At 43.6% G+C, this 286602-nt stretch overlaps 7 protein-coding genes and 1 long non-coding RNA gene across 23 annotated transcripts in view; 5 read left to right on the forward strand and 3 right to left on the reverse strand.

Moving 5' to 3' along the window:
- Positions 1-1627: 1627 nt before the first annotated feature.
- LOC110492187 (protein ILRUN) lies at positions 1628-18681 on the reverse strand. Of its 2 annotated transcripts, XR_002468971.2 has the most exons (6): positions 18028-18681; positions 6284-6438; positions 5946-6143; positions 4727-5046; positions 4498-4583; positions 1628-4444 (listed from the first exon to the last, which is right to left on the reverse strand). XR_002468971.2 is itself a non-coding variant. In XM_021566279.2 (5 exons), the coding sequence occupies exons 1-5, from the start codon at positions 18183-18185 to the stop codon at positions 4548-4550; spliced, it is 867 nt and encodes a 288-aa protein (XP_021421954.1). In that variant the 5' UTR covers positions 18186-18681; the 3' UTR covers positions 1628-4547. The 2 variants fall into 2 exon arrangements, 1 of the variants encoding a protein (XP_021421954.1); XM_021566279.2 differs by having other exon boundaries at positions 1628-4583.
- Positions 18682-19318: 637 nt separating this feature from the next.
- Positions 19319-23943, forward strand: ru1c (U1 small nuclear ribonucleoprotein C). The gene is given in 6 exon segments (NM_001165069.1): positions 19319-19384; positions 19680-19722; positions 19891-19999; positions 20137-20226; positions 20417-20527; positions 23152-23943. Coding segments are annotated over 6 exon segments (474 nt in total). The 5' UTR covers positions 19319-19376; the 3' UTR covers positions 23265-23943.
- Positions 23944-24081: 138 nt separating this feature from the next.
- LOC110492182 (UHRF1-binding protein 1) lies at positions 24082-80009 on the forward strand. 2 transcript variants are annotated; one of them, XR_005036539.1, is made up of 22 exons: positions 24082-24271; positions 56286-56448; positions 58849-58887; positions 59081-59172; positions 59344-59533; positions 61447-61587; positions 61789-61959; positions 62155-62338; positions 66428-66514; positions 67485-67655; positions 68784-68932; positions 70772-70913; positions 71116-71309; positions 71672-72945; positions 73106-73275; positions 73471-73613; positions 73772-73922; positions 74624-74886; positions 75060-75168; positions 75294-75391; positions 75813-76985; positions 77028-80009. XR_005036539.1 is itself a non-coding variant. In XM_021566270.2 (21 exons), exons 1-21 carry the CDS (start codon positions 24228-24230, stop codon positions 75927-75929), a joined length of 4092 nt encoding a protein of 1363 aa, XP_021421945.2. In that variant the 5' UTR covers positions 24082-24227; the 3' UTR covers positions 75930-80009. The 2 variants fall into 2 exon arrangements, 1 of the variants encoding a protein (XP_021421945.2); XM_021566270.2 differs by having other exon boundaries at positions 75813-80009.
- A 2-nt stretch (positions 80010-80011) lies between these two features.
- On the reverse strand, positions 80012-81611 carry LOC110492191. Its single transcript, XR_002468972.2, has 4 exons — positions 81231-81611; positions 81045-81120; positions 80839-80922; positions 80012-80718 (listed from the first exon to the last, which is right to left on the reverse strand). It is a non-coding gene; the product is annotated as an uncharacterized LOC110492191 (long non-coding RNA).
- A 714-nt stretch (positions 81612-82325) lies between these two features.
- On the forward strand, positions 82326-196370 carry LOC110492183 (ankyrin repeat and SAM domain-containing protein 1A). Of its 9 annotated transcripts, none has more exons than XM_036947136.1 (26): positions 82326-82733; positions 112503-112583; positions 114287-114443; positions 115427-115492; positions 131435-131731; positions 136988-137063; positions 137221-137322; positions 137458-137544; positions 137709-137878; positions 138202-138264; positions 139064-139193; positions 140713-140759; positions 144296-144413; positions 153134-153648; positions 168289-168358; positions 177352-177467; positions 185711-185809; positions 185910-186056; positions 186178-186591; positions 187087-187158; positions 187368-187454; positions 187831-187968; positions 189366-189548; positions 190879-190986; positions 191742-191845; positions 194145-196370. In XM_036947136.1, the coding sequence occupies exons 1-26, from the start codon at positions 82558-82560 to the stop codon at positions 194146-194148; spliced, it is 3627 nt and encodes a 1208-aa protein (XP_036803031.1). In that variant the 5' UTR covers positions 82326-82557; the 3' UTR covers positions 194149-196370. The 9 variants fall into 9 exon arrangements, with proteins under 9 accessions (XP_036803031.1, XP_036803032.1, XP_036803033.1 ...); XM_036947137.1 differs by having other exon boundaries at positions 144299-144413; XM_036947138.1 differs by having other exon boundaries at positions 139064-139187.
- A 4319-nt stretch (positions 196371-200689) lies between these two features.
- Positions 200690-212250, forward strand: LOC110492192 (zinc-alpha-2-glycoprotein). The gene is made up of 8 exons (XM_036947145.1): positions 200690-200904; positions 200986-201243; positions 203231-203506; positions 203659-203949; positions 204151-204267; positions 206643-206690; positions 206792-207086; positions 211917-212250. Exons 1-7 carry the CDS (start codon positions 200856-200858, stop codon positions 206839-206841), a joined length of 1089 nt encoding a protein of 362 aa, XP_036803040.1. The 5' UTR covers positions 200690-200855; the 3' UTR covers positions 206842-207086; positions 211917-212250.
- A 3799-nt stretch (positions 212251-216049) lies between these two features.
- LOC110492193 (specifically androgen-regulated gene protein) lies at positions 216050-229437 on the forward strand. 3 transcript variants are annotated; one of them, XM_021566284.2, is made up of 4 exons: positions 216050-216205; positions 222106-222297; positions 226264-226441; positions 226596-229437. In XM_021566284.2, exons 2-4 carry the CDS (start codon positions 222193-222195, stop codon positions 228194-228196), a joined length of 1884 nt encoding a protein of 627 aa, XP_021421959.1. In that variant the 5' UTR covers positions 216050-216205; positions 222106-222192; the 3' UTR covers positions 228197-229437. The 3 variants fall into 3 exon arrangements, with proteins under 3 accessions (XP_021421959.1, XP_021421960.1, XP_036803042.1); XM_021566285.2 differs by having other exon boundaries at positions 222106-222276; XM_036947147.1 differs by lacking the exon at positions 222106-222297.
- Positions 229438-231102: 1665 nt separating this feature from the next.
- Positions 231103-286602, reverse strand: part of LOC110492195 (signal peptide, CUB and EGF-like domain-containing protein 3) — a 108141-nt gene continuing 52641 nt past the window's right edge. The window contains exons 5-23 of one of the 4 annotated variants that reach the window (XM_036947149.1): positions 274497-274643; positions 273546-273662; positions 269382-269429; positions 265443-265559; positions 263509-263631; positions 249373-249489; positions 246217-246339; positions 242778-242891; positions 242551-242646; positions 241022-241138; positions 240548-240709; positions 240137-240340; positions 239675-239836; positions 239352-239519; positions 238919-239080; positions 238419-238616; positions 234605-234757; positions 234415-234494; positions 231103-234270 (exon numbers count right to left, since the gene is read on the reverse strand). In XM_036947149.1, the coding sequence (XP_036803044.1) occupies positions 234118-234270; positions 234415-234494; positions 234605-234757; positions 238419-238616; positions 238919-239080; positions 239352-239519; positions 239675-239836; positions 240137-240340; positions 240548-240709; positions 241022-241138; positions 242551-242646; positions 242778-242891; positions 246217-246339; positions 249373-249489; positions 263509-263631; positions 265443-265559; positions 269382-269429; positions 273546-273662; positions 274497-274643 (2561 nt within the window). In that variant the 3' untranslated portion in view covers positions 231103-234117. Of the gene's footprint in view, positions 234271-234414; positions 234495-234604; positions 234758-238418; positions 238617-238918; positions 239081-239351; positions 239520-239674; positions 239837-240136; positions 240341-240547; positions 240710-240985; positions 241139-242550; positions 242647-242777; positions 242892-246216; positions 246340-249372; positions 249490-263508; positions 263632-265442; positions 265560-269381; positions 269430-273545; positions 273663-274496; positions 274644-286602 lie in introns of all 4 variants that reach the window. The other 3 variants (XM_036947148.1, XM_036947151.1, XM_036947150.1) reach the window with 3 other exon arrangements.

The raw sequence follows: 286602 nt of genomic DNA on the forward strand, positions 1-286602 counted from the left end.
AGCCTGTACTAGCAAAACAGTCTTGTAGCTTCGCGTCTGCTTTGTCCGACCACTTCCGTATTGGTACTTCCTGTTTGAGTGTTTGTTTGTAAACAGGAAGCAGGAGAATGGAGTAATGGTAAGATTTGCCAAAGAGAGGACTTTGTATGTGTTTCGGTGGGTAGAATAAAAATGGTCTAGAGTTTTAGTGCCCCTAGTGGCGCAGGAGACGTGTCAGGTAGATGTGAGGTAGGACGGTTTTAAGTCTCCCTGTGTTAAAGTCTCCGCCCACCAGAAACACCACCTCTGGGTAAGTGGTTTCTTATTTGTTTATGGGCCCATACAGTTTGCTGAGTGCCAGAGTAGTGTTGGCCTTTGGAGGAATGTAGACAGCTGTGATAATTACAGATGAGAACTCTCTTGGTAGATAAAAAGGTCTGCATCTTACCGGGTGTTAATCCACTTCACTTACTGTAGTTCAATAACCAAATATATATTTTTTCAACCTCAAGGTGTCATCATAGCTGACATCCCATTCTTACTGCAGAAATCTTTGAAATAGATAAGACTTTTTTGAAAATGTGGTTACATAAAAAACAGATTTTACCGTCATCCTGTTACCAAACTTTACATCTGCATTGTTCTTCGAGTAAACGTGTTTTTGTTACATTTTCAGTGGAAATTGTTAAAAGTAGTCCTTGTGCATAGAGTTGGATGGTTTGTTTAACTTTGCAAGGTTTTTGTTTGGCATACTTTTAAAGTAAACAAATTCTGTTACTGTAGAATTGCCCACTGGCCAAGTACTTACTTTCGGCCCTAGGAGTTTAATACTTATTCAGACTGAAGAGTGATGTAGCAAAAAAACATTTTTACTGTAGGAGTGTTGGGCTCAAAGAGACAATTATGTTTAAATTGTCCTGCATGGAGGGGGGCAACTCTCGGGCGAGGGTCGTGTGCTACCTCCGGAGGTAGCGTTCGAGACGTGAGAAAATTTGCAGCTTTACATTACAGTAATAAAACTAATCTCAGAATTTGTTTAACACCTCTCGAGAATCTCCTTAAATGTTTTAGTCTACTGTATGTGGAGGCTATCCCCCTCTTTTTCAGTCAGAGCTTTTCACTATCCCATACCTTAGACATAGGCCCATGTAGCTTTACCTTCTAATAATTACTTTTATACCCTTGTCTAACTGGATATTTATTGGCTATTCATAAGATTTTTAGTATTTTAATTTAATCATGCCAAAAATGTTGATCAATGCCACATGAGATACAATCACCCAGACTGATGGCTGGAATTCATTTATGAATGAACCCCTGTTAAATTTGGTGCAAAGTAATCAGTTATATAATGTTGTGGGAACCTGAACAATGATTTGGATTTGGAGAGCTTATTGACATTAGTAGAGGAGAAGTTAGTTAATGAAACAAGTTATTCATTCTTAAGTTGCTTGCTTAGTAAATGTTACAGGCATCCATTTCCACTACCTGTACATAATAAATACATGTTTTTTTGTGTCGAGTGCATGATTCAATCTCATCCGTTTAAAAAATGACATCTGGAGAGAAATGTATTACTGCAGTGACTGCAAAACTAGTGAACGCAAGATAATGTAAAAAATAAAGACCATGGAGAAAACGGCCAGCATTTGGTTTTCAGTGATAATTTAATTATACAAAGGTTCATTCAAACATACAGAAAAAGGGCTTTCATTTCTTTGCTCTGACTTTGTCTCATAAATGTGCTGCTGTAGAACTCTAGCACCAAGTCATCCATTCACCACTCTGACCCCTGAAAATCTACCATACCAAAAAAAAAGCAAACGTATCACTCATTACATACATGACATCCAATTGTAAATGAAAAAGATAAAAATGGGGATGTGTCCCAAATGGTATTGTACCCTATTCCCTATATAGTAAGGGAACTATAAAAAGGGAATTGGGGGCGATATGAGACACAACCAGGGAGATTAGAGGGCAGTGTATTCATCTGTTTTTAAGACGAGGAGAAACGTTTGTCATTACCATGCTTCATAAGTTTCAAGAGCACATGCAATTGATCCAAGATATTTCCAAATGCTGTTACCTAGGCAGATCAACCATGACAAGAGGTGTGGTTCTGGACAATGATACTGCTGTGACATTTTCATAGTACACAGTCATCCCTGGGGGGTAAATGAGTGTGCTGCTGTTTGTTGTCCTACTCCCCCCTATGTAAAGTGAATATTTGAAAAAGGTCATCTCGGTAGCCAGGTTGTCAAAGTCTTCACTAGTTGCAGATGGAAATATAACAAATACAAGATAAAAAGTCATGTAGCCTTCCAGGCATGAAACTGAAGCATAAAGACAACTGGCCATAGTAAAAGAAGCGATAGGTAACTACTCAGTGCATAGAGATTAGCCAGTTAGTGCAAGTAACTTAAAAGGTCTTGAACAGTCAAAATCATGTTTTTCATGAAATTGAATGATATTTGGATGAAACCAGATCAAAGTATGATGACCAAAGTATGAAAAATGACTGTTGCTTTTACAATGATAAAGTTTGATCATAAAGTTACTGGTCCGCTCCCCCATGTCAAACACTTGGATTCATTATTAAGAGGACATCACTTTAACTCTAATTTTAATACACTAATGGTAACATGATACTGTCTTACCTAATTTAAATAAGTACCACCTTCAAACCAACATCGGCAAAAGTGTGTTTGGAGGGGCTTAGTTTATATAGCTAGATAGCTACTCTACTGGTGCCAACATTTTACTGTAGGGTGTCAGCAAATATAATTAAAAGTCTACCCTATTCATCTGTGGAAAAGACACGTTTCCCCATTCATCTGTGTCTGGTGTTACTGGCTAGCTAGGTCTTCACCCAGCATGGAACAAAAGAGTGGGAAGGGTCGTTTAAAACGCCAACGCAGTTGTCAGGCCAACACATCCGTCAGTGCTGCTGTGAACCGCATCACAAGAGACATGCCAAAACAAATATCATCGATGCAATTTCAATGTGGTTCGATTTGCTTTATGTATTACCAAATTAGCTTGAGATAATTGTATTGCAACGCCGCTCACTGCATCCAAGTCGCTTGACATAGGCATTTCAAAGAGCTGTCAGTCAAGGCTAGTTGTCGGTCATGAATAAAAGCAACCCTGCCCACTCAGCCTGTCTTTTCAAACTTCCTGGTAGTTAGCCATGAGAGAAAAAGTACTTTTCAGGATAACTGTTCAGAACCTTTCACACATTCTTTACATAGACTCTTGAGGGACTAATGAATTGACTGCTGGTACAAACAAATATTTTAACAAACGAGTTGTTTAACATTTTAATGTCTGAGCAAGAGGAGACTAATTGTGAATTCAGAATTTTCTCTCAACAGTTTATTCCAAAGCCCAGGATCATTAGCAAAACATTAATCAAGCTGTGCCTTTTTCAAAGCAAATGTATAAAATCTTTGGGCAAAATAAGCAAAGATGCTTCAAAACAACATAGCTCTACATTCTGCAAATACATTCAACTCAAGACAATAAAAGCCAGAAACGTCATGGGTTTGCAACATGTGGACTTTTGCAATCTAACAGAACAAATGAAAACAAATTGAACCTACAGGGTGCTGATACAAATCTACTTTCAATGTATTGACCCTGATATAGAGGATCCTTTGAGTAAATGTTAGTTAATGTTTTTTTTTGTGTTTTTTTTACAGGACTGGGCAACTCCAATTTTGATAAAGACCTCCCTCTAGTGGATGGATATACTGTAGCTCAACTTTCAGAGTAACATAATCAAAGTGAAGCTACAGCAAATAGTGAACAGGAAATGCATGTGAATGAGCTGTTCTTCATTTGATGTTACCAGAAAACATCAACAACAATACATGCATATCAGGCTGCTGAATTTGTGGAATTACTCTCCTGTCCCTGAAAAGTATACACTGTGAAATTAGGCTAAAAAAGTAAGAAGAGAACAGATTATATATTTTTAAGTCAGTTTAGGAACTAGAGGATCAGTACGCAAAATAAATGGCTTTTCCTCCCTAGTCTGTCTCTTTCAGGTTGCACAACACACGCAAACACACACACCCACGCAAACAGACACACACTACTCCTTTCAACACTGTAGTCTCAACTGCATTCAGACACGACAACTAAAATCAAAAAATAAAGATCAGAAAAAAAACTTCTCATTGCTTTTAAAAAGATTTTTAAGCACTCTCATTTTTAACTTAGCATTCACACATGCATACACTGGATGTGGGATGTTGGTTGAGTCGTATGCTGGGACAGAAAAGAGCTGCTATGTCTTCTGGTTTCTGTTTGTTTTGTGGTAAAGTGGAGGTGGGACTTTGCATAAATGTTTATATGAATCTCAGGATACTCCACCAGCCACAGGTAATCCTCCCTCATTAGTTGATGTGAATCTCAGGATACTCCACCAGCCACAGGTAATCCTCCCTCATTAGTTGATGTGAATCTCAGGATACTCCACCAGCCACAGGTAATCCTCCCTCATTAGTTGATGTGAATCCAGGAACACAGTGCTGCCTGGCTGTGACGATGTTTCCCATGTCTTAGGACTGCCCAAAAGGATAGGGTCCGTGAATACCCTGTGGGGGAAAATAAAGAAACATCTTGTGGATATAGAAAAATATTAATAAATACAAAGTTTTGGTTATACTGATGAGCTAAAGTATATTAAACATTGAAGTGTATCCCTAAGAAGTTTATTGTTGCTCCATATAGGCCTTACCTGGCTGTAAGTCACTACTGATAAGTTGCTTTGGAGACCGTTTGTTGCTATATTCACAGAGTTTTGTGACAGTCCATTTTGCTCTTGCTGCATTTGGTCCGGGCCACCCTCCCAGGTGTCCGCGGGGTCCTTGAGACCGCTGTCGTCACGGTGACTGTTTTCGTTGCTACCGACGTGTTTCTGTGGAGAGGCAAAGGGGTTGTAGTCTCCCTCCACGTTGCGGGCAGGCTGGGTGTTAAACTCGGCCTGGAAGGAAGACAGCTGCTGCGTCACACCCAGGAGGCCTCCCACCTCCACGCTGAGGATCACCCAGATCATATCTACAGTGGGGAGAGAAGAATGTTAACACTACACCGAGGGAAAGGTTTTAGAAAACTACACCTAGTAGAAGCATTAGACCTTGTTAGGGAAGATTCAGAATTTGTTGGTAACATATGTAAGATGTTTTATATTTATCAAATGTGTGTAAGTTAATTCTCATCAGAATGGTATTTTTGTATAATACTGTGGGCAGGGTTGAAGTATCTGTTCTATGTCAAGACTAAGTTGCATGGCCGCTGAGAGGGGAGAGGTCAAAGTGTCATCATGTGTAAACATATCTTTTACTCCCTACCTTTTCTAGTGGGGAAAGAAGGGTTGCAGTGTTGTTTCTATCTTAAACTATAGCCTCACCCTCCTCTCCGTGAGTTTGTCCAGGAGTTTGTATTTAGAGTGGGTTGTATCTAAATGACAATTTGATATATGCCTGTTGTAATAGAGGATTGGTTTATGGTTCTGGGTTTGGGAAAGGAGACAAAGCTGAACGATGAGTTATGTCTATGCTGTCTGACTGTGTGTCTTTGCTATTAAAGGAACTCAGTTGTATTGTAAGGGGGCTCTCAGAGAATTCATGGTTAGACACTGAATCGATCTGAGAGTCACAGGGTTGTGATAGAGCTCATATAATTAAAGATGGACTTTTATAACTAACTCTGACTTGTGTGTGTGGTTTGCTCCCATGATTTGGTAAATAGAGGAAATTTCCACGACAACCTTCAATGTATTCAAGTGATGAAAGCATTGCCTTTGGTGGATTCAACATTAGACACGTTACATCAAAGTATACTTTCTAGAGGATGTGAAAAAGGTTTGAGTGGTTTAAACAAATACATTTATAGGTGGTTTATTAAAATCGGTGCTAAACAGTTATAACAGCTGACTGCTAAATAAAGTTTCTCACCCCCATAGAAGAGTCCTGTGGCTGTGCTCATCCTCCACTGGCCCTGGTACATGCCAGGAGCCGCTGGGCTACGCATCTGCACACTGACATCAGCCATCTCCTGGGGGTCTAATGAGCGCACCATCACCATGTTCACATGACCAAATTGGTCCCCTCCAACATACTTCAGACATACCCCGGGGGGCCATGACTCTGCTCCTGTGAGAGACAAACAAACAAATTACACATGATGAAATTGATAAACCATTACCTCAATTGCCAGCCGCAGTAACGATCAGTAGCTTGTTAGGTTGTGATTTTAGTCACAGCTCCTAAAGGGTCTTTTCACTTCAACCAACCTGTGTTCTGTATCCTCCACGTCTTAGTGAATGGCGTGTCAGGGGGAACAGACTCCCCCTCACCGATCGTCACATCCCCAACAAAAGACATGCATGGTGCATTGATGTTGGGGCTTTCAAAGTCATAGTAGGCTCCGATGGCTGCTTGTAAGTTCCTATGAGAGACGTAAAAATGGGGGAAAGAAATGGATATCAGTTAGTAGAACACAACTATCCCCGTTTTGGTGCAAAGGGTGGAGGTTGAAAAGAGGGGGAAATCAAGCAAAAATATCATATTTAAAATAAAGGAAGGCTTGCTTGAAGAAAACTTAACCCGTTACACACATACCCCTATATGGGTTGAAACTGGCAGATTTGGGCACATAAGTGCCTGAATTCAGCCTGGTCTCAGAGACTAGACGTAACATAGTAAACCCGGTACACTAAAAGTATACTGAACAAAAATATAAAACTCAACAATTTCAACGATTTTACTGAGTTACAGTTCATATAAGGAAATCAGTAAATTGAAACAAATTCATTAGGCCTTGATCTATGGATTTCACATGACTGGGAATACAGATATACATCTGTTGGTCACAGATTAAATTTTTTTTTTAAAAACACACCAAAAAAAGAGGGGCGTGGATCTGAAAAACAGTTTGTATTTGGTGTGACCACCATTTGCCTCATGCAGCAAGACACATTTCCTTCACATAGAGTTGATCAGGCTGTTGATTGTGGCCTGTGGAATGTTGTCCCACTCCTCTACAATGGCTAGAAGGCCAACATCCCGGAGTCGCCTCTTCACTGTTGACGTCGAGACTGGTGTTTTGCGGGTACTATATAATGAAGCTACCAGTTGAGGACTTTTGAGGCGTCTGTTTCTCAAACTAGACTCCCTGATGTACTTGTCCTCTTGATCAGTTGTGCACCGGGGCCTCCCACTCCCTTTTCTATTCTGGTTTGAGACAGTTTGCGCTGTTCTGTGAAGGGAGTAGTACACAGCGTTGTATGAGATCTTCAGTTTCTTGGCAATTTCTCACATGGAATAGCCTTCATTTCTCAGAACAAGAATAGACTGACGAGTTTCAGAAGAAAGTTCTTTGTTTCTGTCCATTTTGAGCCTGTAATCGAACCCACAAATGTCGATGCTCCAGATACTCAACTAGTCAAAAGAAGGCCAGTTTTATCGCTTCTTTACATCAGAACAACAGTTTTCAGCTGTGCTAATTGCAAAAGGGTTTTCTAATGACCAATTAGCCTTTAAAAATGATAAACTTGGATTAGCTAACAACGTGCCATTGAAACACAGGAGTGATGGTTGCTGATAGGCGTACAGAGGCCCACTATGTAGATATTTCCTAAAAAAAAATATTTTAAAATAATTCAGCCGTTTCCAGCTACAATAGTAATTTACACAACATTAACAATGTCTACACTATATTTCTAATCAATTTGATGTTTTTTTGTCCATTAGAATAAGTTATTTTCTTTCAAAAACAAGGACATTTCTAACTGACCCCAAACTTTTGAGCGGTAGTGTACGTTGTGCAAATTCGTAACATATCTACAACAAATTAATACAAACCATAGATTTTTTAAAATATACTTTCTTCGCTTCAGGCCCCCTCATACTCGGCTCAAGGCAAAAAAAACATCTGTCTGTTTAAGCAAGGAATATTGGCCTTTTTCATCAATTTACACACAATACCCCATAATGACAAAGCAAAAACATGTTAAAAAAAAAAAATAATAATAAATATATATATATAAACAAATAAATAAATAAATAAAATAGTCTCCAACCTAAGTGTTTCAACCACTCCACAAATTTCTTGTTAACAAACTAGTTTTGGGAAGTCGGTTAGGACATCTACTTTGTGTATGACACAAGTCATTTTTCCAACAATTGTTGACAGACATATTATTTCACTGAATCACAATACCAGTGGGTCAGAAGTTTAGATACACTAAGTTGACTGTGCCTTTAAACAGCTTGGAAAATTCCAGAAAATGATATCAGAAGCTTCTAAAGCCGTGACAAATGATGTCAATTAGCCTGAGTCAATTGGAGGTGTACCTGTGGATGAATTTCAAGGCCTACCTTCAAACGCAGTGCCTCTTTGCTTGACATCATGTGAAAATCAAAAGAAATCAGCCAAGACCTCAGAATTTTTTTTGTAGACCTCCACAAGTCTGGTTCATCCTTGGGAGCAATTTACAAATGCCTGAAGGTATCACGTTTATCTGTACAAACAATAGTACGCAAGTATAAACACCATGGGACCACACAGCCATCATACCGCTCAGGATGGAGACGTGTTCTGTCTCAAAGAGATGAACGTACTTTGGTGCGAAAAGTGGAAATCAATCCCAGAACAACAGCAAAGAACCATGTGAAGACGCTGGAGGAAACAGGTACAAAGTATCTATATCCACAGTAAAACGAGTCCTATATCGACATAACCTGAAAGGCCGCTCAGCAAGGAAGAAGCCACTGCTCCAAAACCGCCATAAAAAAGCCAGACTACGGTTTGCAACTGCACATGGGGACAAAGATCCTACTTCTTGGAGAAATGTCCTTTGGTCTGATGAAACAAAAATACAATTGTTTGGCCATAATGACCATCGTTATGTTTGGAGGAAAAAGGGGGAGGCTTGCAAGCCGAAAAACACCATCCCAACCATGAAGCATGGGGGTGGCAGCATCATGTTGTGGGGTGCTTTGCTGCAGGAGGGACTTGGTGGACTTCACAAAATGAATGGCATCATGAGGAAGGAAAATGTTGAGGATATTTTGAAGCAACATCTCAAGACATCAGTCAGGAAGTTAAAGCTTGGTCTCAAATGGGTCTTCCAAATGGACAATGACCCCAAGCATACTTCCAAAGTTGTGGAAAATGGCTTAAGGACAACAAAGTCAATGTATTGGAGGGGCCATCACAAAGCCCTGATCTTAATCCCATAGAACATGTTTGGCTAGAACTGAAAAAGTGTGCATGAGCAAGGAGGCCTACAAACCTGACTCAGTTACACCAGCTCTGTCAGGGGGAATGAGCCAAAATTCCCCCAACTTATTGCGGGAAGCTTGTGGAAGGCTACCCGAAAGATTTTGACCCAAGTTAAACAATTTAAAAGGAAATTAATATGTAAACATCTGACCCACTGGGAATGTGATGAAAGAACTAAAAGCTGAAATAAAGAATTCTCTCTACTAATATTGACATTTCACCTTCTTAATAAAGTGGTGATCCTAACTGACCTAATACAGGGAATTTTTACTAGGATTAAATGTCAGGAATTGTGAAAAACTGAGATTAAATGTATTTGGTCAAGGTGTATGTAAACCTCTGAATTCAACTGTGTGTGTGTGTGTATATATATATATATAAATAAAAACAACATCATATTTACATAAGTGTTCAGAACCGTTACTCAGTACTTTGTTGAAGCACCTTTGGTAGCGATTACAGCCAAGTCTTTTTGGGTTTGACGCTACAAGCTTGGCGCACCTGTATTTGGAGAGGTTCTCCCATTCTTCTCTGCAGATCCTCTCAAGCTCTGTCAGGTTGGATGGTGAGCGTCACTGCACAGCTATTTTCAGGTCTGTCCAGAGATGTTCGATCGGGTTCAAGTCCGGGCTCTAGCTGGGCCACTCAAGGACATTCAGAGACTTGTCCTGAAGTCACTCTTGCATTGTCTTGGCTGTGTGCTTAGGTTCAATTTCCTGTTGAAAGGTGAACCTTCGCCCCAGTCTGAGGTCCTGAGCGCTCTGGAGCAGGTTTTCACCAAGGATCTCTCTGATCTCTTTGCTTTCCCTCGATCCTGACTACTTTCCCAATCCCTACCGCTGAAAAACATCCCCACAACATGATGCAGCCACCACCATGCTTCACCGTAGGGATGGTGCCAGGTTTCATCCAGACGTGACACTTGGCTTTCAGGCCAAATAGTTCAATCTTGTTTCCCATGGTCAGTCCTTTAGGTACCTTTTGGCAAACTCCAAGCGGGCTGTCATGTGCGTTTTACTGAGGAGTGGCTTCAGTCTGGACACATACCATAAAGGCCTGACTGGTGGAGTGCCTTCGGAAAGTATTCCTACCCATTGACTTTTTCCAAATTTTGTTACAGCCTTATTCTAAAATGGACTAAATATAATTTTTTGAAATCTACACACAATACCCCATTATTACACAGTGAAAACAGGTTTTGAAATGTTTGCTTTTGTATTAAATTAAAACCAGAAATACCTTATTTACATAAGTATTCAAACCCTTTGTTATGAGACTCAAAATTGAGCTCAGGTGCATCCTTATTCCATTGGTCATCCTTGATGTTTCTACAACGTGATTGGAGACCACCTGTGGTAAATTCAACTGATTGGACATGATTTGGAAAAGCACACACCTGTCTAGATAAGGTCCCGTAGTTGACAGTCCAACAACGCTTTTTGGTCTTAATTTAAGGTTAGGGTTAAAAATAAGGTTAGAAGTGTGGTTAAGTAAAAAATCTGATGTTAAGAAGATACATTTTATAAATAGGCGGGGTTCATGACTTTGCGGTAGCTAGAGTGATGACCGGTTAGTGGCAGCAAGAAATTGTGATATAAAAGGCGAATGCCAATAAGAATGTGGTAAAAATGTGGCTGTTTGAAAGGGGACCATATTTACATTGCCCAATTATTTTTCAGGCAACATACCACAAATCCTATGTGAATTAATTATTAGTTAGTCATGTTGGCAATAGAACAAGCTTTCAAATGATGCCCACCTAACCCAGATTGCAATTTATAAATGGGTTGTTTTTAGATTGGATAAACAGCAACATAAATGTTATGGCGGGGATGCAGGATTGTGTTCCAAATAAAAACAACTATAAGTGTACTTGTTTTAGTTCCTAAAACGGCACAGCTAAGAGAGCTAAAAAAGAAAAGAACCTCATAGTTGAATACTCTTTGATTCAAAAGTGCATTGAAATTACTCAGGAACTGTGCACACTTTGGGAGAGGTGTGTGGCCATTTGGACACCAGTTAGTCCTCTCACTCAAACCTTTGTAATTTTTTTGTCTTGCGTTGCACAGTTTTGTTTTTGCGTCTTTTACAGTCGGTTTTGTACACCAGCTTCAAACAGCTGAAAATACAACATGTTTGGTTATTGAAAATATATTTCTCACAGCGGTTAAGATGGCACAATGATTCTCTACACATTGCTTGTTTTGTCATGTAAACTGAAATTAGTCAAACTATCCATATTTCTGCAACCATGAAATGGCAGAACGATTTCTGCATATTGCAACTTTAATCTACAGACTAAACCCTGTCTTGAATTTTAATAAGACCCCTTGAAGTACATAAAAAAAAATATTTGATTAAAAACTTAAAATTTGGCCTACTGCTATTAGCCCATACAAACACATTGCATAGTAAATTCACAACATTTAACAGATAGTCCCCCCCAAAAAAAAAATCTAAAAAGGAAGTTTATCTGAGAGATATAAGAAAGATCAGCTTTGAATTTATTTAAAAAATGTTTTTACATGTATTTAATGTTGGCACTAAAAACACTCTTCATATATACACTTTCATTCCATTTTTCAACTGGTACCGGGCGGCCTTCAGACGACTTTTGTGATGCCTGTGGGCGTCCTAGAGCAAAACACGTACAGTACTAGTCAAAAATTTGGACACACCTACTCATTCCAGGGTTTCTCTTTATTTGGACTATTTTCTACATTGTAGAAGACATCAAAACTATTAAATAACACATGGAATCATGTAGTGACCAAATATTAAGTGTTAAACATCAAAATATATTTAATATTTGAGATTCTTCAAAGTAGCTCTTTGCCTTGATGACAGCTTTGCACACTCTTGGCATTCTCACAATCAGCTTCACCTGGAATGCTTTTCCAACAGTCTTGAAGGAGTTCCCACATATGTTGAGCACTTGTTGGCTGCTTTTCTTTTTCCATGCTTCACGATGGGAACCACACATGCGGTGATCATCCGTTCACTTACTTTGCGTCTCACAAAGACACGGCAGTTGGAACCAAAAATCTCACATTTGGAATCATCAAAACAAAAAGGGCAGATTTCCACCGGTCCAATGTCCATTGCTTGTGTTTCTTGGCACAAGGAAGTCTCTTCTTCTTATTGGTGTCCTTTAGTAGTGGTTTCTTAAACGGCAATTTGACCATGAAGGAAGGCCTGATTCACGAAGTCTTCTCTGAACAGTTGATTTTGAGATGTGTCTGTTACTTGAACTCTATGAAGCATTTATTTGGGCTGCAATCTGAGGTGCAATTAACTCTAATGAACTTATCCTCTGCAGCAGAGGTAACTGGTTACTACATGATTCCATATGTGTTATTTAATAGTTTTGAATGTAGAATAAAAGTGAAGACATCAATGTAGAAAATATAAAAATAAAGAAAAACCCTTGAATGAGTAGGTGTCCAAACTTTTGACTGGTACTGTACGTGTTTGTGAGAGTCTCGCCTTTGCACAGAGGTGTATTAGTGTGTAGCCCAAACTGTTCGGACACTACAGACAGATGCTTGGGACTCTACAGTGGAGCCAAGCCCACTGTAGAGCAAAACTGAGAACACCATCGTGTTGGTGAGAGTCAAATCAAATTGATTTATATAGCTCTGCTTACATCAGCTGATATATCAAAGTGCTGTACAGAAACCCAGCCTAAAGCAATGCAGGTGCAGAAGGACGGTGGCTAGGAAAAACTCCCTAGAAAGGCCCAAAACTAGGAAGAAACCTAGAGAGGAACCAGGCTATGGCCAGTCCTCTTCTGGCTGTGCCGGGTGGAGATTATAACAGAACATGGCCAATATGTTCAAATGTTCATAAATGACCAGCATGGTCAAATAATAATAATCACAGTAGTTGTCGAGGGTGCAACAAGTCAGCACCTCAGGAGTAAATGTCAGTTGGCTTTTCATAGCCGATCATTGAGAGTATCTCTACTGCTCCTGCTGTCTCTAGAGAGTTGAAAACAGCAGGTCTGGGACAGGTAGCACGTCCGGTGAACAGGTCAGGGTTCCATAGTCGCAGGCAGAACAGTTGCAACAGTCATCTTTCCATAGAGAGGTTTTTCTAGGCCAAACCATTCGGACGTTACAGACGATTTTGTGAGAAGACTGATTTCCGGGATGTCTCATGGTCTGACAAACACCACTCTAGCTGTCACCTTTCACCGCAGATGCGGAAGTGCGACATTGGCAGATGCGGTGGATTGAGACACATCCAATGCAAAAACCGATATATCTAGCTTAAACTGATGGATTTTTAAATGGGGATTGTTTTATTATGCGGGGGCATGGACATCGACTATAGGGGGGTTTTAAAGGACCAATCTTGAGGAACTGGCCAAAAACAGAGTGCGTGGAGATGATTTATGGATAACCTATGCTCCTCATGGAATAAAATGGTTTAAGTCAAGTCAGTAAGTCAAAGGTGAAATCTTGTGCCTTTAATTTAAAATTTCCACTGCCGTGGTAACTTGTATTGCTTCTTGGATCCCTCCCCCTGACACACTCTGATAAGGACAGGGAGCCAAGCCCACTGAAGCCAAGCCCACTGATCCACCACCCCTAAAGGCTTTTACTAACTAACAAGCTGGTCAACAGGAATTACATTCTCTGAGAATGTTTTTTTAGTCCCTTTCAAAATGTTCCTTGCTCATACAATTTGGCCAGATGTATTTTAGTGGACATTGACCATTAGAATTATGCATGTTCCTCAGAGCAACACTACAGAAATGCTGCAAGCTGAATGTACAGCAATATACCTACTGTCATATGTGAGTGCAGCAGTTCCACATTTTAGACAGTGCAAATACATAGTCTCACGTGATTACAAATCAAGGCCTTCGAATGCCCATTTGCCACGATGCAGTAGTATGTTGTTAGTTAACTAGCCATAGTCAATAGCGACGCAAAACTGTACAAATGTAATAGTCAATGAATGGAGTTATAACGTTCACAACCATGGAAGATAAACTGTCCAGTAACATTACTAAGGACGAACGACTAAGAGATATGTGTATTGTGTACATAGTTGCATTAATAAACAATTTGTGAAACGTTTCCACAGCAGAACACTGCTGTGTGAGGGCAAACCTTCCACCTGCAACATTGCTGCATGTGAAACTTGAACTGCACAACATGCTGACTGCACCACATGCTGACTGCAGCACGTGCCCATGATCTAAAGGAGGATCTTGGAACCATAGAGATCCTATTCAAGTACTATGTCATAACCCCTCAAAAGTTCCAGAATGGTATGAAAATGGAAGCCATTGTGGTGGTCAGGGAGAAATCCAAACCAGTCTAATTGGAATGAATGGCAGTAGAGGCATTGGAGATGCATTTCCTGCTTTACTTACGCAGGAAAATAAAGGCATGTGATAGAGTGTGCAATATAATTATTGTCACCCTAAAATGATTGTATAAACTATTTATAGGTCTAACTTTGACATCTAAAATATATGTAGATAGACCATAAATGGAGTAATCCAAAGGTAGACTGGCTCTGGCAGAAAACACTCAAATCTAAATGTGAAACGATTCTCAATTGTGATATAGTTCAAGAAACAAAGCCCTTTACTTTCATATCACATAAACATAATTTCACAAATGCTAAATATACACTTACTGTTCATCTTCAGGCGAGTCTTGTGGGTGTCTTTGAGCAACCGACATGAACGTCTTCATGAAAAACTCACCTTTCCATAGATGGGTCATAATAGTTTGTAGGCCAAACTATTATGTTGTGTTATCATATTTTGCCTACTCCAATGTTTGTAGAATGCATACTGGCATTTGAAAAAGGGAATCCGGACACACTGTGGGCACGGGGGACATTTAAATGTAGTTGTAGATGCATGATACATTTGGAATTCCATGATCAGAACTCTGATCAGAATACTAAAGCTGCATGAACTTTCAAGTCTAGACACAGCCTTAAATCCACAATATGTAACTTTTTGGGCAACTACCAAATTCACATAAAAAAAGTGGGTTATAGATCTGTCACTCATTGAAAGCAAGTCCAAGAAGCGGAAGATATGTTCTATGTATGCTATTTCTATGCCACCCATTCTTAAGTTTAGTTTTTGGGGGTATTTTACTTTTGGCTTTGAACACCAGTTTCAAACAGCTGAATAATAATTTAAAAAATGTTGGTTATGGAAAAAATATTTCACAGCGGTTTAAATGGTAGAATGATTCTCTACATAGTGACTGCTTCTTTTGTTACATACAGTGCCTTGCGAAAGTATTCGGCCCCCTTGAACTTTGCGACCTTTTGCCACATTTCAGGCTTCAAACATAAAGATATAAAACTGTATTTTTTGTGAAGAATCAACAACAAGTGGGACACAATCATGAAGTGGAACGACATTTATTGGATATTTAAAACTTTTTTAACAAATCAAAAACTGAAAAATTGGACGTGCAAAATTATTCAGCCCCCTTAAGTTAATACTTTGTAGCGCCACCTTTTGCTGCGATTACAGCTGTAAGTCGCTTGGGGTATGTCTCTATCAGTTTTGCACATCGAGAGACTGAATTTTTTTCCCATTCCTCCTTGCAAAACAGCTCGAGCTCAGTGAGGTTGGATGGAGAGCATTTGTGAACAGCAGTTTTCAGTTCTTTCCACAGACTCCCGATTGGATTCAGGTCTGGACTTTGACTTGGCCATTCTAACACCTGGATATGTTTATTTTTGAACCATTCCATTGTAGATTTTGCTTTATGTTTTGGATCATTGTCTTGTTGGAAGACAAATCTCCGTCCCAGTCTCAGGTCTTTTGCAGACTCCATCAGGTTTTCTTCCAGAATGGTCCTGTATTTGGCTCCATCCATCTTCCCATCAATTTTAACCATCTTCCCTGTCCCTGCTGAAGAAAAACAGGCCCAAACCATGATGCTACCACCACCATATTTGACAGTGGGGATGGTGTGTTCAGTGTGATGAGCTGCGTTGCTTTTACGCCAAACATAACGTTTTGCATTGTTGCCAAAAAGTTCAATTTTGGTTTCATCTGACCAGAGCACCTTCTTCCACATGTTTGGTGTGTCTCCCAGGTGGCTTGTGGCAAACTTTAAACGACACTTTTTATGGATATCTTTAAGAAATGGCTTTCTTCTTGCCACTCTTCCATAAAGGCCAGATTTGTGCAATATACGACTGATTGTTGTCCTATGGACAGAGTCTCCCACCTCAGCTGTAGATCTCTGCAGTTCATCCAGAGTGATCATGGGCCTCTTGGCTGCATCTCTGATCAGTCTTCTCCTTGTATGAGCTGAAAGTTTAGAGGGACGGCCAGGTCTTGGTAGATTTGCAGTGGTCTGATACTCCTTCCATTTCAATATTATCGCTTGCACAGTGCTCCTTGGGATGTTTAAAGCTTGGGAAATCTTTTTGTATCCAAATCCGGCTTTAAACTTCTTCACAACAGTATCTCGGACCTGCCTGGTGTGTTCCTTGTTCTTCATGATGCTCTCTGCGCTTTTAACGGACCTCTGAGACTATCACAGTGCAGGTGCATTTATACAGAGACTTGATTACACACAGGTGGATTGCATTTATCATCATTAGTCATTTAGGTCAACATTGGATCATTCAGAGATCCTCACTGAACTTCTGGAGAGAGTTTGCTGCACTGAAAGTAAAGGGGCTGAATAATTTTGCACGCCCAATTTTTCAGTTTTTGATTTGTTAAAAGAGTTTGAAATATCCAATAAATGTCGTTCCACTTCATGATTGTGTCACACTTGTTGTTGATTCTTCACAAAAAAATACAGTTTTATATCTTTATGTTTGAAGCCTGAAATGTGGCAAAAGGTCACAAAGTTCAAGGGGGCCGAATACTTTCGCAAGGCACTGTATATTGAAATTTGGCTACTACTAATTTAACTATTAGCATTTTAGCAACCAGGAAATGGCGGAGCAATTTCTGCATGTTACACCTTTAAACTGGCTGGCTAACAAACATGCTGTGCATATAACAATAAGATATTGTAAAACAATTAATTTTATCACAGCACTGGCAGACCATGGCTGATCTATACTCTCCCTAACCACTTGATCTTTTATGATGTCATAATAACAAATCATGCATTGAACCTTATTGTGACCTAGGTCATAATAACAATTATGTTCCTTCTAGTATTATAATTCTATGCTTGGAACCTTGTTGTGACCCAGACCGTGGTCTTGTGATGCCTGGACACTTTCATGTGGAAAGAAATGTATTGCTGAAAAAGAAAATCAGAGTGGACAAACGAGCCTCATTGGTTGTATTTGCCTAGCTAGATATGACTACTCTTGCTAAAGATTACTTAATTCAACGTTAACTCAAGACCCTCTCCAGACATTATAATTAGTATGACGGTAACATAGCTGTACAAAATAAAGATATGAAATTTACACGTTCCACAATAACGTTATAGAATGATCGTAAATAGACCCACACCTGTCAATGATTTTTCATTGAAGGAAGGACTATCCTGGCTGTAGCTAATTAGCCAGTTAGCTAGCAATCCAAATGACAATCCAATTAATTACATTTTACATCTAAGACACAAAATAATATTTTTTGCTCGTTGAATTGTAAATAAAAAGAAAATCACAAACAAATTGTTGGCTGACTATCTGTCATACAGCTAACTAACTAGCTCAATCCTCTCCCTAGCTATCTAAGTTAGCATTAGCAAACACAGAGAGGCCACAAGTCCCCGAGCTCACCAATTGGTCATGTCCAGGAAGAAGGCGCATCCAGCGGGGTTCAGTTGAAACCCAAGCAGTCTCTGAAACTCGGCTATGAGGATGTCTTTATCGGTGGTGCCCATGCAGCTGAATTTCTGCATAAGCTCCGGGTCCAGATCCAATTCCATGCCCTCCATCGCGGATTTCCCTGACAAGGGACAGGGTACCTTTCCTAATTTAGTCCGAGGCCTCAACCTGTCATAAAAAAAACTAAACAACAACCCAAATGCGCATGACAGTGACAAATCTACGACTGATGCCGCGTTCAAACCAACAGGGAACTCGGAAATCTCCGAGGTCAGTGCGTTCAAAACAACCGGGAACTCGGGGAAAAAACGAGCTCCGACTGGGATTTTTGTTTATTTAAAACGGTCATCAAACTCGCAATTCCACATCGGGAACTTGGGCCTCTTTCTATCGCTCAGACTTTCCGACCTGAAGATCACTGATGTCATGTTTTAACCTCGTATTTGCCGAAATCCTAATTGTTTTGAACGCGGCATAATGGTGCGTTCAAGACAACTGAGAATTCCGAACAAACAAGACTTCAAATCATGACGTCAGTAATTTTCAGGTCGGAAAGTCGAAACTCTACGAAGGTTCCCGAGTTGGAATTCCGAGTTGGATGACCGTTCAAAATATGTTTCCCAGTTGGAGCTCGTTTTTTCCCCCAGAGATCCCAGTTACCGTGAACGAATTGAATTTGGAAGTCGGATATTTCCGAGTTTCCAGTTGTTTTGATCGCAGCATACGTCAACCCATGGCCAATTCACGAGGGTCGGCGAAATAATCTGCCAACTCGGAGGTCACACCTAAAACGGTCAACTATTTGTTTTAGTTTTCGTAATAGATCAATTAATCTGTAATTAAGCTGCAACTATCAAACAACAGGTGGTGAACACAACAGATACACGCTATATTTTGTCATCGAGTCCGCGCTGCGCCAGCTCAGGCCGACCCTCTTGAACTAAACCACGGTTGGCGTTTCAGGTCGCCTACATTGCAGACGTGCTGCGCATTATCATCTCAGAATAACTTTTTGCACTACAAAATGATTTCTTATGGATGCATACAGTACTCACAACATGTAATGCCAAATGGTCAATACAGAAATGTGTCATACAATTTATAAGACATTGATTCTCAGATTCTGTACCCGAATTTGCATTATTTGCAATACCGATAGTGGAGGGAGGTGGCGCTGCAGTTATTATGCGGACCCTAACGAGGACGCGTCTCCTTCTCATCTTAAAGCAGTCGTTGTTTACTTAGACTTCCGGTAAAGTGAAAGGGGTTTTCGACGTTTGGTGTAAGCTAGGCTGATCGAAATGCCGAAGTAAGTGTTTTATCTTGTGTCTCTCAGTTGCATATTTAATCTATTTTGAAGCTATTTTACCTTAATGAACACTGGACATGTATATCTAATGGAAGTCAGTTAGCTAATTCAATCGGCTTCAGCCAGAGCTTCAACTCTATTGGCTGTGAAGGAAGTGTAGCATCATTCATAGCGTTCCTGTTTTGCTCCCTGATCTTACATTGATTTGGTTTTATTATGACAGCTGAAGTATATACTCTGGTTTTGCCCACACTGATCAAGTTGATCTAGTGCTCAATGTCTGTTTATCCATCAGGTTTTATTGTGACTACTGTGACACTTACCTAACTCATGACTCGGTAAGTCTGCACAATATTGGTAGTAGAAGTGTTTACTGATTGCATGTGGTTGATTCTGTCTTGAAGCGGTATATGATGAGTTTCTTCTCTAGCCTTACTGTATATTCAGATTGTTGCAAGGTCAACATTGTGTCCAATGTACATTGATGACTGTAATGTGTTTGGTAGCCCTCTGTGAGGAAAACACACTGCAGTGGCCGCAAACACAAAGAAAATGTAAAAGACTATTACCAGAAATGGATGGAAGAACAAGCACAGAGCCTCATTGACAAAACAAGTGAGTAACACAAGAAAAATACATACTTTGACCTGTCTTTGTTACCTTGACGTGTTTCGGCCACGATAACCATCCTAGGTGAAAAGGGGCCGGAGGGCTAATATGTCAGGAGTTCTAACAAATTTGGTTTCTCTTAGCTGCTGCCTTCCAACAAGGGAAGATGCCCCCAACACCATTCCCAGGAGCCCCACCTCCAGGGGGTGCCATGATCCCTCCACCAAACCTCCGTAAGTGCACAAGTGCCATGTACATTTCTGTTTGTATGCGAAAAGCACATCCAAGCTCGACCAAATTCCTCAGTTGGAGAGTAAATCTTACCACTCATTTACAAAAATGACATTATATACAAATATTTTGCTACTCATAAAGGTCTGAGTTACCTAGTAGTTGTTGTCGTTAATGATGTTTTACGAATAGATGGCCCACCACGTCCAGGGATGCTACCAACACCCCAGATGGGTGGTCCTCCAATGATGCCCATGATGGGTGGAATGGGACCACCCCCACCTGGAATGATGGGTGGTCCAGGTAGGATAACCTCAAACTGTTATTTCTGTAACGTACAGTGCATTCAGAAAGTAGTCAGACCCCTTGACTTTTTTCAACATTTTGTTATGTTACAGCCTTATTCTAAAATGTATTAAATAAAACATTTTTCTCAGCAATCTACACACAATAGCTCATAATGGCAAAGCTAAAATGGAAATATCACATTTGCATAAGTATTCCGACCCTTTACTCAGTACTTTGTTGAAGCAACTTCGGCAGCGATTACAGCCTCGAGTCTTATTGGGTATGACGCTACAAGCTTGGCACACCTGTATTTGGGGAGGTTCTCCCATTCTTCTCTTCAGATCCTCTCAAGCTCTGCCAGGTTGGATGGCGAGCATCACGGCACAGCTATTTTCAGGTCTCTCCAGAGATGTTACATCGGGTTTTAGTCCTGGCTCTGGCTGGGCCACTCGAGGACATTGAGACTTGTCCCGAAGCCACTCCTGCGTTTTCTTGGCTGTCTGCTTAGGGTCGTTGTCTTGTTGGAAGGTGAACATTTGCCCCAGTTTGAGATCCTGAGCACTCTGGAGCAGAGTGCATGGCTTGGGTTTTTTTCTCTGACGTGCTGTCAACTGTGGGACCTTCTATACAGTACCAGTCAAAAGTTAGGAGACACCTACTCATTCAAGGGTTTTTCTTTATTTTTACTATTTTCTACATTGTAGAATAATAGTGAAGACATAAAAACCATGAAATAACCCATGGAATCATGTAGTAACCAAAAACGTGTTAATCATATCAAAATATATTTTACATTTGAGATTCTTCAAAGTAGCCACCCTTTGCCTTGATGACAGCTTTGCACATTCTTGGCATTCTCTCAACCAGCTTCATGAGGTAGTCACCAGGAATGCATTTCAATTAACAGGTGTGCCTTGTTAATTTGTGGAATTTCTTTCCTTAATACATTTGAGCCAATCAGTTGTTGTGACAAGGTAGGGGTGGTATACAGAAGATAGCCCTATTTGGTAAAAGACCAAGTCCATATTATGGAAAGAACAGCTGAAATAAGCAAAGAGAAATGACAGTCCATCATTACTTTAAGACATGAAGGTCAGTCAATGCAGAAAATGTCAAGAACTTTGAAAGTTTCTAAAAGTGCAGTCGCAAAAACCATCAAGCGCTATGAAGAAACTGCCTCTCATGACGACCGCCACAGGAAAGGAAGACCCAGAGTTAGCTCTGCTGTAGAGGATACTTCATTAGAGTTACCAACCTCAAATTGCAGCCCAAATAAATGCTTCCGAGTTCAAGTAACAGACTGCGTGAATCAGGCCTTCCTTCATGGTCAAATTGCTGCAAATAAACCACTACTAAAGGACACCAATAAGAAGAGACTTGCTTGGGCGAAGAAACACAAGCAATGGACATTAGACCGGTGGAAATTTGTCCTTTTGGTCTGAGTCCAAATGTGAGATTTTTCGTCCCAACCGCCGTGTCTTTGTGAGATGCAGATTAGGTGAACGGATGATCTCCGCATGTGTGGTTCCCACTGTGAAGCATGGAGAAGGTGGTGTGATGGTGTTGGGGTGCTTTGCTGGTGACAATGTGGGTGATTTATTTAGAAATCAAGGCACACTTAACCAACATGGCTACCACAGCATTCTGCAGCGAAATACCATCCCATCTGGTTTGCGCTTAGTGGGACGATCCGTTTGTTTTTCAACAGCCTGGGGCTAGGCTGTGTAAGGGCTATTTGACCAAGAAGAATAGTGATTGAGTGCTGCATTGGATGACCTGGCCTCCACAATCACCAGACCTCAACCCAATTGAGATAGTTTGGGATGAGTTGGACTGCAGAGTGAAGGAAAAGCAGCCAAGAAGTGCTCAGCATGTGTGCGAACTCCTTCAAGACTGTTAGAATAGAATTCCTGATGAAGCTGGTTGAGAGAATGCCAAGCGTGTGCAAAGCTGTCATCAAGGCAAAGGATAGCTTCTTTGAAAAATCTAAAATAAATCAAAATATAACTTTTAAGGGTGGTTCATGATTCCAAATGTGTTATTTCATAGTTTTGATGTCTTTACTATTAATTTGACAGTGTAGAAAATAGTAAGAATAAAGGAAAACCCTTGAATGAGTAGGTGTCCAAACTTTTGACTGGTAGTGTAGACAGGTGTGTGCCTTTTCCAAATCATGTCCAATCAATTGAATTTACCACAGGTGAACTCCAAGTTGTAGAAAAATCTCAAGGATGATTAATGAAACAGGATGCACCTGAGCCCAATTTCAAGTCTCATAGCAAAGGGTCTGAATACTTATGTAAATAGGGTATTTGTTTTTTTATTTTTAATACATTTGCAAACATTTCTAAAATCCTGTTTTCGCATTGTCATTATGGGGTATTTTGTGTAGAATGAGGGAAAACAATTATTTAATACATTTTAGAATAAGGCTGTAACGTTACAACATTTGGGAAAAAGTTGAGGGGTCTGCATCATTTCTGAATGCACTGTACATACATAGACTCAAACAAGTGACGAATGTGCTTCGGAGTTTGCCAGTATTGAGAAAACATACCATCTAAAACAAAATACTATCATCTGAAAACAGGAATGACTCAAACCATAACCTGTAAATGCTTTCTTTCCTTCATTCTCAGGTATGCGACCTCCAATGGGTGGCCGAATGCAGATGATGCCTGGACATCACATGATGCGACCTCCCGGTCATCCAATGATGATGCGGCCAATGATGGCACGGCCAGACCGATAAACTCTCCCCTCCTACCTCAAACACACACTGTGGGTTTGTTCCACATGATCACTAAATCTTAGGTTCTCACTTCTCCCCTAAAGTCATTTGATTAGGGAAATCTATGGTTGATTAAGTTGGTCTAAAGCATTTAATGAAGTCGCTGACAAGTGCCACAGTCCCTTATATTTAGCCACTTGATCGTAGAAACATTGTTAATTTTATGTCAAACTACCAAGTAGATTTGAAGGTGAGTAAGAGATTCTGTGGAACTAACCTTTTGGCAAATCCCTCCCCACTCTACATCTGTCTCTAGGACTTAACTTTACATAATACTGTTTTGGTCATCTTGCCTTTGCTGTCCTCCCACCCATTTTCCCTGGATGGATTTCATTTTTATTATGCTACAGATTTTATAATGATGCCCTCTGCTTATTCCAATTTTCCCTGCCCATCCTTGTTAGTTTGGTGTTTTTGCACATGCTAAAGACAAAACAGGAACATATGAGGAGGTTGTTGAATGTGTTTTTGTCATTCACATAGAGGCGTATTAAGGTCTGTTTTTAGTTGGCAGTACCATTTGGATGAAGCATTGTATCAACAGTTTTTTTTGTAAACATTTTTAAAACAATTTTTATGAGCTGATGCTATTGACTGTGCATTTATTTTATGACGGTCTATTAAACGAAAATGATAACTTATTTGTCTGGTCGATAAGGTTTTCCGTCTCTTTGAACAGTTATATTTTATATCTCTTGCTGTTCGTTATAAATTCAGCAGATGGCGCTAACGCAATATGTGTCAAAGCATGTCTTTGCTATGTCTTATGGGAAAAATACAATTACACAAATTACCCGTGGTGAATAAGGGTAGTTTTTCATTTCGCTGAAGATGAGAGGTGGAGTGGAATGTGAAGAGAATATGCCTATACGCTAGCTAGCTACAAATAAATAGTTTAGCTAGGTTATTCTCACCAACACCGCAATGGCAGGAATAATCAAAAAGCAAATATTGAAACATTTGTCCAGGTAAGAAAGATTGCTAGCTAGCTTGGCTAACGTTAGCTAGCCATCTGCTTTAAGCTTGGATGGGCCAGCTAGGTGTAATACTAGGTTGGCATGTCAACCAAAAGATGTCCAGATAGAAGGATATTCATGATTTGTTACACAGCCCATTGGTTGTCTTTTGTGTTGGATAAATCCGCTGGCAATTTCTCAAGCTAGTAGTGCAACACCAAGCAAAGCTGATGCATTGTCTCGCGTGCGAACAGACGTTTTCGTGGAAGATTTTATTCATGTCAGTCACCTTACATAATGAATCAATACTGCCGACTGTAAATAAACGAATCCAGCATGATGTTACCATTTCTCAGGAGTGTGACTGTGTAATAGAGCATGAATGGACTGGAACCTATTATATTTAAGTTACCTTCAAGTGTTCTGCTTGGACCTCATCACCGTCAGTCATGTAACAGACATGCAGACTTTTCAGGACCGGCCAGCAGTGAGTGTCTATGGACGGGACAGCAGTAATTTATAGGCACAGCATAAGCTCCTGAATGGGGCTTAAACAATTGTGTACAAAATATATATATATTTTTAGAAAAGATTACCGAGTTCCGAACCTGTAGTTACAGCCATGAGTGGAGCCACTCCGTATTGAGAACAATGAAGCTCAGTTGGCTTCAGGACTATTCATAAATTCCTGTCCCTAGTTAGAGTCAGGTTATGAGAGCAATTGCTGACTGTGGGTGTCATTTCAAGTCAGCGATGAACGGCCATCAGGCCTTCCTTCAGTGTAATTTGTCCTCACTTACAGTGGTTTGAATAACTTGGCATTACACCTCACAAGGATCTCATCATGAGATAGAATAAAAATTAGTTGGTGTGCCTGCCTGCTGGAGTGTAGTGCTGCTGCTGTGCTATTTTGAGAAGATGGTCCAATTTTGGGCTTTTGTTGACAGATGAGGATGTGAATTTTACATGTTTGTGTACTTCCATTATTTCTCTCTCTCTCCTACTCAAATAATAAGAAAATAGGTGTGTCTTGACCACCATTTGCCTCATGCAGCGCGACACATCTCCTTCGCATAGAGTTAATTAGGCTGTTGATTTTGGGCTGTGGAATGTTATCCCACTCTTCAATGGCTGTGTGAAGTTGCTGGATATTGGATGGAACTGGAATACACTGTCGTACACGTTGATCCTGAGCATCTCAAACATGCTCAATGAGGGACAAGTCTAGTGAGTATGCAGGCCATGGAAGAACTGGGACATTTTCAGCTTCCAGGAATTATGTAGGGATCCTTGACATGGGGTCGTGCATTATGCTGAAACATGAAGTGATAGTGGCGGATGAATGACACGACAATGGACCTCGGGATCCCATCACGGCATCTCTGCATTCAAATTGCCATCGATAAAATGCAATTGTGTTCGTTGTCCATAGCTTATGCCTGCCCATACCCCACTGCGCTGCTCTACCTTCTTAAAAGCATTATCAACAAGGCAGGTCCTACAGGCTCTAGTTTTGTCACACCATCCAGGGAAAATGCAGCAGCTACTCTTTCTGGGGTCTGTCAAAATTAAGCCAGTTATGAATGTATTGTAGTGTTTTTTAAATTGTATAACAGATTTCACAACACACTAAGTGAAGTGTTTATCCTCAGGCCCCTATTCCACCACACATCAACAGCACAAAATCCATGTGTATGTGTGTGTATAGTGCGTATGTTATCGTGTGGGTATGCATGTGTCTGTGCCTATGTTTGTTGCTTCACAGTCCCCGCTGTTCTATAAGGTGTATTATCTGTTTTGTAATATCTGATTCTACTGCTTGCATCCGTTACCTGATGTGGAATAGAGTTCCATGTACAGTCGTGGCCAAAAGTTTTGAGAATGACACAAATATTAATTTTCACAGTCTGCTGCCTCAGTTTGTATGATGGCAATTTGCATATACTCCAGAATGTTATGTAGAGTGATCAGATGAATTGCAATTAATTGCAAAGTCCCTCTTTGCCATGCAAATGAACTGAATCCCCCAAAAACATTTCCACTGCATTTTAGCCCTGCCACAAAAGGACCAGCTAACATCATGTCAGTGATTCTCTCATTAACACAGGTGTGAGTGTTGACGAGGACAAGGCTGGAGATCACTGTCATGCTGATTGAGTTTGAATAACAAATCAAATTTAATTATATAGCCTTTTCTTACGTCAACTGATGCCACAAATTGCTGTACAGAAACCCAGCCTAAGACCCCAAACAGCAAGCAATGCAGGTGTAGAAGTACAGACTGAAGGCTTCAAAAGGAGGGTGGTGCTTGGAATCATTGTTCTTCCTCTGTCAACCATGGTTACCTGCAAGGAAACATGTGCCGTCATCATTGCTTTGCACAAAAGGGCATCGCAGGCAAGGCTATTGCTGGCAGTAAGATTGCACCTAAATCAACCATTTATCGGATCATCAAGAACTTCAAGGAGAGCGGTTAAATTGTTGTGAAGAAGGCTTCAGGGCGCCCAAGAAAGTCCAGCAATCGCCAGGACCGTCTCCTAAATTTGATTCAACTGCGGGATCGGGGCACCACCAGTACAAAGCTTGCTCAGCAATGGCAGCAGGCAGGTGTGAGTGCTAGAGGTTGACAGATTTATGATTTTTCAATGCCGATACCGATTATTGGAGGACCAAAAAAAAAAGCAGATTCCGATTAATTAAAATATATATTTTATTTGTATTTGTAATAATGACAATTACAACAATACTGAAGGAATACTTATTTCAACTTAATACATCAATAAAATCAATTTAGCCTCAAATAAATAATGAAACATGTTCAATTTGGTTTAAATAATGCAAAAAGAAAGTGTTGGAGAAGAAATTAAAAGTGCAATAGAACATGAGAACATATGGAAGCTGGTGGTTCCTTTTTAACATGAGTCTTCAATATTCCCAGGTAAGAAGTTTTAGGTTGTAGTTATTATAAGAATTATAGGACTATTTCTCTCTATACCATTTTGTATTTCATATACCTTTGACTATTGGATGTTCTTATAGGCACTTTAGTATTGCCAGTGTAACAGTATAGCTTCCGTTCCTCTCCTTGCCCCTACCTGGGCTCGAACCAGGAACACATCGACAACAGCCACCCTCGAAGCAGTGTTACCCATCGCTCTACAAAAGTCGCGGCCCTTGCAGGGCAAGGAGAACAACTACTTCAAGGTTTCAGAGCGAGTGACGTCACCGATTGAAACGCTATCAGCGCACACCCCGCTAATTAGCTAGCCATTTCACATCAGTTACACCAGCCTAATCTCGGGAGTTGATAGCCTTGAAGTCATAAACATCTCAATGCTTGAAGCACAGCGAAGAGCTGCTGGCAAATGCATGAAAGTGCTGTTTGAATAAATGCTTGCGAGCCTGCTGCTACCTACCAGTCAGACTGCTCTATCAAATATCAAATAATAGACTTAATTACAACATATACTAACACACAGAAATACGAGCCTTAGTTTCTGGATTTGACCATATTAATGACTTAATGAACAAAACGTTTATTCTTTCAATGAAATTGAAAGAAAAATGAAATCGTTCCGTTACATTGCAATGTTACATTGCACAACCTTCAATGTTATGTCATAATTGCGTAACATTCTGGCAAATTAGTTTGCAACGAGCCAGGCGGCCCAAACTGTTGCATATACCCTGACTTTGCGTGCAAAAATATGTACTTCTGTGTATTGATTTCAAGAAAGGTATTGATGTTTATAGTTAGGTACATTTGTGCAACGATTGTGCTTTTTTCGCAAATACGCTTTTGATAAGTCATCCCCCGTTTGGCAAAGTTGGTCTTCACACAGTTCGCAACGAGCCAGGCGGCCCAAACTGCTGCATATAGCCTGACTGTTGCACAGAACGCAAGAGAAATGACACAATTTCCCTAGTTAAAATAAATGCATGTTAGCAGGCAATATTAACTAAATATGCAGGTTTAAAAAATATATATACTTGTGTATTGATTTTAAGAAAGGCGTTGATGTTTATGGTTAGGTACACATTGGTGCAACGACAGTGCTTTTTCGCGAATGCGCTTGTTAAATAACCATTTGGCTAAGTAGGCTATGATTCAATGATAAATTAACAGGCACCGCATCGATTATATGCAACGCAGGACAAGCTAGATAAACTAGTAATATCATCAACCATGTGTAGTTAACTAGTGATTATGTTAAGATTGATTGTTTTTTTATAAGATACGTTAAATAGCACCTTACCTTGGCTCCTTGCTGCACTCGCATAACAGGTAGTCAGCCTGCCATGCATTCTCCTCGTGGAGTGCAATGTAATCGGCCATAATCGGTGTCCAACAATGGAGATTACCGATTGTTATGATAACTTGAAATCGGCCCTAATTAATCGGCCATTCCGATTAAATCGGTCGACCTCTATGAGTGTGAGTGCATCTGCACGCACAGTGAGGCAAAGACTTTGAGGATGGCCTGGTGTCAAGAAGGGCAGCAAAGAAGCCACTTCTCTCCAGGAAAACATCAAGGACAGACTAATATTCTGCAAAAGGTACAGTGATTGGACTGCTGAGAACTGGGCTAAAGTCCTTTTCTCTGATGAATCCCCTTTCCGATTGTTTGGGACATCTGTAAAAAGCTTGTCTGGAGAAGACTTGGGGACTGTGAAGAGACCTCTGGTGGCATGTCTTGTGGGATATATATATATATATATATATATGAGTGTCTGAGATTTGTGGTAGTTGTTTAAACAGACAGCTCGGTGCTTTCAACATGTCAATACCGCTCACAAATACAAGTAGTGGTGAAGTCGATCTCTCCTCCACTTTGAGCCAGGATAGATTTACATTCAAGTTTGCTCTCTATGTACATCCAAGGGCCAGCCATGCAGCCCTGTTCTGAGCCAATTGCAGTTTTACTAAGTCCCTCCTTGTAGCACCTGACCACATGTCTGAACAGTTGTCCAGGTACGACAAAACTAGAGCCTGTAGGACCTGCCTTGTTGATTGTGCAGTTAAGAAGGTAGAGCAGCGCTTTATTATGGACAGACTTCTCCCCATCTTAGCATTGTATTGTCCCTAATACAATGATTTTGAAATATTTAGGACCAACTTATTCCTTGCCACCCATTCTGAAACTGAGGCTCTTTGTTAAGTGGCATTACTCAATGCCAGTGGCATGTCGTTAATAAAGTTTGAAAAAAGTAAGGGGCCTAGACAGCTGCCCTGGGGAATTCCTGATTATACCTGGATTATGTTGCAGAGGCTTCCATTAAAGAACACCCTCTGTGTTCTGTTAAACAGGTAACTCTTTATCCACAATAAAGCAGGGGATGTAGAGCCATAACACATTAGTTTTTCCAGCAGTAGACTCAGATCGATAATGTCAAAAGCAGCACTAAAGTCTAACAAAACAGCCCTCACATTCTTTTTATCATCAATTTCTCTCAGCCAATCATCAGTCATTTGTGTAAGTGCTGTGCTTGTTGAATGTCCTTCCCTATAATCGTCTTGAAAGTCTTTTGTTAATTTGTTTACTGTAAAATAGTATTGTATCTGGTCAAAGACAAATTTTCCCAGAATTTTACTAAGGGTTGGTAACAGACTGATTGGTCTGAATTTTGAGCCAGTAAATGGGGCTTTACTATTTTAGGTAGTGTAATTACTTTTGCTTCCCTCAAGGCATGAGGGCACACACTTTCTAGTAGGCTTAAATTGAAGACATGGCAAATAGGAGTGGCAATATCGTCTGCTATTATCCTCAGTAATTTTCCATCAAAGTTGTCAAGTCTTCGGTAGTTTGTCATTGTTGATAGACAACCATTTTTCCACCTCTTCCACACTCACTTTACGTAATTCAAATTCAAATTTTTGTCTTTCATAATTTGGTCAGATATACTTGGATGTGTAGTGTCAGCATTTGTTGCTGGTATGTCATGCTTAAGTTTGCTAGTCTTGCCAATGAAAAAATCATTAAAGTACTTGGCAATATCAGTCGGTTGGAGGCGGCTTATGGTAGAGAAATTAACATTCAGTTCTCTGGTGACAGCTACGGTGGAGATTGCTGCAGTTAGCATGCCAATTGCACGCTCCCTCAAAGCTTGCATGCACACTAACAGGGATGTAAACAGATGTGTGCACAAAATGTGAGAGAAATAAGCTTTTTGTGCATATGGAAAATGTCTTGGATATTTTATTTCAGCTCATGAAACATGGGACCAACACTTTACATGTTGAGTTTATATTTTTGTTCAGTACATGTTTAGGAGGGGGTTATAGCGTAGCCTAACCAATTCTAAATGGCACTAGCAGTTCACAAAGTAGCTTAAGCTGATTTGTTTCAAAACTGCAGCTCGTTGTTGAAACACATTTTCTTACTTCAGTCAACCAGTCCGTTTTGAATGTGTAAAAAAAAATAATAACAAAAAAAATCGCAAGGAATGTAGCTCGTGTATCCCATCAGTTAGATACGTTTTTTTATATGCATTTATTTCTGTAGGCCTAACGGGAGCTTGTGTGCACTCAGCACGCGTGTGGAGAGAGCGTTCAGAACGCAATTGAGTGAATGAGACACTGAGGGGAAAGGGAATTTAGGGAGAAGAACAGTGTGATGCTTGGAATAGATTAGAGAAGGTTACTCATACTGTCGTGGTTGTGTGTATCAGACAATAGCCATAGGGAAGGTTAGGCTGCATCCCACTTATTGAAGCCACTACGTAGGCTTACAAAGTCATCTGTCTTTAAATGTAGCCTACAGTTGCACACCTTTGCATTTAGAGTTACGTAGAAGCATCAAGCTTTTGTTTGCAGCAATACCGGTTTAGGTCTAACTCTTGACAGTTCTCTCTCTTCTTGCATGCCTGGCAATTACTCTCACTCTGTCAGTAAGGGCAGGGTTTTTGTGGTGAAATTTGTTGAGATCTCACTCTGCTCCGCTGTATGGGGCAAAGGCTAAGAGGCATTGGCCTAACTCCAGTATGTCAGTTTGACACATGTTTTGCTTTGCTCTGTTGCTCCAATTGTGGTGACTGTTAAATAAATCATATTGTTCACTAGATAGGAGGTAACAGAGCAAATTCACAATGGCATTGAGAGCATACTGTAGCCTCTCAATTGCATTCTGACAAATGGTAAATATCCTAACCTTTTTTCCCTGTTATGGGACAAAATTAGAATTATGGTTTATTCGTTGAGTTTGTCTTTGGTAATTAGCCTGAAGAGCTCCGGGTCTCCATCCAACTGACGCTTCTCCCTCCCTGTACTATGACATTCGGCTATCATTATCAACACTGACTATCAGCTGTGGAAAACCATTGCCTAAGTCAAGACCTGCAACCCTACATTTTGTTTTGTTTTTCAAGCTTCTTTGAGATGTTCTTTGTAACAAAAAGTGGGAAATAAAATACATCTGTTATTATTGGTAATTGTATTCAGCCTTTGGTTTGGCTTAGGGCTTTATTTCGCCATAGACACAATGTTGCTTTGGATTGTAGCTTCTTCAAGACTGTGAGTGCATTAGTATGACACATGGCCTGCATTAGGTATGACTGTTTCATTCCCCCTCCTTGCATAAACTATAATAAGAAAACATAAATAAGAAAAGAAAACATAACTCTCTTGGAGTGTTAGCACACGAGAATCTGTGCTAGAATAGAATAGCTAGCCTTGCCGTTTCAGTGCTGCAAGTGTTTGGAAGATGCAGACATCATGTTTGAGTTTGTTCTCTAGGTCAGTTCCATGTTACCCACTCAGCAACTCCCCGGCCCTGCGGAACTGCCCAACCCAGTCAGCTGTCTTGTGGCACTGTTTTGTTGGCCAAACCGAGTGGTCAACATCAGTGCTCAATTCTGCACCCAATCCATTCCTTAACTCTCACTCAATCATGGTCTTTCTCTGGGAAGAATGACAACAGAATCAAAATCACCAGGCTTTACCAAGCGCTGGACACATCACCGTTAGTGACAGGCTCTGTTACTGATATGACCGGGAGCCCTGTTTTGGCTGTGCATATCATATAAAATAGGAAGATAACATCTTGGCCTAAAATTGACCAAATCTAGGCCCTATGTGGCAAAAGATCGGTAGAAAGGGATATGACAAGTGTTAAACCTTGGCTATATCAAAATGTTGCTTTTTTTGACCACTCCACGTTCCTCAGCAATATTCCTTGTCTTCAACCCCATTGGACATGAGACTATTGAAAACACTGACTAGCACTGTACTGAAAACAGCTAAACAGCATCCTTTCCAGCTCCTCATGAGTTGTTCTGGAGTATTTCGATTTTGAGAAGAGGGAGGATTGACATACTTCCCTGGATTTTACATGGGGCCTGTGAGCAACAAGCATCAAGTGAAACACTTGAGTTGTGTTCAAAGCTTAACTAAACAGGAGCTGCAATCCCACAGCAAGCGTTAATGGGGTGCTCAGCAGTGTGTGGCTGGTTGGCTTCCCTCTGTTTGAGAGAATGCCCTGAAGTCGACGTCTGTTATGAAGGGATTTGAGAGACTAGTTTAGGAAAATATCTCCTCCATCTTACCTGACACCCTAGATCCACAACAATTTGCATACCACCCCAACAGATTAATGGATGACACAATAGCCATTGCACTGCACACTGCCCTAACCCAACTGGACATACCTATCTAAGAATGCTGTTCATCGACTACAGCTCAGCCTTCAACACCATAGTGCCCCGCCAAGCTCATCACTAAGCTCAGGGTCCTGGGTCTGAACCCCTCCATGTGAAACTGGGTCCTGGACTTCCTGACGGGCTGACCTCAGGTGGTGAAGGTAGGCAACAACACCTCTGCCACACTGATCCTCAACACGGTAGCCCCACAGGGGTGCATGCTCAGCCCCCTCCTGTACTTCCTGTTCACCCATGACGGCGTAGCCATGCACATCTCCAACTCAATCATCAACTTTGCTGACGACATTGTTGGCCTGATTACCAACAACGATGAGACGGCTTACAGGGAGGAGGTGAGAGCCCTGGCAGAGTGGTGCCAGGAAAATTACCTCTCCTTCAATGTCAACAAAAGGAAGGAGCTGATTGTGGACTACAGGAGACAGCAGAGAGAGCACGCCCCAATCCACATCGACGGGCCGCAGTGGAGAGGGTTAAAAGTTTCAAGTTCCTTTGCGTGGACTTCACTGAGGACCTGAAATTATCCCATCACACCTACAGTGTGGTGAAGAAGGCACAACAGCGCCTCTTCAACCTCAGGAGGCTGAAGAAATTTAACTTGGCCCCTAAGACCCTCACAAACTTCTACAAATCCACCATTGAGAGCATTCTGTCCGGATGTATCATCGCCTGGTATGGCATTTGCATTGTCCTCAACCGCAGGGCTCCCCAGAGAGTGGTGCGGTCAGCTGCTAAACTGTGTACGCAGCCATTAAAATTTGAGTTAGCATAGGATCTCTGCAGGCTATGAACACATCTGTGAGTGATCACTGTCCATGATGTGCCTTGATCCTGGTTGATGGACAAGGGAAGCTCACTTTGCTATGATGACAGCTCACTTTGGAACTAAAACCTGGTTTTACGCAGCATATTTCATACTGACTGGTAGATGGCTTGAAACCTTTATTAAAATATTTTTTCCAATCAAAGACAAATATCACTTTTCCAGGATACATTTTGTTCTCCCTTTCATTCATAGCCAGGCCATTATGTGTTGAATAAGCCCTCGAATTGTTGTACCTCAAAACAATGCTAATCCCCAAAACATTGCTGTGGCCTAGTTTTAATGAATACCCTGATGGTTTGTATGGTGTTTGACTACAGCCTATTTATTATTTTCACCGGAATATATTAAAATGCACTGCATTGTTAAAAGGGTTGGATCCCCAGCTAGGATGTGTTGGAGGCTGTGTTTTGAATACCTTTTTTCCCCTCTTCTCATTATTGATCTGGGTTAGTGTACATCAAAGCTACTGAGTGTGCAGGCTTTTGTCCAGCCCTGCTATAAAGGATGGAACAAAATCATACATACCCAGTAGCTCTAATATAATAATATAATTTATTGCTATTCATTAGATAAAGAAATCTCAAAGCGCTGTAAAGCAACAACAAAAAGCAAGATATTTAAAAACAAGATAATTAATCATCATGTGTAGCACAAGAGACTGAAGTTTGAGAAAGTTCATGGCTTGATTGAGGTCAGCGGAGGGAGGAGGTGGTCAAAGGGGAGACGTGTAGGGTAACAGTCTATTTTCAGACATGGACATTTCATTATGGGTTGCTAAAGTGTTGTGTGGAATGAAAGTAGTCCTTTTAACCTAATAAAAACAGTTATGTAAGAATGGGGTTTGTGTAGTAGGCCTAATGCATTATCACAGTTTATTGACTATATGCCTGGCGTGCCATTATTGTTCTTCTCGGACCATATTTATTATATTTCAAAACTCAAGCTTTGATGACAAAATATATCAGTTGGTGTAGCACTTGCGAGGCACAGATGAGCATAAATTGCAATAATTTGCTTTTTTATTTTACTGGACTGCTGGTACCTGCATCTGATGGTCATGGTGCTTTCAAGACGACTGGGAACACAGAAAAAAACAAGTTCCCAGTGGTTTGGAACACAACATTAGTCTCAGCGGAGGGAGGGAGAGAGCAGCAGAGGATCCGCCTCTCATGGTCCCTGTTCTGTCCTTCCTTTCCTCCAGGTGAGACTGACCAGAGAGAGGGGACACCGTCTTCCACCTGATGGCAAAACTCAAGTCGCACCGCATCTGCCTCATGCATAAATTCCTGTTGTTTTCCTTTGACCAGAGAAAGTGAAATATTCCTCGAAGTTAAAATAAACACAACGGGCTGCTAATAATAATAATTAAAAAAACACATGGCTATCGATACACTTAGCTACTCATTCATTGTAGCTCCAGCGCGAGTGGAAATAGGGATTTTATAATAGTGTTGAATTTAAACACTAGTGCTGAATAAAACAATTCAACATGAGTGCACTCATAAAAACAGCATATCTTTGCTGTATTCTTTGGCACTCTCTCTGTGGTCATGGTTTTAAAAGTTATTAAATCTTACGTAGGCTAGTATTAAACTGCTGTGGCAGGGGTCGTGGAAGTTCCGTAGGTGATTTGGGCTATCTGATTGGCCAGCGCAGTAGGCGCACTCGATTTAGCCAATTATCGCCCGGTCCGCAGAGTTTTTTTTTTTTTTAACAAATGAAATGGTTTAAAATGGGAACACTTTGCTTACCCACTGCGCAGGGCTTCTGAATCAAGTGCACCTACCACCAACAGCGCAACCCCTGCCACAAAAAAGGAGCACAAGCCTTTATCACAGCTGTTTCTGTTTTCTACAGAAATGTTTGGTGATGGACTAGGAATGCCTTGAAGATTGACCAGTCGATTGTGATCGAACGGTTGGTGACCACTTCTTCTAGAGTCAATGACACACCAGTATTGTGACTGGGATATAGATTAGGAGGAATGGTTGAGGTGGTGGAGTGGTTCACCTGTTCACCTTAGCTTAGCAATCGTTAACGTAGGCTGACAGAGGATATATCACTGTTATTTATAGGGCATTTCCATCTAAAAAGGACCCATGAGCATCAATAGGTAAAGTTCATAGGAGCATGTTAATATGGGTGTCAAATTTAAGCTAAGAGCCTATACTTTTGAGACATTTAAGGAATATACACATTTGTCTACCATTTCCCATCTTAAAAATGTGGAATAAGCAAAGGCTTTGATTTCTGGTCAAACAGATGGAAGTCTTAGACAACATCTGCCGAAAAAGCTCAAACATTGCCTTGTGATGGAGAAAAACATCGATAGTGACATATTGCAATATTATTTTGGGATGATATATCAATATTTGATTGGTTTGTAGCTAGCGCTAGTTGGCTGTACCTGCGCCAAAACTCATCCTATACCTTGTTCTCCATCTAATTTTTAAACTGACCCAACATTTTCAGTACTTTTATTTATCTGAACGATCAAAACTTGTTTTCTAATGTTCTCTTGTCTCTCTGCAGCAGACAGCAATATGTTTGGAACATCAAATCGCAATAAAAATGCAGTATCGAATCGCAATATATACAGAATTGTGAGAATCGCATTGCATATTGTATCAGCACCTTAGTATCATGATAATATTGTATTGTGAGGTCCCTGGGGGCGTTCTTCTCGTATCACAAAATTGAGATCCGTATCGAATAGGATTCATTAAATTCTTACCAGTAACCTGTCTCCAACAAAATCCGGGCATTACATTTAAAAAAAATGTAATCCCGCAACCAAACAATCATGTCCCGCATTCTATCAACAAATTCAGACACCACTCTATGAGAATAAATGGTTAATTTGTCCCGAATTTCAGTCATACATTCCGACCTGCCCCTTGCAGTCACGTTGCGTTTATGAAAATACATATATCATAAGGATGTGGTAGACTAAGCCTGCTGGTGAAGCCCAGTTCTCCAGTTGTTGTTGAGATCTGATATTCTGCGCAGCGCAAGACAAAAAGTAATGTCATTGGCCTATCGCCAACCAATCATATTTCTCAAACCGTTTCGGGCTTAATTTCAGCCAAACTTGGAGAGGACAGTTAGGCCTAATTACTTACAAAAATGAGATTTCCTTTATATAAAACTTTAACTCAGTAAATCTTAGAAATGGTTGCATTTTATATTTTGGTTCAGTATCGATAACAGTAGACTGAAAGATATGTAATTTCATCAAACTTTTGAGGCTCACGATGCTCATTAAGATGCTCATTCAACAAATGTTCTGCTACTTCACTAAATTAAATCCCGCTTTAAGAGTCTCCCTTCCGAACTGTTTTACATTGACTGAGACCAATCAGAAATTTCCCTGGCCAAATATTTGCAGATTTTGTGGTCTCCCATTTCTGCATCACCAAATGTTGCGCAGGCAAAAGAGTAAGCTAGGTGTGCTTCAATTGCTAATTCTTTGCGCGGACTGCAGGAGCCTTGCTCCGCCACTTCTCACAATGGTGCTTGTTTAGTAAAGTTTAGATCAAAGCTGAATCAATGTCTTGTAAGATCACATAATGATTCATTAGTATTTGACATAACATATCCAAATGTATGATAGGGCTGATGACCCAATTTAGTCGACTGATCAATTGTTTGGTTGATAGGCTGTTGGTTGACCAAGATTTTTTTTTAGTCGAGCAATATAAAAAATATATATCATGGTGTACAAGTAAGCTGTCTGATTAGCTCCTGTCTGAGTGGACTAATCAATTGTGAGGCCCTGCCGGATGGCACAGTCCATCACTCTAAGACATGTGCTACTAAAATTCTATATGGTTATATTACGTAAGAACAATGGTGCAACACTAATAAAAATAATATTTTATAACATGCGCTTTCTCCCGTGTTGGATAGTGGTCACTGTCCGCGGTTCTGAAACACCTCAGTGCGCTATTGAATTGGCGCCTTTTCCTAGACAACGTTGCTTTGTCTATAGAAGTTAACCAGCATATTGGTGTTGAGAACAATGAGGCAGCTGCAGAATGAAGAGATGAGAAAAACCGCCCTTTTGTTATTGTCTAAGAAAAGTGAGCAGAGAGGAAACCTCAACTTAATTAGGTCTATAATCAAAAGCCTAACTGTTAAATGTGCCTGGCTTTATGACCGTTTGAGTGTTTTAAGCCTCACCCAACTACAGTGACTTCCAAAAGTATTCACCCCCTTGGCATTTGTCCTATTTCGTTGCATTACAACCTGTAATTTAAATGGATTTTCATTTGGATTTCATTTCAATTTTTTGGGATAGGGGGCAGTATTCGGAAGTTAGGATGACTGAGGTGCCCAAAGTAAACTGCCTGTTACTCAGGCCCAGAAGCTAGGATATGCATATAATTGGTAGATTTGGATAGAAAACACTAAAGTTTCAAAAACTGTTAAAATAATGTCTGAGTATAACAGAACTGATATGGTACGTGAAAACCTGAGGAAAATCCATCCAGGAAGTGGGATATTTTTGATGTGGGTACTTTTATATTGAATGCCTATACAGTATGTAATGGGTTAGGACCCAGATTGCAGTTCCTATGGTTTCCACTAGATGTCAACAGTCTTTAGATATTGTTTCAGGCTTGTTTTCTGAAAAATGAAGAAGAATGGAGACCATTTTGTAAGTGGACTGTAGAATGAAGCAGAGCTGGTTTGCGCTCTTCGTTGTTTTTCTTTTCTATTGAATACGTTATTGTCCGGTTGAAATATTATAGATTATTTAGACAATAGACAACCTGAAGATTAATTATAAACATCGTTTGACATGTTTCGACAAACTTTACTGGTACTATTAGGATGTATTCGTCTGCACGTTGTGACCGCCTTTGAGCCATGGATTACTGAACAAAACGCGCCAACAAAATAAAGAGGGACTTTATCGAACTAAACAAACATTTGTGTAACAGGGACTCTTGTGACTGCAACCAGATGAAGCTCAAAGGTAAGTGATTAATTTTATAGCTATTTCTGACTTTCGTGACTCCTCTACTTGGCTTCTGTAAGCAGGGTGCTGTCCTCAGATAATCGCATGGTATGCTTTCGCCGTAAAGCCTTTTTGAAATCTGACACAGCGGCTGGATTAACAAGAAGTTCATCTTTAAGCCGATGTATAACACTTTTATGAATGTTTATAATGAGTATTTCTGTATTTTGAATTTGGCGCGCTGCAATTTCACCGGATGTTGTCGTGGTGGGTCACTAGCGGAACGCCTATCCCTATAACAAAATAGTCCAAACTGGTGAAGTGAAATGAGAAAAAAAACGTAAAAAAAAATATTCTAAAAAATAAAACACGGAAAAGTGGTGTGTGCATATGTATTCACCCCCTTTGCTATGAAGCCCCTAAATAAGATCTGGTGCAACCAATTACCTTCAAAGTCACATAATTAATTAAATAGATTGCACACAAGTGGACTTTAAGTGTCACATCATCTGCCACATGATCTCAGTATATATACACACCTGTTCTGAAAGGCCCCAGAGTCTGCAACACCACTAAGCAAGGGGCACCACCAAGCAAGCGGCACCATGAAGACCAAGGAACTCTCCAAACAGGTCAGGGACAAAGTTGTGGAGAGGTACAGATCAGGGTTGGGTTATAAAAAAATATCAGAAACTTTGAACATCCCACAGAGCACCATTACATCCATTATGGAAAAATGGAAAGAATATGGCATCACAACAAACCTGCCAAGAGAGGGCCACCGCCCACCAAAACGTACGGACCAGGCAAGGAGGGCATTAATCAGAGAGGCAACAAAGAGCCCAAAGAACCCTGAAGGAGCTGCAAAGCTCCACAGCAGATATTGGAGTATCTGTCCATAGCTCACAAGCTACAGACAACAGACAACATGGAAAGCGGCAATACACAGCTAGGGATTATGATCACAAATCTGATTGACCTTTAGCCATGTATTCATACATCTTGTGAAAGTGTGATAGGTGGTGCAGTTATGTGTGTCTGATGGCAGTGTATTCCAGACATGGGAAGCTCTCACAGAGAAAGCGGATTTACTGAAGGTGCTTATCCTTAAGGGAACTTAAGTCACCTCATGGCAGACCTTGTGGATCTGCTGCCATATGTTTGGGTTTTCTGTTTAACAAAAATACTGAGTGGGGGGGGGGGGGGGGGGGGGGGAGCCAGGCCATTCAGGATCTTGAATACAAGACATGCGTCGGTGTATTGCACAAGATTTTTCCAACTCAGGAGCTCATGCTTTCTGAGGATGTAACAGTGATGATGGCTATTGGGCTTCCTATCAAGCACTTTGAGAGCCTGTTTGTAGACAGACTGAATAGGTTTTAATTTTGTACAGAAAGCTTGGGCCCAACTAGTCAAGCAGTATGTTAAGTGGGGGAGTATCATAGATTTGAAGTACAGTTTTGCTACCTCTGTAGTCAAACAATTTCGTATAAATCGGAAATTAGCTAGGTTGAATTTGATTATCTGAATGACCTTTTTCACATGCTTTTTAAAAGAGAGGTTGGAATCAAGCATGATGCCAAGGTACTTAAAATCAGATACCACCTGGAGCTTCTCCCCTGACACAGACGTCTGGCTCAGTAGCATCTGTTGCCCTCTTTGTGAAGAACATGCAAACAGTTTTTTTCACATTGAGAAGCAAACACGAGTCACTGAGCCACTTTGTAACCTGGACCATTACAGTAGTGAGTTCTTGTGAAGCTTGTGGTTTGCTCTTTGCATGCACATATCACTGTATCATCTGCATACATTTGAACTTCAGACCTAGTACAGACAGAAGGCAGATCATTAATGTACAGGCTGAACAGGAGGGGCCCCAGTATTGACCCTTGGGGCACACCCACATCATAGCTAAGAGTGGGCGACAGCTCATAGCTTACTCTGACACACTGAGTTCTGCCTTCAAGGTATGATTTCATCCATCAAGGCATCGGGGGAAAAGTTGAACTTGGGCAATTTTGTGATGAGAATCTCATGGTTAAGAGTATCAAAAGCCTTCCTTAGGTCCAGAAACACAGCCTCAACAATGTCCCCTTTGTCCATCTTGAACTTCACATTTTCCAGAAGAAAGCAATTGGCTGTTTCTGTGGAGTGTTTCGCTCTGAAGCCAAACTGCATGGAGTGTAAGTGGTAGGCATGTTGTGTAAATTAAATTATACAAACCCCCCAAAAACAACAAAATAGGAAAAATGCCAAGGGGGTGAATACTTTCGCAAGGCACTGTACAGTCGTGGCCAAAAGTGGAGAATGACACATATACAAAGTTTGCTGCTTCAGTGTCTTCAGATATTTTTGTCAGATGTTACTATGGAAGTCTGAAGTATAATTACAAGCATTTAATGAGTGTCAAAGGCTTTTATTGACAATTACATTAAGTTGATGCAAAGAGTCAATATTTGCAGTGTTGACCCTTCTTTTTCAAGACCTCTGCAATCCGCCCTGGCATGCTGTCAATTAACTTCTGGGCCACACTGATGGCAGCTCATTTGTTACGGTGCGTGAATGAGGACCCAAAAGCGAATTAACGTAAACAGAACTTCTTTAATAACAAAACATAGGTAGGCTCAGATGGACCGGCAGATTCCGACAGGACAGGACAAGGTTGCAGCAAACATGACGATAGTCTGGTTCAGGCATGAAAAACACAAACAAGAATCCGACAAAGACAGGAACAAAAACAGAGAGAGATATAGAGGACTAATCAGAGGGAAAAAGGGAACAGGTGGGAAAAGGGGTGACGAGGTAGTTAGGAGGAGACAAGGAACAGCTGGGGGAAAGAGGGGGAGAAAAGGTAACCTAATAACGACCAGCAGAGGGAGACAGGGTGAAGGGAGAGGACAGAAACAAGACACAACATGACAATACATGACAGTACCCCCCCACTCACCGAGCGCCTCCTGGCGCACTCGAGGAGGAAACCTGGCGGCAACGGAGGAAATCATCGATCAGCGCACGGTCCAGCACGTCCCGAGAGGGAACCCAACTCCTCTCCTCAGGACCGTACCCCTCCCAATCTACTAGGTACTGATGACCACGGCCCCGAGGACGCATGTCCAAAATCCTACGGACCCTGTAGATGGGTGCGCCCTCGACAAGGATGGGGGGGGGGGGGAAGACGAGCGGGGGCGCGAAGAACGGGCTTGACACAGGAGACATGGAAGACCGGGTGGACGCGACGAAGATATCGCGGAAGAAGAAGTCGCACTGCGACAGGATTAATGATCCGAGAAATACGGAACGGACCAATGAACCGCGGGGTCAACTTGCGAGAAGCGGTCTTAAGGGGAAGGTTCTGAGTGGAGAGCCAAACTCTCTGACCGCGACAATATCTAGGACTCTTAGTTCTACGCTTATTAGCAGCTCTCACAGTCTGCGCCCTATAACGGCAAAGTGCAGACCTGACCCTCTTCCAGGTGCGCTCGCAACGTTGGACAAAAGCCTGAGCGGAGGGGACGCTGGACTCGGCGAACTGAGATGAGAACAGCGGAGGCTGGTACCCGAGGCTACTCTGAAAAGGAGATAGCCCGGTCGCAGACGAAGGAAGCGAGTTGTGGGCGTATTCTGCCCAGGGGAGCTGTTCTGACCAAGACGCAGGGTTGCGAAAAGAAAGACTGCGTAAGATGCGACCAATAGTCTGATTGGCCCGTTCTGCTTGACCGTTAGACTGGGGGTGAAAGCCGGAAGAGAGACTGACGGAAGCCCCAATCAAACGGCAAAACTCCCTCCAAAATTGAGACGTGAATTGCGGACCTCTGTCCGAAACGACGTCTGACGGAAGGCCATGAATTCTGAAAACATTCTCGATGATGATTTGTGCCGTCTCTTTAGCAGAAGGAAGCTTAGCAAGGGGAATAAAATGAGCCGCCTTAGAGAACCTGTCGACAACCGTAAGAATAACAGTCTTCCCCGCTGACGAAGGCAGTCCGGTGACAAAATCTAAGGCGATGTGAGACCACGGTCGAGAGGGAATGGGAAGCGGCCTGAGACGGCCGGCAGGAGGGGAGTTACCGGACTTAGTCTGCGCGCAGACCGAACAAGCAGCCACGAAGCGACGCGTGTCATGCTCCCGGGTGGGCCACCAAAAACGCTGGCGAATGGAAGCAAGCGTACCCCGAACGCCAGGATGGCCGGCTAACTTGGCAGAGTGAGCCCACTGAAGAACGGCCAGACGAGTAGGAACGGGAACGAAAAGAAGGTTCCTAGGACAAGCGCGCGGCGACGGAGTTTGAGTGAGTGCTTGCTTTACCTGCCTCTCAATTCCCCAGACAGTCAACCCGACAACACGCCCCTCAGGGAGAATCCCCTCGGGGTCAGTGGAGGCTACTGAAGAACTGAAGAGACGAGATAAAGCATCAGGCTTGGTGTTCTTAGAGCCCGGACGATAAGAAATCACGAACTCGAAACGAGCGAAAAACAGCGCCCAGCGCGCCTGACGCGCATTAAGTCGTTTGGCAGAACGGATGTATTCAAGGTTCCTATGGTCAGTCCAAACGACAAAAGGAACGGTCGCCCCCTCCAACCACTGTCGCCATTCGCCTAGGGCTAAGCGGATGGCGAGCAGTTCGCGGTTTCCCACATCATAGTTACGTTCCGACGGCGACAGGCGATGAGAAAAATACGCGCAAGGTTGGACCTTGTCGTCAGAGAGGGAGCGCTGAGAAAGAATGGCTCCCACGCCCACCTCTGACGCGTCAACCTCGACAACGAACTGTCTAGTGACGTCAGGTGTAACAAGGATAGGTGCGGATGTAAAACGATTCTTGAGGAGATCAAAAGCTCCCTGGGCGGAAACGGACCACTTAAAGCACGTCTTGACAGAAGTAAGGGCTGTGAGAGGAGCTGCCACCTGACCGAAATTACGGATGAAACGACGATAGAAGTTCGCGAAGCCGAGAAAGCGCTGCAGCTCGACGCGTGACTTAGGGACGGGCCAATCAATGACAGCTTGGACCTTAGCGGGATCCATCTTAATGCCTTCAGCGGAAATAACAGAACCGAGAAATGTGACGGAGGAGGCATGAAAAGAGCACTTCTCAGCCTTCACAAAAAGACAATTCTCTAAAAGGCGCTGGAGGACACGTCGAACGTGCTGAACATGAATCTGGAGTGACGGTGAAAAAATCAGGATATCGTCAAGGTAAACGAAAACAAAGATGTTCAGCATGTCTCTCAGGACATCATTGACTAATGCCTGAAAGACAGCTGGAGCGTTAGCGAGGCCGAAAGGAAGAACCCGGTATTCAAAGTGCCCTAACGGAGTGTTAAACGCCGTCTTCCACTCGTCCCCCTCCTTGATGCGCACGAGATGGTAAGCGTTACGAAGGTCCAACTTAGTGAAAAACCTGGCTCCCTGCAGGATCTCGAAGGCTGAAGACATAAGAGGAAGCGGATAACGATTCTTCACTGTTATGTCATTCAGCCCTCGATAATCTATGCAGGGGCGCAGGGACCCGTCCTTCTTCTTAACAAAAAAAAACCCCGCTCCGGCGGGAGAGGAGGAGGGGACTATGGTACCGGCGGCAAGAGCTACAGACAAATAATCTTCGAGAGCCTTACGTTCGGGAGCCGACAGAGAGTATAGTCTACCCCGGGGGGGAGTGGTTCCCGGAAGGAGATCAATACTACAATCATACGACCGGTGTGGGGGAAGAGAGGTGGCCCTGGACCGACTGAACACCGTGCGCAGATCGTGATATTCCTCCGGCACCCCTGTCAAATCACCAGGCTCCTCCTGTGAAGAAGAGACAGAGGAAACAGGAGGGATAGCGGACATTAAACATTTCACATGACAAGAGACCTTCCAGGAGAGGATAGAATTACTAGACCAATTAATGGAAGGATTATGACAAACTAGCCAGGGATGGCCCAAAACAACAGGTGTAAAAGGTGAACGAAAAATTAAAAAAGAAATGGTTTCGCTATGATTACCAGAAACAGTGAGGGTTAAAGGTAGCGTCTCACGCTGAATCCTGGGGAGAGGACTACCATCCAGGGCGAACAAGGCCGTGGACTCCCTTAACTGTCTGAGAGGAATGTCATGTTCCCGAGCACAGGTCTCGTCCATAAAACAGCCCTCCGCCCCAGAGTCTATTAAGGCACTGCAGGAAGCTGACGAACCGGTCCAGCGTAGATGGACCGACAAGGTAGTGCAGGATCTTGAAGGAGAGACAGGAGTAGTAGCGCTCACCAGTAGCCCTCCGCTTACTGATGAGCTCTGGCTTTTACTGGACATGAAGTGACAAAATGACCAGCAGAACCGCAATAGAGACAGAGGCGGTTGGTGATTCTCCGTTCCCTCTCCTTAGTCGAGATGCGGATACCTCCCAGCTGCATAGGCTCAGCACCCGAGCCGGCAGAGGAAGATGGTAGTGATGCGGAGAGGGGGGCAACGGAGAACGTGAGCTCCTTTCCACGAGCTCGGTGATGAAGATCAACCCGTCGCTCAATGCGAATAGCGAGTTCAATCAAGGAATCCACGCTGGAAGGAACCTCCCGGGAGAGAATCTCATCCTTTACCTCTGCGCGGAGACCCTCCAGAAAACGAGCGAGCAAAGCCGGCTCGTTCCAGCCACTGGAGGCAGCAAGAGTGCGAAACTCAATAGAGTAGTCTGTTATGGATCGATTACCTTGACATAGGGAAGACAGGGCCCTGGAAGCCTCCTCCCCAAAAACAGATCGATCAAAAACCCGTATCATCTCCTCCTTAAAGTCCTGATACTGGTTAGTACACTCAGCCCTTGCCTCCCAGATTGCCGTGCCCCACTCACGAGCCCGTCCAGTAAGGAGAGATATGACGTAGGCGACACGAGCAGTGCTCCTGGAGTAAGTGTTGGGCTGGAGAGAAAACACAATATCACACTGGGTGAGGAACGAGCGGCATTCAGTGGGCTCCCCAGAGTAACACGGCGGGTTATTGATTCTGGGCTCCGGAGATTCGAAAGCCCTGGAAGTGGCCGGTGGATCGAGGCGGAGATGGTGAACCTGTTCTGTGAGGTTGGAGACTTGGGTGGCCAGGGTCTCAACGGCATGTCGAGCAGCAGACAATTCCTGCTTGTGTCTGCCTAGCATCGCTCCCTGGATCTCGACGGCTGAGTGGAGAGGATCCGAAGTCGCTGGGTCCATTCTTGGTCGGATTCTTCTGTTACGGTGCGTGAATGAGGACCCAAAAGCGAATTAACGTAAACAGAACTTCTTTAATAACAAAACATAGGTAGGCTCAGATGGACCGGCAGATTCCGACAGGACAGGACAAGGTTGCAGCAAACATGACGATAGTCTGGTTCAGGCATGAAAAACACAAACAAGAATCCGACAAAGACAGGAACAAAAACAGAGAGAGATATAGAGGACTAATCAGAGGGAAAAAGGGAACAGGTGGGAAAAGGGGTGACGAGGTAGTTAGGAGGAGACAAGGAACAGCTGGGGGAAAGAGGGGGAGAAAAGGTAACCTAATAACGACCAGCAGAGGGAGACAGGGTGAAGGGAGAGGACAGAAACAAGACACAACATGACAATACATGACATCATTCTTGCATAATCCATGCTTGGAGTTTGTCAGAATTTGTGAGTTGTTTGTTTGTCCACCCGCCTCTTGAGGATTGACCACAAGTTCTCAATGGGATTAAGGTCTGGGGAGTTTCCTGGCCATGGACCCAAAATATTTATATTTTGTTCCCCGAGCCACTTAGTTATCACTTTTGCCTTATGGCAAGGTGCTCCATCATCCTGGAAAAGGCATTGTTCATCACCAAACTCTTCCTTGATGGTTGGGAGAAGTTGCTCTCGGAGGATGTGTTGGTACCATTCTTTATTCATGGCTGTGTTCTTAGGCAAAATTGTGAGTGAGCCCACTCCCTTGGCTGAGAAGCAACCCCACACATGAATGGTCTCAGGATGCTTTACTGTTGGCATGACACAGGACTGATGGTAGCGTCACCTTGTCTTCTACGGACAAGCTTTTTTCCGGATGCCCCAAACAATCGGAAAGGAGATTCATCAGAGAAAATGACTTCACCCCAGTCCTTAGCAGTCCAATCCCTGTACCTTTTGCAGAATATCAGTCTGTCCCTGATGTTTTTCTTGGAGAGAAGTGGCTTCTTTGCTGCCCTTCTTGACACCAGGCCATCCTCCAAAAGTCTTTGCCTCACTGTGTGTGCAGATGCACTCACACCTGCCTGCTGCCATTCCTGAGCGAGCTCTGTACTGGTGGTGCCGCGATCCTGCAGCTGAATCAGCTTTAGGAGACGGTCCTGGTGCTTGCTGGACTTTCTTGGGTGCCTTGAAGCCTTCTTCACAATAATTGAAACGCTCTCCTTGAAGTTCTTGATGATCCGATAAATGGTTGATTTAGGTGCAATCCAATTGGCAGCAATATTCTTGCCTGTGAAGCCCTTTTTGTGCAAAGCAATGATGATGGCACGTGTTTCCTTGCAGGTAACCATAGTTGACAGAGGAAGAACAATGATTCCAAGCACAACCTTCCTTTTGAAGCTTTCAGTCTGTACTTCTACACCTGCATTGCTTGCTGTTTGGGGTTTTAGGCTGGGTTTCTGTACGGCAATTTGTGGCATCAGCTGATGTAAGAAGGGTTATATAAATACATTTGATTTGATTTGTTATTCGAACTCAATCAGCATGACAGAGTGATCTCCAGCCTTATCCTCGTCAACATTCACACCTGTGTTAATGAGAGAATCACGGACATGATGTCAGCTGGTCCTTTTGTGGCAGGGATGAAATGCAGTGGAAATGTTTTTGGGGGGATTCAGTTCATTTGCATGGCAAAGAGGGACTTTGCAATTAATTGCAATTCATCTGATCACTCTTCATAACATTCTGGAGTATATGCAAATTGCCATCATACAAATTGAGGCAGCAGACTTTGAAAATGTATATTTGTGTCATTCTCAACTTTTGGCCATGACTGTACATGTCAAGTAAACAATTTCACAAATTTGTCTGTTCCTAATCTTTGCCTTGCTTTAATAAAGACTTTACACTTTCATTAGAACAGCCTCTCTGGTATTAATTATAATTTAGTGTTTACACTGTTCCAAGTTGTCCGAAATTATATTTATTATAATAATAATAATTACGCTCCATTTTCTTGATCTCCTTATTGTTATTATTACTATTATTATGGTCATCCTCATGATAATAAGTAATGTCATTATCAGTAGTAGGCTTAGTAGGCAGACTTGTATAACCACCAGCTAGCTGTAAGCCTAAGAGCGTATCCTGTTCAGTCTTAATACCATAACAAACTTGGGACTGACAATATTTCAATACTTATATAGGCTACTGTGTCAGTCAGTCAATCATTCATTTGTTTGTCATCACACAGCATGCGAGTCATTCATGATTTAAAATGCAATCAAGCGTTTTAGTTTGAAATTTAAAATAAAGCAAGCCTCGAATAATTAGCTTAAACAATAAATAAACTGTTCCATTTCGGCAATTGCATTACTTTATTTATTAAACAGTGTACGTAAAGCATCAGACAAGCTCAGTGAATATTGTTGATTTGTTTAAAACATCGGCTGTGTCTATATATGTAAAAATAAGTTGATTGATCGAAAGAACAGACTGATTTTTTTGTCGGGACAGCCCTAATGTGGAGCATAAATTACAATTACACCAGAAACACCATCTAATTTCTTATGAGATTTCAGGATGGTTAGCTGAATAGTAAAAACATGTTTTATCATGGGGGGGTGGAAGGGAGTGTGGTGTGGCCAAATGTTTTTATTCATGTAGGTTACGCTGTTCTGCAAAATCATCCTGTTGTCCCCCATTTGGGTATTTTAAATGTGGACACCCTTGAGCCGACCCCAAAACATGTCCGAGGAGAGATCGAATCGTCTCCAAATTGGGTTGGGTCTGTATCTGACCCAAATGGATTCGAAATGTAAAAAAATTCAGCTTTATTGCCGCACAATCCAGGTAAATTGTTTTGACTTGCCTGGCAGTGAACTTTACATTAATTTTCTGTTGTATCTAAAATAAGCTAATTGATTTGTGATCTATAGTTAGATATTGAATATTTGAGTAGGATGATTTGTTTAGGATCAACGCCAGACTGAGAGCAGCGAATAGTTGTATCCTAATATTTTGTAGGTCTATTATTTTACTGAGCAACATTACAATATAGCATATTTAACTGTTTTGATCAGCACTGGTTTAGACTTTGTCATGTATTGTCATGTTGTGTCTTTCTGTCCTGTCCTTTCACCCTGTCTCCCTCTGCTGGTCGTATTAGGTTACCTTTTCTCCCCCGCTTTCCCCCAGCTGTTCCTTGTCTCCTCTTGACTACCTCGTCACCCCTTCTCCCACCTGTTCCCCTTTTCCCTCTGATTAGTCCCCTATATCTCTCTCTGTTTTTGTTCCTGTCCTTGTCGGATTCTTGTTTGTTGTGTTTCATGCCTGAACCAGACTATCGTCCTGTTTGCTGTAACCTTGTCCTGTCCTGTCGGAATCTGCCGGTCTATCTGAGCCTACCTACGTTTGGTTATTAAAGAAGCTCTGTTTAAGTTAGTTCGCTTTTGGGTCCTCATTCACGCACCGTAACAGAAGAATCCGACCAAGAATGGACCCAGCGACTTCGGATCCTCTCCACTCAGCCGTCGAGATCCAGGGAGCGATGCTAGGCAGACACGAGCAGGAATTGTCTGCTGCTCGACATGCCGTTGAGACCCTGGCCACCCAAGTCTCCAACCTCACAGAACAGGTTCACCATCTCCGCCTCGATCCACCGGCCACTTCCAGGGCTTTCGAATCTCCGGAGCCCAGAATCAATAACTCGCCGTGTTACTCTGGGGAGCCCACTGAATGCCGCTCGTTCCTCACCCAGTGTGATATTGTGTTTTCTCTCCAGCCCAACACTTACGCCAGGAGCACTGCTCGTGTCGCCTACGTCATATCTCTCCTTACTGGACGGGCTCGTGAGTGGGGCACGGCAATCTGGGAGGCAAGGGCTGAGTGTACTAACCAGTATCAGGACTTTAAGGAGGAGATGATACGGGTTTTTGATCGATCTGTTTTTGGGGAGGAGGCTTCCAGGGCCCTGTCTTCCCTATGTCAAGGCAATCGATCCATAACAGACTACTCTATTGAGTTTCGCACTCTTGCTGCCTCCAGTGGCTGGAACGAGCCGGCTTTGCTCGCTCGTCTTCTGGAGGGTCTCCGCGCAGAGGTAAAGGATGAGATTCTCTCCCGGGAGGTTCCTTCCAGCGTGGATTCCTTGATTGAACTCGCTATTCGCATTGAGCGACGGGTTGATCTTCGTCACCGAGCTCGTGGAAAGGAGCTCGCGTTCTCCGTTGCCCCCCTCTCCGCATCACTACCATCTTCCTCTGCCGGCTCGGGAGCTGAGCCTATGCAGCTGGGAGGTATCCGCGTCTCGACTAAGGAGAGGGAACGGAGAATCACCAACCGCCTCTGTCTCTATTGCGGTTCTGCTGGTCATTTTGTCACTTCATGTCCAGTAAAAGCCAGAGCTCATCAGTAAGCGGAGGGCTACTGGTGAGCGCTACTACTCCTGTCTCTCCTTCAAGATCCTGCACTACCTTGTCGGTCCATCTACGCTGGACCGGTTCGTCAGCTTCCTGCAGTGCCTTAATAGACTCTGGGGCGGAGGGCTGTTTTATGGACGAGACCTGGGCTCGGGAACATGACATTCCTCTCAGACAGTTAAGGGAGTCCACGGCCTTGTTCGCCCTGGATGGTAGTCCTCTCCCCAGGATTCAGCGTGAGACGCTACCTTTAACCCTCACTGTTTCTGGTAATCATAGCGAAACCATTTCTTTTTTGATTTTTCGTTCACCTTTTACACCTGTTGTTTTGGGCCATCCCTGGCTAGTTTGTCATAATCCTTCCATTAATTGGTCTAGTAATTCTATCCTCTCCTGGAACGTCTCTTGTCATGTGAAATGTTTAATGTCTGCTATCCCTCCTGTTTCCTCTGTCTCTTCTTCACAGGAGGAGCCTGGTGATTTGACAGGGGTGCCGGAGGAATATCACGATCTGCGCACGGTGTTCAGTCGGTCCAGGGCCACCTCTCTTCCTCCACACCGGTCGTATGATTGTAGTATTGATCTCCTTCCGGGAACCACTCCCCCCCGGGGTAGACTATACTCTCTGTCGGCTCCCGAACGTAAGGCTCTCGAGGATTATTTGTCTGTAGCTCTTGACGCCGGTACCATAGTCCCCTCCTCCTCTCCCGCCGGAGCGGGGTTTTTTTTTTGTCAAGAAGAAGGACGGGTCTCTGCGCCCCTGCATAGATTATCGAGGGCTGAATGACATAACAGTTAAGAATCGTTATCCGCTTCCTCTTATGTCTTCAGCCTTCGAGATCCTGCAGGGAGCCAGGTTTTTCACTAAGTTGGACCTTCGTAACGCTTACCATCTCGTGCGCATCAGGGAGGGGGACGAGTGGAAGACGGCGTTTAACACTCCGTTAGGGCACTTTGAATACCGGGTTCTTCCTTTCGGCCTCGCTAACGCTCCAGCTGTCTTTCAGGCATTAGTCAATGATGTCCTGAGAGACATGCTGAACATCTTTGTTTTCGTTTACCTTGACGATATCCTGATTTTTTCACCGTCACTCCAGATTCATCTTCAGCACGTTCGACGTGTCCTCCAGCGCCTTTTAGAGAATTGTCTTTTTGTGAAGGCTGAGAAGTGCACTTTTCATGCCTCCTCCGTCACATTTCTCGGTTCTGTTATTTCCGCTGAAGGCATTAAGATGGATCCCGCTAAGGTCCAAGCTGTCATTGATTGGCCCGCCCCTAAGTCACGCGTCGAGCTGCAGCGCTTTCTCGGCTTCGCGAACTTCTATCGTCGTTTCATCCGTAATTTCGGTCAGGTGGCAGCTCCTCTCACAGCCCTTACTTCTGTCAAGACGTGCTTTAAGTGGTCCGTTTCCGGCCAGGGAGCTTTTGATCTCCTCAAGAATCGTTTTACATCCGCTCCTATCCTTGTTACACCTGACGTCTCTAGACAGTTCGTTGTCGAGGTTGACGCGTCAGAGGTGGGCGTGGGAGCCATTCTTTCTCAGCGCTCCCTCTCTGACGACAAGGTCCACCCATGCGCGTATTTTTCTCATCGCCTGTCGCCGTCGGAACGTAACTATGATGTGGGAAACCGCGAACTGCTCGCCATCCGGTTAGCCCTAGGCGAATGGCGACAGTGGTTGGAGGGGGCGACCGTTCCTTTTGTCGTTTGGACTGACCATAGGAACCTTGAGTACATCCGTTCTGCCAAACGACTTAATGCGCGTCAGGCGCGTTGGGCGCTGTTTTTCGCTCGTTTCGAGTTCGTGATTTCTTATCGTCCGGGCTCTAAGAACACCAAGCCTGATGCTTTATCTCGTCTCTTCAGTTCTTCAGTAGCCTCCACTGACCCCGAGGGGATTCTCCCTGAGGGGCGTGTTGTCGGGTTGACTGTCTGGGGAATTGAGAGGCAGGTAAAGCAAGCGCTCACTCACACTCCGTCGCCGCGCGCTTGTCCTAGGAACCTTCTTTTCGTTCCCGTTCCTACTCGTCTGGCCGTTCTTCAGTGGGCTCACTCTGCCAAGTTAGCCGGCCACCCTGGCGTTCGGGGTACGCTTGCTTCCATTCGCCAGCGTTTTTGGTGGCCCACCCGGGAGCATGACACGCGTCGTTTCGTGGCTGCTTGTTCGGTCTGTGCGCAGACTAAGTCCGGTAACTCCCCTCCTGCCGGCCGTCTCAGGCCGCTTCCCATTCCCTCTCGACCGTGGTCTCACATCGCCTTAGATTTTGTCACCGGACTGCCTTCGTCAGCGGGGAAGACTGTTATTCTTACGGTTGTCGATAGGTTCTCTAAGGCGGCCCATTTCATTCCCCTTGCTAAGCTTCCTTCTGCTAAAGAGACGGCACAAATCATCATCGAGAATGTTTTCAGAATTCATGGCCTTCCGTCAGACGTCGTTTCGGACAGAGGTCCGCAATTCACGTCTCAATTTTGGAGGGAGTTTTGCCGTTTGATTGGGGCTTCCGTCAGTCTCTCTTCCGGCTTTCACCCCCAGTCTAACGGTCAAGCAGAACGGGCCAATCAGACTATTGGTCGCATCTTACGCAGTCTTTCTTTTCGCAACCCTGCGTCTTGGTCAGAACAGCTCCCCTGGGCAGAATACGCCCACAACTCGCTTCCTTCGTCTGCGACCGGGCTATCTCCTTTTCAGAGTAGCCTCGGGTACCAGCCTCCGCTGTTCTCATCTCAGTTCGCCGAGTCCAGCGTCCCCTCCGCTCAGGCTTTTGTCCAACGTTGCGAGCGCACCTGGAAGAGGGTCAGGTCTGCACTTTGCCGTTATAGGACGCAGACTGTGAGGGCTGCTAATAAGCGTAGAACCAAGAGTCCTAGATATTGTCGCGGTCAGAGAGTTTGGCTCTCCACTCAGAACCTTCCCCTTAAGACGGCTTCTCGCAAGTTGACCCCGCGGTTCATTGGTCCGTTCCGTATTTCTCGGGTCATTAATCCTGTCGCAGTTCGACTTCTCCTTCCGCGATACCTTCGTCGCGTCCACCCGGTCTTCCATGTCTCCTGTATTAAGCCCGTTCTTCGCGCCCCCGCTCGTCTCCCCCCCCCCCCCCCCCCATCCTTGTCGAGGGCGCACCCATCTACAGGGTCCGCAGGATTTTGGACATGCGTCCTCGGGGCCGTGGTCACCAGTACCTCGTTGATTGGGAGGGGTACGGTCCTGAGGAGAGGAGTTGGGTTCCCTCTCGGGACGTGCTGGACCGTGCGCTGATCGAGGATTTCCTCCGTTGCCGCCAGGTTTCCTCCTCGAGTGCGCCAGGAGGCGCTCGGTGAGTGGGGGGGTACTGTCATGTATTGTCATGTTGTGTCTTTCTGTCCTGTCCTTTCACCCTGTCTCCCTCTGCTGGTCGTATTAGGTTACCTTTTCTCCCCCGCTTTCCCCCAGCTGTTCCTTGTCTCCTCTTGACTACCTCGTCACCCCTTCTCCCACCTGTTCCCCTTTTCCCTCTGATTAGGTCCCTATATCTCTCTCTGTTTTTGTTCCTGTCCTTGTCGGATTCTTGTTTGTTGTGTTTCATGCCTGAACCAGACTATCGTCCTGTTTGCTGTAACCTTGTCCTGTCCTGTCGGAATCTGCCGGTCTATCTGAGCCTACCTACGTTTGGTTATTAAAGAAGCTCTGTTTAAGTTAGTTCGCTTTTGGGTCCTCATTCACGCACCGTAACAGACTTAAGGTAGGATATAGTCTGTTTGACCAGAAAGCTTCAAAATCAATTCAGAAAGTATTCACACCCGTTGACTTTTACCACTTTTGTTTTTACAGCCTGAATTTTAAAATGAATTATATAGAGATTCTGTGCCACTGATTTACTAAACACTATACCCCATAATGCCAAAGTGGAATTATGTTTTTAGAAATGTTCACAAATTCATTCAAATGAAAAGCTGAAGTGTCTTGAGTCAAGAAGAGGGAAGATAATGAAAGTTGACAGAAGTAAGAAAAGGTAGACCTACTAATTAGTGTTTTTACTGATATTAAGTTTGTTTATAAATTATTAAGTGATTCAAACACGGAATTCTGTTGATTTAATCAGTAACGAAATTACAGAAAAATCAGTAATGGAATTATTGCAATTGGCTACAATGGGAAATCCATAGTAGTCACAAACCACAGTTGGGTGACCTGCTACTGTCATATCTTCCACTGGCATACTGTTATGTTCAGCTCATAACAGTTTTCTTTCTGTCTTGTGGTAAAAGAAAGGCTGTAAAAACAGTCTAGACAACCCTTCACTCTCCCTTGCTCTCTGTCGTTCTCTCTCTTCTCTCGCTCTTCTCTCTGTCCAGTTAATGTCACCTCTCCCGGCTCTTACTGACACCTACCATGACACCTACCCTCTTAACATTTACTTCAACAAGCATCCTTTCCCACTGAACCAATCAGAGGTTTGTTTCACAAGTTTGGACAGCACAATTCAGTACAGGAGAGTACAGAACAGTAAAGGAAACAAAAGTCGAATACAGTAGCGCACACGAGTAAAGTACAGTATAATGTACTGTACTGAACATATTTACTGTACTGTGCTCTACTGGGATGTCCAAACCTTTGACACATAGATGGCTATGATTGGTTTAGATTTGGTCTGGTCCGGGCCAATCAAATGTGGTCTTTAGGGGCGGAGCTCATTAGAATAATATCCAGTGTTTAGAATAATACACAAATATGCAAAATAAGGATATTGTATATTTTTACCTATTCAGGATACATCACCATGAAGAGAATTCCATTCATAATTACGTATTTCTGTATAGTACAGATCAGGGACCCATAATGACCCATAATGTAATTCCGTTCATGGCTGTAAATCCACTTGACCTACTACTGTGACACTCAAGGTGCCATGTCATGGCTGACACCCCATTCTTTCTGCAGACATCTTTGAATCAGAATTCAGAGCAGATGTGTAACCGTTTCTGGAAAACGCGGTCGCATAAAAAACCTGAGGGAGTTTTACTTCAATTCTGTTACCAAACTTTGCATCTGCACAGTTCTTTCAGTAAATGTGTTAATTGAAATCAATGGTTTTTGTTTGGCATACATTTTAAAGTGAGAAATCTGTCAAAGCATAATACAATTTCCGTGGAATTGCCCTACAGCTGACGACTGATAACAGGCATGTTCCTGTACTGGCAGGCTAATTCAAATCTTGTTGGACTTCGGTTGATGCTCTCTTATACTGGTATCTCAGCTTTCCAAATGTAGCCTTCTCATTAATAAAGTCAGGCTGTTGGAACTTGCTATATACCAAAGGCTGCACTTGGCTTATTAGGCTACTGGACGAGCCCCTGACATCATCTTGAACCAGTGTTTCACTTGTCTCAGTAGCATTACAAAATGTTAACCAGACAGTGGACTGGTGAGTCAGACCTCGTGTATTGGCATTTATCTATGTTACCACCAGCCAAAACCCAAGCAACACCAGCCTTTGTGTTTGGGTCTGAAATGTCAGGTTTTAGTTTTAATGAGTGCAATAAAAGGTCATAATTGTTGGTGAGTGTGGTAGATTGGAACACTTAACTGGTCTGTTTGTTGCCACATGCTGGTAATCATCGTTTCAGAAAACGTTACAGCTAGCCTACTCCTCACCGCCGCCGTTTCACTGTGTGGTTTTGCTCTGGCAAATGGCTCAGCAGTTAATTTTAATCTGTAGTGGAGCGTAAGGTCAATGAAGCCAGATGGAGAGCTATGGTGGGACTCTGGCCGAGACACTGACTGTTACTACAGCCTGGGATTCAATTAGACCTACAGCATGAACCTCACAATTACATCTCACTGCCAAAAGCCGACCTTGGTCAGACTAGCATCTAATTTAAATCACAGTGTCTCACATAGCTTCCTAAACCTTGTAAACCACACAAACATATGTAGAAATTGGTGAACGCAGCAATATGTCTGGTTTACGTCACACACGCAACACACATCTCAGTGGTTTCCTTAACTAACCTCTCTCCCATTCCTTTGTATGAAGGTTCACCAAGAACCTGTCCCCAGACAAGATCAACCTCAGCACGCTGAAGGGCGAGGGTCAGCTGTCCAATCTGGAGCTGGATGAGGAGGTGCTGCAGAACATGCTGGACCTTCCCACCTGGTTGGCTGTCACCCGGGTCTACTGCAACAAGGCTGCAATCAGGGTGAGATAACTGTGTTCTTCTGATAAACCATGTCAAATCCATATCAGTCTTTCCCTAGGGCTGTGGCGGTCATGACATTTTGTCAGCCGGTTATTGTCATGCAAAATACTGCCGGTCTCACTGTAATTGACCATTAATTAACATAAACACGTTTAGAATCTCCAGGCCTCCACACTAGAGGTCAACCGATTATGATTTTTCTATGCCGATACCGATTATTGGAGGATAAAAAAAAAGCCGATACCGATTAAATCGACCGATATATATATATATATATATATATATATGTGTATATATATATATATATATGTGTATATATATATATATATATATATGTATATATATATATATATATATATATGTGTATATATATATATGTATATATATATATATATGTATATATATATATATATATATATATATGTGTATATATATATATATATATATATATATATATATATATATATATATATGTATATATATATATATATATATATATATGTGTATATATATATATATATATATGTATATATATATGTATATATATATATATATATATATATATATATATATATGTGTATATATATATATATATGTATATATATGTATATATATATATATATATATATATATATGTATATATGTGTGTGTGTAATAAATGACAACAACAATACTGAATGAACAATGAACACTTTTATTTTAACTTAATATAATACATAAATAAAATCTATTTAGTCTCAAATAAATAGTGCAAAAACAGTGTTGGAGAAGAAAGTAAAATTGCAATATGTGCCATGCAAAAAAAAGCTAGAGTTTAAGTTCCTTGCTCAGAACATAAAAGCTGGTGGTTCCTTTTAACATGAGTCTTCAATATTCCCAGGTAAGAAGTTTTAGGTTGTAGTTATTATATGACTATTTCTCTCTATACCATTTGTTTTTCATATACCTTTGACTATTGGATGTTCTAATAGGCACTTTAGTATTGCCAGCCTAATCTTGGGAGTTGATAGGCTTGAAGTCATTAACAGCGCTGTGCATCCCAGCATTGCCAAGAGCTGCTGTTTGAATGAATGCTTATGACCCTGCTGCTGCCTTCCACCGCTCAATCAGACTGCTATCAAATCATATACTTAATTATAACATAGTAAACACACAGAAAGGAGAAAAGGCAAAGCAGGAAAAAACGCTGGTAGGCTTGGACATACAAGACAAACTGGCACAGAGAGACAGGAAACACAGGGATAAATACACTGGGGAAAACAAGCGACAACTGGAGGGGGTGGAGACAATAACGAGGACAGGTGAAACAGGTGACAGGTGAAACAGGTGAAAACTACGGGAGTTTTGACTTAAGTCAAACAGTTTGCTGGCCGCCTTTCTCCCGGATACTCAAGAGACTCAAACTTCTCACCTCTGCCATGAATTCCTCCAAATGACCGCAAATGGCAGATTGTTGTTCCCAAACTGCCGTAGCCCAGGAGAGCGCCCTTCCCGACATTAGCGTAATTATATACGCTATCTTCAATCGGTCTGAAGAAAACAAAGATGGCTCTAGCTCAAAAATAATCGAGTACTGAGAAAGAAAACCCCAGCAGGTACCAGGAGTCACAGAATATCGTTCTGGAGGAGGTAAGCGGGGTTCTCGGGGAGTCGGGATAGGCTGTACAAACTCACCACAGATAGGGGGGAAAAAATGACTGGGTGAATGGGGTTTTTCAGAGGTAGCAGACAGTCTGAGCTAACTCCCTGATTTGCTCCATAATAGCCTTTAACCCATGGTCGTGGCATTCCATCAAGGAACTGAACCCTTCCAAAAGGCCCTGTAGAGACTCCTGATGTCTCCCAATGGTGGCTCCCTGTAGGAGCTGGTCCAAGTCTGCTGGGTATGTCATGGCCAGTTTGAACTATCATGAAACTCGGCGAGACCCAAATGCAGACACAGGAGGCATATGGTTGGAGTTTAAGATGTTTAAAAAATCCAAAAGGGAATAGGCAAGAGATAACACTGAGATCAGTGCACGTGTCTCTAGACCCACTGCTAATTCAAGATAACAGAGTGAGAAACAGCGTGGAAGAACACAAAAGGTCAGAGGCTAGCAACAGCACCGGCCACAGCCCTGAATAGATCAGCCTGTTTAGGGAGATGTGGACTAGATCCGAGGAGATGAGCTCTGTGTGGGTTGCCTCTGTAGGGCCCTGGTGTCCCTTTTATCTTCAGTATTACTAGTTTGAAGCCAGTCTAGGTCAGATATTAGTCTGTAAGGAGAGGTCTAAAAGCACAAGCCTCAGTGTTTCTTGGTGTAAGCTCTCTTTTGCACAGTGAATGATAAACATTCCAGTAGAACAGTGCTGAGGAAAGTGTTTGTGCATGACTGGTCCCTGCTGTTTTGTCTCCCTTAGATACAGTGGACAAAGTTGAAGACCAGCCCTATTTGCCTGGTATGAATTCTGCCCTTTGTTCTAGTCCTCCATGAGTTTGTTGACTTTTCTCTTTTTCTTTCTCTCGCTCTCCATCTGTCCCTCTCCCTTTCTTTCTCTTGTAACAGATTTTATTGGTTTCATGTTGTTATACTGCTATCAGGGTGTGGCCTCAGGCTATAGCCTACAATGTTGACCCATGGTATCCTTGCAGTTCCTGGACAAAGTAGAAGTGGAGATGAGAACGTGTGAGGAGCCCCGGGCCCCAAATGGCCCCTCCCCTATTGCCATCACTGCTGGCCAGAGGTACGCCTTATCTGTTCTCTGTTTGGAACCTTTTGAGGGATTTTACTGTTCATGCTCTTTACCAGTGAAAGGATAGGTACATAGTTATTTGCAATTGTTCATATGTTGTTAGTAATAATGTGATAAAGTCTACATTCTCATCAAATGTTCTATTCCTATGTCTTTCTGCAGTGAGTATGGCTTTGCTGAGAAGGTGGTGGAGGGTATGTCAGTCATCATCAACTCTATCACCATCAAGGTGCAATCCCGTGCCTTCCACGCCTCCTTCGAGCTCTGGCAGCTCCAGGGTAACAGTCTCAACCCCAAATGGCAGAAGACTGACCTCCGCTACACCCGCATCACAGACCCAAAAAGAGGAGAGGTACGCTCATATGATTTAATTAACACGGTTATATTGCATTTATGCATATGCCTCCCCCTGTGTTCACCTTCCTTCCTGTCAAGCCACAGTATATATTGTACAGCATGTCCAGATTACATGGTACAGTTAGTACAGCATGTCCAGGTTACATGATACAGTTAGTACAGCATGTCCAGGTTATACGGTACAGCATGTCCAGGTTACATGGTACAGTTAGTACAGAATGTCCAGGTTACGTGGTACAGCATGTCCCGGTTACATGATACAGTTAGTACAGCATGTCCAGGTTACACAGTACAGTTAGTACAGCACGTCCAGGTTACATGGTACAGTTAGTACAGCATGTCCAGGTTACATGATACAGTTAGTACAGCATGTCCAGGTTACATGGTACAGTTAGTACAGCATGTCCAGGATACACGGTACAGTTAGTACAGCATGTCCAGGTTACACGGTACAGTTAGTACAGCATGTCCAGGTTACATGGTACAGCATGTCCAGGTTACATGGTACAGTTAGTACAGCATGTCCAGGTTACATGATACAGTTAGTACAGCATGTCCAGGTTACATGGTACAGTTAGTACAGCATGTCCAGGTTACATGGTACAGTTAGTACAGCATGTCCAGGATACATGGTACAGCATGCCCAGGTTACATGGTACAGTTAGTACAGCATGTCCAGGTTACATGATACAGTTAGTACAGCATGTCCAGGTTACATGATACAGCTAGTACAGCATGTCCAGGTTACATGATACAGTTAGTACAGCATGTCCAAGTTACATGATACAGTTAGTACAGCATGTCCAGGTTACATGATACAGTTAGTACAGCATGTCCAGCTTACATGGTACAGTTAGGACATTATGTCCAGGTTACATGGTACAGTTAGTACAGCATGTCCAGGATACATGGTACAGCATGTCCAGGTTACATGGTACAGTTAGTACAGCATGTCCAGGTTACATGGTACAGTTAGTACAGCATGTCCAGGTTACATGGTACAGTTAGTACAGCATGTCCAGGTTACATGGTACAGTTAGTACAGCATGTCCAGGTTACATGGTACAGTTAGTACAGCATGTCCAGGATACACGGTACAGTTAGGACATTATGTCCAGGTTACATGGTACAGTTAGTACAGCATGTCCAGGTTACATGGTACAGTTAGTACAGCATGTCCAGGTTACATGGTACAGTTAGTACAGCATGTCCAGGTTACATGGTACAGTTAGTACAGCATGTCCAGGTTACATGGTACAGTTAGTACAGCATGCCCAGGTTACATGGTACAGTTAGTACAGCATGTCCAGGTTACGTGGTACAGTTAGTACAGCATGTCCAGGTTACATGGTACAGCATGTCCAGGTTACACGGTACAGTTAGTACAGTATGTCCAGGTTACATGGTACAGCATGTCCAGGTTACATGATACAGTTAGTACAGCATGTCCAGGTTACATGATACAGTTAGTAGAGCATGTCCAGGTTACATGATACAGTTAGTACAGCATGTCCAGGTTACATGGTACAGCATGTCCAGGTTACATGATACAGTTAGTACAGCATGTCCAGGTTACATGATACAGTTAGTAGAGCATGTCCAGGTTACATGATACAGTTAGTACAGCATGTCCAGGTTACAGAGTCACTGTATCTATTTTTCAGGCCAGCTTAATTAGGCCAATTGTTTAGTGGGGTTTTTTTTGTTAAGATTTTTTTGCCCCTCTAAATGAGTTCCAGTAATCAAGGGAAAGGAAATGCATATGCGTAAGCCTCAGAGATGACCTCTTTTACATGGTCTCCCTGTTTGTCTCGTAAAGACAAAGATTGTTTGGCCAGTTTACTTCTGGCTCCTCCTACAGACTGGTTCCCTAATATGTATATTGTGTCTGTCTGTCCAACCTCCCAGGTGTTGACGTTTAAGGAGATCAACTGGCAGAGTCTGCGTATCGAGGCCGATGCCATAGAGAGTGAGGACCAGGACCTGAACAGTACCCCACTACGCCTCATTACCAACCAGGGACGCATCCGCATTGCCTTGAAGCGCAGGGTAAGACTGGGCCATGGGGGTGTAGTTTTCTTGATGTGACTTTTCCCCAACAATTTCCCCATGTTACAGTTTCTCAAATGCAACTGTTCTCATGGTGTATCATAGGTAAATAAACAAACAACATTGTGTCATTGACTAAGCAGTAAAATTATTGTCTTATGACGACTAACCAGGTTTCTCCTCTCTTTAATCATACCCCAGCTGAAGGACTGTAACGTGCTGGCCTCTAAGCTACTCTTCATCCTGGATGACCTGCTGTGGGTGCTGACGGACTCTCAGCTCAAAGCTGTCATCCATTACGCCAAGTCCCTGAGCGAGGCTATGGAGAAGTCTGCCCAGCAGAGGAAGAGCATGGCTGCAAAGTCCCTACAGGTACCATCCTTCTGCCTTCCTCTTATGTGTTAGAAACAGTACAGAGTCTGCAGCCCACACTTATATTGTACTGCAGTTCAAGTCTAACTATATTACTGAACTGTCTATCTACTCACTCAAACATTTTGTATAGATATTATAATAGCCTGTGTACTAATTGCAGTCATATTGTTGATATTATTCTCTCTGTGTTAGACTGCACCACCTTCCCCTGGTATACACTCTCTATGGACAAACCCTCCACCCTCTCCCAGTGGTGGAGTCCCCAGTACCCTGGACCAGTACTTTGATCAACACGATGTCAAAGAGTCCTCCTACCACACCTTCATCTCTCGTCTAGACCTGCACATATGCAACGACAGTTCCTCAGCAGACCCCGGTTAGTCCCACAGACACCCCAAAGATATGTCATGCACAGAATTAGACTATAACCTATGACCCTCAAACTCATCTCTGGACCTTGAAGCCAGTTCCACTGCGTTTTTTCATTGTTGCCCTCTAATCAGGGACTGATTTAGAACTGGGACACCAGGTGGGTGCAATTCATTATCAGGTAGAACAGAAAACCAGCAGGCTCCAGACCTCGTAGGTTAAGAGAGTGACCTATGACCTTTAGCTTTTCTGTCTGAAGTGATCTTATCTCTCATTTCTGGTTGTCTTTAATTTAGACAATTAGTGGGTGAAAACACGCTTTGGTAATGAAATTGCATTTCCTATTGTTATAAAATAAAAATGCGATGCTGCTTCTCGCAGCGACTTTTGAGGATTTGACATGAAGCGAGGGCCCACTTCAGACCCACTTCAGTTTGCTTACTGCCCCAATAGATCCACAAACGATGCCATCGCACTGCACAATGCCCTATCCTATCTGGACTAGAGGAATACCTATGTAAGAATGCTGTTGATTGACTATAGCTCGGCATTTAACACCATAGTACCATCCAAGCACATCATCGATACTCCCTGTTCACCCATGATTGCGTGGCCACGCACGCCTCCAACTCAATCAAGTTTGCAGACGACACAACAGTAGTAGGCTTGATTACTCACAATGACGAGACAGCCTACAGGGAGGAGGCTCTGGGAGTGTGGTGCCAGGAAAATTACCTCTCACTCAACGTCAACAAAACAAAGGGGATGATCGTAGACTTCAGGAAACAGCAGAGGGAGCAACCCCCTATCCACATCGACGGAACCACAGTAGAGGTGGAAAGCTTCAAGTTTCTACACATCACTGACAAACTGAAATGGTCCAACCACAAATACAGTGTGGCGAAGAAGGCGCAACAGCGCCTCTTCAACCTCAGGAGGCTGAAGAAATTTGTCGAGGCACCTAATTTTGGAGAAATGTCCTCTGGTCTGATGAAATAAAAATATAACTGTTTGGCCATAATGACCATCGTTATGTTTGGAGGAAAAAGTGGGAGGCTTGCAAGCCGAAGAACACAATCCCAACCGCGAAGCACGGGGGTGGCAGCATCATGTTGTGGGGGTGTTTTGCTGCAGGAAGGACTGGTGTACTTCACAAAATTGATGGCATCATGAGGGAGGAAATGATGTGGATATATTGAAGCAACAGCTCAAGACATTGGTCAGGAAGTTAAAGCTTGGTCGCAAATGGGTCTTCCAAATGGACAATGACCCCAAGAATACTTCCGAAGTAGTGGCAAAATTGCTTAAGGACAACAAAGTCAAGGTATTGGAGTGGCCATCACAAAGCCCTGACTTCAACCCCATAGAAAATGTGTGGGCAGAACTGAAAAAGCGTGTGCGAGCAAGGAGGCCTACTCAGTTACACCAGCTCTGTCAGGAGGAATTGGCCAAAATTCAACCAACTTATTGTGGGAAGCTTATGGAAGGCTACCTGAAACATTTGACCCAAGATAAACAATTTTAAGGCAATGCTACCAAATACTAATTGAGTATATGTAAACTTCTGACCCACTGGAAATGTGATGAAAGAAATAAAAGCTGAAATAAATCACTCTACTATTATTCTGACATTTCACATTCTTAAAATAAAGTGATTATCCTAACTGACGTAAAACAGGGAATTTTTACTGGGATTAAATGTCAGGACTAAAATGTATTTAAATGTATTTGGCTAAGGTGTATGTAAACTTCCAACTTCAACTGTACATAGACTTTAAATCACTGGCCACTTTAATAAATGGAACACTAGTCACTTTAATAATGTTTACATATTTTGCATTTCTCATCTCATATGTACAGTGCCTTCCCGAAAGTATTCGGCCCCCTTGAACTTTGCGACCTTTTGCCACATTTCAGGCTTCAAACATAAAGATATAAAACTGTATTTTTTTTGTGAAGAATCAACAACAAGTGGGACACAATCATGAAGTGGAACGACATTTATTGGATATTTCAAACTTTTTTAACAAATCAAAAACTGAAAAATTGGGTGTGCAAAATGATTCAGCCCCCTTAAGTTAATACTTTGTAGCGCCACCTTTTGCTGCGATTACAGCTGTAAGTCACTTGGGGTATGTCTCTATCAGTTTTGCACATCGAGAGACTGACATTTTTTCCCATTCCTCCTTGCAAAACAGCTCGATCTCAGTGAGGTTGGATGGAGAGCATTTGTGAACAGCAGTTTTCAGTTCTTTCCACAGATTCTCGATTGGATTCAGGTCTGGACTTTGACTTGGCCATTCTAACACCTGGATATGTTTATTTTTGAACCATTCCATTGTAGATTTTGCTTTATGTTTTGGATCATTGTCTTGTTGGAAGACAAATCTCGATCCCAGTCTCAGGTCTTTTGCAGACTCCATCAGGTTTTCTGCCAGAATGGTCCTGTATTTGGCTCCATCCAACTTCCCATCAATTTTAACCATCTTCCCTGACCCTGCTGAAGAAAAGCAGGCCCAAACCATGATGCTGCCACCACCATGTTTGACAGTGGGGATGGTGTGTTCAGGGTGATGAGCTGTGTTGCTTTTACGCCAAACATAACGTTTTGCATTGTTGCCAAAAAGTTCAAGTTTGATTTCATCTGACCAGAGCACCTTCTTCCACATGTTTGGCGTGTCTCCCAGGTGGCTTGTGGCAAACTTTAAACAACACTTTTTATGGATATCTTTAAGAAATGGCTTTCTTCTTGCCACTCTTCCATAAAGGCCAGATTTGTGCAATATACGACTGATTGTTGTCCTATGGACAGAGTCTCCCACCTCAGCTGTAGATCTCTGCAGTTCATCCAGAGTGATCATGGGCCTCTTGGCTGCATCTCTGATCAGTCTTCTCCTTGTATGAGCTGCAAGTTTAGAGGGACGGCCAGGTCTTGGTAGATTTGCAGTGGTCTGATACTCCTTCCATTTCAATATTATTGCTTGCACAGTGCTCCTTGGGATGTTTAAAGCTTGGGAAATCTTTTCGTATCCAAATCCGGCTTTAAACTTCTTCACAACAGTATCTCCGACCTGCCTGGTGTGTTCCTTGTTCTTCATGATGCTCTCTGCGCTTTTAACGGACCTCTGAGACTATCACAGTGCAGGTGCATTTATACGGAGACTTGATTACACACAGGTGGATTGTATTTATCATCATTAGTCATTTAGGTCAACATTGGATCATTCAGAGATCCTCACTGAACTTCTGGAGAGAGTTTGCTGCACTGAAAGTAAAGGGGCTGAATAATTTTGCACGCCCAATTTTTCAGTTTTTGATTTGTTAAAAAAGTTTGAAATATCCAATAAATGTCGTTCCACTTCATGATTGTGTCCCACTTGTTGTTGATTCTTCACAACAAAAATACAGTTTTATATCTTTATGTTTGAAGCCTGAAATGTGGCAAAAGGTCACAAAGTTCAAGGGGGCCGAATACTTTCGCAAGGCACTGTGTAAATACTATATTCTATTCTACGGTGTCTTAGTTTATTCCGCTCTGACATTGCTCGTCCATATATTTATATATTCTTAATTCCATTCCTTTACTTAGATGTGTGTGTTGTTGTGAAATGGTTAGATATGACTTGTTAAATATTACTGCACTGTACTGTTGGAGCTTCAAACACAAGCATTTCTCCACTCCCGCAATAACATCTGCTAAACATGTGTATGTGACTGATACATTTTGATTTGATTTGATCAACGTCTCTGTAATAATGTATAGCGGGCATAGCCATTCACTGTGGGAATGATTCAAGTGCAACGGTTAGGTGCGGCCTTTTCCCATGATCTAAGTGGCGCTCTCGATTTTAAGTATTTTCATTTCGATTTTTAAGGTTAACCACATTACAATGATTTTGAGATACAAAGACGATGTTGATATATTTTTATTCTTCGGGATTTTGAAAATTCTCCCGCGATCCCATTTTTTGGTTTTCTTAGAGGAGTATTTACACAAAAATCCACCCTCCAATTATGTTCTTGATGATGAAAGTTTGTTGTCAGAGTTGTCAGAGGTGAACAAAGCTTTTGACCTCTGACTTCTCATGTCACACAGATGAGCCTCCTCCTCCATGCCCCCATGGTGCAATGCAGCTGACCTTCCGCAAGCTTGGTTTTGACTACTACCCCATCCACAGGCCTGGTGAGTGTACTTCCCCCGATCGGTCAAGAGACTTGTGCTACTATTTGTTATAATTAGAGCTCACGTTTATTCACTGCTGTCCACCACATTCTTTGTTAGTGCTCCCACTGAAATATCAACCTACATTCAGACTTCTAGTAAACCTCCTCTCCATTAATTCATGCGAACTAATAGCCTTTTTGTACATAGTCTCCCCATTTTAAGGGACCAAAAGTATTGGGACAAATTCACTTATGTGTATTAAAGTAGTCAAAAGTTAAGTATTAATACTCATATTCATAGCACACATGACTGCATCAATCTTGTGACTCATACATTTGTTGGAAACATTTGCTATTTGTTTTGGTTATAATCCTGAATGAATCGTGAATAATGATGAGTGAGAAAGTTAGACGCACACATATACACCCCTCCAACAAAAAAATGCTAACCTACCCTGTTATTGTAATGTTGAGAGGTTAGCATGTCTTGGGTGTATGATATTTGTGCGTCTAATTCAGGCTTATCCGTAATCATTGTAACATGATTCCTAGTATATGAAACCTCAACCTCCATTCAGACGTCTATTAAGCCTCCTCTCCATTCATTCATGCAAACTAATAGCCTGGATGGCGAAGGATGCCCATTGCTATTATTCTCAGTGGAATTATTTGACTGTAGAATGTGGAGCACCTCAATTCCTACTAGAACTCTCCACTTCACTTCATCAGAACTACTGGTCTGTTACACAATTATGGAAAACACATTTTAAGGGAGATTGGATTGGTTTGCTTGAGCAATCATGCTAAATCCCAGATCAAATAGTAAAAAACAAAGCTTTGGAAAAAAATACTTTAAGTTGATGTATATAACTGGGATGTTATATACAGGTGTATATATTTTTATTAGGGTGAGAGATGGAATCTTTTCAACATGCAGTGAACCCTATTGTATGACCTTAATGTATGACTTTGTATGATATGACCTGCAGGTGATGGCTGTCGGCATTGGGAGCGTCACTGTGGGGCGATGGATGCCCGGGCCCAGTGGGCTGGCATACTACTGCAGGAGTTTCAGAGGAGGGTGGAAGCATCAGGGATCCCTGGGCCAGACTCTAAGGTCCCCAACCAGGCCAAGGACTTCCCTGCCAAGAGGACCCAGGGTGAGACTTACTACAACACACTGCCAGGTCCTCTTACTGTAGTAGGAATCTGATCCACCAACAGACACATACTACATAAACAAAAGTATGTGGACACCCCTTCAAATTAGTGGATTCGGCTATTTCGGCCACACCTGTTGCTGACCGGTGTATAAAATCGACCACACAGCCATGCAATCTCCATAGATAAACATTGGCAGTAGAATGGCTTTACTGAAGAGCTCAGTGACTTTCAACGTGGCACCGTCATAGGATGCCACCTTTCCAACAAGTCAATTGGTCACATTTCTGCCCTGATAGAGCTGCCCCGGTCAACTGTAAGTGTTGTTATTGTGAAATAGAAACGTCTAGGAGCAACAATGGCTCAGCCGTGACATGGTAGGCCACATAAGCTCACAGAACGAGACCCCAAATGCTGAAACATGTAGGGCATAAAATTGTCTGTCCTCGGTAGCAACACTCTCTACCGAGTTCCAAACTCCCTCTGGAAGCAAATTTGGGTTTGGCGGATGCCAGGAGAACGCTACCTGTCCGAATGCATAGTGCCAACCGTAAAGTTAGGTGGAGGAGGTATAATGGTCTGGGGCTGTTTGTTATGGTTCGTGCTAGGCCCCTTAGTTACAGCGAAGGGAAATCTTAACGCTACAGCATACAATGACATTCTAGACAATTCTGCTCTTCCAACTTTGTGGCAACAGTTTGGGGAAGGCCCTTTTCTATTTCAGCATGAAAAGTCCATACAGAAATGGTTTCTCAAGATCGGTGTGGAAGAACTTGACTGGCCTACAAAGAGCCCTGACCTCAACTCCATCGAACACCTTTGGGATGAATTGGAACGCCGACTGCGAGCCAGGCCTAATCGCCAAACATCTGTGCCCGACCTCACTAATGTTCTTGTGGCTGAATGAAATCAAGTCCCTGCAGCAATGTTCCAACATCTAGTGGAAAGCCTTCCCGGAAGAGTGGAGGAGACCAACTCCATATTAATGCCCATGATTTTGGAATGAGATGCTCAACGAGCAAGTGCCCACATGCTTTTGGTAATGTAGTGTACCTAGTGATGAGAATAAATGGTTATTTTCAAGTCACAGATACTGACGCTAAAAGTTTGACTTATGATATACACAGATGGACAACCCACCCCCAAGGCCAGCCCTCCTGAAAGGGAGCAGATCTCCAAGAGGACCTCAATAGCACAACCTCTCCCGTTGAACCCTCTTAAGAGGCTCCGCTCCAGCTGTGTGGTGGTACGAATGGATGACCTGGATATACATCAGGTAAGACAGGACTACCTATGTACATCTCTCCGTTAGGCTTCCTCTGACATTGTTTTATGTAATGGAGGCAGTCAAAGTATGCTATTCATTCTAAAAGGCTATCAATGGCAAGGATAGAAGACATGGAATGCAGCTGGTTGCACAGAATCGAGACATGTTGAAGACAGGAAAGCCATGTGAAGAAAATGAAACACTCTCTATGCACTATTACATTAATTCCTAACCTGACAATGTAGTCTTAGTTATATCATAGTAAGGGGGGAAACCCTTTTCTCCTCGCCACGCTCGAGTGCCCTAAAGCTTGTCAGCTGTGATGTAGAAAAACCCCTACCAACACAAATAGAGCTAAGCAGTTCCTACTTTTACAGCCATAGAGGAAATCAGATATAATATGCAGCAAGCCATGATAAGGGGTATTTTGGGCTTGAGTTGGTGGTAATTCCCCTTTTCTCTGTAAATAATCAAAAATGTAAGACCTTTTGTAGTTTCATTTCATGAGATGCAGTGAGCACCAGAGGTATTGGGACAGTGACAGTGTTTTGGCTCTGTACTCCAGCACTTTGGATTTGAAAGGATACACTGACTGAGGTTAAAGTGCAGACGGTCAGCTTTAATTTGAGGGTTTACTATTTTCATCCATATCGGGTGAACCGTTTAATAATTACAGCACTTTTTGTACATAGTCCTCCCATTTTAGGGGACCAAAAGTATTCAAACCAAAAGACAAATTCACATATGTGTATTGAAGTAGTTTCTATACACTTCTACATTAATGTGGATGCCACCATGGTTACGGATAATCCTGAATGAATCATGAATAATGATGAGGGTGAAAGTTACAGATCCATAAATGTCATACCCCAAAAAATGCTAACCTCCCCTGTTATTGTAATGGTGAGAGGTTAGCATGTCTTAGAGGTATGCTAACCTCCCCTGTTATTGTAATGGTGAGAGGTTAGCATGTCTTAGTGGTATGCTAACCTCCCCTGTTATTGTAATGGTGAGAGGTTAGCATGTCTTAGTGGTATGCTAACCTCCCCTGTTATTGAAATGGTGAGAGGTTAGCATGTCTTAGAGGTATGCTAACTTCCCCTGTTATTGTAATGGTGAGAGGTTAGCATGTCTTAGAGGTATTCTAACCTCCCCTGTTATTGTAATGGTGAAAGGTTAGCATGTCTTGGGAGTATGATATTTCTACGTCTAACTTTCTCACTCATCATTATTCACGGTTCATTCAGGATTATCCGTAATCATGGTGGCATCTACAATAATGTAGAAGTGTTAAGAAACATATTCTATTCTTATTTACAATAAAAGTGAATGAAATGACAAAATACATTATTTATCATTAATTTCTATTGGGCACAATAAATAAAACACACAACCAAAACATACAGCAAATGCATCCAACAAATTTGTAGTCACAAGCTTGATGTAATCATTGCATGCTATGAATACGGGACCAAATACTTAACTTTTGACTACTTTAATACACACAAGTGAATTTGTCCCAATACTTTTGGTCCCCTAAAATGGGGGGATTGTGTACAAAAAGTGCTGTCATTTCTAAACGGGGAAAATACCCTCAAATTAAAGCTGACAGTCTGCACTTTAACCTCATAGTCATTGTATAATTTCATCCACAGAGCCAAAACAACAACAAAATTGTCACTATCCCAATATATTTGGAGCTTACTGTAGTTAATACTGCATTAAGTTCCTTTTACACTACTTTCCCTCTGACCGTCAGAAAACTCATCATTACTTTTACGTTTTTGTGTGAGAAAAGCACTTCAGAATTCAAATTCACATGAATCATTATTACCATCCCTCACACAGGTGTCTACAGGGGGATGCCACAGCAAGAAGACCCCGTCCTTAATATCCTGTAACCGCAAGGCCCTGAACCTAGCAGACAATATACCAGCCATCCACCTGCAATTCACAGAGTATTACTTCCCTGACAACCCCGGTTTGCCTGGTATGAGCTAACCATACACTGTTGTGTGTGTTTCTTGCAAACTGCTATTTAGTCATTATCCTAGTAAATTATTCAAACTGTAGTTTCTTGCTGATCCTCCAATTCAATATTCAGTTCTCTTCTGGTGAAAGAAACAAACCATTCAAATATTATCTTACAACTGAAAATATGTCCCTCTCTCCATCCCCCTCTCCTTCCCCAGTACCCAATACTAACCTATATGCCCAACTGAACGGCCTACAGCTGTGCCTGGACCCAGCAAGTCTGCTGTGGGTCAACCTGTTCTCTAGGGGCCTACTGCGTACCCTGGAGCAGGTCAAAGCCTTCTACCACCTCCAGGACAGCAGCAAGGCAGAGGAGCACATAGACATCCACATGGACGCAGCTCAGATCAAGGTGAGACTGGTTGAATAAACCCAGACCAAGCTGTCAGAATAGAGTTGCATCATTGCAGTCAGTGTCCCTTTTGGCAGCAGAGTATTACAGCTCATTACACAACTTTAAGTCATTTCAAGTGTTTCTAGTGTTGTTCAACCTTCCAGATGTTTGCCCTTAGGGACTTTTGTGTAGAAACACTGCTCTATTTGGTAATGGGTATGCGGTTCACAGTTTTGTAATGCTTCTGGCTTTCGTCTCCAGTTCTCTCCAATGAAAGGGAAAGGGCCCATTTTAAACTTTGGTGTTGATGTTATTACTGGGTTAGTGGTCAGGAGATGACTGTGTTCCTGTTTCTGTGCCTCCACCCTGTCTGTCTGCAGCTGATCATTCCCCTGGAGTCGTCCATCATGGACCACCAGGACCGGCCCCAGTCCCTAAGCATCACCGTTCCCCAGATCGTCCTCAGCAACACACGCCACTCCCCCCACGGCACCCGGGCCGACCTCCACACCACCTACAGCAGCTTCTCCACCTGCCACTTCTTCCAGTCAACTCCCCCTTGCTCCTTCCCCCGAGACCAGAGCTCCTTCCTCCCCCTACCCTCTGCCTTCCTCCAGCACTCCCAGGAGATGGAGCCCCTGTCCCTGTCTGAGAGGAGGCCCCTAAGGCCCAAGGATGTCTGGTTCTTCAGCCTGTCCCGTCTGTCCATGAGCTTCGAGGGGGCGCGGAAAAGCAACAGGGGCAGAGCTCACCCCTTCGTGGAGCCTTTCACCATTTCTGTGTGGATGTGTCGTCCATCTGCGTTTAAGGTCAGTTCCCTAGTCTCCTCCCCCAATGAACCAGCTCCTGTTGATCCCAACCATAAAACCCCAGAACAGCAGGAAAACCACCTCCCGCCCAACCTGGAACACAACCAGGACAGTCGACAGGAGGTTGCAGTGGCTTCTATCCACTTCCTGGTCCAGGCCATCACACCGGTCAAGGTGTGGCTCAACCACTACCAGTATGTTGCCCTGTTGCGGATGAAGGACACCCTGGCCAGGCTGGGGCACGAGCTGGGCCGGGACACCAGGGACGCTAAGCAGGCCAGGGGCCAGGAGGCTGACCCCCCTACGGTGTGCCTAGCCCTCCTAATGGACTCAGTGGAGCTGGGGCTCCTGCTACCACCTGCAGCCACGGAGCCAGAGGAGGCCCACACCCAAGGGTCTGAAAGCCCCAGCCTGACAGACTCCGATCTCTCCCCCACTCACCAGGCTACTTCGCCAGGCCTTCTGGAAGACAGTGGGATAGGAAACACCACTGCCACCGTCAACAGCTCTCCTCCCCTTGAGCAGGAGGTGGATGGTGTAGTAGAGGAGGCCAGCGAGGCAGTGGAGGTCATGGAGGGGGAGATGGCCCAGGGGGATGGCAGTGGTCCTGTTCTCTCTCCTCCCTTCTCCCCTGAACACCATCACTCCCTCCTGTCCAGGGACCCCTCTACCTTCAGCCTGGAGGGAGAACTGTCCACTGCCCTCACCTCCACCAAGGACGTCACCAAAGATGCCTTTAGTGCCTCCCTGGACCTGACTAAAGGGGCGTTCTCCATCACAAAAGATGCCTTCAGCTTCATGAGTCGCGGGTCGGGGATGAGCAAGCTGTTCAATCCACAGGCGAAGTAGGTTTCCCAGCATGCTCTCCTGCTGTGCTGTTGTCATTACACTATATGGTTCAGCTCTCCCAGGTCCATATTGTAAACTGTATGGATGTGGTTTTACTGGTGTGAATGAACATACAGGCTGTTGACCCTAACTCACCCTCCGTTTCTGTTTGTGTAGGGAGCAGCGCCCTGAGGAGGGGTCCCCCATAGCCAGCCTGCGGCTCCAGTCCATGAACCAGTCTCTCTCGCAGCACTCATTTGACAGTGCTATCCTGGATGGCAGCCTGCCCAACGACCACCTCTCAGTGGAAAACGACGCCAGTGAGAACTTTGCCATCCTCATGGATGGTAACTCCCCACAATATCATCAGTCACTTCAAAACCATCCAAACTCTACAACACACATGCGTATTTTATCAAGAGAATACAGAACATTTAAAAATAAAGATATACTATCTATCTAGTAAGATGATTTAAAAACAATAATCTTGAATCCCACTGGACAATAGAGTTTTGTCCCTGTGTGTTCTGTTGTGGTTTCAGACTCAGGGGTAGTGTCCATGATGCGAACCAACGGCACCCCGGGGCCCAGTGGAGGCAGTCCTGCCCTGGGGACAGAGGGGGGGTCCTCAGCTGACCTGAGCAGCTCCCTGTCCCAGAGCATTGAGGACATCACACAGGACACAGTGGGTCCCATTTACATACATACACTGTCCAGTGTGACATTACAGAGGCATTGTCAGCACTTCCACTGTATATGCTCAGCAATCATACTGTATTTGTAAGCTGAGCAAAGCAGAATTGTTATTGTGATTAACTGATTGTGCTGTGGTGTGCTGTGCAGACCTCTGTGTTATTGCTGGTGCTCAGTGGGATGGCCTGTGTGGCAGACCTGAAGGGAGAGGACCTGGTGGTGGCAGTGGAGGCCCAGGATCTCATCCTAAGACAGATGGGCAACGTCAGGTTCTCTGACCTGCTGGCTGAACTGATGCCAGGTAACTGCAAGCTACAGATGGAACTATGCTTTTATCCATTCTGGATGACTTCCAGTGGCAGATTTGGATAATAATCCAGCGTAAAAACACTGCCTCTGTCAGTCATCGAAAATGAAGTAGAACTTAACTACCTAAAGACCCTGCACCTTACTGAGCATCAGTCACACTCAACATCTGTGTCAACACACTGGCTCTCAATTTCGAATAAAAATGGTTCCCTTTGTCAGAGAACACTCTGTCCTCCCAACTCACTCATTCTCTCCGATTCCCTGTCAAACACCTGTTATATCCACTCACAAAAAGAAAAACTACACCTTATGGGACAACGCAGACACTTGCAAATTCACACAGTGGCTAGCACACGCACTCTACACGCACATACATTATATATTGTAGTGTTATACATTTTGTATTGTAGAAATGTAGTGGTGTAATGATGTTAGATGATGTACTGTTTTATATTATTTGTTTTTTTGTGTGATGTGTGTCTTAATGTGCTTAGACCCCAGGAAGAGAGCAGCTAATGGGCATCCATAATAAATACAAATACATACTCATATTGTGATATAATCACTTCTGTAATCACCTCGTTCTCCCAGTGTAACTACTAAAGACTCTCAATGCTACTTTTAGACCACTCTGCATCCATAATACCCATTCTCTGACTACACAACACACCATTTTTTACATGATGTCCGTAGTGCCTGGTGGGTCTACCGTTGGCCACAGGCAAGGCTGCAGGGCAGTTCCCGTGGTGGGCATACGGATGGAGATGGGTCCTTCTGCAGCGCGGCATGGTTCTCTGTCTGCGTTGGTGGGTCACCTGGAGCTGGGTGTGCGAGACTGTCGGGTGGATCTGTTGGTTTCTACCCTGGCCACCTTGGGGCCCTTCCTGGAGGATGAGCTCAGTGCTGACATCCAACCCATTAAGATCCGGCTGGAAAACGTCACTATCACTCTGAAGGTCAGCTGGTAACGGAGACTATGGAACTCTGTTGGGGTCAGATAATGTTATTTGATGTTATATTTATACGTGGTAAGTTCCCAACAGCGTTCCATAGGATACAGATTGAATAAATGACAGTTAGCCTGCCATCCATGCAATGGAGTTAACCAGTGTTTTCCCCTCCTGTTTAGGATGATGGTCCCAAGGTCTACCCCACGGCCCCCCAGCCCCAACCTATCACCTTTACCGTAGACCAGGTGGTTGTGGAGCGATCTGATGACGGCATTTTGAGAATCAAAGGTGATTGGGGGAGAGGAGACGGACCTGTCTTTGAATATTACAATGATTTTGTCTCTCACTGCTTGAATGACATCGAATAACAGGAGTAATCTTTATTTCTAAATATGTATTGTCTTGTCTTGCAGGTGGTGAAGGCACAGTCCCAAGAGACTCAGCAGGTGGTGCTGTGGTATGTTTGGAGAAGCCAGACTGTTGGACAGAAGGAAAACTGTCGCAGATCACGGTAGATCTCTACACCCACTCACACTGGCTCACCAGTATCAGTGAGGATTAGGCTAGTTTGAACCACCATGTAAAATGAAAGCATAGCATACATAAAGTGATTATTCACCATAGCACAGTCCCGACAATAGTTGCATTGTACTTATGGTTTTTAACCTTAAATGTGTGTGAAACGGTTGATATAAAATCACATGTACTCACAGGGCTTAAATGGAATACTTTTAAGTTACATTTTGGATGATTAGATAAAGACAAGGCCAGACAGTTGTAGTACTCTTGTTCTTGTCTGGTTCTCTTGTTAAGGCTAAGAGGGGCCAAATCAGGGTAGCAATTACAGCTGAAGAGATTTAGCATACTTGCCCTGGCAAAGAAACATTATTTAGAAGTGAAAAGCAATAAAGACAACAACCTTTTCCCTTCAGAATACTTCCCTGGAGTCGCAGCTATCGGAAGCTCAGTCGGCTCTCTCTCAAGCCCTCACTGACCGAGAGCGTCTCCTCTTGGAAGTCAGGAAGTATGACCCCATGTTTGACCTGTGACCGCTTTACTTCCCCGGCCAGCAGAGGGCAATATACTGGCACTACATCAATAAGGGAGTAAAGGAACTGATAGAAATGTCTGGACAAAATTAGCTGTCTGAACCCAGGCATATGACCATTTCTAAAGAACAGTGATGAGTACCTAACAGTGGAATCCACCCTGGTGGTTCTAAAGTTCAAGCTCTTGTAATGAATTGCACAAACAAACAGTGTGTCACTTCCAGAGAACACATAGGGGGCCCCTGTAGAAAACAGGTGCCCTACTGTAGTCACTCTTTACACACTGACGGGTATTGCTGTACATTTAAAGCTATTTACACCTAGTTTGAATTTAAACCACCATAGAGAATAGTTGACTCATTGTTGTGCTGCACCTCACTGGCCATCTATCTTTAGCAAATCTTTTATTTGAAGAACACATGCCAAAATTTGTCTACTATGCAGTCTTCTATGCAGAGAACTGTCAGTTTAGTAGTGTTAAGAGTCCATTGATGTTGTTTCCTGTACACATCTTTCAATGTCAGGCATGCCCTGTGAAGACCACTAGAGCTCTAGGAATGTTGGTGCGCGGGTTTACAAACACCCACCAAGCTGCAACTATAAAACTGTTTGCTATTGTAAAGTAGATCCTGTTCATAGTTGTACATAACTGTACGTCTGTATAGTTAGTAGCTGGTATTTTAGATGCATTCATGTAACGTTGTTTAGGATGATTGTGTATTAAATAGAAGTGGGGAAGGGAAAGAAAAACACTGACTTAAAGCAGTACTGCACTGTAAACATGGAGCTCCTGTCTGTGGGATCACCAGACACACCTCCGCATAGCTATCCCTTTGAATGGTTGTGTATCCGAGAAGGGGAAAGCTCTCTCCACACTGTTCTCAGATACCAGGTCAAAATGTTCCCGTCTTATTTTTCTTGCATTTAAAAAATAAAAAAAACGTACATGATTTTGTTTTTTACGGTTAAACTAAATTTGGTGGTTGAATGTTCAGATGACACATGCTTTCTGATCTTTTGAGGACAGTTAAGACAATGGTTATGGTACATTAACTGGTTTAGTTTGTTACTTGAGAGGTGTACCCTGCACTCAGACAGGTATTAGTTGATCTCCTTTACTCACCCATCTGCATGGAGAAACACCATCTAGGTATATACTAATACCTCACTGACCATCAACAGAATTAGACTTCAATAAGTCCTTCTGCTATCCCTAACTTTTAGATACAGGGGAGTGGATTGGGGTATATTCATCTATGGTTAGAAGCCCCTGTTTTGGATCCCAGTGTGGATGAAATGTAGTGTTATTATTTTGATATGAACTGTTACAGGCAGTCATGAATATTTACTTTTTGCAGCTATTTTAAATAATTTTGGATAAGACAGTCTTGCTACTAGCCATCTCAACAAACACATTGCACAGCCATCAGATCAAAGAATACATAGAGATACTGCATCTTAAATGCGTATATACACACAAAATATGTATAATGCTAATGCTTTTATCTACACTAAAACTGACAGGTGCACTAATGCCAATGTGTTGTATTCTACCCATTGGGTACCTTTCTATTACTATGGAACACCTGTGAAGCCTTTGTACTAATTGGAGTTATATTATTTAATGTGGTTATATAATTCGAGTTTTGTTAGTAATTATAGGATATCTAATGTGGAGTTGACAAAGTTTATTATTTCTAAAATGTTTGTCTCAGAAGATTGGTACTTAAGAGGAGAGACATTGGGTTAACGTTACTTAGATCAAAGTCACACTCAGCAAAACAAGTGTGAATAGGGAGAAAGTCCAATGTGTCAAGAAGAGACTTGTGTATGTGGTATGGTGCTAACAAGTTAACTAACCCTTGGTTGAGCTTTTAGCATCATTCTCCACTCTCTTCTGAGTGGAACTGCGAGACCTCTGGTGGCCATAATAATATACCACTGTACCAAGCCTCTGGGCTTGTTTCTCTGGTTGCCTTCTGATATTAATGTATGAATGATAGTGTTACATTCTGATTGAGAGATGTAGCATGACGCAAAGGATGAATTATGTTGTACCCATAGCCTGAGAATGGTTTTAAGCAATTATTATTATTTTTTTATGTAAAAGTGAAAATGCCTAAGGTTAACAAATTAACTTGTCTAATGTGTCAGTTTTTTCCCTCGTCATGCATGTTTGTATTTGAACATTCCCTAAAGGTCACATTCAGTGTAACAAAGTAGTGATTCCGTTACGAATAATATCAACAACTCTTAGAAAATACATACTGCTACCAATTGTTTTTTTGATTGTAGATTTTTTTTTGTTGCATGGCCTTGGCTGTAGCTAGGTTTCCAACCAATTGGCGACAGATTTTCATGTGAATATTCTATAATCCGCATTAAAACAATATGCCCATGTTCCCATCAGAGTCGTTTCCCTCATATTGATTTGTTGCGGTTAAAGGTTGTGCACATAAAAATAACTTTTGCGGTTAAATTCCCATTCAGGGCTTGACCCACCCAGTGTATAATTAAGAACAACAAGCGATGCAGGCGAAACAGACAGGGTAGGCTTAGACACTTGAGAACATTTTGTCTCAAAATGTATTTATTTTTAAACATAAATACATTTGCACAATTAGCATAGACATGAGATTGGTCAAAACAAGACATGGTATCAATAACATTATAAACTGGATGGTTCGAGCCCTGAATGACGATTGGCTAAAAGTACCGTTTACCACGGGTTTGACAAAACATTTATTTTTACTGCGCTAATTGCGTTGGTAACCAGTTTATAATAGCAATAAGCCACCTCAGGGGGTTGTGGTATATGGCCAATATACCACGGCTAAGAGCTATTTGATCAAATAGAAGTTTCGCAATGATTACGTTGTTAGTAGTGTACTGATAGAAGTAGGATTCGTGACAACCCTGTAACTTTGAGAAAAAAACACTTTTTTAATAGTTTGTGTTTGGTCTTCACAAACTACCACAGCTTCAAAGCAAACACCGCCCATTTCTAAAATATATCTTCTTAAAATTTGATTTTAAATGTAGCCACACTGCTAACCGTATGCCTAACCTTAAATTAAGACTAAAAAGCACGTTTTTGTTTATTTATTTTCACGTAGCCAATTTTGACTTTGTGCCTGTGATGATAACTAGTGGAAACCGATGTGCATGTATCTGCACGCTCATTGGCTAGAATGGTCCCACCGCCTCCCGACTGCCTTCCATTTTTGAAGACGTTTAATTGTTTGAGCAGCCACTAGAGTATCTGGTCAATATAATGGATAATCTGTGATATGAGCTGAAACAAGACACATTTGATATCCCACATAGCTAGCAACAATGACAAGAGGCTGCCTGCCATCTGACCTTTCAGAATCATAATGCACGCCTTCCTGCCATATCGATGCGCGCACATTTTCTTGACGTTGTCAGCCAATCCGTCTAAACCTGGTTATTGTAAGTGATGTGGAATGAAAGCTGCAGTTGTATGACTGACTAAAATCCATGCTCACCCCCTCCTTAGAACAACTCTGTAAGCCCTCTCCATCCGCAGCAGGGTGACCACTCAGCCCCCAGCCAGCTTCCTCTTCACAGGGGGCAGCCTGTCAAGTTACACTTCTGCTGCCCCTTCAACTGATCTGGGTTACCATGACAACAGCCCTGAGCCAGCCAAATAGTGCCATGCATGAGGGGGTGGGCCTGGCATACTCTGTCCCTTTAGTTATTAGAATGACTTTGCAAAAATATAGTATTCTCATTGTTGTGGACAGAGTGAGTGTGTGCATGTAATAATCAAATGGATTATTATTTTGCTCTGTGGATTATTTGCACTTTTAAATGGGGTACATTAACTGGAAATTGCACTTTCTTAGTGTGAGAGTGAGAATCATCCCAGAGAAGATAATGAATGTCCTGATACATTTGTTGAGACCCTCTGACTGTGTTTTATGTCAAATTTGTGTAACATTTGCTTAGAATTCCTCACCCAAGATGTTTTAATGTCATTCAATAAGACTTATGTAAACTTGGTTCTGTGAACCAAATTAGTACGTGAGAATTTTTCTAAGTGATAAAATATTGACGCAACCTTTATTTGTGTGCTGTCTATTCTCCTAGTGTAGGGTGGTGACTGATCTTTACACAGTATGGTTTTTACACATTTATTGGTCAGAGAGCAGGCTTGAGGTTAGTGTCCTATAACATGCACACACACAAACTCAATTTACGAGACTACCTGTCATTAATGAGAAGATAATACATTTGATTTATTGAAATATGTCAGTTACTGACCCAAATTCTGTATTAAAACACTTTTTTCCATGAGACACTAGAAGGGACCAATTTTGGATACATTCTTTCAGCTTTATGCTTCAGCTCAAATAATAAAGCATCACATATACAAACACTAAGTAGATCTAATATTTTCATCAAACGTTCTATTATTGACAAGTATATCCAAGAAATACCCTCAACACAGAGGTTGACTTTGGAGTTGGACTATTCCTGACAGCAGTATACTGCATTTGCCTTCATAGCCAGACATTCTCCATGCCAGTGGACATTGGAATACAGAGAATGAACATGATAAAGTGGTGTGTAAGTTGCCACCATCTGAAAGGTGGAATACATCCCTGCTTGGCTCTGTCCTTCTATAATCAGCAAGGCATGAGTGGCTCAGTGGAAGAGAATGTTCTTGTGCTTTATATTGGGGATCTGCTCTGTTCTTTAGCCTCCCTCATGTGCTTGGGCTGTAGGGGAGGCATGTCTCCTCTCTTCTCACACACGTCCACAGCTGCAGGGCCAAACAGAAGAACGTAGAGTAGTCAAAAATGCCTCAGTCTTTGTTGGTGGAGATGCAAGACAATCAAGAACTCATCTGGTCAATATTGACCCAGCGATGTCCTTTACTCACCGTCTTCCACTATTTCTCCAGCAAATACCGGACATTGCGATAACCACATTTTGAGAGACTGGATCCTGTGATGGACTGTATCAGCTGTATCAACCAGGTAAAGATAAACATATGTTGAAATACAGCATACATGCATCAGTGAATTTTCTGATTGAAATTGAACCGATTCTGATGAAATCTTACATAAAACTGCCTAAAGGTCTTACCTTCTTTATAGCAGCTTTAGGGAAGGCAGATCTCATAGCAGTTAAAGCTGCTCCTCAGACAATGAGGAGACAAACCCTGGACAACACGGGGGGAAAATGTTAATGTACGAATTCTTGCAACAAATATGTTGTTGTGCAGTTACCACAAACACTTTGTCAATACAATGTAGAATATATGAATCTTACCGCATCTTCTGTATGTCATCCTAGTCAACCTTTTGGCACCTCTCCGTTTTCTTCTCAGGCTCCAATTTCAGCTTTTTGGAAGCAGGGTGACCTGCGGTTCCCTCATCCTCATCTCCAGCCATTGAGTCCTTCAGCAGGTCATGCAAAGTAAACAGGATTGTAGGGAAGATGTAACAAATAATAACTATATATTGAGTCAGGCTAGTGGGCTCTGTTGTGAGGTTGTTGTAGGGTTCCAGTACTTTGGGGGCCAATTTTTTTCTATATCATGACACTCTTTATAAGTTCTAGTTATTCCAACAACACACTTAAGCCACATCAAAACATTTTTTTAGAACATTCGCGGTCGGAAGCTGCTGCTCAAATCCACTTCCTTTTCCCGGGTCGTCACCATAGCCACAAAACCATAAACCCCGCCCATTTCAAAAATTTATTTTTTAAACCTAACCTTAATCACACTGCTAACCTTACGCCTAATCATAACCTTAAATTAAAACCAAAAAGCACATTTTTATTTTCAAGATTTGTTACGATATAGCCAATTTGGACATTGTGCTTGTGGTAACTAGTGACAACTCCTTTCCAACTTCATTGGTCTTTTATTGAGAGAATACTGAAAACAATGTGTGACTTTGTTTATAGTTGTCTTTTCTCTGTCAGTTGAGTAAAGATACACACACAGTTATATTTTGTCCAGTGCTTTAGTTGAGTACTTCCATTCAACTAGTCATAATGCTTGGCTTGTCAATGGGAAATAAAATACTACGCTTTTTTTTCAGATGATGCTCTGGCTAAATGTAATTTGGTAATCGAAGTTAAATTATATCAATATGTCAATAGCCTCCATTATTAAATGGAATATGCAATGAACTCTGGCACCCACATATATTTTGTGTTTAACGATCCTACAGTTTTTTTAAAGGATTTTTTATAGTTGATTATTGCATGTACAACCATGTGCACATGCACAGTGTACTTACTGTGCACTTACTGTATTTAGTACAAATATATATTTTGTGCATATTGGTAATAGAATAATCACCAAAATTAGAAATTATGAAAAAAAATGACTGAACGACGTCAGATAGGGCCAGTTTCGAGGAAGTGACGCGCGCATGAGACTGGGCGAAGGAAGTTTGCTCCGTGGTACTGAACGAAACTTTTCCCCGGAGCTACAGTGGGAGATCAGAACAATCCTGGAGAATTGTGTTGCTGGGAGAGTGATCCAGTCGTGCAGGGAACCATTGTTTTTCTCAGTACGTCTGTGAGATTGGTAGAGGACCGCAAAGGATTTTTTTCTCCCGTCTAACCCCCTACTCTATCCGAGATGGGGAAGGAGCAGGAACTCCTAGAGGCGGCGCGCACTGGAAATCTTGCCGCTGTGGAAAAGCTTCTTTCTGGGAAACGACAATCGACTGGAAGTGGCAGTGGATCATCGGGGACTGGTGGAAGCAGCAATATCAGTGGTCACAATGCTTCTCACCCGCTGTCCAGCCTTCTCAGGTAGGGGAGATCAGTGGATGAATGGGAGGCAGAGCGCGAGGTGTTCCGACCAGGAACGTCGGTGCATGGGCACGTTGTAAACGGCACAGCCACGTTCAGTAAACAACCTCCCGGAGTAATCAGTTTATTGTATTTCGGTTGCAATAACAGCATCAGCTATTCATTTGTTAGTTTGCATCCATGCAGTGTACCCTTGCTTCGCCATGTTTAATAACATGTTCACGTAGCCATGCACGCGCAATGAAGTGCCTCTTTGTTAGATGATCGTCAGTGAAAAATAAATGTATTGCAACATAAAACTCGTTACATATTCAAGATATTCATATGTAGTAGATTGCAACCTCGAGTCGTCAGTAGTTTGTGTGGGAAGCTAAACTACTCACATGCTTTTTGGTTTGTCTAGACATTTTGGAACGTTGAGAAAAATAGTCTACGAACGCCCCAGCATAATTATAAAAATGTTTATTTTATTTTAATGTCACAGGTGCAGTGAAATGTGTTCTATACAGGGTCAGCCATAGTATTACGGAATTAAGGTTAAGTGCCTTGCTCAAGGGCACATCGACAGATTTGTGGTATGGTCGGCTCTGTATTCAATTCTGGGACATTTCGGTTACTGGCTCAACTCTAACCAATAGGCTACATGCCTATTCATGTTTGACGCCAGACTCATTCATTTTCGTATGCCACGGTGAAATTCGTTTACATAAACCAAGAAAAACGCAATAAAACAGGATCTGTGAGTAAAATGGGTCATGATTCTTCCCCCTACATTTTGTTGCACCATGTCCTCCCGAAACTTGTCTCTACTAGCAAGTGGAAGGAATTGAGTTTGTCGGTGGACTGGGCAGTTGCATGCTCTTTTTTTACTTAAAAACAACTTCAGTCTGTCTTGCTCAAGGTTATTAAATAAATAAAGAACACATTTTGTGTTTTTGGGATTAGATAGATGGAGTGCACTTGGAATGCCCACAGAGAGTAGTGAGAAATAATGTCAGAGAGACTAATTTTGGTGACACTTGCTCTACAGCCCTTTCAGGTAAAGGTTGCAGGAGAAATGGGACGAATGGAATACACAATGACCTAGGCTATTAGTAATTGCCCTGGGACCAGTGGTGCCCTTTGTGTACTCCGTAACATAACTCAAGGTGCATTTTAAAGAGGCCATTGTTGTTATGTTATGGTGCGTACTTGGTTAACAAGAGAAGGGCAGTGTGCTGTTGGGGTAGTGGAAGAACCTCCTGCACCTTGTCTGGAACTAGGCTACACATAACGACCAACCCTACAGAATAAACATGGAAAAAGATTGGGGATAACATGTTGAGAACATATTTCTCTTGAGGTCTATGCCACAATACACAAGCCCAACGAGAGAGGTTTTTCATTATTTCCTGTTTTAAACACTAGGACTAGATAAACCACTTGAAATTAGAATGCTGGCCACACACAGGTGCATAGCAGCCATGTCAATCAACCTCCTAAAAGCCTCATCGAGGTGCCTACGTCCCATGGCTGAGACAAGTGTTGGCTAAAAGCCCCTAGGTGATGCATCACTGTGCTACTCTTGGCAGGCTGTACACTACACTGAATGTACTCTAGCTAATTACATGAAACCCTCTTAATCGGAAATCCAATTCAGGGATGTCATGATGCATTCAAGGCTGCCTCCCTCCCTGCTTGTCTGTTACAGATCTGTGGGTGGACAGGGAATGATGAGCCCATTGTATCAAATGAAATTGTATTTATCACATGCTCCAAATGCAACTGGTGTAGACTTTACAGTAAAATGCTTGCTTACGAACCTTTTCCAGCGATGCAGAGTCAAAAAATATAAATAAAAGTAAATAACGAGGAATAAAATAAAATGCACAAGAATGAAGCTATATATAGGGAGTACCAGATCAATGTGCAGAGGTATTTGAGGCAGATATGTACATGAAGGCGGGTAAAAGAGTAAAATAAAGAACAAAGTAGCGCCAGCAAATGATGAGTGTAAAAGAGTGTGAGTTTGTGGTGTCGGTATGCCTGTGTGTTATGTGAGTGAACGTGTGAGGGAGTGACACTGTAGTGTGTGTGTGTGTATATAAAGTCTAGTGAGTGTGCTTAGAGTCAGTGCAAGAGTGTGAGTGCAGATTGTTCGGTTACCATTAATTGACTATTTAGCAGTCTGGCAATTTAGGGGTCTTATGGCTTGGGGGTAGAAGTTGTGCCGATGCTCCAGTACTGTTTGCCGGACGGTAGTAGAGTGAACAGTCTATGGCTTGAGTAGATGGAATCTTTGGCAATTCGTCAGGCCTTCCTCTGACACTGCCTGATTGTAGAGGTCCTGGATGGCAGGGAGCTCAGCCGTAGTGATCTGCTGGGCTGTCCACACCACCTCTGTATTACTCTGCAGTCAAGGGCAGTGCAGTTGCCATACCAAGTGGTGATGCAGCCAGTCAAGATGCTCTCGATGGTGCAGCTGTAGAAGTTTTTGAGGATCTGAAGGCCCATGCCAAGTCTTTTCAATCTCCTGCAAGGGTAGAGGTGCTGCCATGCCCTCTTCAAGACTGTGCAGGTATGTGTGTGGACCCTGTTAAGTCCTTAAGGATGTGGACGCCAAGGAACTTGAAGCTCCCTGGTCTAGCTCACCTAATCAATGGCTGGCAACCAACCTCCTAGAAAATGTTTGTCTAGCACTTGTTGGAAATAAATAAACTGATGGTCTATAGACTGTGAATATCTCCAGCCTAGTAATATCCACTTTTCTGAAGATCTATGAGATCTTTAGCTTTTCAAATATACTGTTAGCATTGCCTCTATGTATATAACTTGCCTACCTGGTTAAATAAAGGTGAAATAAATAAAAAATATATGAGCTATACGGAAGTATGGACATGTAGCCTATGCTTACCCCCAAGTGGCCCAGGGGGAGATTTTCTATTGTTTGTGACATTTGATTTAGCGCATGTAATGAAAATGACAATACGTTTAGGGCACGTGTCAAACACTTTCCATGGAGGGCCGAGTGTCTGTGGCTTTTTGCTCCACCCTTGTACTTGATTGATGAATTAAGGTCACTAATTAGGAAGGAAATCCCCTTACCTGGTTGTCTAGGTCTTAATTGATGACCAAAAACGCGCGGACATTCGGCCCTCCGTCAAATGAGTTTGACCCCCCCTGGTTTAGGAGCATCTGTGAAATTACCATACTGATTCAGACATCGGTTCAATAGAGTTCTTTCACTAAAGACGGTTGGCCTGTGTTGTGTGCGGCTTGCTCGGCTTATTTTCATGGTGGAAAATAAGTGATCTTTAGGCCTACATCTGTGCATGTTCAACTTTCACGTTGAACTACGTCACCTGCCAAATGTGGTTGTTGTTCCAACTGATGTAGAAATTTGACATTGTGCAATATTATTTCCAGAAAATCCATCTAGGTTGTTGTTACACTGACATTGGTTAGCACAGGCACAGCATAGGTAGTTGGCCTTCTTTGCACAATGCATGCAACATGATTTGTATTCCCACAGTAACTGTCAGCATTGGTGATGGTGTGTTGTATTTATGCAGAATTTTTGCCATTCTTCCTATGGAATGGAGTACATGTTGAGACTTGTGGTGTTTTCGTAGCCAGGCAGGAGCACAGCTTTCCTCTGCAGAATGTCTTCTCTTCCTGAACACCTGAATGGAAGATGCAATTGAACACACACTGAGCCCTTCATGTTCAGAACCCCCACATGTGCTTTGTGTTACTCTGAAACAGAAAGAGAAATGGATGGAATGACACTGGATAGCATTCCCCACAGCTATCCTAGTGAGAGACAGGGAGCCTAAGGCATCAACATAACCTTCTCAGCATCAATACTAACCTTCCAGACTGAACAGCAGCAGACTGACGCCTGATAAGGCTTTCCTGTTTACCAGGGTTGGGTTCAATGACATGCCACTGCCAGTCAATGCCAGAACATGTGGTATTCAGTTGACAAGTTGAATATCAATTCACTTCCTGAATTGACTTCCATTTAAATAGAATTTACATCTGTTATTTTAGATTGCTTATATGGCCTTTTGACTGCCGCTGTGCAAACCTCTCAACAATAGCCTAGGCCCTATCACATGTTCTATGTGTCAATGGATGTGTTTTAGTCCAGTGGCTCAAGATCAACAAAGAAGCAGAAGTGGTGAAGCACTGTGTCATACATTCACTTCAAGCTATGCCTTTACAAATAGTGTACTGTACACTTAGTGCAACGTACTGCCCACATCTCACTCTGGCCCCATGATCCGTCTCGATCCTGGAGGTCCACTGGAAGAGCTCCTCTCTGGCACTTCCTGTCCCAGGTTGTCCAAACAACCTCAGCTGCTGGTTTCCGGTCCTGGAGGCAGAGGTAAACGGAGCCCATGGCAGGCCAGAGAGAGAGAGCCTGGCCTGCCCATTGTGGGGAAATTAACAGAGGAATGCATGGAGCAGCACTGACTGAACTGACACTCAGAGTTTAGCCAGATGAAGGGTTGTGTGTTGTCTCCTAAATTCACAGCCAGCTCCTTTGTCCCATTGACACAGCACAGAGAGGATCGCTTTTCATATTTATCAGGCCCCAAGGAACAGTTTGGGCTTTTTCTAGACTAAGTGTCCTAATGGAAAAAGAGAGCTTTCAGTGCAAAATACCTTTTTAAATGCATTCCCTTTTCTCCAAATTGACTATTTTAATAGTACTGTAGGTCCTCAGTCAAGAAAGCTGAATATACTTTGGCTATTTTGTAGCTAGATACTGTGGTAGTCGGGATTAGGTTGTTCAAGTAGGCCAACTGAAATGTAAGCTTGCGTTTAGCTTCTGTCACCATTTGTGAAATGTCATTGTGGGGAAGTGGTCAAGGGACAGGACCTGTTGCCAGAGGAGGTTTTAGGAAGTTTGAATTAAGTTCTCGCCCTGAGTGACCCAGAGTGTAGGCTACATACACACTGAAGCCCCTAAGTTCTGCAGGTTTGTTGGTCTTGTTTTGCTAAAATATGCATAAAAAACACATTTGAAGAAAATGTAGCCTAGACAGAGTTTACAGAGTACAGACGTCAGATGGGTCCTAACCAGTAACCACAGAGGAAGGTACTGGGAGGAAAGATGTGTGTGCCAGCCAGGCTCAGGTCTTCTGCTCAAATCCGAGTGGTGATTATAATAAGCCCCAAGCTGCAATTGTGCAACAACGGTCACAGAAAGTGAATTGTGCTTCCACTCAAATCTTCTTGCGTGTAGGGTTTCTGGTCGGTCCCTGCGTAGTTGGACCACCCTTGTGAAAATGTAACTTGCTAGCTAACAGCTCGAGACCTAATAGCCAATGCCTTGTTAGCACATTCTTTTTTTTAGCTTAGTCCAGGGGTTTTCAAACTTTTCTTGCCTAGGGACACCCACACAGGCAAACCGGCAACCCAGGGACCCCCTCATGTTAGCCAAAAAAATACATGTCTTATCAGGTGAATAATAATGGCAAGTAGAAGTAATGCATTTTTAAATGAATAGATTTGGTAGAAAGTTTCATTGTTTTAACTTCCCCACAGTTCTTTGGAAGAGGAAGTGTAAACTCTAACATAGCCTATTAGCTAGAAAGCTATCTTGGTGGCGGAGAGAATTTTGCTGTTGTAATGCATGTTTTCTGCAATTCTACAAATGTTTCCACTGAGCTGAGAGGACATTTTTTTTTGCAGATTTTAATCAAATTTCCAGTAATTCTACATAGTTTGCTATGGAACCGAGAGCCAATCTAGCAGTTTTAAAGTCAACTAACTGAAATTCTATGCGTTTTGCCATGACTAATGCTGTGTTCCTCTGCTCAAACATTATAACAACATCAATAGGTATGTGCCCTGGATCCCTGTTTTAAAAATATAAAAAAATCCAGTTCTCGGAGTGTCTAGCTTATGTTTTATTGTTCTCAAAGATGGTATTATTAAAAAAATCTATATAGTTCAAAATATTTTCTGCGTGCTTTCTATCTGGTTTTGGTCATTTAAGTTGACACTGAAACTGTTTTTCCATCCCGAAAATTAACATTTAGACGCCCGGCCCGCCTAAGAATTTTCTATAAAGAAAAATAACCTGTAATTAGCTATAAAGACTGTAATTTCCACCATATTAAATGGATGGATTGATATTTTGGCAATGAAGCTATTTATCTACTTCCCCAGAGGGGGATGAACAGGAACAGCTAGCATGCTAACTGTTCCTGTAGACTTCGAGTCATTGTGCTAACGCTATTTAGCATTGGCTTTTGAACCATCCTCCAACCTCCTTCATACTGGATGCAGAAAATTGTGCCAAAAAATGGTATTATGTTGTAGCTTGCGATATTCATAAAAATTTTTTAAAAAAATAAAAAATAATAATATATATATATATATATATATATATATAAAAATGGTTTGTTTAATAACAGAAGTGCTTGCAATGGAACGATGCACATATTTAATGAAACAAAGCCATTTGGTTTCTCTGTTATGCATGCATGTTCTGTCCTTCATTTAGCATGACTGGTTTGTCCACTTTGTGCAATTGAATGTTCATATCTGTCCGTGACAGGGAAACAGAGCAAAGGGTGTTGTGATAAGTAATCACGCAGTCATTTCAGCCACTCGAGACCATGGTGTCTCCACAGACCAAAGAGCTCTCTGCAGGAATCACTTATGCATTCCTAGAATCTGTCTGTAGTGTAATGTTAACAGCAATGTGACACTACCCACCCAGGCATGTGGTGAACCAGGAAGAGAATGCTAATTAAATGGTAGTTCAGTAGAATGCCTGGCACCCAGGTAGTGTCTCCAGTAGCTAAGAGCTAAGTTAGATGTTTGGTTAACAGCATGCTGTGAGTGTCACGTTCAGGGGATGGAAGGGTGATCTCTGAACTTCTTTCTGGTTCCATCTAGGAGAGAGAAGTGGTAGCTGTAAAATCTAACACCCATGTGTTGGCATTCCTAAAGTATTTGAATTTGGGATGACAGTCTGAATGTGAGGCCATGTAAGATTTACAATCAACATGTTTGTCTTGTCAGAAAAAGCTGGAGAAGAGGTAGGTGGCGGGCCTCCTTTACCCATGATGAATTCCACAGATGTGGGGGTGAAGACAGAGAGATGCTTCTGTGAAGAGGCCTCACTTGGCCCTGCCATGTGACACTGGCAGATTATCATTGCTGTAAGCTATAAAAAAAAAAATAGTTACACGTAGAATAATAGTGAAGACATCAAAACTACGAAATAACATATGGAATCATGTAGTAACCAAAAAAGTGTTAAACAAATCAAAATATATTTTATATTTGAGATTCTTCAAGGTAGCCACCCTGTGCCTTGACAGCTTTGCACACTCTTGGCATTCTCAACCAGCTTCACCTGGAATGCTTTCCCAACTGTCTTGAAGGAGTTCCCACATATGCTGAGCACTTGTTGGCTGATTTTCCTTCACTCTGTGGTCCAACTCATTCCAAACCATCTCAATTGGGTTGAGGTTGGGTGATTGTGGAGGCCAGGTCATCTGATGCAGTACTCCATCACTCTCTTTCTTGGTCAAATAGCCCTTACACAGCCTGGACATGTGTTTGGCTGTTCTTACTGTTGAAAAACAAATTATAGTTGTTTACAGACACAGTGAATTTATAAGTGAAATAATATATCACAATTCCAGTGGGTCAGAAGTTTACATACACTAAGTTGACTGTGCCTTTAAACAGCTTGGAAAATTCCAGAAATGTCATGGCTTTAGAAGCTTCTGATAGACTAATTCACATCATTTGAGTCAATTGGAGGTCTATTTCAAGGCCTACCTTCAAACTCACTGCCTCTTTGCTTGACATCATGGGAAAATCAAAAGAAATCAGCCAAGACCTCAGAAAAAAAATTGTAAACCTCCACAAGTCTGGTTCATCCTTAGGGCAATTTTCAAACGCCTGAAGGTACCACGTTCATCTGTACAAACAATAGTACGCAAATATAAACACCATGGGACCATGCAGGCGTCATATCGCTCAGGAAGGAGATGCGTTCTGTGTCCTAGAGATGAACGTACTTTGGTGCGAAAAGTGCAAATCAATCAAAGAACAACAGCAAAGGACCTTGTGAAGATGCTGGCGGAAACGTGTACAAAAGTATCTATATCCACAGTTAAACGAGTCCTATATCGACATAACCTGATAGGCTGCTCAGCAAGGAAGAAGCCATTGCTCCAAAACCGCAACTGCACATGGGGACAAAGATTTGCAACTGCACATGGGGACAAAGATCATACTTTTTGGAGAAATGTCCTCTGGTTTGATGAAACAAAAATAGAACTGTTTGGCCATAATGACCATCGTTTTGGAAGAAAAAGGAGGAGGTTTGCAAGCCGAAGAACACCATCCCAACTGTGAAGCACAGGGGTGGCAGCATCATGTTGTGGGGGTGCTTTTCTGCAAGAGGGACTGGTGCACTTCACAAAATAGATGGCATCATGAGGAAAGACAGTTATGTGGATATATTGAAGCAACATCTCAAGACATCAGTCAGGAAGTTAAAGCTTGGTCTTCCAAATGGACAATGACCCAAAGCATACTTCCAAAGTTGTGGCAAGTTAGCTTAAGGACAGCAAAGTCAAGGTATTGGAGTGACCATCACAAAGCCTCAATCCCATAGAAAATGTGTGGGCAGAACTGAAAAGGTGTGTGCGAGCACCCAACTTATTGTGGGAAGATCGTGGAAGGCTACCTGAAACGTTTGACCCAAGTTAAACAATTTAAAGGCAATTCTACCAAATACTAATTGAGTATATGTAAACTTCTGACCCACTGGGAATGTGATGAAATAAATAAAAGCTGAAATAAATCATTCTCTCTACTATTATTCTAACATTTCACATTCTTAAAATAAAGTGGTGATCCTAAATGACCTAAAACAGGGAACTTTTACTAGGATTAAGTGTCAGGAATTGTGAAAAACTGAGTTTAAATATATTTAGCTAAGGTGTATGCAAACTTCCGACTTCAACTGCAGGTTGTTTCACTGCATAACTTTGATTGTGCTCACTGTTCATCTTTAAAAAAAAACAAGAATAGGACTGTATGTAAGAAACAGGCTAGCTTAAGTCCTTGCCTTAAAATGATCATCTTTGTGGACTGGGGACCTAAACAGAATAGAACCCTCCCCCAATTGAGTTATCAAATTAGATTTTGCGATTTGGGTGGGTAGTTTCCAGAAAGACAATTACACAACACTTTCAAGTCTCAACTGTTCCATTGTTATTTTCTCTGCCCAAAATGAGAAGGCAGAAATAGAAGCTAATCTTGACAAGAAAAATACAGCACATTAGTTCCAGATAAGAACTTGGATCCCGACAGAAACCAGTGTTATTTATAGGTTCCCACTGCGGTTACTGTGTTAAAACAAACAGAAAAGGGACCCGCTTCTCGACTGTGAGTCTGGTATTTCACTAGAGAAACAGACACCTCTAATGAACTCTCCACTACGATGTGTTTGTTTGAATGACCCTTCTTCCACCCCTCACAGTGAATAACCTCAGTGGCACTGGAGGACAAAATGTGTGTCCTCCTGATATGAGAGACAGAGTTTTGTGTGGCGTAATGTGTCCATTAGTATTTGATAAAGTCCGTTTATAACTAGTTCCAGAGACATACAGTAACACTTTCATCCAGGCGTGTTTCTGAGCCCAGGCAACAAGGGAGCTCCTGCCCCAGAAGTTATGGTCTCCCTGGCCTGGTGTCTCTCCCTCTCTCCTTCTCCCTCCCTGCTGCTCTCAGCGGTCTCCTGCCCACCTGCTGGGACCACAGCCAACCCCCAGACTTCAAACATGTTTTACTTGAAGTCAGGAGAGATAAATAATTGTCCTCAATAAAATGCACACAGGCCACCAATTTTAAGCCCTAGCACATATTAACTTCTGCTTTGCTGACATTTTCTTGCTTTTCCAAGCTCAGTCTCATTTATTTTGTTTGAGGAAGTCTGTTTATATTATGAAATGTTAGTGCTAAAATGGTTGTCTTGAACAAACCAAGCTAATCTGTATTCTCCAGAGTCTATTTGCACTTCCCACTATCATATTGATGTGAACATTGATGGATAGATACACTGTTATTAGAGCAGTGGAAATAAATTAACATAAATATGGGTTGTATTTACAATGGTGTTTTTTCTTCACAGGTTGCCATTTTCTTGTGGAACCAGGTCACAAATCTTGCTGTTATGATGGCACACTGGTATTTCACCCAGTAGATATGGGAGTTTATCAAAATTGGGTTTGTTTTCAAATTCTTTGTGGATCTGTTTCTACCGCTTTCTCTCCACCTCTCTTTTTCTCTCTCCCCACACCTCTCTGTGCATACAACATACAGTGGGGCAAAAAAGTATTTAGTCAGCCACCAATTGTGCAAGTTCTCCCACTTAAAAAGATGAGAGGCCAGTAATTTTCATCATAGGTACACTTCAACTATTACAGACAAAATGACAAAAAAAAAATCCTGAAAATCACATTGTAGGAATTTTAAAGAATTTATTTGCAAATTATGGTGGAAAATAAGTATTTGGTCAATAACAAAAGTTTATCTCAATACTTTGTCATTGCCAACAAAGGGTATATAACAGAGGTCAAACGTTTTCTGTAAGTCTTCACAAGGTTTTCACACACTGTTGCTGGTATTTTGGCCCATTCCTCCATGCAGATCTCCTCTAGAGCAGTGATGTTTTTAGGGCTGTTGCTGGGCAACACAGACTTTCAACTCCCTCCAAAGATTTTCTATGGGGTTGAGATCTGGAGACTGGCTAGGCCACTCCAGGACCTTGAAATGCGTCTTACGAAGCCACTCCTTCGTTGCCCGGGCGGTGTGTTTGGGATCATTGTCATGCTGAAAGACCCAGCCACGTTTCATCTTCAATGCCCTTGCTGATGGAAGGAGATTTTCACTCAAAATCTCACGATACATGGCCCCATTAATTCTTTCCTTTACACGGATCAGTCGACATGGTCCCTTTGCAGAAAAACAGCCCCAAAGCATGATGTTTCCACCCCCATGCTTCACAGTAGGTATGGTGTTCTTTGGATGCAACTCAGCATTCTTTGTCCTCCAAACACGACGAGTTGAGTTTTTACCAAAAAGTTATATTTTGGTTTCATCTGACCATATGACATTCTCCCAATCTTCTTCTGGATCATCCAAATGCTCTCTAGCAAACTTCAGACGGGCCTGGACATGTACTGGCTTAAGCAGGGGGACACGTCTGGCACTGCAGGATTTGAGTCCCTGGCGGCGTAGTGTGTTACTCATGGTAGGCTTTGTTACTTTGGTCCCAGCTCTCTGCAGGTCATTCACTAGGTCCCCCCGTGTGGTTCTGGGATTTTTGCTCCCCGTTCTTGTGATCATTTTGACCCCACGGGGTGAGATCTTGCGTGGAGCCCCAGATCGAGGAAGATTATCAGTGGTCTTGTATGTCTTCCATTTCCTAATAATTGCTCCCACAGTTGATTTCTTCAAACCAGGCTGCTTACCTATTGCAGATTCAGTCTTCCCAGCCTGGTGCAGGTCTACAATTTTGTTTCTGGTGTCCTTTGACAGCTCTTTGGTCTTGGCCATAGTGGAGTTTGGAGTGTGACTGTTTAAGGTTGTGGACAGGTGTATTTTATACTGATAACAAGTTCAAACAGGTGCCATTAATACAGGTAATGAGTGGAGGACAGAGAAGCCTCTTAAAGAAGAGGCTGGTCTGTGAGAGCCAGAAATATTGCTTGTTTGTAGGTGACCAAATACTTATTTTCCACCACAATTTGCAAATGCATTCATTAAAAATCCTACAATATGATTTTCTGGATTTTTTTTCTCATTTTGTCTGTCATAGTTGAAGTGTACCTATTATGATAAATTACAGGCCTCTCTCATCTTTTTAAGTGGGAGAACTTGCACAATTGGTGGCTGACTAAATACTTTTTTTTTGCCCCACTGTACATCTTATGTGGTGTCTGTGGCCAACATCTAGCAGCAGAGCAGAGAGGAAACACAGAGATACATGAGGAGAAACCTTGGGTCCTTGGCATCACTGGGAATTTCTGCTGCCTGGTTCATACGGGTGGATTGTAGCTGAAACTAAACAGCAGCTTGCTATTTCAAATAAAATGCCGGTAGAGGATATAGCAGGGGTCTCTAACAGGTTGATCACCACCCACCTATCAGTAGCTCATCAAACAATTCTAAAAATACATGCAAATTTCACGTTCGACCGCAAACTACTAGCTACTATAACACAGGAGTGGCATAATTCTTTTTACCTTTATTTAACTAGGCAAGTCAGTTAAGAACTAATTATTATTTTCAATGACGGCCTAGGAACAGTGGGTTAACTGCCTTGTTCAGGAGTAGAATGACAGATTTTTACCTTGTCAGCTCGGGGATTTGATCTAGCAACCTTTTGTTTACTAGACCAACGCTCTAACCACTAGGCTACCTGCCACCTCAATGTCAAAGTAGGCTTGCAGTACTGTATATGATTTGTATAGATTATACTGTACTGCAGTACAGAACCATCGCTAGATTGGCACATTAGATATCACACTCAACAACCAATTTGTTCTACACTTTAAAAAATATAATGTATTTTGATGTGATTTAAGCATTGATATGGACTCAAAACATCTCATTTAGTTGTTTCTCTATGAGCAATTGTAATTTTGAGTGAAAAACAAAAAATCTAAAGCCAGGAAAAATAAAACTGGGAACCTAATGTGGATAAATATAAAACAGAATTTGGGGAAAATCACCTGGTTTTATAGGGCAACCTTTAGTGTTCATTCTTAACCATTATTTGAGCAGGTACAGTGCATTCGGAAAGTATTCAGACCCCTTCATTTTCCCCCACATTTTGTTACATTACAGCTTTATTCTTAACTGAATTGTTTTCCTCATCAATTTACACACAATACCCCATAATGACAAAGTGAAAACAGGTTTTTAAAAATGTAAGCAAATGTATAATTAAAAAATATATATATTTACATAAGTATTCAGACCCTCTGCTATGAGACTCAAAATTGAACTCTGGTGCATCCTGTTTCCATTGATCATCCTTGATGTTTCTACAACTTGATTAGAGTCCACCTCAGGTAAATTCAATTGATTGAACATGATTTGGAAAGGCACACACCTGTCTATATAAGGTCACACAGTTGACCGTTCACGTCAGAGCAAAAACCAAGCCATGAGGTTGAAGGAATTGTCTGCAGAGCTCAGAGACAGGATTGTGTCAAGGCACAGATCCTGGGACAGGTACCAAAACATTTCTGCAGCATTGAAGGTGTTTTTCAGCGGCAGGGATTGGGAGACTAGTCAGGATCGAGGGAAAGATGAACGGAGCAAAGTACAGAGAGATTCTTGACGAAAATCTGCCTCAGAGCACTCAGGACCTCCGACTGGGGTGAAGGTTCACCTTCCAACAGGACAAAGACCCTAAGCACACAGCCAAGACAACGCAGGAGTGGCTTCAGGACAAGTCTCTGAATGTCCTTGAGTGGCCCAGCCAGAGCCCGGACTTGAGCCCGATCTAACATCTCTGGAGAGACCTGAAAATAACTTGGCAGAGACGTTCCCCAGCACTACTTTCTATTTTACACTAAAGACTCGGGGAAAGGTTGCAGGGGAGAAAAGTCGAATGTGCCTTTTTGGAAAGCTAGAGAGAAATAAATAGCTCGGGACACTTTTTAAAAACTTTTTTAATAGCACTCATTCTAGAAAAGGTTGGGTACCCCTGGGATATAGCATAGAGGGTGATATTGGCAGTGCTGTGCAGTTACTGCCATGGCTTCTGTTGGGAAATCAGTGTGGGGTAAACGCCAGCCTGTTTGAGGGAAATGCTGAAAGAATTCTTTTCTCACACCATCTGATCCTCCTTGTCTTTCAAATTCTGTATCTTTCTTTTCCATCTCTTTGGCACCAGTGTGTCTTCTTTTGGCCCATTAACATGCTCTGCTGTCAGAGCGGCGTATGGCGTAAGCAGTTTATCCTCACCTCCTGCTGCATCACAGATGCTGTGTGAAACAGACGCTCACTGAGAGCTGTTCATGTGCCATGAAGACTCAATCATGCCACACAGCCATACACACAGGCTGAAATGATGGTAAAAAATATTCTGAATTAACAACTAGCTAAAGCTGTCAACTAACTGATTGCTAATGAGCTAAACCTGACAGGCTGCCACTGTCCATAACTATTATATGCAGGGATTTTGCTCCTACTCCCTATCGACTGTAAGGTGTTGGTTACTATTTCTAGGCCAAGGATGTCTCTCTTGTCAAAATATATTTTCTTCACATCTAAAAATCTAATTGTGAGGGATTTTAGGACTGCTTGTTAAGTGAGAGCTTTGTTAGCTCTTGCTCTGGACGTTTATTTTCTGTATGCAATATTGTGGTAAAGAAATGTGTGCTTTCCAGGATAAATGGTATGTTCCATCTATAAGGACCAATGACCACCAACATGTGAAGTTCATAGGAGCATGTCAAATGAAAGCTAATAGTCTATATTTTTGAGAAATTAAGACAAATTTAAAATGTTCTACCATTTTTGCTCCTACAAATTTGGAATAAGCAAAGGTTTCTGTTTTTTGTCACACAGATGGAATAGATGTCTTTAGAAAACATCTACCAGAGAAGGTATTACAAATACATAAAAACATACTTGGATGCAATGTTGCCTCAATTTTTGGGGGGCACTGAGCGATTTCAGGTCTGCTGAGTGTAAACTTGAACATCAAAAACAATGGAGCAAATGCATCCCATAACATTTTAACATGGAAATACAGTGACAAGAAAAAGTATGTGAACCCTTTGGAATTACCTGGATTTCTGCATAAATTGGTCATAAAATTTGACCTGATCTTCATCTAAGTCACAACAATAGACAAACGCAGTCTGCTTAAACTAATAACACACAAACAATTATATGTTTTCATGTCTTTATTGAACACACCGTGTAAACATTCACAGTGTATGGTGGAAAGGTATGTGATCCCTTGGATTTAATAACTGGTTGACCCTCCTTTGACGGCAATAATAAATTCAACCAAATGTTTTTGGCAGTCAGATAGCCTTACATTCTCCTGCAAAATGTCTTGATGAACTTGAATGAATTTTTCCATCGATGATAGCAAGCTGTCCAGGTCCTGAGGCTGCAAAGCAGCCCCAAACCATGACGCTCCCTCCACCATACTTGGAATGAGGTTTTGTTGTTGGTGTGCTGTGCCTTCTTTCCTCCACACATGGTGTTGTGTGTTCCTTCCAAACAACTCAACTGTAATTTCATCTGTCCACAGAATATTTTGCCAGAAGCGCTGTGGAACATCCAGGTGCTCTTTTGTGAACTTCAGACGTGTAGCAATGGTTTTCTTTTGGACAGCAGTGGCTTCTTCCATGGTGTCCTCCCATGAACACCATTCTTGTTTAGTGTTTTACATATCGTAGACTCATCAACAAAGATGTTATCATGTTCCAGAGATTTCTGTAAGTCTTTAGCTGACACTCTAGGATTCTTCTTAACCTCATTGAGCATTCTGCACTGTGTTCTTGTAGTTATCTTTGCTGGTTGGCTAGGAGAGTAGCAACCGTGCTGAACTTTCTCCATTTATAGGCAATTTGTCTTACTGTGGACTGATGAACATCAAGGCTTTTAGAGATACTTTTGTAACCTTTTCCAGCTTTATGCAAGTCAACAATTCTTAATCTTATGTCTTCTGAGATCTCTTTTGTTCGAGGCATGGTTCACATCAGGCAATGCTTCTTGTGAATAGCAAACTCACATTTTATGCGTGTTTTTTATAGGGCAGGGCAGTTGTAAACAACATCTCCAATCTCGTCTCATTGATTGGACTCCAGGTTAGCTGACTTCGGACTCCAATTAGCTTTTGGAGAAGTCATTAGCTTAGGGGTTCACATACTTTTTCCAACCTGCACTGTGACTGTTTAAATGATGTGTCCAAAATAGACAAGAAAAATACAGTCATTTGTGTGTTATTAGTTTAAGCAGACTGTGTTTGTCTATTGCTGTGACTAAGATGAAGATCAGATCACATTTTGACAAATTTCTGCAGAAATCCAGGTCATTCCAAAGGGTCCACATACTTTTCTTGCCACTGTAGCTGTTCTATCATTCAGCCTACAGTAGCAGCCAATGTGTGGTTTTCAATGTAGCCTACATTCCATGAGACGTTTAAAAAAACAAAAAACATGTAGAGCTTGACATTAACCTGTTTATCCACTTGTCCTTTAGAGAAGGACTCCCTAGTGGTACAGTGGTCTAATGCACTGCATCTCAGTGAAAGAGGCGTCATTACAGTCCCTGGTTTGAATCCAGGCTGTATCACATCCGGACTTGATTGGGAGTCCCATAGGGCAGAGCACAATTGGCCCAGCGTCGTCTGGGTTTGGCTGGGGTAGGCCATCATTGTAAATCAGTTTTGGGTGATTTCTTTGGCCAAAAATGCTTGATTTTTCCTGCAGCTTTTCTGAAATTATGCGATACATTTTGCAATATTTTTTTTCACATTAATTTAATATAAAGCAATACAAAGTCGTATGTGCTCAGTTTCAGGACGATTTTATGCAGAATACATAATACAAAAACAATTAAACATTCACTCACTCACACACACCTCTCCTCTCCATCAGGCTTGTGGTTTTCTATAAATATGAGATGCACCTCCCATATGCACCTCTCATTCCTACTCTCTCTCTCCCTCTCGCAACAAAAAACCCCCAAATAGATTCAAAGCTGATCACTTTCAATTTGAGGGTTGATATTTCTTTCGCATAAATTGTCTTCAAAATACTTGAATGTGATTTGTTTTTTTTCTGAAAGGGTCGTTAGGAAGATAAAGCACAGGAAACATAAGAATAGAGTATTGTGGTTGATATGAATTTTTACAACGGTATTACCATTTTTTTTTTAATCCAGAAAGATTGTGCTTTTGTGATCCGTATTAGGTTTTACAGAGTTTAAAACGGCAAATCTAACAGACTGGGAAGAGCAGAGTGCCGACCGCCAAGAGTGCCGACCGCCAAGAGTGCCGACTGCCAAGAGTGCCGACTGCCAAGAGTGCCGACCGCCAAGTTTAGCCGACCGCCAAGTTTAGCGGAGTAAAAGTTTGAGTAAAACACCACTCACCTTGATTCTTTCAGAGCTTGCCACAGAGCTTGCGAACTTCATTTTGCAATCAGGAATAGCGATGGGTATCATTAAGATTTTAACGGTATTACTACTCTTACCGATACTCCTTATCGACCATGTACTTTTAACGGTATTACTACTCTTACCGATACTGCTTATCGACCATGTACTTTTAACGGTATTACTACTCTTACCGATACTCCTTATCGATCATGTACTTTTAACGGTATTACTACTCTTACCGATACTGCTTATCGATCATGTACTTTTAACGGTATTACTACTCTTACCGATACTCCTTATCGATCATGTACTTTTAACGGTATTACTACTCTTACCGATACTGCTTATCGATCATGTACTTTTAACGGTATTACTACTCTTACCGATACTCCTTATCGATCATGTACTTTTAACGGTATTACTACTCTTACCGATACTCCTTATCGATCATGTACTTTTAACGGTATTACTACTCTTACCGATACTGCTTATCGATCATGTACTTTTAACGGTATTACTACTCTTACCGATACTCCTTATCGATCATGTACTTTTAACGGTATTCTTATCGGTTCTTTTATTTTTTACAAAACAAATTAAGAACAGAATTAACATTGCTTTATTTTCTGAAATGTAAAATAAATAATAATTTACAGCAAAAGAAACAGCAATGTTTTGTACAAATCACTATTATAGACTAATGTTGTGATGATGGAAATGTAAACAAATCACTATTATAGACTAATGTTGTGATGATGGAAATGTAAACAAATCACTATTATAGACTAATGTTGTGATGATGGAAATGTAAACAAATCACTATTATAGACTAATGTTGTGATGATGGAAATGTAAAACAAATGAAATAAACACACGGGTGGGGCATGCAGGTAGGCTGCAAAAAGACAAACAGTTCTTAACAGTTCCTCTGGAGAAAGATCAACATATTTGTCTTCTCTGGCAGAAGTCGGAACCTCTCCTGGCTTATTGTGTTCCCTGCAGTCGAAAATACCATCTCGCTAGGGGTGGAGGAGGCTTGAGCACAGAGGTGGCTTGTTGCAATGTTTGTGAGGAGGGGCAGAGTAGCTCTCTTCTCCCACCACCACATCACAGGATCTTCAGCCATGGGGATGGGAGGCAGGCCTTCGTAGAGCTCCACCTCTAGGTCAACACTCTCGCTGAGGGTGAGGGACGAGGTGTCCTGTTGGATCGTCAACCTCGCTCCCTGTCCTCCTCTGAGAACAGGTCCTCCAAGGCACTCCTGGTTTTGTACAATGGAGGGACTGTCTCCTCCATTTCCACTCCTTCTCCTTCAGACTCCTCCTCCTGTTGCTGGTGCTCTGTGTCTGTCTGCTCCGGCTCCTGACAGCCCTGGTGTTGCTCCTGTCACATTGGCCTCAACAGTTGCCACCTGGGACAGGCTGAGGAAGGCGTCACTCACCGGCCTCCCTTTAAATCTGGGGTCCATTGCTGTGGCCGCATGCAGGAAGGCTTGAAAGTCCTCATCCTGATAGCTCTCGGAGAGGTTCTCCCACACCTTTGATTGTTGCCACAGATTTTGCATCTTCATGCTTCACAGTGAAGCAAGTGCTCTTCCAGTTTTTGGAGGATGGGTATGATCTGTCCACAGGTGGCATTTTGTCCACATGACACACACAGTGTGGCTGTATAGAGGATTCTCATGAGCTGGACAAACTCCTCAGCCTCATGGAAGTCCTCGTCCTTCGGACGGCCCAGATTGTCCTGGACCAGCGTGGGTCCAAGGCTGCTGCTTGGATCGCTGGATACTGCTCCATGAATCTCTATCATTAGATAGAGTTCCATCTGGTCTTGACATCAAGGAAGAGTGAGTGTTGCGGAAGGCCTGAAACAACAACAACAACAACAACAACAAAAAACAACATACATTTAATTACCGCACACTTGAATATTGAATTAAATAGTTAAATGTGGGAATTTCAAAATAACACTTTAATACATCGAACTGGCTTCTTACCAAGGAGCTGCAGCTTTTCCTTCAATACTGTTTTGGACATCGAGGATCTCTTGAACCACACGACCACTGCTCTGATTCAGGCTGCCCATTTATCAATGAAAGTCATTTTGTAGATTTTCTGCACTGCCAGATTCAGTGTGTGTACAAAGCATCCTATTTTTAGGATGTGTAGCCTCTTGATGGCAACATCCATATTGCCAGCATTATCAACAGTCACAGCTACAATCTTGCTCGGCTCTATCTCAAACTCTTCCAGAATGTCTGAGATCTCCTCTGCCACTACTTCGCCAGTTGTGATTTGTACACTGCCCTGGTGTGGAGGACCTTCTGTTTTACACTGCCCTGGTGTGGAGGGGAGGACCTTCTGTTTTACACTGCCCTGGTGTGGAGGACCTTCTGTTTTACACTGCCCTGGTGTGGAGGACCTTCTGTTTTACACTGCCCTGGTGTGGAGGACCTTCTGTTTTACACTGCCCTGATGAGGAGGACCTTCTGTTGTACACTGCCCTGGCTTGTGTAGTGCACTGTAACAGCGAGAGAGTGGTCCTGACAGAGGCTGGTCCACCCGTCTGATGTGATGGCCAGCTTTGGCACGTCCTTCAGCCTAGGTGTCACATTGGCCTTTTCTACACCATACCAGGTAGGAATTAATGTGTTATAGGTAACTTCTGGAGGGAGGGGTATATTTGGGGTTGAGTGCCTTGCTCATCTCCCTACAGTAAAAAAATGTTTTCATGTGTTGAATTATCATTATTGTGTATTGAATTGTGGAGTGATGGGACTAATATACAACCCTTTTATACTACTATATCCTAAAAAATGTATACAGCTCAGTATATACTGACAGACTGTTACCTAAAGCCCTTAGACTCCACTGTTGCAAAGGAGTGTAGGCCTTTCACTATGAACTTGGTCACGGCTGGGTGGCACTCATTCACCCTCTCCTCAGTCATCCTCCCACTAGCTGCCATTGTGAAGGGGCTTTGGGCTTGTCTTTGGCTTGGACCAGCGGTATTTTAGAGAGGAATGGGTTGGTTCACTGTGGTTGCAACTTTAACAAAAAAGTAGCATAATCTTTAAATGGGTGAACACACCCATAGCTAAACAATCAGCTGGCTTATGGTTCCTTTTGATCAGGAACCCATGTTCTCATAATTGGGTTAACTCTGTGTGTGGTCTCTAGGCTGCTAGCATACATACCTGACGTAGATCGGGCAACGAGAGATGAGCTACGAGCCACGCAGTCGAAATCTGTGCGCTTTCGATAGATGTTTGGACAGATTGCTTGTGTTTCCGCCCTTACAAGAAAAAGTCTTGTTGCACTTGTGGCAACGAGCATTGTCAGCATCGACTCTGGTGACTCTTTTGAACGTTTAGTTCGCTCTGCCATCGTCACTAATTAAGAGCAGGATATGTGTGTGTGTGTCACAGTCTCCCCGCCAGAGAGATCTCTCTTCTGGATTGGGTATAGTGAAAATGCATCAAAGACAAATGTCTTCATCTTATTGCAAATTAGAAATGGTTGGTGAGATAAAATGTGCAAGATAACATTTATATAGCAATAATAAATAGGACATTTATTTTCTTAAGTTCTCCAGTACGGAAAGCAGAACCAATAACGTCAGAGCTTATCGATACTACGGTCTTTCATTATTTAGCCCCTGGGCCCGTTTAATACCGGGTTTCAGTACCCATCCCTAATCAGCACTAATTTGAATGCATCTTTAACTTTATTAGCAGTAGGCCTATGTTTTGAGAAGTGGAAAATGTGTGCACCATAGCCATGGTGCTCAGTGGTCCCATCGTCTCTCGCTCGCTCTATCGTTCGCTCCGCTCTATCGCTCGCTCTATCGCTGTGCTGGACAGACCCTTCAATAATGGCTTGAATATTAATAGGTTAGTCTGAGGAATTTTTTTTTTTTAAAGGCGGAGACCATTTTCTCTAGTGCACTCGGGAACAACAGTACAGGGAAGCCTAATCATTACAACAATTATTATAGGTGATGTTTTTTATATATATAGTTGCACTGGTGCTCCTAATATAAAACGTCAAGTTGCACAGCAAAATATTTAGTAACATATGCGACTAAAATGGTCACACTTTAGAGCCCTGTGTGAGGGGGGTCCGTGCGTGGCTTTTGATCATTTCTTGGGGTTTTACTAATTGGTAGGAAGAAGTTTGGTCCAAATCGAATGTTACATACTATTATTATCTGAATCCTGTAAATTTAAATGGCTAATTTTGGCTGCAATCAATTAGCTTAATTTCTCCAAGATAACATTTTATTTCAACAAAATGTTTCTGTAATGCCGATCACCTGTTTCTAACCACAGAAACCGTTTCAGACCAATCTGAGATGGTGGGTGTCATGGCTTGTTGAAATGACATGGAACGACTCAGCCCTGACATGCGCAGTTGTCAGTCTTACCTCACGCTGCTGTACACTACAGCTCTGACATCATTAAGTCAATGTGATTCAGTATAATCCACTGTGGGAGCTAGGACATTGGCAGGTAGAGAAGTGCCAGTCTCTCTCATGGGGACTGGAGACTGTACAGTACAGGTAGTGGACACTGTCTCTGAGAGGCTTGCTGAGCTACTGTTTGGCAAATCTGGTCTCAATGCCCAACCAGCAGCCATCCCTCCGCTTAATTAAACCCAATTGCCCTGGCAGTGCCCCCGCTATGCGCCAGGCACCACTGGACAGCCTGCCCTTGGGTACTGCTACACCGCTAATCCCTAGCTGTGTGGTCGCACTGCTTAATTGGCCTGAGGACAAATCTGTTTATTTGACAGTGGGGCTCAGCCTCACCTGGTCTTTCCACCCAGCGGCACAGCAATCAGGTCCCTAAAGTCCCAGGACTGCTGCTTTCCCCTTCCACTGCTCCATTTCACCTTGTCATGTTGTAATACTGTTGAAATGGAGTTGTTTTGACGTAGCTACTAACTTGAAAACCACAGGGTTGTTTGGCTCATAGTACTGTAGATGCTGCCGTAGTGGATCCCAAAGAGACAAAGACAAATGGCAAGAAGAGGGCAGCAACAGAGGCTAAAAAGGGATTTCCGTCAGAGTTTTTGGGAGAGTGACACAGAGGATAAAGGCAGAGAAGGGGGTCCGTGAAGACGTCTTGGGCATCCATGAGCAGCTTCATCAGTCTTCTCCTTAAACACAAAGAATGTAAGAGAGAGTGAGAGGAATGGTATTATTATCATTCGTCCTTTTACTGGCCAAGCTTTGTGCAACGCGGCATTAAAGCCCCCAGAATCTCTTTCAGACTTCATCCTCATCAAGCTGATATTCCCTCAGGGATATTAGGGATTAGCTCTTTCCTTTCAAAGAGGAATTCTTAAGTCAGTTGCCATGCATCATACCCCTCCCCACTCCAACCTAATCAACTCCATTTTGTCCCCCCCGCCTTGCTTCTTTAAGCTCTGACTTTCCCTCAGTCCAGTTGGTTCTGAATCGCTCTAGCTATAAGGGGATGAAGTGTATTGTCAAGTGCCACTAGCACTGACTCATGCCCCTGTTAAGATGCTCAGGGGAGGTGGTGAGCCTTACACTTCGAGGTGCGGTAGAAGGGCCTCTTTCTGCCACATTTTAGGCTATATTTCAAACTGCTTCCAGTCAGTGTCTGTCCTGCATTCTATAACAGCCTTTCATGCTTGCAGTCAGACCTTGCATAAACTGTATGTAATCATGCAGGCAGTACAACAAGACCAGAGCATTTTTCTAATGGTTATTCATTTTTTGCAGTAATCTGTTATATAAAATATTTTATTATCTGGGACAGCAACTAGCGAGCTGACATTTTAGTTTTTTCTTCCGCTAGGTTTTTGTGCGTATTATGTTCAGTGGGCAAGAAACTGGAAATGTGCAAGTCCAGTGTCCTGTGCAGTACTCCTCACTACTTAGCTGAGGTGCTTGGGGGTGCTGGTCTGGAGGGATTTGCGTTGGCGCTCTAGGGGATTTATTACCCTTGGCAGAAGAATATACTTCCCCACTATAAGTGCCTTCAGAAAGTATTCACACCCCTTGACTTTTTACACATTTTTGTGTTACAGCCTTAATTTAAAATGGGATAAATGTTGATTTTCTTTGTCACTGTCCTACACACAATACCCCGTAATGTCAAAGTGAAATTATGTTTTTAGAAATTATGGCTGACCCCCATTTAGTCAACTGGTCAATTGTTTGGTCGATAGGCTGTTGGTCGACCGAGATTTGATTATTCCAGCAGTCGCAAATATATACATTTTTTTATGGCACACGAGACACCCGTCTGATTCACGCCTGTCACAGTGGACTAATCCGTTGCGGAGGCCGCGGGGATGGCACACTAGTATTACCAGTAGTACATTTACTGTTCTAATCTACAATGTTTGTTTGGTTAAGGTCATTTCTCTTAATGCATTGAATATATTATTATTATTACAGACTTTTACCGTTCTCATTGTGAGAATGGACACGTTATTTGCGGACCGCACAACCTAGGCCACACTTGTGTGGGAACGTTGTAAAATAGGCCTTCCTGATTTACTTCTTATCCCTTGCGCAAATAGTCTACAGCTGTTTCTGTCTGGAGCTTGGGGAAACTCTGAGTGCCCAGAATATTTTATACAATGTTGCAAGTTTGCTAGCGAGAGCTTCATGCCGACCATGTTGATAGTTGATACAATGTTTCACGTTCCTTGCAGAGAGGCCATGCATAGCCAATGTGATTTATGGGATATTTATTTTTATCAAGATATTTTCTACTCGCAGGCTGCAATGTTTTTATTTGTTGGATTTATGAAGGCTATTTTAGCCTACATAGTTGGTAATGGCAATAGAAGTTACTTTTAGAATTTTTATAAACCACATGATGATGATTTTGAGATACTAATACTTTATTATAAATGAAATGAAACTTCCACGAAAATGTGCACATAAAAAACATAACTGGCACGCAGATCGGTAGAAATGGTGAGATAATTTGGCACTCCAAATGGAAAAGGTTGCTGACCCGTAGTGTAGCCTATTACTGGCAGCTTCAGGAGGATAATGGCAGAATCTGCAAAGGCCAGCAGCAAGGGGGAGGAGGAGGGTCGGGAACAGGTTTTTTCTTCTGGTTATCTTGATTTCTTTCTCTCTCTTGAGTCATTTGAGTGTCTTAATCTCAGTGTGCTTAAAGCATAAAACAACTCATTAGCCTACATATAGGCTAGTTGATATTTTAAAAACACATAGGTTGTGTAAATATATGGGGAAATACACATTTTAAAATGTCTACCAATCGATTGTTTGAAAGAACAGTCGACTCTTGGTTGACCAACATTTTCTTTACTCGTGGACGGACAGCCCTATTAGAAATTTTTATATATTTAAAATTTTAAGCTGAAATGTCTTGAGCCAATAAGTATTCAACCCCTTTGTTATAGTAAGCCTAAATAATTTTTAGTTGCATGGACTCCCTCTGTATGAAATAAGTGTTTAACAGGATTTTTGAATGACTACATCATCTCTGTACTCCACACATATGTAAGGTCCCTCCAGTATAGCAATGAATTTCAAAAACAGTTTAAACCACAAAGACCAGTAAGGTTTTCCAATGCCTAGCAAATAAGGGCACCTATTGGTAGATAAAATAAAAATACATTGAATACCCCTTTGATCATTGTGAAATTATTAATTACACTTTGGATGGTGTATCAATACACTCTGTCACTACAAAGATACAGGCATCCTTCCTAACGCCGTTGCCGGAGAAATAGGAAACCACTCAGGCCAATGGTGACTTTAAAACAGAGTTTAATAGCTGTGGTAGGAGATCAAAAACATTAGTTACTCCACAATACTAACCTAACTGATGGAGTGAAAAGAAGTAAGCCTGTATAGAATAAAAAATACTCCTCTTTGCAATAAGCCACTGAAGTAATACTGTCCTGAATACAAAGTGTTATAGTTGGGGCAAATCCAATACAACACATTAGTCGGTACCACGCCATATTTTCAAGCATAATGGTGGCTGCATCATGTTTTGTGTGTGCTTGTAATCATTAAGGATTGGGGAGTTTTTCAGGATAAAAAAATAAACGTAATGGAGCTAAGCACAGGCAAAATCCTAGAGGAAAACCAAACACTGGGAGATTAATTCACCTTTCAGCAGGACAATAACACAATCTACATTGGAGTTGCATACCAAGAAGACTGAATGTTCCTGACTGGCTGAGTTACAGTTTTGACTTAAATCTACTTGATAATCTATGGCAAGACCTGAAAATGGTTGTTTAGTAATGATCAACAAAACATTTGACAGAGCTTGAATACTTTTTAAAAGAATAGTGGTCAAATGTTACACAATCCAGGTGTGGAACGCTCTTAGAGACTTACCCCGAAAAAGTCACACTTGTAATTGCTGCCAAAGATGCTTATACAATGTATTGACTCAGGGGTGTGAATACTTATGTAAAGGGGATTTCTGTATTTCATTTCCAAAAATATACAACTTTCTCTCAACATGTTTTCACTTTGTTATTATGGGGTATTGTGTGTAGATGGTTGAAAAATGCATGTAATACGTTTTGAGTTCAGGCTGTAACACAACACAATGTGGAATAAGTCAAGGGGTATGAATACTTTCTGAAATCCCTCTATATCCTCCTTGCTCCCTCTGCTAGTATAGCACTAGCCTGTGCCGCAGACTGTGCCACTGATATCTTCCTCTCCTGCTGACTGTGAGATGCTTGTAGCAGGCCTATAGGTCCATATATGCCTGCAATTGGGGTTGATTAGGCAATGGTAAGGACTGCTGATGTAACACTATAGAGGGAAGGGCTCATCTAAAGATTCTCTACTTCCTGGTGCAGAGCTTGTTCTGGAGGATAGAATGGAGAGACACGTATTTAATGAGACTTCTTCGACTGTGTTGTTGCAGACTGCTCTCAGAGTTATTATGGGATATTTATTTTAGGGAGCAAAAGCGCCAAGTGACAAAAAAGAGAGGGACTCATTGCCAGAGCGATGCCAGTGTGGAGCTGTGAAGGGATGAAGGGGGGCTTCCTGTTGTCTGTGCCCTCCTACTGCCTTGTGCCCCCCTCCTCTCCACAGGCAATGGTCATGTCATCATGTCATCATGTTGTCACCATCATCGCCCCATTCGTAAGACCTGTCTGAGATTAATGTCAGCACTGTAAAGTGTGTGTTGCGTGCCCTCAGTTACTTTTTCAGGTTATGTGCGCATGTATGATATGGATTAATGTTGTGTGAATTCTGTTTCCCTTTTAATCTGGGTCAAATGTTAGATTAAATGTTAGTGTGGAGCAGCAGCATCATCATCATCCCTATTCTTGATACAATCCCTCTCTAGGTTCCACTTCAGCGTGCTGTCTTCTTGTGAGCCATCTCCTTCTCATTTCTCTTCATGTGAGCCATCCCGTCTCTCCTCTCAGACCATTGTTTTTCCAGTGCTGTGCTGGAATGGTCTTTTCACATGGTTCATTTAGAATGTTCTCACTGTGCAGTCACATCCCAGTGGTACTGTAGGCCCGATGCTGGCATGGCATTCTATCCTCCCAGGACCCTGGCTTCCATTTGCCTGTTTAACTACTCTCTCTGTCTCGCTATCCGCTGATTAAAATAAACAAACCATCTCAGCTGACCGCTGAGTTCAGTTTTAAGTGGATGACAGATCTACAGCTATATACCATTTAAGCCTGTATACCCCCCAGCCCAGACCCTTCAATAAAAGCTCTCTAACCACATTTGATGCAGTGGCGGGGGACAAAGTGATCAAAGGGTGGGTTGATAATGCCGTTAATGGACTAATTATGAACATACCGAAATGAGGTAATTTTCAGATTGTGTTGCACAAATATTGGATAACTGGCTATTCCACTGCACTGAGGCTGAACAGAGATGTTTTATTATGATATAGTAGTGTTTTCCAGGGCTATGCAGGTAATGACTGAATTAAGATACTATTAAGATACTCCTTCCTGATAGGCCTATGTTTGCTTTAGGCAATCATGAGGAACTCGGTATGGTTTGCACTTGTATGTTTGTTGATGTAAAGGGGGCTTTGTGGGTGTGGCTGGGCTATGTGCTTGGTGGACACTGACCTGTGACACCAACCTGGCTGCCCTCCTGCTGTGTTAGTTTTTGTGTGTACATACTGTACCAACCCCCTCCCTCCTCTACTGCTGAGTGCTGCTGGCTTGGCCCATGCTTCCTCATTCCTTTCCCTTTCCCTCTCCCTCAGTCCTGTGGTACAATTCCTTAGGGAACGCCTCCCACCTGGGTTTGAGCTGGACTGGGCTGAGCTAGGCTGTGAACTAGAGGTCGACCAATTAATCGGAATGGCCAATTTAATTAGGGGCGATTTCAAGTTTTCATAACAATTGGACATCTTTTTTTTTTTTTACACCTTTATTTAATCTTTATTTAACTAGGCAAGTCAGTGAATAACACATTCTTATTTTCAATGACGGCCTAGGAACGGTGGGTTAACTGCCTCGTTCAGGGGCAGAACGACAGATTTTCTTGCAACCGTACAGTTAATTAGTCCAACGCTATAACCACCTGCCTCTTGTTGCACTCCACAAGGAGACTGACTGCCTGTTACGTGAATGCAGTAAGCCAAGGTAAGTTGCTAGCTAGCATTAAACTTATCTCATAAAAAACAATCAATCAATCATAATCACTAGTTAACTCCACATGGTTGATGATATTACTAGTTTATCTAGTGTGTCCTGCGTTGCATATAATCTGACTGAGCATACAAGTGTCTGACTGAGCGGTGGTAGGCAGCAGCAGGCTCGTAAGCATTTATACAAACAGCACTTTCGTGTGTTTTGCCAGCAGCTCTTCGTTGTGCATCAAGCATTGTGCTGTTTATGACTTCAAGCCTATCAACTCCCGAGATGATACTGGTGTAACCAATGTGAAATGGCTGGCTAGTTAGCGAGGTGCGCGCTAATAGCGTTTCAAACGTCACTCGCTCTGAGACTTGGAGTGGTGGTTCCCCTTGCTCTGCATGGGTAACACTGCTTCGAGGGTGGCTGTTGTCGTTGTGTTGCTGGTTCGAGCCCAGGGAGGAGCGAGGAGAGGGATGGAAGTTATACTGTTACACTGGCAATACTAAAGTGCCTATAAGAACATCCAATAGTCAAAGGTTAATGAAATACAAATGGTATAGAGGGAAATAGTCCTATAATTCCTATAATAACTACAACCTAAAACTTCTTACCTGGGAATATTGAAGACTCATGTTAAAAGGAACCACCAGCTTTCATATGTTCTCATGTTCTGAGCAAGGAACTGAAACGTTAGCTTTCTTACATGGCACATATTGGACTTTTACGTTCTTCTCCAACACTTTGCTTTTGCATTATTTAAACCAAATTGAACATGTTTAATTATTTATTTGAGGCTAAATTGATTTTATTGATGTATTATATTAAGATAAAATAAGTGTTCATTCAGTATTGTTGTAATTGTCATTATTACAAATACATAAAAAAAAATCAGCCGATTAATCCGTATCCGCTTTTTTGGTCCTCCAATAATCGGTATCGGCGTTGAAAAATCCTAATCGGTCGACCTCTACTGTGAACCACGGCACACAACAATACAGCCTAGGCCTGGGACGTTATCAGTTTTGTTCAGCCACACCCACCTAGTATTTCTAGCCCTGTATAGGCCCTCCCTCTGGCTGTGTGGGAATACACTCAGATCTCATTCAGCAGGGAGATAACATTGTGGATCGTACAGGTAACGGGCAAAGTAAAGGAACCACTAACATCGTGTCTTAATAGGGCATTGGACCGCCAGAACATCTTCAATGCGCCTTGGCATAGATTCCACAAGTGTCTGGAACTGTTTTGGAGGAATGCCACACCATTCTTCCACGAGAAATTCCATGTTTTAGTGTTTTGTTGATGGTGGTGGAAAATGCTGTCTCAGGCGCCGCTCCAGAATCTCTCTTAAGTGTTTAATTGGGTTGATCTGGTGACTGACAGACAGACAGACACACACACACACACACACCCTTAAAACCCCTATGCTCCTTTGAGACCCCTCTTTCAAAGTCACTGAGATCTCTTCTAGCCGTGGTAGACAAAATAATCTAATTTACATAAGCATTCACACTCCTAAGTCAATGCATGTTAGAATCACCTTATGCTGTGATTACAGCTGTGAGTCTTTCTGGGTAAGTCTCTAAGAACTTTGCAATATTACAATATTTTCCCATTCTTTAAAACATTATTCATGCTCTGTCAAATTGGTTGTCGATCATTGCAAGACAACCATTTTCAAGTCTTGCCATGAGTCAAAACTGCAACTCGGACACTCAGGAACATTCACTGTCTTATTGATAAGCAACTCCAGTGTAGATTTGGCTTTGTGTTTTAGGTTCTTGTCCTGCTGATAGGTGAATTCATCTCCCAGTGTCTGGTGGAAAGCAGACTGAACAAGGTTTTCCTCTAGGATTTTGCCTGTGCTTAGCTCCGTTTTGGAATTATTTTTATCCTGAAAAACTCCTCATTCCTGAAAGGAGTAATTCAACTCTTCCCTCACCTGAATTATACAGTGACCTTTGTTACATGATCTAATATTCCCTCTTTCTCTCCACAGTATCTGGAGGGGTCCTAATGTAAACTGTGTGGACAGCACTGGATACACTCCTCTACACCATGCTGCCCTAAATGGACACAGGTCGGTCTATAGCGAGTCCTGTTCTTTTGTAATGGGAGTTTAGATTGATTGCCATTGGTGTGAGTTGGGGCCACCCTGTGTGAAATGCAGGGCTTGACATGAGCTTTTTCTTTCACTGGTCCATTGGGCAAGTAGGACAGATTTATTTATTTATTTATTTATTTACTTACTTACTTGTCTGAAAGCTCACTTGTCCAACAATGTAAAACAAATCTGTAACACCATGGGCCAAAACGGTGACTGAAAAATTGTTTCAGCAAGGAACCACTCCCCAAATTACAATTAATTATTATCACCGGTATTGACAAGCCGTTGTGGCCTTGAGCAAGTCACCCCACAAAGTAAAATACTGTGCTAATAGGCTACTGTATAAAATGTATGTTGTCAACCCTTCATCTGGAGAGCTACTGGGTCTGCAGGCTTTTGACCCAAACCCGCTTAAACATATCCGAGTCAGCTTATCAAGGTGAGCTTATCGAGTCAGCTTATCAAGGTGAGCTTATCGAGTCAGCTTATCAAGGTGAGCTTATCGAGTCAGCTTATCAAGGTGAGCTTATCGAGTCAGCTTATCAAGGTGAGCTTATCGAGTCAGCTTATCAAGGTGAGCTTATCGAGTCAGCTTATCAAGGTGAGCTTATCGAGTCAGTTTATCAAGGTGATCTTATCGAGTCAGCTTATCGAGTCAGCTTATCGAGTCAGCTTATCGAGTCAGCTTATCAAGGGACTCTTAAGCAGGTGATTCTTTACAATGTGTTAGTGCAGGGCTGGAGCAAAATCCTGCACACCCAGTAGCTCTCCTGGAGGATGGTTTGCCACCCTGCAACATTGCAGTTACAACCCAATACTTTTTTTTGTCTCTAAAATCATTCCCTCATTCAATGAACGAGGAATCAAATGGCTGAGGTGGGTGACTTTAAAGTAAGGTAGCTAACTAAGACATGTTTCCCTGTTTTGTTTGGCTAGAATATGTCCTTTTCAGGGGAGATCTTGACAGCATATGAGTTACTTGTCAAATAGGCTATTCTAAGATTATTTATTTTTTACAATGTCAGAATTGCATGGCCAGTATTGAATAGGGGAAAATCCCAGCTTTCCAATGGTGCCAGAATTATTTCACCCCGTTTTGAGCGTTTTACAACCGGAGTATCCAGCATTAGTTTCATCTGCACACCCGTATCAACTGTGTGACGGCCATTTTGTGGTTGAACACAAGTGACTGTGGGAAGTTGTTTCGGACGTTGGATATGACAATACGATGAATACATGCTAATACCTAAATAGATAACCAGCAAGATAACCAGCCGAAATACACAATATGTTTGTCTGATGTTTATAATTATTTTACCTCCCCCAGGCTCGCTTTAATAAATATAGAACGCATCGTGTGACTGCATGATTGAAAAACCGCTCGTGCCTGTCAATGCAGGCCTACAACAATTATTTGCCGATGCACTCTGCAGAGATTGGGAGGACAGTGTGCAACACAGCGCATCCACGTTTTTTTACATGTTCATTTGGACAACATAAATCTATAATCTGCTTGTCCCACAATGTGTTTTACTTGCCCCTGGCAAGAGGACAAGCATTAGTGTTGAGCCCTGAAATGCTATAATTATGGGGTTAACAATGACACCGTTTACTGTCAACATCACCTACATAATGAACATGTACAACTCTTCTGACCCCGTTTGTCCCATCCGCAGTGAGGTAGTGGAGGCGCTGCTACGTAACGAGGCCTTGACCAACATCGCTGACAATAAGGGCTGCTACCCCCTGCACCTGGCCGCATGGAAGGGGGACCAAAGGATCGTCAGGCTACTCATTCACCAAGGCCCCTCACACCCCAAACTCAACGAGCAGGTCTGACTTCCCCCTACTGCCTGTAGCTCCCTTTTCACTATCCATGTTCCCCTTTCCCACGCCTCAATGAATCAGTCTTCCTCTGCTCAGAGTAGCAATATTTAAAAAAATGTTTTTATCAATCTGATCTGTGTATGAGAAGGAAGGAACAGGTCTGTGCAGTTAACATTTCATAACTCACGAACTAGACAATGTGCTCTAGTGTTACTTCCTGTTCCTGTTAGTCACATGCAGTTTTAAAGAGCGAGATCTGGCCTATACAGCTCATCATTCATTTACACATTTGACCTCGCTGAGCTCCTTTCTATAGAATTGATTTTCAACTAAGTACAATGTGGACGATCTTACTCAACTCGCTCTGTCTGTGGTTTGCCGAAACCATTTGCCTTTCTTTGGGAATTGCATTTTGTAGAATACAGTATGGCATAGCTTGTTTTTTCAGTGCAAGACCATACACATTAACTGCATTGCAGCATGAATTCAAATGCACTAATATTTGTGTTGCAGCGACTAGACGCCAGCCAAGTGAATGTGTCTTGATTGATCTGTTTATGTTGTAATTTGTTAAAACCAGGCAAACTGCATAACCACCAGCAGCACCTTCAGTCTTTAACCTGTCCTGTCTGTGATCTCAGTATCTTTACCATTTGGGAAGAAATGACCCATTATGAGGCAATGGAACAAATGAAATCATAGCCATAAAGTTTACCATCACTGTAGTACTTACCAATAGTACTTCAGAGACATTTGAGTGTATTAGACTGCCAGTTTGCAGCCATGTTAATGTATTTCTTTGATCCATTGCCATCACATTTCGTGTCATTTCTCTTCAACACTATGCCTGTTCATAAACACCTGTTCATTCATTAACTCAACTTTGTTCATATTTCTGTTCATTTATTTTGATACATTTTTGCAACTGACTGTCATTCATTGCCTGTATGTGAGTGAAAAACCATTGCCTCATCTATCTTCCCTCCTAGAGCTCCTCTGTAGAGCACAAAGAGTTGAAACGCTGTGGGCCATTTGACCTGCATATTAATGCCAAGGTGTGTACCCAGATAGACAGACAGACCGACAGACTGCCCTATTATGTGCTTTCCTGCTTCCAAAGTATGCACACAGCTAGTTGCGCACCAGCTGTTCGCCATGCTTGGGTTTGATGCTTGGGTTTGATGCTGAGCTTGTACTGCCGGTCTGTTTATCAAAGATAAGAGAACAGAACACTGACTTTTTTTACTTTTTCTGGGCACATATCTTTTGATTTCTTGGGGTTCTTTCTCTAGATAATTTCACCTTCTGGCAGGGGTAAGGCGGTACGGCATCCCAGCAAAATAAATAGTGGGGGTACGTCGTACCGGTAAAACATGAGCCTATCACAATAATTAAAACCAAAATGTCAACAAACTGTAGGCTATTACAATCATTTTGATCATTACCGCATGTCAAAGGCATGAAAAATTAGCAAATGGACTTGAAAACGGGTGGATTTGATTTACAGTACCAGTCAAAAGTTCAGACACACTTACTCATTCAAGGGTTTTTCTTTATTTTTTACTATTTTCTACATTGAATAATAGTGAAGACATCAAAACTACGACATAACCCATGGAATCATGTAGTAACCCAAAACATATCAAAATATATTTTAGATTCTTCAAAGTAGCCACCCTTTGTCTTGAAGACCGCTTTGCACACTCTTGGCATTCTCTCAACCAGCTTCATGGGGGAATGCTTTCCAACAGTCTTGAAGGAGTTCCCACATATGCTGAGCACTTGTTGGCTGCTTTTCCTTCACTCTGCGGTCAAACTCCTCCCAAACCATCTCAATTGGGTTGAGGTTGGGTGATTGGGGAGGCCAGGTCAACTGATGCAGCACTCCATCACTCTCCTTGGTCAAATAGGCCCTACACAGCCTGAAGGTGTGTTTGGGGTCATTGTCCTGATGGAAAACAAATGATAGTCCCACTAAGCGCAAACCAAATGGAATGGCGTATTGCTGCAGAATGCTATGGTAGCCATGCTGGTTAAGTGTGCCTTCACACCTCCTCCATGTTTCACAGTGGGAAACACACATGCAGAGATCATCCGTTCACTCTCCAAACTCTGCGGTAGGAACCCAAAATATCAAATTTGGACTAATGAGGCTAAAGGACAGATTTCTACCAGTCTAATGTCCATTTCTAATGGTTCTTGGCCCAAGCAAGTCTCTTCTTATTGGTGTTCTTTAGTAGTGGTTTCTTTGCAGCAATTCGACCATGAAGGCCTGATTCACAGTCTCCTCTGAACAGTTGATGTTGAGATGTCTGTTACTTAAAATCTCTGAAGCATCTATTTGGGCTGCAATTTCTGAGGTTGGTAACTCTTATGAACTTATCCTCTGCAGCAGAAGTAACTCTGGGTCTTCCTTTCCTGTGGCAGTCCTCATGAGAGCGAGTTTCGTCATAGCGCTTGATGGTTTTTGCGACTGCACTTGAAGAAACTTTCAAATTTCTTGAAATTTTCCGTATTGACTGACCAGGTCTTAAAGTAATGATGGACTGTCGTTTCTCTTTGCTGATTTGAGCTGTTCTTTCCATAATATGGACTTGGTCTTTTACCAAATAGGGCTATCTTCTGAATACCACCCCTTGTCACAACACAAGTGATTGGCTCAAACGCATTAAGAAGGCAAGAAATTCCACAAATCTTACTTTTAACAAGGCACACCTGTTAATTGAAATGCATTCCAGCTGACTACCTCATGAAGCTGGTTGAGAGAATGCCAAGAGTGTGCAAAGGTGTCAAAGGCAAAGGGTGTCTAGTTTGAAGAATATAAAATATAAAATACTTTTTTTGGTTATTGCATTTGTAACAGTACAAATTTAGACCGTCCCCTCGCCCATACCCGGGCGCGAACTAGGGACCTTCTGCACACATCAACAGTCACCCTCGAAGCATCGTTACCCATCGCGCCACAAAAGCCGCGGCCCTTGCAGAGCAAGGGGAACTACTACTTCAAGGTCTCAGAGCAAGTGACGTCACTGATTGAAACGCTATTTAGCGCCCACGCTAACTAAGCTAGCCGTTTCACATCTGTTACACTCACCCCCCTTTTGACCTTCCTCCTTTTTCCGCAGCAACCAGTAATCCGGGTCACGGCACCAATGTAACAGTACAAATTTAGACCGTCCCCTCGCCCATACCCGGGCGAGAACTAGGGACCTTCTGCACACATCAACAGTCACCCTCGAAGCATCGTTACCCATCGCGCCACAAAAGCCGCGGCCCTTGCAGAGCAAGGGGAACTACTACTTCAAGGTCTCAGAGCAAGTGACGTCACTGATTGAAACGCTATTTAGCGCCCACGCTAACTAAGCTAGCCGTTTCACATCTGTTACACATTATTCCATATGTGTTATTTCATAGTTTTGATGTCTTCACTATTATTCTACAATGTAGAAAATTGTAAAAAAATAAAGACAAACCCTTGAATGAGTAGGTGTGTCCAAACTTGACTGGTACTGTATATCCTACACTCCAAAATGCATTGTAGTTCGACCAGAACACTGACAGAGATGAGGCAGAGATGAGTGGCCGACAGCATAAATGATGGTCTAATGATAATCGCTAAACGTCCTTACAATTTCTGGTGTTTTGTGTAACAGATGTCTCTTTCCATTCACCACTGTTTGGAGGCTGGAAATATGTTGTGAGTGGATGAATGTGTGCGGGTAGCCTAGTAAAGGAGCCTTCTGAAGTGATTTGACAAACTGATGAAAACATCATGACTGGTTGGGTTTATAAAAGGCAATACATTTTAAATTATACATCTTTACGACTAGGCCCACAGAGATCATACTAATATTATACAGTATTTGTAATTATATGATTAGGCCCATAAAACATTTTTGAGGTCCGTACTGGGAATACATTCATTCTACTTTCACCCCTGCCTTCTGGTTACTGAGAAGTAATTGTCAAAGTTGAATTTGCGATGTTATTACTGTTGCTGCTGTTGTTCCATAGTCCATTTTTCTGTTTACACAGTCACATGATGTTGAAGAACTTTGATGATCATCCTCTTTGGGATCATCCTCTCTCATTAGGCATGAATATGAATGAATCCCTTGGGGACAGAATAGGGATGTGGCGGTCATGACATTTTGTCAGCCGATTATTGTCATGCAAAAGACTGCCAGTGTCATGGTAATTGCTGTTAATTAACATAAACACGTTTAGAATATCCAGGCCTCCATAAACACGTTTAGCATCTCCTGGGCTCCATCAACACGTTTAGCATCTCCTGGTCTCCATCAACACGTTTAGCATCTCCTGGTCTCCATAAACACGTTTAGCATCTCTTGGTCTCCATCAACATGTTTAGCATCTCCTGGGCTCCATCAACACGTTTTGCATCTCCTGGGCTCCATCAACATGTTTAGCATCTCCTGGTCTCCATCAACACGTTTAGCATCTCCTGGTCTCCATAAACACGTTTAGCATCTCCTGGTCTCCATCAACACGTTTAGCATCTCCTGGTCTCCATCAACACGTTTAGCATCTCCTGGTCTCCATAAACACGTTTAGCATCTCCTGGTCTCCATCAACACGTTTAGCGTCTCCTGGTCTCCATCAACACGTTTAGCGTCTCCTGGTCTCCATCAACACGTTTAGCGTCTCCTGGTCTCCATCAACACGTTTAGCGTCTCCTGGTCTCCATCAACACGTTTAGCGTCTCCTGGTCTCCATCAACACGTTTAGCGTCTCCTGGTCTCCATCAACACGTTTAGCGTCTCTTGGTCTCCATCAACACGTTTAGCATCTCCTGGTCTCCATAAACACGTTTAGCATCTCCTGTTCTCCATCAACACGTTTAGCGTCTCCTAGTCTCCATCAACACGTTTAGCATCTCCTGGTCTCCATCAACACGTTTAACATCTCTTGGTCTCCATCAACGCGTTTAGCGTCTCCTAGTCTCCATCAACACGTTTAGCATCTCCTGGTCTCCATCAACACGTTTAGCGTCTCCTGGTCTCCATCAACACGTTTAGCGTCTCCTAGTCTCCATCAACACGTTTAGCATCTCCTGGGTTCCATCAACACGTTTAGCATCTCCTGGGCTCCACACCTACAAGCTGCTGATGCGTCTTTGGAACATCTACTTTAAAAAAAAAGTCTAATAAACCAATTGAATATACAACATTACAATAAATCCATTATTTATTTTAGAATGGCCCTTTATCAAATGTGCAGAGGAAAAATACCTGTCACCTGCATTCACTTGAATAGTGAATGGAGGCTGCACACATTCCTTTTTTCAATGATGCTCTCTCTCTCTCTCCTCTCGCTCTCTCTCTCCCCTTGTTCCTGCAGCTAACCAGTGCTTCAAATCAAAGTTTATTTGTCATGTGCGCCGAATACAACAGGTGTAAATCTTACAGTGAAATCCTTACTTACAGGCTCTAACCAATGGTGGCCAATAAAAAGGTATGTGTAGGTAAGTAAATAAATAAAACAACAGTAGAAAGACATTTGAAAAAAGAGTAACAAGGCTATATACAGACCTGTTAGTCAGGCTTATTCAGGTAGTATGTACATGTAGGTATCGTTAAAGTGACTGCATATATGATGAACAGAGAGTAGCAGAAGAGTAAAAAGAGTTTGGCGAGTGGTGGGACGCAATGCAGATAGCCTGGTTAGCCAATGTGCGGGAGCACTGGTTGGTCGGGCCAATTGAGGTAGTATGTACATGAATATATAGTTAAAGTGATTATGCATATAAGATAAACAGAGAGTAGCAGCGGCGTAAAATCTTTTTAGTTTCCAGAGGGGGAATAGGCTTTGTCGTGCCCTCTTCACGACTCTCTTGGTGTGTTTGGACAAATCTAGTTTGTTGTTGATGTGGACACCAAGGAATTTGAAGCTCTCAACCTGCTTCACTATAGCCTTGTCGATGAGAATGGGGACTTGCTCGGTGCTCCTTTTCCTGTAGTCCACAATCATCTCCTTAGTCTTGGTTACATTGAGGGATAGGTTGTTATTCTGGCACCACCCGGCCAGGTCTCTGATCTCCTCCCTATAGGCTGTCTCGTCGTTGTCGGTGATCAGGCCTGTTGTGTCGTCAGCAAACTTAATGATGGTGTTGGAGTTGTACCTGGCCATGCAGTCGTGGGTGAACAGGGAGTACAGGAGGGGACTGAGCACGCACCCCTGGGAAGCTCCGGTGTTGAGGATCAGCGTGGCAGATGTGTTGCTACCTTCCCTCACCACCTGGGGGCGGCCTGTCAGGAAGTCCAGGATCCAGTTGCAGAGGGAGGTGTTTAGTCCCAGGATCCTTAGCTTAGTGATGAGCTTTGAGGGTACTATGGTGTTGAACGCTGAGCTGTAGTCAATGAACAGCATTCTCACATAGGTGTTCCTTTTGTCCAGGTGGGAAATGGCAGTGTGGAGTGCAATAGAGATTGCATCATCTGTGGATCTGTTTGGGCGGTATGCAAATTGGAGTGGGTCTAGGATTTCTGGGATAATGGTGTTGTGAGCCATTACCAGCCTTTCAAAGCACTTTATGGCTACGGACGTGAGTGCTACGGGTCTGTAGTCATTTAGGCAGGTTGCCTTTGTGTCCTTGGGCACAGGGACTATGGTGGTCTGCTTGAAGCATGTTGGTATTACAGACTCAATCAGGGACATGTTGAAAAAGTCAGTGAAGACACCTGCCAGTTGGTCAGCACACGTCCTGGTAATCCGTCTGGCCCCGCAGCCTTGTGTATGTTGACCTGTTTAAAGGTCTTACTCACGTCGGCTACGGAGAGCGTGATCACACAGTCGTCCGGAACAGCTGATGCTCTCATGCATGCCTCAGTGTTGCTTGCCTCGAAGCGAGCATAGAAGTGATTTAGCTCGTCTGGTAGGCTCATGTCACTGGGCAGCTCGCGGCTGTGCTTCTCTTTGTAGTCTGTAATAGTTTGCAAGCCCTGCCACATCCGACGAGCGTCGGAGCCGGTGTAGTATGATTCAATATTAGCCCTGTATTGACGCTTTGCCTGTTTGATGGTTCGTCGCAGGGCATAGCGGGATTTCTTGTAAGCTTCCGAGTTAGAGTCCCGCACCTTGAAAGCAGCAGCTCTACCCTTTAGCTCAGTGCAAATGTTGCCTGTAATCCATGGCTTCTGGTTGGGGTATGTACGTACAGTCACTGTGGGGACGACGTCCTCAATGCACTTATTGATAAAGCCAGTGACTGATGTGGTGTATTCCTCAATGTCATCGGAAGAATCCCGGAACATGTTCCAGTCTGTGATAGTAAAGCAGTCCTGTAGTTTAGCATATTTCACTAAACTGTTGACAGCCCCCTGCGCGCTGGAGAAAGGAATAAAGGAGAGAGAGACAGAGGAGGAGATGGAAACACGGAGATGGTGAGATATTCTATATAGCTAATGGGAATGTGTCACCCAATTGATTAGGAAAATATTTTTTTAAATCCCTATTACTAGGCTGAACAAAATCAAATACGAATTCAATAATTGTAGGCTAACTGTAAACCGCCATGCACAATCAATGAACCAACAGCATGGCCTCGGGCTATATGTTCTCTCCCAGACTCATGGATCGACATTTAGAGCGTAGCATAAGGTAACCAGTCCAGCCAGTATGCATGATAATACAGTCCACATTCAAAGGAGATTACTCAAATTTCATTAAGTATGTACCAAAGACACCTTAAATCAGTTTTGTTTTATGCTTTTCTGCCATGCGTAATATGCGGTAGAATTGTATTTTGGGCCTGGGCTCATAAGCTTATGCATTAGCATGCATCATCTCTAATGCACTCTGCTCATATGCATAAGCACTGGGTGTTTTGAATGAATTATCACCTTAGAAAGCGCTGTTGTTGTGTTTGGCTTTGAAACAACATCCACTACAACCATGTTTTACACTGTTTCAACCTGCTGTTGAACTTCTTTCTTCAAACTGATCATCACAGTAAGGCGAGTTTTAGAAGTATTTTAGGCCTTCTGATGTGATTTCCCATTGCATTTGCATTGATGTCAGAGGGGTTAGAGGGACAATAGAACCCTGAGTACCAGGACATTATGACCTGATGGAGGGACAATAGAGCCCTGAGGACCAGGCCATTAGAACCTGATGGAGGGACAATAGAGCCCTGAGGACCAGGCCATTAGGACCTGATCGAGGGACAATAGAGCCCTGAGGACCAGGCCATTAGGACCTGATCGAGGGACAATAGAGCCCTGAGGACCAGGCCACTAGGACCTGATGGAGGGACAATAGAGCCCTGAGGACCAGGCCACTAGGACCTGATGGAGGGACAATAGAGCCCTGAGGACCAGGCCACTAGGACCTGATGGAGGGACAATAGAGCCCTGAGGACCAGGCCATTAGGACCTGATGGAGGGACAATCGATCTCTGAGGACCAGGCCATTAGGACCTGATGATAGTTAGCAAGTCGGGTACTACCAAAGCATGTCCAGAGTGCATAAAAGGAGATTATCGTGGCTTAACAGTCATGTGGAATTTTGCTGCGGTGATACGGCCACCGCTCAGCCCTAGGACGGAACCACAACTTGGAATGGATGCATGTTTATCCATCGTTACGATGAGATTTTAGTGACGTAGGTGCTGTGTGTCCTGAGTCATGTCTGACCTGTTCCGTGGTGTTGCTGTTTACATTTTACTTTGTGCACTAGACATGTAGGTGCTCTTGTTTGTCGAGGGTCATTTACGTCCTGCTGTATGTGTAGAGGCACTATTTAACATTCAATCTAGCCTAATGACAGAGGCCATGTCACATTCACAGCAAATTGAGGCTAACACCATCACTGGAGTGTTGAGAGTTCAAGGCTTGTGTTTTGTGGAAAGCATCTTGGAATTAAACTCTTTGAAATTGTGTCACATTTCCTCAGTGCTAACTTCATTCAGAATATGTTTTACCAAAAACTGCATCATGGTGTTGGGACCATCAAACATGTGTAATTAATGCTCTTCTTAATGCATTTTTAATGCTCTTCTTAATACATTTTTATATGTGGTTTAGTTGACAGACTGACCAGTTGCCGTCTGTGGAGGTTAGCTTCTCTGTTGGTTTTGGAATACAGCAGTATCGGGTCCAATACCTGGCCACAGCAGACCTAAATAATGGATAAGCTGTAATGAATACACTGTAAATCAGAAACATGAATGGATGCTCTGGCAGGGGTCACAGTGGTGGTTATTGTGATGGCATCATGTGACTGGGGATCTCTCTCTGGGTCCTTCCAGTTCCTACCATCTCCAGTTCCTACCATCTCAGTTGTGTTGTTAGAACCATAGAAACGTCTTCCAAGGAGAGGGAGCTTCTCTGTGTACCTGTCTCTTTACATCAATGTCAGGCAGAGTGTGCTCTCTGCTGAGTGTGTGTGTGTGTGTCTATCTCCCTCTCTGTTTTTCTGCATGCGAGTCTGTACCACTATGGAAGAGGCGGGACGTTGTCATGGTAACCGTGCCACGGCTGATTGGTTATGCAGCAGCGGTGACTGACCCAGTGGAACACGGACCCGAAGTTAGCTAGCTAGAGATGGTAGGGGCAGTTGTGGGCATGGATTTATGGAGGAGGGGCCTTTTTAAGTGCAGGCTCTCCCCCTCAGGGAAGCGCCGTAGCTCAGCCTGGACACCGCTCCAACAGCCCCCTCTCTCTGTCCTCATGGCCCCGTGCTGCCCAGCTCTAATGTTTAATCAGCTTTGATACAGCAACGCTCTCACAGTGTTAACGTCTCCAATGGGCTTGCCACTCTGATGATATTCCAATAGTGCCCCAATAAGGAAAAGCGATTCATCATAGATGCGGCAAAGAGGTCAAACAAACTCGACCAAAACATTGAATTGCCATGAAAACGCATGGGGGAAAGATCCCGAAACTCCTCATTGCCCCAACACTTGTTCATCGTCACCAATCAGCTGCATTACAGTTAAAAACGACTTTGACTACCACCACTGATTTCTGAATGCTAGCTATGCTAACCAACTCATACGAACAGGGGTTAGCATTTAGCAATCGCTTCTTTTAAACCGGAAAAGGGACAGCTTCTAAATGTTTTGCAGCGAAAACAGCCACATATATCCAAATTGGACTTAATTAACGACGTTGGGTCCCTGTTACGAATATCCAGATTGGTTGAATGTGTGACAATATGGTCAATGGAATGGTCTGCATTCCATTGACTCCTTTTCCACATCCATGGAAGCTTGATTGTGCCCCCAGGGAGCCCCTCTCACCCAGACTGACCTAGATAACCTAGATTTGTCTGTTTAATATTGATCTGGGGACCAAAATATAACACCTAGTCATCATTCCTTGCTTATTGTTGTTCTCTGGCTCCTATTTTGAAAACAATGTTTTCTACAGAAAAAGCCTTCTGTCTGATAGTGGTGGTATTTGCAAGGTACGTGCTGCTCATGATGAAGTATTTCAATGCTGCATGTCTAGCAGTCTTCGGTCTCCAATATAGGTCACCTGTCTAACAGAATGTAACTTCAGATGGTTGGCTTACTGCTGTAAATATGAACACAGTCACCGTCACGCAGCCAGCTCCCCAGCTTTACTCTCTCTATAGAGAGTGAATGAGATGGCACTGGCACCGACTTAAACACACACTAATATACACACTGCTTGTAGTAGACCTACAGTGTCCTGAAAATAACCTAAAAAGAAACCTGTGAGACCTAATATTGAATGGCAATGTGAAGTATTATTTTTTTAAAGACTGCTGCCTTATCGGAGTGGCCAGCTTGTCTGAGGAGGGGAGGTCTTGCTTGCCGCGGACACACTGCTAGCGTTCACACTGGCTTCACCTTAGCCCTTGTGTACATCTGTCTATTGCCACACATCACCTCCGACACTAGCCCCTTTTCTCACTCCTATCTCCCTCATCATTCCTTTCTCCGCTGCCATACGGATATTAGATGCTTGAGACTAAGGAGGGTATCGGTCCATGTGATAGGCAGGTCGCTTTTCTGTTCATTCTCTTGGAAGCATAATCACATGTAGTATATGTTTGGTTTTTGTGCTCTAGAATGCTCTAGTGTCTTTTTCTCTTGATGTGTGTGTCTTCTCTTGACGTGTGTGTCTTTTTTCTCTTGATGTGCGTGTCTTTTTCTCTTGATGTGCGTGTCTTTTTCTCTTGATGTGTGTGTCTTTTTCTCTTTGTGTGCGTGTCTTTTTCTCTGTCTTTTTCTCTGTCTTTTTCTCTGTCTTTTTCTCTTTGTCTTTTTCTCTTTGTCTTTTTCTCTTTGTCTTTTTCTCTGTCTTTTTCTCTTTGTCTTTTTCTCTGTCTTTTTCTCTGTCTTTTTCTCTGTCTTTTTCTCTGTCTTTTTCTCTGTCTTTTTCTCTGTCTTTTTCTCTTTGTCTTTTTCTCTTTGTCTTTTTCTCTGTCTTTTTCTCTGTCTTTTTCTCTTTGTCTTGTTCTCTTTGTCTTTTTCTCTGTCTTTTTCTCTTGATGTGTGTGTCTTTTTCTCTTGATGTGTGTGTCTTTTTCTCTTGATGTGTGTCTTTTTCTCTTGGTGTGTGTGTCTTTTTCTCTTTGTCTTTTTCTCTGTCTTTTTCTCTGTCTTTTTCTGTCTTTTTCTCTTTGTCTTTTTCTCTTTGTCTTTTTCTCTTTGTCTTTTTCTCTTTGTCTTTTTCTCTTTGTCTTTTTCTCTTTGTCTTTTTCTCTTTGTCTTTTTCTCTTTGTCTTTTTCTCTTTGTCTTTTTCTCTTGATGTGCGTGTCTTTTTCTCTTGGTGTGCGTGTCTTTCTCTTGATGTGCGTGCCTTTTTCTCTTGATGTGCGTGTCTTTTTCTCTTGATGTGCGTGTCTTTTTTCTCTTTGTGTGTCTTTTTCTCTTGATGTGCGTGTCTTTTTCTCTTGGTGTGCGTGTCTTTTTCTCTTTGTGTCTTTTTCTCTTGATGTGCGTGTCTTTTTCTCTTTGTGTGTCTTTTTCTCTTGGTGTGCGTGTCTTTTTCTCTTTGTGTGTCTTTTTCTCTTGATGTGCGTGTCTTTTTCTCTTGGTGTGCGTGTCTTTTTCTCTTTGTGTGTCTTTTTCTCTTGGTGTGTGTCTTTTTCTCTTGATGTGTGTGTCTTTTTCTCTTGGTGTGCGTGTCTTTTTCTCTTGATGTGTGTGTCTTTTTCTCTTGGTGTGTGTCTTTTTCTCTTGGTGTGCGTGTCTTTTTCTCTTGATGTGTGTGTCTTTTTCTCTTGGTGTGCGTGTCTTTTTCTCTTGATGTGTGTGTCTTTTTCTCTTGGTGTGTGTCTTTTTCTCTTGGTGTGCGTGTCTTTTTCTCTTGATGTGTGTGTCTTTTTTTCTCTTGATGTGTGTCTTTTTTTCTCTTGATGTGCGTGTCTTTTTTTCTCTTGATGTGCGTGTCTTTTTCTCTTGATGTGTGTCTTTTTTTCTCTTGATGTGTGTCTTTTTTTCTCTTGATGTGCGTGTCTTTTTCTCTTGACGTGTGTCTTTTTTTCTCTTGATGTGTGTCTTTTTTTCTCTTGATGTGTGTGTCTTTTTTTCTCTTGATGTGCGTGTCTTTTTTTCTCTTGATGTGCGTGTCTTTTTTTCTCTTGATGTGCGTGTCTTTTTCTCTTGATGTGCGTGTCTTTTTCTCTTGATGTGCGTGTCTTTTTCTCTTTGTCTTTTTCTCTTGATGTGCGTGTCTTTTTCTCTTGATGTGTGTGTCTTTTTTTCTCTTGATGTGCGTGTCTTTTTCTCTATGTGTGCACTGAATGAGAAACAGAGATTTACAATTCTGTGTGTGTACTGCGAGTAGTCGCGTGCAGCGATGTGGGCAACCTGTGGCCGCAACAGCACCCGCTCCCTCGGGGGAGGGGGGGGGAGTGTGACGTAACCCCGCCTAGCCTTCGCGCTGCGCGAGCACGTCACTACCCAGAGGTCACTAGTCGATCCAAGTTAGCATCTCAGCCAGTAGCCCTACACATGTTTCTTCTCTTCCGGAACTGGACAATTCTAGTGTGAGTGAGTATGATTGAGCATTTCAAAGGGCACAGAAAAATAACTTCAATCTGAGTCTATACTACGACAAAGACACATTTGTCATGTACTGTACTTTTGTGGAATCTATGACTGTCTGTTCATACTGGGTTCATATTGAATGTTCTCTCCAGGAACACCTACACACTAACACACACACTTGACTTACATAATGTACTTATCCTTATCTTGATTGTAGCTGCCCATCAGTCAACTCTGCCCTTTGTATGACCAGGACGTGTGTGTGTGTGTGGCCTTCCTTTATGTTAGCATGAGAATGTCTGTTGGTTTGCCGTTTCACGTGGACCTCTGTGTGCAGTAGCCTAGTGTGGATGGAAGGAGGCGGCTCAGGGTAGGTCTGATTCATGCTGCTCACCCTCCGCTCTGCTCCGGCACAGAGAGGCCAGCCATGGCTAATACGATCAGATGTTGTCAGACTCACAGCCATGGAACGAACAGCACTGGCCACACCACTAGGATGGAGAGGAGCTGGGATTTTTTTTTATGTGTCTTACAGCTAGACACTGATCATGTGTTCATGCCATGACAAATCTGTCTCCCCTCCTGCTGTAAGTCTTAAGAAGGTCTTGGTTTTTGCAGGTAGAATTAAATAGGCCATTATCAGTGGTTAGCCAGCACACATACAGTGTGTAGGTTGAAGCTGGTTTCTATTTGGATATTGTTATGGTCGATTTATCCAGCTTCTACAAGTATACCCAAAGCTATAAAACATGTTCCTCTGAAGTAGCCCGCATGTAACAGTAGGGAGTAAATCTCTTTTAAAAAGCTTTGGATGACAAAACGGTTGACGTGTGTCACAGATGTGAGACGGCAGGCTCCTTTTTGTGTGGTCGTGCCATGTCCCTGCAGCAGAAAGAGAGGGAGACCGAGACAAACCAAGAACAAGAGATCCTTAATTTAGGCCAAAAACACATAGGGGAAACAGGAAGAAACAAGTTGTCAAATCCCAAACCGACAAAACCGCAGTAGAATTGAAGTCGCGGAGGCTTGTGGTTTATTCCACAAACGGAGGCTTTTTATTTTCGAGTGTTTTCTTCTGCGCTGTGGTCTTTGTTTAGTGCAGTTCACACAAGGCCAGACTCAGCCACTCTGTCTGTCCTTCTCTCTCCGCATCTCCAGAAAAGCAGGTGGCGTTTTGTTTTCCCTCTGCTCTGATCATATATTTTTTTTAACTGTCTCCTCCTCTCTCTCAGCTCAAGCTGTCTGTGAAGGGACTACCTCTCCTCTCACTCTCACTCACACTCTCTCTCACCCTCACACTCTCTCTCACACACTCACTCACACTCTCTCTCACACACTCTCTCTCTCAATCTCTCTCACACACTCTCTCTCTCAATCTCTCTCACACACACTCTCTCTCTCAATCTCTCTCACACACTCTCTCTCTCAATCTCTCTCACACACGCATCTGGAGCCTCTGCTTTGTGTCAAGTCAGAGAGGAGGGGCCAACACCTGTTCTGGGTGCCCTGTAACCTCCCCCTAACCCCTAATCCCTGTCTCATGGCCCTGCTTCGGAGACTCCATAACTGGCAGAATAGAGGCCCAGCTGGCACCTCCTCCCACAGGGTGTGATCCAACCTGGCACACCGTGTGTGGGTATTCTCCTGCCAGCTGTCTGCTACCCCGCTGTGGCATGACTGACACTCGGGCACAATTGTTGTTGACTGGCACAGAGAAGCTAGGCTAGGGGGGGTCTAGGGGTTTCTCTTACAACGGCATCAGTAATTCATTCATTATCTTTAGGCTTGCATTATGTTTATCATTAAACCTGTGTGTTCGCTCTCAGACCTGTCGTCGACAGCATACTTGCCTGTAAACCAGGGGTTCCCAAACTGTTTTGGCCCGCGGCCCCATTTTGATATAAAAAAAAAAGGGAGCAATGTCAAAAATGAATCAACGGCCAATGTTGACTATTTTAATTGGGGCTATTACAGTCTTGAGTACTTTTGAGAGTATGGTTTGAAATGACTGAAATTCATCAGAAAAGTATTGGGAAGTTAATCATCTATAATCTTCGGTTTAGAGAAGAACATCATTGATTGTTATTTTCCCCCTATTCAGACTTAGTGCCAGGTCTGGTCTCCTCTGTTCTAATGAGTCCTGCGCGGTTTGTGGGCATTTTAGAGGGAAACAGAAGACGTGTTCCTGAGCTTTTGTAGCTTAAACGGTTCAAAGGAAAGAGACACATTTGTAGGAAGAAAACACAAACCGCTCTGTTTTATTACATCCGCGTCTCGCGGTCACTGATGTAACCCCGGTTCTAAGAACCAAGCTTGATTTTAAAGTGTTTTATATACAGTACCAGTCAAAAGTTTGTACACACCTACTCATTAAAGGGTTTTTCTTTATTTTTTACTATTTTTTACATTGTAGAATAATAGTGAAGACATTAAAGTTATGAAATAACACATATGGAATCATGTAGTAACCAAAAAAGTGTTAAATAAATCCAAAAATATTTTAGATTCTTCAAGGTAGCCACCGTTTGCCTTGATGACAGCTTTGCACACTCTTGGCATTCTCTCAACCAGCTTCATGGGGCAGTCAACTGGAATGCTTTTCCAACAGTCTTGAAGGAGTTCCCACATTATGCTGAGCACTTGATGGCTGCTTTTCCTTCACTCTGCGGTCCAACTCATCCCAAACCATCTCAATTGGGTTGAGGTCGGGTGATTGTGGAGGCCAGGTCTATCATTGAGTTGGAAATGCATTGGATATTAAGACCATTATTCAGTCTCAGCTGATCTATCAGTCTCTATGTATTGTACCCCCCCCTTCTGGCTGCTGGTGGTAGGACTTGAAAATAAGAGTGGAGATTTGAAAACAAAACCACTCTACCTGAATATGCTGCTGACATAGGCTAGAGGACATTTGTAATGATGTTAACATGTTGTTACAATATTCATATATGGGTCTTATCCTATCTTGCAGTGTTATGAAATGATCTCTAATACTTTCTGTTTGATATAGAGATTACGTTTGGCTACGGGATATGCTGCGACTCACTCAGCTTCGGCTTTATCTTGGAGTGTGGTTGCTTTTTGAGTGGAAAAGCCTGTTGTAATGTTGTCATAGTGAACATATTGGTTTGATCCTTTCTCTCTGCACTCGGAGATGATCTGCATTTAAAGATCTTTGCTCTGTCCACTCCGTCTGCCTTCCTGTGTCGTCAGAAATGTGACATTTGACCATCCATCCGTTGTTCTGCTCTCAGGGACACTGACTGTATTGACACGAGTCTTATCCCTCTAGCACTGTAGCTCGCTGGGTCACCTTGGTAACGTATGCTTGCCGCCTCTGCATGTGAAGCGCTGCATGGATTACACTCACCACGCTTTGTGTCTGTCACCACAACACTCACCTCTCTCTCACACTGGTGGTCACCCCCATCTCTGTCTGCATGAAGCAGTTACTTAAACAACCAGCGACACATGACATATTGTCATCACAGAAGTGTCTTTCCTGAGTCTGGTGGCCTTTACTAAATGTCAACAGACTGTCCTTTCTTCACATTTATAGCAGGCCATGCCATATAAGAAGCAGCTGTTAGTCAGCTCTACTCAACAGGGACTGTTACCAATCACGACTTCAGTCCCCTCTCCCCTGCAACCCCTGCTCTCAGCCAGCCAGCGCTCCCCTTTGGCTTTGTCATCCTGGTTGGTGCTCCTGGAAAACCTGCTGATGCACAACCAAATTTCGAAATTGCACCGATTGTATTATACTATTCTAACCCTCAGCAGTAAGTTGAGACCCCGACTGAGTTCCTAAACGGGGGCAACCTTATTTTAAATTTATCCTCGTGCCTTCAAAAAATGTGGGCCACCAGTTGCCCAACCCTGATCTGACCGTGACTCACTTAATGCACCCTTCCTTCTGTACTCCCAATACCCACCACACCTACTTCTATCTCAACCACCTATGTTGATGCTCACCCCTTGCCTTCAATTCCTGGTCCCCCCCCCCCCCAACAGAACAACGACAACGAGACCCCCCTCCACTGTGCCGCCCAGTACGGCCACACCCAGGTGGTGCGTCTGCTGCTGGAGGAGCTGACCGACCCCACCATGAGGAACAACAAGTTTGAGACGCCACTGGACCTGGCGGCGCTCTACGGCCGCCTGGAGGTGGTCAAGCTGCTGCTCACCGCCCACCCCAACCTGCTCTGCTGCAACACCAAGAAACACACGCCGCTGCACCTGGCCTCACGCAACGGACACCTGGCCGTGGTGGAGGTGCTGCTGGCGGCCGGCATGGACATCAACTATGAGGTGAGGACTGAGAGGAACACGGGGTCTGTTGTCACCTGCGGGCTCAATTATTATTTTCAGTGTGTTGGTGTGAGAGTGTAGAGTTGTGTGTATGTATAGAGACAGAATGTGTCCATAATAATATTTTGTATAAACACAATGTGGTATGTTGTGATTGGATCATGGATGGCTTCATCTGCTGTTTCCAGCATTTAAGCCTACATACAGTGCATTTGGAAAGTATTCAGACCCCTTGACTTTTTCCACATTTAGTTACGTTGCAGCCTTATTCTAATATTAAATAAATCATCAATCTACACACAATATCCCATAATGACAAAGCGAAAACAGGTTTTTAAAGAAGTTTGCAAATATATTACAAATTAAAAACTGAAATATCACATTTACATAAGTACTCAGACCCTTTACTCAGTACTTTGTTGAAGCACCTTTGGCAGCGATTTACAGCCTTCTTGGGTATGATGCTTGGCACACCTGTATTTGGTAAATTTCTGCAGATCTTCTCAAGTTCTGTCAGGTTGGATGGCAAGCGTCGCCGCGCAGCTTCTTTCAGGTCTCTCCAGAGATGTTCGATCGGGTTCATGTCCGGGCTCTGGACTGGTCACTCAAGGACATTCAAAGACTTGTCCCGAAGCTACTATTGCGTTGTCTTGGCTGTGTGCTTAGCAGGGTTGGGTAGGTTACTTTCTGTAACCTGTTACAGTTACCTGTCCCGGATTATAATCAGTAATGTAACTTTTGGATTACCCAAACTCAGTAATGTAATCTGATTACATTCCGTTACTTTTAGATGACTTTCCCCTTAAGAGGCATTCGAAGAAGACAACAATGTATGTTACCAATTGAACCAGATCTATTGCAGGATAAATCAATGTTAAAGTTTACATAGCTGGCCATATATGGATGTTACATTTCACTTTATGGGTTGGTTATGTAGGCTTCTTCTAACCCATCACTTTCTACTTCATATAATAATGCGATTACATTTTAATTATATAATTGCATTAAAAACCAAAGTCCCTCAGAATTTCAGTCATCACAATAAATGTTATATCCCTTGATCTTCAAGAATAGGACTTTGAATTATAGATTAACCAAATTGTTTTACCTGCGCATGACCCCAACACAAAGGACTTATTAGCCAGCCCTACTCTGTTGTTTATGATTTTGTTGTCATGGAGTTGAAAAATAAACGCTCCGCTCATGGAATGGCATGCTTTGAGCACTACTGAAAAGTACTATTTACACGTGAAAAATGAATGCCACATGCTGCATTTGCTATAGGCCGATTATTCAACTTTTTGTTGGTGATGTCTTGATAATATGCAGCTGTTTAAAGGGCAAATCCACAGATGAAACAATAACAAAACAGCCTGCCTCTGTTTTGGTAAAGGGCTGAGGGATGGGCCTGGAGAAATTGTAACCACTCTCAGATTAATAGACAGAGCTATGGATGCAAGGACTGACCATCCATGATATCAACATTATTGTTTTAACCATGCTATGAGGCTATACAGTGTTTGTTTACATTTGCAATGTTTACAAACATTGGAGGAAAACCAGCTTATATTTTGGGTTCTCATGGAGTGTGACAGTTGAACTAAGCTCATGAGGCATTTATAAGAATCAATGGATATATACAGTGCCTTGCGAAAGTATTCGGCCCCCTTGAACTTTGCGACCTTTTGCCACATTTCAGGCTTCAAACATAAAGATATAAAACTATTTTTTTGTGAAGAATCAACAACAAGTGGGACACAATCATGAAGTGGAATGACATTTATTGGATATTTCAAACTTTTTTAACAAATCAAAAACTGAAAAATTGGGCGTGCAAAATTATTCAGCCCCCTTAAGTTAATACTTTGTAGCACCACCTTTTGCTGCGATTACAGCTGTAAGTCGCTTGGGGAATGTCTCTATCAGTTTTGCACATCGAGAGACTGAATTTTTTTCCCATTCCTCCTTGCAAAACAGCTCGAGCTCAGTGAGGTTGGATGGAGAGCATTTGTGAACAGCAGTTTTCAGTTCTTTCCACAGATTCTCGATTGGATTCAGGTCTGGACTTTGACTTGGCCATTCTAACACCTGGATATGTTTATTTTTTAACCATTCCATTGTAGATTTTGCTTTATGTTTTGGATCATTGTCTTGTTGGAAGACACATTTCCGTCCCAGTCTCAGGTCTTTTGCAGACTGCATCAGGTTTTCTTCCAGAATGGTCCTATATTTGGCTCCATCCATCTTCCCATCAATTTTAACCATCTTCCCTGTCCCTGCTGAAGAAAAGCAGGCCCAAACCATGATGCTGCCACCACCATGTTTGACAGTGGGGATGGTGTGTTCAGCTGTGTTGCTTTTACGCCAAACATAACGTTTTGCATTGTTGCCAAAAAGTTCAATTTTGGTTTCATCTGACCAGAGCACCTTCTTCCACATGTTTGGTGTGTCTCCCAGGTGGCTTGTGGCAAACTTTAAACGACACTTTTTTATGGATATCTTTAAGAAATGGCTTTCTTCTTGCCACTCTTCCATAAAGGCCAGATTTGTGCAATATACGACTGATTGTTGTCCTATGGACAGAGTCTCCCACCTCAGCTGTAGATCTCTGCAGTTCATCCAGAGTGATCATGGGCCTCTTGGCTGCATCTCTGATCAGTCTTCTCCTTGTATGAGCTGAAAGTTTAGAGGGACGGCCAGGTCTTGGTAGATTTGCAGTGGTCTGATACTCCTTCCATTTCAATATTATCGCTTGCACAGTGCTCCTTGGGATGTTTAAAGCTTGGGAAATCTTTTTGTATCCAAATCCGGCTTTAAACTTCTTCACAACAGTATCTCGGACCTGCCTGGTGTGTTCCTTGTTCTTCATGATGCTCTCTGCGCTTTTAACGGACCTCTGAGACTATCACAGTGCAGGTGCATTTATACGGAGACTTGATTACACACAGGTGGATTGTATTTATCATCATTAGTCATTTAGGTCAACATTGGATCATTCAGAGATCCTCACTGAACTTCTGGAGAGAGTTTGCTGCACTGAAAGTAAAGGGGCTGAATAATTTTGCACGCCCAATTTTTCAGTTTTTGATTTGTTAAAAAAGTTTGAAATATCCAATAAATGTCGTTCCACTTCATGATTGTGTCCCACTTGTTGTTGATTCTTCACAAAAAAATACAGTTTTATATCTTTATGTTTGAAGCCTGAAATGTGGCAAAAGGTCGCAAAGTTCAAGGGGGCCGAATACTTTCGCAAGGCACTGTATATCCAAAAATGGATGTAGCAACTACAGATTGCCCCTTTAAGTCTATCAAAACTGTGCGACTTTGAACATGTGTCCATTAAGCCTATGGATTCAAAAAATGTATTAGCATGAATTAAATTGAGCAATAAAAGCCCCTCTTTTATTCCATAGGCTGGGATCCGCACTGTGCAGCTGTTACAAGAGCACATTGTTCACTTGGCTGTCCACTGGTTTCAATACCAATGATTGATAGGCAGCTCAAACTAGTTTCATTCAAACATTATTGGGTTCAAATACACATTTAGATTTGTGAACAGCCACCCACAACAACCACAATCCGTAAGGCGTAAATAGCTAAATGAGAGAGCAGCAGTGTGAATCACATCAATGTGCTATGTAGATAACAATACGTAATATCTGTATCGCCGTAGACTCCACCACTGCTGTCATCCTTACCTCCAAGCGTTTATTTAAGTTGTATAATCTATGGATGCCGACAGCAGTCCCACCATTGGAAGACATAGCTTGGACTGTAGCCTACAAAAGCCTATTTCTGCTCTTTTCCCGCGATCCATCAAACACATTTGGTGTGTCATCATAGTGTTCTCTGACTTGTGGTCAGACTTTCTCAGGTGGAACAAACTTAAACTTGCTCCTTTTTTCAATGCTGATTTAAATGTCATTGAGAAAACAGAGAAGTGTCAAAGATTTTTGTTTTTTACAAATATTCTTTCTGAATTTAAAAGTAATCCTTAAAGTAAGGTTCTCCCATCTCCACAGAGGTACTCTGGAGCTCTGTCAGAGTGACCATCGGGTTCTTGGAACCTCCCTGACCAAGCCCCTTCTCCCCCTATTTCTCAGTTTGGCCAGGCAGCCAGCTCTAGAGAGAGTCTTGGTGGTTCCAAACTTCTTCCATTTAAGAATGATGGAGGCCACTGTGTTCTTGGGGACCTTCAATGCTGCATAAATGTTTTGGCACCCTTCCCCTGATCTGTGCCTAGACACAATCCTGTCTCGGAGCTTATGGACAATTCCTTCGCCCTCATGGCTTGGTTTTTGCTCTGACATGCACTGTCAACTGTGGGACCGTATCTAAACAGGTGTTTGACTTACCCAAATCTTGTCCAATCAATTGAATTTACCACAGGTGGACTCCAGTAAAGTTGTATAAGGATATCAATGGAAGCAGGATGCACCTGCTCTCCATTTCGAGTCTCATAGTAAAGGGTCTGAGTACTTATTTAAATAAGGTCTTTAATTATTATTTTTTTTTTTATACATTAACAAAAATGTCTAATAACCTGTTTTCACTTTGTCATTTTGGGGTATTGTGATGAGGATTTTTGTTTATTTAATGCATTTTAGAACAATGCAGAAACTAACAAAATGTGGAAAAGGTCTTGATACAACCCTATTGAGCTCTTTATTTAGGCTAAAGAAAGGATGGCTTTTGGCCCTATCCCTTTTCTTATACCAAACTGTGCCATCCATCTGTCGTGTCCTACCTCCACTCCCCTCCTCTCTGCTGTATAGCAGGTCTGGGCCAATGTCAAGAGTCCTTCAGGCTCTGCTTCCTGCAGGTTCCCATTAGCATGGTGCTGCGAGCTGGAAAAGGATCTGCTTTGATTCCTCAACCAAATAATTGTCCGTAGCAAAACACGCTGGGGTGGCATTCGGTGGGGTATAAGTAAACTCGCCAAACTTCTGTTCACACGCAGGTCAAACCTGTCCTGTGTGTTCAAGAAGTACCCTGCCGGTTTAGCTTTAAGCTGTATGTCCTAGCTGACCAAGATAAGAGGAGTGGAATTGAAGTCAGTGGTGCGGTGGGATAGATGGGTCTTCACCTGTTCCTCTCAGCAGGGAGGGTCAGGAGGGTTAGAGATCTGACCTCTGCTGTGCTGCATGTTACTGGCGGGGAGTAAACTTTGATGTCTTTACGTGTTTTGTTATTGCTCAACCTTGCACTGTGTCGATTCCGGTTTAATTGTGGTGTGTTTGTTGGGTCTCTCTGCAGACGGAGAAGGGCAGCGCCCTCCATGAAGCAGCTCTCTTCGGGAAGACTGACGTGGTGCAGAAACTTCTGCGTGCAGGTCAGACACTGATGCCTCCAAGACGCAACACAACACATTTCTAGAACTGGCGGATAATGCAGATATATGGCATAACCCTCTGCTCATTTGTCACTCCTCTCCTAATCCCCTGCTCTGTCCTCTGTCTCTCGGCGTGTCTCCGTTTGTCCTGCTCCAGGGGTTAATGTGAACATGGTGGACAGCAAGGGCCTGACAGCGCTGGACACTGTCAGAGAAATGCCCTCTCAGAAGAGCCGACAGATAGCAGCTCTAATCCTGGGTAAGAAGTGCAGATCTCATTGGTTCCCTATGGGACTTAAAGAAAGGTTACCTTGACCACAAACTGATTTCACAGATTTGTTTGTCTCACTAATGATGTTATTTGAATGACCTTTTCTTCCGCAACTCTCTGCAGGCCATATGTCAGGAAATCCCCCTGTTTTACACTTGCCTCCTCCCCCTGTCCCTCCACCTAATGAGAGCCCTAGCCCTCGGAAAAAAGGTATGTCATAGCGATACAGAAAACCTTGAGTTGAGTGAGCAGTGACAGGATATGGTGTTTAACACGTAACCACCAGCCAAGGCTGTGTGCTGGTGTGAAGCTGTGCATGTCTACCTGTTTTTGGATTGAGCGTCAATATATTAAGATGTGTATGTGTGTTCTAGGTGAGCTGGGGGTGGTGAGTGAGCTGATCTCGGGGCTGGCCCCGAGGCCTGAGGAGGAGAGCCCGTATGAGGCTCTGTTCGAGGCCACTTCCTGTCACTCTCTGGACAGTCTGACCAGTGGCAAGTCCTCCGACAGGGACTCTGGACGACCTGATAGTGAAGCCGGAAAGGTTTGTCTGGAACTGCTTTACACTACAGAAACACACAACATGTGACAGAGATTTTGAGTCGATGGGCATCTAAATCCCTTTCCTCCACTAGAGGGCAATGGTTCTCTGCATGTAATTGTTGTTGAGTTGAGTGGACTGGATTTACAAATCTTCCTGTCAGAATTTGGACAGCATGTTTCTTAAAGACCAAATCTGTTTGAATTGAAGGCTCCAGTTCTCATCTTTTCAGCCAACCTTGTAGTTCAAGATAATGTGTCAAGATAGTGTGTCAATCTAATGTCTGAGCACAATCACTGATTTCATTCTCTGTTTGCCAATTACAGAAAGACCGGCTTGCTCACCAATCCCAGCATGCCCCTGGCCAGGAAGAGGAGCTTAACTCAGAGGTCAGTATCTATGGTCATTACAGCTCCTCTTTGAAGGACTATGTTGCCACTTCTATTGGCCAGAGTTTTAATAGGCTTTATCCAGAATGTCACTGTTGGCATGTGGCGTTAGCAAATGTTAGTCAGCCGCTTAGAATGTCAGTGGTGCTGCGGACGCCACCCCTCCCTGACGATTCTCTCCATGTCTGCTCAAATCACACAAACCCTTCATGAATATTAATCTGAGTGTGGCTTTGGTTAGAGGAAGGCAGAGAAGAGGGGGAGCGATAGGGGGAAGCGGAAAGGGACTGTACTGGTTATGGGAGAGAGGGAGCAGACTCGATCTATTCAGTGGCTGACAAGGAGGTTAACATGGTATCATGAGACTGTTGTGGAATCATGGAAAGGACTGCCAGTGTTAGGATTATAGGATGGTGTTCGTTTTAAATACCCTAGTGCCCTTAGTCACACCCTTTATTTAATGGTGTCCTCTTAAAAGCTAGGGTTGTGTTTACCCAGCCGTACAATAACCATATATGCACTCCACCCTCTGTGGTTTTGGGGTAATTTTGGATAATTTTCTAAAAGTTATCAATTATTTTGAGTAGCCCCATATCCCATCATTCCTGCTTCTTTAGTGTGCTATGCATGAGCTGACAACTGTGGCCAAGAGTCTCACAACAACCATTAGAGGGTGCTGTGGAGGGACTTTTACATCACTGTTGGAGGCACCAGCATCACAGCCTGAGAAAAGTATTGATTAGCCTTATACAAATGATAATGAGGCTGTGTTGTTGACCTGCCTTTCCTCTACCTACAGGCCCTGTACACAAACAGCAGCATCGATGAGAGAGGGGAGGAGGAGGTGGATCACACGTATGAATTGCTGCTCTCCGCCCAGACAGAAGTCCCCCAGTCCGCACAGGACCCCCCATCACAGAAATGTACAGGTAACAACACACTGATAGTGGGACAGGGAGTGTAGAAAACGGTTTGGATATTCCAATTCCCTTCATGTTTCCTGACCAATGGCAGTTTATGTGGGAGTAAACATTGCGCCCTCAGCCTGGAGAATAAGAAACACTTGCTAACCTTTCCCCTCTCCCGCATCCCAACCACTCACAGCCCTCATTCTTAACAGGATTACACCAGGGCTGGAAAGGAACAGGGGTCAGTTTCCAAACCGCTCCCTAAACCCCTCCTCTTTTGCTCTGTCTGGTAGTAACCCTGTCCCCTAACACAGCTATGGTTTAACCTCATCACCAGTAGGACAGAGACAGGAATATGCTGCTTACGTGTGATATCCTACTCAAAATCAAATCACGTACATAGTTTACAGCACGTATAAATGGAGCAGTGAAATGCTGTGTGCTAGCTCCCTCAACATTTGTAGTCATCTGGATGGTCCATGCAATATCGGGTGACTCATTCCTTAACTTTTGAATGACACCGCATTTCATTGGATTAAAGGGGATTGAATTAACAGCTAATTGGAGTCCCTCTCTGTTGATATAGATGTTTTAACAGTCCCCCATGGTTTCTGTTGTCACATTCATAATAAATTAATAGGATGTCATTAAACATTGTCATAGGAATGAATGTGGCGGGTCTAATTGCTGATGTAATCGCGTTTCCTTTTATGTGGATGAGACTGTTGGAGAAAGGATGACGTCCAATCCTTAACTTGCAGTCCTCCGTAATATTGTTAAGATGTTAAATAGGGGGCTTCCCCAGTGGTGCAGCAGTCTAAAGCACTTTCTCGCAGTGCTGGAGGCGTCACTACAGACCCGGGTTTGATCCTGGGCTGTATCACAACCGGCCGTGATCGGGAGTCCCATAGTGCAGCGAACAATTAGCCCAGCGTCGTCCAGGTTAGGGGAGGGTTTGGCCGGGGGGGATTTTACTAGGCTCATTGCGCTCTAGCGACTCCTTGTGGCGGGCCAGGCGCCTGCAGGCCGACCTCTGTCGTCAGGTGAACAGTGTTTACTCCGACACATTAGTGCGGCTGGCTTCCAGGTTAAGCGGACGGGTGTTAAGAAGCGCGGTTTGGTGGGTCATGTTTCGGAGGACACATGACTCGACCTTCGCCTCCCGAGCCCGTTGGGGAGTTGCAGCGATGAGACCAGATCGAAATTGGGGAGGAAAAAGGAGAAAAAATACAACAACAAAAAAAATATGTTAAATGGGTTGGTTGGAGGAAGGTTTGTTTTTGATGGCTGCTTCATCGGCAGCTGTTCTCTCTGTTTTAAAATGACTGTCTGAGGTTCGTCTGACCATGGTCACCAACACTACCCATACTACCATATGCATAAAACATTATCTTTATTGTACTTCACTTTCCTATTCACTTTGTATAATATCATTCCCGGAAATCTTGAGATGACTTAAATAGAAATTAAATGATATGATATTAATGGACTGCCTTACTCATGGTGACCTAACTAACTGCTGTCTGTCCTGTCTCCCCAGATGAGAACGCTACCTCCCAACAGTCTTCCAACAGTCTTCTACCTCAGGTATGACCTGCTGTGCCTCTCCTCCTTCTCTCATCCTTCCATCGATTTCCCATGCAATCTGTCATCTGAGTCACCGTAGAGTTTGAGATTCCAACAGCAGGCTCTAGCTTGCCTGTGCTCAGAGTATGGAACACTGACGAACAACAAGTTTATTTACAGCCAGCTAGCTACATATGTTTCCCTCAGTCACACACTACTTTCCTCTCAGTGGCACAGAGCACGACATTGACCCAGAGCACGACATTGACCCAGGGCACGACATTGACCCAGAGCACGACATTGACCCAGAGCACGACATTGACCCAGGGCACGACATTGACCCAGGGCACGACAGTGACCCAGGGCACGACATTGACCCAGGGCACGACATTGACCCAGGGCACGACATTGACCCAGGGCACGACATTGACCCAGGGCACGACATTGACCCAGGGCACGACATTGACCCAGGGCACGACATTGACCCAGGGCACGACATTGACCCAGGGCACGACATTGACCTAGGGCACGACATTGACCCAGGGCACGACATTGACCCAGGGCACGACATTGACCAAGGGCTACAGAAAAGGTCCTTTGGCTCCTCCACATGCTTTGACATGTTTCTTCTAAACAGTTATTTTCCCTGTATGGTGCTGCTCCATGGGAGGTGTAAATCTCTCCACATACAGGTACTTCATCAGGCAATTTGGCTGCATGACCGAGGTTCTCTGTCAGTCTCTCTGTTTACTGACTCTGGCCCCTGAGACTCCTGGAGATTTACAGCCTCACCCTCGCTCCTCTCCGCTCTCCATCTCTTTCCTGAGATGTAACTCGAGGTCCCTATGAAGCTGCCCTTTCTATTTATGATCCTATCATATCTATTTATACTGCCTTTTCATTTTTATTATCCTATCATGTCTATTTATACTGCCTTTTCATTTTTATTATCCTATCATGTCTATTTATACTGCCTTTTCATTTTTATTATCCAGTTAGCTGCCACAAGGTTTTATTTGCGTTGCCCTCTCCTCCTATAAACTGTAATCACATCGGTTTAATTCCCTTTTGGAGAGACTGTCCGTTTGCTGCCTAATTATAAAAAACAAGTCTCAGTGGCTGGCTGGCTGGCTGGCTGGCTGGCGTCCGTTGTCTTCTAATCAACAGCCAGCCATCTGAGGCTATCATCCATATTAGGTATGACGATGCACGGCAACTGTTGCTGGCGGCGGTAATGGAAGCAATCACTGGAACGCTTTCTTCACTTAATATCAGAGTGTGGGGTGAATTAGAGCTGTGGTAAAAGTCTGATTTGCTACTGTTAGTGTTTTATTAGGATCCTCATTAGCTAGTGCTAAAGCAGCTATTCCTGGGGTCCAGACAAAACATAAAACATGACATAATACAGTACATTAATCGAACAGCCCAAAGACAGAACCACATACAGTCATGTGAACAAGTAAGTACACCCTTAGGGAAGTGGTATTTTTTTACCCCCTCGTATTTGGACACGTGGATATTTGAGCTAAATTCTAACCACATTCATTGATAAAGGAAACCCAATTTAACAAAGCACACACACACAAAAATGTACTTTGAAAAAACAAAAATGCAATTTCCTTATGCAGAACAAAATTGTACACACCTGCCTTTGCCATCACCTAAAATGGCAAAAATTAGGATCAGGTGCTCCAAAACAGGTGCAAGTTATTATCAAATCATTATAGTACCTTGGGGGGGGGGGTCCAGCCTTCCATAAAGATTAGAAACTTGGTCTGTTTTGGTCTTAACTTTATGGGTGTGTGGTAAGACATCATGCAAAGATCAAAAGACCTCAGAGGCCCTCAGAAGAAAGATTATTGATGCCTGTGAGATTGGGAGGGATTACAAATCCATTTCCAAGCAATTTGAAGTACATCGTTCCACTGTCCGACAGATCCTCTACAAATGGAGTAAATTCCAGACCACTGGCAATCTACCTAGGAGAGGTCGTCCCACCAAATTCAGCCCAAGATCTGACCGAAAGATGCTCATAGAAGTCTCTGAACCCCAGAGTAACATCAAGGGATCTACAGGCCTCTCTTTCCACAATCAATATCGAAGTGATTCGATGAGTCAACTGTCAGAAAGAGACTGCACAAACTTGGCCTACATGGGAGGTCAGGAAGGAAGAGGCCTCTGCTCTCAAAAAAGAATATCAAGACGAGACTGATGTTTGCCAGACAACACCTGGGTAAAGACCAAACTACTGGAACAATGTGCTCTGGACAGATGAGTCAAAGGTGGAGTCGTTTGGCCGCAATGCCAGACGCCATCTTTATTGAAGACAAACACTGCCTTTGAACAGAAGAACCTCATACCGACCGTAAAGCAAGGAGGCGGTGGCTTTATGTTTTGGGGCTGCTTTTCTGCCTGAGGGCCAACTTGGAATCATTTAGTCAACCATGAATTCCATATGGTACCAGAGAATTATTGAGGAGAATGTGAGGCCATCTGTCAAAAAGCTGAACCGTACATGGATCTTGCATCAGGACAATGATCCAAAACACGTAAGCAAAGCTACAACAGAATGGCTCAAAAAGATGAAATGGAGGGTTATGGAATGGCCGAGTCAAAGCCAAGATCTCAATCCTGTCAATGCTGTGGGGGGACTTGAAGCGGGCCGTGAAAGCAAGAAATCCCTCCAACATGACACAGTTGAAGCAGTACTGTAAAGAAGAGTGGGGAATTCCTCCCAGTCGATACACTGTAAGACTGATAGACAGTTACAAGAAACGGCTACATTAAGTTATTTCAGGCAAAGGGGGCAACACCAGCTATTGAAGCTAGGGGTGTACTCATTTTTTTCCTCACTATGGAATTGCATTTCTGTCGATTTTTGATGAATAAATTATTGCAAAGTATAATATTCCAGTTTAATTAGGTTACCTTTCTGTCAATAGTGTTGAAGTGAAGATTACATGTCCATCTGTCAAAATATTTACAAAACAATACAACTTTCCAGGGGGTGTACTTACTTTTTCACGTGACTGTACATTTAAAGTTAGAATACCCGCTTTCGTACATTTATGCCTTAACATTCCATGTATCATGTACTCATAATCATCATCAATGTTAACGGCTATACTACACAGCCATTCATTTTCACATACATTTTTTCCGTACATGCTCTACAGATACAATTACTTTCTCTAAGCTGGCCATGATATCCACATCTCAAAGCTCCAGTATTCTCTAGACATCAGGAAGTCTCACGATACAATGACAGCAACAGTCCTTGTACTTTCAGCTGACTGAGGCCAATATTATCAACAGATACCGTATGAACTTTGAATCACACATTCAAGTCTAAGATCCTTAGCACAAACAGATGCTGGCAGGATCATGTGTTTACCATCCTTGGTCCTTCCGTTGGATGTCAGTGTTCTGCATAATCACATGATGCTGTTGAATGTAAACGCAACACTTCACTCACTGTGCTGGCAGCGGTGAGTGTGGTGGTTTTAGTTGTAATTGACAGCTGTCACTCTGCCCATCTCTCCACCGGTTTTCTCCAGCAGCGGAAGCCCACTGCCCCTAGTGATCTCGGACCTTCAGGCCAGACGGGCGACACCCTGAAGCTCCCCGGACCTCCTGTGGTTGGGCCGGGACGGACTGGCCTCGGCCTCACTGGTGGTGAGTTACACCCTCCACATGCTCTACCTGCTGGACGCCAGGGACCTGGCATGGGAGGTTTGTTTCTGAGCTCCACATTGACCCTGTAAGGCACAGTGCCCCAAAACCGAATCTTACAGAAGTAATTACTCACTGCTATACCCCTGCTATACCCCCAGGTCATGAGCAAATCTGTGCTCTCGGACTCTGAGGAGCCAAAGGAGAGAGGCAAGTTGCTTGAGGAACAAGCCTGACTTTGCCAAACATAACCCATGCATGTCGCTCTAACTGTAATGTGAGAAATGTATTAGCGTCTGACTCCAGTGTGAGATTGGTTGGGTTGGATTAGTGCTGCCTGGAAATTCCAGGCTCAGCAGCTCTGGGTCTGGATTATGCTTGTTTAGAACAGGTTGATTGACATTCAATGGCAAGCCAGCTGCAGAAAACTAGTTTGATCTGTCACACGGGACAGAATGCATGATCATATTTGACCATATTCCTATCGAAGAACCCCGCCTACTTACTTTAATACAGTACTAGTAAAGCAGCATGAGATGATGGGACAATTTCTCTCATTCTCTTCCCTCTAGTTCTTTGTTTATCTTGCTGCGTTCTCCTGTTCTCTCACACCATAGAAGACTCATACATGTCCAAGCAGGCAATAATCGTACACACAACACAGACCCATACTGACACATAGCCACTAAGCATGCTGTTTCTGTGACATGGATGTATGCTGTTTGGGGACTCTAATTGAAACAGAAGTGGGCCCAGTCCCTCTCCATTTCCATCTGAAAGCAGCTGCCTCTCAGGGATGGGAATTAGGGCTCTGCTCACGCACCCTCCTACTCTCAGCCGCCTCCCGTCATGTCTCTCCCCCTCCACATTGTGTGTGTGTGTGTGTATGTGTGTAGACTGTTCTCTCTGCCACCACACGGCAAGCGGTACCGGAGCTCCAAGTCTAGGTCCAAAAGGCTCCTTTAACAGCTTCTACCCCCAAGCCATAAGACTGCTGAACAGTTAATCATACACCCGGACTATTTACATTGACCCCCTTTTTTACACTGCTGCTACTCACTGTTTATTATCTATGTATAGTCACTTTACCCTTATCTACATGTACATTTGAACTCCATTATCTCGACTAACCTGTGCCCCTGCACATTGACTCGGTATCGGTACCCCCTGTATATAGCCTTGTAATTTTTATTGTTACTTTTTTAAACTTTTGTTTATTTTTGTATTTTTTAAAGCATTATAATATTTTCTTGAAAAAAAACTGCATTGTTTGTTAAGGGCTTGTAAGTAAGCATTTCATGGTAAGATCATGTTGTATTCAGCGCATGTGTCAAATCCGATTTGATTTGTATGATGGAGACATACTATGTCAGCAGCAGAGAGGGATCAGAGCACCTGTCACACACACTTTGCCTTCCTCAGCAGGAAGGAATCTCAGACGATGTCCAATAGATTCCACATGCTTCCTGTTTCACAGGCATCTTAGCATGCATAGTGCATTATGCTTGGTAAGATTTCACATACCCCATAGTGATAAAGTTATCTGCCATAGTCATAACAATATCCCATGTCTATCAACACATACATAAGAGGCTAGCATCACTAGATAGATATGCTAAGGTCTTAGGGCATATCTATTTTGTGAAAACCACATTAGGAAGGTATTCAGACCACTTTTTCACATTTTATTGTTAGACTTATTCTAAAATGGATTAAATCGTCCCCCCCCCCTCAATATACACACAATAGCCCATAATGACAAAGCAAAAACCAGGTTTTTAGAAATGTTTGCACATTTATATAAAAAAAAAACTGAAATATCACATTTACATAAGTATTCAGACCCTTTACTTTGTTGAAGCATCTTTGGCAGCGATTACAGCATTGAGTCTTCTTGGGTATGACGCTACAAACTTGGGACATCTGTTTTTGGGAGTTTCTCCCATTCTTCTCTGTAGATCCTCTCAAGCTCTGTCAGGTTTAATGGGGAGCGTCGCTGCACAGCTATATCCAGGTCTCTCCAGAGATGTTCAATCAATCGGGTTCGTCCAGGCTCTGGCTGGCACACTCAAGCATTTTCAGAGACTTGTCCCAAAGCCACTCCTGCGTTGTCTTGACTTTGTGCTTAGGGTGAACCTTCGCCCCAGTCTGAGGTCCTCGATCCTGAGTCGTCTCCCAGTCCCTGCCACTTAAAAACATCCCCACAGCATGATGCTGCCACCACCATGCTTCACCGTAGGGATAGCGCAAAGTTTTCTCCAGACGTGACGCTTTGCATTCAGGCCAAAGAGTTCAATCTTGGTTTCATCAGACCAGAGAATTTTTTCATGGTCGCTGCCGCCTCTAGAGATGCAACCTCTCTCATCGTCACTCAATGCCTAGGTTTACCCCCGCTGTACTCCCACCCTGCCATACCCTTGTCTGTACACTATGCCCTGAATCTATCCTACCGCACCCAGAAATCTGCTCCTTTTATTCTCTGTTCCCAAAGAACTAGACAACCAGTTCTTATAGCCTTTAGCTGTACCCTCATCTTACTCCTCCTCTATTCCTCTTGTGATGTAGAGGTTAACCCAGGCGCTCTCATTTGTTGACTTCTGCAACCGTAAAAGCCTTGGGTTCATGCATGTTAACATCAGAAGCCTCCTCCCTAAGTTTGTTTTACTCACTGCTTTAGCACACTCCGCCAACCCTGATATCCTAGCCGTGTCTGAATCCTGGCTTAGGAAGGCCACCAAAAATTCAGAAATTTCCATCCCCAATTACAAAATTTTCTATCAAGACAGAACTGCTAAAGGGGGCGGAATTGCAATCTACTGTAGAGACAGCCTGCAGAGTTCTGTCATACTATCCAGGTCTAAGCCCAAACAGTTCGAGCTTCTACTTTTAAAAATCCATCTCTCCAAAAATACGGCCCTCACTGTTGCAGGTTGTTATAGACCGCCCTCAGCTCCCAGCTGTCCCAGCTGTGACACCATATGTGAATTGATTGCCCCCCATCTATCGTCAGTTCGTCCTGCTAGGTGAACTAAATTGGGATATACCTAAGACCCCGGCTATCCTACCATCTAAGCTAGGTGCAATCTCACACAAATTATCAAGGAACCTACCAGGTACAACCCAAAATCCATAAACATGGGCACCCTCATAGATATTATCCTGACCAACTTGCCCTCTAAATACACCTCTGCTGTTTTCAACCAGGATCTCAGCGATCACTGCCTCATTGCCTGCATCCGTAATGGGTCAGCGGTCAAACGACCTCCTCTCATCACTGTAAAATGCTCCCTGAAACACTTCAGCGAGCAGGCCTTTCTAATCGACCTGGCCGGGGTATCCTGGAAGGATATTGACCTCATCCCGTCAGTAGAGGATGCCTGGATATTTTTTAAAAATGCCTTCCTAACCATCTTAAATAAACATGCCCCATTCAAGAAATTTAGAACCAGGAACAGATATAGCCCTTGGTTCTCCCCAGACCTGACTGCCCTTAACCAACACAAAAACATCCTATGGCATTCTGCATTAGCATCGAACAGCCCCCGTGATATGCAGCTGTTCAGGGAAGCTAGAAACCATTATACACAGGCAGTTAGAAAAGCCAAGGCTAGCTTTTTCAAGCAGAAATTTGCTTCCTGCAACACTAACTCAAAAAAGTTCTGGGACACTGTAAAGTCCATGGAGAATAAGAACACCTCCTCCCAGCTGCCCACTGCACTGAAGATAGGAAACACTGTCACCACTGATAAATCCACCATAATTGAGAATTTCAATAAGCATTTTTATACGGCTGGCCATGCTTTCCACCTGGCTACTCCTACCCCTGTCAACAGCACTGCACCCCCAACAGCAACTCGCCCAAGCCTTCCCCATTTCTCCTTCTCCCAAATCCATTCAGCTGATGTTCTGAAAGAGCTGCGAAATCTGGACCCCTACAAATCAGCCGGGCTAGACAATCTGGACCCTTTCTTTCTAAAATTATCTGCCGAAATTGTTGCCACCTCTATTACTAGCCTGTTCAACCTCTCTTTCGTGTCGTCTGAGATTCCCAAAGATTGGAAAGCAGCTGCGGTCATCCCCCTCTTCAAAGGGGGGGACACTCTTGACCCAAACTGCTACAGACCTATATCTATCCTACCATGCCTTTCTAAGGTCTTCGAAAGCCAAGTCAACAAACAGATTACCGACCATTTCGAATCTCACCATACCTTCTCTGCTATGCAATCTGGTTTCAGAGCTGGTCATGGGTGCACCTCAGCCACGCTCAAGGTCCTAAACGATATCTTAACCGCCATCGATAAGAAACATTACTGTGCAGCCGTATTCATTGATCTGGCCAAGGCTTTCGACTCTGTCAATCACCACATCCTCATCGGCAGACTCAACAGCCTTGGCTTCTCAAATGATTGCCTCGCCTGGTTCACCAACTACTTCTCTGATAGAGTTCAGTGTGTCAAATCGGAGGGTCTGTTGTCCGGACCTCTGGCAGTCTCTATGGGGGTGCCACAGGGTTCAATTCTTGGACCGACTCTCTTCTCTGTATACATCAATGAGGTCGCTCTTGCTGCTGGTGAGTCTCTGATCCACCTCTACGCAGACGACACCATTCTGTATACTTCCGGCCCTTCTTTGGACACTGTGTTAACAACCCTCCAGGCAAGCTTCAATGCCATACAACTCTCCTTCCGTGGCCTCCAATTGCTCTTAAATACAAGTAAAACTAAATGCATGCTCTTCAACTGATCGCTACCTGCACCTACCCGCCTGTCCAACATCACTACTCTGGACGGCTCTGACTTAGAATACGTGGACAACTACAAATACTTAGGTGTCTGGTTAGACTGTAAACTCTCCTTCCAGACCCATATCAAACATCTCCAATCCAAAGTTAAATCTAGAATTGGCTTCCTATTTCGCAACAAAGCATCCTTCACTCATGCTGCCAAACATACCCTTGTAAAACTGACCATCCTACCAATCCTCGACTTTGGCGATGTCATTTACAAAATAGCCTCCAATACCCTACTCAACACATTGGATGCAGTCTATCACAGTGCAATCCGTTTTGTCACCAAAGCCCCATATACTACCCACCATTGCGACCTGTACGCTCTCGTTGGCTGGCCCTCGCTTCATACTCGTCGCCAAACCCACTGGCTCCATGTCATCTACAAGACCCTGCTAGGTAAAGTCCCCCCTTATCTCAGCTCGCTGGTCACCATAGCATCCACACGCTCCAGCAGGTATATCTCTCTAGTCACCCCCAAAACCAATTCTTTATTTGGCCGCCTCTCCTTCCAGTTCTCTGCTGCCAATGACTGGAACGAACTACAAAAATCTCTGAAACTGGAAACACATCTCCCTCACTAGCTTTAAGCACCAACTGTCAGAGCAGCTTACAGATTACTGCACCTGTACATAGCCCACCTATAATTTAGCCCAAACAACTACCTCTTTCCCAACTGTATTTAATTTATTTATTTATTTTGCTCCTTTGCACCCCATTATTTTTATTTCTACTTTGCACATTCTTCCATTGCAAAACTACCATTCCAGTGTTTAATTTGCTATATTGTATTTACCTTGCCACCATGGCCTTTTTTGCCTTTACCTCCCTTCTCACCTCATTTGCTCACATTGTATATAGACTTGTTTATACTGTATTATTGACTGTATGTTTGTTTTACTCCATGTGCAACTCTGTGTCGTTGTATCTCTCGAACTGCTTTGCTTTATCTTGGCCAGGTCGCAATTGTAAATGAGAACTTGTTCTCAACTTGCCTACCTGGTTAAATAAAGGTAAAATAAATAAATAAGAGCTAAGTATGCTCTCCAATCTGAGTAACGAAAAGCAATTTCTCCAGGGCCTGGAAATAAATGGACTTTGGGCCAACAGACTGTCTGCGACATCAAACATAGCAGTAACTGTAGACTTAGCATGACATCACTTTTAAAACGCTCAGCTCACAAGGCCAAATTAAACACACACACATGTTCTGTAACCAGTGACCTCATCCCTCCATAAAAGCTGTCTAAATATCCGTTTGTCTTTCATTAGGGGTCACTGACTGGCTCATTGTTTCCAGCCCCCGTCGGACCGTTGAATCGTGGGTAGGATAGTCGTCTGGGTCCTGGGGGTTTAAGGAAAGGCTTCCTGGAGCTGGGACGATAAACCGAAAAATGATCGACACAGACCGTACCGATCACGTATCGCAGACATTTTGCTGATATTGTTCATTGCAATAAGTAGCCTGTACTAGAGAAATGTGAAGTTTGAAATGAAATAAGTCATGGGTGATTTGTTAATTAGTGATGATGGGTGATTTGTTAATTAGACAATTGATGGCTACAACCATCAAACTAGTAGAAGTACCAAGGGACTCTTCATATAATTGATTAAAATGCCTTAATTAGTATGGCATGTTCAAAAGAAACAAAGTTTTTAAAAACCGACACGTTCTCCTTTCTTTTTGATGACCAATTTACCCCTTTTACCAAAGAGCACCTTCTATCTACCAAAATGTACTATTGTGTACCTTAGTAGCGCTTCCCTTCCTCCTCTTTCTAAAAGTACAAACTAGTAGTAGTAGTTTAAAGGATAATAAAATCAACTGTGGGGCACATTCATTTTTACAAACGTATCATTCTGTTTATCGATACTGCATCAATTCAGGATTTTATCACAATTTATAAGGAGTTTTGGCCATATCGCCCAGCTCAGCACAGTGGAGTATTGTTGAAGGGAGCCATAGCGATTTGCTCATTGGGCGTTCACAATCTCCAGCTTCCAAGGACAGGGTGGGTGTTTGGCTGTGGTTTCCATATGTTTATACGCCCACACTGCCACACATATCTTTCCTAATTGAGCAGTAGGCAGCTGAGCGTAGATGGGCACAGGGCGTTGGTACTCTGCCTCACTGCAATCGGCCTGTAAGCTAAACAGTGTACCAGTGTATCATAGTGTACCAGCTCCTAGTTGAGCTGTATTCATCACCACCCAGCTGACTTACAGGGGGAGTAACTGTTACTCTTTCCCCTGGACAGATATTCATCTCTAACGCAACAGCTCTTTATAGAGTTTAATATATCCCTTTGATAGATGTTTGAATGACAATGGTATTGGCAACCCTATGTCCTGTTGAGAGAGAATGCTTGGTGTAACTGCAGTCCCGGTCTATCTGTCCTCTGCTCTGAAGGAAAAACTAAAACAGAGCGACTGGATCACTGCCCCGCTGTTACGTCACTGACACTGTCCCAGTTTCCCTGTCACCAAACACCACGACCCTCTCACCCTGAATGTCAGAGTGGCAGTGAGAACACACACACACACACACACACACACACACACAGAGAGCAGCCCCCCACCCTACTCCAACACACAAACACTTACCATGTGACTCCGAAGCCTAATTATCAGAATTGTGGCAAAGAGTCAGACTTTCGAGTGGATCGAGTGATCCCAGAGTTTCCATTCCCGGAGCTGCAGTCAGCGGCTAGTCAGTCCAGTGTGGGGCTAGTCAGTCCAGTGTGGGGCTAGTCAGTCCAGTCAGCGGCTAGTCAGTCCAGTGTGGGGCTAGTCAGTCCAGTGTGGGGCTAGTCAGTCCAGTCAGCGGCTAGTCAGTCCAGTGTGGGGCTAGTCAGTCCAGTGTGGGGCTAGTCAGTCCAGTGTGGGGCTAGTCAGTCCAGTCAGCGACTAGTCAGTCCAGTGTGGGGCTAGTCAGTCCAGTGTGGGGCTAGTCAGTCCAGTCAGCGGCTAGTCAGTCCAGTGTGGGGCTAGTCAGTCCAGTCAGCGGCTAGTCAGTCCAGTGTGGGGCTAGTCAGTCCAGTCAGCGGCTAGTCAGTCCAGTGTGGGGCTAGTCAGTCATACAGCTACAGCTTTGTCTCAACAGCTCCGGCTCATGAAGTACTAGCTAGCAGGGAGGGACAGAGGGGGGAGCTTGACAGGCAGAAGGGGAACAGAGGCACAACCTGGCTCAACTCTCAACCTGTGATTTGATGGCGGAAAAACAGACTTGGGTGGCAGTAGCTCCTTGGAGAGAGAGTGAGAGAGAGAACCTGTTTTTGTAAGGTAAAAAGTGAATTGTTTTCAACTGAATCAGCTGTACAGAATATGTGAGCAGGGATTATTTTCATACTATAGCTCAAGGCGGAGGAAGTACTTTCTGTTTGTTCTCATGTTTGTCTGTCTGTGTGTGTGTGTGCCCTTACACACTGTATATGCAGTATGCTTGTTGTCTTGCTCATATCCTGTTTCTTCCTCTGCTGATTTTCTTAAGGGATTCCTCAGTGCTGTATCATTTCTGTGGTACCTGACCTCATACAGGGGCTGCAGCTGGTTAGCTCATAGGGGTTGAGAGACTGAGAGAGACAGGGATGGAAAAAGTGAATGAACTGCAGAGCATTGAGTAATGTAACAATCTTCCAAGCACCCAGAGAGATGTCAGATGGCTGCAAGCTGGGATTGGAATTCTGTAACTCTCCAAGTGCTACGGACAGCATTCTCTAGATCCGCCTCTCCCTCTTTCCCTCTCTCTTATGCCCGCTTGAAAACAATTACCGATCTGTTTCTGGGGCTGTGTGGGCGTTGTTCCTAATAGCCCTGCTAGATATCTCCCCTCAGTCTCAGTCCGGCCTCCTGCCTCCTCGGGTGCACCATTCCTTACTCCCTGCTTCCTCTTCTTTAGTCTCTCCACCTAACTCTTTCTCTCCTCTCTACTCTCTAGATAACTCCTTGCTCGGCCAGGACCTGGTCGCAGTACCTGAAGTGTTCACAGGCCTCCTGCACGGATCCTCGCCCGTCTTTGACTGTCGGGAGGAGTCCATCAGCAGCCTGCCAGGTGGAGTACTGACACAGTCCAGCCAAGGCCAACAGCCGGCGCCAGCTCCAACAGCACCCGCCAAAGCAACAGAAGCTCCGCCTCCTCCAAACAATCCAATCGACATGTCTGCCGTCCTGACAGACTGTGACCCCAAAGCTATCTATGCCACCGTGTCCAAGGGGGAGCCCAGGGACAGAGACAGGGACATGGGGTCTGGGGCTGTGCCTGCTGGCAGGATGCGCCCCCCTGGGGATTTGAAGCTGGCTCGCAGCTTTTCCAAGTCGGACTCAGACCTGCTGGTGTCGCCGCCTAGCGAGGAGGAGGGAGGGCTGGGCAGCCGCAGTGAGTCCGTCTCGAACTGCAGCGCAGCCAAAAAGAGGCTGGAGAAGTCGCCCTCGTTTGCCTCTGAATGGGACGAGGTAAGAGCTCAGCCTTACTGTCAGTTTGTTAGATGTTATTATATGGCTGTTGCTGTTGATGCAGTTACATGCCCTCTACCATAGAAATAACTCAAGCCCACCAGCACTATAGGCCAGGAATCCAGGGGGAATTGTATACCATAGTGTCTGAAGTGACTCTAGATCTCATCATGGAGTTTCCAGACAGAGTTGGAGGGGTTATGCTGTGTTTAGCTGCTACCGTCAGGAACATTAGGCATGCATGAGTGATATCCACACAAATCCCTCTCTTTAGCCAAGTTAGCTCTCCTTCATGAAATCATTAATATCTGCCATTTTCTGCCTGAGAACTGCATAATAACCCTGCTGGAATAGGAACCCAACCCGGTCTATCACTGCAGTAAGTCATCCTGTCGGTGAGAAGATCATTTTCTTGATTTTATATATCCAGCCATCCAGAACTGAAATAGCCTGTCAGAGGGGCAGATAACGAAGAATAAAGAGCCGGGGAGAGAAAGAGAGCGATTAGAAGTGACGAAAAGATGCGGATATAAAGTAAGGAAGAGCGGAAAAAGTAACAGGATAGAGATAGGCCTAGACAAAAGGTTGGAAAGTGAGAGGAGGAGAGGGCCATTGAGCTGCAGCTCTTTCCTCCATTCAGGACTGACCTCGGCTCCTCGGGTTGCCATGGCGTTACACTCCAACCTAACCTGAGTTCCCCTGGAAATGGACACACTGTTTATAGAGCTGCCTGGAATACACACACACTCTTTCCATTCAGTATTCTAAAATAGAGCCATTTACAATAATTGTTATCCGCAACAAATTGTAAATGCCTGTAACTGCACCATTGTCATTTTGAGATGCAATATGCATGGATCGTTGAATCCACCTTACACTTCCCTCTATTTAATGATTCAGTATTTAAATCCATTGTCTGCAAACTGTCAGTGTTACAGTTCCACATGACTCTATTCCCCTGTTCTGTCTGTGGCAGAATCATGCCATGATGCATCTGTGATGCCAGGCAGAGAGAGTAAGCCAGGGGCTCAAGTAGCAGCCTCTACACAGTGACCAGATCACGTTGCTCTGCGGTCAGTTGGTGTTCCTTTACACAACTCTAGAGGTGTGGTCGATATCTTGGCTCATCTTTTCTGTGGTTAGTATGCAGGTGGCCGGTGCAGAGCCTGCCTGTGTGCCCCCGACCTTGAGTGTCCTGCACAGCAGTAGACTTCTATAATGAACACAAATATAAACACAATATGTAATGTGTTTGTCCCATGTTTCATGAGCTGAATTAAAAGATCCTGGAAATGTTCCATATGCACAAAAAAACATATTTTTCTCTTATTTTGTGCACAAATTTGTTTACATTGCTGTTAGTGAGCATTTCTCCTTTGCCAAGATAACCCGTACACCTAACAGGTGTGGCATATCAAGAAGCTGATTAAACGGCATGCTGATTACACAGGTGGACCTTGTGTTGGGGACAATAAAAGGTCACTCTAAGATGTGCAGTTTTGTCACACAACACAATGCCACAGTTTTGAGGGAGTGTGCAATTGGCATGCTGACAGCAGGAATATCCACCAGAGCTGTTGCCAGAAAATTTGTTCATTTCTCTACCATAAGCCGCCTCCAACGTCGTTTTAGTGAATTTGGCAGTACGTCCAACCAGCCTCACAACTGCAGACCATGTGTAACCACGCCAGACCAGTACCTCCAAATCTGGCTTCCTCGCCTGCGGGATCGTCTGAGACCAGCCGCCCGAGCAGCGAATGAAACTGAGTAGTATTATGTCTGTAATAAATTCCTTTTGTGAAGGAAAACTAATTCTGATTGGCCTGGCCTTTCTCCCCAAAGGGTGGGCCAGTCTCCCATGTGGGTGGGCCTCCCATGGCTGCACCCCTGCCCAGTAATGGGAAATCCATAGAGTAGGGCCTAATTAATTTATTTCAATTGACTGATTTCCTTGATATGAACTGTAACTCAGTAAAATCGTTGAAATTGTTCCATGTTGCGTTTTTATATTTTTGTTCAGTATAGAGGACCCCTTTTCCTGACCTCACCAGGAGGGGTGGCGGAGCAGGAGAGAATTGTTTTTGTTCCATCATCCAAAATAATTGATAATCGACCCCAAGTAGAACCTTTTTGTGTCCCGCCTCCATCTCAACTGAGGGTAATGATAACAACAGCTTGGCGAAAGCTCTATCCATAATGGCACCTTATTGACTATATATCGTGCACTACTTTTGGCCAGGGCTTTATATAGGCCTAGGGAATAGGGTTGACTCTGACTCCGCCCCAGTATTATAGCCGACAGCTGTAGAGAGGAATTGGGGGGGCAGTCAGTGAGTGTGACACACCACCACTCAGGGAACTGAACCACAGATCATTATCTCAAAACCCTGTTTATCTGAGCCAGTGACACCTCTCCTCAACATACTCACCTATTTAATAGCCCTCATCTAGAAAGACTATTTTACTCTGACAGAGTGGAGGGTGAAAATGACCTGAAGAGAACAGACTTTTGAACGATGACCCCACTCATAAAATTCTGTTTGCACAGCTGTAAGACAAGACCACTGTAAGAAATGATTACGTAAACCCTACTTTCATGAAGCAACTGTTGAAATGTTTGCTCTGAACGGTCCGCTTCACAACCGTCGTCAAAGTCATTCAGAGTTCACCTTCCAAGTAGATGCGTCGTTTTCCGATATCGAGTTACTTCAGTTGACTAACAAGACTTGCATGCTCTCTCAAAGTTAACCGTCCATCAGAAGATGCGTGGAATGAACTTTTTCCCATTAGCTCAAAGTGTTCAGTCATTCCAGTCACCTCCAGCAGGCTGTAATACTGTATAGCCTCCTGATAATATAATTATGAGTGTGACAGGAGACGGATCAGTCACTACGCTGTAATTACCAACCGCTTGATTAGCAACTCACCTCATAGGCGTGGAGCTGGGAGACATCATGTGGCCTTTCCTAGAGGCAGGCTGCGAATGAAGTCATAGTAAACCTGGGTGGCAGGGGTGTTATGTACTTAAATATAAAATACTTTAAAGTACTACTTAAGGAGGTTTTTGGGGTATCTGTACTTTACTGTTTATATTTTTTACAACTTTTACTTCACTACATTCCGAAAGAAAATGTTTACTTTTTACTCCATATATTTTCCATGACACCCAAAAGTACTCATTACATTTTGAATGCTTAGCATTACGTGAAAATGGTCTAATTCACACACTTATCAAGAGAACATCCCTGGTCATCCCTACTGCCTCTGATCTTGCAGACTCACTAAACACATGCTTAGTTTGTAAATGATGTCTGAGTGCTGGAGTGTGCCCCTGGCTATCTGTAAAAAGAAGGGGGGAAAGAGAAAGGTGCTGTTTGGTTTGCTTAATATAAGGAATGTGAAATGATTTGTACTTTTACTTTTGATACTTAAGTATATTTACTTTTACTCAGATACAACAATTGGGTACTTGTTCCACCACTGCTAGGTGGGAGGACGCCTCGTTTAGGTTCTCTGGGCTATTGAATGCCCTGATCTGTCTTGAGTTATTGTACCACCTTTTAAGTAGTGGCGTCTTTGGATATCTGTCTTAGACACTTTTCATGTCAAGGTTACCGAAGATCTTAGTTCCTACAGAACCTGACGTGTCCCAGGCAGGCAACACCCATCATTGCCTTCTTGCTTGTGTTTGCACAGGCTCCCTGTCACTCTCTCTGTCACCCCCTCAGCCTGCAGACTGTCAGCTGGTCAGATAGGATCTCTCTTTGTGGTGTAGCAACCCGAAGAGCTGCCACACTGTTGACAGTTTTGCTCAACCACATAATGCAGAAGCTCTGAGCTGCAGTGTTCAAGATAACAGCCCAGTGCTGCATTTCAACGCATCACACGGATTAGCATGTAGCCTATGCAAGTTATTTTATGTGGCAAGAAATAATTCGTTTTTTTTTTGTTGCATTTTTGATGTCCTCGTCATCATGATTATTCATTGACTTTTTAAGTCTATTGAATAGTTCATCCATTTTTCTTTCACTAGGAGTGGGTGGACTATTACTAGGGCTGCGGTTCTCTGTCACCCAGGAAGGGTTGCTCTGGGTTTCAGTACACCTGACACATCATCTATTCTACAGTTTTCTTTGAAAGTGTGTCCCGAGATGAAAAAGGTGATTGAAAGAGAAGAATATTAAAAATCCTGCAGTACTCTTCAACCTATTGTAGTCCCAGAGGAGCTCGGTTAATATTAATTAGCTCTCATTCCCAGAGATCTGAACTGAAGCACACAGACTGTGCCTCTCTCATATGTTTCTCCTTTCCAGAAAACATCAGTCAGGAAAGTACATTGCACTACACCATTCATGGAAAATGCATTGCAAATGAAAGCAGCAGGCAGGCAATCTAACAAAGGTTGTTTTGGAAGTTTCCTTGCCCTTTTGTTTAGTATTTTTACAAGTCTGTGAATGGCCTATCCTCTGAAAGTAGGGCACTTTTTCTTCCCCTTTTCTCTATTGCTGTTTCCTTCCCTCTCCTGTCTCTCTCTGTTTCTGTGCGAATGAGAGAAGCAGCCCGGCTAACGGGTGCAGGCGGCCATCTTGCTGGTCACGGCTGGCTGCTCTGGAACACTACTGAGCTGTGTGACAGCGTGTGGGCAAGGGGTCCCAGGACACCAAAAAAGCTATTTCTTTGTGTGTCTGGGTCTGCTAACTCTTCCTTTTCTTACACCCTCTTTTCTTTCTCTCTCACACACACACACACACACACACACACACACACACACACACACACACACACACACACACACACACACACACACACACACACACACAAAACTATAGCCTGCCTCTATATGCGAGGAGACTAGGAGATTTGACTTGCATGAGGTCTTGGCCTACGTGCCTGCATTTAAGGGTGTGTGTATCTGTTATGCTGTGTGTGTCAGGGTGTGTGTGTGTGTGTGTGTGTGTGTCAGGGTGGGTGTGTGCTTGTGTTTAAGGCGCATGCTAATGCAGGTTTGTCTCGGTCTTGGGATCAGATTGAACATGACAATCCAGGGGGCACATTGTGTGGGCCAGTTAGAGTAGACCCACAGATGGGAGGGGAGAGAGAAAGAAAAGAGAGAGAGACATATTGACACGCTAGAGAAGAGGGCAGTCATCTAACAGCCCACTTCACTTTTGCTTCGTTTTCTGTCCCGCTCACCACGGATCCAATAACCACTATGAAGCCAGCCTTTGTGAGTATCAATTATCTGATTTACACAGCGCAGCTCATAAGTCTTTTAATTTACCTGCCATTAATAGGGTTGATCAATTGTGTTGTGTAGATCTTTCTTTAAAGGGCCAATCAGCAGTTATAACAAAAACAAATTGCCTCCCCACCACTGTTTCAGTAAAAAGCTGAGTGATGGGGCTGGAGAAGTGTGATCACTCTCAAATTTATAGAAATTCCTGGATGCAAGGATTGACCCATCCATAATATCAAAAAGGTTGGTGTTTGTTTACATTTACTTTGTTTACAAACATTGGCGTAAAACCAGCTTATATTTTGGGTTCTCATGGAGTGTGACAGTTGAACTAAGCTCATGAAGCTCATAAGTTATATTCTTCAAGAATCAATGGGTATATATAATTAATTTATAAGTCTAAAAAAGGATGTATCAAATGCTGATTGCCCCCTTAAGGATAGGCCTATTTTCCAGATAAATATTTGCTTTTGCATTTCATTTACTTGAAATTGGAGTATAAAATGGGAAAAGCAAACGAGAACTTTAAAGGTTTATTTTCTGTGGCATTTTAAACTCCACAGGCTGTGTTTTGGGATTATGTCCATGTTGCTATGATATTGTTCTGCATCTGTTGGCATGTTGAATGTAAACTCTGGTTGTTTAGTGATGGTTAAGCTCTTTTCACAGACTCTCTGTGTGCCTGAGATGAGAGCGTTGGAGACCCTGGATGATAAGAGCGTTGAATCCCCCATGCTGCTCAGATCAAACCCAACTCTATATGGTGTGTCATCACCGGGGGTGGCCAGCGGGGGACTCTGTACACTAACATATTGCTCACCATATGTCTGCTGGAATGGACAAGAGAGTGATGAGGAAAGTTTAGATCAGTCATGGAAATAAAAATGCTGAAAACAAATTGGCTCCCTATTTACAAAAATAAACAGAAGTACTAGAGTTTTGTTGCGGGTACATCTCGTGCAAAATAATATTGCGATATTGTCGAGCTGATACGATATTTCGTCAAAAATAATATCCTGATATGTAACTATAGATTTTCTTTCCCCCATCACTACTATAGAACAAACAATCCTCTGAAGATATTTAACGGACTCCAACTCTTTGCTGAGTGGCTGGGGGATAGAGAGGACGCTCATTCTCCTCTTTCTCTTTTTTTTATAGTTTGGACCATGTTTGGGAGTTGCCCTCTGTAGTTGGATTCAATTCTGTTGTGCAGATTTGAGCTTCAGAATAGAGGCCAAAAAGTTGGATCCGTTCTGAAATGGACATGGGGCTTTCCCATCCGGACCCAATATGCTTTCCCATTCGGATCCGAGGACATCTCGACCTGGTCGGATCCAGAACTGGTCCTCTCCGATCCGAGTGAGGGAAGCAGCAGAAAAGAACATGTTTTAAGCTACTTTATTAACCGGAGCTGATAAAGCGCCAGGGAACGGAGGTAGAGAGAGGTGACGCTCTAGCAGGAGCCATGCTGTTTGTGTCGGCTATCAGGAGTGTGTGCGAGTGACACGGAGAACGGCAGGGAGGGAGAGACAGCAACCAACCAAGCCGACTCGCGCCATAGTAGACTAATAGCTGCCATAGTGGATGATAAATAACCTAGCAATGATTATGTGCTACCCACCCGTCTTGACTGCATCAAACCAGGAGAAGCTAGTTAAGCTTCTCCTGGTGAGAAACATCAACTCCGTTCAGAATATAATGTAGCAGCCTACCTGTCGACTCTGGGTTGTTGTAGTCTATCCTTCCCTTTTTAACTTTTAATTCCATCTTCCATTGATTAGATATCTCCCAACTTTTGGCCCACACGGAGGCTCTATGACTGTAGCCTATTGCTGCTTTGATGACTTATGATTGGCCAACAAAAGCAAAAATCAGCAGCATACATGATACAATTTCTCTCTTTACTGCAGCAGTCACGTTCGGATCTATATGGGTCCTTCCAGACAAGTAAGTTAAAATTACACATACCCGAGACCAATGACAATCAAAACAGATCCGACAAAGACCCGTGACATTATTTAGAACAATGGATCCGGACCTACTCGGGTCCCGGATCGGTTCTCGGGTATTCGGGTACAGGTGGATCTGTGAAAACCTCTACTTCAGAGATAGTAGAAGACATTAATATGAAGTTTGCAAGTCATTGATGGCAAGATGGTGCCATTTTCTAGCTCTTAGCCAAGTTTGACACTACTGCACTGTTGGCGCCAGAAACACAAACATTTCGCTGCATCTGCAAATCTGTGAACGCGACCAATAAACTTGAATTTGATTTTGATTTGACATTGGAATGAACTGTTCTACCATTATATATCAAGTGTTCTGGGGACTGCTGATAGCTGCTGTGCATGCATCAATGTAGTCTAGAGTCTCTTTGTGTTCAGGCTCTCTGATTGGTCTCTCCTCTCTGCTCTCTCTCCCTCTTCTCTCTTTCTCCATTTTTTTCTTTGCATCACTCTGACCAACCCCCTTCCCACCTGGTAGCAAACCCCCTTCCTCCTTAGCTGTTGACCTTTAACACTGTGCTGACCTGTGACCCATGTGGTCATTCTATCAGGCAGATGCTGCTCATAGAGACTAGAGCCCCTCACAATGGGAGACTCTCTAGGTCTATGTATGGATTCAATCTGTAAAACCCCACACTGCGCTGCAGCTCTCGTTCTTCTTCTCCGATATTAACTCTCTCTAGTCTGTGCTGTTTCGCCATGAGTATCTGTCCCAGTGAGAAGCCGTCTTGGTCGTGTGTAGGTCTATAAGCTCTACCTTAAGGAACCAGAAAGCTGTTATATCCGCAACTCAGATCAGGATGCATTTACTCAACCTTTCACAGTATATTAGACCGAAATCCCCAGGTTGAATCAAATCAAACTTTATTTGCTACATGCGCCGAATACAACAAGTGTAGACTTTACCGTGTAATGCTTACTTACACAAGCCTTTAACCAACAGTGCAGTTCAAGAAGAAAATATTTACCAAGTAGACTAAAATAAAAAGTACTAATATAAGTAACACAATAACGAGGTTATATACAGGGGGCACCGGTACTGAGTCAGTATGCGGGGGTACAGGCTAGTTGAGGTAATCTGTACATGTAGGTGGGGGCGAAGTGTCTATGCATAGGTAACAAACAAACAGCGAGTAGCAGCAGTGTGCAAGAGGGGGTGGGGGGTGTCAATGTAAATTGTCTGGTTGTGATTTTTATGAATTGTTCATTAGTCTTATGTCTTGGGGGTAGAAGCTGTTGAGGAGCCTTTTGGTCCTAGACTTGGAGCTCCGGTACCACGTGCCGTGCTGTAGCAGAGAGAACAGTCTATGACTTGGGTGACTGGAGTGGTGCTAGCACAGTGCACACACTTATTTGTGTGTGTGTGTTTTAGGAGCTCAGCTTGTTGTGTCTACATCTGTGTGATATCACCAATCACTGCTATTTGCACCTTGGGGGCCTCATGCTGGAGGGGGGTGTCAGGGTGATGTCCCGCAGCTGAAGGGAGGAGATAGATTGCAGATTCCTCCGTAAGAGCCGAGGGTGTAGCATGACATTATTCCAGCACTTTCCCCTGAGAGCCACAGCTCCTAGACAGATTACCAGTGTACAGTACAGCCACTCAGACAGAGACGGAGGGTGCTGGGGTCTATTGTCCATCACTGGTCATTACTAGGAACTGATGACACTTCCAAGGTTTTATTCTCAGGCAAACACAGAGCCCGGAGCCCTTAATGAAGCCACAGTCCTCTCATCTTTATCTGGGCAGGCCACAGTTAGAGTTTTGTGTATCCACTTTACAGCCTTCCTCCACAGGGTGATTTTATCAATCTCTCCTGTTAATTACAATATAAGGGATGGAAGGGAAGACATTTTACAGTCAAGCCAATGAGATCCTGGACAATGTGTGTTATAAACACATGTTTTGCGCTAGCTATAAATAGATATTTGGAAAATACAGTGTGTCCTTTTGAATAATAGCCTACAACAATGTTAATGTCCTTATTACCCTTTCCTGTCTTTTATCCAGCATGGTTATTATGGTTATTACTTCTGTTGTTCAAGTTCATTGTTGTCATTATTTGTATTTATTTCTCATTACCAACACTCATCTATCCCGAGTGAGTTCTATATAATTAACCCTGTCCCGTTTTGAAAAGAAACATCACCGTCCATGAGTGTCAAGGTGGTTCATTGGATTCACATTCATGAACACATACATAGCCGATCTATCTGCAGAGATTGGTTCCCCATCAGCATGGCCATATACAATGGGAGGAGGGGCCTGTCGTTCCAGGCTGTGTACATTGTGAAGATATCAATGCCGGCGCCATGGAGCGGACGACTTCATGAGGAGGGAGGGGCAGAGAGAACAGAGGGGGATCAAAAAAGCTCAGTGAACCCCCCCCCCCCCCCCCCCCCCCCCCCCAATTCCACAGGCTATCCCCTCTTGTTGCTGTTCTTTTGAGCATGCATCTGCCTCACCCTTAGTGAGCACACAGAGAGGAGCGCCAGTATGGAGGTGGCCAGCTATGGAGACAGCAGATGATGATGGGAAGTTTAGTCCCCGCTCTTTCAGATCACCTGACTGAGTCAGCCAGCGTGTCGCTAGCTGTCATAAAAAGTCCCAAGCTGCCGCTTGTGTTTCTGTTCATGATTGTTATGCTATTCACATTTTTATTTGTCAGCAGAGCCTTTAGCTGCAGTATTGTTGTTTTTTTGACACCTGGAGTGTAAAAAGAGAGCCGTCTCGGATGGCGCTGCATGGAGAGGTTTGTGAGTGTGTTAAAGCTGTTTCTGATCTGTCTAGGGTGACGGTGAGGCTGGTTATTGTTCTGTATGGACTGTGTTGCTCCTCAGTGTAGGGTGTTAGAATTGGGAGATGGAGATGAGAGAGAAAGGGATCAAAGTCACTTCTATCTTTCACACTGCATTGACGTGAAAATGCAGTGTCTTCCATGCAGGTAATCGGGATTAACTTTGAAAAGGAATAATGGAAAAGATGAGTTCAGAAGAGTAATAGCGCCCACACACTACGGCTCTTTAAATGATCAGCAGGATGGCTGTATGATGCCAGTTCATTGTTTACAAAATGGTTTTGATGCTGTAATAACCTAATATGCATTAAGACCTTAAACAGCCGGGCATCGCTCGTCATCAAAGTACTCTCACAATTGCAGTTCAGTTTTTAATGCAGGATGTTCTTTTCAATGAGGACCTTTGCTAAAGGCCATATGGGATATTAGTTTTATGTTTTCCATTTTTAAGGTTGTTCATATCGGGAGACTGGTCTGGTTTCACACATTTTGCACTGCTGGGGCCCAAAATTATTTGTGGATAGAAATGAATATGTGAAAATGAAAAGAACCTGACACTCTCTCAGCAGATGCCTCCCAACACGGCCTCTTCTGAGATCTCAGTCCTTGGAAAGTGTAAGAGTGCACGTCCTTCATACATCTTCTGGTCCTCTTCTCTTCCTGTTGGTGGGGCCTTCTTCTTCTTTATGGTGGAGGTGAATAGGACTTTTCTTTTTGGGAAGAACCTTTTTGGGGATACTCTTGTAACTCATCAGTCTAACCTGTAGTCTGTTGTTCGCTGCTTTGTAGGCAAGGCAAGCAACCTCGTGAGTGGGATTCCTCAAAGTATACTTGCGCTCAATTGCTAGACATTTCGCATTCGCCTTGTTTTATTGCGCCCATCGTTGTTAGCTACATCTTCCCATGATGACTGAACAGTAATCACGCTCAACACTAATTTCCACTCTTATCTTTTTGCTGGGAATAATGTATGGCCTCAAGTGTCAAAACTGGCCAATGTATCCAATTAAAATGATTTCCAAGGTAGTCTTCTCCTGTGGGGCTAATGCATCACTCTCCTCTTCCACTTTAAGGTTTACATAAGAGGCCAGGCCGGTTCTTTGTGCTTTGACCAGAGAAGCTGACAATCACCTTTGTACAAACTGGGGAAAAGCACATATAATCAACGTCCATTATACCGGTCTAATGTGTATAATTTGGGATAACTCCCCCCTCTTATTTCAATTAGTCTACTGTAGTGGTAGAGAACAGTAGATGGTCATTTTGTGCCTCTAGGCAGCATGAAGTCTCAACCAGAGGTGAAATCAGACAATATGCTGACGTGATCTCTGAGGGGGGGGATCAGACAATATGCTGACGTGATCTCTAAGAGAGGGGGGGATCAGACAATATGCTGACGTGATCTCTAAGAGAGGGGGGGGGGGGATCAGACAATATGCTGACGTGATCTCTGAGGGGGGGGATCAGACAATATGCTGACGTGATCTCTAAGAGAGGGGGGGATCAGACAATATGCTGACGTGATCTCTAAGAGAGGGGGGGGGGGGGGGTGATCAGACAATATGCTGACGTGATCTCTGAGGGGGGGGGATCAGACAATATGCTGACGTGATCTCTAAGAGAGGGGGGGGGGGATCAGACAATATGCTGACGTGATCTCTGAGGGGGGGGATCAGACAATATGCTGACGTGATCTCTAAGAGAGGGGGGGATCAGACAATATGCTGACGTGATCTCTAAGAGGGGGGGGGGGGGGGGGTGATCAGACAATATGCTGATGTGATCTCTGAGGGGGGGATCAGACAATATGCTGACGTGATCTCTAAGAGAGGGGGGATGAGACAATAAATATGCTGACGTGATCTCTGAGAGAGGGGGGGATCAGACAATATGCTGACGTGATCTCAGAGAGGGGGGATCAGACAATATGCTGACGTGATCTCTGAGAGAGGGGGGGGGGGGGGATCAGACAATAAATATGCTGACGTGATCTCTGAGAGAGGGGGGGATCAGACAATATGCTGACGTGATCTCTGAGAGAGGGGGGATGAGACAATATGCTGACGTGATCTCAGAGAGAGGGGGGATGAGACAATATGCTGATGTGATCTCTGAGAGAGGGGGGGATCAGACAATATGCTGACGTGATCTCTGAGAGAGGGGGGATGAGACAATATGCTGACGTGATCTCTGAGAGAGGGGGGGGGATCAGACAATATGCTGACGTGATCTCTGAGAGAGGGGGGGGGTCAGACAATATGCTGACGTGATCTCTGAGAGAGGGGGGGGATCAGACAATATGCTGACGTGATCTCTGAGAGAGGGGGGATGAGACAATATGCTGACGTGATCTCTGAGAGAGGGGGGATGAGACAATATGCTGACGTGATCTCTGAGAGAGGGGGGATGAGACAATATGCTGACGTGATCTCTGAGAGGGGGGGATCAGAAAATATGCTGACGTGATCTCTGAGAGAGGGGGGATGAGACAATATGCTGACGTGATCTCTGAGAGAGGGGGGATGAGACAATATGCTGACGTGATCTCAGAGAGAGGGGGGATGAGACTATGCTGACGTGATCTCTGAGAGAGGGGGGGGATCAGACAATATGCTGACGTGATCTCTGAGAGAGGGGGGGGATCAGACAATATGCTGACGTGATCTCTGAGAGAGGGGGGGGGGGATCAGACAATATGCTGACGTGATCTCTGAGAGAGGGGGGGGATCAGACAATATGCTGACGTGATCTCTGAGAGAGGGGGGATGAGACAATATGCTGGCGTGATCTCTGAGAGAGGGGGGATCAGACAATATGCTGACGTGATCTCTGAGAGAGGGGGGGATGAGACTATGCTGACGTGATCTCTGAGAGAGGGGGTGGATCAGACAAAATGCTGACGTGATTTCTGAGGGAGGGGGGGATGAGACCATATGCTGACGTGATCTCTGAGCGAGGGGGGGATGAGACAATATGCTGTCATGATCTCTGAGAGAGGGGGGATGAGACAATATGCTGACGTGATCTCTGAGAGAGGGGGGATGAGACAATATGCTGATGTGATCTCAGAGAGGGGGGGTCAGACAATATGCTGACGTGATCTCTGAGAGAGGGGGGATGAGACAATATGCTGATGTGATCTCTGAGAGAGGGGGGGTCAGACAATATGCTGACGTGATCTCTGAGAGAGGGGGGGATGAGACAATATGCTGATGTGATCTCTGAGAGAGGGGGGATGAGACAATATGCTGACGTGATCAGAACCGTTATCTGACCTCTCACATGGATGCAGTCTAAAAAGAATAGAGAAGGCTCTTCCATAAACCATAAAGTGCTTTATGCAACTAAATTCCATTGCTTTTAAAGTTTTAGCCTTTTTCTTTACTACTGTGCAAAAGAACTGTTGATATTTGACCGCATCATCAAACAAGTATTTTCACATCAAAACCATAAAATGAGTCCTGTGTGAAATGACTTCTCTCATTGAAAGTGATCGCAGATCACTGAGAAAATGAAGTGTCGGTCGTGATATAACCATCCGTTCCAAACTATGAAAAAGGGGCCTCGTGTAGGAAAAGAGCCTGTCTCTCATGACAGAGCACATACTATCCTGTATGGTGGAGATGAAAGTGTATGGCTGACAGCTCTGACAGCAGTCTTTGTTGGCCCTCCTCTGTCCCCAATCCCAGGGCCGGGCCTGGAGGAGGGCGGGCTGTGACAGTGGTCTGTGGTGTGTGTGACAGGTGTAATCTCCCTGCTATACGGTCCACTGCTGCTGTTTTTTCGCTGTGCCGCTGAATGGGTGTCGAAGAGATGGCTCTGGGGGTGTCTGCGTGGGGGTGTGTGGGTTTGCTTTCATGTGCATGGTTGAATCATCTGTGTACCCGTGTATCATCGCTGTAGTATAGGGGGATGATGCATGAGATGGGGAAGGTGTGTACTGTGTGTGTCAGAGGCATGCTCAGTTGTGGTATAATCCGTAGCAAGTCTCTCTTGGGTTTGCATGTATCGCCTGGTGGTGGTCATATTGTGCACTATTGTACATTTACAAAGCAGACAGCAGGAAACCCAAAGGTCCCAGACGTAGAGAAACAAAATCAACATCGTCTTTAAGATGCAACTCCAGTTCCTTTTCTCCAGTAAAATGTGTTTTCTGTCCCGCTGAAGTCTGATTCAGTTTGCCACTAATTACTAGAATGCTGTAATATTAAGCCTAGCTACATTGTTACATTGTTTTGACTGCAGGCTGCAAAGACTTGACATTTTGTCCCTCTAAAAATACAGCTGTAACATGATGTTCACATAGTCACTTTGTATCAATTCTTACTAATATTGGTTAGCCAATTCTCTTCACACAGCCCCCAGGCCTCAGTCTGGCCAGCAAGATTGTACATTATTTGTCTACCATTATCTTAAAAGTGTTCAGTGTTTATGTGAAGTCATGATAGCCAAGTTCTGCTTTGATAAGGTTTCATTGTGGGCTACTGTACTGCGGTGTTGGGGTTCAATGCATGGGGGTAACTCTTGTCCCCTTGGTGGTGAGTGGTGTGGCAGCCATCTTGTCTTTTCCTCTGACACTCTACTCTGTTCCCCTCCTCAGATTGAGAAGATCATGACGTTGATTGGAGCAGGCATTGATTTCTCTAGAGACCAGCAGTACTCTACCCCAGGTAAGATGAGTCCCTCACCCTAAGCATTTTACGTGACTAAAGATATTATAATAGCATATGCAATTCATCCACTCATTCCACTTAGTTAAGATGGTACAGGTAAAGTTTCCCCTGTCACTTTTATTTAAGAACATCCATACTTAAATTCCCTGCTCTGTTATTGAAAACTGGATTTTCAAGTAAGCCTATTCTAATATACACTACATGACTAATAGTATGTGGACACCTACCTGTTCATCAAACATCTCATTCCAAAATCATTGGCATTAATATGGTGTTGGTTCCCCCTTTGCTGCTATTACACCCTCCACTCTTCTGGTAAGTCTTTCCACTAGATGTTGGAACATTGCTGCGTGGACTTGCTTCCATTCATCCACAAGAGCATTAGTGAGGTTGGGTACTGATGTTGGGAGATTAGGCCTGGCTTGTAGTCGGCGCTCCAATTTATCCCAAAGGTGTTCGATGGGGTTGAGGTCAGGGCTCTGTGCAGGCCAGTCAAGTTCTTCCACACCGATCTCGACAAACCATTTGTGTATGGACCTCGCTTTATGCATGGGGGCATTGTTATGCTGAAACAGGAAAGGTCCTTCCACAAACTATTGCCACAAAGTTGGAAGCACAGAATCGTCTAAAATGTAATTGTATGCTGTAGTGTTAAGACTTCCCTTCACTGGAACTAAAGGGCCTAGGACCAACCAAGAAAAATAGTCCCAAACCATTATTCTTCTTCCATCAAACTTTACAGTTGTCCTGGCATCTGCCAAACTCAGATTCATCCGTTGGACTGTCAGATGGTGAAGCTTGATTCATCACTCTAGAGAACGTGTTTCCACTGCTCCAGAGTCCAATGGCGGCGAGCTTTACACCACTCCAGTCGACACTCGGCCATAGAAACTAATTTCATGAAGCTCCCGGCGAACAGTTATTGTGCTGATGCTGCTTCCAGAGGCAGTTTGTAACTCGCCAGTGAGTGTTGCAACCGAGGACAGACGATTTTCACGAGCTACGTGCTTCAGCACTCGGCGTTCCCATTCTGTGTCCTTGTGTGGCCAACCACTTTGCGACTGAGCCGTTGTTGCTCCTAGATGTTTCCACTTCACAATAACATCACTTACAACTGACCAGGGTAGCTCTATCAGTGCAGAAATTTGACAAACTGACTTGTTGGAAAGGTAGCATCCTGTGATGGTGCCAAGTTGAAAGTCACTGAGCTCTTCAGTAAGGCCATTCTCCTGACAATGTGTGTCTATGGAGATTGCATGGCTGTGTGCTCGATTATATACACCTGTCAGCAACGGGTGTGGCTGAAATAGCCGACTCAACTAATTTGAAGGGGTGTATTTTGCATACATTTACATACTTTACATAAACATGACAACTCATTCTCGTTAAGACTCCCAAAACCAATCTTTCTGATGTCCAGCTTGACATTAGAAAGATGGTGGGTATATAGAAATAAATGAGTTTCTCTCCTCTAGATTTGATCCTCTTGTGTAATACAATCCATCCCAGTTAGAATGATGTGCTCTGTGAATCCAACCCTGTGTCCCTCCCTGATGCTTTAAGATTTACAACTCTTCATTACCCAATTGGCTGTTTTGACCCAGATGATTCAACAAGTACCTCGTGATTTTTTTTAGTTTGTTCCATTTCATAGCTTTCTGTTTTCTTCAAAGCCACATCCATTAGTCTTAATAAAGTGTAATAATAAAGTGCTGTTGTTGTTCACGCCATGGAATCCTATTTGTGTGTGTGTGTGTGTGGTGTGTGTTGTCATTCTGTTAGGGAAGTCACCACCACCAGTTCATGTGTATACTATTTGGGCTTTGTAATGGTCCCTGGAGACCAGTCATTTGATCCATGCGAATGGCTTAAAGCCGGGGAACTGAGCCGGCTATTGAAAGATACAGTACATGCCTGAATAATGATAGCCACACTGGCGGTATAGAGAGCGTGTGGGAAGTGATGAATGGAGTGATGTTAGTGATGACTGAGCCAGAGACACAAAGGTACCATCCGGGTGGGCAGCTGGCTCTTTGAATAGCACATAAGAGGGACCTATTATACAAGTGGGTCGGTCACAAGAGATTACTTTATTTCCAGTGAAGGACATGGCTTTATTTTGAATGTAGATCAATAGTTGAGTTGAATCGACCATTGTCAGAAATGACCTTCAACAATTCCCAGTGTGTTCTACGTAGCCTAAGCAGAAGGTTTACTGGAAAGACATGGATTCGTTTGGCTCACACTGTGGCTGGCCTTGGTTTAAGGCTGTCTATTCAGACACTTTTCTGACCCAGATTGGTATGCCACTTCTGCTGGTTTTGCCCATGTTTCCTTTGTGGCTGTAGGACAAAATGGCTAAACTAGGAAGGGACCAGGTGTATTACCGTAAATTGCAGTGAATACTGCAGTGAATAATGTATACCACACATGTTAGCCTGCAATACCGTCTGCAGCACTCCTATAGCATGAAGCTGGCCTGTCCTTTAGGTCTGATGGATGGTCACTCGGGTACCATGGGACTGTGGTACTGAACCAGAACCATGTCCTCCATCCCTGTCAGCCTCCTCCCCCAACCTCCCATTTTCTTCTCTACAATATGCTTCTCCCTTAAAGTCACAGAAGGAAGATGAACTAGCCTAACCCAGACTCTTAAGCCAACGGCTATATTCCAATGAGAAAAAAAAAGAAAACCGTTGGCCATCTCGTTATTGCATTCTGGCAGTTTTTTGCTTGTTTGTTGTGGTCTGCTTTGAAGTGAGCTGTTAAAATATTAACAGGCATGTATGTTAGGGGATGAGCTCATGTTCCCTTGCAGACTTGCAGGAATTAGGCAAGCCCACTGCAGCTGTTGTTATTACCCTGGCCTGCTCCTTATGTGGTTGTTTGGGTTGTTAACCTGCCTCTGAATTAGTCTACATCAACTACAGCATCTTAACCACCAGCTAGACCTGCTTCGCTCCCACCATAGAGGTGAAACTGGTGTTATCGCTATGGCTCCCACTCCCCCAGCACTATCTCAATGAACAGTAATGGTAAAATCACTAGGGAAGCCAAGCCAGGGGGGAAAAGACATATTACAACCGATGTGTTGTGAGAATTGTGTTGTTTGCTCTATAACCTGCTAGTTCATATAGCTTGCCACCGTGATATATATATATATATATATCACTCTGAAACAATAAGACACAGTTGCAGAATACATTAAACTACACCTTTGTTTCATCACAAAAACTGAGAGCAACATCTGTCTAGTGAAGTCCACATAATCCAGGTAGAATCAGGAATTCCCCAGGGAGGCTGTCTAGTCCACTTACTTTCTTCTTTACTAGCGACATGCCACTGGCATTGAGTAAAGCCAGAGTGTCTATGTATGCGGATGACAACACTATACACGTCAGCTACTACAGCGACTGAAATGACTGCAACACTTAACAAAGAGCTGCAGTTAGTTTCAGAATGGGTGGCAAGGAATAAGTTAGTCCTAAACATTTCAAAAACTAAAAGCATTGTATTTGGGACAAATCATTCACTAAACCCTAAACCTCCACTAAATATTGTAATGAATTATGTAGAAATTGAGCAAGTTGATGTGACTAAACTGCATGGAGTAACCCTGTCATGGTCAAAACATATTGATACAACAGTAGCTGAGATGGGGAGAAGTCTGTCCATAATAAAAGCACTGCTCTGCCTTTTTAAGAACACAGTCAACAAGGCAGGTCCTACAGGCTCTAGTTTTGTCACACCTGGACTACTGTTCAGTCATGTGGTCAGGTGCCACAAAGAGGGATTTAGGAAAATTACAGTTGGCTCAGAACAGGGCAGCACGGCTGGCCCTTAAATGTACACACGACTGGCATGGCCGATTAATTAGGGCAGATTTCAAGTTTGCATAACAATCGGTAATCGGCATTTTTGGACGTCCTGCGTTGCATATAATCAATGCGGTGCCTGTTAATTTATCATCGAATCACAGCCTACTTCGCCAAACGGGTGATGATTTAACAAAGGCGCATTTGCGACAAAAAGCACAATCGTTGCACGAATGTACCTAACCATAAGCATCAACGCCTTTCTTAAAATCAATACACAGAAGTATATATTTTTAAACCTGCATATTTAGCTAAAATAAATTGATGTTCGCAGGCAATATTACTAGGGAAATTGTGTCACTTCTCTTGCGTCCATTGCACGCAGAGTCAGGGTATATGCAACAGTTTGGGCCGCCTGGCTCGTTGCAAACTAATTTGCCAGAATTTTACATAATTATGACATAACATTGAAGGTTGTGCAATGTAACAGCAATATTTAGACTTGGGGTTGCCAACAGTTCGATAAAATACGGAACGGTTCCGTATTTCACTGAAAGAATAAACGTTTTGTTTTCGGAATGATAGTTTCTGGATTTGACCATATTAATGACCAAAGGCTCGTATTTCTGTGTTTATTATATTATAATTAAGTCTATGATTTGATATTTGATAGAGAAGTCTGACTGAGCGACGGTAGGCAGCTGCAGGCTCATAAGCATTTATTCAAACTTTACTGCGTTTGCCAGCAGCTCTTAGCAATGCTTGATCACAGCGCTGTTTATGACTTCAAGCCTATCAACCCCTGAGATTAGGCTGGCAATACTAAAGTGCCTATTAGACTGCCTATTACAAATGGTATAGAGAGAAATAGTTGACGCGTCATAATTCCTATAATAACTGCAACCTAATATTTCTTTACTGGGAATATTGAAGAACTGGGAATATTGAACCACCAGCTTTCATCTGTTCTGAGTATAGCTTAGCTTTTTTTACATGGCACATATTGCACTTTTACTTATCCGACACTGTGTTTTTGCATTATTTAAACCAAATTGAGCATGTTTCAATAATAATAATTCTTATTAAAATGACAACCTACTGGGGAACAGTGGGTTAGCTGCCTTGCTCAGGGGCAGAACGATAGATTTGTATGTACCTTGTCAGCTTGGGGATTCGATCCAGCAACCTTTCAGTTACTGGCCCAACACTCTAACCACTAGGCTACCTGCCGCACAGTACTAGAGCCATGACTACATGGAACTCTATTCAACATCAGGTAACTGATGCAAGCAGTAGAATCAGATATTATATATATATATATCTGATTCTACTGCTTGCATCAGTTACCTGATGTGTGTGCGTATGTGTCTTTTTCTGTGTGTCTCCTCAGTTTCTGCTGTTTCATAATATGTATTTTTATATATATATATATATATATATATATATATATATATATATATATATATATATATATATATATATATATATATATAAATACATATTATGAAACAGCAGAAACTGAGGAGACACACAGAAAAAGACACACATACGCACACACATTTTGTATTATAGATGATGTAATAATGGTGTAGTGGTGTAATAATGTTTCATAATGTACTGTTTTATCTTTTGTTTTATGTGTGCTGTAAGTGCCTTAATGTGTTTGGACCCCAGGAAGAGTTGCTGCTGCCTTGGCTAATAGGGATCCCTCATAAATTGAAAGCATTTGAAATGAATGAAATGTAACAAACAGTTGCTTGATCATGTAAGTAAATGTTTCTGACATTTAATAATAATAATAATAATATTGAGCCCTTTATTTAACAATTCAAGCCAGTTAAGAACAAATTCTTATTTACAATGACGACCTACACCGGCCAAACCCGGACGACGCTGGGCCAATTGTGCGCCGCCCTATGGGACTCCCAATAACGGCCGGATGTGATACAGCCTGGATTCGAACCAGGGACTGTAGTGATGCCTCTTGCACTGAGATGCAGTGCCTTAGACCGCTGTGCCACTCGGGAGCCCTGTTTACTAAACAACCATTGATTTAGAACCATATTTTAATTTATTTCAACATCATCAAATCACCTATGCTTAGTTTAATACAGTGAAAACGAAAAGATACCAAAAACTATTTAGTCCAATCAAAGTTAGCGAATATGTGGCTGTCCATGGTACTGATTTGTGTGATGTGTGTGCATGTACTCTAAAATATACATGTGGCTCACCCTACTTGTAGAGAAACGCCAATGACATCCTCCTCTCTTTCATGTTGACGAAACGGTCTATGACTCTCATACAGTACACACTTTTTTAGTTTTTGTTGTCCTAGGCTACATGGCTAAAATGCTTGCTCGCTAGCTAGCTAAACTTCCTTTCATGGGCAACAATGTTCCAGGCCAGCTAGTTAACATTAACCTTCTACATCTAACTACATATTGAACTTCCATCCTCTCAGGCCAGGTGACAATGTATGAATTTATGGTTGGCCAGTATGGAGAATAAAGTAAAACCACAAGTCCAAATCTCCATCCATGGCTAATTTTGGAAATTGATTTTAGCTAGGTAGCTAGCCACCAGAGGACAACAAGATGCAACAATTTTTCAACACTTTTGTTGTTGTTGGTGCACCAGGACCATTCACAGTTGCGCTCACTCAGTTTAACTCAATGCTGATTGGCTATTATTTAATTAAAAACAATATCAAGGGAGGCCAAATGCTTGCTGGCTTCCCTTGCATTCAATGTTATGGGCGGCAACAATGTGACCAGACAGCATCAGATAGATGGGCTTGGGCTACAGAGGCAGAGGGGCTCCGTCTTGCTCGCTCGAATGCTTTCTCCGGTGAGATACATTCAGCCTCTTACGAATTGAAGGAACATTATGAAACACAGAGTGACACAAGAAGCCTGGCCACTGCTGTCAGGAGATCATCATGGGACCTGCAGCAGGAAATACTTATTTGAGAAAGGCTCTTTTTTATGCTCACCACGTGAAGAGGCACTGCACTGTTCTCTCTCCTCTGACCGAGCCCTGTGTGTTCCTCTTTCTTCACAGTGGTGGTGGTAACTAGCAGGGGGTGCTGTGTAGGTCCCTGTAATACCGGTCCCACCGCCCTTGTCCTTCATTTCCTGCTAGCTGATGAGTTTTTCTTAGCAAGGACAGATGGAGAGGTTTCCAGAGTATGAAAACAAAAGAAAAGGATTGAGATCAGAAGAGCAGGGAGCAACAGTGGATGTAGTGAGGAACAGGGGTCCATGTAGGTGCTTGGAATGGCAGCAGCTCACAGACCATGAACAGCAGCCCTGCAGTGTATCAGAGGGAAAGGGTGGGAGAGAAGGGAGTGGGGGGAAGAGCGAGTGAGGCGGGGAGTGAGAGCGAGCAAAATAAAGCGTGAGGGAGAGGAGAGGAATCGCAGGCAGAAGTACAGTGAACAGTCAGGACAATGGAAGGACGCCACCCCGAGCATCTCTAGGATTGTGTGTGGACCGTTCGTTTGCCTGAACACCTTGTGTGGTGTATTGGCGTTTTAACACAAGGAGCTGCTGTTTTAAAGGAGGGAGCTGGTGAATGACACTGTGTGCCTGAAGAGCAGTGTAGCCTGGAGACTTGAAACGGGTTTAAAAGCCGGATGAAGTATAAGGCTCTGGAGACTTGCTAGATTTGTTCCTACTTGGAAGTGTGCTGGCTGCGGAAAAAACTGAAGTCTGTTTGTTTGTGTGCTGTGTGGAAGGACAGGTGCAGAACTCTGTGTGGACTCTGGCAAGTCATTGTGTTTAAATAGGGTCCCAAACCATATTGATTGTTATATAGATTGTTTTTGTATTAGTCTGTGTTAGGATTTGATGTCTTTGTATTGATGAGTTTGATATATCTTATTGCCTCATTGAGGCACAGAAAAAGCATTGCATCTCAAGTGCTCCAATTTAAATATTTAAATGATTTGCAATTAATTTGAATGATACTAGACAAACTGTGTAAGAGGCGATGGCAGATGGCTGCACTGGGGACAGATTATTTTAGCTGGGATGTTTTAATATTCAGCTTTGCCTTAAATTAGTCATGTGGATCACAAGTCACGAAAGCTTCTGACCTCAGCATTCTAAACGATTAGGATTAACGCAAAGGTTCATGCATTGAGTTGAGCTTTTATCAGAATGAACTAGTTAATGTATTAGATGTAAATTGTTCACAGGTCCAGAGTCAAAGCACCAGCTCAACCTTTGCTCATCACAGCATAGTGTATTCCCTGTTTCAGGAGTCACAAGGAGGCCTTGAGTTAATACCAAGCACAGCTGGTACACCTGATTTGATTTATCATAGTCATCTCAAGCTCATTGTCGCCATTCTCTGGTTTTCTGTTAGTACCTGTCGCTCCTCGCTGGGTTTCCTGATTCACACGTCATGTGATCCAGGTGGGAGATTCCTGCCTTGTGCGTGACCGTGTGTGTATGACCTGCTGACTGTGAGGAGGAGTGGGGAGAAACAGGGATGGGCCATAGGATGCACTGTTTTAATCACCCATCTCAGTACTAAAGAACTTCTCACTGGGCCGGAACGAATTGCCTAACTTCTGATACGCTTCTCTCTCGTTTCAGAGACGCTCTCCGTCATTAACAACTAGAGCAAATTAGCAGGAAGATGAATCTGCATGCTTGCAACTTTAGACAGAATAGCCTGTTTCCTGTTTTAAGAGAACTCATCTTGGAGTATTAATGCAACTTGTTTTGTGGATATGGAGCATTTTGTCTATGGTTGTGGTTCTAAGCAGAACAATGTTACATGTGTGGCTGTTCTCGACTGTGTTCAATCTACACCTGTTTTTGAGTGGGTTTGAGCTGGTGAACGCAGCAGTCTGGACACAGGACTCATACTGTTAACCAGCAGAGGGGACCCCAAACCCCCTCGACACTCAACTAAGCTCCTGAGACCCAGGGGTTTGTTATTAAACCCGATCCTAAGTCATTGGTTTGGCCCCCGCTGCTGTGCGGGAGCCGACGCATGCCCACTGTGGTGCCATCGCCAAGCTGTCTCCCCTGCCCTCATGGTGCTGGTGCGCTCGGCTCTGCTGGCCCAGGATGATGTGGCAGTGCCATGTGTCGTCGTCAGAGTGCCGCTGCTACCGGCTCAATGGCTTTTCCCTGCTCAAGCGCTTCCCTCTGTCTGCAGGTGGGGCAGCTGGTCAGCTGCTGGACCAGCCCGTGGGAGACTGGCTGGAGCACGTGGGGCTGCCGCAGTACGAGAGCAAGCTGCTGCTCAATGGCTTCGACGACCTGCACTACATGGTGAGTGACTAGTACACATCCCTTTTTTCTCTCTGTCTCTCTGTCTCTCTGTCTCACTGTCTTTCACCGGCTCTCTCTGTCTCACTGTCTCTATCTGTCTCTCTCTGTATCACTGTCATTCATCTTCTGTAATTCTCTTTTATTTTGTTCTACCTGCCTACCTACTTTCAAAGTCAGAGAATCAGTCTTCTCCTTCTCCTCCTTCAGTGGGTATTAATCAAATATCGTTGCAGCCATCCGTTAGCCTTAGCAGATCCCATTAGCTTTCCCTGTAAATTCCAATTTACTTAAACCCCCCTGAGATTCCTGCCTCCTCCTTTCATTCAATCACACCTTTGTGATTCTCCTCTCTGCATTAAGACCCAGGTCCTCAAGGGGTCCTGTCCTTCCCTGTGTGATGTCTTTTTCAGATATGTCATTCACATACAAGCTTTTTGAAATATTGCCTTTTGTTCAATCACAAAGGTTATGCCTGAATTGCATGATGATGAAGCTTTTCCTTTAAAATATTTGAAAAATTGTGTTTGTTTATGTAGCAAAAATTCCATCCAATTTGCCTTGTTGGAGAATTTAATACAGTTCATACTGTACATTAAATGACCTGCTCCGACGACATCAACAACGTTCATTTCAGAAAGGTAGGCCTTTAGCCCTCCTGACAGGACTGTACCAGTTGGTTGGTTTGATGCCTGGGAACAGGCTGGATGTTGATTAGATGTATTGGGGGCCCCCCCCACTAAGTGGCTGTCTGATTAGATGATGTTCACCCGACTGGTGGTGACAGAGGGCATTGGCATCACATCCCAATAATGTGATGTTCCTGTTTACTGGGCCAGCGGCTCTAAATACCTCTGTAAACGCAATTAAACCAAAGCCTTTAAAGATGAAAAGACCAGTGAACTCCCTAGGCTCCCTTTCTATCAAACGCACACGCTGACAGTCAGTCACGAATGCCTTGAATAAATTACTGTCAAATATTTTCAAGGACTCTGCCACGATAAAGAGAAAGAGCCGCAGTCAAGAACATGTCACAGCGCAGCAGATGGAGCAGTCAGGCTCGAGCGAGGGGGGGGGGGGGGGGGGGGGGGGCTCTGTGTTAACGGAACAGAAAGCTGCACAATGCACACCAAACCTATGCAGCCTATGCCCAGGTTTTACATGACCTGTGTTATCACCATGCTGTCAGCAGTTATGTGTTTGATGTCATTATTGCTGTTGGGATCACCATTTACCTCCTACCACACTCTCACCTTACAGCTGCTCAGCCAATTCCCGGCACGGTCTCAAATTCGTTCACTCGCAATCAATTGGCTGCCCGAGTACCAGCTGCTGCCTCACCGTAATATAACTATCTCAATAACCGTCGGGCTGGTGTTGCCGGGCCGACGGGGGTTTATCCAGCCCCCAATGTGCTGCGTTGTTGTTTTCCAGCCCTGTTTGGTTTGTAGCAGCTGCAGGGGGGTATTGATGCAGGGGAGGATGGAGGTCCCAGCTGGCCTGGCAGGGGAGTGGGATGCAAGGTGTAAATTAGTGGGCAGTGTTGTCCCATCTCACCAAGGCTTACCGCTGTACCTACACACACACTTTGTTTTTGTGAATTTTCAGGATTTTTTGGGGGGAGTCAAATGGATTCCCGTTTAAAATCCTGTATCCCCTAACCCATGAACCGAACCTTAAACCTAACCCGTAAGTCTAAAATAGCATTTGAACAAATTTGGGCACATGGCAAAATGTCCAGACTTGTTCTTGTTTTCCTACCTTGTCCAGACATTCTGGTGACTTGTCAGAACATTGTGGTCCTGATAAGGTTGGAAAACATGTACACACACTCACCTCCCTGAAACACTCATTTCACTCTCAGATTAGTGTGGTGTGTGTGCGTCCGTGCTACCCCTTTCAAATATCTACAGGCACAGGTGCTGAATGTGTCCTTCCCTACGTAGAGGGGACATGATGCATTACCTACCGTTTTTAGCAGAGTGTTGGTGAAGGGATGCAGTCACAGCACTTTCTGGTTCCAATGTCTTTACTCTCTTCTCCAGACAGTGAAGGTCAATGGGAAGTGTTGATTGTCTGCTGTGGTTACAGTGATTTACGTGAGGGACGGTCATAAATTGTAGCCGGAGTGGGTCGACGGAAAAAACACCGCCTTCCCTTGTTCTCTCTCGTTGTATTTCCTGTTCATTTTTATCCTCCCTCAGTGGTTTTTCTTTGTCTCTGATCTAGTCACACAAGAGTGGATCAAATTCACCCGTGGCTTAACCACAACCTCAGAGGCAACAGCCTGACCATGTGCCATTTGGCCTGGGTTTATGATTCCCAGCCTTGGCCTTGTCTATATTGGCACTTTGGTTTGATGGCTGAATGGAGCAGCTGTGTCAGAGTGGATACACTACATTACCATGCACCTGCTATGATTATCTTTAATGAACTGTTGCATCATGGGAGCATATTCAGCATAGGCAGGCAAATTGCACAACATTCTCCAGTGTGATTTTTAGAGGGCTGCTCTCTCACACCACCTGATTGGTGTATTTCTCTGGGTCTCTGCACAGACTCTGGAGCTTGGGGGAAGGATGTGGTGTTGGGAAGGGGTGACAGGTTTTGGGCTAAGATTAGTCAACTTTTCTCTCCATCCCACCCTCTCATGACATCAAAACCTGTGTTAAATTCTCTGACTTGAAGCTCTGTCGGTCTCCTCTTTCTCCCTGCCTTCCTCACTCCTCCCTTATCCTCTCATTTTATTCCTCCTCTTTCTGGCAATTCTCGGCACTGACAATTTCCTATCTATTTTCCTGGGCTCAGACCACCTGCTTTGCTCCATTCTGTAGGAGGGATTTGGACAAAAGCAGTAACCATTTTGTAACATTTCTTCTTGTCAGCTATTTCAGTAAATGGTGACCCTTTTAAGGGTTCTCAATGTGTGCCTCCAAATCAGAAGTTCCTTGTTGTTACTTTCCAAAGTGCTCCCACCCGCAGGACTCAGTACATTCTCTCAGATGTGGGTGGATTGGTTTGTAATCAATCAAGCATTTCAAGCTTGAGACCCATATAAACAAATGTAATATATTTGCTCGGCGGTGCGGCTGTATTGGCTCTACAACAAGTACCATTTCATGCATGCTAAGCACCAGTGACTCTACATCCCTCCCTATGCACTATGGATATCTGATGTGCACAAATCATCAGGGAGGCATCGAGAGGGTGTGTCTTTGTGTGTATTCCAAGGTCTTCTTCGGGTCTCTGTCTGGGAAACAATGTGTGTATGTTTGTCTGCTCTTGCCAGCTGTACTGGGCCTGTAATTTTCACCTCATTTGGAAGGAAGTTGATATTCTTCACCAGAAGTAATGAAAACTGTACTTGCAGGCAGATACATGTATTTACATGAATCCCTGGACTTCTGGCCCATTAGCAGTAGGTTGTGATAGCTGCACATAAGCACCTCATACACCCCTCTCATTAATAAACCTTCCCAGCACTGAGCGCCACATGTCGGCCAGTACGGTACACAAACATCACACACTCCAAAAATGTCAGTCTTACGATGCCTAATGGAGTGAAGTTGCGAAGACTGCTTTGCCAGCTGTTCAACAACTCAGATTTTAGGTTCAGCTACTCAACGTATGTGCTGTCAGAAAATGAAATGACAATTTTCCCCCACTTCAAATCATACTGACTGCACAAAAAAAAATGTAGAAAAGATCGTTGCCATCTGAAGCTTTTACCCTTGGTTCTGGGGTGAGTCAGTGTTGGAGTGTTGTGATGTGTGGTCTACAGAGCAGCCTTGACAGTTCCTAATTCAACTCAATTTATTCCAGCAGGCAAAGTACTGTGATCTCTCCTTGGCCGCGCCCACCACCAAATCAATACGATAACAGTGATTGTATTGTGTTGTCGGACACAAGCGAAGGAGAAGCCCTTTATAAAATGAATGAGATACGTTTCTCTATTGACCCAGAGGGAATGAGTGGAAGAGGCAAGCATCCCTTCTCATACTCTGTATGCTGACAGTTAAACTGGTAATGCCTGTCGCAAAAAACGACACTTCCTCTTTGTACATAAATTACTAGTCGAACTCAACGTGCATTTTACTAGTGGCAGGCGCTACTGTGAGGGAAACAACACTGAGTTGGCGTTCACAACGTCTCAATCTTTTTCGAGGCTCCCGCTCTGTTGGTGAGCCTTCACAGCAGTAGAGCGCGTGTTCATCATTGCAGTCAAAAGGAATGAATATCCTTGAAGTCTCTGAGGTCAGCAGAGGAGTCGCAGGCATACACAGTAGCGGTAATGATTACCCAAGGAAGAGACTTAGACTGCTGCTTGGCTTGTAATCAAACATCACAATGATGGCAATGAGCAACATCAGAGGAGTGGCGCAGCCAGCCAGCCAGCCAGCCAGCCAGACAGTCTTCCTCTGTGAATACGCCAGCCTGTGTGATCCTCACAGTCCAGTCTCCCTCTCTCTCTTCATCTCTTCTGTTTGTTCGTTCTCTAGGCACAAATCAGTCACGTAAGGAACACACTGCAGCCTCTGATGACTAGGTAATGGTAATATGGGCATGGCAGGACAGACTAACTGCCATGCCTAATCAACTCAAGGAGAGCGGAGGAAGGGCCTACGGGATTTTGACATTGTTATTGTGTGCATTTAGACATTCTAAAAAGGACTAGCTCAAAGTTGTAAGTTATTTTGTTGACGTCCATTTGTCAAAACGAATGGACATTTGAACAATCTGCATACATACCCCCACACAAACACAACACCTTTGATGCCCCTCCAGTCATATGATTATTTAGTTGGCATAACATACTGTAGGTGGGCTAGTCCATAGCCAGGCTAACTGTCTCAGTCCCCCAAGCTCATGACCCTGCTTCTGAGAGTGAACAATTAGTCTGGAGCAGTCATGCCCCTCAGGTGTAACGCTAGGCAGAACAATCCAAGCAGAGAGAAAGCAGAATTCTAATGAAGTGCAAGGGAGAGCAGAGGGAGCAGAGCTTTACTGAGATGTATGTAACGGAGGACAAACTATGACAGAAAAACAACAGTTTGATCCATTAGGTACATTATATGTTGTAACAGAGGTTAGCAAGGACTGTTTTTGAACAAGGCATTGTGTAATTGGCGTAGAATAGTGTAGATTCCTGTACAAATGGTCCTTCAAGTCTCTGTATAGTTAAAAAGCGAGGTTATTCTTTAGGAGTTTTATAACTTTTCGAGGACTTTTCAATTGTTGAATTGAGTTCTGTTCACTGGTGGTGTAATCTAAGATGTCCTTTATCACCATTTTATCCACCATTTTTAGATTCCTCTGGCATTCTATCTCATTTCCCCATTCACTGAAGCTTATCAATAGCAAAACGGGCTGTTTAGCTTCCATTTGGTGTACAGGTTACTGATTTATAAACACCCACGCCCACTCACGTGCTACTTTACTGTGCATTAAACATACTGTACATTGCACATACTATGCATACCAATGGATGGACACAGGTACACCACAACATACACATGCAGTTAATGGTTCAGTCCCCTATGCTGCAGACCGTAATGTATTCTTACTATAACCTGCAAAGAGAAAACATTAGTCAAAGGGCTTTAACGAGATTACCCCGTAGAGTTCCTAGTCATTTGAGTCTGAGACTCTTGATCACAAGTTCTGCTGCAGTTTGAGGCCATGGATGAAGGAATTAGAATAAGCCTTATACAGGGGAAGGTGGAGGTGAATGTTGGATTTTGTCTCATATCAGGCAGTTGGAGAATTTCATCCACTTAATTGCCTTTTATTAGGAATTGGATAATCCCCTTCAAGGTTCCTTTGTCATTGAGGCAAGGGCACTCCTCTAGTCTCCGTGGTAACTGGGGTAGATGTGGGGAGTTGTCAGAGCGGTTTCAGTACAGTATGTGTGTCAGGATCAGAGAAATGCAGTTAGCCAGGAATGAGGGATTGTGTGTTACTGTGTTAGTCCTAGAAATCAGCTCTGTATCGACATGTATGGCAGCCTCTGACCCCATCAGTGACTGACAATAACACTGCAAACACACAATGTCCGATTGGTCAGACCAGCATTGAATAGTCCTTACCACGGGTACTTCCTGTTTTGGTTTCTGCCTATAGGAAGGGAGGAGCAGGATGGAGGTGTGATCTGATTTGCCAAAAGAAGGGAGGGCCGGGAGGGGCCTTGTAACCATCCTGGAACGGAGAGTAGCAATGGTAGAGTTTTTGAAGCGCAAGTGGCGCAGGCGATGTGTTAACTTCACTAGTGTTTTCTTCAGATTTCCTTTATTAAAGTCACCAGCTACATTAAATGCGGAACCAGGATATGCATTTTCCAGTTTGCACCAAGTCCAGTGTAGATTCTTTAGAGCCATCTGTAACAATGTATTTGAGAAACAACAAGTGCTCATTGTGCAAATGTAGGCTAACAACCAACCCATCTATTGAGAACAACATTATGCTATCACTCAGTTGAATAACTCCCCCTTTACATTTTGGATCCTCATATGGCCTCATTTGAAAATAAACTGATATGTATTATTTACCATTGGCTTGGAGCATTTTGCCACTCACTGACTCCCTGGCCCAGCATTAGCAGTATACCAATCTGTGGCAGTACGTGTTCCATAGAGGTCTTTGGTATACTGTACCTGTGTAACGTTATTGAATCGTGGCGCTGATGTGAGCGGTAGCTGCTCCTCCTTTAGCATTCCAAACACAGCATCAGCGGTGTACTCTAAACACTCCACATCTAGATGGTGTGGGCAGCTCTTCATCATCAGCTGGAGAGAGATTAATGAATTGATCAGTTCAGGTCTGAGTGTAGGTGTGCTCCGAGCCGTCATTCCACTATGAGTTATTAGATGAATAAAGGAAACATTTTTCTTTGTCCCTGATAAAAAAAACATAATAATAATTTGATGGCCTCTCCCTTATGGCTCATCTCTCTCTTTCTCTCCCTCTCTCTATCATTCTTTCCCTCACTCTTTCTCTCCCTCTCTTTTCTCCTCTCTCTCTCTTTCTCTCCCTCTCTTTTCTCCTCTCTCTCTCTCCCTCCATCTTCTCTCTCTCCCTCTCTCCCCTTGTTTTCCCCTTGTTTTCCCATTTGCCTATCTCCCATTAACACATACATAATCCTAACAGAGTGGATAATACCTGAGTCATGATCTTTACACACGCTCAGGTTAATACAGTAGAGCCAAAAGAAAGTGCACACGCACACAGTTATATGCACACAGTCACTCCCTAGGTGCCTGCCTCCCTGCCATGGCTGAGCCACAGGGAACAGCAGTCCACTCAGCAGCCTTTTGTCTTAATGACTCATTTCACCCCTGTGTAGATTCCACTGTGCCATAGGCACACACACTGATGACCCCTCCCTCCTATCCATCTCCCAATTTCCCTCCCCTCTCCATCCCTCCATCTTTCCATCCCCCTGACTCTGCTCTCATGGTGGGATTAACACAGGGCTCATACACAACACTGCAGATGATCCTAAGTGTGTGTCACCTCCCAAGTTGATGCTCGTACAGTAGCAGATTTTAAGCAACTTAATGCACAGTGCGTACAGTACCTCACCTAGCTAATTGGTCATTTGAGTAATGGCAAATGATTCCTCTTCAGACCAATGGATGATGGACCCATCGAGTGACCCCGATCAATGGCACTCGGTGGAGGGAGGCTCCTTTCAGTCCCCTTCACCCTACTGTCCTGCCATTCCCTGATTGATCCATTGATTAGCGATCCGTTGCTCCTGCCTGGCTGTGCCAGCCTTGGAGATGGTATTGTGTGGGACTGTAGATGGTATTGGCCCCCTCTCACCCCTTTCTAATGCCTGTCTCCCTCCCTCCCCCATACACTTAAATTACATTTCATTTAATGTATTGACGTTTATTACTGTACAGTATGTGAACTCTATGGGAGAGGAGGGTCAAAGTTATTGACACCTTCTTTCCTCAATGACAGCTTCTGGGCAGGTAGATCAATAACCACCCATATGTTGGGTCTTTGTCTTAGTCCCGTTTTATTGTGTTAGATTTAACCTAAAAGCCCTCCAACACTAAAATGATGCGTTAGATTTCCATTGATTATATGGAGAAAACCACTACCTCCATTGAATTAATCATTGTGTTATCAAATTCCTTGTCTGCAGCTAAGCCTGGCGTTATGGCGACATTGAGACCATGTCGATAGGATCATTGTGATGTATGTCATTCTAACCTGAACTTCCTCTCTCTCTGTTACAGGGTAGTAATGTGATGGAGGAGCAGGACCTGAGGGAGATAGGCATCACAGACGCAGGACATCGGAGGAAGATCCTGCATGCAGCTCGATCCCTACCTAAGGTTCCCCCATGGCCCCCTTGCAGCATTGTAGCTCTACTAGTTAGTGTGACTGGCCCTGACTGTGTGGGGTCATTGTGTGACTGTGAGCCTCCCCCTGCAGGTGAAGGCCCTGGGCTGTGACGGCAGCAGCTCTCTGTCCTCCTGGCTGGACCTCCTGGGCCTGCAGGAGTACCAACACAGCTTCCTGTCCAGCGGATACCGTAGCCTCGACTGTGTCAAGAACCTGTGGGAACTGGAGATTGTCAACGTGAGTGTGCCTCTCTGAAATGTAGTTTGAGCGACAACATTTCGAAGTAGCCATTTAATTTAATAGTTAATATGTGCTAAATGGCAACATGCTCTATGGTTGTGTTTACTTGTCTCTCCAGGTGCTGAAGATCTCCCTGTTGGGACACAGGAAACGGATCATCGCCTCGCTGGCAGAGCAGCCTTATGAGGAACCTCCTGTCAAGCCCCCCCGCCTGTCCCAGATCAGGTGTCAGGACCTGGTATCCCAGACCTCCTCTCCCATCAGTCACATGGACTCCTATACGGGCCGCTCCATGGACCCCATCCTGCCCCTGGGGGAGCCTGGGGGGAGGAAGGGGCCCAACACCGAATACGATGTGGCCCCCCACCGTTCCCGCAGTGAACGACACCGATCACATGAGAGGTATGAGGAGCGGCATGAGCCTCGTCTGACCCTGCGACCCCCCAGCATGGCAGCACCCTACACCCCTGTACAGAACTGGCACCACCAGCCTGAGAAGCTCATCTTTGAATCCTGTGGATATGAAGCCAATGTAAGGGCTCTCTTCCTGTTGTAACTCACTAAGGGCTCTCTTCCTGTTGTAACTCACTAAGGGCTCTCTTCCTGTTGTAACTCACTAAGGGCTCTCTTCCTGTTGTAACTCACTAAGGGCTCTCTTCCTGTTGTAACTCACTAAGAGCTCTCTTCCTGTTGTAACTCACTAAGGGCTCTCTTCCTGTTGTAACTCACTAAGGGCTCTCTTCGTGTTGTAACTCACTAAGGGCTTTCTTCGTGTTGTAACTCACTAAGGGCTCTCTTCCTGTTGTAACTCACTAAGGGCTCTCTTCGTGTTGTAACTCACTAAGGGATTTCTTCCTGTTGTAACTCACTAAGGGCTTTCTTCGTTTTGTAACTCACTAAGGGATTCTTCCTGTTGTAACTCACTAAGGGCTCTCTTCCTGTTGTAACTCACTAAGGGCTTTCTTTAATACAGATGGTCTCCCACTCTCTGTACTACTATATTAATGTCCTGCTCTCCTCTCTCCAGTACCTGGGATCTATGCTCATCAAGGAGCTACGGGGGACCGAGTCCACCCAGGATGCCTGTGCCAAAATGAGGGTAGGTCTAGCCTCTGTTTCTCCAGAGAGACTGTTATCTAACATTTCAGCTTATATCTGTTGATTTTTCTCCCCTTTGTTGCAACTTGTATTGTCTTAAATTTGATTCATTGTACCTGCTGTTGCTCTTTTATTGGGACCTGTGCTTTCCTGATAACAGGAACCCAAGCTAATGTTCTCCTTTTCATGCTATACATCTCTGTCGCTCAGAGGTCAACAGAGCAGATGAAGAAGGTCCCCACTATCGTCCTCTCCATCACCTATAAAGGGGTGAAGTTCATTGATGCGGCCAATAAGGTTGGTTGGCGGGGTGCCCCCTTTTCACCTTAGGCCTGATCCATACAGCGATATCTGACAACTAGACAGATTAGTCTCTCTCATACACACACCCCAGCCATGGAGGCTAGACACCAGAGGAAGCAGCCCAGTATCACACCACACCTGTCACATTAATCCAGCCCAACCCTCTCCCTCCTACTAAATTTCACCCCTGTCTATTAAGTGAGTCATAGACATGACAGATAGTCCTTTAATAGGGCAGTAGGTCGAGGGGTTGAACTTTTAGTTCATATTGGTCATATTAACCATTTTTTCCCATGATGGAGATGTGAAAGTGGTTGGTGTTATTGCCGCTGTGACTCCACATTAATCTTGGTTCCTCCTCCAAATACAGAACATCATTGCAGAACATGAAATCCGGAACATCTCGTGCGCGGCCCAGGACCCAGAGGATCTGTGCACGTTTGCCTACATCACCAAGGACCTGCAGACCAACCACCACTACTGCCATGTGTTCAGCACAGTGGACGTGGTGAGAATACCTGCTTACACATCAGCCCACTCATCTACTCTAGCCTGCCGTGGCTTCATTGTATACTATGCTATTGGATTAGTTGCAGAATACATCCAACTTCAGACTGCTCGTAAGAGCTCTACTTCTGAAATATTGCCCTGCGGTGTGACAATTCCATGCAGAGACACTGTTCCCCAGTCCTGTCCACAGAGCATAGTTTCTCTCTGATATCCTCTCCTTTTGTCCTCATGTGGGATACTTCCCAGCCACCGTCTTCAATTCTCAGAGGAGATGTGACTGACTGGCAGCAGCACTGCAACACTGTTATCTTTACTTTCTCGACCCGCTTACGTCACTGTGAGGTTTCTCACTTTGGCAACGCTGATGGCCTTCATTCTTCACCACACCATTCCTCCTGATAACTGGTTATCTGACTAAACGCTAAGGCTTCTCAAATATAATACCGCAGGGGTCATCGAAAGCCACTGACTGACTACTAGAGTCTGGTCACATAGAAATACAATTCATAGAATGACCATCCCCATTCATGTCAATGGGTGTTTGTTTATGGCTGGTTCCACCTTTCTGACATGTCTGCTGATGACTATCTGAGGTGGGGGAGTATAATAACCCTGAGATGTGATCAGAGATTTTAAACAGTAATGACCAGGCTGTTACTGGACTCCACAGGCTCATTTATCACCAGCCCACACAGTAGTACAGATCCCAGATCAGATCAAAGGATATAAACAGAAATACATTTCACCACACAGGAATAAGCGGTGTTTCTGTTTTTCTTAGGGTGGAGTTGTTTTGTCACTTAACTTTACAAGATGGGCTTGGTGTTTAATTATGTCTCACTTGAGTGGGTTGAGCTGCCCAGTGGTGCTGTATGTGTCAGAGGAAGCCATTCAAATCTTTCTCTTTGGAAAACAAATCAAGGACTTTTGGGGTGTACAAATAAACACACACACAGACCCCCCCCCCCCCCCCCCCCAATGTTTTGGTCTCAGTCTCTGGTCCTGAGTGTGTGTTCACCTTCACCTGGTCCTAGCCACTAATTAGAATCTATGTTTTAATGTGATGCAGCTCCAGTTGGTTTGCAGTAGCAGGTGTTTGTAGCCAGGGGACAGAGAGGGAACAGCTTGCTGTCTCGCTACACTTCCTCTCTACCTGACAGCTCTGCCTGCCATTGAGTTGGGTCTTTTTACAAAGTGATGCAGACAAATAAACATAACAAATTAAGTCATAGATTCCATTGTCTGACTAAGAGCATCTCTCCTGGAAGTTACTCTCCACTTCTCCACTTCAATCTGATTGATGCAACAGCGTTCATATTCAGGAGCTCTGTCTGTCTGTCTGTCTGTCGCTGTCTCGAATACTGAGTAGGATTCTGTCTCCTCCCCCTCTGGTAGAACCTGACCTATGAAATCATCCTGACGCTGGGACAGGCATTTGAGGTGGCCTATCAGTTAGCTCTCCAGGCCCAGAGGACCAAACAGCACCAGGGCATCCCAGCAGGACCCGGGGCAGAGGTCATCGAGACCAAATCCAGCCGGCCCGTTCCCAAACCACGGGGTGGCGTAAGGAAATCAGGGGTGAGTTTGTCACATGCGCACACAGACAATTCTCTTCTGATTTGGACAGGAAAAAAACAAGTGATTTATCAAAATGCTGCAGCTCCTTACATCATTGTGAATACATTGTGAAAATCTGCCAGTAGCATTAAAACGTTAAGGAATGGATTGCCACTGAACACGTGCGGCTGGTGGTACCTTAATTAGGGAGGACGGGCTCATTGTAATTGCTGGAACGGAATAAATTGAATGGTATCAAACACATGGGTTCCATTCATTTGATACAGGTAACTGCCAAAATAAAGGGAACACCAACATAAAGTGTCTTAATAGGGTGTTGGGCACCACGAGCCAGAACAGCTTCAATACACCTCGGCATAGATTCTACAAGGTTCTACAAGCGATTGATTACACACAAAAATTCCATCATTTGGTGTTTTGTTGATGGTGGTGGAAAACGGTGTCTCAGGCGCCACTCCAGAATCTCCCATAAGTGTTCAATTGGGTTGATCTGGTGACTGAGACACACACACACCTCCTTAAAACCCCTTATGTTCCTTTGAAACCCCTCTTTCAAAGTCACTGAGATCTCTTCTTCTAGCCGTGGTAGACAAAATAATGGGCAACTGGGCATTTTTATACATGACCCTAAGCATGATGGGATGTTTTAATTGCTTAATTAACTCAGGAACCACACCTGTGTGGAAGCACCTGCTTTCATTATACTTTGTATCTATAATTTACTCAAGTGTTTCTTTATTTTGGCAGTTACCTGTACCATTCAATTCACTCCATCCCAGCCACTATTATGAGCTGTCCTGCTCTCACCAGCCTCCTGTGCCACTGAATGATAATGTGATGATCACAGGGCTGCTTGGACTATTTATTATATATATCAAACAGAAGGTGTGTTCATACACAATCCTTTCCCTTAGGAAAATTGTGTTATTTTGACATAGCATGAAAACAGCACAATGACGAACACCCCTAAAAACAAGCTACCACACCTTTGTCATGGCTGTGCTTTGGGATTAACAGCTATATACTGACGCTATTAGCAGAGGGGTTTCATTATGTAATGCCTTTTTCTGCGGGAGGTATCAAATGACAGGTACCAGTCCCATCCCTCCCATCGGTACACACACCTGAAATCTCATGTCCCCCAGTTACTGGACTAAGCAGGGTGTTGTGAGAATCTGTCCCTTCTTCCTGTTCTGTTTCAGTCCTCCCCATTCTGGTGTTCCACCGTCCCTGGACAGCCCGTATTTCTTCTCTCTCTTGTCCTTTCACTTCCCCTGTGTTAATGTCTGTCTCTCGCTCTCTTCCTGTCTGTCCTGTCTGTCTCTTCCAGGACTCTCCTCTCCTGCTGGACAGTCGCTCCTGCTGTTACTGTCTCACCTGCACCACCCACCGTCCCTCCTTCCTCCCACTGTACCACTCTGCCAGCCCTGTTGCCCAGGTGCTGCTCTCTCCCTCTCTCCTCATCCTCCTTTCTCCCCTTCCTCATCCTTTGATCATCCACCCTTTCTGCATAATTGTATGTGTTACTGCCTTGGCTTGATCGATCCCCCTATTACCAATCCTTCACCAAAAACTCACATTTATCTCCTCCCCTTCAATCCATCCACATTACTCCTTTGTCTCTCCTCTTCACGCCTCATTTCTTCTCTGTTTTTGTCTCAATGGGGTTCTCAACCTGGAGTCACACAACTTTTTTTCTTTCAAAAAGATGACGTCATGTTGAGACACCATCAACTCTCTGTTGGTTACTGTGTTGTTCTTTACTGGGCCCCTTGATAGTTGTAAAGCCCTTGGGAGCCCCCTAGTGGTATGAACATTCCAGGTTGGGAATCACACTTGATTTGCTGATGTGATGTGGTATATCTTGGTCCTCACTGGTTCCTCTGTTAAGGTTTTCTTACTCACACTTAGTACATTTTACTGTGCTTCAATGAGTAATCAGTTCCTGTCATGATCTCTCTGTTTGCACAACATGTTCAGGCACAATACACTGTTGTAGCGGTATTGTTAGAGAGGAGCAAAATATATTTTGTTTGGGCGCCAAGCAGGCTCCGTGCAGGATTTCACCACCCCGTGATCTTAGAATGACTAACATGTAATTCAGCCTACTAATTGCATTTATTTGCCTGTTGACTCTCACCCTAAGAAGTGTCAAATCCTGTATCTGAGCCCCTTCTGTGTCCCCTACCCCAGCAGGTGGACCCGTTGGAGCTGGAAGTGGACTCCCAGTCCCAGGGCAGCACCACGTGGCTGGTGGACCCTGTCCCCAAAGACTCCAAGAGGACCATCAGCACTAAGTACGAGACCACCATATTCTGAGTGGACCCGACACATCTCCCGCCCTCTGCCCTTTGACACTGGGCTTGACCTTCTGACTTACTGTACCTTTCCTCCTCCTCCTCCATCTGTGTGCCTTTCACTGTGACTCTGCCTCTTTCTCAGGAGGGCCAGAACCCTCCTGCCCTCCTCTGTCTCCACCTATCCTCTGCCTCCACCTCCTCTCCTCTGTCTGCTGAAAGACTCAACTTCTCTCCTCCCCCTGTCTGTTATTCAGTCTACCATTATGAGACCTGCCTCTTCTGTCCTTGCCTCGCCACTGCCTCTCCCCCTGACCACAAATCTGTTAGTGGGGACTAGCTGAACAACCTCCTGGACTAACACCCTGATCCCTGCTCCTTTTCACTGTGTTAAACTGCTGACTCCTCTGGGCCCTGAATCATTGCTCTGTGATCATCGTACAGTATGTTCCTAGGCATTTGGTTCCCCTTGCCTCTGTGAAGCATGATACTCTACCTTGTCCTTCCACTTTCCTCACATTGACACTGTTAGTTCTGCTTAAACTGTTCTACTGTATGGTGCTGTTATTCAGTACCCCTAACTATGATGTGTGTAGGACAGCTAATGTAATCCACAAATCCAGTCACTGATTACGTTTGTCCAGTGGCTACTATCTCCATTCTACCTACCTATCTCCCCACTCCTCACCATTCCTCTTTCCCTCCCCCAAATTCTCTTTGGACAATCCTTAATTTTTCTATCCATCCATCTATCCCTCCTTCCTTTTTCCTTTCTCCTCTGGGTGCTTTTACTGCTCTACCAGGCGACGGCCACTGTGAGGCGCTCTTGAAGAACTTTCCCCTTCCTTGTTTCCTGAACTTTAAACTCCTGACTCCAGTGCTCAGAAACAAATATCTGATTCTCTACAGCGAAGGATCACGTACCTGGATGAACATTGTTTCCAGAAGATTCATCTGTGAGAGACTCCCTGTTCCATTGTTGTAGTTCTATGCACATTAGTAGGAACATTGCCTGTTTCTCTGCAAGGGGATGGAAGACAACTCTGGACTAAACCCTAACCCCCCCCCCACCCCCCTAGAATTGGCCCATTTGGGTTAACAGAGGGAAGGGCATGTTGATTTTATTATCGCTCTTTGTGTCGGTTTCCCATACTTAATCTGAGTCTGGGAAACTGGCCCTCTGTGTTATGCTGCCAAAGTAGGCTAGGGTCCAGCACTGTGATAGGAGATCTCTACTGGTAGCTATTGGAGTTAACATTGATGGGGGATAGATAGGACACAGAGGTTCAAACATATCATGGTGTCCTACATAGATGTCCTCACTGTTATAGACAGCAGTGTGGGAAATCAATCTGAGCATGCCTTGCTCTTTGACTGAGAATTTGATATCTAGTGCAATCCTTATTTGGAGTGTCATGAAAACTTTGTGAATGCTTGGATGCTGGAGAAATATGTGCATCAAATATGATATGAGGATAACTTAAATGGACTGTTTATTCAATAGAGAATGAGCCAAAATGCATGAATTCTGCTCTAGCCACCAGTAATAGACTTGGGTGACGGTTTCAGTCTAATTACCCAGCCTAGCCGGTAGATCCGTCAATATAGGGCTGATCGGTTATATTAACCTTAATGAGGAGGAGAGCTCATCAAATCTCTCACTGGAGAGGAGTGGTTAGGTGAAATGCGTCAAAAGAATAAACTGCTGTACCATCCATCTTTCCTAATCCAAGCATGTCTTAATGGACTGAAAAATGAAGGCATAACCTTGTCAAGGCACATATTCTGTTTAGTTGGCATCTAGTCCATCCACTGTGGTTAAACAGAGGCTGATGTATACAGATTAAAAGTACAGCATTACATAATGTTGCTATACTTTAGGTGTGGTGCATTCAGTGTTCTCATTTGAAATCGTATCACTCTTTGCATCGATCTAAATTTCTAACTCATCGCCATATTCCAAATAGTGCCAAGATGCAATCAACCCAATGTCTGTTGGAAGTAAACCGGGAAATAGGAGACTTTCTTTTTTTCCCTTTCATTTTCCTTCTTCTTTTTTCACTACTCATTCAGTTTCTCCTTTATGTTCATCATGTTGTCATTAATGACTGTCTGTTTGTTTTACTATTCACCCTGCCTCAGTCGATATTCAGTGCTAACATGGAAGCGGAATTTAATCATTATCTAGAAAAATCTGTTATCTTGATATCTACGCCATCTTGTTTTCAGTTGGCTCAGTTATGTTTTTACATTATTTTAACCCCAGTGCTGTGTTGGTGTGTGTCTCCCTTCCATGTAGCTGACTACCATGACCGGACACCCAGCCAGAGTGAGAGGTCAGGGGTGACCCATACCTATGGGGTTGTGTTGTGTGGCAGGATGCATTTTTGGAAGCAGGAGAAAGGCCACTGTCCATGCACCCTTCCTACCAGTACCACTGGAGACATGCTTACATACACCAGGAGGGCCCTACCTCCTCCCTGACACCCCTGGACCTCTCCTCATGCTCCACTCCTTCTCACCTCCACTGAGGTGTTCAGCTCCAGGGGTCAGCGCTGTAGTTCTGTATCACACAGACAGGAAGTCAGCCCCCAAGCAGTAGGCCCAAACAACCAACATCCTCACTGCATCCACTTACTTACACGGGAAAATGGACTCAACGTGTCAAAGCTTGTTCAGTTATCCAGAGACTGAAAGGTGGGTGTTTGTTTGGTAGGCATCTCTTTCAATGTGAAGCACTCGACTTTAACATCCCTCCTTTTCTGTTTTTATTTTTTACAAATGTAAACATGTTTATCCTTGACAGGCCAGTGAATGCTGTTCAGACAGTGTATTTTATCTACGGGGGTTCGAGAGTGTCTTGTTCCCAGTTGTTGTTTTTCCCTGACATTTTGTGACTTGTGTATCCATTCCATGAGAGTTGAAGATGGATGCTTCTCTAGATCGATCCCTCAGAGGGGCCTTTCCCATACACGTGTATGTGTCTTCGCTGAGGGCTACGCTAAGCTAATGTTTACTCTGACAGGGAATTTTATTAAGGTACAGACAGTGGTAATCAACATAAAAATATATTTTTGAGAAAAGAAGTAGAGATCTACCTGGATATCTCACTGGGAAATGGGAGACAGATTTAGATAAAGGAATGCATTAAAGTTGTCCTCGGTATGCTATGCTCACTAGGGTACGATTGGGTAGAATAATTACCATATGAGATTCAGCAGTACACTCACAGGCTTTCTCATGTCCATCCATTCAAGCACCGAGTCAGTTACATCAAAGCATCGCTTTATTTTCATTTTCTCATTCATAACATACAGAACTGTGATAGTTAATGTAATAGTGTACAGGAGGAATAATCTGACATGGATGAAGTTTGGAGGGCTGTTCAACTGACACTACAGCAACTTTTAAAAACAGGGGGTGTCTTTTGTATGTTTAAACTGTTCAGTTACTGGAAACTATAGGACCTGTTAGGAGGTACTGTGATGGCCTTTTATCCCCCCTGAATCGATTTGATTTATTTTAAACTAGTCAATCCAGAAAACCAGTCCTGTAAGATTTTAGGTACAATATGGTACACAGTGTTTTCTCCCTATATGGTATCTCTCCTGGTACGTTGACTGTTTTCTGTTTTGGGTACTCTGTGTTCAGCTGGAGTGTTGCGCCTCTGTGGGTACATAGACTAGCTATATGGTACTCACTCTATATGATACAGCTGTCTTTAGCTGGTTGATGTGAGCACCTGCAGCTATCAACCTGGTCCTGTCTCCGCGTTTGCACATAAGGATCATGGGTAGTACAATGGGACTATTCTGATGATATTAATGAAGACTATGATGATGATAACAATGATATTGGATTGTAAATTAATCTCTAGCAGTCTGTATTTTGATACTTGAATGATTTTGTTTTTATAGATATCTATGTATATACGTATGTAATTGTTTTGCCACATTTGTAAAAAAGGACTGTCTTATTAAGTTCAACATATCATGATACTGTTAGGTTCTAATTTTGAGTAAATCACTCACGGACACTAGAGAAGCTTAACCAAGTTTAAATCTTCCCAAAGGGTTGTTACAGCTGTAATTCAGACACAGACATGGCTTCCCCAGTGGTAGTATTCATACCCAACCTTGGGTGGAGTCTCCTTATCTCGAAACATTGCATCATTCTTGCTAATCAGGGAGCAAAGTGACATGAGCCTTCAACGGTTTCTCCCCTTATCAGTACTGCCACATGTGATCGTGTTCCCTGCACTCAGCCCCTCCCAAGCTTCATTATGGCTCCCCTCATGTCTCTTTAGTACCTAATGTTCCTATACTTCTGAGTATAACAATGTTCAAAGTTTCACCCCTGCTTCCAACAATACCCAACGATTGAAAACGGGCCGAGAGAAAGAACTCAGAGGGACATCACTACAGAAACAAAGAAAAAAGATTGTAAATTACCTTTGGGCTTCCAGTCCTTTTTTATGGTTATTATTTTTCATAATTGTACAACTAATAAATGAAGAAATTATTAACCAGATTCCTCTGGTCTTTTTTTCTATGTACTTGACAATCATTCAGCCATGAAGAATTCCATACTGTTCTTAGTACTGTAGGCTCTGATTGTCTTGTGACTACACACACATTTAGAGAAAAGGTAATGATGATAGTATGATGAACCAACATGATCACGTCTTAGCATGCACGGTTACCTGACAGGCTTGGTGTTGCATCTACTGACACATTCAATTTGATATTCAGACAGTTACCAAAGTGAAAGTCCCATTAGACTTCAGTGGTTAATGTTTACTGAAGACCTGGATAGTCAATAACATCTCTAACTACATTTCTATAGAAATGTTTTGTTTTATTGCTTTATACTATAAATGTGTAAAAGCTGAAATGTCACATGCTTGTCGGGTGTCAAACGTGTAAGAGCTTGTATGTGAAGGGGAAAGGCAAACCAGTGACTGTGATGAAGGGTGGGCGTTAGTTTTGCATCGCCCTGAGTGGGCAGAGCTAGCACATTTTAGACCATCTATTGGTTCTTAAGTGAAATCTCCACCTATCCGGCGCACTGGGATGCAAAACGAGCGTGCCGGTGTTTTTCGAGACAAAGCAATCAAATATATTTATAAAGCCCTTTTAACATCAGCCGATGTCACAAAGTGCTGTACAGAAACCCAGCCTAAAACCCCAAATAGAAAGCAATGCAGATGTAGAAGCACGGTGGCTAGGTCAAAAGAGAGATCAGGGTCCAGAGTAAAGCCAAGTTCCTTCAGTTTTATTTGAGACGACTGTACAACCATCAAGATTAATTGTCTGATCCAACAGAAGACCTCTTTGTTTCTTGGGACCTAGAACTAGCATCTCTGTTTTGCCCGAGTTTAAAAGTAAAACATAAGCCGCCATCCATTTCCTTATGTCTGAAACACAGGCTTCCAGGGAGGGCAATTTGGGGGCTTTGCCATGTTTAATCGAAATGTACAGCTGTGTATCGTCCGCATAGCAGTGAAAGTTAACATTGTTTCCAAATGATAACATCAAGAGGTAAAATATATAGTGAAAACTATAGTGGTCCAAAAACGGAACCTTGAGAAACATCAACATTTACAGTTGATTTGTCAGAGGACAAACCATCCACAGAGACAAACTAATATCTTTCTGACAGATAAGATCTAAACCAGGTCAGAACTTGTCCGTGTAGACCAATTTGGGTTTCCATTCTCTCCAAAAAATGGTATCAAAAGCATCACTAAGGTCTAGGAGCACGAGGACAGATGCAGAGCCTTGGTCTGACGCCATTAAAATGTAATTTACCACCTTCACGAGTGCAGTCTCAGTGCTATGATGGGGTCTAAAACCAGACTGAAGCGTTTCGTATACATTGTCTTCAGGAAGGCAGTGAGTTGCTGTGCAACAGATTTTTCAATTTTTTTGAGGAATGGAAGATTCGATATAGGCCGATTTAGTTTTTTATATTTTCTGGGTCAAGATTTGGCTTTTTCAAGAGAGGCTTTATTACTGCCACTTTTAGTGAGTTTGGTACACATCCGGTGGATAGAGAGCCATTTATTATGTTCAACATAGGAGAGCCAAGCACAGGAAGCAGCTCTTTCCGTAGTTTAGTTGAAATAGGGTCGAGTATCTAGCTTGAAGGTTTAGAGGCCAAGACTATTTTCAATGTGTCAAGAGATATTAAAACACTTGAGTGTCTCCCTTGATCCTAGGTCCTGGCAGTGTTATACAGACTCAGGACAACTGAGCTGTGGAGAAATACGCAGGTTTAAAAACCCGATAAACCTGATGACCCAATAGTCCAGGATTATGAGGACTGGAAAAAACTATGTCCAGAGTATGACTGTGGCACTGAGTAGGTCCGGAGACCTGTTGGACAAAACCCACTGAGTCGATGATGGCTCCGAAAGCCTTTTGGAGTGGGTCTGTGGACTTTTCCATGTGAATATTAAAGTCACCAAAAATGTTAATATTAGCTGCCATTACTACAAGGTCAGATAGGAACTCAGTGTGGAACTCTGTATACGGCCCAGGAGGCCTGTAAACGGTAGCTATAAGAGTAGGCTGCATAGATTTCATGACTAGAAGCTCAGACGAAAACGCAGCCTTTTTTTTGTATATTGAAATTTGCTATCATAAATGTTAGCAACACCTCCGCCTTTGCGGGATGTGCGGGGGATATGGTCACTAGTGTAACCAGGAGAGGCCTCATTTAACACTGTAAATTTATCAGGCTTAAGCCATGTTTCAGTCAGGCCAATCACATCAAGATTATGATCAGTGATTAGTTAATTGACTATAACTGCCTTGGAAATAACATTAAGTAGCCTTATTTTGAGATGTGAGATATCACAATCGCTTTCAATAATGACAGGAATGGAGGTCTTTATTCCAGTGAGATTGCGAAGGCGAACACCGCCATGTTACATTTTGCCCAACCTAGATCGAGGCACAGCCACCATCAATGGGGATAGCTGAGCTGACTCCACTAAGCTGGCAGGGTGGCTAACAGCCTGATGCCTGGCCTGCACCCAATCTCATTGTGGAGCTAGAGCCCTGTCTATGTTCAAATCAAAATCAAATCAAATGTATTTATATAACCCTTCGTACTTCAGCTGATATCTCAAAGTGCTGTACAGAAACCCAGCCTAAAACCCCAAACAGCAAGCAATGCAAGTGTAGAAGCACGGTGGCTAGGAAAAGCTCCCTAGAAAGGCCAGAACCTAGGAAGAAACCTAGAGAGGAACCAGGCTATGAGGGGTGGCCAGTCCTCTTCTGGCTGTGCCGGGTGGAGATTATAACAGAACATGGCCAAGATGTTCAAATGTTCCTAAATGACCAGCATGGTCCAATAATAATAATCACAGGCAGAACAGTTGAAACTGGAGCAGCAGCACGGCCAGGTGGACTGGGGACAGCAAGGAGGAGTCATGCCAGGTAGTCCTGAGGCATGGTCCTAGGGCTCAGGTCCTCTGAGAGAGAAAGAGAGAATTAGAGAGAGCATACTTAAATTCACACAGGACACCAGATAGGACAGGAGAAGCACTCCAGATATAACAAACTGACCCTAGCCCCCGGACACAAACTACTGCAGCATAAATACTGGAGGCTGAGACAGGAGGGCTCGTCAAACCCGTACTATTGCTGCTGCAGTCAGCCAACAATGATTTGCTGAAACTGCTGCTGGCTGTGCACGAACGAGCTGAGCGCCTGCTGGTAATGTCTCTCACAATGCACTTTTGCAGCCAGGCACTTGTGCTGTGACTGAGTGTGACAGAGAAAATCGTTTTTGTGTCATTTAGAGGGAAATGCGTGCATTTTAGCCTTTGAGTCACTTTTCAAAAGTTGCTAAAAGTTCCAAATCAATTTTTAAAAGTAGCTAAATTTGTTGCTAGGTGCTGTTTGAAAAAAATGGTAGTCTGAAAAGTTGCTAAATCTAGCAACAAAATGGCTAAATTGGCATCACTGATTCCCAGAAAGAGGGGCAATTATCTACAAATGCTATATTTTGGGAGGGGCAGAAAACAGTTTTCAACCAGTGATTGACTTGTTAGACTGCTGTAGAGCTAGCTCATCACTCCCCCTAACTGGGAGGGAGCCAGAGACAATTTCTCGATCCCGACACATCTTTCTAGCTGATTTACAAGTTGAATCTATGTTGCACTTGGTGACCTCTGACTGTTTCATCCTAACATCGTTGGAGCCGACGTGGATAACAATAACCCTATACTCGCCAGTTTTAGCTTTAGCCAGCACCACCTTCATATTAGCCTTTACGTCGGTAGCTCTGCCCCCTGGTAAACAGTGTATGATCGCTGGATGATTATTTTAAAGTCTAACACTACGGGTAATGGAGTCGCCAATGACTAGGGTGTTCAGTTTGACAGAGCTAATGGTGGAGGAGAGACCAGAGAGACTCGGACTCTACTCGTTGTTTAATTGGGAGAACCGGTTGAACGTTTCTGCTGGCTGAATGAGGACACCGGTTGAGCATTCCTACAGTATTTCCTTCCAGAAGCCATGAGAAAAATGTCCCGCTCTGGGGACTGTGAAGGGATTTATACTACTATCTGTACTTAACAGCACATACGCTGTTTCATCCTTTCCTACACCTAAATGACTACACCTCCTTTCCTACACCTAAATACGTTCTCCTGTATATTATGAGTACAACGACTACAATTAGGAGGCATAATGTTAATGTTACTACTAGCTTCGGCTGGTGGAGGTCGTGTAGAACCATGTCCAGATAAAGCGTCCGGGGTGAACATGTTGAATGAAAAAAAAAAGTACAGCGAAGAAAAAAAAAATATATATATAATGGTAATTAAAAAGTAAAAACCGTAAAGTTGGCACGTAGCAAAGAATAGTTGGCAACAAACCGCACAGCTGCACGTAAATCAAGTGACCGGAAACGACGATGAAAGTAAGGAATCTGTTTACAGGGTTGCGGAACTTCATGGTCGTCTACACCAGCTGTATGGAAACTGAAGTGCTTTGAAATGAATTTTTACACGTTATTTCTCATATATCTTCCAATTGTTAATGCAGGTAAGGTCTATTGATTTTTCACAAGTGGATTGCTGGAATTTAGTCTTGCTGAGAATTACTAATTGATTTATCACCTCACAGGTAAATCTTCCCACTCTCTGTGGGGGTTAGCAACACACGTACTTGGAGAGACAGAGTTTCCTGAATTCTGTGTTTTGTGGATGCTGGATGATGTTCAGGTGGGATACTATGACTCCAATTCCTGGAGATTTATCTCTAGGACCGATGAGAACATAGATGAGGAGTATTCAAAAACAGTTCAGGGTGCGTCTTGGGACGTGTACCTCAGTATGAGGAAGCGGTCGTCCCTCTTACAGCACCGCTTTAACTCCACAACAGGTGAGCAAACTGTAATCAATTTTGTAATCAATATACTGTGACCTTAAATATGGGGAGAACAGGGTAAGTTTCTTTTTTTCCTTTAACTAGGTAAGTCAGTGTAAAATGAGCCACCCCCATTATCTAAAATCTATATAACTACGGTGTCAGAATGAAATATATCGGTTTACATGGATGACCAAGATCCAGATGTGTATATATGAATACTATAATTCCCTTACCAAAGTGATTGTAAATTTAATAAATGGCTCAATACCGCTCTCTGCTTAATGTTATATAAGCTGGACAGAACGATCTAGAACCAAAAGAAACGCACACCTATTAAGACGAGGTGCTGGCTAGCGGAGTAGAAAACAAAAGAGAGCCGCACACTCTAGGAGCTCAGATGCAAAAATGTAATTACCAACGTTTCGACAGCCAAGCTGTCTTCATCAGGGTATAATCACAAATACTGCGGGATGACTCGTTTATATAGTGTCAAAAGACACAGGTGTCTGTAATCATGGCCAAGAGTGGCCTAATATCATTGGTTAATAATCAAATATTAAAATGTCATACAAACAACAAATGGATAGCATACGATCCTAGATTAATTTGACTACACAAGCTTACAAACAATTACAATGGAAAAGTCACAATAATCACAAGAATGGCTTCAGATCAAAGTCTACGTTGAGACCGAAGGGCGCAAAGAACTTTAAATTAAAGTTCCAGGCAGCCTCTCGTTTTAACAATAAATTATCAAGGTCACCCCCTCTCCTAGGGAGGGTGACATGTTCGACGCCAATATAACGCAGAGACGAAATCGAGTGGCCTGCCTCCAAGAAGTGGGCCGCAATTGGATAAGTAAAGTTTTTACATCTAATGGTGCTACGATGCTCTGAGATACGTACTTTTAATTCACGATTTGTTTTACCTACATAATTTTTACCACAGGGACAAGTTATAAGATAAATAACTGCCTTAGTGGAGCACGTAATAACACCTTTGATTGGGATCGATTTCCCTGTTTGTGGGTGTTTGAAGGATCTACATGTATAAGTGCCATTGCATTGAGCACAGCCATTACATTTGTAATTTCCATCCAGTAGGGGTGCAAATAGACGTTGTTCAGGAATATCTTGGGGTGGTAAATCAGTGTACCAATTGGTCTCTGAGATTTCTGCCCCGCGAGAATACGACCAAGGGAAGGTCCGAAAACACATTACCGAGACTATCATCGGATTTTAGGATGTGCCAATGTTTGTGAACAATTCCCTTAATTTGTTCAGAGCACTTTGAATAGCGGGTAGTTAGAACGCAAGAATGCGTCTTTTTGCAATGGCAATATTAATCTGATCATTCTTGTAGCCCCTCTCCTTGAACTTTCTTTGCGTCTCAGCCATATTTCTTTCGAAATCTGATTGTTTTTTGCAAATTCTTTTGATTCGACAGAATTGGCTGTAGGGCAAACTATTTTTCAAGTGAAGTGGGTGACAACTATCAGCCCTCAACAAACTGTTACGATCAGTAGGCTTCCTGTAAAGATCAGTGTATAGAACATTATCTTCACACAAGATCAGAAGATCAAGAAAACTGATTTGACGTGTATCAGATTGCATAGTAAATCTCAGATGCTCAGAACAGGAGTTAAGAAAAGCATGGAACGCCCCTCCATAGAACAAAAAATCATCAATATACCGTTTCCAAATAATGATGTGAGGCAAGAAAACATTTTTGAGAGGATTGAAAATAGACTGTTTCTCCATGTAACCCACATACAAATTAGCATAGTTAGGATCCATGGGGGATCCCGCAGTGTTTGTGATTATACCCTGATGAAGACAGCTTGGCTGTCGAAACGTTGGTAATTACATTTTTGCATCTGAGCTCCTAGAGTGTGCGGCTCTCTTCTATTTTCAAATATAAGCTGGACAGCCCATGTTTTTAAAAACTTTTTTGTCACTATTACCTAAAGTATTGGTTCTTTGCTTTTAAATTATTACAGGAATATTTGTTCATCAGAGACTTATTGGTTGTGAATTGGAGGACAATGAAAAGCAAGGCCAACTCATGATAAAGGAAGCGTTCAATGGAATTGATGGAGGTGTTCTGAACTTCAACAAACTGCAGTACAATTACCATCCTAAGTGGCCAGAACTTGAGTTTAATCAACAAAGGACACAGTACATTCAAATGGGTCTTGACAAGGTTTATCTCCCTATTTGCATTAAATCATTAAAGGACTACCTGAAGAAAGAAGAGAAACTGGTCATGAGAAAAGGTAGGCTTTGTGTACTATAAAAATAGTCATGCCAATGCATGAACAATAGAACCAAATATTGTTATGCCATAATTATAACATGTGTAAAAAGCATCAGGAATACAACCTAAGCAAATCTACAGTTGATCCATTGATACACATATCCTCCTCAGTGCGTCCTAGAGTAAGACTCATTTCAAAAGAAAGCACAGATACTGAAGGGGCCAAGATCACCTGCCTGGCCTTTGGTTTCTACCCCCGCCACATCAACCTCACCCTGCTGAGAGACGGCCAACCTGTGGCAGAGCATGAGCTCAAAGGGGGGCAATTGCTACCGAATGGAGACTGGACGTACCAGCTGAGAAAGAGTCTGACAATCACTGTCCAGGAGCTGAGAGAGAGACCCAACTACACCTGCACTGCCAATCACATCAGTATGGACAACAAGCTGGATGTCAGTTGGGGTAAGATTAGGAGCCAAGGGATGCTCTGAGATACAGTATCATCAGATTATGTGCTTTTTAGCAACCATTATGGTTCACCTCTGTTAGAGGTTACAAATTACAAAGTTGTTCCAATAAATATTAGTAATGTAATACTGTCATGTATACATTATTTTTTACAATTTAATGTAATGATAATATTGTGTTTGTATTCATTGACAGTTCCTGATACTGGCCCAGATAGCGCCTCCATCATTCCAGTCGTTCTGGTAATGGCAGTCGTGTTAATTCTGATTGGGATCCTTGTTGTTATTGGCATGTGGAAGTGGAAACACGCAGGTGAGTTGGGTTAGAAGAAGAGAATGGTGGTTACAGATGCAGAAAGTGTTTGGATGCTGATAACTTCTGTATTTGGAGTGATGGGTTTCATTGGTTGAACTTATGCAATAATTGATTGAATAAGGCTGCCCTCTTCAGGTGGAGAATGATCTTACATGGACATATCATCCATGGATTGATGAGGCATTGAAAAACTGTATGGTTGAAAGAGATGGTGCAAAAGGAGTGGCTAATACGTCTGGCTGCACATCTGACTTACTGCAAATTAAGAAATGATTTGACTGAACTCAACAAAAAAAAGTAAAAATTGTATTATGAAGTCAGATCAATGATATAAAGAATTACGGAAAAAAACAGACAGGCAAATTCAACTTCATCTTTCATTGAATCAGATGGCTTATTCATCACTAAACCATTTGATTTTACCAATAATATTAATGATTACTTCATTGGCAAAGTGGGCAAATTTAGGTAGGAAATGCCAACAACGAACAGTGAGCCATCTTATTCATGCATTAAAAAACGAAGAACGGTGCAGTTTCTTGGCAATTTCTCGCATGGAATAGCCTTCATTTCTCAGAACAAGAATAGACTGACGAGTTTCAGAAGAAAGTTCTTTGTTTCAGGCCATTTTGAGCCTGTAATCGAACCCACAAATGCAATGCATTTTGAGCCTGTAATCGAACCCATTTACAACATTAACAATGTATTTCTGATCATTTTGATGTTATTTTAATGGACAAAAAATGTGCTTTTCTTTTTTTTATATATATATACTTTTTTTATTTTTTCCCCCTTTTTCTCCCCAATTTCGTGGTATCCAATTGTTAGTAGCTACTATCTTGTCTCATCGCTACAACTCCCGTACGGGCTCGGGAGAGACGAAGGTCGAAAGTCATGTGTCCTCCGAAACACGACCCAACCAAGCCGCACTGCTTTTAAACACAGCAAGCATCCAACCCGGAAGCCAGCCGCACCAATGTGCCGGAGGAAACACTGTGCACCTGGCAACCTTGGTTAGCGTGCACTGCGCCTGGCCCGCCACAGGAGTCGCTGGTGCGCGATGAGACAAGAATATCCCTACCGGCCAAACCCTCCCTAACCCGGACGACGCTAGGCCAATTGTGCGTCGCCCCACGGACCTCCCGGTCGTGGCCGGTTGCGACAGAGCCTGGGCGCGAACCCAGAGTCACTGGTGGCACAGCTGGCGCTGCAGTGCAGTGCCCTTAACCACTGCAAACAAGGACATTTCTAAGTGACCCCAAACTTTTGAACGGTAGTGTACGTGTCAGCAACCACAGCTAATGAAGTCACTGAAACCCTTAACAAGGAGTTGCAGAAAGTTTTAGAATGGTGGCCAGTAATAAACTGGTCCTGAACATCTCTAAAAGTAAGAGCATTGTATTTGGTACAAATCATACTCTAGACCTCAGCTGAATCTGGTCATGAATGATGTGGCTGTTGAACATGCCGAGGAAACTAAATGACTTGGTGTTACCTTGGATTGTAAATGGTCATGGTCAAAACATATAGATTCAAGGGTTGTAAAGATAGGGAGAGGTCCGTCCATAATAAAGAGATGCTCTGCTTTTCGGACACCACACTCCAAAAAGCAAGTCCTGCAGGCTCTAGTTTTGTCTTATCCTGATTATTGTCCAATCATGTGGTCAAGTGCTGCAAAGAAAGACCAAGTTAAGCTGCAGCTGGCCCAGAACAGAGCGGCACGTCCATTGTAAACAGAGGGCTAAAATAAATACTATGCAAACTCTTGGCTAAGAGTTGAGTGGAGACTGACTGCGTCACTTCATATTTTTATAAGAAACATTAATGTGTTGAACATTCCAAATTGTTTGCATAGTCAACGTACACACAGCTCTGACACACACACATTTACCCCACCAAACAAGCCACCAGGGTTCTTTTCATAGTCCCCAAATCCAGAACAAATTCAAGAAAGCGTACAGTATTATATAGAACCATTTTTGCATGGAACTCCCTTCCATCTTATATTGCACAAATGAACCGCAAACCCGGTTTCAAAAACAGATAAAGCAACACCACACAGTACAAAGCCTCTCCCCTATTTAACCTAGATATGTTGTGTGTATGTATTGATATGTAGGCTATGTGTGCTGTTTTTATATGTATGTAGTTCTGTCCTTGCTCTGTTCTTGTCTATTAATATTTCATGTTTTGTGTGGACCCCAGGAAGAGTAGCTGCTGTTGCTTTCACAACAGCTAATGGGGATTCTAATAAAAAAACGTTTACAGGATGATTATCTTTTAATGTTTAGCATCTTTATCAACGATGTATCATTTGTGGGCAATATGACATGTCCCATTGGTGATCTACCTATGTCAATCTGTTTTTCTAGGCGTTCCTACATTTTCTGGACATATATACTCTGCTGCCAAAGATACTGGTAAGTATGTTAAAAAATGTTTACACCATATCATTAAGGCTTGTACTCAATAATTCCTGTCCAATATTACTCATCATATTGTGTTAACCATTCTCTTCCAGAGACAGAACAGAGTAACTCCTCTTTAGAGACAGAATCAACAGATTCTTGATACTACTGTACTCATAACATCTCTGCTGAAGATGAAAGGAAGTGGATGATGCTCACCTATTTCAAAAGTAAAATGAACAAATCCATAACTAATCCTCAAGCAAGCTTTTCACTCCAGCAATGTTCCAGGGTAACTCACTAATATGGTTAATGGCACAGGGATAGCCTAAACTGTAATTGATTTCATCAACATACACGTCTTTTAATTTTTTTATAATTTGACCTTTTAAAAAAAAAATATATATATATATTTTTTTTTTTTTTTTTTTTTTTATTTCACCTTTATTTAACCAGGTAGGCTAGTTGAGAACAAGTTCTCATTTGCAACTGCGACCTGGCCAAGATAAGGCATAGCAGTGTGAACAGACAACACAGAGTTACACATGGAGTAAACAATTAACAAGTCAATAACACAGTAGAAAAAAGGGGAGTCTATATATACATTGTGTGCAAAAGGCATGGGAAGGTAGGCAAATAATTACAATTATGCAGATTAACACTGGAGTGATAAATGATCAGAAGGTTATGTACAGGTAGAGATATTGGTGTGCAAAAGAGCAGAAAAATAAATAAATAAAAACAGTATGGGGATGAGGTAGGTGAAAATGGGTGGGCTATTTACCAATAGACTATGTACAGCTGCAGCGATCGGTTAGCTGCTCAGATAGCAGATGTTTGAAGTTGGTGAGGGAGATAAAAGTCTCCAACTTCAGCGATTTTTGCAATTCGTTCCAATCACAGGCAGCAGAGAACTGGAACGAAAGGCGGCCAAATGAGGTGTTGGCTTTAGGGATGATCAGTGAGATACACCTGCTGGAGCGCGTGCTACGGATGGGTGTTGCCATCGTAACCAGTGAACTGAGATAAGGCGGAGCTTTACCTAGCATGGACTTGTAGATGACCTGGAGCCAGTGGGTCTGGCGACGAATATGTAGCGAGGGCCAGCCGACTAGAGCATACAAGTCGCAGTGGTGGGTGGTATAAGGTGCTTTAGTGACAAAACGGATGGCACTGTGATAAACTGCATCCAGTTTGCTGAGTAGAGTGTTGGAAGCAATTTTGTAGATGACATCGCCGAAGTCGAGGATCGGTAGGATAGTCAGTTTTACTAGGGTAAGTTTGGCGGCGTGAGTGAAGGAGGCTTTGTTGCGGAATAGAAAGCCGACTCTTGATTTGATTTTCGATTGGAGATGTTTGATATGGGTCTGGAAGGAGAGTTTAGAGTCTAGCCAGACACCTAGGTACTTATAGATGTCCACATATTCAAGGTCGGAACCATCCAGGGTGGTGATGCTGGTCAGGCGTGCGGGTGCAGGCAGCGAACGGTTGAAAAGCATGCATTTGGTTTTACTAGCGTTTAAGAGCAGTTGGAGGCCACGGAAGGAGTGCTGTATGGCATTGAAGCTCGTTTGGAGGTTAGATAGCACAGTGTCCAAGGACGGGCCGGAAGTATATAGAATGGTGTCGTCTGCGTAGAGGTGGATCAGGGAATCGCCCGCAGCATGAGAAACATCATTGATATATACAGAGAAAAGAGTCGGCCCGAGAATTGAACCCTGTGGCACCCCCATAGAGACTGCCAGAGGACCGGACAGCATGCCCTCCGATTTGACACACTGAACTCTGTCTGCAAAGTAATTGGTGAACCAGGCAAGGCAGTCATCCGAAAAACCGAGGCTACTGAGTCTGCCGATAAGAATACGGTGATTGACAGAGTCGAAAGCCTTGGCAAGGTCTATGAAGACGGCTGCACAGTACTGTCTTTTATCGATGGCGGTTATGATATCGTTTAGTACCTTGAGCGTGGCTGAGGTACACCCGTGACCGGCTCGGAAACCAGATTGCACAGCGGAGAAGGTACGGTGGGATTCAAGATGGTCAGTGATCTGTTTGTTGACTTGGCTTTCGAAGACCTTAGATAGGCAGGGCAGGATGGATATTGGTCTGTAACAGTTTGGGTCCAGGGTGTCGCCCCCTTTGAAGAGGGGGATGACTGCGGCAGCTTTCCAATCCTTGGGGATCTCAGACGATATGAAAGAGAGGTTGAACAGGCTGGTAATAGGGGTTGCGACAATGGCGGCGGATAGTTTCAGGAATAGAGGGTCCAGATTGTCAAGCCCAGCTGATTTGTACGGGTCCAGGTTTTGCAGCTCTTTCAGAACATCTGCTATCTGGATTTGGGTAAAGGAGAACCTGGAGAGGCTTGGGCGAGTAGCTGCGGGGGGGGGGGAGCTGTTGGACGAGGTTGGAGTAGCCAGGCGGAAGGCATGGCCAGCCGTTGAGAAATGCTTGTTGAAGTTTTCGATAATCATGGATTTATCGGTGGTGACCGTGTTACCTAGCCTCAGTGCAGTGGGCAGCTGGGAGGAGGTGCTCTTGTTCTCCATGGACTTCACAGTGTCCCAGAACTTTTTGGAGTTGGAGCTACAAGATGCAAACTTCTGCCTGAAGAAGTTGGCTTTAGCTTTCCTGACTGACTGTGTGTATTGGTTCCTGACTTCCCTGAACAGTTGCATATCGCGGGGACTGTTCGATGTTAGTGCAGTCCGCCACAGGATGTTTTTGTGCTGGTCGAGGGCAGTCAGGTCTGGAGTGAACCAGGGGCTATATCTGTTCTTAGTTCTGCATTTTTTGAACGGAGCATGCTTATCTAAAATGGTGAGGAAGTTACTTTTAAAGAAAGACCAGGCATCCTCAACTGACGGGATGAGGTCAATGTCCTTCCAGGATACCCGGGCCAGGTCGATTAGAAAGGCCTGCTCACAGAAGTGTTTTAGGGAGCGTTTGACAGTGATGAGGGGTGGTCGTTTGACTGCGGCTCCATAGCGGATACAGGCAATGAGGCAGTGATCGCTGAGATCCTGGTTGAAGACAGCGGAGGTGTATTTGGAGGGCCAGTTGGTCAGGATGACGTCAATGAGGGTGCCCTTGTTTACAGAGTTAGGGTTGTACCTGGTGGGTTCCTTGATGATTTGAGTGAGATTGAGGGCATCTAGCTTAGATTGTAGGACTGCCGGGGTGTTAAGCATATCCCAGTTTAGGTCACCTAACAGAACAAACTCTGAAGCTAGATGGGGGGCGATCAATTCACAAATGGTGTCCAGGGCACAGCTGGGAGCTGAGGGGGGTCGGTAGCAGGCGGCAACAGTGAGAGACTTATTTCTGGAGAGAGTAATTTTCAAAATTAGTAGTTCGAACTGTTTGGGTATGGACCTGGAAAGTATGACATTACTTTGCAGGCTATCTCTGCAGTAGACTGCAACTCCTCCTCCTTTGGCAGTTCTATCTTGACGGAAGATGTTATAGTTGGGTATGGAAATCTCCGAATTTTTGGTGGCCTTCCTGAGCCAGGATTCAGACACGGCAAGGACATCAGGGTTAGCAGAGTGTGCTAGAGCAGTGAGTAAGACAAACTTAGGGAGGAGGCTTCTGATGTTGACATGCATGAAACCAAGGCTTTTTCGATCACAGAAGTCAACAAATGAGGGTGCCTGGGGACATGCAGGGCCTGGGTTTACCTCCACATCACCCGCGGAACAGAGAAGGAGTAGTATGAGGGTGCGGCTGAAGGCTATCAAAACTGGTCGCCTAGGGCGTTGGGGACAGAGAATAAGAGGAGCAGGTTTCTGGGCATGGTAGAATATATTCAGGGCATAATGCGCAAACAGGGGTATGGTGGGGTGCGGGTACAGCGGAGGTAAGCCCAGGCACTGGGTGATGATGAGAGAGGTTGTATCTCTGGACATGCTGGTTGTAATGGGTGAGGTCACCGCATGTGTGGGGGGTGGGACAAAGGAGGTAACAGGGGTATAAAGAGTGGAACTAGGGGCTCCATTGTAAACTAAAACAATGATAACTAACCTGCACAACAGTATACAAGGCATATTGACATTTGAGAAAGACATACAGCGAGGCATACAGTAATCACAGGTGTTGAATTGGGAGAGCTAGCTAAAACAGTAGGTGAGACAACAGCTAATCAGCTAGCACAACAACAGCAGGTAGAATGGCGATTGATTAGGCAGAGAGGGTCGGATTAACTACACACAGAGCCTAAGTGCGGCTGGGGCCGACAGATAAAACATAAACAAGCAGAATGGATTACCGTGATTAATGGACAGTCCAGCATGCATCAGCTATGTAGCCAAGTGATCAGTGTCCAAGGGGCAGCGGTGGATGGGGCAGGGAAGCTGGACTGGCGAGTGTTATCCAGGTTAGAAAACTAACAATGACCAAATAGCTTGTAGCCAGTTAGCTGGTTAGCTTCTGGAGGTTCTTGAGTGTGTTCTAAAAATGTAAAGATAATAGCGGTTCCGTATCACATTGGGTGAGGCAGGTTACCGGAAGGTATAAACAAATTAAAAATCGAAAAGGGGTAGAAAGTAAATATGGGTTCAGTGAGTGTTTGGGACGCGGCGATTCAGACGGTTAGCAGGCCTGTGCTAACAAGCTAACAGTTAGTAGACGGTGCTAAACACGGTAGCAGTTAGCGGACCGGGCTAAGCAAGCTAGCAGTTAGCAGGCCGAATTTGCAAGCAAGGAGATAGCAAGGGCTAGAGAGTTAGCCTTTGGGGACGTCGCGATGGGGGTATCTGTTTATTCCTCTTCATGCAGTGACATCGATGGACCGGTCGTGGGTCTGGATATTGTAGCCCAGGAGCTCAAAATGTTCCGTTTGCGATGGGAATCCGGGGATGAAAAATAAAATAAAATAATAAATAGGTCCGTTATGCTCTGGTTAGAGTCGCGTTGTTCGAACTGGCGAGAGCTTTCCGAGCTAAAGGTTAGCTGATGACCGGTTAGCTGAAGACCGCTAGCAATGTTTTGCTGAAGCTGGTAGTTCGTTGGCTAGCTTCAGTTGAGGGGTTCCAAGGTCCGAAGTAAATATAAATACTTTAGGAAAAATAGCTACGTTGGGTGAGGCGGGTTGCAGGAGAGTATTTAGAAGAAGTTGAGGTTCAGCAAAAAGTTTTAAAGATATGTGAAGAAAAAAAAAAAAACGAAAACAAACGATATATACAAGGGACACAACACGACAATACGTCCTACTGCTACGCCATCTTGGATTTCAATATGTGTGTGTGTGTGTACAATTTCATAAGACAAATCATATACAACGTTAAACAATAAGTCCGTCCATTGTATTGCACCATGAACTTTTAATGATTGCTACAGTCCTCATTTAAGTCTGATATCTGGAACTGTAGCCTATAACCTGTAGTGTATTGCCAGTCTTGCTGTGTCTGCCTATTATCAAAAAAGGACCACAAATGGAAATAAGTCCAATGAAAAATAATCTATAATTGTATTGTGTTAGATTTGATACCGTAAAATGTAAATAATAGTAAATGTACTGGCTGTATAATGTGTTTTTTAAATTGTCAAATAAATCAATCCATGTTTATTCATCTAAAATGGTTCAAAATAATCTATAATTGATGGAGGTGCAAGTTGACAATAAGGCTGAACACCCCCCATCCAATTTGAATCACTGCATTCTCTCGCTGAGTATGTGGCAGAAGGTAGTGTATCACTGACCTAAGTATCCTAAAACCACCAAGGAGGATTAAGCCACCACTAATTTATAGGGATTATGCCTGTGTTATTTTGGTTAATCGTTGACCTGAAAATAGGACAAGAGAAGGACTGTACTACACAACTGCTCATGTCACTCCATAAGGTTTATCTACTAGTTATATGCCCATAGATAAAAGTAATTACTGAGAATGTGTTGCTCTCCTCTCTCTCTGACAGGGTGTATGGTTAATGATTTCCCATCAGCCCTCCTCTCTCCAGAACAGCATTCCTGCTATTCTCCAAGCAACTGTGTGGAAATACATGCTATTCTGGAACAGTAGAATGCACCATGTGCACACAAGACGTGTGTCAATAACACCTCAAATAAGACTCCTTTTATTCATTCATGTATACACAACATATTTTATTTTATATATAATACGTTTTCTGTTCCTATTAGCCTATTTGTTAGTGTGTTTAACATTATTCATGTTGATAAACAAATTATCAGCCTTATAGTGTGCAGAAAGTACACTCCATAACTTAGTAGCCTAAATGAGGGTGTCTGCTCATCAAATCAGGTGGTTTCAGAACTAGGAATATATAGCTCTGAAATCTAAACACAGAGGCACAAGTCGTCACTCTAGTTAATTAGTGACTGACTGAGCCTAATGTCAACATGGCTAACAATGCCTTACCACTATTTCCCAAAGCTTACTCTCTGTTTCCCATCGCTTTAGAAAGGACTCTTGCAAAACACTTGACCCATGAACTTATATTTGCACCAAGAGCTTTGTCTTGATGCTGTATGCATGTGTTAATACTTGAAGGTAAGTTGGATATTCAGTTCCACAATGCCAAGACAAGCATTGATTTATGATTTTCATTAATAACAGGGAACAGGTATGCAAGCTACTGTATTCCTCATACCAGCCTCATTCCAGGGGCTTTTATTCATATACTGAACAAGGTCATTAACTACCAGTGTTTATACCATGGCATTGTTGAAAACACCTTTCTGATTGGCTTGAAGGGCATTCTATAGCGCGCATTATTTCCCTTTATAAACGTGGTGGTTCGTGACCTGAATGCTGATTGGCTGAAAGCCGTGGTATATCAGACCGCATACCAAAGGGTATGACAAATCATTTATTTTTACTGGTCTAATTATGTTGGTAAACAGTTTATAATAGCAATAAGGCACCTCCGGGATTTGTGGTATATGGCCAATATACCACGGCTAAGGGCTGTATCCAGGCACTCCGCGTTTCGTTGTGCAAAAGAACAGTCATATATTGGCCATATACCACACCTGTCCTGGGTGTGTACATTTGCACAGTAGAATTCAATGGCAATAGTTCATTTTTACATGTTTTGTTTGAGCTGCTTTTGAAAGCAAAAGTCGGATTAAAAACACTTCGTATTTTGAATTCGATTTTCATAATGGCAAGCTAGGACTGATAGTATGGTTAGCTAAACTAGCACATCTGTTTGTTTGGTTACCACAGCAACTACTGTAGCTGTCTAGTAAACTTGCTAGCTACTTCAGTGGATGTTGAACACATTTCTACCGCAAGTGAACACATTTCTGACCGAAAATGTATTAAATTATAACCATTGTATAAAATGGATAATCAACTCTGGTCCCTATGTGTTTTCCAGAAAATAATGCAATTCTGTAGGTCAGTTCTGCTCGGTCATGGAACAATGGATATTCTACAAAGGGTTGGTCAAAACAAGCATTGTGATTGGTTGAGTTGGGTTCTAAATCATAAAAAAATAAACATCTGGCACAGGTAAGCCTATGATGCAAACATTGTAGAGTGGCCTTTTATTGTGCCCAGCACAAGGTGCACCTGTGTAATGATTATACTGTCTAATCAGCTTCATGATATGCCACATTTTTCAAGTGGATGGATTATTTTAGCAAAGCAGAATTGCTCACTAACAGGGATGTAAACAAATTTGTGCACAACATTTTGTGTGTATGGAACATTTCTGGGAACTTTTATTTCAGCTTGTGGAACATGGGATCAACACTTTACATGTTGCATTTATATGGGTCGTGTCTCTGGCAACCTAGTTGAAAGCATGAATCAGCATCCTTTTTATGGATATATACAAATAAATGTCAATATCAAAACAGGTCAAACGACATGAAATACCGCTAGTTTGCTGTCTTACCAGCTTCAGTTTGAAGTGTATGCATTAGCTGTGTAGTTGGCTACCTCCTCTGAACTGTGTCCTGACGAGAGAGCACATTTTCTTTGCCAGGCGATCATTAGCATCATTAGCTCATTGTTATATATGTATCCAAAACACTGCCAGAGATGCGACCCAGTCGTTTTGTTCTGTATCTATGGACGCGACCCAGTCATTCATTCTAAATGTTCTGTTGCCATGATGGCTGGCAAAGTTCTTATCCCTTGCTTGCTAACTAGCCACAGTTGGCTAACACAGGCACGTCAAACGGTGTAGCCAGAATAACAGCAAAGTAGCTGCATTTGTATTTGTTTAAGCTGTTTTCTAGTGATTTTTTTTTTTTTTGGGGGGGGGGGGTAAATTCATAACAATTCGTTAATGATGTGCGATTTCGCCTGGCATATGCCACACTGCTCAGAAGATATAGCCAACTACTCAGCTAACACAATCCCTTCCAATTGAAGCTAGAATGACAGCAAATGCGCTGCATTTTGTGTTTTTCTATTGACATTTCTTAGTATATATCCATAAAAAATGTGTCTGATTCATGATTTCGACTGGTTGAGAAAAGCTGCCAGCCTGTCTGTCTCCTTCAGATTCCCAACACTTTCGTTACCATACATAGGGACAGCTGGAGATCGAATTTCAATGTTGCAAATGTCGGAGAGGCAGACAGCAAGGTTATTACAAATCTCTGCTGTTGAAAACCAAATGCTAGTCTAAAAGAAATGGGAGAACATGTCTAGATTATTTGTGTAGATCTAGTATATAAATAGCCTGGCTGAGTTGATGAGACAGTGGATTGCGCAGTCAAACGGAACAGAGTAAATACGTCATAGATTTAGCCGGTGGTAATTTGTGGATCACCATCCAGGATTAGACCCACCCGTTGTATAATTTGACAACAGTCATCATGAAAATATGTGTTATAATGTGTGCAGCGGAAATACTCTATGCAAAGTTATTGATTTTCATTTTTGTAATGACAACAATTGGATTTATGTCATTGCAAATCCATTGCAGTTCATGTATTTTGCATACAGTCCAACGGCTTTGTCCTTTACTTAAAATATGTGCAGGTTGCCTAGTGGTTAGAGCGTTGGGCCAGTAACCGAAAGGTTGCTAGATCGATTCCCCGATCATTTTGTCTAGTTAAATAAAGGTTAAATAAAAATAAATAAATAAAATACAAATAAATGTATCATATGTAATATATCATACCATTAGTCTACATGTCAATGAGGCCTCATAAATTATTTGTGCATAATATTCAAGTATGGATCCAGGTTCACTGAGAGTTAATAAGAAAATATTTATAACACCCGTATTGCCAGTATTACCCCTGTAATACAGTGTCATTATCCTGCTTGAAACGTTGGCTATTTCTCTGTTATCCCATTGGCTCTACCAAAGACACTGTAGATCAGATATGTGCTGATTGGACACAGTGGAATTAGGGGGCGGGACAAAGTGAGCCTGTCGCACTCACCTGAACTTCAACAAGACTGATTTGACAAGGCAGATAGGATAGTTGCACAGAAAACCGTAATTGTATTTAAATGACTGGATCATTTTGAAGATATAATGTTTCTTTGAGTGCAAAGTAACTTTGTGAAAAGGGAATAGTTCTATTCTTCTGCTCTCAGGTGCGTTTCTCTTTTTATACTTGCATTGTCCTTTTTAAGTATTTAGGCTCTACGAAACGTTCAAGATTTTATGCTTTCACGCATGAATTGACACAAGGCTGGAATCCTATGCGATGTGTAGATCATCCATAGTCTGTGAGGCTACACTATTCTTTGTAATGGTAACAATATTTTACTGAACAGTTTTTTTATATATATAATTATGACCAACGTTTGACTGTTGGTCCGCTGTGGATGTGTGTCGAATGCAGGTTAGTTTTGGACAGTCTTAATTTACATGAGTGTCATGCTGTCAGGGGCAAGGTTATTATAGTTTTGTGGTTTTATATTAGTTTTTACTTCTATTCATTTTAATATTTGTATTTGAAATCCAGTTTAGTTTCAGTTAGTTTTCAGATCCACTTTAATAGTTTTTATTTAGTTAAAGTTTTATTTAAAAAATATATATATATTTATAGTTTCAGTTTTAGTATTAGGGACAGAAATAACTCTATGCCTGGGAGGCTAGGAACCAGTTTTGTGTTTTTAGGGATGTAACTCCTTGCCACTGTCGGTCAGTAATGCATAAGGGGATGGGTCAGGTCATAGTGTAGATTAGGTTTAAAGGTAGACTCAGTGAGCTGATGAGGATGCATGAAGTAAACCGTAGAAGTGGGTCAATTTCCACAACAAGGAACGTTGAAGCGCAAAGCTAAACTATTCAACTGTTTTGGTCCCATAGCTAGCTGGGTCATTCCTACAATGCATGCGGTTCCTTATTTTTTTTGCATTCTTTCAGAAAAAGTACATATATATTTGGGCATTTTTAAATGAGGTAAAATGTCTCTATAATTTAGCCTAACGGGTGGACATTTATGAGTGGGACATGCAGACTAATAACATGAAATAATTGATAAAACTGAGTGTTTATATTTAGCTTTGCACCATTGTTTTCCCACCAAAGAAATTATGACACTTCCTGAATGTGGTGTCATTGTAGGACAGGGCTGTTTTCTTAAATGGAGAATTATAACAAACTAACGAAGGAAAGTGATATCAGTGACACAGAAAATGTAATATAAAATAATCATAAATACAATTAAAAAACGTATTATTGAGAGAGAATTTAACTAGGACTATACATTTGTATTATTTTATGGCTTATATTTCTTGTGTGGAAAAAAACATGCTACATCCACTGAAGAAAAGTGTTCAAAATGTATAAAATTCCATTTCAAGAATCATATTTTTGTGTTTTTAAGGTAAAGGACACCTGACCTTATATTTAAAGCCATTTGGAATCCACATTTTACACTAAATGAGAAGTGATATTTCCTGGGGACAGAAAAGGCAGCGCATTGTAGGAATGACCCAGCTACCATGTTGTTGCAGCGTGAAGCACACCCGTACACATGCGCAGATACTCTGTGTCACTGTCTGAGAGCAAAGTCTTGCATCATGCTCATCTCGATGGTCACCGCCTTTCAAAGTGTGTTCCATTCTGGAGATAAAAATTGTCTGACTTGCTCCAACATGTTGGTTAATGGAGTCAGACAGGTGTACCGTGGGAAGGTTTTCCCATGAGAGATGATTGACTCATGATTCAACATCATTATCACTGTTATGTGGTATGGTGACAAAACCAAAGGGTGTGCTCTAATGTGAGCTATAGGTTAGTAATATGTGTCAATGCATACCTGAGATTTCAATGTTTGCCAATTCACAAAGCCACTCCCAAAGCCGGCCCAACATTGACATTATAATGGTGCAGGTGCAAACTGACTCAGTACCAAGCTAAACATTCATGCATGTTATCTGTGTAGGTTGGGAGTTGCACAACATGTTGTGAATGTCGGTTTATTTACTGTAAATTATTAACTAGTTCTTGCTCTGCCTGTCCTTCATGTTACAGGACACATATTTCCTTTTTTATCGACACAGTAAGATCATTGTCACTCATTGAAATGGAATCCAAGGCAATCCCCATCCTGAATCCTGCAGCTTTCAACGGTTCATAGTGCATGGAAGGGCAAGCCAGACAGTGGACACCAGTGCTACCCCTTTTCGTTAACAATGCACCTGATAGGCTCTCTCCATATTTCCCCTTCTGCTTTGTAATTTACCTGAAATGCACAGAGGTACATCATCGCATAGGGCGCCAGCCAGGGTGCTTAGTTCAATGACAAACCATGTTTTCTAGGAAGTAGGCAAAGTGACATTCCTAGGTGTATTACATGTGGTGGGTGTAGTGAGTATAAGCTGCTGTCTCCCACTACCGCCCTGTAGGTGTGTAGGGAGGTGCTGGGACATTCTCTTTCACTCTGTTGCTCATACTATTATGTCCTCACGGGAGGGGCAGGCAGAAGACCTAATTATCAGCCTCTAGACTAACTGGGTGGGAGCCCTGGAATACTGTGTTAACCAACTAGAAAGCCCACTATCTGTTGTTGCCAACACCGTACTGTGTGGCCTATATTGATCCACATGTTTCTTAAGCTGCCGTTGTTTCATTGGGTGGGGTGATATTCTGTACAGAGTGCCAGGATATATTTGGCAATAGCTTAATATTAGTGTAATTAATATATTCTGTATTAATTGTCCCAATCCAAACCCCAAGGTAATTCAGCAGCATTGTGTAGCCTGTTGACGGATCTTCAGGGTTTTGGCGGAAATAACGCAGTGTAGCCTTCAATGGAAATTCACTATCATTACTGTTCCTTTCTGTTTCTGTATGTGTAATCAAATGGTAGATGGTGATAGATGATAGATGTCAATAAAACACACAGTTATATTGCCACGGACTCACCTGAAAGAGTTGAGTAACAGTATAGACTGTTAGGTCTATGTCTGGGCAAAATGAATGAAAACAATCTGAATAGTAACTGATGGTCAAATGTAATTTGATATTTTATGTTCTAATGAAATTGCTATTAAAAAAACCTTCATGCATTTTATGTCAACACAAGTACATCTACAGTATTTTGACTACTGTAAAGCCTGGATGCCAACAGGTTGTTGGTGGCATGGCTTGACATGGGGTGATGGGATTCACACAGTGCCTCTTGATAAAGTTTATTAGGAGCTTAGGTACGTCTGTAGCCCGGATAAGAATCTTGTGCGGTTAAAGATCATACACCTCTTTGCTCCAGGTGGAGCTTAAAGTCCACAACAAGACCATGCCGTATGCCTTGACGCTCCTTTGCACTTTAAAGATATACAGCGCATTCGGAAAGTAATCAGACCCCTTGACTTTTTTGTTGTTACAGCCTTATTCTAAAATGGATTAAATATATTTTTTCCTCAGCAGTCTACACACAATATCACGTAATGTAAAAGCAAAAACTGTTTTTTTAGATAAAAAAAAAAAATGTATTAAAAATAAAAATTCTCATATCACATTTACCCTTTACTCAGTGCTTTGTTGAAGCACCTTTGGCAGAGATTGCAGCCTCGAGTCTTTTTGGGTATGACACTACAAGCTTAGCATACTTGTATTTGGGGAGTTCCTCCCATTGTTCTTTGCAGATCCTCTCAAGCTCTGTCAGGTTGGATGGGGAGCATCGCAGCACAGCTATTTTCAGGTCTCTCCAGAGATGTTCGATCGGGTTCAAGCCCGGGCTCTGGCTGGGCCACTCAAGGAAATTCAGAGACTTGTCCCAAAGCCACCCCTGCCTTGTCTTGGCTGTGTGCTTAGGGTCGTTGTCTTGTTGGAAGGTGATACTTCGCCCCAGTCTGAGGTCCTGAGTGCTCTGGAGCAGGTTTTCATCAACGATCTCGCTGTACTTTGCTCCGTTCATCTTTCCCTTGATCCTGACTAGTCTCCTAGTCCTTGCCACTGAAAAACATCCCCACAGCATGATGCTGCCACCACCATGCCAGGGATGGTGCCAGGTTTCTTCCAGACGTGACGCTTGGCATTCAGGCTAAAGAGTTACATTTTGGTTTCATCAGACCAGAGAATCTTGTTTCTCATGGTCTGAGAATCCTTTAAGTGCCTTTTGGCAAACTCCAAGTGGGCTGTCATGTGCCTTTTACTGAAGTGTGACTTCCATCTGGAACTCTGGAACAGAGAAACTCAGGAGCTCTGTCAGAGTGACCATCGGGTTCTTGGTCACCTCCCTGACCAAGGCCCTTCTCCCCCGATTGCTCAGTTTGGCTCAGGCGCACAGCTCTAGGAAGTGTCTTGGTGGTTCCATTTAAGAATGATGGAGGCCACTGTGTTCTTGGGGACCTTAAATGCTGCAGACATTTTTTGGTACCCATCCCCAGATCTGTGCCTCATCACAGTCCTGTCTCCGAGCTCTACGGACAATTCCTTCGACCTCATGGCTTGGTTTTTGCTCTTGCATGCACTGTCAACTGTGGGACCTTATATATATACAGGTGCGTGCCTTTCCAAATCATGCCCAATCAATTGCATTTACCAGAGGTGGACTCCAATCAAGTTGAAGAAACACCTCAAGGATGATCAATGGAAACAGGATGCACTTGAGCTCAATTTCGAGTCCCATAGGAAAGGATCTCAATTCTTATGTTGATAAGGTATTTCTGTTTTTTTAATTTTTTTTATTCATTTGCAAACATTTCTAAATACCTTTTTTTGCATTGTCAATATGTGGTATTGTGTGTAGATTGATGAGGAACATTTTTTACTTCATCCATTGTAGAATAAAGACTGTAATGAAACAAAATGTGGAAAAAGTCAAGGGGTCTGAATACTTCCCGAATGGCTCATAATAGCCTCTCCTTTTCTCACTGCTTGAGCTTTGGCCAGGGCATTGTCTGTGTATCCCTCTATTGGATAAGGGCACATAGATGCTAAAAAGAGAGACAGTATGCATACTATTGTCACTCCTGTACACGGATATACAGTACTGTCTTAGAGATGTCAAATAAAATGTGATTTGTTCGTAAACAACAGGTGTAGATCAACAGTGAAATGCTTACTTTACGGACCCTTACCAACAATGCAGAGAGAAAAATAGTAGAAAGATAATAACACGTGGAATAAATACACAATGAGTAACGATAGCTTGGCTATATACATGGGGTACCAGTACTGAGTCGATGTACAGGGGTACAAGGTAATTGAGGTAGATATGTACAAATAGGTAGGGATAAAGTGACTAGGCAATAGGATAGATAATAAGTGTGTGATGAGTCAAAAGAGTTGGTACAAAGGGGGGTCAATGCAGATAGTCCGGATAGGTATTTGGTTAGCTATTTAGCGGTCTTATGGCTTGGGGGTAGAAGCTGTTCAAGGTCCTGTTGGTTCCAGACTTGGTGCATCGGTACCCCATGCTGTGCGGTAGCAGAGAGAACAGTCTATGACTTAGATGACTGAAGTTTTTGACCATTTTTAGGGCCTTCCTCTGACACAGCCTGGCATAGTCCTGGATGGCAGGGAGCTCAGCCCCAGTGATGTACTGGATCGTACGCACCAGTTGCCATACCAAGTGGTGATGCAGCCAGTCAAGATGCTCTCAATGGTGCAGCTGTAGAAATTTTTGAGGATCTAAGGGCCCATGCCAAATCTTTTCAGCCTCCTGAAGGGGAAGAGGTGTTGTCGTGCCTTCTTCACGACTGTGTTGGTTGTGTTGGTGTGTGGACCATGATAATTCTTCAGTGATGTGGACACCGAGATACTTTAGTTCTCGACCCGCTCCACTACAGCCCCGTTGATGTGAATGGGGGCATGCTCCTTTGTCATGCTCACTGATCAAACTTTGTCACTGCTAAAAAAGGCCTGGCTTAAAAGCAATAGTATGAGTATATAACATTTCCTAATCTTTAACCACACAGGCTGTAATAGAGAAATGCCACAATTTACACAAGGGAAGCTCTGTAGGATGGATCATCATGATGATGTAATGATTTTTGCCTCAAGCGTTAATACTTATTTCCTTTATTTTTTCCCCCAGTTACTTTCCCATCTGGACACATCTGTGACTTCCAGCCAATTAGCAGAGGCCCCCTGAAGCCCTGGCTCCTCCCGCTGTCCCTGTGCCATGGCGAAGAGTGACACGTGGCCGGGCGGCGTTGCCATGGAATCCTTGATCAATATGGACAGCGCTGGGAGCTATGACAGTGTGGTCAGCATGAACTCTGGCTTTGTGCGTGCAGAAGCTATTTCCTCCTTTACCTAAACCACTAACCAGGAGAATAGCTGAGACTCTGATTTCACCGGTTTATGTTTTATTTTGTTTATGTGCTGCTCTGCTGCCATTGTGGTAAACATTTTGGAATTGATCTAGCTAGATGTAACATGTCAAAAAATGAAAGGGTGCCTTTCTCGTTCCCGTCTTGGATTTAATTTATTGACAATGAATTTATATGTTTATATACAGTAGTACAACTGTCTCCCAATGCTAAGAGTCAGTGGGCTAGTGGGCTTGTTCATGTTGTGGGTGAGAGATTCAGATGTTTGTTCAGAGAGGGGCCTTTGAGAGGTTCCACAGAATGAGAGAGAAATGAGAGAGAGCGACTGCTTTGAGGACCCAGTCTGTTCATTTCAGAGCTGTTCAGAGGCCCCTCACTAAAATCCACTGCAATACATTCCTCTGGCAGTGCAGTATAGGATGAAAGCTAAAAGCTAGCCGGGAGGAGTACTGAGGTCATTTCTAATTCCCTCCCTGCTGTGTGAAAGGTAAACGTAACTTTGATCCGCTCTGTGTCTACAGTCTCTCTGGGCTTCAATGTGCTGTTCAGCCTACATTAGCTGAGAGAAACAGAGAGACTGACTATTAAGGACTGAAAACCAAGCCAAAAGAGTTTGAAGGCCTTACCTAACGTTATACAAGGATATATTGTTCACAGGCATACCTCCCAGCTAGCATATTTGGCTCCTTGGAAGTTGTGGAAATGTATATTTTTAGTTTCACATTGGTTGTGGGAACGAAGCCAGACGTTTCCTGACTGGTAAAACTGAAAGTTTTTTTAAACGTTGTGAGAACAGAAGTTATAGGTTATTTGAAGGTTTATTAATAACTTCCTTAAAACTTTAATTGAATGTTTTAATAACACTGCTAACTTAAAAGCACAGATGGAAATGTATTTCCTTAATCATACAAACACATGTATTTTTTAATGTGACACGGTATCGGTGAGATTCAAACCTATAATCTTCTGTTTTCTATCCATGGAATTAATCCGCTGCGCCACCAGGATGGCGCTAGCATGCTAAGTTTTTTTTACGCATACAAGCTGTTCATTTTAGTTTACTGAAACACCCCATTTCAAAGGAAATAAGCACTCATTAAGATCAAGAGTTGCCAATTAGTGGGCATGGCCAACACACCTGAACACACTTAACATGATTGAGGATAGAGAGAGTTTTGTTGATGCTGAGAATGGAATGTAGATGTACCAGTCAAAAGTTTGGACACAACTACTCATTCCAGGCTTTTGGTTTATTTTTACTATTTTATACATTGTAGAATAATAGTGAAGACATCAAAACTATGAAATAACACATATGGAATCATGTAGTAACCAAAAATATGTTAAACAAGAGACTGCCTTGATGACAGTTTTGCACACTCTTGGCATTCTTTCAAACAGCTTCATGAGGTAGTCACCTGGAATGTATTTCAATTAACAGGTGTGCCTTGTTAAAAGTTAATTTGTGGAATTTCTTTCCTTCTTATTGCATTTGAGCCAATCAGTTGTGTTGTGACAAGGTAGGGGGTGGTATACAAAAGATATCCCTGTTTGGTAAAATAATAAGTAAATATTATGGAAAGAACAGCTCAAATAAGCAAAGAGAAACAACAGTCCATCATTACTTTAAGACATGAAGGTCAGTGAATCCGGAAAATTCAAAGAACTTTGAAAGTTTTTTCAATTACAGTCGCAAAAACCATCAAGTGCTATGATGAAACTGGCTCTTATGAGGACCGCCACAGGAAAGGAAGACCCAGAGTTACCTCTGCTACAGAGGATAAGTTCATTAGAGTTACCAGCCTCAGAAATTGCAGCCCAAATAAATGCTTCACAGAGTCCAAGTAACAGACACATCTCAATATCAACTGTTCAGAGGAGACTGCGTGAATCAGGCCTTCACGGTCGAAATGCTGCAAAGAAACCACTTCTAAAGGACACCAATAAGAAGAGACCTGCTTGTGCCAAGAAACACAAGCAATGGACATTAGACCGGTGGAAATCTGTCCTTTAGCCTGATGAGTCCAAATTTGAGATTTTTGGTTCCAACCGCCGTGTCTTTGTGAGACACAGAGTAGGTGAATGGATGATCTCTGCATGGAGGAGGAGGTGTGATGTGTGGGGGTGCTTCGCTGGTGACACTGTCATTGATTTATTTAGAATTCAAGGCACACTTAACCAGCATGGCTACCACAGCATTCTGCAGTGATACGCCATCCCATCTGGTTTGTGCTTAGTGGGACTATCATTTGTTTTTCAACAGGACAATGACCCAACACACCAGGCTGTGTAAGGGCTATTTTACCAAGAAGGAGAGCGATGAAGTGCTGCATCAGATGACCTGGCCTCCACAATCACTCGACTTCAACCCAATTGAGATGGTTTGGGATGAGTTGGACCGCAGAGTGAAGGAAAAGCAGTGCTCAGCATATGTGGGAACTCTTTCAAGACTGTTGGAAAAGCATTCCAGGTGAAGCTGGTTGAGAGAATGCCAGGCGTGTGCAAAGCTGTCATCAAGGCAAAGGGTGGGTGACTACTTTGAAAAATCTCAAATATAAAATATATTTGGATTTGTTTAGCTCTTTTTTGGTTACTACATGATTAAATTCATGTTATTTCACAATGTTGATGTCTTCACTATTATTCTACAATGTAGAAAATAGTAAAAAATAAATAAAAACCTTTGAATGAATAGGTGTGTCCAAACTTTTGACGGGTACTGTATATGTTTTAAAATAATATTTTTAGAACGTTCTTTGAACATTACTAAAGTTTTCTTGTTTTTTTATTTAAAGTTTTTTGTTAATGTTCTCGGAACAATTTGAGAACATGACTTTAAATAAATCCATGAGGAAACCTGTAGGAAAAGTTAGTCTGAAGGACTCAAATTCCCACAGAAGAACATTGGTTCTTAACCTTCTTGGAACAATTTGAGAACATTACTTTAAATAGAACCATGAGGAAACCTGTAACAAACGTTATGCTGAAATACTGAAATTCCCACAGAAGAACGTTGTTTCTTAACATTTTCTAAACTCTTTGAGAACATTCCCAACATCATACCAGTTGGAGAACGTTTCTAGAAGATTTTTACCCCCTTTTCTCCCCAATTTCGTGGTATCCAATTGTTAGTAGTTACTATCGGCTCGGGAGAGACGAAGGCCGAAAGCCATGCGTCCTCTGAAACACAACCCAACGAAGCCGTAATACACATCCAACCCGGCCAGCCGCACCAATGTGTCGGAGGAAACACAGTGCACCTGGCGACCTGGTTAGCGTGCACTGCGCCCGGCCCGCCACAGGAGTCTCTAGTGTGCGATGAGACAAGGATATCCCTACCTGCCACACCCTCCCTAACCCGGACGATGCTAGGACAATTGTGCGTCGCCCCACAAACCTCCTGGTCGCGGCCGGCTGCGACAGAGCCTGGCGCGAACCCAGAGTCTCTGGTGGCACAGCTAGCACTGCGATGCAGTGCCCTAGACCACTGCTCCACCCGGGAGGCCCATGTAACCATATTCTAACATTTAGCAAAAGTTATGTTAAAGTAATGAAATACCAATAACATATGTTTGTTTTTGTTAAGTTCCTTAAATGTGCTGAGAATGTTCCAAAACCAAGCAACTATGCTGCACCATTCCCATAATTTGTGGGAAGGTTTTATGCAAAATAACCATAGAACAACCATGCTCCCACCAAGCTCTAATAAACACATCGTTCTCAGAACATGTGCTAGCTGGGCTGGCATACAGTTCTACATACAGTAAGTTATGAAATCTTGATTAAAGGTTAGCAATTAATTGCATTGTTATTTTATTCTGAATCTGTTCGTACTCTACATTTCTAGTTTGTCTATGTTTACGGGTTTCCTATTTTTGTTGTCTTTGTGTTTGTGTCCTCTTTGTGTGTGTGTGAGGCAGAGTGATGACAGTCTGGACTACCTCTCTGTTGAGGAGCGGGCGTGCCTCATGTTTCTGGAGTCCACCATTGAGTCCCTGGAGATGGAGGAGGACAGTGGCCTGTCCAATGATGAACCAGACCCCAGCAGCCTGGCAGCCGAACATAACCACCTCTCTATGGGACAGACTAGACTGGAGGGTGAGTACGACTAAAAATAGTTTAATCAGGATTTTCCCATGCAGGACACAAAAAAAATGTGTCCAGGTTTTAGGTCAGGATTGTGCGAGCCAGTTTAGCAACCTGTGAGAATTTGATAGTAAAATAATTCCTGCTGTTTCTGCCTGTCTTCTAGATGTATCAAAACTCCAGCATGACGACTCAGGAAGAGATCGGAAGTCCTATCTGAACTGCCGAGTGCCTACACCACTTCTTCTGGCAAATGGCCTTGCCAGTATACAACTCAAAGTCACAGGGGTAACCACTCATCCCAGTGTCCCAACTGCAGCAATTGTGCCCAAAGCCCCATTAGTAGAAACCCAGCCCAGTACCCCAGGGGCAGTCACTGATCTGAAACCCCAAAAGGTAATCACTGAACCCACGGTCCCAGAAGTAGTCACAGACCCTAAAGCTCCAAAGATAGCAACTGTGCCCAAGACCTCAGAGTTGTCTTCTGACATCAAAGCTCCTGGGTTGGTCACTATCACAAAAGTTCCGGTGCTGTCCACTGAATTTAAAACCCCCAAAACAACCCTTTCATTAGCCACGTCAGATTTACCCACAGATGATTCTGTGGACAACATGCCTAAAGGAGTCTCTGTAGACAGCAAGCCTGCAAAGTGCAACACTAAGGTTCCATCTGAGCTGGATCTGAAGCTGATTCCCCCTCCCTCAGACTTTAGGGATGATGAGCTAGAGGAAGAGAGTGATCCTCCAGTGCCTGCAGAACTCAGAGGTCCTCTGACCTACAATGAGCTGGAGCAACTACGCAGGCAGGTCTCTATGAAGAGAGCTGCACCAGCCTCCCCTGGAGCCCAAGAGGCACCACCTTCTAAACCCTGTGTTGATCTGCCTGTCAGTACCCAAGCACTACCCTCCCCCTCAGATGTCCTACCCACCCCTATTCCTGAGGCCCTGGAACCAAAGAGCCGACCTGCTGTGGCCCCTAAGCCCAAGAGGCTTCCCTCCAACATTATCCTGAAGTCTCACAAGTTAGACAGTCACCCAAGCCCCTCGCCCATTGACAGGTCAATGATTGACCCCCAGAAGGTGCGCAGGGAGGCCCTACGGAAGCTTGGGCTCCTGAAGACTGAGGATGGAGACTCAGGCCCTGTTGTTTCATCCAAATCCAGGAAGTCATGGGCATCCCCTCCTTCTCACAGCCTGGTTACCACCCAGACCAAAGCCCCAGCCAAAATCCCTACCCCAGCTCCAGTCCCAGCCATCACCCTTACCCCAGTTCCTGCCCCAGCACTAACTCCAGCACTAGTCCCAGCCCCAGTTTCAGCGACTATCCCAGCCCCTCCCACTACTCCAGCCCCAGTCCCAGCCCAATTCAGTGACAATGCCAAAACTCTGCCCTCACCTGCTGCACTTCCTTCACCACCCAAGCATATTCCCCCTCCCATAGGGGTCAAATCAGCGACTCTGGAGCGCTCCGGCAAGGGCCTGAGCAGCTACATGGCCAGTAATGCCTCCCTCAGGGCCAACCAAGGTCCCAAAGTCGCACTGTCCCCTGGCAACCTGCGCAACTCTAGACCCCGCCCTGCCTCCCTAGGAACTGGGAAAGACTTTGTGAATGTTCAGGGTGAGGCCTCCCACCCCCAGCCAGTTCATGGGGAGTCCCATAACAAGCTGCCCCGCTCCCATGGCATCAGTGTGCTCATCTGCCCCAACAGCAAGAGTGGAGAGGACCGACGGGAGGCCCTGAAGAAGCTAGGACTACTGGGGGACTGAGGGCATGAAGAGGAGCAATGGAACTGCACCATTACAGAATCAATATGAGGGGTGAGGTCTGAGGAGGATGTTCTTAATATGGATTCCGTACAACTAAACCATCCTCTAGTCTTTGGTCACGGGGACACTTACATTTATGGGAAGATTATTCTCCCCATAAAAATGCCTTCTTTGAAGCAATATGCAAGGAGCACTATTTGATTGATGGAGAATTACTTGGCTCTACAGACAGCTACAGTATATATTCATAGAGGGCAGTGTCTTTTTGCCTTACTGCACAGAAATGCCGTATGTACCCGAAGACTGCCTTTTAATGAATATCATGATTACAATATACTACTATGAGATAATACACTAACTACAGTATGCAGTACAGTAGGTAAATGAAAGGCTGTTTGTAAACCTCATTTGACATATTCAGTAATTTTCTAAATAAAATATAATAACTCCACGAGGGATGTTGGAATGAAATTGTATGGCATCCTCTACACAATCTGTTTTCTAAAATGGGGAATAGACATGATGTTATTGTTACAGTTAAGGATGTGCCTTTATAACTTCTCTTTTCACGTAACCTTTGACAAGAATACTATCGTTTTAACCTCCTAAAGTTCCTCCCCTCAAAGTTATTGTTTTTTGGGGGGACCATGGCAACCAGTAAAAATGTTTTTGCTGAGTTGCAATTTGAATCTGACTCAATTAAAGGTGTCTAAAGACTTTGTTTGATGGAGTGATTGGCAGTTGTCAAGGAACCAAATTAAAAGGTCGAAAAATGTACTACTACATAGCGTACAGTATGTAGATAGAAGCTTCAGTCAGTCAGTGGCCAGTCAGGGATAGGAATCTGAAACATGGTTTTAGGTGTGATGCACATCACAACCCAACCCAGGTCTGTCAGTGGTGAGATGATTGAAATACTGTTTTTATAGTTGAGAGAGCGACTTCCTGATTGTTCCTAAGATTGTATCACCTCCTAAAATTCTACCAGTTTGGGTTCATGTAGTTACTATTCATTGTATGTCAAAATTCATCACTCTCAAACTGTTAGCGTAGCATTTAGAATTGAAAGAGAAGGGAAAGGGGATGCCTAGTCAGTTGCGTAACTGAATGCATTCAACCGAAATGTGTCTTCCGCCTTTAACCCAACCCCAGAAGTGGCTCATTAAGTGTTACCCGTGGCAGGACTTTTTAAACCATGTCAACGTTTTGTTTTGTAAATAGAGAATAAACCTTGAAACTATCTTCATATGAACTCTTAAATTCATGCAACACTTTTAACATGATGAGTATGGTGTAGTGCTTTATAATATGAAATGGTTGGTCCAATGGATTTTGTTGTGAAAACAAAAGGTAAATCGCAGGTTACAGGTAGAATAACACATTGTTGATACAGTATGTGCCCTTCGAAGCAGAAGGATGTTATGTTATTTATCTGTCAGCTGCATTGGGCTCTGCCTACATATGACATTATGGTTTGTCATGTTTGCACGTACACTGTCAACAAATCGGTATTACAGCTGCAGTGTCAGTAGTTTCATCTGATGTGACAAAAAACTGGAGGAACCTTTCATTAACTCATATCAACCATTAACTCATATCAACTCATGTCAACCATTAACTCATATCAACCATTAACTCATATCAACTCATATCAACCATTAACTCATATCAACCATTAACACATATCAACCATTAACTCATATCAACTCATATCAACCATTAACTCATATCAACTCATATCAACCATTAACTCATATCAACCATTAACTCATATCAACTCATATCAACCATTAACTCATATCAACTCATATCAACCATTAACTCATATCAACCATTAACTCATATCAACTCATGTCAACCATTAACTCATATCAACCATTAACTCATATCAACTCATGTCAACCCTTAACTCATATCAACTATTAACTCATATCAACTCATATCAACCATTAACTCATATCAACTCATGTCAACCATTAACTCATATCAACTCATATCAACCATTAACTCATATCAACTCATATCAACCATTAACTCATATCAGCCATTAACTAATATCAACTCATATCAACCATTAACTCATATCAACCAGTTACTCATATCAACTCATGTCAACCATTAACTCATATCAACCATTAACTAATATCAACTCATATCAACCATTAACTCATATCAACCATTAACTCATATCAACTTATGTCAACCATTAACTTATATCAACTCATACCAACCATTAACTCATATCAACCATTAACTCATATCAACTTATGTCAACCATTAACTCATATCAACTCATACCAACCATTAACTCATATCAACCATTAACTCATATTTTAAACATGGTTTACACACCCTTGTTAATAAGGGATACAAAATATATCTGCTCACCATAGCATTTTGACCATGAGAATTAGGGCTGGATTCAATCTGTAACACAGAAGTATCGCAGAAGATCCATGTTATAGCACGATTTAAATGTAAAGGCATTGTTCGCAGAGACTGCATTCACAGTAAATACTGCATATGTCATCTCAATCGGAAATTACCTTTACATTTTAATGCCGATTTTCTGCGATACGTATCGGATCCAGCCCTGAATGAAGTTCTACAGCATTGGATACAATCTCAGTACAATTTTGGATTAAATTGATGCCAGAAGGATTTTCTTGTCTATTTCCATCCCAATTTCAAGGGTCAGTCAGAAAGACCAGAACCCAAACACAGTACAGAAAATAATACCTGACACATGTTATGGATTGGTTTTAAGAAATGGTTATTGTCTGAGATGTACTCAAACATCTTTAAGGCAAAGGGATACCTTAAGACATCAAATAATATTAGAAATTAAACTCAATTACAGTATGTTTATTTTGATAAGTGTTTTCATTTCACCTCTGTACATACTCTTTATTTTTTGACTTATTTTTTTTTTTTTTTGACAGTTGATAAAGTTACATGTACGTGTGCATCTTCATCTTTATGGGTTGAACACAGTGAATGAGCATTTTAAAGAACAAACGAGAGCTACAAGAAATGTAAGAACACCAATTCCATTCATTTAAAAAGACAATACAAAATCCAGACATTTTTACATGAGAAATAACAATTTTCAAGTGCAAATACCATTATCAACTCTATGATACATCATAGCAAACGCATGTTTTAAAAAAAAAATGCTACAAAACAGAAACATCTGACGTGTTCAGGTTGCAGGAACAGACGGAGGAAGATGAAAGAGGGAGGGAATGGTGAGTTGGGGTAGGTGGGAGCAGTGAGCGCTATTGACATCGAAATGCTTCAGAGAAAAAAAACTGGATGATATAAATAGTAATGGCAACTTAAGACAACCATAAATGTAGCTAGGCTTCTTTTTGGAAACATTCAACGGGATACAGATATGGCATTATGTGTGACTTGTATTAAACAGTTCCTCTGGTCTGCAAGGCTAGACTACTCTTGTCTTACAATTTAGCAATGTGGTCAAAATCCCTTTCCCTTATCCAGAAGCACATGTACACTATCTAAAGGTTGTGCACAGTAGCGTGTACTGTTTCCACGGTTTATTTTCTCTTTTATATACAACAAAAACTGAAAAACAACAAACCATCAGAGTTTTGCAAGGGAAATCCATATGATGTTTATGAGCAGTCATATTTATTTGTCTTCAATGAGGGTTTGAGAGTGTTGAGGGGATTACTTGTTATCATTGTCATTAGCTTTTACATTGACAATGCAATTGTTAGCATTAATTCAATTGCAATATTACTGTATTGATCAACTATATTGGTATTTCAACATTATTGTAGTGGGATGCTGAACTTTATTCACAACCCTAATGTCAGTCACAATTTTGTTTTAAGAAATCCAAGAATATGTTCTCAATATGTGTTGGCAGATTAAAACATTGTTTTTTAGTATTTCTCTGGACACAATGGAGACTTAATTCATTGCACTTATACAACAAAGGTAGGATGACAGGCTCTAGATCTAGTGCACAAGATAATAACTTGGCCTGCCGTGCGGACAGTCTTTGGAAGAGCTGGTCGTATTGGGACAGAATCTGACATGGGCGTTTGGGAAGGAAGGGGACTGGGGTGGGGTACTTGGATTAGGGAGAGGGTGAAGAGGACATGGGTGGGAAATAGTTTGGGGTCCTGCTCAAGATAATTAGGATTAAAAGGATTCAATCCCCGTCTAATTTATTTTCATTATTTACAAGATTGAAAGAAAAATTCAATAAAACGGGTTGGTAGGCCATGGATGAAGAGACAAATGTGATGTGACTATCATTTACATGAGGACAGGTGGTAGAATTATATTTATACTTCTGATGCATCTCTCTCAACTTTATTTTATATTAAAGCAGGGGTGTCAAACATACGGCCCGTGAGGAGGTCCAATGAGGCCCGCGGGTGGTTTGAGTAAAACAATAAAAACTTGAAAGTTAAAACGATTTCAAAATTCCCAAACCGATTGACAGCAAGGAAATATTTTTTAAAATTCAGTGCGGCCCTCCGGACCTTGTTGAAGACTGACGGCGGCCCTCGGAGCAAATTGAGTTTGACACCCCTGTATTAAAGCAATGGACTATTAGTGTGATGCGAGGTCAGAAAACACCAGAAAAGGGACTTGAGATTGAAGAATTAAAGTGACCTTTTTAAAAGAAGCAGCAAATGTATGTCCCTCAAAGACATTTCTCTGTGTCTCTCTCACAGAGTCGTGTCCCTCAAAGACATTTCTCTGTGTCTCTCTCACAGAGTCGTGTCCCTCAAAGACATTTCTCTGTCTCTCTCTCACAGAGTCGTGTCCCTCAAAGACATTTCTCTGTCTCTCTCTCACAGAGTCGTGTCCAACAAAGACATTGTATCACAGAGGCGTGTCCCTTAATTAAGATGTCTCTCTGTCTCTCCCTCACCAGTCATGGTCCACAGAGACATAGAGACATTTCTCTGTCTCTCTCCTGTGGCTTTCACAAATCTAGTTTTCTATTTATTTTCCAAAATGTCCATCACGTTCTGGAAAAAATGATAAACTACCTTGTATACGCTTTGTTAAGTTAACTTGGATATAGAATAACAGAAAATGTCTGAACATAGGTAACAGACAGTTATACAATCTGGACAGAAGAGATAAACATAGAATAACTGTTTTAACAGTAATACCTTAACAAGAAGTTGCTCTAAGAGCTCAAATATAGTAAGGCTTTGAATGTTGTGGAATGTAACTATGACAGGAAACTGACAGGTCCTTCTCCTTGAGGATTGTTCATGGAGGATATAGATCTACAAAAGGTTATACATTTATCGAAACAGACTCGTCCTGGAATGGATTGAGCTGAAGCTGGAACTCAAGTGAAAGACTATTTATTAAAGCACATTTACGATAACTCAGTTCCAGCTCTAAACACACGTGACAAACATATTACCCTTGTGATATCCTTCTTCTTGTCTGACATAAATGCCACTACCGTTGTCCATTTTGTCAACACAGACTTAACATGCGTCATCTGAAATACGCACACATCCTTCGCATTGGGGATTGCTGTGAAAATGACATACAAGGTCATATATGCTAATAGAAACAGCAAAAAAAACTAAGACACCAACATATTGTAGTGGTGATAAATATTCAGAAAGAAGAGATGAGAAAGACAGCCTGTACTGTACTTTGACTCAAGTTGGTTGACTTCATGGACTGCATGGTTTTGGAGGAAATGAAATGGCTTAAAACCAAACAGATGAAGAAGATCAACATGTGGGACTGCATAGTGAAGTGTGTCGTCAAAGCCTCTACAGTATGAAAAAATAGAAGAAAAAAATAGTTATTTTGGTCAACTTGTTTAAAGTCCTGTGAGAGTTCTGTGTTTGGCCTGTAAGAGGGGGCGGGATCTGGTGCTTTAGGGGGCGGGCTTGGTGTGGCAACTACTTATATGGACGCAAGAAGCCGGAGACTTTGCTGCTTATGAGGCGTATGAACGAGCGCGGCAGCATCTCGTTGGACTCCCGAGTGGTGTACTTGAAGTAGTTGTTTGGGTGGGCCAGCACGTCGAAGAGAGTTTTAATCAGCTTTTTATCCTGTTGGAAAGAAGACAACAACACAGCACACTTATACAATTATATGACAAGTATACAATTATTTATTCAGGAAACACCTGACTTAAACATGAACATGACCCACTAAGGGATGTAATAGTATGTATCTTAGCAGCAGGCACTAACCTTTAGGATTTCTTGATGGTTTTCAGAGGCATAGAGTCTTCCGTCCCTGACAATGTCCTCTACAAGCTGTTCATAATCCTCTGTAAATACACAAAACAACATGTTAAATTAAACACCAAACATCTCAGAATTCGAGGACTTACCCACTCTGTTTTATCATTGAGAGTTCATGTGATGGGTGAGAGTTTACCATCGTAGGTGACATAGGGGATCTGGAAGCCTCGGGCACTGTTAGCCTCGTTGGACTTGAAGTTGATCCAGAGTCTGCGGGAGCGGGCGGTGAAGGCAATGGGTCGCTCGTACGTCTGACATGTCTCATAGGTGGTGATGGACGTGGCCGACCCTGGAAGAACGAACATAAAAAACGGAAGATTGACTCTTAATACTCTTAACTTGGCATATTGGATTGGATTGGCGCCGACAGAGATGGCCGCCTCGCTTCGTGTTCCTAGGAAACTATGCAGTTTTTTGTTTTTTTACGTGTTATTTCTTACATTAGTACCCCAGGTCATCTTAGGTTTCATTACATACAGTCGAGAAGAACTACTGAATATAAGATCAGCGTCAACTCACCATCAGTACAACCAAGAATATGATTTTCGCGAAGCGGATTCTGTGTTCTGCCTTTCAACCAGGACAACGGAATGGATCCCAGCCGGCGACCCAAAAAAACGACTCCGTAAAAGGGGGAAACGAGGCGGTCTTCTGGTCAGACTCCGGAGACGGGCACATCGTGCACCACTACCTAGCATTCTTCTCGCCAATGTCCAGTCTCTTGACAACAAGGTGGATGAAATCCGAGCAAGGGTAGCATTCCAGAGGGACATCAGAGACTGTAACGTTCTTTGCTTCACGGAAACATGGCTCACTGTAGAGACGCTATCGGAGGCGGTGCAGCCAGCGGGTTTCTCCACGCATCGCGCCGACAGAAACAAACATCTTTCTGGTAAGAAGAGGGGCGGGGGCGTATGCCTTATAGCTAACGAGACATGGTGTGATCACAGAAACATACAGGAACTCAAGTCCTTCTGTTCACCTGATTTAGAATTCCTCACAATCAAATGGCAACCGCATTATCTACCAAGAGAATTCTCTTCAATTATAATCACAGCCGTATATATTCCCCCCCAAGCAGACACATCGATGGCTCTGAACAAACTTTATTTGACTCTTTGCAAACTGGAATCCATACATCCTGAGGCTGCATTCATTATAGCTGGGGATTTTAACAAGGCTAGTCTGAAAACAAGACTCCCTAAATTGTATCAGCATATCGATTGCGCAACCAGGGCTGGAAAAACCTTGGATCATTGTTATTCTAACTTCCGCGACGCATATAAGGCCCTGCCCCGCCCTCCTTTCGGAAAAGCTGACCATGACTCCATTTTGCTGATCCCTGCCTACAGACAGAAACTAAAACAAGAAGCTCCCACGCTGAGGTCTGTCCAACGCTGGTCCGACCAAGCTGATTCCACACTCCAAGACTGCTTCCATCACGTGGACTGGGATATGTTTCGTATTGCGTCAGATAACAACATTGACGAATACGCTGATTCGGTGTGCGAGTTCATTAGAACGTGCGTTGAAGATGTCGTTCCCATAGCAACGATTAAAACATTCCCTAACCAGAAACCGTGGATTGATGGCAGCATTCGCGTGAAACTGAAAGCGCGAACCACTGCTTTTAATCAGGGCAAGGTGACTGGTAACATGACCGAATACAAACAGTGCAGCTATTCCCTCCGCAAGGCTATCAAACAAGCTAAGCGTCAGTATAGAGACAAAGTAGAATCTCAATTCAACGACACAAGAGGTATGTGGCAGGGTCTACAGTCAATCACGGACTACAAGAAGAAAACCAGCCCAGTCACGGACCAGGATGTCTTGCTCCCAGGCAGACTAAATAACTTTTTTGCCCGCTTTGAGGACAATACAGTGCCACTGACACGGCCTGCAACGAAAACATGCGGACTCTCCTTCACTGCAGCCGAGGTGAGTAAAACATTTAAACGTGTTAACCCTCGCAAGGCTGCAGGCCCAGACGGCATCCCCAGCCGCGCCCTCAGAGCATGCGCAGACCAGCTGGCCGGTGTGTTTACGGACATATTCAATCAATCCCTATACCAGTCTGCTGTTCCCACATGCTTCAAGAGGGCCACCATTGTTCCTGTTCCCAAGAAAGCTAAGGTAACTGAGCTAAACGACTACCGCCCCGTAGCACTCACTTCCGTCATCATGAAGTGCTTTGAAAGACTAGTCAAGGACCATATCACCTCCACCCTACCTGACACCCTAGACCCACTCCAATTTGCTTACCGCCCAAATAGGTCCACAGACGATGCAATCTCAACCACACTGCACACTGCCCTAACCCATCTGGACAAGAGGAATACCTATATGAGAATGCTGTTCATCGACTACAGCTCGGCATTCAACACCATAGTACCCTCCAAGCTCGTCATCAAGCTCGAGACCCTGGGTCTCGACCCCGCCCTGTGCAACTGGGTACTGGACTTCCTGACGGGCCGCCCCCAGGTGGTGAGGGTAGGCAACAACATCTCCACCCCGCTGATCCTCAACACTGGGGCCCCACAAGGGTGCATTCTGAGCCCTCTCCTGTACTCCCTGTTCACCCACGACTGCGTGGCCATGCACGCCTCCAACTCAATCATCAAGTTTGCGGACGACACAACAGTGGTAGGCTTGATTACCAACAACGACGAGACGGCCTACAGGGAGGAGGTGAGGACCCTCGGAGTGTGGTGTCAGGAAAATAACCTCACACTCAACGTCAACAAAACTAAGGAGATGATTGTGGACTTCAGGAAACAGCAGAGGGAACACCCCCCTATCCACATCGATGGAACAGTAGTGGAGAGGGCAGTAAGTTTTAAGTTCCTCGGCATACACATCACAGACAAACTGAATTGGTCCACTCACACAGACAGCATCGTGAAGAAGGCGCAGCAGCGCCTCTTCAACCTCAGGAGGCTGAAGAAATTCGGCTTGTAACCAAAAGCACTCACAAACTTCTACAGATGCACAATCGAGAGCATCCTGGCGGGCTGTATCACCGCCTGGTACGGCAACTGCTCCGCCCACAACCGTAAGGCTCTCCAGAGGGTAGTGAGGTCTGCACAACGCATCACCGGGGGCAAACTACCTGCCCTACCCCACCCGATGTTACAGGAAGGCCATAAAGATCATCAAGGACAACAACCACCCGAGCCACTGCCTGTCCACCCCGCTATCATCCAGAAGGCGAGGTCAGTACAGGTGCATCAAAGCTGGGACCGAGAGACTGAAAAACAGCTTCTATCTCAAGGCCATCAGACTGTTAAACAGCCATCACTAACATTGAGTGGCTGCTGCCAACACACTGACTCAACTCCAGCCACTTTAATAATGGGAATTGATGGGAAATATGTAAAATATATCACTAGCCACTTTAAACAATGCTACCTAATACAATGTTTACATACCCTCCATTATTCATCTCATATGTATACGTATATACTGTACTCTATATCATCTACTGCATCCTTATGTAATACATGTATCACTGGCCACTTTAACTATGCCACTTTGTTTACATACTCATCTCATATGTATATACTGTACTCGATACCATCTACTGTATCTTTTGCCTATGCTGCTCTGTACCATCACTCATCCATATATCTTTATGTACATATTCTTTATCCCCTTACACTGTGTATAAGACAGTAGTTTTGGAATTGTTAGTTAGATTACTTGTTGGTTATTACTGCATTGTCGGAACTAGAAGCACAAGCATTTCGCTACACTCGCATTAACATCTGCTAACCATGTGTATGTGACAAAAATACATTTTATTTGATTGATTTGATTTGGATTGATATTATGGTTGTGGAACACCACACTGCTTAGAGAGGAGGCTGGTGTGGGGAGGAAGGCTCATAATAATGGCTGGATGAAATGGAATGGTATCAAACACATGAGCTGGGATATATGAGAGTTCTCACAGTTCTTCCTCATAACCAGTACGTCTCCACACTCGTCCTCTGAGGGCAGGAAGATCTCAGGCACCACGATGAGGATCTTGCGCTTGCTGGGCGGGTTGATGTTCCAGATGCATTCCACGTTAGCTGGGTAGTTCCCGGGGTAGTTGGGAGACTCAATGTAACCTGTAAACTCGCCCATCTCTCCTCCGCATTCCCGGTCTAAAATACACATACATACACACACAAGAATACACATTATTAGTGAGTCCATCTGAAGCTTTGGAAAGAGAGACAATATCTAAAAATAAAAAATAAAAAAAAGATGTTCATTTGGCTGGATAAATTAAACATTTTTCAATTAGTCATGTGGGGATTTTGGATACAATTGGATAATTTATGCATCCTGTATTTTGAATTTGATATTCTGAGAAAAGGCCTTTTGAAAGTCCAAAAGTAAAATATTTTCCCTTTGAAAATGCTTCCTATATACAGATAGCAGGTTTATACAATCAGGCCCTTACTCTTGCACTGAGAGACACTGGTGGCCCCATCAAAGTCTGTAGTGGTGTTGCCAGGACAGGTAATGCAGTAGTTCTGTCTGAACTCTGTCTGGTAGCTGCCCAGAGGGCAACGAATACAGCGGTGCACCGTAGTGTTGTAGTAGTGGCCAGGGGAGCACTGAACTGCAGAAAGGAGAGGGATGACACATACACACATTTACAAACCAGATCTGAGATGAAATATTGAACTGATCGCACAGATGTGTGGATCTCTCTTTTCGTGATGTGTGTTTTGTCCTACATTTTTTATTTGAATCCCGCGTCCCCACAGAAGGCCTTTTGCCTCTTGGTATGTCATCATAGTACATAAAACTTTGTCCTTAATTGACTTGCCTCGTTAAAGGTTAAATAAAATAGAAATAATATGATGTAACTGGTTGGATAAACCACTGACCTTTAACCTCACAGTCATGGAAGGAGCTGGCCCCCTCCCGCTTGGTGCTCAGCCCCCCTCCGCAGGGGAAGCACAGGGTCCGTCCCAGGTCTGGCTGATAGGAGCCATACGGGCATGGCTGGCATGGCTTAAACCCATCACTGGAATAGTACCCAGTGGGGCACTGACCTTGATGTAGACAACAGTGACAATAGACACTTTCAGACAGCTAGAGATGTACAGTACACTGTGCTACACTCCCCCATAGGCTATTGCACAACGTTTGCTCATGCAGACATACGAATGGAGATTAGCGCGCTCTGCCATCAGGGGTGTGTATGTACCTGCGCAGGAGGAGATGTTGCGTGCCCCGGCAGGTCCATGCCCGTCACTTCCAGGGCACAGGTCACAGGCCAGCTGCCCCTCCCTCTCCTGGAAGGTGCCAGGTGGGCACTGGACGCAGCGCTCCTGTTCCCCGTGGTAGTATGATCCCGGCAAACATCTGACTGAGAGAATAGCCATAGGGGCTCTGGTGAGAGAGCTATACAGTCCAGTACACACACTGATACCAAAAACTCTTCTTAGCTCCAAACTAACTAGCACAACACATCTCTGGAGATGATTTGTGTATTCAGTATATAAGACTTTAAAACTACATAAATACATAAGATGTAAGTTGATGGTTTGTGTCATGACATTGCCTTGACTGTTTATAACATCTGTTATATTAGCATTATAACAGTTTCAGGCAGAGTCTATTGGTGGTAACTAGTGACAGAGAAAGATGGCTGCATTACTGGTCTTACCACAGTGTCCGCTATCCTTCTCACGGCCTGGTCCACAGTTCTCATGGCTTGTGGCGACCTGGGGCAGCTTCTGGGCCACCTCGTACTCCAGCCCAGCCACGCGGATCAGGAAACGGTCCTGGTTGATCGACTTCTTCAGGGCCTTGATATACGTCTTCACCTGCTTCTCCATGCGCTGGCGCAGGCAACTCAGGTTACAGCTCCCTATTTGGGAGAAGGGGCAGTACAGGGAAATATTATCTGTAACTGTGCGACCTGATCAATCAATTAAAATGTATTTATCAAGCCTTTTTGGCATCAAGTGCTTAACCTGGCCCAGACCCACAAAGAGCAAGCCGCAGCATGGTGGCAAGTAGGTATATCAAAGAGGACATCTTGTAAATCCCAGTAATTGTGTCCAGACTGACTGACCTGTGGTGTCCCCTGGCTTGACTTCTGCCTCCAACTCAAGGGTGATGCGTGTCACTTCCTTATTGGTGGGGTTGCGGGCACGGCGCCCTTTGGACTTCTTGGTGGAGTCACATTTGAGGTTGACAAACGTCACCAGGCAGTTATTGCAGGGCTGTCCACCTCCTAGAGGCATAAACAGTACCTTGTGTCAGGAATGTTTAGGTCTTTCATGGGTTAGTTAGGGGAGGCAGCACTGGTTTGGGAACAACAGCAAATTAGACAGATTATTGGCTTCAAGATACAATCACAAGACACAAGACACAATCACAGTGACAGTTGTACACTATGTAGTGTACATAACAGCCCACAAACCCCCAAATGTGCTGCTTGATATGCACATACTGAATATGAGACATACAGAGAAAAATAATGCAGGTCTTTTTGTAAGGCCATCATTACCAAGGTCTGGCATGTAGGCCGGATGTGGCCCCTCACCTGGCCCCAGCGCTCGGCCCCTGTCCTCGGCCCGGCCCGTCAGCTTGGGGTGCAGGTGGCACTTGGCATCTTTGATCTTGAAAGAGGCAGTCTGCTTCACTGGAGGTGCGCCTGTCTCTATAGGTAAACAGAACAGTGTAGGTGGATGGGTGTAAAGAAGGATTCCACTAGAACAGAACCATTCAGTCCATGAAACAGTGGCAAAGATGGGAACAATATACAAATACATTCATGCTGACTACAACCCTAACCTTAACTCCAGATGTAACCCTATCCCTAACCTTAACTCCAGATGTAACCCTATCCCTAACCTTAACTCCAGATGTAACCCTATCCCTAACTCCAGATGTAACCCTATCCCTAACCTTAACTCCAGATGTAACCCTATCCCTAACCTTAACTCCAGATGTAACCCTATCCCTAACCTTAACTCCAGATGTAACCCTATCCCTAACCTTAACTCCAGATGTAACCCTATCCCTAACTCCAGATGTAACCCTATCCCTAACTCCAGATGTAACCCTATCCCTACCTCCAGATGTAACCCTAATCCTAACTCCAGATGTAACCCTATCCCTAACTCCAGATGTAACCCTATCCCTAACTCCAGATGTAACCCTATCCCTAACCTTATCTCCAGATGTAACCCTATCCCTAACTCCAGATGTAACCCTATCCCTAACCTTAACTCCAGATGTAACCCTATCCCTAACTCCAGATGTAACCCTAATCCTAACTCCAGATATAACCCTATCCCTAACTCCAGATGTAACCCTAATCCTAACTCCAGATGTAACCCTATCCCTAACTCCAGATGTAACCCTATCCCTAACTCCAGATGTAACCCTATCCCTAACCTTATCTCCAGATGTAACCCTATCCCTAACTCCAGATGTAACCCTATCCCTAACTCCAGATGTAACCCTGTCCCTAACTCCAGATGTAACCCTAATCCTAACTCCAGATGTAACCCTAATCCTAACTCCAGATATAACCCTATCCCTAACTCCAGATGTAACCCTAATCCTAACTCCAGATGTAACCCTATCCCTAACTCCAGATGTAACCCTATCCCTAACTCCAGATGTAACCCTAATCCTAACTCCAGATGTAACCCTAATCCTAACTCCAGATATAACCCTATCCCTAACTCCAGATGTAACCCTAATCCTAACTCCAGATGTAACCCTATCCCTAACTCCAGATGTAACCCTATCCCTAACTCCAGATGTAACCCTATCCCTAACTCCAGATGTAACCCTATCCCTAACTCCAGGTGTAACCCTAATCCTAACTCCAGATGTAACACTATCCCTAACTCCAGATATAACCCTAACCCTAACTCCAGATGTAACCCTAACCCTAACTCCAGATATAACCCTAACCCTAACTCCAGATGTAACACTAACCCTAACTCCAGATATAACACTATCCCTAACTCCAGATGTAACCCTATCCCTAACCCTAGTTCCAGCCACAACCTTCTACCAAAGTCCTAAGAATGAATCTGAATCTGTGGGACACTGTACCTATGCAGCTCTGACTGCTGCTTGTGTTCAGTCTGGCTGGGGTTTTGCCTCGAAGGATGGGGATGCCACAGCTCATTGTATAGCTGCTGTCAGATTCTGCAAAGGATGAAACATATTGTTACAGCTTCAGTCAGAAGTCATTCAAATCAATAATACCATATCACGTTAAGAGAATAAGAGCTGCAGCAATGTGAATGGACTTGGTTATTGTATGTGGATGTCACTACCTGCCAGATAGTGAGCCTTGGAGGCACAGGTGAGGGAGCAGCTCTCTTTCTTTCCCGTTTTACTGCAGGTCAGAGTGGTCTTGGGAGCTAGGCCAGGCAGACATTTCACCAGCTCTGGATGAACATAAAAACAACATCACACAATCATACACTACTCTTTAAAGGTGCAATATGCAGAAATTGCTCAGCCATTTCTTGGTTGCTAAAATTATAATAGTTTGCTTAATTTCAGTTTATGTGACAAAACAAGCATAGTGCAGAGAATCATTGTACCATCTAAACCGCTGTGAAATATATTTTCAATAACCAAAAATGTTGTATTTTCAGCGGATTGAAGCTGGTGTACCAAACCAAAAGTAAAAGATGCAAAAACAAAAAGTTAGAACAGGAATCATATAGCATGCACAGAACAGATCTACTGCTTCTTAGACTTGCTTTCAATGAGAATGACAGATCTATAACTCATATTTCTATGTGAATAGAAAATGACACAATACAGCCTTAATTACAGGGATAGGGTTACATCTGGAGTTAGGGTTAGAGATAGGGTTACATCTGGAGTTAGGGACAGGATTACATCTGGAGTTAGGGTTAGGGATAGGGTTATATCTGGAGTTAGGGTTACATCTGGAGTTAGGGTTACATATTTTTATTTTTTTATTAATTTTTTTATTTTATATTTTTTTTACCTTTATTTAACCAGGCAAGTCAGTTAAGAACAAATTCTTATTTTCAATGACGGCCTAGGAACAGTGGGTTAACTGCCTGTTCAGGGGCAGAACGACAGATTTGTACCTTGTCGGCTCGGGGGTTTGAACTTGCAACCTTCCGGTTACTAGTCCAACGCTCTAACCAATAAACGTCTCCCTATCCACCGGATGTGTACCAAACTCACTAAAAGTGGCAGTAATAAAGCCTCCCTTGAAAAAGCCAAACCTTGACCCAGAAAATATAAAAAACTATCGGCCTATATCGAATCTCCCATTCCTCTCAATTTTTTTTGAAAAAGCTGTTGCACAGCAACTCACTGCCTTCCTGAAGACAAACAATGTAGTATACGAAACGCTTCAATCTGGTTTTAGACCCCATCATAGCACTGAGACTGCACTTGAGAAGGTGGTAAATTACCTTTTAATGGCGTCAGGCCAAGGCTCTGCATCTGTCCTCGTGCTCCTAGACCTTAGTGCTGCTTTTGATACCATCGATCACCACATTCTTTTGGAGAGATTGGAAACCAAATTGGTCTACACAGACAAGTTCAGGCCTGGCTTAGATCTTATCTGTCGGAAAGATATCAGTTTGTCTCTGTGGATGGTTTGTCCTCTGACAAATCAACTGTAAATGTTGGTGTTCCTCAAGGTTCCATTTTAGGACCACTATTGTTTTCACTATATATTTTACCTCTTGGTCACAATATTAACTTTTACTGCATTTCCAGATGATACACATCTGTACATTTCGATGAAACATGGTAAAGCCCCCAAATTGCCATCCCTGGAAGCCTGTGTTTCAGACATAAGGAAGTGGATGGCGGCAAATGTTTTACTTTTAAACTCGGACAAAACAGAGATGCTAGTTCTAGGTCCCAAGAAACAAAGAGATCTTCTGTCGGATCGAACAATTAATCTTGATGGTTATACAGTAATCTCAAATAAAACTGTGAAGGACCTCAGCGTTACTCTGGAACCTGATCTCTCTTTTGACGAACATACCAAGACTGTTTCAAGAACAGCTTTTTTCCATTCACGTAACATTACAAAAATCTGAAACTTTCTGTCCAAAAATGATAAAGAAAAATCTATTCATGCATTTGTCGCTTCTAGATTAGACTACTGCAATGCTCTACTTTCCGGCTACCCGGATAATGCACTAAATAAACTTCAGTTAGTGCTAAACACGGAAGTTAGAATCTTGACTAGAGACAAAATATGTGATGATATTACTCCAGTGCTAGCCTCTCTACACTGGCTTCATGTTAAGGCAAGGGCTGATTTCAAGGTTCAACTGCTACCCTACAAAGCATTATATGGGCTTGCTCCTACCTATCTTTCCAATTTGGTCCTGCCATATATTTGTTTTTATTTAACCTTTATTGAACTAGGCAAGTCAGTTAAGAACAAATTCTTATTTACAATGACTGCCTTGTTCAGGGGCAGTACGACAGATTTTTACCTTGTCAGCTTGAGGATTTGATCCAGCAGTCTTTCGGGTTTCTGGCCTAACGCTCTAACCACTAGGCTATGGTCACAAGATGCAGGCCTCCATTTTGTCCCTAGAATTTCTAAGCAAACAGCTGGAGGCAGGGCTTTCTCCTATAGAGCTCCATTCTTATGGAATGGTCTGCCTATCCATGTGAGAGAAGCAGACTTGGTCTCAAAACCTTTAAGTCTTTATTGAAGACTCATCTCTTCAGTAGGTCCTATGATTGAGTGTAGTCTGGCCCAGGGCTGTGAAGATGAATGGAAAGGCACTGGAGCAATGAACCACCCTTGCTGTCTCTGCCTGGCCGGTTCCCCTCTCTCCACTGGGATTCTCTGCCTCTAACCCTATTACGGGGGCAGAGTCACTGGCTTACTGGTGCTCTTCCATGCCGTCCCTAGGAACGGTGCGTCACTTGAGTGGGCTGAGTCACTAACTTGATCTTCCTGTCCGGTTTGGCGCCCCCTTCGGGTTCATGCCGTGGGGAGATCTTCGTGGGCAATACTCAACCTTGTCTCAGTTTTTGGCTGTAAGTTGGTGGTTGAAGATATCCCTCTAGTGGTGTGGGGGCTGTGCATTGGCAAAGTGGGTGGATGACTCCTGGTGACTCCTGTACCTGGCCTGATGACTCCTTGCGGTCCCCAGTCCACCTGGTCATGCTGCTGCTCCAGTTTCAACTGTTCTGCTTGCGGCTATGGAACCCTGACCTGTTCACCAGACGTGCTACCTTGTCCCGGACCTGCTGTTTTCGACTCTCTCTCTCTACCACACCTGCTGTCTCTAACTCTGAATGATCGGCTATGAAAAGCCAACTGACATTTACTCCTGAGGTGCTGACCTGTTGCACCCTCTACAACCACTTTGATTATTATTATTTGACCCTGATGGTCATCTATGAACATTTGAACATCTTGGCCATGTTCTGTTATGATCTCCACCCGGCACAGCAAGAAGAGGACTGGCCACCCCTCAGAGCTTGGTTCCTCTTTAGGTTTCTTCCTAGGGTCCTGGCTTTCTAGGGAGTTTTTCCTAGCCACCGTGCTTCTACGTCTGCATTGTTTGCTGTTTGGGATTTTAGGCTGGGTTTCTGTATAGCACTTTGTGACATCGGCTGATGTAAAAAGGGCTTCATAAATACATTTGATTGATTGATTGATTGACCATCCTTTCCATTACTTGGAACCAAATCACAATGTATGTTTCAATCTTCTGACCACTGGGTGGCAGTGTTGTTACATACCAATGCAGTCCTTCTTGTTCCAGTGAAGCTTGTATCCAGGTGGACAGGTACACTCGTAGCTGCCCTGAGTGTTTACACAGCCATATTTACAGCCACCGCGGTTTATACTGCACTCATCAATATCTGCAAAGGGAAGAAGACAGTTATGACCATGTATGTCTAGACACAGAGTCTAACACACTCATTTACATTTTAGCAGACACTTATCCAGAGCGACTTGGGTTAAGTGCCTTGCTCAAGGGCACAAATACATATTTTTTACCTAGTCAGCTCAGGGATTCAAACCATCGACCTTTCAGTTACTGACACAATACTCTTAAATGCTAGGCTACCTGCTGCCCCACACTCATATGAGTGGAAATCCAAAAAACACCAAACACATAGACATATGCACACTCACTCACTCACTCACTCACTCACTCACTCACTCAGTAAACTTGGTTGCAAGAGAAGAAATAACATCAATATAACTGAGCTATCATGATAGATGAGAGAATAATTGAAAGAAACAAAGGAGAATGTGTTCTGACAGCTGCAAATGAACAGAGTTTCTGTGAAGTCAATTCTACTGTCAGTGATCACTTCTACAGAAGATGAATGTGTGTTTTGGTAAACCAGGCTGAATGCTCATTTGAAGTCTAATCCAGGGCATGTGATATCACTGCTATGCATGTCCCCTTAGTCGAAACTTCAACTTCTCTTCCCCCAAAGCTCACTCTCGTTGGGAAGAAGAACATTTGGAGGGACTTTGCAGAGCCAGATAGGAGTAAATTATAATCACTTTTTAACACACAGAAACCAAAACCACTCAAACCATACAGGAACCAGATGGAGGTTGCCTAGGAACCCAGACAGAAAATGACTTTATTAGTGTGATGAGGGGGACAAGGCAAGGCAGTGTGGCTCGGGGCTGAGTGCTCAGCCAGGCTAAGTGACAGGGACACCAGCAGAGGAACACAGATAATGACAGTGATTGATGATGTGGCCTGCAGATAGAAAATGTTCCTCCCTGTTCTGTACGGCGTGAATAACAGCCTGCGAGCCTCCAGTGCTCTGTCCCGCCATGGAGATGATGACTTCATCAAGAGTGTTTGGCTGGTGTTGAGTTGCCAGCTCCGCTCAATGCAAAGGAGATGCATCCGTCTGTCTAACAACTTGTCTGAAGTCTAACCTTCATGTTGAAGAACTCCATTTAAATAATAGAGAGCGGGAGATGGAGAGAGAATCACTTCTCTATGCCAAGCAAAGTTTATTTTTTCCTCTTATTCTTCTCAAGCTTGAAATGTGAATAGACTTTGAGTATGCTTTTATCAAGCCATCTCTAGAGCTGGCTCTGTCTGTTTCTGTTTCGGCATCCTCAGAGGAAATCAACTCATGTATCCCAGAGGCCAATGTAGGACGGGAACATAAGGGGGGAGAGTCAAAGAGAGAAGTAAAAGACTTTCAGATTGGCATGCATGCTGACAATTGTATGTGGCTGCTATCATCCGCTGGTGTCGAAGGCATTACTCCAATTCCAGGGGGGACAAAAAGAAATATGAAAATAAGCTCAGCCGGCGGCTCTTGCTTTCTTCAATAGACATCAATACCTATCATCTCCCCGACACGCATTCTTCTGCCCCAAACTCCGGTGAGACTGAGAGGCTATAGAATAGGCTAATCACAGTTTGACTGTGAAGGTCAACAGTAGACAGACAGCACCACGTCTGTAGAGCATAGATCTAGGGCTCTGCAGCATTGATCTAGGGCTGTTAGCTATAACGGGGTACCTTGTCTTGAAGATAGGTTCTTTGGGACCTTTCTTGTCTTCATTAGTCTACTAATCTACTCAATGCTTATCACGTGATTGTAACCGAGTCAAATAGAACATGTATATATATACATTGTATCTTAGTGATCAAATATCAACCTGGTTTTATGTAAACAACATATTGATTAATTCAGATGGATTTATCATGTACCAGACAGTAACACCTATCAACTCTATAGCTAGCGTGCCACCTCATATCACACCTCTCACTTTAACGCCCCAGTGTAATTCTAACGTGATGTTTTCCTAATGGCTTGAAGGAGAACGTCTCAGTCGGGGAAGTCTCTCTCAGCCAGTGATGACAGGCCTCCACACTTTCCTTGACAGCAGGTCACTGACCTTATAGGGGTTGTTTGGGGTGAGCCCATTGTTAAATTAAGCACTGAGCAGCAGTCTCTGGAGTGTTTGGGAGCTATGTTTCAACTGATAAGCTACGGCGGGGAATAGCACAACCCTGGTCACTGCTGTAGAAGAGGAGGTGCAGGGGAAGCAACATAAATCTCAGGGTTATCAAACAGTTCTAATGGGAGAGAAGAGGGAGGGAAGAGTCATTCATCATTAGGAGGACTCTACAATGGCACACAGATACACACACAGCTCTTATGCCAGGCAATTTTCCTGCCCTCTCCATCCCTCTCACTCACACATATTACCACATTCCATGTCCTGGAAATATGCTATCATAACATTCCTGCCTTGGTAGACTTGTCAAAACGAACAAGAATGGAGAAGAAATAATTGCAACGTGTTTTGTGTGTGTATGTAGGCTTTCGCTCTCTCTCTCTCTCTCTCTCTCTCTCTCTCTCTATTTCTACACCTCCTCTGAGAGGCCCTCAGGCTCTGGAGACAGCAGCAGATTCAGAGTTGTGATACACAGACCATGAAAGGGCCGATGAAACAGCCTGATGCGCTCAAACGGGTCCCCCTCTCTCTGCCCTGCAGATCTGGCACACGAGACGGCCTACCTTTATTTCTACCACACTGGAATAGATCAACAACTTCACCACAGCGTCATGCACATACCTCTTATAATAATTGTTTGTTTTAGTGCAACAGGTGGAGTCATGTGTGCTACTGTGTACTACTCACAAAAATCAAGTCTTCCTTCACCTCGGGATTGCTAGCATTAGACTCGACTGGTCTGGTAAGCAATATGAACTAGGGAGCCATACAAACAGGCTATAAAAAAAACAAGTTGCTATAGAAGCTAGCTGCAGTAATGATAATGAAGATTCAAGTTATTATGGATAACTTAGCAGGCAGGTGTGGTTTCTAGAGAAAGTGAGGTGGACTGTGTGAGTAATGGTGTACAGACACGTTGAGAGGGGGAATAAGCATCACCTCACCTCCACAATGTGCCAGACCGTAGAGAACATAGCCTTTATGACAGAAGCACTGGAAGCTGCCGGGGGAGTTGACGCAGGAATGGTCACACGTCCGGTCAAAAGAACACTCGTCAATGTCTGGGAAGAGGGGAATATACAGAGAGAAGTTCACATTATTCACTTACACAACTTCTCAAAACTCATTTGAGATTTTATAATAGAAAAAAAAATATATATATATATATATATATGACGACTTGGATTAGAAATAAATTGCAATGGGACACAGCAAAATAAATAAATAATGTTTTTTAAATTGAATACCATTTTGTTTGGTATGAGACATTGGTTGCCAGTCTGAGCAGTAGCAAGAATGTTTCACCTACTGATAACAGGAGCTTTGGGCCATTTTTCAATTCCAAAGTTACCTGTCAATCATTTCACTATACCACTGTTTCTTCCACTAAAAAATAACCATTTAATGAAACTCACTATCTCAAATGTCTTATTATTGTGTTCTGAAGCCAAGTGGAAATCATTTGTCTGAGAAGCAGTTCTGCTTATCTAGGAATGTGCTGTAACGTGAGACCAGAGGCGGGTCATGATTCTGTCTGTCTAAAGAATCTCTCCAGTCATCTTCCCTGACCCTGACCCCTGCCCTCCAGGTCCACCACCTTGCACTGGGTGCACGAGAATAACTTTCTGTCTGTTGTTACTTCCTCTTATCCTTATTCCCTGCTGGACTTTATCAGATAATTGGAACACCACTGGCCTCTCATACATGTACCTCTGATATCACTCTCCATGCCTGTAAATAAAAATGGAGCCCTGGCTGAGACCATTAAAATAATAAGGTGGAGGACATTTGGGTTCGGTAGCCTACTATCCAATGTTTAAATGTCAGCAATTACATATGTCAAGTCCAGACAGCGTCTACAGAGAAGAGAGCTGGGAACTGGAGAGAACGGGGGCCTAGCTACAGCTTTACTGGAAATTTAATTGGCTAAATTGAAAAGGATAGAAAATGTAGGGAGGTTCCCAGGCATTTCATAGTCTATATTCTCCCCATCCTGAACTTCGTCTCACCTGGCTCTAAGGCACTGTCAGCCCAACATCAAAAAGATGATAATGGTTTGATAGTATACATTACATGGCAATTATAGGAATACTGCTAAAGCTAAAAAATACTGGGTTACCAAGAACAAGAAGGAAGATCTTAACTTTGTCAGCTGCAATATAGGGAGTTTTCTTTCTCTTTTTACCTTCTAGCACAGTGGACATCCCCAAATGTTCATACTTGAGGCGTAATCCCTTATACCATTGAACTCTGTCCAGCCTTGAGAGAGAAGTTACTAGTCTAGGGATGCGTCACAAATGGCACACTATTTCCTATTTATTGCAGTACTTTTACCCGGGCCCATAGGGCACCATTATATGGGGAATAGGGTGCTGTTTGAGACACAGCCAAGGAGTTTTGGCAAGCCTCTTGTGAGAATACCTCCAGCCAAAGACGTGGGATTGGGTTGAGATTAAACAACTATTAAGTGATCAGCTTTCAAAAGAGTAGACAGGGTGTCTTCGGTGCTTCAGGAGGAACACCGGGTGATGTTGAAAGTTTCTACAACCCCTAAAAGGCAACTTGGCATAAAGAGTAGATATTCATCCAGCTAAAGAAGTGGAAGTGATCCCCACTATGTTCACTTTGTGAACTCTTTCCCAATAACCTGAATGGAATCTTATAGTGTTATTGTTTAACACTGAGAAATGAGAGATGCTGAGCGGTTCGTTTTATGTATTACCACATTGGTTTATCATTTTGGGGCTAAAAAAAGCTAACTTTTACTGAGCTCTCAACTCCAAAGTCAAAAATAGAAATGAACTAGAATCATTTGTTTCATTTGAAGGCACTCTTCTGGGATATTGGGATGCAAGCCACCATCTCAGGACTGGTGTTGACTGGGGACATGCTTTGCTGCTGGGACATATTCTATTCATCTCTGATCAATAGGATTCAATGGGAAGAAGCAACCTGCAGCGTATTGTACTACACTGTACAAAGCAAGGGATGGGCTTGGATGTGTCAGGATGCCTGGGACTACGGTCGTTGTTTACCAGCAGGTACAGTGAGGTATGCGGGGGTTGGCAGGGCTAGAGGCCCATGTACGTGCAAGGGGACACGGGACCAGAGATGAGGGACACACTGAAAGAACAGTGGCTGCTGTTTTTGAATAGAATACAAACAGAAACACCCTCGTCTTGCCAATCAATCTGAACAATCTTACATTTCTGTAAGTGTGTTATTTATGGGGTGCCAGGCATATCGCCCCTACAGTGTAAGATTGAAAGAGAATGATGAAAATAAAAAAATCTAAGGCCACAGGTTTCTTTCGACAATCCTCCTCCGTCGCAGACCCACAGTGTCCCAGACTGGCCTACGACTCACCTCATCACCTCATCTCTTCCCCCCTCAGTTACACAAAATAACAATCCTTCAGAACAAATAAATATTACAACAATAGAACAGTGAAACAATGCCTGGCCGAGGCTGTTTACACAGAGTAGATAAGGCCTTTATCAGTGATGCTCCTTCTGAGGGAGACCTAGTAGGATCTGATAAGGGCACTCCCACCATGCCCTCATTGGGATCAGCAGGGGATGGGGGAGGACGGGGGGCAGGAAGGGGTAAGGAATGCCTCCAGGCCCTGGACCTGGCCGGGCCAGACATGTCACGTCTTGATTGATGGACCACGCGTGGTCCTCTGTCATCTGGGAAACACTGACTGTTCAAACCAAGATAAAAGGTTGTGAAGTTCAGTTTATATATCCCAACACTGTACTATGCACTTTCTGTACTGTAGTAGGTCATTTTTTTTTACAGAATGTTACAGCACAGCCACATCTCTGATAAGGCAGGAATTCTTTTGATTGAGTTTCTAGCTCTTTTATTCACTTATGGCACTGGCTTTAAGTGGGTAGATGAGTGTTATTTGGCTTCATGCTCACCACATTTCCTTCTTCCTTTTTGCACCCCAAACTTCCCAATAACAATGGCCAGCCAGGCCAGATCTCAGCTAGCTGGGATATAGCCCTTGCTCCTGTCACCCAGCGGGGCCTGAGAAAGTGCTGGCCACACACCGCTTAACTAAGAATGAGTATATTGCTGTTGATCTTAGGACATTGTCCACTCAAAAAAAGATATGCATGAAAAACACAGCTAAGAAAAAATGTCCAAGCAGTATATTCAGCCATAAGCCTGTTCAGCTGTGATACTCTGTTGCGCTTGTGGTGGTGTGATGTTTTCTGCTATCTGTCTGCTGCATTTAAGATGTCACAGTTATTGAGCAAAAGCCAAGTGGCTGGTGTTGGGCTGAAAACCCTGAGGTTCCCAGGCAGCTACCTGTCATGGAAATACTGTACGGTCATGTGGGACTACCTAAACATGATATCTTGAAGGTCAAAACATCTAATTAAAAAATAGGAGGGGGAGGGGAGGAATCACAAGCACTAAAAAGCCAGTAGTCAACTAGAATCACACTATAGACCTGCTGAATCCTATGGCTCCCTTTCATGGCCCAGTCAGTCAGTCAGTCAGTCAGTCAGTCAGTCTGCCACCTACATGTACATGCCACCTAAACCTACATGTGGTATAGTGTGGTGTGGTGTAGTGTAGTGTGGTGTAGTGTAGTGCAGTGTAGTGTGGTGTGGTGTGGTGTGGTGTAGTGTAGTGTGGTGTAGTGTAGTGTGTTGTAGTGTAGTGTCTTGTGGTGCAGTGTTGTGTAGTGTAGTGTGGGGTGGTGGTGTGGTGTGGTGTGGTGTAGCATAGTGTAGGGTGGTGCAGTGTAGTGTGGTGCGGTGTAGTGTGGTGTAGTTAACTGTAGTGTAGTGTGGTGTAGTTAACTGTAGTGTGGTGTAGTGTGGTGTGGTGTAGTGTGGTGCAGCGTAGTGTAGTGTAGTGTGGTACAGAGTAGTGTAGTGTGGTGTGGTGTAGTTAACTGTAGTGTAGTGTAGTGTGGTATACTGTGGTGTGGTGTAGTGTGGTGTGGTGTGGTGTGGTGTGGTGCAGCGTAGTGTGGTGTGGTGTGGTGTGGTGTAGTGTAGTGTGTTGTAGTGTAGTGTAGGGTGGTGCGGTGTGGTGTAGTGTTGTGTAGTGCGGTGTGGTGTAGTGTAGTATGGTGTAGTGTAGTGTGGTGTGGTGTAGTGTAGTGTGGGTGTAGTATGGTGTAGTGTATTGTGGTGTGGTGTAGTGTAGTGTAGTTAACTGTAGTGTGGTGTCACGTGGTGTAGTGTAGTGGTGTGCAGTGTGGTGTTGTGTGGTGTGGTGCAGTGTAGTGTAGTGTGGTGTGGTGTGGTGTGGTGTAGTGTAGTGTGGGTGTAGTATGGTGTGGTGTAGTGTAGTGTGGTGTAGTGTACTGTAGTGTGGTGTAGTGTACTGTACTGTGGTGTGGGTGTAGTGTGGTGTGGTGCAGTGTAGTGTAGTGTAGTGTAGGGTGGTGCAGTGTAGTGCAGTGTGGTGTAGTGTGGTGTGGTGTAGTGTGGTGTGGTGTAGTGTAGTGGGGTGTGGTGTACCGTAATTTAGTGTAGTGTGGTGCGGTGTAGTGTAGTGGGGTGTAGTGTGGTGTGGTGTGGGTGTAGTGCGGTGTAGTGTAGTGGGGTGTAGTGTGGTGTGGTGTGGGTGTAGTGTGGTGTAGTGTAGTGTAGGGTGGTGCAGTGTAGTGTAGTGTGGTGTGGTGTAGTGTGGGTGCAGTATGGTGTAGTATAGTGTGGTGTGGTGTAGTGTGGTGTAGTTTTGGTGTGGTGTGTGGCAGTGTAGTGTGGTGTGGTGTAGGGTAGTGTACTGTAGTGTAGTGTGGTGTACTGTGGTGAGGTGTAGTGTATTGTACTGTGGTGTGGTGTAGTGTAGTGTAGGGTGGTGTGGTGTGGGTGCAGTATGGTGTAGTATAGTGTGGTGTGGTGTGGGGCAGTGTAGTGTGGTGTGGTGTAGGGTAGGGTAGTGTACTGTAGTGTAGTGTGGTGTGGTGTGGTGTGGTGTAGTGTGGTGTAGTGTAGTGTAGGGTGGTGTGGTGTAGTGTAGGTAACTGTAGTGTAGTGTGGTGTAGTGTACTGTGGTGTGGTATAGAGTGGTGTAGGGTGGTATGGTGTGGGTGTAGTGTAGTGTGGTGTGGTATAGTGTAGTGTTGGTGTGGTGTGTGGCAGTGTAGTGTGGTGTGGTGTAGTTAAGTGTAGTGTACTGTGGTGTGGTGTAGTGTATTGTAGTGTGGTGTAGTGTACTGTGGTGTGGTGCGGTGTAGTGTGGTGTAGTGTAGGGTGGTGTGGTGTGGGTGTAGTGTGGTGTGGTATAGAGTGGTGTGGTGTGGGTGTAGTGTGGTATAGTGTGGTGTAGGGTGGTGTGGGTGTAGTGTAGTGTAGTGTAGAGTGGTGCGGTGTATTGTAGTGTGGTGTGGTGTAGTGTTGTGTGGTGTATTGTAGTGTAGTGTAGTGTAGTGTGGTGTGGTGTGGTGCGGTGCGGTGTGGTGTAGTGTGGGTGTAGTATGGTGTAGTGTAGTGTGGTGTGGTGTGGTGTGGTAGAGTGGTGTGATGTGGCTTAGTGTATGTACCAGAGATGAGGGACACACTGAAAGAACAGTGGCTGCTGTTTTTGAATAGAATACAAACAGAAACACCCTCGTCTTGCCCTTCAATCTGAACAATCTTACATTTCTGTAAGTGTGTTATTTATGGGGTGCCAGGCATATCGCCCCTACAGTGTAAGATTGAAAGAGAATGATGATGTAGTGTGTGTATGTAGTGTGGTGTGGTGTGGTTTAGTGTAGTGTAGTGTGGTGTGGTGTAGTGTAGTGTGGTGTGGTGTTGTGTAGTTAACTGTAGTGTAGTGTGATGTAGTGTAGTGTACTGTAGTGTGGTGTAGTTTAGTGTAGTGTGGTGTGGGTGTGGTGTGGTGTGGTGTAGTGTAGTGGGGTATGGTGTAGTGTAGTGTGGTATGGGGTAGTGTAGTGTGGTATGGTGTAGGGTAGCGTGGTGTAGTGTAGTGTGGTGTGGTGTGGTGTAGTTAACTGTAGTGTACTGTGGTGTGGTGTAGTGTACTGTAGTGTGGTGTAGTGTAGTGTACTTTGGTGTAGTGTGGTGTGGGTGTAGTGTAGTGTAGGGTGGTGTGGTGTAGTGTACTGTTGTGTGGTGTACTGTGGTGCAGTGTAGTGTAGTGTAGTGTAGGGTGGTGTGGGTGTAGTGTTGTGTGGTATAGTGTGGTGTAGGGTGGTGTGGGTGTAGTGTAGTGTGGTGTAGCGTTGTGTGGTGTAGTGTGGTGCAGTGTTGTGTGGTGTGGTGTAGTGTGGGTGTAGTATGGTGTAGTATAGTGTGGTGTGGTGTGGTGTAGTGTGGTGTAGTGTATTGTGGTGTGGTGTACTGTAGTGTAGTATCGTGTGGTGTAGTGTGGTGTAGTATAGTGTAGTTTAGTGTGGTGTGGGGTAGTGTGGTGTAGGGTAGCGTGGTGTAGTGTGGTGTGGTGCAGTGTAGTTAACTGTAGTGTGGTGTAGTGTAATGTACTGTACTGTAGTGTGGTGTGGTGTGTTGATGTGTAGTGTGGTGTGGTGTGGTGTAGTGAGGGGTGGTGTAGTTAACTGTAGTGTAGTGTGGTGTAGTGTGGTATACTGTGGTGTGGTGTAGTGTAGTGTGGTGTAGTGTGGTGTGGTGTGGTGCAGCGTAGTGTGGTGTGGTGTGGTGTAGTGTGGTGTGGTGTGGTGTAGTGTAGTGTGTTGTAGTGTGGTGTAGGGTGGTGCAGTGTGGTGTAGTGTTGTGTAGTGCGGTGTGGTGTGGTGTAGTGTAGTGTGGTGTAGTGTGGTGCAGTGTAGTGTGGTGTAGTGTGGTGCAGTGTAGTGTGGTGTAGTGTGGTGCAGTGTAGTGTGGTGTGGTGTGTTGATGTGTAGTGTGGTGTGGTGTGGTGTAGTTAACTGTATTGTAGTGTAGTGTGGTGTAGTGTGGTATACTGTGGTGTGGTGTAGTGTAGTGTGGTGTAGTGTGGTGTGGTGTGGTGCAGCGTAGTGTGGTGTGGTGTGGTGCAGCGTAGTGTGGTGTGGTGTGGTGTAGTGTGGTGTGGTGTGGTGTAGTGTAGTGTGTTGTAGTGTGGTGTAGGGTGGTGCGGTGTGGTGTAGTGTTGTGTAGTGCGGTGTGGTGTGGTGTAGTGTAGTGTGGGTGTAGTATGGTGTAGTGTAGTGTGGTGTGGTGTAGTGTAGTGTGGGTGTAGTATGGTGTAGTGTAGTGTAGTGTGGTGTGGTGTGGTGTAGTGTACTGTAGTGTAGTGTACTGTAGTGTACTGTAGTGTGGTGTAGTGTGGTGTGGTGCAGTGTAGTATAGTGTGGTGTGGTATGGTGTAGTGTAGTGTGGGTGTAGTATGGTGTAGTGTAGTGTAGTGTGGTGTGGTGTAGTTAACTGTAGTGCGGTATAGTGTACTGTAGTGTATTGTAGTGTAGTGTACTGTAGTGTAGTGTGGTGTAGTGTGGTGTCACGTGGTGTAGTGTAGTGGTGTGCGGTGTGGTGTTGTGTGGTGTGGTGCAGTGTAGTGTAGTGTGGTGTGGTATGGGTGTAGTGTAGTGTGGTGTAGTATGGTGTGGTGTCGCGTGGTGTAGTATAGTGTAGTTTGGTGTAGTGTGGGTGTAGTATGGTGTAGTATAGTGTGGTGTGGTGTAGTGTGGTGTAGTGTACTGTAGTGTGGTGTAGTGTACTGTACTGTATTGTGGTGTGGTGTGGGTGTAGTGTGGTGTGGTGCAGTGTAGTGTAGTGTGGTGTGGTCTGGTGTGGTTGTAGTGTAGTGTGGGTGTAGTGTAGTGTGGTGTTGTGTAGTGTGGTGTAGCGTAGTGTAGGGTGGTGCAGTGTAGTGTAGTGTGGTGTAGTGTGGTGCGGTGCAGTGTAGTGTAGTGTGGTGTGGTGTAGTGTACTGTTGTGTGGTGTACTGTGGTGCAGTGTGGTGTAGTGTAGGGTGGTGTGGGTGTAGTGTAGTGTGGTGTAGCGTTGTGTGGTGTAGTGTGGTGTAGTGTGGTGTGGTGTGGTGTAGTGTGGGTGTTGTATGGTGTAGTATAGTGTGGTGTGGTGTAGTGTGGTGTAGTGTATTGTGGTGTGGTGTACTGTAGTGTAGTATCGTGTGGTGTAGTATAGTGTAATTTAGTGTGGTGTGGGGTAGTGTGGTGTGGTGTGGTGTAGTTAACTGTAGTGTAGTGTGATGTAGTGTAGTGTACTGTAGTGTGGTGTAGTTTAGTGTAGTGTGGTGTGGGTGTGGTGTGGTGTGGTGTAGTGTAGTGGGGTATGGTGTAGTGTAGTGTGGTATGGGGTAGTGTAGTGTGGTATGGTGTAGGGTAGCGTGGTGTAGTGTAGTGTGGTGTGGTGTGGTGTAGTTAACTGTAGTGTACTGTGGTGTGGTGTAGTGTACTGTAGTGTGGTGTAGTGTAGTGTACTTTGGTGTAGTGTGGTGTGGGTGTAGTGTAGTGTAGGGTGGTGTGGTGTAGTGTACTGTTGTGTGGTGTACTGTGGTGCAGTGTAGTGTAGTGTAGTGTAGGGTGGTGTGGGTGTAGTGTTGTGTGGTATAGTGTGGTGTAGGGTGGTGTGGGTGTAGTGTAGTGTGGTGTAGCGTTGTGTGGTGTAGTGTGGTGCAGTGTTGTGTGGTGTGGTGTAGTGTGGGTGTAGTATGGTGTAGTATAGTGTGGTGTGGTGTGGTGTAGTGTGGTGTAGTGTATTGTGGTGTGGTGTACTGTAGTGTAGTATCGTGTGGTGTAGTGTGGTGTAGTATAGTGTAGTTTAGTGTGGTGTGGGGTAGTGTGGTGTAGGGTAGCGTGGTGTAGTGTGGTGTGGTGCAGTGTAGTTAACTGTAGTGTGGTGTAGTGTAATGTACTGTACTGTAGTGTGGTGTGGTGTGTTGATGTGTAGTGTGGTGTGGTGTGGTGTAGTGAGGGGTGGTGTAGTTAACTGTAGTGTAGTGTGGTGTAGTGTGGTATACTGTGGTGTGGTGTAGTGTAGTGTGGTGTAGTGTGGTGTGGTGTGGTGCAGCGTAGTGTGGTGTGGTGTGGTGTAGTGTGGTGTGGTGTGGTGTAGTGTAGTGTGTTGTAGTGTGGTGTAGGGTGGTGCAGTGTGGTGTAGTGTTGTGTAGTGCGGTGTGGTGTGGTGTAGTGTAGTGTGGTGTAGTGTGGTGCAGTGTAGTGTGGTGTAGTGTGGTGCAGTGTAGTGTGGTGTAGTGTGGTGCAGTGTAGTGTGGTGTGGTGTGTTGATGTGTAGTGTGGTGTGGTGTGGTGTAGTTAACTGTATTGTAGTGTAGTGTGGTGTAGTGTGGTATACTGTGGTGTGGTGTAGTGTAGTGTGGTGTAGTGTGGTGTGGTGTGGTGCAGCGTAGTGTGGTGTGGTGTGGTGCAGCGTAGTGTGGTGTGGTGTGGTGTAGTGTGGTGTGGTGTGGTGTAGTGTAGTGTGTTGTAGTGTGGTGTAGGGTGGTGCGGTGTGGTGTAGTGTTGTGTAGTGCGGTGTGGTGTGGTGTAGTGTAGTGTGGGTGTAGTATGGTGTAGTGTAGTGTGGTGTGGTGTAGTGTAGTGTGGGTGTAGTATGGTGTAGTGTAGTGTAGTGTGGTGTGGTGTGGTGTAGTGTACTGTAGTGTAGTGTACTGTAGTGTACTGTAGTGTGGTGTAGTGTGGTGTGGTGCAGTGTAGTATAGTGTGGTGTGGTATGGTGTAGTGTAGTGTGGGTGTAGTATGGTGTAGTGTAGTGTAGTGTGGTGTGGTGTAGTTAACTGTAGTGCGGTATAGTGTACTGTAGTGTATTGTAGTGTAGTGTACTGTAGTGTAGTGTGGTGTAGTGTGGTGTCACGTGGTGTAGTGTAGTGGTGTGCGGTGTGGTGTTGTGTGGTGTGGTGCAGTGTAGTGTAGTGTGGTGTGGTATGGGTGTAGTGTAGTGTGGTGTAGTATGGTGTGGTGTCGCGTGGTGTAGTATAGTGTAGTTTGGTGTAGTGTGGGTGTAGTATGGTGTAGTATAGTGTGGTGTGGTGTAGTGTGGTGTAGTGTACTGTAGTGTGGTGTAGTGTACTGTACTGTATTGTGGTGTGGTGTGGGTGTAGTGTGGTGTGGTGCAGTGTAGTGTAGTGTGGTGTGGTCTGGTGTGGTTGTAGTGTAGTGTGGGTGTAGTGTAGTGTGGTGTTGTGTAGTGTGGTGTAGCGTAGTGTAGGGTGGTGCAGTGTAGTGTAGTGTGGTGTAGTGTGGTGCGGTGCAGTGTAGTGTAGTGTGGTGTGGTGTAGTGTACTGTTGTGTGGTGTACTGTGGTGCAGTGTGGTGTAGTGTAGGGTGGTGTGGGTGTAGTGTAGTGTGGTGTAGCGTTGTGTGGTGTAGTGTGGTGTAGTGTGGGTGTTGTATGGTGTAGTATAGTGTGGTGTGGTGTAGTGTGGTGTAGTGTATTGTGGTGTGGTGTACTGTAGTGTAGTATCGTGTGGTGTAGTATAGTGTAATTTAGTGTGGTGTGGGGTAGTGTGGTGTGGTGTGGTGTAGTTAACTGTAGTGTAGTGTGATGTAGTGTAGTGTACTGTAGTGTGGTGTAGTTTAGTGTAGTGTGGTGTGGGTGTGGTGTGGTGTGGTGTAGTGTAGTGGGGTATGGTGTAGTGTAGTGTGGTATGGGGTAGTGTAGTGTGGTATGGTGTAGGGTAGCGTGGTGTAGTGTAGTGTGGTGTGGTGTGGTGTAGTTAACTGTAGTGTACTGTGGTGTGGTGTAGTGTACTGTAGTGTGGTGTAGTGTAGTGTACTTTGGTGTAGTGTGGTGTGGGTGTAGTGTAGTGTAGGGTGGTGTGGTGTAGTGTACTGTTGTGTGGTGTACTGTGGTGCAGTGTAGTGTAGTGTAGTGTAGGGTGGTGTGGGTGTAGTGTTGTGTGGTATAGTGTGGTGTAGGGTGGTGTGGGTGTAGTGTAGTGTGGTGTAGCGTTGTGTGGTGTAGTGTGGTGCAGTGTTGTGTGGTGTGGTGTAGTGTGGGTGTAGTATGGTGTAGTATAGTGTGGTGTGGTGTGGTGTAGTGTGGTGTAGTGTATTGTGGTGTGGTGTACTGTAGTGTAGTATCGTGTGGTGTAGTGTGGTGTAGTATAGTGTAGTTTAGTGTGGTGTGGGGTAGTGTGGTGTAGGGTAGCGTGGTGTAGTGTGGTGTGGTGCAGTGTAGTTAACTGTAGTGTGGTGTAGTGTAATGTACTGTACTGTAGTGTGGTGTGGTGTGTTGATGTGTAGTGTGGTGTGGTGTGGTGTAGTGAGGGGTGGTGTAGTTAACTGTAGTGTAGTGTGGTGTAGTGTGGTATACTGTGGTGTGGTGTAGTGTAGTGTGGTGTAGTGTGGTGTGGTGTGGTGCAGCGTAGTGTGGTGTGGTGTGGTGTAGTGTGGTGTGGTGTGGTGTAGTGTAGTGTGTTGTAGTGTGGTGTAGGGTGGTGCAGTGTGGTGTAGTGTTGTGTAGTGCGGTGTGGTGTGGTGTAGTGTAGTGTGGTGTAGTGTGGTGCAGTGTAGTGTGGTGTAGTGTGGTGCAGTGTAGTGTGGTGTAGTGTGGTGCAGTGTAGTGTGGTGTGGTGTGTTGATGTGTAGTGTGGTGTGGTGTGGTGTAGTTAACTGTATTGTAGTGTAGTGTGGTGTAGTGTGGTATACTGTGGTGTGGTGTAGTGTAGTGTGGTGTAGTGTGGTGTGGTGTGGTGCAGCGTAGTGTGGTGTGGTGTGGTGCAGCGTAGTGTGGTGTGGTGTGGTGTAGTGTGGTGTGGTGTGGTGTAGTGTAGTGTGTTGTAGTGTGGTGTAGGGTGGTGCGGTGTGGTGTAGTGTTGTGTAGTGCGGTGTGGTGTGGTGTAGTGTAGTGTGGGTGTAGTATGGTGTAGTGTAGTGTGGTGTGGTGTAGTGTAGTGTGGGTGTAGTATGGTGTAGTGTAGTGTAGTGTGGTGTGGTGTGGTGTAGTGTACTGTAGTGTAGTGTACTGTAGTGTACTGTAGTGTGGTGTAGTGTGGTGTGGTGCAGTGTAGTATAGTGTGGTGTGGTATGGTGTAGTGTAGTGTGGGTGTAGTATGGTGTAGTGTAGTGTAGTGTGGTGTGGTGTAGTTAACTGTAGTGCGGTATAGTGTACTGTAGTGTATTGTAGTGTAGTGTACTGTAGTGTAGTGTGGTGTAGTGTGGTGTCACGTGGTGTAGTGTAGTGGTGTGCGGTGTGGTGTTGTGTGGTGTGGTGCAGTGTAGTGTAGTGTGGTGTGGTATGGGTGTAGTGTAGTGTGGTGTAGTATGGTGTGGTGTCGCGTGGTGTAGTATAGTGTAGTTTGGTGTAGTGTGGGTGTAGTATGGTGTAGTATAGTGTGGTGTGGTGTAGTGTGGTGTAGTGTACTGTAGTGTGGTGTAGTGTACTGTACTGTATTGTGGTGTGGTGTGGGTGTAGTGTGGTGTGGTGCAGTGTAGTGTAGTGTGGTGTGGTCTGGTGTGGTTGTAGTGTAGTGTGGGTGTAGTGTAGTGTGGTGTTGTGTAGTGTGGTGTAGCGTAGTGTAGGGTGGTGCAGTGTAGTGTAGTGTGGTGTAGTGTGGTGCGGTGCAGTGTAGTGTAGTGTGGTGTGGTGTAGTGTACTGTTGTGTGGTGTACTGTGGTGCAGTGTGGTGTAGTGTAGGGTGGTGTGGGTGTAGTGTAGTGTGGTGTAGCGTTGTGTGGTGTAGTGTGGTGTAGTGTGGTGTGGTGTGGTGTAGTGTGGGTGTTGTATGGTGTAGTATAGTGTGGTGTGGTGTAGTGTGGTGTAGTGTATTGTGGTGTGGTGTACTGTAGTGTAGTATCGTGTGTTGTAGTATAGTGTAATTTAGTGTGGTGTGGGGTAGTGTGGTGTGGTGTGGTGTAGTTAACTGTAGTGTGGTCTAGTGTAATGTAGTGTACTGTAGTGTGGTGTGGTGTGTTGATGTGTAGTGTGGTGTGGTTTGGTGTAGTGTAGTGTGGGGTGGTGTGGTGTGGTGTAGTGTAGTGTAGTGTGGTGTGGTGTGGTGTAGTGTGGTGTGGTGTGGCTTAGTGTAGTGTATGTAGTGTGGTGTGGTGTGGTTTGGTGTAGTGTAGTGTGGTGTTGTGTAGTGTAGTGTGGTGTGGTGTAGTGTGGTGTAGTGTAGTGTAGTGTGGTGGGGTGTGGTGCAGCCTAGCACAGGGGTGCTGCCGAGGATGTTGGCTTGACAACGCCTCACTCCACTGGAGGCCAGTTTTATCAACACCCTACTCTACAGACAAAACAAACTGTTCCTAACAATCTCAACACTGTTCCTAAGTAGCCCCACTCACATACAACACAACATCACCCTCCTCCTCTCAGCTTGGAATATTCCCAAGACCATGTGACTGAGTTGGTTGTTGGGAAGTGCCACAGGAACATTAAAGATGTGTTTTCAATTCTCCCTTGGGTCATATTGTTTGTGTTAAATGTGAGAGGCCTTGGCTAAAAGCATCTGCAAAATGACAGCATTATCTAGATAGATTCCAAATAAGGAGAGAAAGTGCTGACCCCCAAAGAGTCAGATTGATGTACCTTAACACGTTCTCAACTTCAATTACAGAAACAGTTGGTCTCTTTACAGTGAGTTGGACAGCATACACTTTAAATACCCATACTTGGCATAGATGTGCATGTTTAGGATGATGTGTTTCAATGTTGAGCCCAAGGCATGTCACTGATATGTACCAGCCTTGATCCTGATTGACCACATCAATACACGAATTTCCATAGTTCCATAGTTCTTGCCTTGACTTCTCTTCCCAGCAGTGCCAGATGTTTGGGAGGGAGATGGTTTGCCCAAGTCAAGACCCAGAGGTTTTTTAGACTTAGAGCACTTATTCCACACCTGTAGTAGTAGGTCTGCATGGCAAACTGTTTATTTGTTCTGTGGGTGGCTCCCCTGGCTCCCGCTGAACTACGGCTACCGCCGAATCTTAGAAACAAACAAGCTAGAGAGAGGCCTGGTTTGGCAGCTCCTCTCAGCAAGCTGAAGTCAAAACAATTAGGGAGGAGTAAGACGACTTACTATTATCACGACAATACTATTACCTTGCCATTCACCTCAGTAACAGGGTGACTAAACAACCTGCCTAACTCATAACCATCTAAATCTATGTCATTAGGTGAAGGGCACACAGAACAGGCGGTAGCCGATGATCGGTTGGAGTGATGGGTTCCTACCTTGGCAAGTCCTCTCATTGGTCAGCAGCTTGTAGCCCTTCTTGCAGCTGCACTCGAAGCTGCCCACTGTGTTCCGACACACGTGGTCACATCCCCCGTTGTTCAGGCGGCACTCGTCAATGTCTGAGGACAGAAAACACATACAGCAGAGAACTCACTCCAATGCACAGACAGGAAGAGAGAGAAAGAACAAGAGAAAGTGCAGTAGAGAGGGCGAGGGGGAGAGAGCGAGAGAGAGAGAGAGAAAGAAAGAAAGAACGAAAAGAAGAAAGAAAGAGAGAGAAAGAGAGAGATAGAGGGCAAGGATGTGGTGTGCGTTTGAGGGCTGAAATATGTATGTGTGATGGATGACTCTGGGGCCGAGCAGTCGGGGTGTTAAGTAGAGTACGATGATCCACATGGATGACTGGAGATCCATCCCAGAGAGAGAAGAGAGAGATGCACAGGGAAAGTGCATCAGGGATTTCTCCTTAGATCTGGGACGGGTATGATCTGGGTCTGTATGTGTTTAGAATAGATCACAGCTCTTACAGAGACAGCAAGGGGAGAGCTATGTCTCAGCAGCACAGCCCCACCACAGCTCGACCATTCTTTTCATCGTCAATAACAAATCAATACATTATATGGCTCACCCGGGCTTTGATCGGGACTTGGACTTGCAAGTTCGATCAGACTAACTCTGAATCATCATTGTAAATGAAGCTTCCGTCTCTTGAGGGACAGTTTAGTACATCATCTGGTTAAAATAAATGCATCAGAAATTGAATAAAATAATAATTCTCTCCTGTCTCTCTCTTCATCTCTCCCCCTGAGAGGTCCCTTGCCCGCAGCGGGCCCCTGTTTTCTCTTGCCAGTGCTGTCTGAGGTTGTTTTCCTTTTCTTTCCTCTCAAACCAAACTAATAAACCCAATGTACTTTTATCAGAGTTGTTAGCGTAACGTTATGAGTACTGAAGGGGAAGCAGACTCCTATTCTAGGCTTTTTGGCAGCATCAACAGTCTTGAGTTTCTCCACAGAGCTCTTCTCTCTCGTTCTCTCTCTCTCTCTCTCTCTCTCTCTTTGTTATCATCTCCTTGAAATGTACTTCTAATCTAAAACGTTCTTACTCCCATGCTCTTGTTTGTATAAATTAAGAACAGCTTTTGATAAGTTGTGGGGATATCAAGCTATTTGTATTTGACAGCAACAACATATGGGTAGCTTGACAAATGGATTTGCTGCCAAAGCAGTACCCAGAAGAGCAGGGTCATTCGAATATACACAGTATTGAAGTGTTGGCATCACTAGACCTCAACTCCCACTCTATCCCAATGTAAGAGCTGTGACAGAGGCAGAGGCTTCCGATGAGACAGAGGAGATGAGCCAGAGCAGGGTGGCAAGGCGCCACTGGGGAACCAGACAGCAGCAGTCCTACACGCCTCAATGAGCCCACAATGCATCTCTGATTAGAGTGGCAGGTCCCTGCTCTCCATGGCCACTGTGTGTGTGTGTGTGTGTGTGTGTGTGTGTGTGTGTGTGTGTGTGTGTGTGTGTGTGTGTGTGTGTGTGTGTGTGTGTGTGTGTGTGTGTGTGTGTGTGTGTGTGTGTTGGGGTGGGGCAGTAAAACCTTAGGAACCACCAAGATAGCCCAAGATAGAAAGGAAACACTACAAAGAATGAGTGGATAGTTTAGGAAGGAAAATAATGATTGACAGACTTAACTGGTAGTGTAACAGGGAGACTGACAGAATACTATGCTTTAGAACAAGAAGGACAAAGTGTGGGTTAAGTCTAGTGATAACACATTGTATGTGTGAGAGGTTGGGAGACTGTATGATTGACAATGTGAAAGGGGTGGAGATAATGTCATTGACAGGTGGATAGTTGCTGTTTGAGAGGATGAGTGGTGAGAGGTGAGAGTGGGAGACTGGCTTTGTGTATGTGTGTTAGGTTACCTTTGCAGGTCTTGCGGTCTGGCTGGAGAGTAAAGCCAACAGGACAGCTGCAGCGGACTCCGGTCACCGCGTCATGACACGTGCTGTCACAGCCACCGTTGTTCACTGAACACGTCTCTGCAGAAAGAAACACACATGCAGTACATCACAGTTAGACACACACACCGGGAGCTATAGGTGGTGGAACTGATCCCAAAACCGAATGCTTTTCATTATCCTTTTAAAAAGATGTCTATTATACAATGCAGTTCCAAAGACGATAATACAAAGACAGAGCAGAGACTGGAAAGTGCTTCAGTAGTTTGCTCCTGTGTGGAACAAGGGAAGTGAACAAGAGAGCACAGTTAGATAATGCAACACATGATACTATGAATGATAGAGGATCAGAGTACTAAGAACATAGTGTCGAGACATAAACAAATGAGTGTGTGCACACGTGGATGTTTGGCTGCTTTTGGGACAAGGTGAGTTAAACTCCCCCCACCCCCATTCCTCCCCCAACTTCCTCACAGGACATCAACCAACTCCTCTCATGAGGCCGGCAGCTCTTCCTCCAGACAGTTGAGGTCAAAATATATATATATTTTTACCCTGGCTTTGACAAGAGCTTCCAGGCATTTTGGGGATAAAAAAGCAATTTCACCAGGCCAGTCCGTGCGTTAGCCTGATTGATTTGAAGAATGGAGGTCATTTAGTCAGGGAAGGGAGGGTAGTCCAGCTCCTCTCTAGACACTGACACGTTTCACAGAGAAGACTGACTTTCAACAAGAAGCAGAAGAGAAGAAATTTGTTAGCACTTTAAAGAGCTTGGTGTCCGTCTGCGAGCAGGAACAGGCTTTTGGCAGCCATCGCCAAAAGCTTCAAACACTCTGGAGAAATAACACCATTGAAAAACAAAACCTGATCTACTCGGGGAAATCACGATACCTTGCTACAAGGGCATCTGGTCACTCTTAGAGAAGCACATAGCATCACTTTTCCTCTAATAAGCTGAGGGATACCAGTCGGCAGTTATTTCACAAACTAGGTCTATTAAATACCCAAGAGCCTATCTCATAAAGTGCACCAGAACAGCTGGCCTGGCCGTGGGCTTCACCGCAGACTGCTGAGAGGGTTGAAACTGGTGTGGAGAGGGCTTCTCACACGTGGCACCACAGAGGAAGCACAGCTGCCCCAGTCTCCACAGAGAATAACTGGATCTCTGTGGGGAATACCTAAGCTAACATGAAACTGTGCTACAGGGAGCAGCCATGATGGGGCAGACCAAACCCCTTTGATACACATCAACTCTACTGCAAGTCATAGATCAAGGAATGCTATTTAGGTGGGAGAAAGTGTTAAAGTGTTTATTGCTTGTTTCACATTTGGAAGACAGTGGCATCACGGCGACACTGTGACAGAGATCCCAAGCAGTTTGGTCCTGGGGCTGGCTCTGGCTGTAACCTAAAGACCATGACTCAGCCATCCTGTGAAAGTCCATGGGCGCTGCGCTGGGGTAGAGAGAGAGAGAGAGCATTCCTAGCGAACCACGGTGGTGCTGTGCGGGGGAGAGTGGCACAGCCAGTGTGTTTGTCCAAGTCGCACACTGTCTGTGAGGCACTGAGAGTTGGCAGACAGGGTGATGCAGCACTGTCACGACATGCCTCCAAAACGCTAAGAGAGGCAGTATCACACCAAACACTAATGATCATGAGGGTAGAGAAATATTTATGATGATTATGGCTTGCCAAAAAGGAAGAGGGAGACACGCTCTGGTATGTGTGTGGGTTGTGTTTTCTGGATACAGGATGCAGACCAGCCACGTCCACACTCAGTGTATTGGGTTATATGGGGAGACTTTAGTAAATATTCACAATATGAAGGCTCTGATATGTATGGTGTTGATTTGTATCAGTTCCAGATGTTGATGTAATGTACAGTGTACCTATCTCCCTGAAGCAATAACAAAGCTTTGTCATTTGACTGCCAAATTGCACCTACGTGGTGATAAGCTTTGGTTGTTTGCCAAGGGGCGACATACCGCTTGCCGGCTGCCAATAAAATACATTTGATTTTGGGAGGACATAGGCAACAAGTCCAAAGTGGCTGTTACCATCAATTGGATAGTTGAACCAAAGATTTTATAAGCATTAAAAATGAGAAATCAGCATTGAGTTGTGTATGGTTTGTTTGAACAACAACAAAGAAACACAGACACACACACATACTCCTCCAAATCCAAGCCTCTGAGTTCACCTAGCAGCAGACATGCAGTTAGAATTGGGTTATTCTGAAAATAGTGCACAAAAAGGTTATTTCAGATGGAAGAAAAATTATGTAGGGAATGCTTTTTCAATAATAAAAAAACAATAGGACGATAACAACCCCTGAAAATGGTTTGCAAATTTCCTTTACTGCTGTAGCTTTGAAAGCAACCCCAAGAGCGAGCTTTAGTCAGACTTGGCTGTATGGATTTCTGGGCTCATTAAGCAATGCTCTTTGAGCTCAGTTTGAGCTGACTGAAACCTCAGCAGAAAGCATGAGCCACCATGGTAACTCACTCACAATGATCTATTTCCCCCTCTCTCTCTCTCTCTCTCTCTCTCTCTCTCTCTCTCTCTCTCTCTCTCTCTCTCTCTCTCTCTCTCGCTCTCTCTCCCTCCTCCTCTCTCTCTCTCTCCTCCCCTCTCTCTCTCCCTCTCTCCCTCCCTCTCCCTCTGTCTTCTCTCTCTCTCTCTCTCTCTCTCTCTCTCTCTCTCTCTCTGTCCCTCCTCCCCTCCCGCTCTCCCTTCGTCTTCTTCTTTTCTCTCTCTCTCTCTCTCTCTCTCTCTCTCCCCTCTCTCTCTTTCTCTCTCCCTCTCTCTCCCTCCTCCTCTCCCGCTCTCCCTCCGTCTTCTTCTTTTCTCTCCCTCTCTCGCTCTCTCTCTCTGCTTATTTTTCTTGTCACTTCTGTCAGATCATAACAGCATAATTTAGACAGCAAAAGAAAAATCTCCAATTATATTGATCATAATATTGAGCTAGATAGAGAGAGTGACTGTTTTACACTCTACACCCAATCTTAAATGTTAAGAGTAACCTTGAAAAACATCAAACCTGTAATGTACATTTCTCCAAGTGGAAGACTAGTTAAAACTTTAGAACAGAGAGGTATTCTATGTTCAGTCTATTGTGGGGCTGAGTGTCAAGTCATGGCCGTGAATCTGGCTCCCTCTCAAGCACTAACACTCTGTGAAAGCATTCCAAAACCAGCCACGGATAGGTGCTCGGCACAGCTCAGGGCTTAATTCTCTTCCTAGCAGTTGTATCAAAACACAAATAAACATCAGGGCCCTTGGCTTGGCCTGTTTCTAAAGAGCCATCACAGTAATTGGAAGAGAGAGGTTGAGGACTTTGAGTCGGGCTATTCACTTAGCCTGGCTTTCACCAGCACATCCACATACAGCCCTCAAAGGAGGCATAGAAAGTTTATGAAAGGCTCAGACAGAACAGATTGGCCAGGGATTAACTCTAGGTAGGGAAGGGCTGCTCTATGATACAGAACCAGGAAGTCTATTCTAAAGCCTCTATATTGTAGCATTCAATACATCCCATATATCTCTTATCTGTCTTTCATTTTCATCATATTGTTTTGTGCTGGTAAGTTAAAGGCTTATTTTCCTAACAGCAGCTGTGTTTTGAAAAGGCGTGGTTTGACATGGGCAGCCACCATTGTTATTGAAAGGGCATTCACAGAAGGAAGAGGAAGGTGGGGAGGTGCCAAAGGTCAGGGGTCAGAGAGGGATGATGCCCCTTTGGGAGGGGTGCAATGTGTGTTAGGTTAGTTAGTTTCCCCCGGATCGGCCGGCCTACACCCCACACCCATATGGAAGGACAGAGGGGCGCAGTCAGGAGGAGTCAGGGGGTCAGTGGAGCCCCCCAGAGAGGAGCCAGAGGAGCCAGAGGAACAGAGATATTTACCATTGGGGAACAGCTGTGGGGCTGCCTGGTTCTGGACACTCCTCTCCCCTGCACACACATATACACATACATTGCAAAAATACTGCTTTAGTGCTCCATTTAGAAACATGGGCCGAACATCTGAGATGTCATCATGAGAATAATCCTCTATGTATATAATACCGTACTTTAGTGGTGTACTGTTCAATGGAATTGCCCCCATTTCTGGGTTCACTAAGCATATTCATGAAACACATAAGTCATCCATCTCTCCCAGATGAAACACTCAGAATCAATGCCCAGAGGAGTTGCAGAAAACCATTGATTTGTCACAAGGGCAAAACTATTGATAATAATTGTACTATTGATAATGAATGGATGGCTGGCCAGACAATGTTGTGTACATTCTAAATCAAAACAGAAAATGGCTATGATAGATAACTCGCTAGAACCAGAGGGTCACCTCTAATGACAAAGGCAGACAAAGGCAGAAACCCACACCATGCAATCATGCACATACAAGAGCCACACGTTCAAGAAGGAGGCAGACTTGAGGTAAAGCCAAGTTAGTGCAAACTCTGCAAGCCAATATAGCAAGAGTCATATACAGTAGTTAGTGGTTGGTAGGAGAAGACAGGTCAGAGACGGACAGATTTACCATCATGCTTTGCTGCCAGGCATTCAGGGTTAAAAATAAGAAGTTGTGGCATCTCAGAGCATGGTGCTACTGTTGTGTTATGTTGTGTGACACTCTACTCTCTTTGACATGCTTAGAACATGTATTCCTCTGGTGTCATTCAGGTGAATTAGGGATTACACATGTCACTCTCTGTTTTCATAGAAACGCATGAGAACCGTTGAGGATTCTTTACCTCGGCGAGGAGACCGCACACACAGCATGCACTGTTTACATCCTCTGTTGCCATGGATATGCCAATATGACTGGGTGATTCCATGCCAGCATAGGCCGAAAATATTTTGGGTCTCTCAGATTGTTTTACTCATGCGTGAGTGTGTGCGCATATGTGTGTGTGTGTATGTGTGTATATGTGTGTGTACGCAAAGGTGTAAAGTAATTAAGTACAAATACTTTAAAGTACTACTTAAGAGGTTTTATGGGGTATCTGTACTTCACTATTTCTATTTTTTGACAACTTTTACTTTTATTCCGCTACATTCCTAAAGAAAATAATGTACTTTTTACTCCATACATTTTCTCTGACACCCAAAAGTACTCGTTCATTTTAGAATTTTTAGCAGGACAGGAAAATGGTCCAATTCAAACACTTATCAAGAGAACATCCCTGGTCCTCCCTACTGCCTATGATCTGGAGGACTCACCAAAAAGAAATACTTTGTATGTATGAGTGTTGTAGTGTGCCCCTGGCTATCAGTACATTTAAAAAAAAAAATTGTGTCATCTAGTTTGCTTAATATAAGGAATTTGAAAGGATTTATACTTTTACATTTGATACTTAAGTATATTTAAAACCAAACACTTTTAGAATATTTTAGCAATTACATTTACTTTTGATACAAAAGTATATTTAAAACCAAACACTTTTAGACTTTTACTCAAGTAGTATTTTACTGGGTGACTTTCACTTTTACTTGAGTCATTTTCTATTAAGGCATCTTTACATTTACTCAAGTATGACAAGTATTTCCACCTCTGTTGGTGTGTGTGTGTGTGTGTGTGGATGGCATAGTGTGACTAGCCTCTAAGATGATGCAGATCCTGAGCATGTCTGCATCTGCCTGTTATTTGGAGAGGTTTATGACCTGCTGTACTAACAGCTTGTATACTTCCACATGATAGCTGCTCCTTTCTGTTTTGTTACGCTTTGCTTTACAGAAACGTACTGTATGTGCAAACACACTGGAGACCAGATGTAGAGGGAAGGTTACACTGTGTTAATCCAACTTCGATGGAACGTTTGATTTGGTAATCTGCTGAGTTTCCCTTACAGTAAATCAGATCATACAGTACATCACTTACTGACTGTATGTGTGTGTGTGCTTATTTGCGTGTCTGTGTTAGAGATGGGAATAAGTAAGCTATATGTTTAGATATATCGCACCATGCTAATTTGATGTGTGTGTTTTTCTCCATATCGGGGAGCTCTACTGGTACGTACGTTTACAGCATGTAGAAGTAAATGTGTTGAGACTTGCCCCATAAACTCGAAACCCCCAACAATGCACTAAAAGTGACTGATAGGAAAGATGAAAGGCAAAATGTTTCAAATAGAAGAGTGCTTTGCACTGCCCATTGAATGATGACTGAGTTTGGGTGGAGAGACTGAGACAACAGAATTAATGAAGACGTGGCACAGTGCATCACCACAATGAGTTTAAAAAAAAAAACGAAAAAACAACAACGAAATCAATAGACACTGTAGGACTACTATGGTCAACAATGGTTTAGTTGGTCCTGTTCCAGTGTTATTCATGGGACTGAGAGCATTGAAGTGGTAGTCACTGTTCAATTCAACTACTGTAGTCTAGTATATTGGGGCTATATGAACAGAATACTCTAATTTACATAAAGGTTGCTTTGGTTGTTTTTCAGTTTTGAATCATCCTCCATTACTGCTATAAAAAAAAACCTCTTACATCGTTATTTGGTCATATTTTCACTGAGGAAATTAATTTTCACTGGGAGTCTCCATCTCCCAGTCTGTGCTGTCTGGCTGTCTTTAGTAATGTTAGTGCCTGGCTGAAGCAGTCCCAATCATCCTGTCAGTCAGCCTGCTGTGAGGGGCTCGTTTGGCGGTTTGTTTATTTTATTGTGGTTATATTAACTAATAGTGCCTCTTGGAGAGATGGAGTGCATCAGCACCAAACCGCAGAGTGGGCTGCTACCACAACTCCCCGTCCCCCTTGTCTCCCGCCTCCGCAATCCACCGTACCTCCAGAGCATGTGGAGGGAAACTCAAGACCCTAACTGCCTGAGCGCTCCCTAATCTGTCACGTCAGGCGCAGATCTCTTCGGTTTTGGTAATGGTGGCTCAGACATCGAATTTGGCCACGGCAGACTTTGTGGCGTCCTGGCAGCCTCGCTAGAGTACAGTGGTAATGATAGGGTGGTTGACCAGGCCTTGACATGGGCCTGGATCTCATCAGCACTGTGGTGGAGGGCGGAGGGACTAGACAACCTGAGCCAGCCAGACAATCAGCCACTGAAACCAGCCAACCAAAACAGCTGACCAGCCACCGACACCAGCCAACCAGCCTTTCCACAGCCTCGATTCACTTACAAAACAGCAAAAGCTGAACTAAAAATATGCTATATATCCACCTGACAGAAAAAACCAATCAGTCCGGTTCAACGTGTCTCTTTCCAGGGGTCATTCTACACAGCCTCGATTTAATTACTTCATGTCAACCATAGCAAACAATATTTACAAATGTCAATGAAGGTTTAGGTTGGCTTTGATTAGGTATACTTTCAGTGTATCATCATTGAGGAGTTGACCAAAGGCCCAAAGAGTAGAGGAGCTGCGTCTGGTTACATGTGGTGGTGAAGCGGAAGCAGAGGAAGCACAGTGTCCAGTGAAGCAGGGAGAGAGGAAAGAGCAAGGCAAATGCAGACAGAGAGAGAGAGAGAGGGGGAGAGAGAGAGAGAGAGAGAAAGAGAGAGAGAGAGAGAGAGAGAATGCGAGAGAGAGAGAGAGAGAGAGAGAGAGAATGAGAGAGAGAGAGAGAGAGAGAGAGAGAGAGAGAATGAGAGAGAGAATGAGAGAGAGAGAGAGAGAGAGAGAGAGAGAATGAGAGAGAGAGAGAGAGAATGAGAGAGAGATAGAGAGAGAGAGAGAGAGAGAGAGAGAGAGAGAGAGAGAGAATGAGAGAGAGAGAGAGAGAGAATGAGAGAGAGAATGAGAGATAGAATGAGAGAGAGAGAGAGAATGAGAGAGAGAGAGAGAGAGAGAATGAGAGAAAGAGAGAGAGAGAGAGAGAGAAGGTCACATCTGTAGGCTGCAGCAGAGAGAGACATAGCTTTTGTCTTTGTGTGTAATAGCCAAAGCAGCAGAAGTCGACTCTTGGCGATGTAGATGCCTCTGGAACTACCTGGTAATATGTACGGTTGTGGATATGATTGATACAGTACATGTCATATTCTATCTCAGAGCACATCCTTCAGGTAGTTATCCTCCACAACCCGTCCAATGGGTGCTGACTCACCTACACATGTCTTTCCATCAGTGTGCAGGGCAAACTTCATGTGACACGCACATCTGGGGCCGTGGTCCGTCTCCTCACAGATGTGCTGGCAACCCCCGTTGCCGTAGTTACAGGTCACTGTCAAGGAGCACACAGTTAGAGCAGAAGGAACATGCTGCACTGTCATCTGTGTGCTGTGACATAATCACCCTCTCAACCTTGGTGTGATGGAGACGTTTAGGCAGTCCTCCCATTTACACCTTGGTGTGAAGGAACTCACACCCCTAAACCATCACCTACTTAGTGGAATGGAGCAGAACTGCAGAGTTTGATTCTCACGGGACTCATATTGGAGTAAGAGTACCGCTTTTTTAGTGTGTGTGTGTGTGTGTGTGTGTGTGTGTGTGTGCACGTGTGAGTGTGTGTGTGGTGTGTTGATTGTGTCGACATTAGCATTCTCAATACACCTGCGATGTCAGACTGCCAGAGGGTGAGAGCCAAGGCTTCCTCCTCCATTCTGTCTGCACTCTACTACCCCCGCGCCTTTTGCCCTTTTCCTGGGCTGTCACTTTTTTTTGGAATAACACTTCTCCAATCCTTACCCAAACACAGGCAAATCCCCCATCAGCCCCGGCCCCAGCCCTGGCAGGATGAGCCTTGTTGCAAGGCAACAGGAAGTGTGTGCTGTCCATCACAATGGCTCTGTCTCACAGAAACCTGCTGACCGCTCCCTTAGTTACTCTATTTGTGTCAATTATCAGACGGTATAAATCATTTGGTGTGATAAACTGACAGAATCACTTGGAAACAACCGGTTGCATACGCTGTTTTAAAAATCTGTTGGATGCATCTATTGGAAGGTAGAATGAGCTGAATGTTCTGCTCCACCCTCCGTAATAATAAGTGATTTATATGGAGTCATACTATAATGACTCTGCTTCGTGTGTAGAGGGGAGCAGGGGGTCCACTTACACTTGCAGTCCCTCATGTTCCTGGTGAGCTGGAAGCCAGGCCTGCACTCGCAGGCGATGCCTCCCTTTGGTGTCTCCCGGCAGATGTGAGCACAGCCATGGTTCTTATCCATGCAGGTGGGGCCCTCCTTGGTGCCCTCTGATCGCACTGCAGGGAGAAGAGTGAGTTAGAGGTGACCTGATAGATTGTACTACTTACTACTCCTTGTCCAGATGCCAGATGTTTCATACTGTTCCATTTCTTCCATTCCAGCCATTACAATGAGCCTGTCCTCCTATAGCTCCTCCCACCAGCCTCCAGCCCACCCACCCACCCACCCACCCGCACACACACACACACACACACACACACACACACACACACACACACACACACACACACACACACACACACACACACACACACACACACACACACACACACACACACACACACACACACACACACACACACACACACACAGACTCCCTAACCCTGTCTGCTCCTGGTGACTGACATCCACAGTTGTCCCTGTTCCAAATGTCCAGTGTTGATGGTATCCTGTTAGAACACACTGCATTGTGCCAGGCTATAAAAACTAGCCCGCCTAGAGAAAGGATTTAACTCCCACCAGGAGTTGATCCTGAAGTCCTGTAAGCTTAATTGAGGTAATCCCTAACCGAAAAGAGGACACTAAGGAGACATTTAAACTTTCGGCCACATTCTTCAAACTCAGAGGCGTGCGAGGAGAGGCCTAAAAAACACATAGCACATTTCAGAGGTTAACTACACTCTAACCACAATGCTTTGGTTCAGTTAAAATGGGTCAGTTTACTGTGGATGCATGGACTGATTATTTGTCCAAACCCAACAAAGGGATGCTTTTGTTGGACTCCATTATATACAGCCATCTTACAAGAGCTGGGTTTTTTTAGCCATTCAAAGCTACACTCAAAGAGCCATGCAGACACATCATTTTGATCTCATGTATGTATCAAGGTCACTTGTGCAACACCTTCCACGACTCAAGAGGATTCCATCCCAGGTCTCAATTGTGTTATAAATTATAACAGGAGTCAGTGGTATTTTTATTTATTACACCTTTATTTTAACTAGGCAAGTCAGTTAAGAACAAATTCTTATTTACAATGACTGCCTACCAAAAGGCAAAAGGCCTCCTGCGGGGACGGGTGCTGGGGACGGGGGCTGGGGAGGGGTGCTGGGGACGGGGGCTGGGGACAGGGGCTGGGGACGGGTTCTGGGGACGGGGGCTGGGGACGGGGGCTGGGGACGGGGGCTGGGGACGGGTGCTGGGGACGGGGGCTGGGGACGGGTGCTGGGGACGGGTGCTGGGGACGGGTGCTGGGGACGGGGGCTGGGGACGGGTGCTGGGGATGGGTGCTGGGGATGGGGGCTGGGGACGGGTGCTGGGGATGGGGGCTGGGGACGGGTGCTGGGGACGGGGGCTGGGATAAATATAGGACAAAACACACGTCACGAGAAGAGAGACAACACAACACTACATAAAGAGAGACAACACAACACTACATAAAGAGAGACACCACAACACTACATAAAGAGAGACAACACAACACTACATAAAGAGAGACAACACAACACTAAATAAAGAGAGACAACACAACACTACATAAAGAGAGACAACACAACACTACATAAAGAGAGACCTAAGACAACAACATAGCATGGCAGCAACACATGACAACACAGCATGGTAGCAACACAACATGACAACAACGTGGTAGCAACAAAACATGGTAGCAGCACAAGACATGGTACAAACATTATTGGGCATAGCCAACAGCACAAAGGGTAAGAAGGTAGAGACAACAGTACATCACACAAAGCAGCCACAACTGTCAGTAAGAGTGTCCATGATGGAGTCTTTGAATGAAGAGATTAAGATAAAACTGTCGAGTTTGAGTGTCTGTTGCAGCTCGTTCCAGTCGCTAGCTGCAGCGAACTGAAAAGAGGAGCGACCCAGGGATGTGTGTGCTTTGGGGACCTTTAACAGAATGTGACTGGCAGAACGGGTGTTGTATGTGGAGGATGAGGACTACAGTAGATATCTCAGATAGGAGAGAGTTATGCTACTATGTATTATGGATGACACCTTTATAGATCACAGGCAGAGATTTGACTCAATGTCACTATTACAGCTGTAGTGACAATCCCCAAACCCACTATCTCATTAAAAACCAAACACATCTCTCATCCCCCACCCCTGTCCCTCCTCTACCTCTATGTGTTTATAGGACACCAAATGGCGCCCTATTCCATATTTAGTGCACTACTTTTGACAAGGACCTGAAGGGCTCTGGTTAAAAGTACTGCACTATACATGTGTACATGACCGTAAGTACATCTCAGAACTACCCAAGGGCCAGGCCACCCATACAAAAACGTATGCACACACTACTGTAAGGAGCTTTGGATAAAGATGTCTGCTAATTGGTAATTGTGTTATTATTATATATTACATGCTATAGAGGACTGCAATGTACCCTACATGGACAATCATGCTACAGTTTTCAAGTGCGTGCCCTGTGGACATCCTGTATGATGTGATGATGAGAAAATACTGTCAGTGTAAATGTGCTGACGAACCATGGCAAAGAGACAAGAGCTGAGCCTAGTTTTATCCTTAATGCCTTATTTATGTACTTTAACGCCTGCCTTCATAGCCTTCCATAATTATACCCTCTTGTTTTCCACGTGTCGTGCCAACAAACTGAACTGGCCCTTTTATTTAGTTTCACTTAGTTGGGGCTGATGTCAGAGAGGCAGATATGTTTCCAGGTCCCTCTCTACTTTTTTGTCTAGCTGAGGATGCAAGAATCAACGGGGGTGTTGATGGGTCGCATTAGTGCTGTCCATCACCTAAAGTCTGTTAAGAGGTCTTACGATGTCAGGCTTCAGCATTTCTGACAAGCTTCCCAGCTTTTGCTTTCCTGATCCGTAAAAGGGGTGATGGCCCAGTCAGAAAGATGGGAGAGGCTGAGCAATCAGACACTGACTGTAAAAACAGACTGAGGACAGAGGGTCAACTCGGAACAAAAAACCCATTCCACCACAGCGGTTGAGACACATTAAGTACAGGGACGACGACTGGAGTCCACTGACCATATAACAACACACCCTCTTTAAGTTAAGGTGCAGTAAACCTCAGGAGGTCAGTGCTGGGGAAACTCAAGCAGAAGTTGGAATTCAACAGTCCTTTCACACTGCTCCATGCCAAACCCAACACACAGGCAGAGGGGAGGTGAACCCAACACACAGGCAGACGGGAGGTGAACCCAACACACAGACAGAGGGGAGGTGAACCCAACACACAGGCAGAGGGGAGGTGAACCCAACACACAGGCAGACGGGAGGTGAACCCAACACACAGGCAGACGGGAGGTGAACCCAACACACAGACAGACGGGAGGTGAACCCAACACACAGGCAGAGGGGAGGTGAACCCAACACACAGACAGATGGGAGGTGAACCCAACACACAGACAGACGGGAGGTGAACCCAACACACAGGCAGACGGGAGGTGAACCCAACACACATGCAGACGGGAGGTGTACCCAACACACAGGCAGACGGGAGGTGAACCCAACACACAGGCAGACGGGAGGTGAACCCAACACACAGACAGACAGGAGGTGAACCCAACACACAGACAGACGGGAGGTGAACCCAACACACAGACAGACAGGAGGTGAACCCAACACACAGGCAGACAGGAGGTGAACCCAACACACAGGCAGACAGGAGGTGAACCCAACACACAGGCAGAGGGGAGGTGAACCCAACAAACAGGCAGACGGGAGGTGAACCCAACACACAGACAGACAGGAGGTGAACCCAACACACAGACAGAGGGGAGGTGAACCCAACACACAGGCAGAGGGGAGGTGAACCCAACACACAGGCAGACGTCTGTGAACACAAAGAGGGATAGAGTTTCCCACTTGGCAGCCCCTAAGAGACTCAAGATCACTTACCAGGGTCACAACGTACATCCCCAAAATCCCCCCACACTCTCCCCACCTATATGAGACCTATCTGACACCCCTCTCCCTTAATACCGCAGACCCATCCATCAATAGCGGGTCGGGCCAGGGCCAGAAACTGGGCCCTGTTCTCTCTGAGGGCCTATAAAAGCCAAAGTGCTGACACAATGGCCCTTTTCTCCCTGGCCATGCTATGGAACCACCCTCTGCAGTTCCCTTCAACTGGCTGCCAAATACCTACAGTTTTTATCATTACTACTACAGCTATTGTAATTTATGCGGGGTCTCTTGTCGAGAAATGAAATATAAATAAATAATAGGGATGCAGAAAGAAAAATGGCCCATCGCAAAGTAACTGGGAGAAGTGAAGGAGGAAAATAAGGAACTGTGGCCTGCGAACACCAGCAGTCCACTGAAACAAGACCCATAAGACATAACTCTATGTGTAGAAACCAACACAAATATCACAGGGCACTTTATAGACGGATTGCTGGATAAGCAATATGGGTTAAAGTCATGGAGCCAGAGGAGAACCTTCCAAATGGTTACCAGGGGACAGACTAGACATTGGTTCTCACACTGTTGAACACGGAGGGCGATCATCAAAAACCACTGACTGCAGTGGTGGAAAAAAGAACACCCGGCAATTAGCACAAAGAACAGTAAGAGAGAGAGAGAGAGACCTTTTCCCCAGAAGTGACTTAGCCACAGCAGCAATATCCAACCAACCAGGTCGTGACCTGTACACCAGACACTCAGGAGAGGCTTGTAACTCAGGGACTACTGTGCTGCAGTGCCACCGCAGCAGCCCAAAGCTAACTCATCTAGAATCACCTTCTCCCTCTCTGCTCCAGCTCCTGCTCCCTCTCTGCTCCAGCTCCTGCTCCAGACACAATAGTGTTCAGGCTCAAGGCTAATACTTTGAAAGCGCAGTGGGACAAAGTAAAAGATGCTAAACATTTCTCAAGAGCTTTCAACAAATACATTCCTGTTCTATGCATCTCTGACGATTACTGTACAGGGACACTTCCCTCCAAAGAAAAACTCTAATCTAAAGAGAGGACAGGATGTAATGAATGGAGAAATAGACCTACACATGCTGCCCAGAGAACAGTTTTGTTTGTCTCAATGTTCATATCCAACCACAGTTACAGTCCTCTAATGCAGTCATTTATGTTCATCTGGAACTCAACACAATGTGCGTTTGGAGCGACCAGGCAATTAAAGCAGCATTCCTTCCTCTTAGATAATGGGCCGTTAAAAGTTTTTAACAGGAGGATAAAAATGTCAGCGCATGGAAAAGGCGGAGAGGAGCCGAAGAGAGAGGCGGGACCGGGCCAGGGTACAGATGGGCCCGGGGAGCAACAGGGCATCCAGGGGTTCCACGTCGCGACCTAGCGCCGTCCCGACGGCAAGCGAATGCCCTCAAAGAGACAGCAGATCCAGCTCACTTAGCCAAGTACTACTGTTTGGGCCCTTCTGCCAACCGTTGGTTCCCTTCAACTCCCAAAGGCCCAGTTACAGCAGCAGCTTATTCGCTTATTGGGAAGAGAGAGAGGGCATAAACAGTCCCAGACAGGGAAAGTGGCAGATGATTGTGGAATTATATTTTCCCATAGGATACATCTGCATGTCTGTGGTTAGCATGAAAGGCACCTAAACTACCAACAAACCTAATGACATAATTTCTGTAGTATGTTTCCAAAACAATACTTGCATTGTATTGCTAAGTGGTTTAAATATGTTTGGTTTAAGAGACTAGATAAGACATGATTTTGAAGGCTTTTCTCACGTGCCTCTGCTTCTCTACCTGTGGGTGTATGGATTCTTTCTTGTTGCTGTTGTTGTTGTTGTTGTTGTTGTTGTTGTTGGTGTGTGTGTGTGTGTGTGTGTGTGTGTGTGTGTGTGTGTGTGTGTGTGTGTGTGTGTGTGTGTGTGTGTGTGTGTGTGTGTGTGTGTGTGTGTGTGTGTGTGTGTGTGTGTGTGTGTGTGTGTGTGCATCCATCTGTATGTGTGTCTACTCTGGAGCACTTGCTGTGCAGGGTTTCCGTTAGGAAAATGTGTCGCCAGACACCGTGACCTGGAAGATTTTAATTTACCGGCCGTTTGAGAAATGTACCAGACCCATATGTATTGGGTACATAACCCATTATGGCGTCCACCCACAGTACTCACAATGACAGAAATAACATTAAGATGATGGTAATGCTGCTGGACAGAACACGCTACTCATGTAATGAAGCAGACAATAAAACATAAATTTCAAACATTTGCAATTTGCGGGAAAACACCATTCTAAACAGCGCAAGTGGTTCAATATGTTACGATATGAACATCTCTGTTAGAAAGCGGAGGGGATCTAAAGACGCAACAACTAAGTCGGGTTGCTAATATGACTAGGATGGTGCCTTTGGTTTCCGGACAACGAAAGAAAGTTGATATGAAAATCAATAGAACAGGAGAGAAATGGCATAGAGGTGGGTTCAATAGAACAGTAGAGAAATGGCATAGAGGTGGGTTCAATAGAACAGGAGAGAAATGGCATAGAGGTGGGTTCAATAGAACAGGAGAGAAATGGCATAGTGGAGGGTTCAATAGAACAGGAGAGAAATGGCATAGAGGTGGGTTCAATAGAACAGGAGAGAAATGACATAGTGGTGGGTTCAATAGAACAGGAGAGAAATGGCATAGAGGTGGGTTCAATAGAACAGGAGAGAAATGGCATAGTGGAGGGTTCAATAGAACAGGAGAGAAATGGCATAGTGGTGGGTTCAATAGAACAGTAGAGAAATGGCATAGTGGAGGGTTCAATAGAACAGGAGAGAAATGGCATAGTGGTGGGTTCAATAGAACAGTAGAGAAATGGCATAGTGGAGGGTTCAATAGAACAGGAGAGAAATGGCATAGTGGTGGGTTCAATAGAACAGTAGAGAAATGGCATAGAGGTGGGTTCAATAGAACAGGAGAGAAATGGCATAGTGGTGGGTTCAATAGAACAGTAGAGAAATGGCATAGTGGTGGGTTCAATAGAACAGGAGAGAAATGGCATAGTGGAGGGTTCAATAGAACAGGAGAGAAATGGCATAGAGGTGGGTTCAATAGAACAGGAGAGAAATGGCATAGTGGTGGGTTCAATAGAACAGGAGAGAAATGGCATAGAGGTGGGTTCAATAGGGAGGTAAATGGAAGTACATTTGCCAAAATTATATAATTACACGTCTATACAGAAATAACTAAAATAATTCAAAATACTTATCCAGAAAGCATGACTTCGGCAAAGATGAACTGAGGATCATTCATTAGCTTATTAAAAACAATAGCAGTGGATTGCTTAAAATCACAAGTTTGTAGGTCTATGCCTATTTGGGAAGCTCGCAATTTGGCAATAGGCTAGCTGATAATTGAACAGCAGCTGTCAGTGAAAAGCATCTGAAATATGTGTGAAAATAATGTGTCTTGAGTACAATTTAAATGTTGAGACAAGAAGAAGGGGGGTGTATGGAGAAGATATAGGTCGAGTCTCTCTCCAGAATGGCTCAGCTGTCTCCAGCCAATTCTTGTGCATTCATTGCTTCATTGTGTGAAATGTTTGCCCTTTGATTTTGTATTTATTTCATCAATTCCCCATTACATATGTCATCAGTATTAAATGTACCGTTAACCCCTGTCATTTTGAATTGTTGCGCAATGAATGGGTTTATAAAAGCACATGTTTTACTCCAGCAACAACCAACTGAGGAGCAGCAGGAGAAATCCCGCTCAAAATAGTATGCTGTGCACGTGTGATAGGTGTGTTGGACACAGGGACATTTAATGCCACTAAATGAATGAAATGAACCGGTCAAACATATTTCCATCAATGAATAAAAAGCATTATTTTTGCAAATTGTTTTTTGGGGGCCGGAAAAAGTTGAATTTATCGTCTTAAGAAAATAAAAACGGCCAACAGCCAGCTAACGGAAACCCTGCAACTGTGGGACATGCCCCTCTCTACCTCACTCCTCATCACTCATCACTTCAAGGTCACCTCTGCTCTCCCTCTCCCAGCGGACCCCCCCCCCCCCCCCCCCCCCCCCTGACAGAGAAGGGCACACAGAACAAAATAGAGCAACACAACACACCAGAGGCTTACCGGAATACCTGCACAAATAAAGGAGGCCACCCTCTCTTTTTAATAAAAAGAAAAATGTCATTTCAACGCCACATTCTTTCTGAAATCAAAGGTAGACCAGCTGAAAGCAGCCGTCTATCTGACAGGAGAAGGAGACATGATTCCGGCTGGCCCTCTGGGTAAAGCAATGGCGGCAAAGTGTTCGTGTAAAATCCCCTCTGACACTAAGGCAATCCACTGTGGCATGCTAGCGCAGCTAGCTTAAAAATGGTCTTCAACAAACCCGACTATGCAAAAGGATGCCCGACACAAAAGAAGTATGGAGGATTCAACAGTAGGGCAGCCAAAACTTGCTAGAGCCGAAGCCACTGATGTACAGTGCCTTGCGAAAGTATTCGCCCCCCTTGAACTTTGCGACCTTTTGCCACATTTCAGGCTTCAAACATAAAGATATAAAACTGTATTTTTTTGTGAAGAATCAACAACAAGTGGGACACAATCATGAAGTGGAACGACATTTATTGGATATTTCAAACTTTTTTAACAAATCAAAAACGGAAAAATTGGGCGTGCAAAATTATTCAGCCCCTTTACTTTCAGTGCAGCAAACTCTCTCCAGAAGTTCAGTGAGGATCTCTGAATGATCCAATGTTGACCTAAATGACTAATGATGATAAATACAATCCACCTGTGTGTAATCAAGTCTCCGTATAAATGCACCTGCACTGTGATAGTCTCAGAGGTCCGTTAAAAGCGCAGAGAGCATCATGAAGAACAAGGAACACACCAGGCAGGTCCGAGATACTGTTGTGAAGACGTTTAAAGCCGGATTTGGATACAAAAAGATTTCCCAAGCTTTAAACATCCCAAGGAGCACTGTGCAAGCGATAATATTGAAATGGAAGGAGTATCAGACCACTGCAAATCTACCAAGACCTGGCCGTCCCTCTAAACTTTCAGCTCATACAAGGAGAAGACTGATCAGAGATGCAGCCAAGAGGCCCATGATCACTCTGGATGAACTGCAGAGATCTACAGCTGAGGTGGGAGACTCTGTCCATAGGACAACAATCAGTCGTATATTGCACAAATCTGGCCTTTATGGAAGAGTGGCAAGAAGAAAGCCATTTCTTAAAGATATCCATAAAAAGTGTCGTTTAAAGTTTGCCACAAGCCACCTGGGAGACACACCAAACATGTGGAAGAAGGTGCTCTGGTCAGATGAAACCAAAGTTGCACTTTTTGGCAATAATGCAAAACGTTATGTTTGGCGTAAAAGCAACACAGCTCATCACCCTGAACACACCATCCCCACTGTCAAACATGGTGGTGGCAGAATCATGGTTTGGGCCTGCTTTTCTTCAGCAGGGACAGGGAAGATGGTTAAAATTGATGGGAAAATGGATGGAGCCAAATACAGGACCATTCTGGAAGAAAACCTGATGGAGTGTGCAAAAGACCTGAGACTGGGACGGAGATTTGTCTTCCAACAAGACAATGATCCAAAACATAAAGCAAAATCTACAATGGAATGGTTCAAAAATAAACATATCCAGGTGAATGGCCAAGTCAAAGTCCAGACCTGAATCCAATCGAGAATCTGTGGAAAGAACTGAAAACTGCTGTTCACAAATGCTCTCCATCCAACGAATGGATGGGAAAAAATGTCAGTCTCTCGATGTGCAAAACTGATAGAGACATACCCCAAGCGACTTACAGCTGTAAACGCAGCAAAAGGTGGCGCTAGAAAGTATTAACTTAAGGGGGCTGAATAATTTTGCACGCCCAATTTTCAGTTTTTGATTTGTTAAAAAAGTTTGAAATATCCAATAAATGTCGTTCCACTTCATGATTGTGTCCCACTTGTTGTTGATTCTTCAAAAAAAATACAGTTTTATATCTTTATGTTTGAAGCCTGAAATGTGGCAAAAGGTCGCAAAGTTCAAGGGGGCCGAATACTTTCGCAAGGCACTGTATATATTTGTTATATTTGTTGAAGCGTGGGGAGCCATGTGGCCAATGAAAGCCCAGTCTAGACAAAGAGGGAACAGCAACTGAAGGTAAATTAGAAATGGAGATGAGAGAAAGTGGGAGGGGGGGTGAGGTGCAAAAGAGACAGAGAGAGGGAGGGAGAGAGAGCGGGAGTAAGAAGGAGAGAGAGGGCAGAGAGTGAGAGGAGAGTGAGAGAGAAGGAATGAAAAAGAGGGTGAGAGGGAGAGAATTGCAGAGAAAGAGAAAGCGAGAGAAAGAGAATGAAAGAGGGAGAGAAAAAGACAGAATGGAGGAGAGGGACAGTGTCCTGTAGGTCTTCTAGAGAAACAGTCTTTGATGCTGGACTAATGGTGAGACCTAATAGGTGGCCATGGGAGTGTGGGACGTTCCACTCGCTCCACTTCCCCAGAATAGGAAAAGAGCCTAGTTATACGGTCGGACTGCAGAGCAATGGAGCAGCCACTCCTGCACTTGTAAAAACAGCTCTGCGGCCAGCATACAGCCAGACAGGCAGGCATGCTGAGATCCAGCTCCAGGAATGGGAAGGGACACTACAAGCCCTTCACAGTAGGGGCTCCAGGAGAAAGAGAGGCTTCTCTTTTCACACGACTGGCTATAGCCAGCCATGTCATATCACACCACACCATATCATATATTGGGAAACACTTAAGAATATACAAAAATCTCTCAAAGCATATAGAAAATAAACAGAAATAGAAATAACAGTCATATAGTCCTGTGTGATACTCTCCATGGCAACGCAGATAAAGGAGTTAGATAAATTAGGGACAATTAGCTACTACTCTGTTCAGCAAGTGGGTTACATGTCCCCTATCTCAGCTTCTCTCATACTAAAATAATGTAGCCGCAGTGAAGCAGCAAAACTATGACGCCACCATGTGTAATGGATGTTATCACATTTATAGCATTCACATATAGCATTCACATTCCTGCTGCAGTTATGGCCTGGACATGAAATCAAATGTCCTGATGTACACAAATGCTATAATAGAATGTGTCTCAAAAACTGTGCCTAAAGCTAAAGTCAATTAAAAACTCTAGCATGTGTGTGTGTGTGTGTGTGTGTGTGTGTGTGTGTGTGTGTGTGTGTGTGTGTGTGTGTGTGTGTGTGTGTGTGTGTGTGTGTGTGTGTGTGTGTGTGTGTGTGCGTGTGCCTATATTTGTGTGTGAGTGTGTACATGCGTCTCTGTGTGTGTGTGTGTGTGTGTGTGTGAGTGTTAGACGAGATGAGAGACCCAGCCAGCAAGTCTCATTTCACAAGGGCAAACAACCCCCCTGGGAAGCTACTGAACTCTCCAAACACAGGAAGTGGTTTTCAATGAGGAAGTAAACATTTCCAGGAATGGAAAGTATAGTCATGTCCTACTGTAAAGGGAAGAGATTTTATTTATTTATTTCACCTTTATTTAACCAGGTAGGCAAAGTTGAGAACAAGTTCTCATTTACAATTGCGACCTGGCCAAGATAAAGCAAAGCAGTTCGACAGATACAACGACACAGAGTTACACATGGAGTAAAACAAACATACAGTCAATAATACAGTATAAACAAGTCTATATACGATGTGAGCAAATGAGGTGAGAAGGGAGGTAAAGGCAAAAAAAGGCCATGGTGGCAAAGTAAATACAATATAGCACATAAAACACTGGAATGGTAGATTTGCAATGGAAGAATGTGCATAGTAGAAATAAAAATAATGGGGTGCAAAGGAGCAAAATAAATCAAATAAATAAATACCGTAGGGAAAGAGGTAGTTGTTTGGGCTAAATTATAGGTGGGCTATGTACAGGTGCAGTAATCTGTGAGCTGCTCTGACAGTTGGTGCTTAAAGCTAGTGAGGGAGATAAGTGTTTCCAGTTTCAGAGATTTTTGTAGTTCGTTCCAGTCATTGGCAGCAGAGAACTGGAAGGAGAGGCGGCCAAAGAAAGAATTGGTTTTGGGGGTGACTAGAGAGATATACCTGCTGGAGCGTGTGCTACA

Source organism: Oncorhynchus mykiss, chromosome 16, assembly GCF_013265735.2.
Source record: "Oncorhynchus mykiss isolate Arlee chromosome 16, USDA_OmykA_1.1, whole genome shotgun sequence".
Lineage (NCBI taxonomy): Eukaryota > Metazoa > Chordata > Actinopteri > Salmoniformes > Salmonidae > Oncorhynchus > Oncorhynchus mykiss.

Excerpts from the sequence above, each read along its gene's own strand:
- LOC110492182 (XM_021566270.2), top strand. The coding sequence starts at position 24,228 with ATGGCAGGAATAATCAAAAAGCAAATATTGAAACATTTGTCCAG. Across the intron at positions 59,534-61,446 it reads CAGACCCAAAAAGAGGAGAG|GTGTTGACGTTTAAGGAGAT; the intron begins GTACGCTCATAT and ends CCAACCTCCCAG. Across the intron at positions 72,946-73,105 it reads CTGTTCAATCCACAGGCGAA|GGAGCAGCGCCCTGAGGAGG; the intron begins GTAGGTTTCCCA and ends CTGTTTGTGTAG.
- LOC110492183 (XM_036947136.1), top strand. The coding sequence starts at position 82,558 with ATGGGGAAGGAGCAGGAACTCCTAGAGGCGGCGCGCACTGGAAATCTT. Across the intron at positions 115,493-131,434 it reads ACCTGCATATTAATGCCAAG|AACAACGACAACGAGACCCC; the intron begins GTGTGTACCCAG and ends CCCCCCCAACAG. Across the intron at positions 139,194-140,712 it reads CCCATCACAGAAATGTACAG|ATGAGAACGCTACCTCCCAA; the intron begins GTAACAACACAC and ends CTGTCTCCCCAG.
- LOC110492192 (XM_036947145.1), top strand. The coding sequence starts at position 200,856 with ATGAATTTTTACACGTTATTTCTCATATATCTTCCAATTGTTAATGCA. Across the intron at positions 201,244-203,230 it reads CCGCTTTAACTCCACAACAG|GAATATTTGTTCATCAGAGA; the intron begins GTGAGCAAACTG and ends AAATTATTACAG. Across the intron at positions 203,950-204,150 it reads CAAGCTGGATGTCAGTTGGG|TTCCTGATACTGGCCCAGAT; the intron begins GTAAGATTAGGA and ends ATTCATTGACAG.
- LOC110492187 (XM_021566279.2), bottom strand. The coding sequence starts at position 18,185 with ATGGAGGGCATGGAATTGGATCTGGACCCGGAGCTTATGCAGAAATTC. Across the intron at positions 5,047-5,945 it reads CACAGGACTCTTCTATGGGG|ATATGATCTGGGTGATCCTC; the intron begins GTGAGAAACTTT and ends TCCCCACTGTAG. Across the intron at positions 4,584-4,726 it reads CAGTAGTGACTTACAGCCAG|GGTATTCACGGACCCTATCC; the intron begins GTAAGGCCTATA and ends TTTCCCCCACAG.
- LOC110492193 (XM_021566284.2), top strand. The coding sequence starts at position 222,193 with ATGGCGAAGAGTGACACGTGGCCGGGCGGCGTTGCCATGGAATCCTTG. Across the intron at positions 222,298-226,263 it reads TCAGCATGAACTCTGGCTTT|AGTGATGACAGTCTGGACTA; the intron begins GTGCGTGCAGAA and ends TGTGTGAGGCAG. Across the intron at positions 226,442-226,595 it reads GGGACAGACTAGACTGGAGG|ATGTATCAAAACTCCAGCAT; the intron begins GTGAGTACGACT and ends CCTGTCTTCTAG.